Source organism: Emydura macquarii, unplaced genomic scaffold, assembly GCF_026122565.2.
Source record: "Emydura macquarii macquarii isolate MOO-44397 ecotype Brisbane River unplaced genomic scaffold, CSIRO-AGI_Emac_v2 contig_705, whole genome shotgun sequence".
NCBI lineage: Eukaryota > Metazoa > Chordata > Testudines > Chelidae > Emydura > Emydura macquarii.
Genome location: NW_027130842.1, coordinates 14662410 through 14950767, shown reverse-complemented (window position 1 = coordinate 14950767; position 288358 = coordinate 14662410). Strand labels below are relative to the sequence as shown.

Below are 288358 nucleotides of genomic sequence, written 5' to 3'. Positions count from 1 at the left end.
TCACTCCTCACTGCCCAGTTCTGCAAAAACACCAGGTTCCTGTGGGCTCCTTAGGCCCACCAGGCCTTTGAGTAATTTTAACTGGCATTTACCACTTCTTCTATATTGGCTCACCCCAACAGTACACAAGTCTTCATCGTTGAAATGGACACTTCCAATGTGATGATTGTGGCAGTGCTAGCCCAAAGGCACAGTCCTCACCATTTCTACATCCATGCACCTTTTATTCCAGGAAACTCACACCCGTGGACCAAATTTAGAAATTTTGAACAAAACTCCATGTAATTAAGGTAGGCTTCAAAGAGTGGCACCATTATCTAGAATGGGCCTGTACCCTGTCTAGGAGAATATCAATCATAAGAACCTTGAATATCTGCATAGCGTCAAGGCTTCAACCAACATCTTCAGTGGGATTTATTCTTTTTGTGCTTTGATTTTGTAATTTCCTATTCTCCAGGAACCAAAAATAACAAAGCGAACGTTTTGCCCAAAAGGGAAACTATTACACAACCTAAAAGACGTGAACCCTAAAACCTCCTGAATCCTCATGCCTCATTAGTTTCTGGACATAGCTCCCCACCAAGATCTACACACCCTCATACACTCAGCCTCAGCCCACGGGATCCCACCTGACAAGCAGGAAGCCATAAGTAAGAAACTCCACAACATCCCCAATGGGGTAACCTACATAAAAGGGCATATGTATGTTCTTCCTGGGCCTCTGAGGGCTACAACCCTACAAATATATCATGACTCCACTCTGGAAGGACATTCTGGCTGCTTTAAAACTCAGTCTCTCATGTCTTCTGGTGGCCTCCCATGTGAGCCACAGTGCAGGCCTATGAGGCCTCTTGCAATGTATGTGCCTCACAATAAGTCCTTCAGACTCCTGCAGCCCCTTGATATTCCACCTGGCCCCCGGACAGTCCCACCTTATATTTTGTAGTAGAACTATCTGAGTCCAATGGATTCATGACCATTCTGACAGTAGTGGACCACCTCACAAAGATGGCACACTTCATCCCCTACACTGGCTTGCCCTCCTCCCAGGAAACCACCCAGCTCTGGTTAGACCAAGTCATCAACCTCCATGGCCTCCTGAAGCGCATCCTCTCCGATGGTGGTGCACAAGTTATCTCCCACTTCTGGCAAGGAGCTCTCCAGATTTTGGGCATTCACTTCTGCTTCTTCTCTGCCTACCACTCTCACACAAATGGTGAAGAAGAGAGCACAACCAGATCCAGGAGCAGTATCTTTGATGCTACATAAATTTCCACCTGAGTGCCTGGTCCTTGCTGCTGCCTAAGGCAGAGTTCACGTAAAATAAGGCAGCACATGCTTCTATGAGGCAAAGCTCTTTTTTTTTCTTTTTTTTTTTTAAACTATGGGTTCTACCATAGTTCTACCCACAACTACCCATAACTCAGCAGCCCTGGACTGGACATAACAGATACATAAAACTCAAGATGATCTAAAAGTTCACCAGGAGAATGCCAAGAAGAGCTACAAACAATACGCAGACCATCAATGACAGATGGAGTCTGCCCTCTTGGCAGGCCAGGAGGTATGGCTTTCTGTGGAATCAAGAAGGATTTTTTCCTCTTGGGCCAAACTGCCCAAGGTTTGGTGGGTTTTTCACCTCCCTCACAGCTCATGGAGGCAGAGTTGGGTTGAAAGCAATAAGACTTGAAAGTTTAGTATTAGGAATGGTGAGACTGTTTAGCTTGTCATAACTTGTGGGCAGCTCCCGAGATAAATAAGATTCAGGATTTGCTGGTGGACTTTGCACCTATAGGGGAAGGGGAGACTTGGTACCCTTGGTACCCTTGGTACCCTCTACTCCCAACCTCCATGCATGACTAGGAAGAGAGGATTCAGAAGTGAACTGAGTCCTTTGGGTAGGCTGAGGAGGGTCTACCTGAGTCATTAGTTATATGGTCCTATAACCCTGCATTAGAGCCAATTAAATGGTTTGTATGTGAGAGCAGATGGTGGATGTATAGTGCTCCTTCCCAGTGTTAAATTAATAAAGTTGTAGCTTGCCCCTTAAATCTATTCCTTTATCTATTGTTCATTCACCTGTATGTCCTGATCAATAGTTACTTTATATACCTTCCATTGGCTGATGAAATTTAAAGTAATAGAAACAAAAAACATTTTTATAGGAGAGAAATGAGTCCAGAATACTTGTACCTTCCCACTTTTTATATATTACCATACTGCAGTGTTAAATAAGATGGCCTGTAGTCATTTTCAAGTACAATTTCCAGTTTGTGTATGGTATAAAGAGCTTTCCACTGTGTGAACTTCCAGAGATTAACCCACATTATTGTATGCAGTCATGAGTAGCCACGTGCAATATGTTGTAAATTTTGCTACTGTGCTTGCATGTGTATGCTCGGTAGCTGATATTACAAGTACATGGCGATATGGCTCCTTCAGACTTCTGTACTGACCAAACCATATTCACCTTTAATTTAACTAGGATTTAATAATCATCTCAGAATGAATTTGGTAGGAAGCATAAAGAACAAATGAGGGGAAATAATTCAATGTCAGAAAACCATCCAGATAACATAAAATTTTATCAACTCTGATAATTTTACTGATATGGAAATGAGGAATTTGTGCTGTGATGCTGTTTAAACTCGCCACTATATTTTTGGAAAAGAAAATTTGGGAAAACATTATTAAATATAACACCTATATACAAAACAAAATTCATTTAAAGTATGGATAAAAAGGTTTTAATTAAATGACAGACATTTCATTTCACTTAAGTAATTTTAGCTCATACCTTCTCATGATCTCTGACGTATCCAGTGAAAAAATTTAAAATTATATCCACTAAAAATATACAATCGAATATTCCACTAAAAGTATTCCAGCCAGTGCTTGACAACATTTCATCATCAAAAAAGCTGACTGCAAATGGGATCACAAGAATCTGAATAAGTGCCAGAAATGAGATCATCTTAATCCAGTAATATCTGTGAAAAAATAAAATTATTTTTAAAAAAAGTATTAGCATAATCTAGCTAAGAAATATTCATACTGCTTCATCCACTTTATTTAAATAAAATAAATAGAGGTCAAGGATCTTTCTAATGTGATTGAACAATTACTTTATTTTGTAAATGATTATTATATTATGGTTGGCAAAAAAGCATAAAAACACTATTATGATCTCTTTTATGCTATTCCTTTGCACTCCTATGAGCAAAATATCAATAAAATTCTATGTAAGAATGAATCAAATGACATTTTGCTATCTGTTCTGTTGGTGCAAATCTGGAGTAATAGAACAGAATTTGGCTTAGAATCATTTGTACCTGTAATGCTGTACATAAAATATGAATTGAACTTTGAGACTGAACTTTAGTAGTTGAGGGTCCCCATCTTTGCTAGTAAGACCTGAGATAGCAGCCCTTCCCCTCCCATGTGCTAGTTAGCTCAATGAAGTCAAATTATGGCTGTCCACTGTACAGATTCAGGTAGAAGAGGCTTCCTGCATCTTCCTTCTCTAAAAGTGGCCTGTGGGGTCTTTCAGAGTGGCCCACAGCTCCTCTCCCACTGGCTGCAGAAGGGAGCTGCTGCCTAAGTACCCAGGCGGAGCACGTTGCTGATGCAGGTTCCTTGCTGCAGCCAAAGGGATGGGAGATCAGTGCTCCCCCTGGCTGTAGCAAGGAGCACAGCAAAGTGCTCTGCCTGGGTCCCTAGGTGCTGGGGTCCCTGCTGGAGCCAGAGAGAGGAGAGCACTGATCTCCCATGCCCCTGGCTGTAGAAGGGATCCACTGCCTAGGGACACGGGTGGAGCGCATAGTTTCCCTGCTGCAGCCAGGGGGATGCGAGATCCGCCTTGCTGAACTCCTTCCCTCTGGCTGCAGTGGGGGGTCGGGGGAGCTGCTGGCAGAAACTGGTGGTCATTCCGGGTTGTAAAAATTATATTTGTGGCCCTCGAGCCAAAAAGGTTGGGAACCAATGCTCTGCGCCATTCAGTGCACCCACACCCACTATAAGGTTATAATATGTCCTTACATTATTAACATCAAAATAGTTTTTAAACATTTTTATTTTTCATCATTTATTCTGGCTGTTTGCTTATGTTGCTGGAACAATGGCTATTGTCATTGGTCCCCAAAAAGAGCCAAGAAGCCCTGATCTCTGTTAATACCTTAGCCGTCATTCAAAAGCACACCATGGCTGTTTTGAGACATGATATGGTCACGTTGCGACATCGACCAGGGTATAATCTGGGCTGTTTGGATCATTGTGCCCCCTTAATTCTCCAGTCTGGTGCCCACTATACCCTGCTTTGCCATGTGAGCGACCACCCTGCGGCCTCTAGCATGCAAGTTACCCCCCAGACATATACCAGAGTTCTTTACCCAGGCACTCTTGAATTACATATAGGCAGGTGAAGTAATGATGTCACTGTCCCCTACTTATACTCTTCTCCTCGGTTTCAGGTACACCCCTGGCTGGGGTGCAGACACTCAGTCTGTGGTGTACATGAGATATATAGTGTCTCCCAGGTGAATTGCAAATTCTTTGCTCACATCTTTTGTTTATGTGAGGTTTGGCATGTTAGGCCCCTGTGTTTACGGTTTCTTTGTCCTCTCTGAGGGGCTAGTCTGTGGGCACTTCCGAGACTCATAATGTTTCAGTGACAAACATATAGCAAAATATCATAACTCCATATACAGTGATGATACACATATTTTGACAGAACAATGATGCTCAAAAAATTATAATTTTTTCAATGTTACCTCAAGGCATACTTTGTACAGAACATATCATAACCATACACAAGTGGTGAATATGGAGATACAGGGTGTTATTTTGAGGTACAGTGTGTCATTTATGTATCATAGGCTAAATGGTACTTGTAATAAAGCAATATATGAGGACTGGAAAGCTTTTATGGAAGCCAAAGCCATTGCACTTGAGGAAGGTTCTGTCAGGAATGACGTTGGCTTGTTGTATTAAAGACTTGCATGACATTACTGACAAGAAAGATCATTCACTCTGTGTGGTCTCTTCTGGTCTATACAGAAGCAGAGTGCTGCTGCGTGTGAACATATCAGCCAGCTACTAAGTGCATCCCCAATTTCTCTGGAATTCCCTGACATTAAGACAACTGACAAGTTGACCCATTCTGCACAAAATGATCCCATTGAATTTACTATTGATGAATTCCACAAAGATGTAAGTGAAATAAGGCAGCAGGAATCTATGGAATTCCTATAGAATTTTTAAAAAGTGCTCGACCAGGTATTCTTTTGTGGCTGCAGACATTGCTAAATACATCTACCAAAAAAAGCTTCTATCCAACTGGCTAAAAGGCATTATTCTGCTTTGGATACATAAAAGTAGCAAACAAGACTAATATATCTATCGCAGCATTACACTCTTATCCGTCCCAGTGAAAATGTTTGCTTCTGTCTTGTTGTCCCAAGCTGCTGAAATCTTAAGGGCCAGAGAAGACCACAACAAGCTGATTTCATTCCCAGCTATTCCACGACAGAGCAAATATTCACTGTGTGACAGCTCGTTGAAAAGGCACAAGAATTTAAGTGCCCAGTTTGCATTGTATTTGTGGATGTCAAAGCAGCTTTAGACTCTGTTGACAGCTTTGGCTGATCTTGAAACTTGAAGGCCTCCCTGACAAGCTCTTTACAATATTCCATCTCCTGTATAGAATCACAGAGTTGGAAGGGACCTCAGGAGGTCATCTAGTCCAACCCCCTGCTCAAAGCAGGACTAACCTCAGCTAAATAATCCCAGCCAGGGCTTTGTCAAGCCGCAGCTTAAAAACCTCCAAAGATGGGGATTCCACCACCTCCCTAGGTAACCCATTCCGGTGCTTCACCACCCTCCTAGTGAAAAACCTTTTCCTAATGTCCAACCTAGACCTCCCCCACTGCAACTTGCTTCTTGTTCTGTCATCTGCCACCACTGAAAACAGCCTAGCTCCCTCCTCCCTGGAACCCCCTTTCAGGTAGTTAAAGGCTGCTATCAAAACCCCCCTCATTCTTCTCTTCTGCAGACTAAACAAGCCTAGTTCCCTCAGTCTCTCCTCATAAATCTTGTGCTCCAGCCCCCTCATCATTTTTGTTGCCCTCCGCTGGACTGTCTCCAACTTCTCCACATTCTTTTTGTAGTGGGGGGCCCAAATGCGTAGTGGACACAATACTCCAAATGCAGCCTCACCAATGCCGAATAGAGGGGAATAATCACTTCCCGCGATCTGCTGGCAATGCTCCTATTAATGCAGCCCAGTATGCTATTAGCCTTCTTGGCAACCAGAGCACACTGCTGACTCATATCCAGCTTCTTATTCACAGTTACTCCCAGGTCCTTTTCTGCAGAACTGCTGCCTAGCTCATCGGTCCCCAGTCTGTAACTGTGCATGGGATTCTTCCGTCCTAAGTACAGGACTCTACACTTGTCCTTGTTGAACCTCATCAGATTTCTTTTGGCCCAATCCTCCAGTTTGTTTAGGTCCTTCTGTATCCTATCCCTACCTTCCACGGTATCTACCACTCCCCCTAGCTTAGTGTCATCTGCAAACTTGCTAAGGGTGCAATCTACCCCATCCTCCAGATCATTAATGAAGATGTTGAACAAAACTAGCCCCGGGACCGACCCCTGGGGCACTCCGCTTGTGACTGGCTGCCAGCTAGACATGGAGCCATTGATCACTACTCGTTGAGCCCTATGCTCTAGCCAGTTATCTATCCATTTTATAGTCCATTCATCCAACCCATACTTTTTTAACTTGCTGATAAGAATACTGTGAGAGACCATATCAAAAGCTTTGCTAAAGTCAAGGTATATCACATCTACTGCTTTCCCCACATCCACAGAGCCAGTCACTTCTTCATAATCAGATTGGTCAGGCATGACTTTCCCTTGGTGAATCCATGTTGACTGTTCCTGATCACCTTCCTCTCTTCTAAGTGCCTTAAAATGGATTCCTTGAGGACCTGCTCCATGATTTTTCCAGGGATTGAGGTGAGGTGACCGGTCTGTAGTTCCCTGGATCCTCTTTCCTCCCTTTCTTGAAGATGGGCACTATATTTGTTTTTTTCCAGTCATCAGGGACCTCCCCCAATTGCCATGATTGCCATGATTGCTCCTCAAGTTGCATTCTTGTAAATGGGACAAGAACCACCTTCTTAATTAGACTGGGCATTCAGCAAGGATACGTTGCCACCCTAGAAATCTTCAGTGCTGCTGTAGACTATGCACTTGACTAGATACTCAGTAAATGCATTTTAGGCACATGCCTTGATGATAAGAACCTCACCTACACTGATTTTGTCAATGATATATTGGGAGCTGTCAAGACAGGATGAGCTAGCTGCAGCACTTAAAACTCTGGCAAGCTCAGCAGCAAAAGCCTGCCTTAAAATTAACTGGGGTAAACCAAAATTCTTCTGCTCAGTGATTTTGAACACACTTGCAGCCTCTAGCATCTAAGTGGGTGAGCACTCAGTTGAGATTGTTAGTGATTTCACCTACCTTGGCTCTGTTGTTGAAAACATGGACAGAGAAATTAAAGCCTGCACTACAAAAGCATCATCAGTAATAAAGCACTTTATCAAGAACGGCTTTTGCAAATCAAACACCCTGATAAGTAGAGAGACAAAGCTGAGGATATATAATGTTTTGGTGGTCAGTTTTCTTATCTATAGGACTGAAACATGGCCCCTCATTGTCAAGATGGAAAAAAATAGGATATTCAGATGAAGCACCTCCAAATAACTGAAGCACCTCCAAATAACTGAAAACATCAAATGGCAGAAATTCAGGTTAAATGAAGAGATCCATTTTCTAACTAAACAGACCCCACTCCCTCAAATGGTCACTCAGAGTGCTCTAAGGTGGTATAGTCATCTACCAACTTCCCTGCGAGAATCGTCTTTGACTTTGACCCAATGAAAGCAGGATGGAAAAGACCTCTGGAAGACCTAAAACATGATGGCAGGGTGGGGTCAAAAGATGCCTATCCCTCACAGGCATCCTAACCCATGAATTGGCTCAGGACAGAACATCATGGAGGCACATAACACACACAATGGCCTCTAAGTTGTCCAAGCAACAGCCTGAGAATGAACCTAATCTACAATTACTACAGGGTCAGTTTCACCAAACCAAACCAAAATCATGCATTAGCACAAGGCAAACATTGCAGAGGACTGTTTAAAGTTAAAAAAAAAATGTTTTCACCGAAATGACTCATTAAATCATTTATATTAAGTTTTGTATATATTAAGTTAAGTTTATATTAAAATCATTAAATCATTTATACTAAGTTGTGTAATACAGTTCAGTAGCAATTCTGGTTGTATGTCACTGTGTGGTAACTGAAGGGGGTGTAGGAGTGAATGAGGATGGGTGCGGGGGTTGTATACATTTTGGTGTGATTGAATGTGGTACATGCATGGGGAGTAAAGATGGGACTAAGGAGAGGATGTGTGTGTATGCAGTACCTGAATGGGGAGTTAGGGGTTGATGAGGAAGGCCATGTGTCAGTGTGTGTTGTGGTGTGTGGTGTATCGAGAACATGAATAGGGATTAAGGGGATGCACATACAGGGGAGGAGATTGTGCACTTAGGTCAGTGTGGTGGTGTTTGAATGCAGTACCTGCTGTGTGTTTAGGTCTGTTGTAGTGTGTGCAATACCTCAATGTAAGGTAGAGGGGTGTGTGTTGTGGAACCTGAATGAAGAGGAGGGGGAGTTGAGGAAGATGGGTTGGTAGCATTATCTTCTGTGGTGTGCGGGATACCTGAGTAAGGGGTAGGGATGAATGAGGAGGCATGGATGTGGGAGTGTTGGAGGGAGGGGAGCTTTGTCAGTATCATGCATGTGTACCGTGGGGGTGGGGCAGGGTGGTCCCTGAATGGAAAGAAGGGTGGCTGAGGAGGATAGGTGTTGTTAGGATATTGTGTTGTGTACATTGTACCTGAAGGGGTGATAGAGGTGAATGAAGAGGAGTGTATGGGGCAGGAGGAAGGGGTTGTGTGTCAATGTTTTGTGTTGTGGTATCTGAAGGGGGAGTAGTTTGGGTGAGCTAGGTGTGTGGAGAGGTGGTTAGTGGAGGTACCTGAAGGGAGAAGAGGGATGGATAGGGTGGGGAGGGGTTGTGTGTCAGTGTGTTGTGTTATGTTGTGGTATCTGAAGAGGGAGTGGGTGCAGATGAGGAGGGGTGTGAGGGTAGAGAGGGGGCAGTGCATCAGTCTGTTGTGTTATGGTACCTGAAGCTGGGGTGGATGATGAGGGTGTGTGTGAGGGGGGTTGTGTGCCAGTGTGGTGTTTTGTGTGTCTTGTGGTACCTGAAGGGGGAGTTGGGGTGAATGACCCGCAGCACGCGTATTTGCTCGATCTCTCTCAGCACCGCCTCTTTGCTGCCGAACGGGTGCAGGGGCGGCAGGAAGAACTGCTCGGTGCCTCTGCGCTTAGGCCCGGCCCACCCTGCCAACTCCTGCTCCAGCCTTGCTCCCTGCTCGGCTGGCCAAACGTGGGCCCTGAGCCTGCCCCTCAGTGGCTGCCATCGCCATAGCACCCCCTGCATTAGCTTGGAGACCCCACCTTGCCCTGCCTCAGGGGCCATGGGGGCTTCAGCCTCCCATTCTCCTGTAGCCTCAGCCTGAGCCATGGGGAACCCAAGTGCCTCTGCAGCTCCCTACCCAGGAAATTACAGAACACCACCCCTCCCCTCCTCTACCATCCTCTCACCAGGTGTCTCCCTTCCTCTTACTTTCCCTCTTGTCTTCTTCCCTTCCCCTTCTTTTATATCCTTCTCCTCTTTTTTCCTACCTATCCTTCCCCCTTGCTCATTTCCTTACTTCCATTACCCCTCCCTACTCCTCTTTGCTCAATTCTTCTTTCCCCCTCTCCCCAAACTCTCTCCTGTCTCCGTGCTATGAGGGTGCAAAATGGCCTCTTGCTCCACTCGACCTCCTCTGGGACAGAAAAATGACACCATGGACATCTTCGTCATCACTTGCTTCCTACCCGCCCCTGTTCCTCTTGTTTCACATCTCATAAATGGAAATAACTTCCCTTTGCATCTTTGACTTGCTGTTTCCTATCAATTTTTCAGCAGGCCTCCTGAAAATGCACCCACATTATTTGAAGTTATAGCTGTTTGTACATTTTTTCACTTAGTTTAAAAAAAATAGAAAATAGTTGATGTGAAATGCAGCATTTTGCACACACAAATCAGTAATTGGGTGTGCAATTACTTACTTTGCAGATGCAAATCCCTTTCAGTTACATTCTCTAGTTCTCATTTGAAAAAGCAAAGAAAAGCAGGTCAATGGGCAACTCACTGCCTTATTCATTTGTGCAATATGGTGAGATTTGTGCTTGCAAATTTTTGGAGGCCCAATGAAAATGTGGCCTAAATTATTATTTCTAAATGTTTTAAATTTCATTAATTTATTTTTTTTTAAAAGGTGAGATGTGGGGGGGAGAGAGAGAGAGAATGGGACTCTTCAGGTGGCATAAGACTCTGATCAGGCTGTATTGTCAGTGACCAATCTTATTCAATTTTTAAAAATGACATCAGAATAGAAATTTGGGCCATTTCAAGTTGCTAGTTGTCCCTTTTTCTTCTGTCTTGTGATGGAAGCACCCCAATCCAGTCTGTGCATTATCAACCAGGGTTGGGGGTCATGGCCATAACATTTGCTTTCACATGACAAGTTCCTGCTCCTTCAAACAGCAATAAGAATCATAATAAATCTTCAGTCTTTGTCAAGTAAAAAATCAGTAATAATGAAGTTCTTGTGTGCTCTCTCTACCCCAGGCAGCTGTCAACATATGGGTTAGGGAGAAAAGCATCTGTTCATGCACTAAGTATTCCAGTATTGCCAAATCTCATGATGCTATCGTAAGTCTTTCAATAATTGCATTTTTCTTGAAGCTTTAGCTCCTGGAATTAGGTAATTACATGAGAATCTCAGCTTTCATTTTTTTAAAGTAAATTTCTAGCCCTTATGGTTGCTGAGAAAAGCAGAAAATGTAACCCAAGTGCACCCTAAAAGCTCAGAATCTAGACAACAAATAAAAATAACCCCAGTTTTTAATTAGAGATATTACATGGATTACTAACAAACTTGGGGGTTTGTGTTACAGGTGCCATTGCATATCATTATAATAAACAACTGACATATTGACTTTTCCTAACTTGATCATGGTTTCTGATAGATACAATATCACACATCATTACTAGTATATATGAAAAATGATTGCTATTAAACATTGAGAGTACAGTTGGTACTCCCATGGTGGTACGAGCTCCTTTAAGAAACCTGGCATCTGAATCAGATGTACTTCAAAGCAGAATGCAGCACTGAGATGTGCTGCTTTGAAGTGCAACTGCAGATCCAGACAAATTTTGGAGCCCAAAACATTATATAAATCTGCTGTACTTTAAAAGAAATTCTGTGTCAGATGCCAGTTTTGACTCATTTTAGAAAATTACTGTCTGGATCAGCTATACTTCAAAGCAGAACATCTCAGCACAGCATTCTGCTTTGAAGTACAGCTAATCCAGGTGCTGGTTTTCTTAAAGCAGTCAAAATTGGCATCTGACCTTCTCAGTATTTCTCTTTAACCTCAGCACCTTTTTCTTCCCCTTTCCCTCATTTCCTCTTCCTTTTGCCTCATTGAATAACAGAGCTGTAGCCACTATCTTGTTAGTAATTGTGGTAGTCCAGAGGCAATAAGGAAGGTGAATTATTGATCTTAAAAGGGTTTCTGAAGCGAACAATTAACTGTAGGGGTAGGTCTGTTGAACAACATAATGGAACTGGTCAATCAATGTCCATTAGATTATAGAAGTTGGTTAGTGAATAATCATAGTATTTTTTATCCTTCTATGTAATAACAATAAAGCTCAAAATAGATACAGCTAAATTGCAAGTAATATAATAAACATTCACAACACACATTATAATGGATATAGTGAGTATCAACAATAACATACATTGCATATCATAAACTGATAATGTTAAATTGATTTTACGTGTTTAAAAAGTAGTTGTTGAGCATGTTAAATCTCACTATTGTCATCCGTTGCTTCTCATGTTTTGGAAATACTAAAATGAATTGGATTCACATTTGGACAAACTGCCTCCAGCACTTCATATTTAAGAAACTTATCTATTTTGTCAGAGACAAATTTTGCCTTTAAGGCATGAAAATGGAGAACCCTTTTGGAAACAATTCTGCTGTGGAAGGCGTGTGTGTGTATCTGTGTGTGCTATCAGGACAAGAGTGCGAATAAGCCTAACTAGGGAATCTGTCACTAAGTGAATCCTTCCTCCTTCCCCCCAGCCACCTCTGGCCTCAGAACAGGGTAAGTGAGACACCCCTCCACACACACACAGACACTAGGACCTGCTTGTGTGTTCTACTCCTTTCCTCATCCTGTGTCTGTCTTGTCTGTTTAGACTGTAAAATCTGCAGGGCAGGGACTGTCTACTACTCTGTGCTTGTACAATGCCCAGTACAATAAGGCTGTTCGGTTTTAAGTATAGATATAGCCTGATTCACTTGTTCAAGTGTGGTGGTAAGAGTCATGGAAATTTTTGTCCCTCCTCTCTCCCTCCCCCCCAAAAGGAGTATAAAAGGAAAATATGGAAGTGGTCATAAAATGGATGATGGAGCAGCAGAAAGAGCAGCAATTTGTGCTACAATTTATGAAGAAGCAGCAAGAACAGGCTACAATTCAACAAAAACAAGTACAGCAACAGATCCTGGAACAGCTGTTTCAGAGACTCATTAATCTGGGTGTGCTGCCCAGAGTGTCAGTAAACTGCGTTCCTTACTTTGTAAAGATTGGATTGGAAGATGACCTGGAGGCTTATCTGGTCTTTTTTGAGAAAATGACTTCTGTAGCCCATTGAAAGAAGGAGACTTGGGCTATCCCTATGGGCCTGTTTCTGACTGGTAAAGCACAAGGAACATACTGGATTTTGGAGGAGACAGCACTGTTGCCTGCAGTGGCAATGAAGACTGCCAGTTTGAACTGGTTGAAGATGTCAGAGGAGGACTGGTATTGGCTTCGAGGAGGACTACTGACTGAGGATGTGACTGTGCAACCTTCATCATCACTTGACAGATTGAGCAATGTGTTGACTCAAGTCTGAGTCTTGGACAATAGGAAAATTTATGGACATACTATAACTGAAGCGGTACCAAAGTAAAATGCTTGGGGAGGTGCAACCCTGGGGTATACTGGCACCAGCTGTCTTCACTGACAGAGGCCGTACAGCATACAAAGGAATACACAGAGGTTGAGCCACTGGCGACCATTATGGTCATGACTGCAGACTAAGATACAGGGGCCATCAGTGGGATAGACAGAAGAATCTTAACAGAAAATATGTCCTGTGGACTCAAAGATGTAGCCAAAAAACCATTCCCCAGAACCAAGCAAGAAGCCAGCCCATCCTATTTGGTTTTTGTGGGGAAGGGAGAAAGGCTATATACAAAACTGTATTGTTTCTGGAGTGTGATGAAGCAGAGACAGGTGATCTTGTGGAGGGGCTCTAGCATATTCCAGGAGAGGTGGGCTCTCTCAGTCTCTCCTGTTGAAGCTGTTCCGTGGTGTGTAAATAATGCATTGTGCCAGAGAGAGTATGAAAATGACTGTGCAGACCAGTGGTTGGGGAACTGACAGGGATTATGGGAAGACCCAGCATACAGTCCCCCTGTTTTAATGCATATTTAACTCCAGGAGAGAGATCATGGCGGTGAATCTTGAGCAGATGGAGGCACCTACCTTGAAACCGCAGTTAGGTGTCTAATTGCCTTTGAGAGTCAGGGTTTAGGAGCACTCTTTCCTTGGCGTTTTCTTCTGTTGGCTAGTTTAGTTGGCTCAGCATGCTGGATTTTGTGGATCCCCTTTTTAAGCACCTAACTCTCCTCATTACACTGAATAGTGAGCCTGCACACCTAGCTCAGGGCTGTGGATTCCACTAGGTGGCAGGGCATCTAACTGTAAGGCATTGCCAGGCTGAGTCTATGGTTATGTCTTCACTGATGGTGACAAATTCGCCGCCATCAGATCGACTTATCTGGATCAACTGAGCAGTCAGTGAAGACCCGCTCAGTCGATCCAGAAATTGACATATTAAGACCACCTTCTCAAATAGCACAGTGCAGTGAAGACGGCGCGCAGAACAGAAGCACAGAAGTTGACGGGAGTTACGCAAGTTTTTTGCGTATTTTGCATAACTCCGGTCGACTGCTGCCAAATCTCTGAGGTAAGTGTAGACAAGCCCTAAGTGTTAAACCAAATTAAGGCCACTTTACTTCTGAATGAGAGTATCCACACAGAGGTTTGATGTAATTTAACTCATCCACTTTCAGTTCACAACTTTAGTTAATTCAGATTAAATTTCCTTAGTGTCCCTGTGTAGACAAGCCCTACATTCTCTTTAGGGATCCAGCCCAGAGTTCCTGTGTGATGTTGGGCAGTTGACCTGAAGCAAACCTTTCACAGGTGGTCACTAATTATATGTTCCTCATTTTTGGGGTGCTTGATTTGAGACCCTAGGGTCTGATTTCCAGAAGTGCTGAGCACTCACAGCTGCAACTGAAGTCATTGGGATCTATGCTTTGAACATATAAATGCTATATAACACTGAGTACACGGCAGGTCAGGCCATAGGTGTCTCAGATCGGGCACCCAAAATTAGTGGATGCTTTTGACGTTAAAATCTCTCTGTGCCTCAGCTCCTCATCTCACAGAGTGTTGTGAAAATAAATTCATTAATGTTTGTGAAGCAGTTAGATCCTAAATTGATGCGCAACATAGAAAAGCCAATAAAGAAATTAATACATTTTGTATCAGAGCAGAGTACAATATCTGGGACCATATATTGTACAATGAGGATAAAACAAAATATTGAATAGCTTCTGACTAAATGAGCACTGTCCATTTTGTGCTCTGAATGAAATAGGGATCTTATGGGAAAAAATAGTATCGGATCATGTAATTAAGGTCTGTATCATAATACACACTCACAAAGGGTCTGAATGAAGCTTGTAAAGGCAACTTTTGTTCTGGCATTTCCTAACTTTTGAGTGCTTAATTTTGCAACCACCAGCTTCTTTTAAAATAATTGTGTGTGTTTTAAGATATATACATAATGAACGCTCTATTCCATTTGGTATTTTAATAACTTGCATCATGAAGAATTATGTTAATCTCTGCTGACACTGTGGTGAAAGCTAACATAGGATAATTTAATGAAACCAACTCTCATTTCCTGTAAAATAATTTTTGAGAGAGGAATCACTGGACAACAATCAGCTTTGTATTTACATAGATCATAAGGCATGTCAGTTTGGTGATCTGCTCTTAGCAGGAAGTCCTTAATTAGAAAATTCCTAGAGAGCGCTGCAGCTTCAGTTGGTGCTTATTAAGATCTAAAAACAAAAGTAGTTAGTCAAAAAGCCCGGGGAATGGACAGAGAACTCAGGTTATGTTATAAGGCAAGAGTGAATTGCTGTTAGCATAAAAGAGTGGCAAGATGGGATGCTGGATTTTCAATGAAAGTCTGTCAGTCCTGTTATTAGTAAGTATCTCTTTAACATTAAAAAAACTAATTGGATATATACAAGTATGTTAAGCCCGTTTAAGAGGGCTTTTTATGGTTTGCTTACAGTAAATGCACAAGTGAAATGTAAAACCTGTATAAAATATTCAACAACTTTTATAAGTAGCCTTTAAAACAATTTCATGTCTTACTGTTTTATTTTTAATTATTTTAAGTCTATGTATTTTAGTTTTCAGATTAAGGAAACAGTGGTTTATAACTGTATTTGAAATTGTGCTCTGAATTATTTTCTGATTTTTGGGAGGGAGGGAATTTCCTCAGACCCCCAACTCTTTTCACTTCTGGAAGTCTTTAGTTTTCATTGTTACTGCCTTTTGCAAACAATTACACTTCCATGCTAAGTCTTATACCTCAGAACAAGTTTACTATCTGACATTTAGTGTGTTATGATGTGTCCTCTATTGGGGGACTGTATCCTGCATTTGCCAAAAGATAGACTCAGTGTGATAGGTATTTTCCATTTCTAACTGCTGTGATCTTCTAGAACCGTGTTTCCTACTGGCACTGAACTACTTCCCCGGTCCTTTTAAAAGGATAACCACAACTGGGTTAATCTGCAGTAAAATATCCAAAATGGCATTAATCAATCCCCTCCTCCCCTACTTTTTATTGTAGCTGCTGTGGCTGGGATTGAATTTATATCTGTTCATTGACACATTCCACTGGTATGAAGAAGATGATGCTTACCTTTATACACGGGTTATGCTGGGTGTAAGTATAAGTTAGACTGCTAAGCAACTTCTCAAACAAGAATGTTGCAACATGCATCTTTTATTATCAGCCTCTAATATTCTATTGTTGCTGATACTATAAGAGTAATTTTTCCAAATATGATATTTGCTTTTTTAATATGTTTCCTTTCTTCTTCAATCTCCTTCCATATTTTTAATATCATTTTTTATACCATTATGTGCACAGTCAACCCTGGCTTGGGCAAGAGCTTCTGCGACATGCCTTAATTTTAACTGCATGTTAATCCTGTTACCAGTCAGTAGAAACCTTATTTCATTCATAAGAGGAACACGCATTGTAAGTACAGTTTCTTAAATACATGTATTATTTTCTCTTGTTATTGCTATAGATCATTGATGTCCAAATCAAAACTTTCTAAGGGATGTGATTGTTAGAAAAATCTGTGCATTTAGTTCCTAGTTATTACTGTTTACATTGTTGTTATATATCCATGGTAAAAAGGAAGCTAATAATCTGTAGCCCAGAGGCAACACTATTTAGGGCTTGATTCTGCATAGTACTGGTGTTGTGCATATAAGCACAAAGTAAAAAGTGATGGTGTAGACAAGGAGTATAGACAAGGACAAGGGAACTCAACTTGCATTAACGGAGAATGTTGCTGGGTATCCGCCAAGTTACTCCTATCTAGTGGCCAGGTGAAGGCCAAAGTGGGGAACATATAGGTGGAGCCTCATGATTCCAGTGACTGTTGAGATTCTCACATACTCTCATGATTCCAGGAGCCAAGGCTTTAAGAAAAAAATCAAACATTTCTAGATGCGCAACAAAATCACAGGCGTTGGTAATACTGAAATAATATGCACACTCTGATGTGCACTACGCAAGAACTCACATAATCAAGACCATAGTCAATAATTAATTTCCATTTGATTTCTGCCCTTAAACCTCCAACTGTACTGAATCTCTGTGATAAATACTTGAATAGCTCGTCACAATGTTGCAGACAAGTGCTTGATTTAAAAAAAATTAAAAATAGCTGTTGAACTCGCCATCCACCTCCCCCCCCCCTTGCATGAGTTGTAAATAGTAAATTGAGTTAACTATATAACTTGTAAAATGAGTTTTGCTTTTTTGACAAGTGTTGTAGAGGAGCACTGAGGAGACAACTTGACAAACACCTCACATTTCACAAGATAGTTGCCTATGGAATAGCTGCAAATGCAAGTAAGTTTTCTATATTTTTTCTGGTTTGTTTTTCAGTTGTTGCTTCGTAATTGTATAGTGATTCTAGCCAATGTTATAATCTCTATTTGCCACCCATCTCCCTTAACAGGTTGGGGAACTTGATGGGGTCAGCGGTGAAGGGGGACAGTCCCAGCAGCAAGGGAGGGAAACACCCACTAAGGGACACTAAATAGCTCCTCCTGCTGGGAGGGGGTACCCATTTGCCAGCTGCGGAGGAAGGGCTGCTAACTGCTCAGCATTCCCCGGCTCCCCGGATTTAACCAGGCATGGGGCTCATGTGGAGCCTCTTTTGGCACTGGTTTCCAGTGCAGTTAAGAGAATAAAATGAACTGGTACCAGAGGTAAAAGACTTGGGATGCTGGCAATGGGCCTTGGACTCATGAGATAGGGTCAGACCTTATCGATTTGCCAATCAAGGTTCCCACCCTTCTGCATCCTCTGTCCCCCTTGTGGCAGGGAGAATGCTAGGACCCAGAGAGAGCTGAGTCCTGGGAGATAGGCTGAGGAGAGCCTACCCCGAGTTATGGGTTATATGGTGAGAAGCTCTGTAACCCCCCACACTGGAACCAATTAAATGCCTGACATAGGAGAGTCTGAGTGATTGTAGTGTAGTGACCCTCCCCTGTGTTAATGTCTAATAAAAGTTGTGGCCTGTTGCTTAATTCCATGCATATGTCTATCCTCATTTTTCTGCTGTGTCCACACCATAAACTCTGATACACTCACTGCTCTAGTATGACCATTTGGTGAGTGAAATTTTAAATATCACAGGCATTCTAGCTGCTGGTCAGTATTCTGCACAAAATTCTAGTCTTTGCTTTTGTAGAGTCAATAACATTTCAGCTGCAATAGTTCCTAAAGATTGCAGAGATAAGGTCTCTTGACACCTTAAATGGCTGCTTCTTCGAGCAGCTAGTCCTAGAACCCACAAGAGAAGAGGAAATTCTTGATTTAGTCCTAAGTGGAGCACAGGAACTGGTCCAAGAGGTGAATATAGCTGAACTGCTTGGTAATAGTGACCATAACATAATAAAATTTAACATCCCTGGGGAAGAGAAGGAGAGGGAACACTAAAGCAGCCCACCATGATATCATTTAATTTCAGAAAGGCTACTCAAAAATCAGGAAGTTAGTTAAACAGAAATTAAAAGGTACAGTACCAAAAGTGAAATCCTTGTAAGCTGCCTGGAAACATTTTAAAGACACCATAAGACAGGCTCAATTTAAATGTATGCCCCAAATTAAAAAACATAGTTAGAGGGCCAAAAAAAGTGCCACCATATCTGAACAACAAAGTGAAAGAAGCACTTAGAGGCAAAAAGGCATCCTTTAAAAAGTGGAAATTACATCCTATTGAAGAAAATAGAAAGGAGCATAAACTCTGGAAGTGAAATGTAAAAATATGATTCGGCAGGCCAAAAAAGAAGTTGAAGAACAGTTAGCCAAACACTCAAAAAGTAACAGCAAAAAAAATGTTAAGTACATCAGAAGCAGGAAGCCTGCTAAACAACCAGTGGGGCCATTGGATGATCAAGATGCTAAAGGAGCACTCAAGGAAGATAAGGTTATTGCGGAGAAACTAAATGAATTCTTTGCATCAGTCTTCACAGCTGAGGGCGATTCCCAAACCTGAGCCATTCTTTTTAGGTGACAAATCTGAGGAAATGTCGCAGATTGAGGTGTCATTCACAGAGGTTTTGGAACAAATTGATAAATTAAACAGTAATAAGTCACCAGGACCAGATGGTATCCCCCCAATAGTTCTGAAGGAACTCAAACATGAAATTGCAGAACTAACATCTGTGGTATGTAACCTATCATTTATATCAGCTTCTGTACCAAATGATTGGAGGAGAGCTAATGTGCCTCCAATTTTTTAAAAAGACTCCAGAGGCGATCCCGGCAATTACAGGACAGTAAGCATAACTTCAGTATCAGGCAAATTGGTTGAAACTATAGTAAAGAAGAGAATTATCAGACACATAGACGAACATGATTTGTTGGGGAAAAGTCAATACGGTTTTTGTAAAGGGAAAATTCTTTGAGGGGGTCAACAAGCATGTGGACAAGGGAGATCCAGTGGATATAGTGTACTTAAATTTTTAGAAATCCTTTGACAAGGTCCCTCACCAAAGGCTCTTAAGCAAATTAAGTAGTCATGGGATAAGAGGGAGGGTCCTTTCCTGGATCAGTAACTGGTTAAAAGATAGGAAACAAAGGGTAGGGATAAACGGTCAGTTTTCAGAATGGAGAGAGCTAAATAGTGGTGTCCCCCATGGGTCTGTACTGGGACCAATACTATTCAACATATTCATAAATGATATGGAAAAAGGGGTAAACAGTGAGGTGGCAAAATTTGCAGATGATATAAAACTACTCAAGATAATTAAGTCCAGAGCAGACTGCAAAGAGTTACAAAGGGATTTCAGAAAACTGGGTGACTGGGCAACAAAATGGCAGATGAAATTCTTTGTTGATAAATACAAAGTAATGCACATTGGAAAACAAAATCCCAACTATGCACATAAAATGATGGGGTCTAAATTAGCTGTTACCACTCAAGAAAGATTTGTAGTCATTGTGGATAGTTCTCTGAAAACAGTCACAGTGCAGTAGCAGTCAAAAAAGCTAACAGAATGTTGGGAATCATTAGGAAAGGGATAGAGAATAGGACAGAAAATATCGTATTGCCTGTTTATAAATCCCTGGTATGCCCATATCTTGAATATGCATGCAGATCTGGTCACCCCATCTCAAAAAAGATATATTGGAAATGGAAAAGGTATAGAACAGTGCAAATAAAATGATTAGGGGTATGGAAAAGCTTCCATATGAGGAGACATTAATAAGACTGGGACTTTTCAACTTGGAAAGGAGATGACTAAGGGGGGATATGATAGAGGTCTATAAAATCACGACTGGTATGGAGAAAGTAAATAAGGAAATGTTATTTACTCCTTCTCAGAACAAAAAAACTAGGAGTCACTAAATGAAATTAATAGGCAGCAGGTTTAAAACATACAAAAGGAAGTATTTCTTCACATAATGCACAGTCAACCTGTGGAACTCCTTGCCAGAGGATGTTCTGAATGCCAAGACTATAACAGGGTTAAAAAAAAAAGAACTAGATAAGTTCGAGAATACGTCCAACAATGGCTATTAGCCAGGATAGGCAGAGATTGCTGTTTGCCAGAGGCTAGGAATGGCCAACAGGATGGATCACGTGATGATTATCTGTTCTGTTCATTCCCTCTGAAGCACCTGGCATTAGCCACTGTCAGAAGACAGCATAATTGGCTAGATGGACATTTGGTCTGACCAGTATGGATGTTTTTATGTACCCTTCTGTTAGATCAGCCAAGCTTTGAAACTTACTGTCTAGTGCAAAGACCTGACTTCAGTAATGTTTAGCAAATCCTTGAGGTAAAGAACGTTTGGAAAGGAGACATAGCATTTTTATTAAATTGTATGAGCATTCTGCTCAGATTTCTGGAAACACCTAGCTCAGACTGGACATGCTCAGAACTTAACAAAGTCTATTATTCCTGTAGTCATTCTTTTACTAACATTATATCATCTAGTTTGCATAGTCACCCCATACTCTATAGCTATCCTTTCACTAACCATAATGCTGGTAGCTTAATGAGGATTCTGGGATGAAAGCTTGATCCCACTGTGGTGTTACTGTGGCTTTCTGAGCATAATTTCTACCATTTCAGATACCATATTTTATGGTTCAGATTCAGATAAAAGAGTTTATGTGATCCTGTATCATAATAATTCGTTTGATGCCAACTCGACTGATATGCTTAAAAGAATTAATAGAATCTTCAGGGTGTTGGAGCTGACAGCCAGAGAAGGCAGTTTGGTTTTGGTTAGACCGATGGATTGACCTGAGTTAAGATGTTCTATATATGTATGTTAACTATGTATCTTATAAAGACTAAAGTTAAGTTACTAGCAATGAATTATAATTAAAACAAGTGGATAAAACAACACACTGACTGAAATCAATGACAAAATTCTTATTCACTTCAATGGGGTCTGATTTTCACAAGGTTTTTTTATTTTTAATTCTTTGTGGGTGTTTTTTTAAACCAGGGAGAAATGAAGGGATTAATTAAGATTGCTACAATCACAGAAATTTTAAGATCAGAATTCTGCTATCAGAATGTCATGGTTGATCTTGACTCTAATATTCTGCTCTCTCTATATGAAGGATCTGCTTTCCCATGCATGTATCTGACATTAACCTTTCCATGGAGGGAAAGCAGACTATGGAATCAGGATCCTCCATTGGGATCCAAGAGCTGAATTTTATCCTTTGGATGTAGCGTTAAAGTAGTCAGAAGGGAGGAGGTGGAATATGCATCTTCCAGTATATTAGGATGACTTGCTTATCTGTCATATCCATTCACTTATCAGAGTTCATTTTCAGCATAGAACAGATAGCTAGAGAATGAAACATTATTTTCTTGTAATTAACAAATCAAAGCAGGACTGCAAATCAGCCAACTTCTATTTGGTGAATAATTTCTGTCATACTCCAAAATCGGAGCAAAATTGCATTGCCAAATAAACCTTTTTTTAGTTTGTTTTTTATATTAGTGTAAATGTGTTTGCTAGTGTATTAAAGTGGAGAGTTTTGGAAATGCAAGTTTATCTGAAAAGTGATTACTTCATAGCTTCAGTAATTCCAGAGACTTAGAAGCAGTATTTAATCCTGACTATCTATAGGAAGAAAGCACAGAAGTTTTTAGCAGAGAGAATGGACAACAAATAGATGATGAAATTGAAAAAGAAAACATCAAAACAAAAAGGACATCTGAATAATAAAACATTACAACTTATGAACTCATGTTTCCTTTTAAAAATAAGTCAAAAAAACATATTGTTTCAGAATTACCGAGTTCACGATGATATCCTTTGTGTTAAGATGAGCCAGAAACTCAGTTGTTTAAAATAAAAAATTAAATAATACAGAAAACTTCTGATACTAAAAATTTAATCTACATCCGGACATTGTGTGGAAAATCTCATTTTTGTTTGCACTATACCCATAAGTATATTCAGTTCCTTGTTATAATATTTAGCAATGTTAAAATGATGTACAGAGAGAAATGTGGAATATTTCAGGCACAATTGTCTTAAATTCTTTTTTGTATGATACAAAGCATTACAGGCAGTTCCTGCATAAACAATTAAGTGCCTCACAAGACTATTTCAAGTTAGTTGTTCTAACAAGTAAATTCTCTCTTATGGTTCCAAATATGGCAGTAGGAAGCTAAATTAATTTGCAGATCAAATCACTGAGCTTATCTGCATAATATAAAGTTGTAGACGACTTTTTGTTTAATAATAAAATATCACAAGTATTTGCCTCTGCTTTTTCATGTGGTATTATTTTAGCACTTTCACTTAGTAGCATGCTCAAGGTAACCTGAGCAACATTATTAACATTGTCTATTATCTTACTTCTCAAACAGTAGACTAGCTTGGTAGAAGTTTGTGTGGCCTTTGCAAAAGTGCACCTGTACTACACTAAGTTTCCATACCAATCTTTAATTTTTCATCAGTTCTTATACAAATTCAACTGTAGGCTTCATAATGGGATGTAATTAGTGCCAGTTGGAGGAAAAAGAAAGAGTAAACAATGTTATCTATAATCAAGGGCATCACTGAAAATTCAGTAAAGAGAATTCTGCTTAGTCTGGCTTCCTGCCTTTCTACATGGCTGTCTATGATAATAGTTGACTAGGAGTTACGCACCCACTAGTAACTCTTCCCTATAGACTTGTAGAAAAAAATCAGAGTTTCACACTCTCAATTTTGATCCACACAGATAATTCAAGATGTTCTAATTCAAATGGGACCTTTCAGTCAAAAAAAATGGACCCTTGAACGTAAATATCTTTATAAAGGAGAAACAAATAATGTTTCAAACAAAGCTGTCACACTCATTTTTCTCCTCAAAAGCAAGTAAATGATTATATTTACAAATCTTACAGTCCCACCTCTCTTTAAAAAAAACCCAAAATCTGAAATGAGTGTCATAATATTAGGGGTTGATTAATATTAGGGCTGGTCTTAAAGGATTTAAAGGTAACCTACAAAGGTAACAAACAACAAAAAATCTTTAATTATTTACTCCTTTATGACATAAAGGCAGTCTGAAAGGGCTGGGTTTTTCTGCTTGTCTTTAATATTAAAAACCTACCCTGAATATGCTGAAGGTCTCTACAGATGTATTGCTACAGAACTACTGGGATTATGATATCACAAGAGACAGAAACTTGAACAACTGAGAGAAGAAAGGATTTTTAATTGATTTGTTTGGAAAATGGGCAGGGGGAGCAAAAAAGGGGGAGGTCATGAATTCTGTGAGACAAAAAAGCTGAACATTTTCAGCTTCTGCCAAAAACTAATATATTTCAGCATAAACAAAAACAAAAAAACAAAATCAGTTTTCCAATAACATTTTGGGGTTTTGGTTATCTGGTTTTCCAACAAAATGTCAAAAATTTTCAGGGAAAGCAGACCTTTTCCATAAAAATGTTTATTTAGTTGAAAACCCAATTTTCCATTGAAAAAAGAAGTGATGGAAAATCTTCTACAAGCCCTAATTTTCAGTCAGTTATTAACAATTTAGGGTTTTTTGGGGGTGGGGGGTGGGCACCTATTTAACTTTAAACTGATGACAAATACTTGCGAGAAAATCTTTTTGTTTAAAAATTCAGAAATAAATCCCCCAATCCAGTCTAAAATAGCTCCATCTACAGTCCTAGTTTAATTCTCCAGCAAAAATCAGGGAAAACAAGATTCAATATTCCCAGTATTTCTGAGGAAAATAGCATGCAAAGCTTTCACCATCCCTCACTTTAAATTGGGAACAAAGTTAAATAAAACAAACAAATAAAAAAATAAACCAAAATTGAGGGTGTATGGAATTTAATATCAAAATACATCAGATAGCGTGCTCATTATGCTTATACATTGGTTGTATTACACAGATTCATAATTTAATATGTTAAAAGCTATGCTTTTGATTTTTCTTGAAGTTCAAAAGGAACAATCTGCTACTAGAAAGGTAATGCTGCTACAAAACTTAGGATCAATTTGCTGAAGCATTCACAGGGTCTTGGTTAGACTTACGCAAGATCACTGACTCAGTGAAGTTACAAAGGACAAGATTTTGATCCTTTGATTTTATAATAATGGGAATACCAAGCTGTTTAATTAGTAGCAACTAACTCCAAAATGATGATTATCCTAGGCAGGCATGCAGGAAAAAAAAAGAGAGAAGCATATGTCCTCAGATAAGCACATGTAATTTCCATTTAGTTCAATGAGAGGTGTGCATGCTTCACTGACAGCAGAATTGGCGGAATAAGATTAACTACATTGACCAATCTTACAAGAATGTAATTAAATTACATTTCTTTTCATTTCTTTATATTTTTAAGATGAACTATGGACACTGCACTCTAATTGCAGTTGTATTCCTTTTTTTGTCGTCCCCCAGTAAAAGCATGTGATCTGAACTCAGTGGTAGACTAGATGAAAAATGTAAAGGTCAGCATATAAATTACTGCACGTGTACTGTTTCTAAGGTTCCAGGTGTCACTTAAAAAAGGCTAAATCCTGCAGCCCTTACTCAGACAAAATTCCCATTGATGTCAAAGGGAGTTTTGCTTGGGTAAGGACTGCAGAATTTCACCCATAGGGTATGCTTACTCATAAGTGGGGGGAAAATACTGGTAAAAATAAATTATAAATGCAGCATCCTAAGCTCTGTACTCATAATGAATAAATTGAGAGCAATAAAAAATGCTCATAAATTTTAGAAATTTTCACAGGGGCTTTTGAAAGTACTTAGCAATTCCACACACTGTAGATCTAAAGAAATGCCACAAAAGGCACTATAGAGATATAAAATATTTTAGCTAATGGCAAGGTATGCGGTGCCAGACTTTTTATTCTGCTACAACTATTGTACATTAAAGGAATCACACTGGAAATGGAATTAGATGTTTGCATTACTCTTGCTAGCCTGCTATAATTCACTTTAAGATTGAATGATTTTTTCTGTTAGTGGCATGCAAGAAACTATCAGAAGCACAAATCTAATAAAACTCAGGCCAATATTTAAGATCATGGGAGACACAGGGAAACAAACATTCTGAATGCACTTGTTTGAATTTTAATATTTTTTTCTGTAAAGAATTATATTTTGTATGTTATCATCTTCCACAAAATAACTTTCAGGAAAGCTCAGTTTGGCTCATGCTAGAAGACTTGCGCTGTACCTATCAGGTACAAGTTGGAGTGATTGTCACCCACCTGAAGGAAGAAAATTACAGCTCCAAGTAGACTTCTTACTAAGGCCCCCAAAACATGAGTATGGTAGGATGTGTTTGCCTTGGGAATAGAACTGATTATGGTAGAATAAAAGAATAACAACATTTTTTACAGTGATTAGAGTAAAATGTCTCAGAGGAACTGTAGTGGAAATTCAATGTTTTCTTTTTCACAGAAGAGATACAACAGGGGGAGCTGCGATGTAGGCTTTCCCCACACTGCCCTAACTGAATCCCACTCTGAAGGACTCACTTTCTGGAGGAGGAAGAGATTATGCCTATTCAACCCTGAGGTTCCTCTTTGAGACTGCCCATTATAGTCATAGTTTTGTGATGTGGTAGTTTCTCTGTGCAACAGGAATTAAGACCTGACGCACATCATCACCACCCATTATGTGTCACTATTGACATTAATAAAATTTGCACAAGTGCCATTGAAGTGAAAGGCTCCATAATCATTTTAGCAAGAGATTGTGCCTAATTTTGAGTGAAACCTATCAATTTTATTGTGTTTCATTCCTATTTTCAAAAAATACTTTAAAGGCAGGGGAGGAAAGGAGAAGAGAGGGAGTGTATCTGGCTATGAAATTATGAGATAAAAGCCTCACTGTCTAGTAGGCATTGGTTCTGTGTTTACCAAGCAAGCATGGGTAGCCCAGAATGTCCATGTTGTGTGGTGAGCACCACATGAAGAAGTCTTATGCATTTGTGTAGAATTCACTCAATTACAAAATTAAATTATTAGTTATAGAGTACCATATTTACACATGATATTTTACAGCCATAAAAAGACTGGGGCCAAATTCTGTTTTCATTTACATGTGTTAGTGAACACATATATGTTAAGTTAGTGTATGCCATATTATACAAATACCTGGCAGTTATCAGAGGTTAACTGGCCTATGGTGTTCCCAGAGTTCTGTTCACTCATGCTAAGCTACATCCCACAATGCCCTGCACTAGTACAACTCAGCATTTGGCATTAGCAGATAGGAAACTTGTCAAAATCAAGATCCATTCATTCTATGCCTTAGTACAAGCTAGGGAGATACCTTCACAGACCAGTACCTGGAATGCTAGTATCCAAGACGCAATAAGATAAAGGTATAGAATAACAAGTAAAAAAACTGGGATGAGCAGATGGGCTGGATTTTAGTGACATGTAAAGTGTCTTATAACTTGTAAAATCACCCTATAAATGGTACCAGCTGAAATGTGTAAATTTGGGGATCACATCTTCAGCATAAGGTAAATGTAACAATGCTGTACCAGACAGCTTCCTAGAGGCTGATATGACATTGAACCTTTTCCTTTACTATGTTATTATTGGCTTAAAGCAATTTACCTGACAGATATTGGTTATTTGGGCTCTTGAATATATTTCATAATAAACCAAAGTGTAGTCAAGCAATTGACTAAACAATTTATCAACACACTATAGCGAATGACTTCATTGAAGACAATGGAGCTACTACTGGTTTCCACCAGTGTGAGAACAGGATTTGGTCCATGGTTCCTGACCAGAGGAATTTAGTGAATTAGAGTAAAGACACACTTTGCAACTGTATATAAACACTGGGATTTTATCCCTCTCTCCGTACCCTTTGTACCTCACTTGTCTTCTAAGGGCCAGATTTTCATATCCTTATATTACAGCTTCCTCCACAGGAAGAGTCCCACTGAAGTCAGTATGATTAAATGGATCAGCATCTGGTCTTTAGAGTGTAACCTCTTAGCATAGGTACTATATCTTCATATGTCCGTATAGTGACTAGCATACTGGGGCATTGTTATTGTACAAATATTTAATAATAAAAATAAAATAAAGGTCTGACGGTTCCTGGAGGTACCCAGGACTGTGAGGCACCTCGCTACCATCAGCCTTTAGCCTGAGGAAGCCTTGTCTGTGCCTGCTGTAGGTACATTCTCCAACTCAATTGGCCATAGGCAACAAAATCACTCCCCCCCCCCCCCCTCCAGGCCTTGCAGGCCCTGCAGTCACTCTACAGGTCAGCAATTGGCACATTCCAACCCCTGAGCCCTCCCAGCAGCCCCCTGGAATGTCCTGTCCCTGGGCCATTGGACACTCACAATACTTACAAATTCACTGCTTCCAAAGAATCAGGACACCCAGCTTGCCAGTTCCATCTCAGATCACTGCTCTACTTAACATACAACATTTAGATATATTTATAGTAAAACAAGTATAAGTATATTTAAAGCATAGAAATTCAAGCAGAAGCAAATTGAAGTATTGGAAACAAATGGTTACATATAAAATAAAATCATAACATGCATTCTAGAGTTTAGACTTAATTAGCAAGTCTTGTAGAGTATTGCTCACCCAAAATCTATGCAGTGCTTTACAGCCAGGGTTGGCTGTGACCCTCCTTTCATGAGACAAACACACTGTACTCTTGCCTCTTCCATGAAGGACTTAGTGTGTGCCTTTGTACTTCAAGATATACCAGGACAATTCTTTGTCTTTATTCATAAACAAGACGCCCCTCTGTTGTTTGTTTATTCCTGTTCATTCCTCACTCAGAGATTTCACAATTTCTCAGTCTGCACCTGGCTCAGTATGCAAACAGGCATACATTGTGAGGCATACAATAAACAAATGGCCAGACAGGGAGATAGCCATCTGTGACCTCCTGCCTGAAAATAACATTTTGGAGGTATATCATCTCCTGGTGACCTGTCTTAACTCCAAGACCTTACAAACACAGCTTTTGGTATAGATTCATAACTCCTTAAATATTATCCGTACATACATTTCACAATGATTATGTCGACCAGTGAGCTACCAGTCCTCGGTAGAGATCTCATATGCTACCATTAGGTGAACTATTATGCATGCCTCTGAAGAGATATGTATAAAATAAGCATATATTTTGAAGGGATCCATGGGACCCCTTTAAAACCATATGTGTGCCCTGTGACCTCTGCCAGTTGGCACCAAGAGGGTCCTGGGTCATAAAGGGCAAAGGAAAGTTATCTTTGTGGTACAGCATTATTGTTCAAGCTAACATATTATATTTGTTTTGCTTTAAAAACTGTTTTTACAGGGACGTTCTAATGGTCAGACACAGGAGCAGATAACACCGAAGTGAAGATTGGTGACGGGAAAACTAATTATGAAAATTAGAAATAGCATATCTTAATAGAAGTACTATAAACACCAAATTAATTGTTCTTCAGTGCTGCTTTTTTAAACTACAATATTTAATTTAATAGTTTGCATGAATTACTGCTATTCTGTGAATATTTGAAGACCTATCATATTTAAAAAATGTTGAAACTTGGCACTTAACATGATTAGGTCAGTCGTCTATGTTAGACAGTAGAAACATAAAGTGCTTCTCTTGTCTCATTGGAAAATGCTTCCTAAAAATGGATAATTCTGTGTTCTTTCAATTTAGAAGAGGAAATGACAGAGGAGGGCTCTGTCTATATTTCAGGGGTCTAGTAACCAAACACTGAAGTATATCTCACTATAACTTCTCAAAAACAAAACCACCTTTCATACTCATGGAGCTAGGTGCTACCTTTGAGCACAGCCCTGAATAAATAATGATACATAACCCCATCTCTCTGAGGCACCATTCCTCTAGAGTCTCATGTTTGTGCTAATGGGTGGGTATGGAAGTTGCTTTAGTCCTTAAAGGGTACTTCCCATTCCAGGTATGTCCAGCCAGCTTTGCTAGCATAGGGATGGAGCTATGGCCAGGCCACTGCCTCCTCTGCTCTTTCCACAGTGCCAGAGCTACAATATAGACATCTTTATTAATACCTATCTCTTATATAGTGCTTTTCCCAAAGCTCTATGCCTTACAGATTGTGTAGTGCTTCACAACACCCCCAGGTGGGAGGGAAGTGCTATTATCCCTATTTTTACCAGTGGGGAACTGAGGGGTTAAGTGACTTGCCCAAGGTCACACCAGAAGTCTGTAGCAGAGCAGGGAATTGAACCCAGGTTTCCCAAGTCCTAGGCTCGTGTCCTAAACACTGGACCATCCCTCCTTTGTAACCACATGGGGCATTACTCCCCTGTGTAGCTGTGTTAGACCAGGACACATCTTAGCCTTTAATTAATTAAATGGGATTTAAATTATTCTACCTTATTTTAGCACTTGAAAATCAAGGGCACATACCTTCATCCCACCTCTCAAGAGTGCACCCTTCCATGACACCACAAGCTAAAGGGCACAAAAGAACACAAGAAATGGCATCATCAGGACCATAAACATTGGAAGATTATGTTGAAGCTGTTATTCCATTTTATACTTTAAACATAACCAGTTGCCCTGTATTACAAAAGTCTGTTTTTGTTGTCAATTACTGTGTAAAGATCTTAACCCACACAGAGACTTTTTAAATGTTTCATGTCATAGTTCATAAAATTTCTGACATGTGTACATGTACAACTATAATTAATTTACATAACTATCTCTTTCAAACAGTCATCCATATCATTGCACATCTGATCAATATAGAGCGATATCATATAAGTCAATCGAAGGAAGCAGGGGGATTACAGAATAAACTTTCTGGCATTGGCAAAATACCAAATGAAAGCTACTTGAACCCAATCAGAAACTATGAAGCAGTAAGTTGTCATAAGATGCTTGTTGGTTTTCCTCATCTGAAAAATTGTCCTCCACAGAGCCTTTTGTTGATAAAACTATAGTACAATACCATTTGAGCACAGCGGGGAGGTGCTGTCAAAGATTAACCTGAATTTCAGCTGAAAACAATAGCTAAGAAATGCAATTTTCAGGTTTTCCAGCTCAGAGAAATGTCTTTGCTATTTTAATTTAGAAAGGAGATGAGTGGAATGTGGATGATGAGTGATATGATTAACTGAAAATGTAATGAATCTGTAAACTATTGTTATATGAAATATGGTTAACCACCTCTGACCAGAAAAAGAGAGAAAGATAGCTTAAATTTTAAAAAGCAATAATAATACATAATGAAACATCTTTCACTGCTGGTGTTTGGCTCTCACAGTGATTGCATAAGGTTTCCTTAATTTGGGGCCACATTCTATTCTTTGTTAATTGGTGTGCATCAGAAGTAATTTCATTGACTCTGGTGGACTTCCTCTTGATTCTACATCAGTGTCACCAAGAGCAGAATTTTTCCTCAATGAGTACAGGCTGTGTGAGTTGATTTTATTTTTACTGCTGTTGCATTAGAAGATAGTTCAGACTGGTGTTATTTGCTTGCTTGTGTAAAATGTCTCATACTTCAAATGTCATGAGAATTATAGGTGCTAAGCAGAGAGCTAATAATGGGAAAGTAGGCATCTGAATCAAAGATGGAAGGGCAAGAATAAATAGGAGTATTTGCATTGTTTTGCAGATGTAAAGTTATGATACAGTTTTTTAATTATTTTTCAACTGACAAAAAGTGACTATTTCATCTGTCAAAAAATAAATCAAATCTCATACACATCAAGCAAATAAACAAACTATCTCACTATCATCAAAAGCCAGAACATACATGGTCTTGACATTAAAGTTGGTAAACTGAGCAGGTTTCTCAGATTCATGGGGAAAGTGAACTCTAGCGTTTAGAGCCCTTGATAGGACACTCTAGCCGCAGTCAGCAAATGCACATGTGAGGTGTTCACCACTAACTGAAGAGGAAGAGTTTGCAGGTTTTAGAGGGGGCCGACTCCTATCTTTTCTGAGACAAGCCTACTCTCCCAAATGCAGGAAAGTAAGTTTCCTGATGTCCTTTCCAAACTTCTCAAATAATCATATACTTTCCTGGCAATTGCATGGTAACTAAATGCCAGCCCACAAAGTAGACTATATTTTAACCTTTTGATATTTATTTTTACATTTTTTTTTTGTCCATTTGCATCTGTCTCTACATTCTGAATAAGTCTGCCCTTCTGAATAAATGCAAACAAAGGATTCCTTCCACTTTTGCAGAAGAAAGTTCTAAGAGCAGTAATTCAAGTATTCTTTTTAGCTTAGTTATGCCTCTGCAGTAGCAGTGTATGAAAAGTCTGACATTTTTCGTTGATTCATCTCAACATTCAAACTAGCCACTGTAGTGTAAATGGTCAAATTGTCACCTAGATCAATCCTGTTAACATGTAATAGAATCTGAACACATTCATCACAGGCACCAGTTTGAAAATGTACTCTGTGCTGTCAAGTGTGAACATTTGAGAGAAGTTTAACTCTAAAAAGTGACTCTCAAAATGGCACTGTGGAAATTATCACCTCTCCAGCACTTCCATATCAAATGAGTTCACTTAACAAGTAAAAATATGTTTTTTCAAACTACTAACTGCACAGAGTCAAGCTGAGATCTGGAAGTCAAACTGGGTTCTTTCATTCTTGTGCATCAGCGGCAGTAATCTAGATTCTGCAGGCTAAATTAGGCCTTCAGTTACACTGTATAAAAAATGGTTACTTACCTTGCAATATCTGTTGTTCTTTGAGATGTGTTGTGCACTGTAGTTTTGTGTGCACCCAGTGCAATTGTGTTGCCAGCAGTACTTGCACATGTACCCTTGCTCTCCTCGTGCTCTCAGGCAAGGGCATAAAATGGGCATCTTTGCGACCTCCCTCCTCCATTCCTTCACATCGCTGTAATAAATTTCAAAGTGGTAAGAAATGTGGGAGAGTCTATATATATATATATATATATATATATATATACAACACAAGTCTTGACAAACAACAGTTACTGCAAAGAAAATAACCTTTTTTTCTCCTTCAAGCGATTGTGCACATATACATTCCATTACAGATGACACCCCAGCAGTTTGTTTGCAGGTGGAGGGACTTCAGATCATTTGAAGAGGGATTATAACACCAATTTACTGAAGCTGGCATCGTGAAGAGAGGTCTGAAAGATGGTATAATGAGTACAGAAAGTATACTCAGACTATGTTGCTGACTATCTATTGGGACATTAAAAGATGTAGTGGACTGAACCCTGGCAGAATGAACAATTATTCTCAATTGAGGAGGACTTTAAACAGAGTACAAGAGAGATTCACTGGGATGACACTGACTGATCCTGAATTCTTTCTGTATAGCTTAGAAACAGCTGGGATGCAGTCCTGAAGGATCCAATGCAGTCCAAGTAAAAAGGCAGGGCTATGAACACCCAAGCTATGGAGCCTTCTCAGCCTTAAAATGGAGTTTAGGAAAAACTGTATCTTCATAAATTTAGACAATAAATAAAAGACAGTAAAAGGAGGATGAAAGTCATATCCATAGGTATCTTCATAGACAATAAAGATAATGAAGTCATATCCATAGGTTTGAGGGAGGTCCAATCAGTTTGGAAAGAAGTAGATTCAAACTCCATACGGGTATCAGATCAGACACAGGCGGGTAAATATGCACCAGGCCCTTCAAAAACTGAGGAACAAATAGAAGTCTTTAAATCATGATTTGAGGATTTCAGTAACTCAGCCAGATATTAGGGGTCTATTACAGAAGTTTGTGGGTAAGGCTCCATGACCTGAAATGTGCAGGAGGTCAGACTAGATGGTCATGATGGTGCCTACTGACCTTAAAGTCTATGAATCTATGAGAAAAAATGGGAAAATTGTCTATTGGCAGATGTAATGTAGAAATAGAAGCCAGGTGAACTCTCACAGGACTTTTTGAAAGGCTTGATGACTTGAGATGCAAAAGATAATCCAATATGTGTGACTTCCTTGTGATGGGGAAATAAATGATGTGAGCATGCCCAAATCAACAATCTCTTACACTTTGCTGCATATTTGATTTTAGTGGATTCTTTTCTGCTGCCCACCAAGGGCAACTCTCAGGAGCACAATTTCTCTTGAGTATTTAACCAGAGATCATCCACACCATAAAATGGAGAGATTCAAGGTTCAGATGTAGAGACTTGCCCTGATTTTGGGACAGAAGATTCCTGACCAGCAGTAGAATTATCGGTGACCTGATGGAAAGCTGATGCAGATATATGAACCAATACTGCCTTAGCTGCACCAGTGCTATAAGGATTAGTGATGCTTTGTCTTGTTTTAGCTTCCCTCAGGACCCTCAGAATGAGAGGATCTGAAGGGAATGCATATAGAAGATGATCGAACCAGGGAAGAAGAAATACAACCAGGGTTGCAACCCACCTTTGAGCAAAATCTCATGCATTTGTTGTTCAGGTTTGTCATGAACAAATCTTTTAGTAATTACTCCCAGTGGTGAAAAATCTGAAGGATAACATCCATCCTCATTGACCATTCATGTTGGTCTATGAAAACCCTGCTGAGGGAATCCAGCAGAGTGTTTCTCACTCCTGGAAAATGGAAGGGCTTCAAGGCCAAATACATAGAGTCCACAGAAGTATAGTGTCCTGGCACAACTGAGATGACCTTGCCCCTCCCTGCTTCTTCATGTAAAACACAGCAGTCGTATTCTCCATCACTTGAACTTGAATCACCCGATTCTTGATGGTGAGCATAAATATTTTGCAGGCACAATGTACAGCCCTGAGCTCCAGCATGTTTCTATGGAGGAAAATTTCCTGAGATGAGAGCTTGAGCCTGAAGTTGACCAAGATGGGCCCCCCAGCCTTTACAGATGAATCTGTAACCAGAATCATAATCAGTTCTGGGGACAGAAATAGAACTCTCTTGCATACATTCTGCTGATCCATCCATCAATCCAGAGACTGAAGCACTTGCACGGGTACACCAATCTGTGGGTCCAGTGGATTCCTGGAAGATCGATATATCGAGTGAAGCCAAGCCTGCAGTAAGCAGAGGTGAAGTCTGGCATGCAGAGTTATGCACGTGCATTAGGCGTGCGGCTGAGAAGCTGGAATGCAGGCTCGCACTGTCATGGTTGGATTGAACTTGAGGCTTTCTGAAAAGAAGGTTATAAATTTGGAAGGCTTCCTGTGGAAGATAGCCATGTCTTTTCGGGTATTGAGGACTGCTCCTATAAAAGTTATATGCTGAGTCGGTTGTAACTCTGATTTTTCCAAATTTATTTTCAGACCTAGGTGGAAGAACATATGCCTGATGACTATGACACTATTTTGGACATGATCATTTGATGCCGCTTGATCCAACAATCGTCCACATAGGGAAATAACTGAATGCCCAAATGATGAAAGTGGGCTGCTACCACCACCATGCACTTGGTAAAAACCCTTGGAGCTGATGACAGGCCAAAAGGAAGCACTGTATACTGGCTGTGGTTGATGGCTATCAGAAATTGAAGGTACTTCCTGTGGGAAGGATGTGTAGCCACCTGGACATATGCATTTCTAAACTGAGGGCAGCATTCCAGTCTTCAAGGAAAGGATAATGGAAGTGAGGGTGACCATCCTGAACTTGATTTTCTTGATGAATTTGTTCAGCTTTCTAAGATCTAGGATGGGGCAGAGACCACTAGATTTCTTTGAGACCAGAAAGTAGCAGGAATAAAATCCTCCTGAATCCTATATCGCTCCCAACTCTAGAAGAGAATGTAGCTCTTGAAGTAACATGGACTCAAGAGAAGAGTCTCTGAAAAGGAGAGTGGGGAGAGTGGGTTGGGAAAAGTGATGGAGATGAACTGGATTATATATCCAATGTGCTGAGTGCCTATTTGTCCTACATGATGTTCTGCCATGAACAGTAAAAAAGGGACAGTTGTGATCCAAAGGGAGGAGATATCATTGGTGTGCTGTTCTCAATCAAAGAGGCAAAATGACTGCTTTGAGGTAGCAGATGTGTGGTGAGAAGGGCCCATTGCCATGGAATATGATTGGTAATACCCAGAAGATCTTAATCTTCTGTCTACTGGGCCCTCTGGTGGAGCAATGGTCTCAGGTAGGGTTGTGGTTTAAATTAGTTCATTTTAGTAGCGGAAGTGTAGAATCCCAGTGAGCAAAGTGTTCCATGAGAGTCTTTTAGTGTGTGCATATCATCATCTGTCCTGGCAGAGATCAGCTGAGAGCTCTGAAAGGATAAATCCTCAGTTGTAGTCTGCAACTCTTTTGGAATGCCAGAAGCCTGGAGTCAGGATGGCAACAGAATGTGAGGCTATGTCAGGGGTATCTATTGCTGCCTGAAGAGATGTAAGTTAAAGTGAAATAAATACAAAGCAGCACAATGCTTCTTATAGTCTGTAGGCCATTGAGCACCCCTCATTTATCTCTCTCAAAATGACTGTGGAGTTTTTCAGTGCTGTTCTGGTTATTACCTCTTTTTTTTTTAAACGTATTCTTAACTCTAATAATTTATTCTCTCTCTCTTTTTTGAGGCACTCTTGTGCAACAAAAATAGTTGCAAGTACTATTAGGATTATGTAATTTCCTCCCATCAATTACTGAAACAGACAAATTGCAGTTAATATTTATATTCATGTCTGGAATAAACCTAAATGGATAACAGAACAGATCATCCTTTTTCATGCCGCTCCTAATCTTTTTGCTTTCTTTGGTTTTGTTGCTTACATTTATTCTTCTGCTGAAGTTGCATCTTTGATTTAATCTTTATACATAGTAATTTATTCTTATTTTAGAACACAACAACACAGATACTAACTACCGTAGCTGGAGTAAGTGGTGTCGTGATCACTGTGGCATTCATTCTGATCATGACTTCATCCACGGAGATCATCAGAAGATCATTCTATGAGGTGTTCTGGTATACCCATCACCTATTCGTGGTTTTCTTTATTGGCCTGGTTATTCATGGTATGGGGTGAGTATATAAACATATATATATATATATATGCGATATCTAGTATGAGGTGATTATATCTGATGATATCGACACTTTGGGATCACACATGATTCAAGTCTATGATAGTGAGTGTGGGTGGATGGGTTGCTGTGATTTAGGCAGCAGCCAAGTCGGAGTTTTGTGGATCACAGGGATGCATAAAAACACAACTTAGGTAATTAAGCACCTTTGTGCATAGAACCCAAGAGACCTCCTTATTTTTGGTCCCTTAATCAATCAAAGACAAAGTGTGATACCGTTACTCAAACTGACTATTACTATGATTAATATTATTACTTCATTTTATTTATTTGTATTATCATGGCACCTAGGATTCCTAGTTATGGACCAGGACTCCATTGAGTTAGGCACTGTACAAACACTTTACAAAATGATTGTTCTTGACCCAAAGAGCTTACAACCTAAATACAAAACAAGATACAACAGATGGATACAGACAAATTGGTGGGGGAGCTCAAGAAAACAATGAGACACTATTGGTCAGCATGACAGGCAATGGATTAATACCTTATTCCACAAGTAGTCCCACTGACTTCACTCAACTCCTATTTAAATACTCATAGCATAAATTACTCTTCAGCGTGTCACAATGTGATCTCAAAAAAAAAAAAAAAACCCTGAGGAAAAATAATAAAGTGCTGAATCATCAGTTTGTGATCTAGCCCAGTGGCTCTCAACCTTTCCTGAGTACTGTACCCCTTTCAGGAGTCTTATTTGTCTTGCATACCCCCAGATTCACCTCACTTAAAAACTACTTGCTTACAAAATCAGACATAAAAGTACGTAAGTGTCACAGCACATTATTACTGAAAAAAATGGCTTACTTTTCATTTTTACCATATAATTATAAAATAAATTGAAATATAAATATTGTACTTACATTTCAGTATATAGTATATAGAGCAGTATAAACAAGTGATTGTCTGTATGAAATTTTAGTGTGTACTGACTTTGCTAGTGCTTTTTATATAACCTGTTGTAAAACTAGGCAAATACCTAGATGAGTTGATGTACCCCCTGGAAGACTTCTGCATATCCCCGGGGTACATGTATCCCTGGTTGAAAACCACTGATGTAGCCCATGGATGGGGCAGTTGGGGAGGGATCCTGTGACTGTGACTCTTCCTCCCACTCTCCTTGCTGCTCATGGGCATGAATAAACTGCAACAAATGTCACAGGTACATTTCCTGATCTGCCAGCATAGCTACTCAACTGGACACATTTGGGAGTGAGGGAGGCAAGAGTCAAGATTCTGCCTACTTCCCATCCCCTGTTGCTTCTTCCTGTCCACCTGAGAGAGGGAGAGATGTGGTGGCTCCATGGATCCCCCTCTGTTCAGGAAGTATGGCACACTGCCACAAGGGAGTAAGGAAGCACCTTTAATCCCCTCTAATCCCTTGCACTAGTGCACAGGCGGGCCACGATCTGGCCCCAAAGAAATCTGAAAGGGAAAATAAGGACAACAATATGAACTAGGCCCATTATCCCCTCTTCTCCACTCAGAATCAGCATCAGCTGTTGTACCTTTTTAAACTCTAATTGAGAAGGGTATGTTCAAGGAAATTCTCTTCATTATAAATTCTCTAGTGTAAAGAAGTGAGAATTTAAAGATGCTAACAAAAAGCATGCATCTCATTAAGACTTTTCACAATTATTTGGTGCTCTTTAAATACATTTCTTAAAGCTGCAAAGAAAGAGAATGACTCTTATTTTATTTTTCTGAGCAACACCAGCTGTTCAGATATAGAGGAGGACACGTTTTCTGCTCCAAGAAGTTTACTTTCTGATTCAACCAAAGAAAAGACAGATATCTCTGTTACATGTACTGACTCTCCAAACTTCAAGCGGTGTTGCTACATTCTTATAGCATAGCCTACATATTGCACTTGGTGGGTTGACAATGAAAAACCTAAAAACCTTACGGAAGAAGTATGGTTGAAACAATATGAAAGAACAACATTAAGACAGCAAACCAGCTGCTATATTTTCAGATATTTCCATTTCTGCATTCAGTAGAGTATTTATTAACATTCTGGTATATCAAAACAACAGAACAGAACATATCAACTATGTATATCTTTTTTATTTTTATTTTTTAAGTCGGCTCATCCGAGGTCAGACGCCTCAGAGTCTCTTGCTTCACAATGTCACTTACTGTAAAGATCACTACTCAGAATGGGAGAAAGCAGCTCAGTGTCCTTTGCCACTCTTTTCCGGCAATGAACCTGTGGTAAGAATGATACTTATGTCATCTTTATGTTTATGTCCTTTCTTAAGGAAGCAGAATGGCTCACTAGCTAGAGCAGTGACCTGGCTTCTATTCCTGAGTCTGCTGCTAGCGTGTAGGGTGACCTCAGACAAATAACTTCACTTTTCTGTGCCTCAGTTTCCCCCGCTGAAATATAAAATAATGATACTTATGTCTTTTGTAAAGTGCATTGACATCTGCAGATAAAAAAGCTAGGTATCATTATTTCTTAACAATTGGTTTAGGTATTGGCTTTTTTATTTAGACAAAATGCCCAAAGAAGACTGTGGATTTCAGAATCAAGCCGCCTGTAAATAAATCCATAATTTATAGCATTTTTGTTATTGTTCATTTATTATTTATTCAGTATAAACAATGTGCTTGATGTATACATTACAAAATATAAAGCGACTCCCTCTCCTAAGAACTTACTATCTAAAGAATAGATACATAAAATATATGATGCAATAGGAAATCTAGAGATTTAAATTTGCTTTAATAGAGGTAGCCCAAATACCAAAGAGAGGTAGATTAAGTTGGAGATAAAAATGATGTCCTTGCTTTGGGACATGTACTTCCCACCATGCAGTCTTGAATTTTTAAACTAAGTGAGAAGAACAGAATTAGAAGCAGTGAATTAAAAAAAGAAAAGGAGAAAAGCAAGAAAAATGTCCCACAGAATGGTGGTTTTGCTACAAGATTGCAAATCCACAGGAGGTAATTAAATAGCAGACATGTACAGTATGTCAGATGTCTAACATCTAAACAAAACCATCTCACATTTCAACCTAAAGATTTTTAGACTGCACATATGCAATTTTTATGAAAGAAAAAATACAATGAAAATTTGTAAATAGAGGAAAAATTAAAATTCAGTACCTTGTAATGCTTTTTAATGGCTGACAGATTTTCCTTAAACTAAACTATTGTTAGCCCCCTGCATATTAATGAGGAAATGAATGCCTCTCTAAAAATTTCAGCTACAGTGTCTCCATAAAAATCAATACACTATTACGCTCTGTGAATACAGAAAGACGCTTGCTTCCAACAGCACAGCCTGACATTAACTATCATAAAACTAACTTGTGAACTTATCCTTTTATCTGTTAAACCTCCTTTGCCAGACTTTCCTGCACACCCAAAGATGTGTACTTAAAGTCCACATTGCATATAGATTATCTGTAAGAATGTTCCTTTGCTGGATGTGTAATATGCTGTGGTATAATATCTGGTAGGTACTTCTGAATTCATTTTAAAAAGCCACTCAGAGGGTAAAAGCCATGATGGCATTTCTGCAATATTTCATTCTGTATCTGTCAACCCTATGGCACCTATTGAAGTCAAAGACACAGTTCCCATTAATTTACATTCGTATAAGACTCTATATCGTCAATCCCTATTTTGAGCCAATCCAGCACCATCCCACTTCATTCTAATTATGGGGAGAAATCACCACCTGGGCAAGAATGTAAATGTTCTGATTACCAGGGAAGGAAAAGCCAGTTGTTACATACCTAGCAGCCCGAGTTCTGGAGGATGATCTATTATTCTTAAACATCCAGAAGACACGTTAAGGTGAAAGCGTTTAAAAGAGGTTTGCTGATGATTACAGTGGCTCATTTGAAAGCTTTGGCTGAGCTCTCACCACATTGTTTCAAAATTCCTGTTATATGTTTTTATTTACATGTAGTATAAACAGAAGGAGAAAAACAGCTTTCATCATGATTGTAATTTGTTCTAAGCTAATTTATTTGGGACACGTGAAACTGCTCACTTTGCAGAGGACTCTGTAGTCTTTAGGGACAGCGAATGAGTTGAGTTTCTGCTTTACTTCAACAGCGAGAGTCCTGTGGCACCTTAAAGACTAACAAATTTATTTGGGCATAAGCTTTCATGGGCAGAAACCCACTTTGTCGGATGCATCGGATGCTCTACCTCAGAATTTTCCTCAGAATTTTCTGGCGTTTGTCAGCTTCTTACCGTTATTTAAATATGGTTTTTTTTAAATTCAATTTTCAAGACTTATCCTAGGCAAATTGCAACTCCATCCCCTTAGCACCATCTAAAGGAGTCATGAATGAAGATTTCCTTCTCATAAAAGATACTTTATAACCTAGCATCATGCCAGCTTGTACACCAAAGTCAATGTTTCAGCAAACAAATATTGATTTAGGTGGCTTGAAAAGCTGCATGTTTTTCAGGTTTTTGGGTAACTTAAATGAGCTTTTTGTGCATTTTTCTATTTATGAGATTGGAAATATGATGTCCTCTGATCAGACAAATGGCTGCATTGAAGATTCAATTATATCTAATTAGCTAACGCTATTATTGTCCAACTGAGTACACTTATCAGCTAATATACATGATCAGCTAAGTATTTTAATCATTATATTGATCAGGATATATGATCAGCAAAGTACCATGATCATGTATAATATCTACAGTATGATCAGTTTAGTGTCATAAATCAGCTAAGTTCAATTATTGATACAGAACAGACTAAATGATTATGTGACAATATAGAGTTAAAGCACAAGTGAACATTTTGGATTCAATTCTGGCTAGTGCACACATTTGCATATTGGAAGGCCCACAGCTAACAATGAGAGCACTGGGGAGAAGCTGGCTACCCCTATTCTGCCCTTCTGAAATGTCTGAGTCCACTGTACAGTCTCTGTGACAAACACAGGAGAGTGAGACTCTGGAGTTTGCTCCATAAATGTATGCATTTGTATTCCCTGACCTAGCACTGACATACACATACAGCTCCTAAGTAGTTGATCTTTTTGTCTATTAGTAGGAAAAGCTTTTAAAGGGAGGGTCTTGGCCGGAATACAGATGTACATTAATACTGCTTTTGTAGTGTGCCCACTAAGGAATTAATTATGATTGTTTCAGGAGAATGCCAGAAGTTGTCCCTTAGTAGACAGTAAAAGAAATACGCTCTCTAGATAAAACTGCTGATTTTAACAGGAATGAAAACATTTTGTATCTTAAGTTTTGTTGTCTTTTTTTATATGCAACTTTCTACAGGCTTGGAAATGGGTTTTAGGTCCTGTGGTGGTATATATCTGTGAAAGAATTGTTAGGGTCTGGAGATTTCAGCAAGAGGTTGTCATTACAAAGGTATGTAATATAGTCTAAATGTCTGAATAAAAGGCAGCGTACAAATGAAATGGTTTTATCAAAAGAAGTTTTTCATTTGCTAGTTTTGTTGATGACCTCTATGTACTCTATAGCTCTATCTTCATGTGCGAGTTCCAGGAGCAACTCCGGTATTACCGTGTAGTTTTGCAAAGTATTGCTTTTTTATTTGGTTTTAGATTTTGTTCCCACTCGACTAGCAAGTCCATAAGTTCTACATGTAAGCAAACTTGATCCACAACATACCAGATTGATAAGGCAACCTGTGGTCAGGTGATGTCTCTCCCTCTTTAGGCCCATAGAGTGAAATCCTGATCTGATTGAAGTCATCAGCAAAACTCCCATTGACTTTAATGGGGCCAGGATTCTACTCATAGAGCCTGGAGACCTGAAGAAGGTTATGGGGCATGTCCTTAATTGGTATAAACAGTCATAGCTCCATTGCAGTCAATAGAGCTATGACAATTTATGTCAGAACTGCCTTTAAGTTCAAGGCCTGTGGATCTCATTTACACTAGTGTAAATCAGGAATAATTCTATTGAAATCAACTAAGATACACAGCTGTGAAACCAGCTTAAGTGAGATCAGACTCAGGCTCATTTTCTGGAAGGGGTAATTGTGGCAGATGAGACCTTGATGGTAAAGTCACAAAGTGACAATGATACTAAAATGAGAATTTCAGTGGACTGAAATTTCTGTTAAGCAACCATTCATGATATTGAAAAATTCAATTGCTTAACTGAGATGAGTTTTTAATAAAAGTGAATTAGAATTGTACTCAGTGGGCTTGATTCTTCTTTCTTAGTGTAGTGTAAATCAGCAATAACATCATATATGCCAATTGAGTTACCGGCATCAAATAGGTGTGAAAGGAACATTAGGCCCAATATGTTTGGGGGTGCTTTTGTGTGGTCTCTCTTAGACTCCTAAGCTAAAAGAAAATGTGGTTTCTTACTCAGGCTTCAGTTGACTTCTCAAACTCATAATGCAAAATACCATAACATGCAATGGAAATTCTTAATTAGATGCTGAATAACAATAGCACTATGATATACTGTATAGTACATTGTCCACTGCCAGTTTAAAAACTAACGTGCATCCTGCTTTTTAATTCCCTTTGGTTGAAGGCAAGTAGAAGTGAACTAGAGGAGCTCTGTAACTTATTATAAATGAACATGTATTCATAGTTAACACAGCGGAACAGGACAAATAGATCGTTTATTGTGGTTTACTGTGGTTTAGGTGGTGACTCATTCCTCGGGAGTCCTTGAGCTCCATATGAAGAAATGTGGCTTTAAAATGGAGCCTGGTCAGTATATATTTCTACAGTGCCCTTCTGTATCACAACTGGAGTGGCATCCTTTCACGCTTACCTCAGCCCCTGAGGAGGAATTCTTCAGTGTGCACATAAGGGTAGTGGGGGACTGGACAGGAGCCCTGTTCAAGGCCTGTGGAACAGAGGAAAGTGTCTTTCAGGAGCCCTGGAAGCTACCAAGGTTTAAATACTAATTTTTGTGCGTGTTACCTTTTGAACAGTGTTGGATGATAAACTCGGACTCATCTCAGTATGTCATTATGCTAAAGAACAATTTGGTAGATATGGAAATGAACTTAGAGCTCTTAGTTATCAAGAAGTTCTGTCAACAAATCCCTGGTTCAAGAATCAGCTTATACATAAATATGGCCATTTAGCTGGATCTGTAAATTTATGAATCAGATTAAAAGGACAGCAGCCATTTATGTATGCTAGCTCCCTATTTACTTGTGTATTTAGGTTCTAGTAATGGCACCCATTACTATAGTACCTTACCTCTTTCTTGCTAGCCCTAGCCCTGCGTTGTGATTCCCTACAACCGTCTCATACCAACTGGCTCCCTCCTTCTATCTCCATTTCACATCTCAGAGAGAATCCTACTTCTCCCAGCTGTCCTGATCCCATTTTCATTGGGTCTTGGGAACTCCTATATGCTGCCTTCAGCTTCTTCCCTCTACTGATCTGTGACACCAGAAACCCCCACCTGCTCCTTCCTCCTTCCCAGCATTCTCCCTCCACTCTGCCTCATCTTCACAAGTCCTTTTCAGTTACCTCCCTCTCTCTTAGCTCTTTGTATAGAGTTAAGAAAGGCAAAGTGGTACCGCGGGTTCTTAGAAGTGAGTGAGACTTATGAGTATGGTGCAGAATGTTCGGTTTCATGGCAGTTGCCTGTGTGTCCCCTAATCATTTACTACTGGAAATGGTTCTGTGGCTTGCTAGGCATGATATGCAACTCCTACAAGATCTGCAATAAGTAACATATTCAGAAAATTCGAGTTACTGGTAAGTAACCTTTAAATCCATTTTCAAAACAAAAATCACCTGTTTCAAGTACTAATAATAAAGGATGAATTTTCAAAGCCACGCACCGGGATTTAGCCATCAACATCTACTGGTACTAATGGAAATCATGCTGCTAAATCCTCACTACACTATATAGAAAAATTAATTCTAACTATTCCATAAATGCTTTATGCAGAGTGATATATCGTACATAATGGCAGCGTATCTATACGCTATCTAGACAGTTGACGACAAACCTCATCATGTATGGGTTTTTTATGCCCAAAATTCCCACCCACTTCAGTGGGAGTTTTGCGTGCACATGAAATGCAGTACTGGCACAACATGCACAAATCAAGACAGATGTAGAGAGAAAAATAGATGTTTATGTACCCACATGTTTACGTTTGAGGCTAAATCGTCAAAGATTGTCTTCTAGTATATTTTTAATTGCTATTTCACATGCAATTACACATGCAAACAATTGGAAATACTTGAATAAAAGCAAACCCAATGACTAGTGTAATTGAAAATGGGAATAGAGTAATTGAAAATGAGAAATGTTTGCTTATGCAGCAGCACCCTTAAACAAGACAGCAACACAACATTCAAAAATAATTGATTTTCAAATTATTAATGTGCACTGTTGCACAATGATTACCTCTTCCTTTCTTATTAATGTACCTAACTCTTCCTACAATATCTGCATGTTCATTTACACTATTTAAACTTCATTTTACTGTGATTCAAACAATGACATCTGCAACTAGACAGAAAATCTGGAATAAGGGAAACCTATATTTCCAGAAAGTAAGATGTTGGATTGTGAAACAGTCTTTGAGAGGAAGTGATGGAAGCACCATCACCTGGGTAATTTAAAACTAGGCTGGACAAAGCACTCAAAATATACTGTAAGGTTACATCCCATGCTGGTAGAAGGATGAATTAAATGATGTAATAGTTCTTTTTCAGCTATAATTTATATCATTCCTATCCAAATTGACTAATGCTGATTGAGAAATGTTGATTATAGAAGAATTCAGATGTGAACAAATTTCTCTTCATTTGGATATTAAGTATAGTTTATAATTTTATTAAGTATATTTTACTTCTGAAATATTGTTCCTCTGAAAGAGTTCAGAAACATTCTTTGCTTACATATGACCTTTTTCTCTTTCTATCTCTTTCATTACATTAATACTTACTGAAAACTATTTGAAAAGATTAAAAAATCTGCTTTTTGATTTATACAATATGTAAAAGAAAAAAAGCTCTAAAAACAGGATGCTTTGCAGTAAATCATAATTAAATATGCAAATACCTTGGCTAAATTTGGACATTGAATTATAAAACTAATCACATTTCAGAAAGCCTGAAAATTGTAATTGTATGCTTAAATACATGGCCAGGATCATAACTCACATGGATGCTCTTGTGCTCTCATTTCACACAAAATAGTTGCTTTGCTATGAAATGTCACCCACTGAAAATTAAATCTTTGTGTGACAGCAATTTGTGTGCCAGTTTAGACGTCATTTTATATATATGCAACAGAAGCACTATTTTTGAAAATGTAGCCCAGTAGCTCTCAGATTTTAAGTCACATTGATATGTTGCTGATCTTTAAACAAATTTTACTTTGTTACTCCAGACTGGCTGTGGATGGACCATTTGGAGCTGCAACTACAGATGTTTTTCACTATCAAGTCAGTGTATGCATTGCAGCAGGAATAGGAGTCACTCCATTCGCCTCGATTCTAAAATCCATATGGTTTAAGTGCTGTAATCCTAACACAGAACTGATGTTGGAGAAGGTAGGGGGGATATTTGTTTATAAGTCCTTTAAAAAGTTCACTGCCCTCACATCCTCTGGGACTATTTTAATAAGCTAATACTAGTCAAGATTAGATAACCAGCTCCTTCAAGTTGAGGGCAGAACTTGCTTTAGTTTCTGTTGAGATGGAGGAACTCTCTCATCAGTCTGCTGTCCAGTGGAACCAATGGGTTTTCAGAACCTTTTAGCTGCTAGCCCATTCTATCAAAGGCCTAACTGAACATTTTTACTACTTTTGCCTCAACCACTAGTGCAGTGGCCTCTCTTTGCAATTCACCTTAATACTCAGGTAACCTATAACAAATAAAGAAGTGAGGGAGAAGACCAGAACATCAGTGTCAGTAAACTCATTCCAAATCTGCTTAGTTATAGCCTAAAGATTTTACATGGCTGTGTGCAGCTGAGATGCAGTGGTCAAGAGTTATTTTGGGGTATGTTCCTCTTTTTCTCTATAGCAACTAGCTGTAAAATACAGACTAGCAGAACTGATGCAACTGGTCAGCAGACAGGACTGCTCCAGTTGGTAACTGATTTGGGTATTTCTTGTTATGAGAACTTTTCAAATTATTTCATGGATCAGATCAGTCTGATCTGGTATGATAGGATTGCTTCACTGGAATGGTGTCAGAAAAGGAGATGACAATAATATCATCTCAACTGATAGTGTTCTATCTTGTTTAACATAGAGAGTGTGGGGAAATTGTGGGCTACAACTTGTAACATGAACTTACACCATAGTGACTGAAAGCCACAAGAAGGTTTTGGGTCTCTGTAGAAGGCGCCAACAGTGCAGCCTAATGGTCAGGCAGGGGTTGGCAGGTCATCTTTCTGTTGAAACTCAATCTTTTCCTTTAACACCCCCAACCCAAGGGTTTCCTGTCCTCCCCTTTTTCACAAGGATTTCGGGAAAGGGGCCCTCAAACTGTCAAAGTCTTTTCCACCTGGCCGCTCACCTTAGGTGAAGACTCTTGTTGTTGTAACGTCCTCTTGGAGTCAGTAGGAGAGTGTGGGGTTGTGGAAAATGAGTGATAAATATGTGAGGATGAAGACGGTGTGGAGTACAAGTGCATTATTGAAATAAGAGACTACTCAAAATCCTGCCTTACAGGTCTGATTAATAGTAACAATGCATCTAACTCAATTTGCAGAAAGAGCACTTGGAAAATTTAAGGCAGTTTACTTGTGCAAGCCATCAAGCTGATTAATGTAGTAGGTGCAGTGGGTGGGGATTAGTGAAACATAAATCTAATGAGGGGTTGTTGGTTTTTTTGAGGAGCCTAAATAATAGCACAGACAGTTAATACTGTGAGCCCTACAATAAAAATACAGAATTCAGAATATTTGCTTACTTATAGAAATACACCATTGCTGGGTGGTTTTATTCTACAAAGTTAACAAGGGTGAATTTTATTGTGTTTTTATTGTATTTTAATTATATATGTAATATGTTGTGAAGTGCCCAGAGCATCTCAATGGAAAGAAAGGGAGGCTTTTTAGAAATAATATTTACCATAATTACTTTTATTTTATTAGGAGTCTGTGTGCCTCATAGTTTCATTTTTCCATAGGCCATCTTTCTTCACCACTTTTCTATCCTTCTTTCTCAGGACTTGTGGCAAAAATATTCATTGTGAGGAAAAATTCTGTTCAGTAACTACAAACATTTCTCATTTATAGCAAATGACAAGTTTAACAAATGCAATGGGCACGGTTTCAGTGGGGCTACTCCAAGGATGAATTTGGCTCAGTATATTGGGTTTGGGAAATTATGTCCCTCCCCTCCATTCCCCACCCATCTGCACTAGCCATACATTTTTGCAAGGCGAGTTGTTGAAAAGGTGTGAATAATTAGATGATAAAATAGAGGTTGTGGGGAAAGTTTCTCATTAGAAGTCACCAATAGCTGTGATAAAATACATATTGATGTTTTTCAACGGCCTGATTTTCAGAGGTGTTGGATGCTTTCAACAACTGCTGACTTCAAAATTCCCAGACCAAAACTTTGTAAAGGGAGAGGCTTAGTTACAAAAAGGAAATGTTATACTGCCAGTGGGCCTGATTTCCTTCATACTTACACCAGTGTAAAGCAATAGTAGCTCCATAGAAAGCAATGGGATTATATTCATGTAAAAACAGTGTAATAAAAAATCAGGCCTAAGAAATGTATAGTTAAGATTCTGCAAACAACCCTAATCCAGACGCTATATAAACACTCATTCTTTACCTATGCATCAAAAACATCACTGTTTCCCACCACCAGACCTTGTCTGCATTGCCTATAGAAACCTTGAACACTCACCTACAGTATAGATCTAATAAACCCCTCATATTAGCCCTAGACCCTCCACCAATTCATCTAACTCTTCAGAGTGAAACACACCAACATCTTGCCAGGTAATCATTTATAATACAAAAACAACAAACTCCGCTTCCATCTACCATTTCACTAGAAGCTACACAATTCAGGCTTGGTCTACACTTGCGGCAAAATTCAGCAGCATTCGACAGGAGATATGCAAGCTATGTAGAGTAACTTGCATATCTCCAGTCGACTTCCTAGGTTCTAAATAGTGTGGTGTCCTGACTACGCTGCGCCAACGGGAAATGCCCTCCCGTCGATGCAGTGTTAATCTTTTTGCAGGAGTGGATTAATGCGGTTGACTTTTGAATCGATTGAGCAGGTGTCCACTGCTGCTCAATCGATCGCAAAGAATCGATCCGGCAGCGCCAACAGTGCTGCCATGAGTAAAGACATACCCTCAGTCTATTTCATCTATCTTGCATATATGCATAGTAGAAACATCCCTATATCTATCTTATTTGTCCTCTGCATGTAGCTTCAAAACCTCACCCTTCATAAGCATGCCTCAGATAAAACTTTTACCTCATATATTCTCCATAAATGGGCTGTAAATGCCAAATTATCACAATCATCAAAACACAAATTTATTACATGTAGACTGTGATTTATTCAAGGATATGAACAGCTTAGTTAGTGTAATACTTAAGAAGTAGCCCAGTTAAGTGGATAAAGTGTGGGACTACAAGACTAGAGTTAAGGATTTGTTTTGCTGAATTTGAAGGTGGAATTAACCAGTTTTCAAAATGTGCTTTCTGAGACAAAAACAGATTAGGCAGACCTGTTAGACTACCTGTGATATTTAAAAGTCAGGTCACGGGGGCATGGTGAGGAGAAGGAGAGAAAGGATATTTTTTAAAAGACTAAAACAGTATAAAAATCATGAACAAAACAAAACAAGAGCCAAACATCACTTCTCTGACTTTGTTTGTAGGTTTATATCCTTCCCCACATCCCTTGTCCCATTCTTGTCTTCTTAGATTGCATATTCTTTGATAGAGAGAGAAAATTGGCTTCTTATGGGTTAGTAAAGTGGCTAGTATCCTTCGGGGGACTTTACAAATAATTACATTAAAAGAACATTATTAAGGTTGCAAAATCAAGCACTCAAAAGCTAGAAAACAACAGAATTAAGATTGTTTAGCATTATATAGCACTTCATATATTCAAGCACAGCTCCCACTGACTTCAGTTGCAACTGTCAGTGCTCAGCACTTCTGCAAATCTGGTTCCAGTGTCTCAGATTGGGCATCCAGAAAAAGGAAGAATTAGTGATCACCTCTGAAAAGTTTGGTTTAAGCGATTTGTTTAGCATCACTCAGAGATACTTTACAAGAGACAGGGAGAGAATCCAATTCGCCAGAGAAGCATTCAGCTTTCTTAACCATGAGACCTTCTTTCTCTTTCTGTAATCCCCTGGCTCATTCACTACACACCTTCCAATTTCTGCAACAAATGATGATGGGTTCATACAGACAACTTAACTAAACAACTCTGATTCATCCCCAACGGAGGTCAATTCTTTGCACTGAAAGAGGCAGTGGTCCTGTGGGGGAAAATGTATGTGATTATGCAGTTATAGACTGTCTTGTAATGCATATGTACAAGGGGACCAAATTGCACAGGCAACCTTAACTCTGACATTTCCTAACTTTTGCGTGCTTGACTTTGCAGCCTTAATCATTTCTTTTAACATAGTTATTTGTGTATAATTTCCTAGGATTTCAAAAACAAACAAACTGAAAACACAGAAAATCCATTATATTGACACCCACATGGCTCATCAACAGGACTGGAACCACTGCACAGACTTCCACCACTTGAGCTAATGGAGTAACTGATAACAGTAATAAGTTGTCATCGTCTATGTAGACCAGCACTGAAAGGGGATGAGACTCACACTTTGTCAGTGAGTTTCAGAGGCATTTGCTTACACCAGAGGAATGGTGAGACTCAGAAATCTTGGGTTCCATTTCAGATTCTGGAGGGGAGTCTATTCTGTTCTGCATAGGTTTTTATACCATGCTCATCTCTGTAGTATCTGAGCGCATTGCAGTCATGCATTAAGCAACATGACTGCATATCTGTCACATGTTTATTCAATCATCCTCTCTCCAAAGGGAGAAGTGTGTGCAGTGGAGTGTCCTGTTTTTGTACCGTATGTTTTTAAAAAATATATAAATATGTCTGTTGCTATGTATCTATATAAAAGAAGGCAAGGTCAAAGAAATGCAACTTGCATTTGAAGTGGAAAGTGGTGAAGTTTGTGATTGTCCTTAGTTCCTGCGTTATTTCATTTCCACAGTCCAGACACACTCTGACAAAGTACTATCTCCCAAACAGATGAGCTTTATTGTTATTGTTAAGAATTCTGTTGTGCCAGAGGAGTGTAATTGTTGACCATGGTCTTGTCCCGGAGCTTTAGACAGTCTTTTTAGATATCCTGTGTCCAGTCATGGAGCACTTTGAAGATAAGGACTGAGACCTTGAACTTGATGCAATATTCTGTTGGAAGCCAGGGCAGAGAGCAGAGGACAGGCATGATGTCTACAATAGGCTGTGTTGCTGAGGAGAAGTGCTGCAGCGTTCTCAACTAGGTGGACTTTCCTAAGTGTTGAAGGCTTCATGCCCAGATATTCTGCATTGCTGTACTCTAGCCAAGAGGTGACAAAGGCATGAATAACTGAGGCCAGGTCTTTGCTCACCAGAATGGAACAGGGTTTCCTAGCCAAGTGGAGATGATAAAAAGCATTACTCGCAGATGTTGCTGTGTGAGCGCGCTGCATCAGTGAGGAATCCAAGAGTACCCCTAGAGTAAGGACTGAACTGACACTGGAGTGTGCTCTAGTGGGCACAGACTCCTTCTGCTCATTTCTCCCAAGCCTGACCCCATCTCTCCCTTCTCCTCAAACCTGTTCTTGTTACAGTCCTCTCTATTCCCACCCCAGCTCCTGTCCCAGTCTCTTTTGCTCAACCAATCCTACCATAGGCGTGTGCAGCACATTTTCTTAGGGTGTGCACCCAGGCAATTTTCTTTAGGGTGTGCACCCAGGAAATCTCATCCAATCTCAAGTTCCCCCAACCCTCACTGGTTCCTAGTCCCACTTCCTCTTAGCTCCTTATCCAATTTCCCCATTCTCCCCCCAGCCAACTGGTTTGCAAACCCATCTGCTTGCATTTCCCTCACTTGTTCCCAATCCCAGTCTCCTTCCCCAGACAAGCCCTGATTCCCCTCTAGCTCCCAGTCCCAGCCTCCCCTTCCCTGCCCTCCCCTTTCCTCTCACTCTCTTTAACCTGCTAGTTCTAGTCTCACCAGACTTTTGTCCCAATCATCTATTTTCCCTCCTACTGCTCTGGTATTTGAATCAGATAGCTTCCTATTCCATGCTGCCTGGGTGCTATGAAAAGGGTAAATGAGAGCACAGGAGAGACAGGCACCCTGTTCTCAGTTCCAGTTCCTGGCTTGAGCCCAGCCTGGAGCAGCTGGGAGCAGCAATGACATGAAAGTTCAGCTTCACCTCTGTAGCCCTAGGCTGGTGCATGCTCAGTTGCTCTGTGGGAATGGTGTGTGCACAGTCCTGCCACGTGTAGAAGCTGTGAAGGGATGCAACATGCTCAGTTGATCTGTGTGGGTGGCACATGGAGAGTCCTGTCATGTGTGGCTGCTGTGAGGGGTTGGAACATGTACAGTTGCTCTGTAAGGATGACGTATGCGCAGTCTGTTCAGCCGTAGGAGATGTCAGAGGCTCAAGCATGCACAGCGAGGAAGGAATCTTTAGAGATTATAGCTGTTAAACTGTAGTAATGTTCTATTGAGCATTTGCAAGCTGTGATTTTTCAAAGGCTAATAACTGGGATGCATTGGGGCGGATTGTCACAGGATGACAAAAAGCACATCCCTGACACAAAGACCACTCTCTGGCCAAATTTCAACTCTTTGCTCTATAACTTGGAGACACTAGAGCGTTACAAAGAAAAGGTCTCAAGAATTTTTTAACATGGTCAAAACAACATATTTTCCCCTGGCCTCATTTTTTAAAACAGCTGAATCGTTTTGGTTGAAATTTTCCAAAAAAAACAAAAAATCATCCTGAGGCAAACACACAGCAAAGAAAATTTCAGCCCAAATGGTTAAAGTTTGGCAATGTTATAAGCAACTTAAAACAAAATCTTATAATGGGGATGTCAGGCAACAATAGTAAGTGACACAACCAGTCACACCTATAATAAATGGAAAACTGTAACAAAATTAATGAAGAGTTTTGTCTAGGAGTATAGATGTTTAATGCTGCACTCAACACTGTATCGGCAACTTTAAGACTAAAAGGCAACTAGAAGGACATAATGGGCTAGTTCACAGGTTTCTCATCTTTGGAACCAGAGTTCAATACCACAGTGATGGGCATGATACAAGAATCTCAACAAAATAGAATACCTTTCTAAGAGAATGAATGAAAATGAGTGTAGTGGTCTCATCTTACTCCCCCGTTAGATCACTTCTTGAAATGACTGCAGAGTTTCATGGGATTTTCAGTCTCTGGTCAAGAAAAATGCAGAGTTAGGGTTTGTAAGCCAGCGTTGAGATGCATTGACACAGTTAGATGGCTTGCATATTGCTTGTTTGTACTGATGCTTTAATCACTAAATTAACTCAATTTTTTGAAGAAGATAAAGGTGTTTTAAAACATACAAAGAAACTCCACAATGTCAAAAGTAGATGGGATCATGTTTGAATTTCCACTGGAGTACGGTAGCATGCTATAAGATTAACCACTTATCTCAACATAAATAATTTAAGAGCTTTATAGGAAGCTTGTTGAAAGCTTGTGTCTTGTTGAATCTCCTTACTTTTGCCTGACAGGTTTATTTCTATTGGACTTGCCGAGATCCATCTGCCTTTGAGTGGTTTGCTGATCTCCTGTTCTTGCTGGAAACACAAATGGCTGAGAAAGGGAAAAGCCATTTTCTGAGTTATCATATATTTCTTACTGGCTGGGAAGAAAGTCAGGTATTAATGAAATGGGTTTGAGTTAATGTACCTTACTTTTCCAGTATGGCAGCATGTGGAACAGGAACAAGCAAATGAATGAATCAATGTAATTATATGAAATTCTTGAACTATTTGAAAAATAGGGGTTTTTTTCTCCTATAATTTTCTTTTTTTGAAACTTTTGTGATATTTTTCAACACACTTACACCATTATAATTCCACTAACAGGAAGCAAGGAGACAAAGAATTTTAAATATAGAGCCCACTTCCAACTCAGTTTTAGGAAAATAGGAACATAGGAATTGCTATATTGGGTCATACCAGTGATCCATCTAGTCTAATGCCTGTCTCTGAAAGTCGCTTGTACCATCTGCTATAGAGTAAGGTGGAAGAAAACTTGCCAGTATGGAAAACTTCTTCTGAACCCTGAAATAGGTGTTGGCACAATGGTTTGTGGAATGCCTTCCACAATTATTATTTCTTTTTTAAATCCTTACTATTATATGTATAAAATATATTTTTGTTATCCATTGTGATGGGGTGTATAAACCCCACACTGGAACTGAAGGGTCTAAGGAGCAGTTCTGGGCCCAGGTGACTCCCTGCCCTCCCATAATTGCAGAACCTGCTTCAGCTGGAAGAGGGGCTTTAAAGGAGCCAGACAGCTTGGATGAGACCAGACAGGGTCAGAGGACAGACCTATCCTGAGAGCTCTGGAACTAAGGAAATACAAAAGCCTTTGCTGCCAGGAAGGATCTATCAGCTGGGCTGCAGGTCCAGTTATTTTCTTTTTGCTATCTTATGTTGGACTTTGAGACCTGGGGGGAAGGTGAATGGTAGGAAGTGGCCCAGGGAGACAGCCTCAATGCACTTCAGTATGCTTATATTGTTGCATCTAAAAGGACCCTGGGTTGGAGACTGGTGGAATGGAAGTGCCCGGGCTCCCCTACTAACCACCCTTGTTGCAGAGGGGAAAAAGCCTCCCTTCCACACACCCCTCTTGGAAGTAAGGAGAGGGTAGAGATGTTGAAAGCCCCAAGGCAAAGGTGAGCTGCCTACAGGCGTCAGAAGGGGAACCTAAGGCCCTCCCTGTTGTGAGGATGTGGGACTATATATATTTCTTTGGACTCTGTTACCCCAGAAGGGGGTGAACTAAATTGGTGGCCTGGCTGGAGGGCTGAGTTGCCATCTACGAAGAGCAGGCCATCAGAGTGTTGGAGTGATGGCCGGCAACAGTCATTCTTTTTTCTCACAACCTTGCTCCTCTTTCGTCTTCATTCCTTGCCCACAGGGATTGTTTCAAAGGTAATGAGTTGCGGTGCTTTCAACGTTATGGGATTGATTTTCAAAATCTGTGTGCGCAGTTGTGCACCTTATTCACATACACACACAGTCCAAATAGCCTCTTATGCAACTAGTTATCTAGTAGAGACTGTGAAAACTTTCAGAGAGAAAAATCTACTACCCATCCAGAAGCATGCAACAGGCTGACCAATATTGAACAAGCCATTGCTCCATGTTAGCATACTCACAGGTTATTTATCACCTAACATCTATTTTCTAAACAAGCTAATAAAGAGGCTAACAAAACACATAATCACCATCACCTGCCAACTGCCAATATCCTGAATCTTTAGTGCAGAACATGGTACAGAAAAAAACAATTTTTGCTCTCATGAGTGACCTCTAGCTCATAGATACGAGTGGACATCTGTACTCATCATGCTGGATCTTTTTGCAGCATGTGATACCACCGAGCACCAAATACTCCAAAAGGTTGCATTGGTGAAACAAAGTATTTTAAAATGGCTTTCTTCTTCTGAGACCAAATGCAGAGGGTTGTAATTGGTAACTGTTCCTCTACCTCCTGAGCTCTCACATATGGATTCCCTCAAGCCTCTCCCTTATCTTACTTGATATCTTTAGGAAACCACTAGTGGAGACAGTGTGGCAACTTTGGCTTAAATACCAGCAATATTCAGATGACACCAAGCTTTACATTTATTTTACACAGAACAAAACCAGCATTCTCTCCAGGCTATCCCCCAGCATCTGACCAAGATCAACATATGGATAAAGAGCAGTTGGCTGAAGCTGAAAGCAGGCAAAATGAAGGAGATGTTATTAGAAAGCAAGAATCCCCTTGGAGAATTTACCTCTTCCATAAAGTCCCCCTTGCTGAGGGCATATGCCTTCAGATTGTTGAATTTGTTCAGTCTTGAGGTCCTTATAGATTCTTTACTGCTACTGGATGGCCAAATAGAGATATGGTAGCAAACAAGTCCTCTTCCATTTGTGGCTGGCTAGGAGATTAGGCCTCAAGATATCTAACCCAGTCCTGGCAATGCATTTGAGACTTCTGGGGTTCATTATTGTAGTTCACTGTACTTAGGATTGAAGCTATACAGACTGAAAAAGTTCCATTTGGTTCAGAATGCAGCCACCCATCTGATCAGCAGCACAACTTGCTGTGGGCAAATCATCCAATTCCGGCATTGGCTCCCTACTGAATAGAATCCAGTTCAAGTTCTCTGTCATGATATTCAAAGCCCTCCGTGAGATTGGCCCAAACTAATAGAAAGACTACATCTCCCTTTGCAACCATGACTTCCTGGGACTGCTACTCTTCACCGGAACAATGACACTGTCAAGCAATCGGGGAGACCCATGAGCACAAGAAATGGAACTTCCGTAAGGGATGGATCCAAACTATGGAATCCACTCCTGTGAGAGATAAGAATGACCAGGGGTCACATCACATTCAGAACTAACTTCCAAACAAATTTTTTGACCTAGCTTTTCTTCAATAATTTCTTGACAAAGATAATAATAACGATAGCCTGTGATACCAACAAACAAATGTTGGAGGAATGAGGAACAAATGAGGAAAATGGAGAGAGACTGTGTGTTTGATTTTCAAATACCAGTGAGGTGAGGGGGGCAATATAAGAACCTAGAGAGAGAGAGAGAGAGAAAATCTGCATGAAAATTATGCACATAACTGCATTTCTGTGCATGTAACTTGGAGACAAACCAGACCTTATTTCTGTCTACTTATAAAAATCCGGTGTATATTATTTAGGAAAATAGGCATTGCTATGTTGGATCAAATAATAATAATTATTATTAATTATAATTAATTATTATTATCCCTCAGTATGACATCAGAGGGATTTTTAAAAGAAATAGCTTCACAACATACAAGATTTTTAAGCATAAAAAGGGGAAAGCTACCATAAAAACTTTATCCCCATGAGTTACCAATAAATCCTGACCACAAGCTGATTCCGTAGGTTTAGATAGTCCGAAGTTGTGTTAAACTCTTCACAGAAACTCCTGCATAACCCTATGTTTCTATGATTTTAGGTGCTCAAATGCACTGATTCTCCTTTGACTTTCTTTAAAATTCTTGAAGTGCCTAAGGCTATGTTTACACTGGTGTTGGCAAATTCGCCGCCGCCAGATCGATCTTTCATAGTCGATTGAGCGGTCAGTGAGATCCGCTCAATCGATGAGGGAGTCGACTGAATAAGTCCACCCCCTCAACTAGCACTGAGCTGACAGGAACGCAATGTGAACAGCGCACAGAAGCATTCGACGGGAGTTACCAAACTACTCTGCGTGGTTTGCGTAACTCCCGTCGACTGCCACCGAATTTCCGGGTAAGTGTGAACAAGCCCTAAGAGTGCTGTCCTCTGGAGGTCACTGATCATGGTGTCTTGCACTCCTAACGTGTTGTGGAGCTGCTCATTCATACCCTAAGGGATTGCTCCAAGTGCTCTAGTAATCACTGGGATCATCTTTGTTCTGTTTTCCATCATCATACCACTTCGTGGCAGAGTTCTTCATACTCTTCTTGTTTCTTTTTTTGTTTGTTTTTTCTGCTGGTATTGCAATATCAATTAACATGGACTTGTAAATTGGTTTAATATTTATGTACTGGTTTGCTGTGATGCATACAATGTCTTAGGTACTTTCCAAGCATACAGGAAAGGATGGTCCTTGCTTTGGGGAGCTCAGTCTGTGTGTGCACGGAGCATTGAACAGATGTGTTTTTATATATCAAATTTAGAATATAAATTTATTTCCTTGTTCTGGAAGTTTCTCAACTGAGGTGAAAGTGAGTGTGGGTAGTCCTTAATATCAATGTTGGTTCTTTGACTCCTTGCTTACAGGTGGAGCAATAATGTTTTCTGAAAGAACAATATTGTGGGAAGGGAGGTGGAAAGGAAGATGGCAAGCAAAATTACTTGCAAGTAAATTTCCATTATCAATGTAACAAAGGAAAGTTGTTGCTGTTTGTCTATCGTAACATATGCTATTGATAAAGCATTGGCCACAGCCAATGATGGTGATGTGTATATGCCATATCCAAGTATGATGTGGAAAATTGTTCAAAATATTTAAGCAGGATTTTTTTTTTCTACAAATACTAAAATAAAAGTAGTGGTAGGATATTGCGCACAGCTTGTGCATACCCTCTTTGATTGCTCCTCTATGAGCCACTGAAACTCCAAAGTGTACACACACTGCGTACGTATAGAGTACCTACATGGCATATAATTGCTAATATTTATTTTCAAATCACCATTACTTCTCTACTTACGTTTTTACTTTCGCAAATCATTTCTTTTCAACATTAAAATGGTTATCACCCACTTAACTATCTGGAAATGTTCAAAAGCTGCTAAGTAACTTAGGAATTTAAGTCCTGTTTGCAAAAGTGACTTAGACCCAGATCCACAAAGGCACCTAAATACCTTTCAGGATCTGGGCATTAGGAGCTTAAGTCTCATTGAAAGTCAATAGGACTTAGGTGACTATGTGTCTGTCACTTTTGAAAATGGAACTTAGCCTTTTAAGCCACTTAAATGCTTTTGAAAATGTTACCCCAAATCTCTTTAGGGGCTAGAGTGCTGCCATCTGATGAAAATTATAATTTTTTCCCCCTGAGCAATATATATTTCCACCTTTTGTTCAGAGATTGTATTATTGCTTTACCTCTTACTCAGCATATACATTGTTGATTCTAAAATTATTATCTTGCTGTAAATTTTGCTTTAGGCTACTCATATAGCTCTTCATGATGATGAAAAGATGGATGTAATTACTGGTCTGAGACAGAAGACCTTCTATGGAAGGCCAAACTGGGACACTGAGTTCAGGAAAATAGCAGGAAATCATCCTAGGTAAGGCAGGTTAGCTTCTAACCTTATTATGTAACTCTTCCTCAACATAAACAGTGGGAGAGCAAACCTTTTAAAATGACCCTTTTAAAATAATTTAGTTTTTTGCTGTGTGGATAGAAGATTTATGCTTAACGAAGCTTTTAATGAAGAAATCTCAGAAAGAGAATGCCAGTAAAATCTAATTTTTGGATAAGAAAATCTAATATTTATAAGTATTTCAATAGCCTGGCCTTTGCCAGATATAATTGAAACACACAATCCAATTACTGTTCTGCACAAAGGACGAAGTAACATTAATTTTCCTTGAAGATGGTTATTAAAGAGATAAACTGTGATTTTTTTTCTTATGATGTCAAGGATATGTTTGTTCTCCCAATGTATTTGGCTACTGTTGTAAGACAGTGCTATTCTGTTATTAGTTCATCTTTGCTGGCAAAGACAGTTCATTTGAACTTGGTGGATTTGCTAGTGGTCTGAGAAAAGCTTCTTTGTTCCTAGAAGCCTTTGAAGAAAGAATCTGAAATATTTTTGTGCTCATCACCAAAAAGTTCTGGAATCTCTGTGATTCTTTTCTATTTCCAGATATTTGCACTCAGAAGAAAGGGTTAAGAAGGGAAAAGTAAAAAACTTTTTTTTTTTTTTTCAATGGATGAAAAACTAAAATGCTGGAAGAGGGAGACAGAAAAGAGTAAGCTACAAGAACACCATAAAATTGCAAAAAAATAACAGTAATAGAGAAACCAATTGACAGAGGTCCAAATGAATACAAATCAAGAAATAGGAAGGAAGATTAAAAAATGGGCAAAGGGCAGAGAATAGAAAATATTATTTTTTTCTTATTATTATTTATGAAATATTGCTACTGCAAAATCATATCTTTAAAATTTAGACTTGTGGTCTAAACTTTATTATTTGGTAATTTTCAAAATACAGTTGTGATGTGAAAAATCTTCAAGAAAAAGCCATTTTCTGTGCCCCTTTTCATGCACAGAGAAGAAGGTGATGATGAAAGGCCCTGAACGTTGTGATGCTTTCTTAAGAATCCAGCACAGAAGTTTTGGGAACCTGACTTTGGGTTGTGGTAAACCTATCAGTCTGACACTGATCTGAGGCAAGTTAATGGAGCAGATGATACAGGGCACAATTAATAAAGAATTAAAGGAGGGTAATATAATTAATGCCAATGAACATGGGTTTATGGAAAATAGATCTGATCAGACTAACCTGGTGTATCTTTTTTTTAATGACATTACAAGTTTGGTTGATAAATAGTGTTGATGTAACAGACTTCGGTAAAGCATTTGACTTGGTATCACACAACATCTGAATTAAGAAACTAGAATGATATAGAATTAACATGAAACGGATTGAAAGCTGGCTAACTGATAGGTCTCAAAATGTAATTGTACATGGAGAATCATCGTCAAGAGACTGTTTCTAGTGGAGTCTTGCAGGGATCAGTTCTTGTCCATATGCCATTTAACATTTTTATCAGTGACCTGGAAGAAAACATAAAATCATCCCTGATAAGTATGCAGAGGACAAAAAAAATTGGGGGAACGGTAAATAATGAAGAGGACAGATAGGTCATGGATATAGAGCGATGTGGATCGCTTGGTAAACTGGGCTCAAACAAAAAATATGGCAAACTGTAAATATATACATCCAGGAAAAAAGAATATAGACCATACCTACACAACGGACTCTATCCTGGGAAGCAGTGACTCTGAAAAAGATTTGGGGAGCCTGGTGGATAGTCAACTGAACATGAGCTCCCAATGCAATTCGGTGGCCAAAATGGCTGATGTGATCCTTGCATACATAAAAGAATCTTGAATGGAATAGAGAGATTATTTTAACTTTGTATTTGGCACTGGTGTGACTGCTGCTGGAATACTGTGTCCAGTTCTGGTGTTCACAGTTCAAGAAGGATGTTGATAATTGGTGAGGGTTCAGAGAAAAGACATGAGAATGATTAAAGGATTAGAAAACCTGCCTTACAGTGATAGACTCACAGAGCTCAATCTATTTAGCTTACCAAAGAGACGGTTAAGGGGTGACTTGATCACTGTCTATAAGTACCTACATGGGGAACAAATATTTGATAATGGACTCTTCAGTCTAGCAGACAAAAGTATAACATGACCCAGTGGCTGGAAGTTGGAGCTAGACAAATCCAGACTGGAAATAAGATGTAAAATTTTTAAAGTGAGAGTAATTAGCTATTGAAACAATTTACCAAGGGTCATGGTGGATTCTCCATTGCTGGCAATTTTAAAATCAAGATTGGCTCTCTTTGTAAAAGGTACACAGTAGTTCAAAAGGAATTATTTTGGGGAAGTTCTATGGCTTGTGCTATAGAGGTGAGACTAGATGATCACAACAGTCCCTATGAATCTGAGTTTGATTGTGAGCCTCAGTTTATACATTTAAGGTCAAATGTGAATCCTTTAAAGGAAAAGGCGCATGAGATAAACATGTATTGGATCTATATGGGGCAAAAATTGCCCCTCCTCCATGCCCGCTGCATGTGCAGATGGTCCACGATGCAGAGGAATTGCATGATTCTGCTGTGTGGGGAAGGGGCAGCTGGATTTCATGAAGTAACCAGAGTCCGGGCTGGTTTTAGGGGCAGGTGAGCAAGGCCATCACCCTGAGCACCAGCTTCTAGGGACACTATACCAACTTCCAGGGGGGCGCTGTAATTCTAGGCTCCCCCTCCCCAACTGATTGGCCAACTGTGTTTTAGGGCTTCTTTACCTGACCCATTGGTGGGTGCCAAAAATGTTTTCTGCCCTTGCTAGCAAAATGGCTAGGGCTTCTCCTGACCCAAGGTCTCCATCCCTTAAATACCACAGAGTCCAGGTCCACATGGGCTCCCTTCTCTGCAGTGCACAAAAATCTCTCTGCAGGTGGAGTAAAGTGGTGGTGTATTTACTACACCATGAATCCGCCATTCATGCCCGCTACAGAGTACAGCGCTAGAACTGTTGAGCTAGAGACTGGGGCGGCAGCAGCAAATCAGATTCTCAGCCATTCCAAGGCTATAGGTGCAATTGCTGGGGCAAACAGTTTGGAATTCCAGTTCCCACTTGTGCCTAACTGTGCTTTGGAAATTCAGTGGTGGGCACATCTTCTTGGTCTTAGCACTTCTGCAACACTCAGTGTTTGTGGTTAAAATTCACTTGCGCCTCATTTTCACTTTTCTTTGAGAAAACTTAATGGGAACAAACATCAGTTGCACCTCATTGCTGCAGATTTAGCTTCCTGCTCTGAAGGTGCAAATTCTGAAAATTTACTCCAGCAAATGAGTGTGTACTTTTATATTTTTAATGGATATGTGCACAGTGTCTCTTTAAAAGCAAACCCTCAGACCATGATATTTTCTACTGTGCAGAAAATAGCCATTTTTCAATAGTCTTTAAATTGCCTAGATATTTGCAAACTTGGGCATGGACTTATTCTTCTGTGATGACTACTTACTTGTCAAGTTTCAAAATTCATCCACTTTTAAATTATGTCTGTGGGTAGAAATGTGTATTTTTTCATCTTCTTGGAACTCAAAAATAACTTTAGGGATTTTGTGCAATTTTTTAAATTACATCCCGTTAGAGACAAAGCATGGAAAATTTCAGACCAGGGAGTGGATTTTTTTTGTAAAGCTATGACAATGTGAAAACAGAGTTATCATTAAAAATGTTTTTTTTTCAACTTCAGCTATAACTGTCCAGTTGAACACTCTAATAAGATATAATAAACACTAAAGAATAATTAAACATAAAGATAGGTATAAAATAATACTTTGTGAAATGAACATGGGCAAAACTTTTAAAATGTAGTTGTCAAAAAGCCATGTTAAAATATTCTGACAGATTGCCAGAAGGTGTGGTTTATTTGTTTTGTTCTGTTATCTTTTTGTTGTTGTTGCAGCAACAGCATTGGCGTATTCTTCTGTGGACCCAAAGCTCTCTCTAAGATCCTTCAAAAGAGGTGCAACTTGTATTCATCAGCTGATCCAAGGGGTGTTCAGTTTCACTATAACAAAGAAAGTTTCTAGACAATATTTTTGAAATGTTAAAACTGATGTCATTACACTGTATGTTTTTTCTCCCTCCCACCACATGTTTATTTCAGGCCAAGATCATTAGTAGCTCCATTGACTTCACTAGATCTATACCAGTTTACATCAGTTAAGAATTTGGATCTTTATGTGCAGTGTTTCTTTTAAAAGATGTAAGGCCTGATTATTCATTGTCTGTACCTTGTATAGTCCTTTACACTGGTGCAAGATGGGTGTAAAACACTGCCAAATAAAAATGGTAGCATGGGTGAATCAGGCTTTAGAAGAGTTCTGGTTGTGTGTGACCCAACTACTACTGTAGGCTATGATTATTCTGCTAATTACCTGCTGATTCCATCATTATCAGTTACTCAAAAATCTTTCCTTCCAGGTGATCTACTTCTATCTTCTACCCCAACACCAAGGCAAAAATCTTGAAGGGTGAATGTCTTTTATGCTTCCTTCTCCCCTACTAAAATATGGAACATTTAAACCTAAAAACATCCTGCTATTCCAAGAATAGCTACACTTCCTGCAGCTTAATGACACCTAGGTGTAGGCTAATATATGCTGAAGATTAATACGTGAAGTATATTCCAGAATATTTTGTGCTTAATTAACATTTCCCCTGAGGCATAGCCATACAAAGGTGCGAGAGGCGTGTGTCACAATGGTAGTGTCAGGTGTCATAATGGCTCATAGGCAATGGAGAATGGAGGAAAGTAATGCAGAATGGGTTTTAAAAGGCACAACAAGTTCTATCCCCTAGGACAGCCAATGTTCTGGTAAACAATCTCTGGGGAAAAGGAGGAATGTATTTGCATTCCATTTCAGTGCTATCATAAATAAGCCAAAGCTAATGGGCTTGGGGCTTTATACCTAAAAGGTGTCTGCACATATATTGTTCTAGAGTGCAGAAGTATTTTAGTACAGATAAAGTTTTTAACAAGGTCTAAGTCATATTTTCATTTCTAGATTTTAAACCTGCAGTAGAATTGATTTGGTCTTTCTTCATAGACCAGGGATAGCCAAACTTACTGACCTTCTGAAACCCCACCTCCCTGCTGAGCAGAATCCTCTAACCCCACCACCCTGCCACAGGGCAGAACCTCCGAGATGGTAGATGGAGAATGTAGTGAGCATAGGGGACCCGCAAGCTGCACTTTAATTGTAAAAGAGCTGCATGTGACTCATGAGCCAGTTTGGCCACCCTGTCATAGACGGTATCCTCTGGAACAGCCATTTGGTTCCTGGTGTAGCCCCAGGGATGAGAGATGTATGCAAAACTATAAGCCATCTTTCTGGCTTGCCAATGCTCATGCTGCCAGACAACAGGCTAGTCCCAAAACACAATTTAGGGCACCTTCAAAGTGCTGTAAATTATGCTGGATGACAATAGTTTCCCAAGGGGCCACTCCAGCAGTCAGTGTTCATTGGAGCACAGTGGTGCAGTGGCTACACCTCTTTCTTCCAGCTACACCCTCTGTAATGTGAGGAAGACTAGCATACAGCTAGCTATACATCATCTGATGGTTCCTCCTTACTGGGTCCAGACTCACTAGAGTCTCTCCTTATCTCTCTTTCTACACCCTATACTTTCCCTCCTCTTGTCTAGCACCATCTTCTTTTCATTATCATTATTGTTGGAGCAAGTGCCTTCTTCTTTCCTGCTTCTGTCCCCTGGAACACTCTTCTTTCTTATTACCACATCAACACCATCTACTTTCCAATTACATTTGAAAACATCTTTTTCCCTTGCCTGTACATCTTAGTTTTTCCTTCTGCTCCTTGTGTGTTATTTTTATTTAACTTTGTGACTCTGTCATTCAATCTGTCAAGCATTTGGTGGACAGAAGCCCAGATCCTCAAAAGTATTTAGGCACCTAACTCCCATTGATTTCAATGCGAGTTAGGCGTCTGAATATCGTTGAGGTTCTGGGCCTGAGTGTCTTCATAAATCAGGGTTTTTAAAAAAAATTTAAACTAAAAACATGAAACCCACACAGAATATACATAAGTTAGTAGAAGGTGCAGCTCTGCCCTATATTAAAGAAAACAAAAGCAAAACTATATTAGATTTGTACTGTGATGTAAAACACAGTTGATAAGGATCATATAATGCATCACCCATGCAATAAAACTGAAGCAGAAAATACCCCAAGTGTGTCAGCAGTTGAGTAAGACAAATGACAATATTATATATGTACAAACACATGGAAAAATATTCACTAGAGAAGACAAAACTATATAGACAAACAAAAACATAAGGATAAAAATTATATTCCAGAGGACTCTAGGAATATTTTATAAATCTCCTGTTTGGGGATGGAGTTTGTATGAACTAAGCCAGCTCTACAAGATATAGTTGTATTCCTATTGAGTTGAGAACGATGTATCTTTATTGGAAAATTGTGTACGTTTTCTGAAATGTCTGCCTATGTGAAATGATTAATGTGGTGCATATAGTGTAGCAGTAAAGTGAGTGGAGAATTAGAGTCTTTGCCAGTTTACCTAGAGGCATTTATCTTTTATTTTTTCCCTGGTGCCAATGATGAGCTTCAGGGTAAGCTGACACTTTTTAAAAAAAATATATAAATTAAACTTCTTTTTTGTGTGTTTGAAAATCTTGAAGGGAATGAGGAATGTGTGTAAGCACCAATACCAGCTGCCATTGTATGAAAGAAAGAGGTGACAGTCTCCTGTAGATTCTGAATGATTGTTTTAATGGGGCTGGATCTGAGGTAACAAGCAGAGAGAGATTGTGCTGCCAGAAAAACAGGATCTGTTCTTCCTTACCCTCGTGCAACAAGATGTAACATTTAGCTTCTGGCTCAACATGGCATCTCTTCACTGCTTTGATTTATTCCCACTTTCGCAAATCACTGTGGTATGCTACAGGAGATGCATTTAGAGCCCTTGTTATAGTTCATTGAGTAGCATCACTGTTATCACCACCAGAGGAGAATTTCACTTGTATCAGGGCTGAGTGACCTAGAATAAAAGGAAAAGAATAATAATAATAATAAAAAGTGGGGAGGTTTGTTAGACTAGAATGAAACTGTATTCAGGTTGAATGAAAATTCCTTTATTACTAATATAATTTAAATCAAAATGGAAACTAGGAAGATTTGGTTTAGTGCCTGGTTTTGAGTAGCATTGAGCACACAGTAGCTATAATAATGTAAACGTATATGTAATTACTCAATTATTGTGTTTATGTATGGAAACATCTGCTGTCAGGGAAAATGAAAGATGTCTTCATGGATTTGCCTATTCAGCTTCTTCAACGGAAAAGTGTTCACAATTGTAGAGAAAGATATTAGTAAATAAAATATAGTCAAAAGCACAGCCTCATCTCATACTGTACTAATGTGACAGACAACTAACCAGAAGCCAGTATCTACAGATTAATTATTTGGCCCTTGCAATAAAATTAACTTTACCAACAGATTTACTGTAAGGATTTAAATTGTTAATTTATATTCACCAACAAATATAATTTAGAATATATGATTTTATGTATGCTGGGATTATTTCCCAAAAAATTCCTCTGTGCAATGGAAACTGTGTGTTGTAATGTGACAATTGCCCTGTTTTACACCAAAAGATGCAACAGGGACTGCTATATTTACTACATTCCATCATACTATATACACTGTATAATTATAAGGGATCTCCTCCATCTTTTTTTCTGGTATTATAAAGTGCTGTATTTAGGCAAAACCAAATATTGTAAACTACAAAAAAAAAAAATAATAATTAGACTTTCAAAAGGTCTGGACACTCCAGATTAATAGGAGACTCTATAGAAGCTTATCCAAAGAGAGTTGTCCTGGAAAGGGGATAGTTTTAAATGACTGTTACCTGGCATTTGTGTTGCTATTCTCAACCGTGCATTGGAGTTGTGTTAGGGTAAATTACTTGAATGTGGAAGCACTGGCAGTAAAATGGGTGACTGTGGCCTGTTGGAGAACTCCATTCAGCACATTACAGACAATGCCCCCCTCTGTTGGATCAATTCCATGAAAGATGCAAACGCCCAGATCATGAGATGGTACCTCTCCCTCCAGCCTCACAATTTCCAAATACTCCATCACCTGAGGAAGGCACATGCTAACGCTAATTTCTTCTCCCAAGCAGAATGGGAAGAACAAGGTGGAGAATCACTGCTGGCTCCTAACTTAACGAAGAGGGTATGTGATGGGGTATATCAACCCCACACTGGCCAGGCGAGGGTTAACAAACTGCTTTGGGCCCAAGAGGCCACACCCCCTCACCTTTATTGGGCATGCTCCCAGTGGAGCGAGCATTCAAAAGGGAGCAGCGCAGCTCAGTCTTGACTGTCTGAGGAGGAGAGAGGTTGTGTGCCAAAGCCTCCTGTTGGGAAGCTGCGGGACTGAGTGGACTAGCTGCACTGCGGGAAGTCAGTTGACCATGGGAACCAAAGGGGATAACTTGCAGTTACCAGTGAAGGAGCTATCAGAGATGGAGCAGAGGGAGCACAAAAGGGACCCCACATCCAACCCCCCAAGATGATGCCAGAGGGACTGAGACGAGGGTAGGAAGCGACTCAGGGAACATGCTTGGGAATATTGGGACCTGAACCCTGAGTTGGAACCCAGTGGAGTAGAGTGGACTTGGATTCCCCTACCCTCTCCACTCTCACTACTGGATGATACTGCCAATAGGCAATGCGGCCCCTTAGACTCTTGCCACTGAACAATACTGCTTCTGTGATATTGCCGCTAGGCGAAGCAGTCCCTGGACTCCCACTGCTGGTTTTTTTAGCCTGGAGCATCATCATTGGATGGCACTGTCAACCCAGTACACCCAACCAACACCCCCCGATAGTATCATATAGCACATTTATAAACCTTTTAAAGAGTTTGCATTCACTAGGGAAAAAATTGTTTTCAAAACATGTCAACTAACCTGTGTTAGTTATCATGTATTAAAACCCTAGCATAGACAAGGCAATTTGCATTTTAACTTGGTTTAAAATTCAGCCCGGCTCAGTTCCTACCAGTTAACTCATGTTAAAATACAAATTTCCTGCATTCATTAGGGTTTTAACATAAATTAACGAACATGTTAGTTCACATATTTTGAAAACACTAATTTCCCTAGTGTGGACACAGCCTTGCTTATAGCGAACACTGCTCAACACCCAATTTTGACTGAAGATTCAGAAGTGTAGAATCTCTGGGGCAGAGAAATTGTAAAGGTCATAATAAGTTACAATGGAGGAAAAGCAGTTGGATAGTGCTCTTTGCCTGAATGGGTCTAAACTCATTTAATTTTCAGAATTAAGCAGATATGGATATAATAAGTACTTGGATGGATGACAATCTGAGAATACTTTCCAGGCTTGTTGCTTTTTTGTGACAAAAAGCTGTCACCTCTTCAGATCTCTAAAGCAAAGCAACTTTGTGTATGGCCTGTACCTGGGTGAGAAGCTTCCAAACATGTAGTGTATTGGTACATTGGTTCTTCCATTGAGCTGGGTTTACCCCCTGCAGGGTGGGTCTACTCTGTGACAACCATCCTTCACTCCTACACTGGCTCCCACTGGGATTCTGAGCCTGACTCCTGGGGCTTCTGAGTTCGGCTTTCCAAGGGTCTGGGCCCTAAGCGGCCAAGCAGTGCTCCATAAGCATGACCGCTTCAGACAGGGTCGACAGCTGGTGGCATTTCACTCACTCCTTTCCTCTGTCTGGAAGGATTTGAGTAAATTGTTTCAGCACCACTGTCTCAGCTACTTGTGCTCCATCAACTTCTCATGCTTGAACCAGCAGCAGCAGCAGTCCTGGAGATATTAGGTGACCGTCTGAGGTCTGACTCCAAGCGGGTACTTCTCTTAACAGAATCTCTAGTGGAATGTTTAGGGGTTGATGCCTATGTGGTCTAACATGGCTGCCTTCACCTTTATGTAGTCCAATGGGGTCCAGGTTATGATAGGTTGCTTGGGCTGGGCTGGTTAAATACGGGGCCACCAAGGTAGCCCAATGCTCTGGAGGCCAGCAGGCCGCAGTGGCAACTTGTTTAAAGGTGACTAAGAAGGCCTCTGGGTCATCTCCAGGGCCCATCTTCACGAGCCGTACAGGTAATCCTGTGGGAGGGGTTGTCTCCTAGCAGCCCAGGTGTTGTGGTGTTGGATGTACCGGGTGGCTGTAGGAGCACAGCCATCTGCTGGACCAGGCGTTCCTGCTGTATCTGTTGCTGGGCTGCCAGCTTGCAAATCAGCTGTTGCTACTCTTCCTGCTGCTGGACCATCTGCTGTTGCTGTTGCTGGGCAGCCATTTGTTACAGCAACTGTGCCTGTAATTATTGCTCTTGGGTCACCTGCTGCTGCTGGCTCTCCAACATCCACTTTAACAACTTCTTGGTATCCATGGCCTTCATGTAATCTCGTCACCTTTGCACTCTCTCCTGGTCCTCCTAACAAGACCCCGTCAATGTCTGCTTTCTCCACCGCATGTCAATGGGTTCTGGATGGGTGTACTGGGCTGACAGCGCCACCCAATGGTGACGCTCTGGGATATAACACCCAACAGTGGGGGCCCACTTCCCCTAGTGGCAATATTGTAAAGGCAGTATTGACCAGTGATGAGAGTCCAAGGGGCTGCTTCGCCTAGCGACAATATCACAAAGGCAGTATTGCCCAGTGGTGAGAGTGAGAAGGGTAGGGGAATCTGGGCTCACCCTACTCCACCAGGTTCCAAACCAGGGCTCTTCAAAACCAAGTATCTCTCTGATCACTACCCTAGATAGCTCGCAGAAAGTGTTGCATAAACAAGAGATTCTTTTTCTGTGGTTAGAAAAGGAAACTGGGAGTTAGGATTCCTGGGTAAGTCAGGGCAACATTTTTCAGATTAACTTTTTTTGAGTGAAAAATGCATATTCAATGACGATAAACTATTTCATAAATGTATGTTGATTTTGCCAAATTCTTCCTATTAGAAAACAAAACAAAATCAGAAAAAATTGAAAAGTTTTGACTTTTTTATTTGAAATGATTTTATATCTCAAATCTTCCCTTAATTTTATTTCAAAGCCATTTTAAAAAATGGTCAAAATCAAAACAAAACATTTTTATTTAGGCAAAACAAATCATTTTCTTTGACCCACAATGATTTTTTTGCTTTTCTAAGTTGCCAACAAACCAAAAAGAAAACATAATTGGGTCAGCTCTACTCCTGGGTTCCATTTCTGACTCTGCTCTCCACCCCCAGTTATGGCTGGCCCTAGTCTGAGGTCTAAGGGTGGGTCTCCTCCCCTGCCTGAGCACATATGCAGGGTTAGCCTGAATCTGCCCCTTAAACATCTCACCAATTTTAGCCCTTTTGGAAAACTGTATTACCATTAACCTCCTCTGTTCTTAGTCCAGTGGCTAAGTTATTTTTAATGGCAATTATTTTGGATTCCTTGTAAACAGCTCAATTTTGTACATATATGACAAAATGCCTCCATACCAAGTAGATGCTGTAACATACTACTTTACCAAAGAAATCTATTGTGAGAGAAATACACAGAACTTTTAATGACATCCAACAAGCTCTATTTAATAGTTAACAAATGGGCTGAATTCTAGGTGAAGTTATGAGTTGAAATAAGATATATAGAGCCACATAGATTTAGAATATTACAAAATGGGTTACAAATGAACGACCAAGATGGGGAGAGAAAGAACTAGGGCTTTCTTTTTTTTTTTTTAAAGTCTTTAATAAGCAATATTATCCAAATACCTGAGCATGGATTTTTGTCCGGGCACTCTTTATCCCAGTAAGAGAACAGGAACAAGACTTGAGGCCTGGTCTTAATTCCAACAAAGTGTATAGCAAAACATTCGAAGGCTTAAATGGTAGTGGGTTCAGACCCAGTGCTTCAGAGCATAACAAATAGGCTATCAGGATAGCTGAGGTTTAATTTTTATGAACACTATATCAGAAAGTTTTCAACAGTATGAAAGGCTCTTTTTAAATATTTCATGTCGAGAATATACAATGGCAAAGAATAGAGTTAAGTAAATAAATAATGTTCTGCTTCAGTTTCCTGGGATGCACTTATCTCCTTTATGACTCTTGATACTGCTGTGCATTTCCTTGCTTTCAGACGTCTCCTACCTCACTCATACTTAAAGAATTTTCTAAGATTACGGACGTAGATCTGTTCATCTCTTGTCTAGTCTCCTTTAACAGCTTAAGATAAATCCTATCTGAATCAGGTTTGAAGTCTTCATCCTGATTCTTTATCACTTCTGTGTTGTTAGCTCTGTAAAAATCCAGGCTAATGAGTGTACAACTGCCATCTGATGGTATTTGGTTATTGTCCTGCCTTGAAAGTATATTTAATGCTACATCTGTGATACTGTTATTTACATGAGTAAATTCATCCTTTCTCATTCCATTCAATATTTTCTATGCAATCAAGGGGGGCTTTTCTAAAGTACCTTTTTACTTCTTGAAGATTTAATCAGAAAACGGTAGTTGTGATGGGATAGATGAACATGTGGAGATGATATCCGACTTCTCTGGATTGGTATTAGTTTAGACAGAGAAATCCAAAACTTGCCTGAGAAAACAGATCAATCAATTTTTAAAATTCTCTGTGTAAAAGGTACATTTGCAAAAAAGTGAAGTACTTCCCTTGTCCAAGTCTGCCCTCAAACCTTACTATGTAAATTAAATTCCATTGGCTGCCAAAGTCATGAAGCACTTGGACAAATTGTTCAACAGGAGATTGGAAACTATGCCACGACACATTATCAATCTGGGAATCTGGTTACTGAAAGCTTGCTTCACGAACTGGAGCTAATTGATGCTCTCATTGTACGGTTGAACCCGAACCATCAAAATGATAGTAGTTCCACAATGAATTACTTTTTTAGTATGCTGCCACTTAAAATTCCACCCAGTCACTTTAAAAGGATTCAGCACATGATTCAGGTCTGTCTACGGGAAGGGAAAAGACCAAGAATTAGAACAGAAAAATTAGCTGCCCACAGAAACAAATACAGATAAGGCTTCCAAATACAGAACTATATTATATTGAAACGTATCTCTCACAACTGCCTTTTTCTTGTATCTACTGAGCCACTTCTTACTTGGATATATTTAGAAGCTCTAGAAATAGCATCTTTGCAGGCAGTTCAATCCTGCATAGTTGCTCCAATGAAAAGGTTCAGTATCCTAATATTAAAGTATAATAGGGAAGTTTAAATAAGGAGACCAAACTGATTAATTTTGTATAAAATTACATCATCACACTGTCATCTGGAATAATGCTAAAATAAAAAAACAAGAGCAGGTTCTTTACCTGGAGGAATAGGAAAAAGATTCTTTCCATGGGGAATTTATATCTGGCATGTTTGCACGCTACCTTTATGTTTTTGCAAAAAGGGTTTTAACTTGGGAAGTGATCAGCAATTGAGATTCCATGTAATTTTAGTTTATTTGCATTCCTATCAAATATATTTGACTATGAAACAAGACCGGCTAGTAATTCTTTATTGGACTAAGTTATCAGCTGAGTCAGAATTATATCTATTACAGGAGTTTTCCTCAACACATGAGAGCACAAAGGGTACAATTTTCACAAGTGCCCATGGCCCAGATCCTCACAGGTATTTTGGTGCCTAACTTCTATTGAAATCAATAGGAATTAGGCACCTAAATACTTTGAGGATATGGGCCTAAGTCCCATTTTCAAAAGTGCTCATTTCTCTTAGAAGCCTAAGTCCCATAGACTTTCAATAGGACTTGACAGATTTAATCTCACCCCACTCACATCCATTCAGAAAACTGCTGCAAAGATCATTTTCCTAGCTGTTGCTTTGAGTATGTCACCTCTCTTTGCATCCTTCCACTGGTTCCCCCTTCTCTAGCACATCGAACATAAACTGCTTCTCTTCTCTTCCAAGACCCTTCACAGCCCAGCCCTAGCCTACCTATCAATTCTTATCCCCTAAGTAAATGACTCTTGACTCTTATTAGCCAATGACTGTAGCTTCCCCTTGTTCAATTTTCAAACAAGAACCTCAGTGTTTTCTCTTACGCTGCTCCTCATGCAATGTAGGCATGCCTCATAAACATCTGCAAAGCTACTTTATTACCTAAGCACTTCATTATCCACCTTCAAATCCCTCCTTAAAACGCCTTTGTCGTGATGCCTACCAAAAAAACTTGACAACAGTTAGGCTGCTGGTGTGCTGAGATCACTGCCTTTCATGCTGACCATTATTCTCTCATTGTTTCCTTATACCACCCTGTCTGTCTCCATCTGTTGTCTCTTGTTTTATACTTAGATTGTATGCTTTTGGGGACAGGGACCACCTTTTTATTTTGTGTTTGTACAGTGCCTACCACAACTGGGTCTTGGTCCATAACTAGAACTCTTGGTGCTATGGTAACACTAATAAATAACTTTAGATGGTCCCAGAATATAATGAGGGGAAATGAATGAAACTAAGGACAATTTAGGCTAAAAATAAGAGTTTCCTAATAAAAGGAAGTGCCAAAAGCCTGGTTTCTTGAGTTATTACAAACAGGATTAGACAAACTACAGAATAGACCTTAGGATACAACCCTATACTCATCCCCAATAAGGCTCTAATTTCAATTTCTAGGACTCTGATATTTTCTGTGATAAGTAGAAATTTTTTATCAAAAATACCATTTTGTCAAACTGTTTCAAAACTGTTGATTTCTGTGAAATGTCATTTAGGAAAAAACAGAATGAAGTGTTTATATTATGTTGTAAGGCCTCTGGTGGAGACCACCACCTATCCTGCTGGCTAATATCATCTTATCGTTCCTTTGTGCTCTACAATCTGTCTCTATCTATCTGCTGTCTCTTGTGTTACATTTTGATCGTAAGCTCTTTGGAGCAGGGACCATCATTTTGTACAGCCCCTAGCACAATGTGGTCCTGGTCCATGACTTGGGCTCCTTCATGCTACCGCAATACAAATGATAAACAATAATAACAACAACCATTCTTAGAAGCCTGAAATGCAATTTTTCAAACCAATTTTGAACAGTTTATCCAGCCCACAAGGCTAACTAGCCGTCTCCAGTACAGTTTAAGGAGAGCTGTGTGTTTTTAACAATTTTCAGACAAGGCTCTTGCAGGTGAAAAGTCAGAATTGTATTAGTTTATCACCACCTTGCTAAATCTTTGGGTCACAGTGCACTGGGATCTGTCTTAAAGAGACCAGATTATTAACTACAGCAGTCGTATTTTCAAGGATTTTAGGATAAGCGTTTTTATTTTTAAGAGCTAGACACTGTCAAGATTTTTAAAAATAAATCAGTGTAGCTGACATGTAAATCAGCATAGCTCCATTGGCTTTAATGGAACACTACACTAGCTGAGGATCTGGCCCAATATCTTTAAAAAAAACCTCATGTATTTCTGAGAAAAACATCTTGGTGCATAAGAACTTGAATAGTACCTTTTCATTATTTATACTGTGGGCTTACTTTCTGCACTTCACTCAGTTTGTGAAACTAATTAATCAGTTTCACTTTCAAATTCACATCACTAGCACAATGCTAGTGATATATTTGGAGTTCCAAAATTGCATGATGATTAAAAACAAAACAAAACCATCTTTACACTGAAAATTTAAAATGTCATGACATCTTCTCTATTTATTAGTTTTTGTAAGTACTTCTCCTGCTCCTTTTTAGCAAAATGTAAATTTTGGCCTAACTTGAAAGCTTCCAAAATCTAGAAGAGCTATGATTAAACAACCTACCCTTTTTATGTAGTTTTATCTACATTTATTTTTCAGGTTTGCTAGTCAGGCGATGAAATTTTAATTTTCCTTAGTACATTTGCCTTCATTCTTCACTGTAGCTTGTTTCAACCACCTTCTGCTTTTATTTCCAGGTACAATATTAATATTCTGGCAGTCTGACTCCACTATCTGTAGTTATTTAAATTTTCTGTTCACCAGTGAAGAGTGTAGTGTTCACTTAACATGGAACAAGAGTGACACCCAGTGGCTAGACCAGTCACCCATGGCATGTGTTCTTCACAATTTTTCCATTCCGAATCTTAAGAGCTTTTCTGGAATAGGCTCACAGAATCATTTTCCTGTACCGCACATGGCATTAAAAAAGCAGAGAGCAAGTGTAGCTAAAAAGTTCACTATCTGTATTCTTCTACTGCCCTAAAAATGTCTTTATAGAGAGTTCTCTTAAAGTGGACCATGAATAACTGCTAGGTTCAAACACCCTAAACCACATAACACTTTTATACTCTCATGGCCAGATTGTGACTGGCTGTTGTGCAGATGCGCAAAAAGAGGAAGGATACAAGGAGCCTCCTCCATTTTGACCATCCCAGGCTAAAGCCAGATATAGTCTCAGTCCTTACACTTAGAGGAATGCAATGATTTCATCATCCATATGCCTTGGGGGGACACATCACTAGAAAGAGGAAGAAAGGCCATGTTCTCATCCCTCATCCACACTGGCCTGAAGAACAGTTCTGACACACTCAAAGGAGCAGGCTACAGCATCCCAAAGGATCCCTGGAACACAATTCTTCCTTGAGCTCCCCCTGCGGTGGTACATAGGGCTCTGCACTGCTCCCAATGCAAGACTGCACTGAAAAAGGTAATGTCAATACTAAAGGCTAGTCTACAACACAGAGTTAGGTCAGCTTAACTACATGGCTCAGGGCTGTGATAAATTTCATGCCCTGTCCAATGCAGTTTAGCTGACGTAAGCCCCAATGTAGAGACCACTACATTGACTGAAGAATTCTTCCATCTAGCTAGTTACTGTCCTTGGAAAAGTGAATTTATTACCGCAATGGAAGAACCCCTTCCATCACTGTAGTAAGTGTCCACAGTGTTGACATACTCTAAGTATCCGTGTACTATAATCACATTTTTATTTATGTTATGCTGGAGTCACTAGATGGCACTGCCAAACATAGTCATACGAGCTTTTTGTTAGCACGTAAGCAGACTATGTTTTTGTTTTTTGAAGAAATGCTGTATTGTTAAGAGTTGTTGCAAACATCAACAAGAATTTTTGCTCTCTGCTTCAACTCTCTAACTAAAGACAATTCATGCCACAGTTGCTTCCTGAAAACCTGGCACTGTTTTTAGGCTGAGACTCCTGAAAATGGTTATTTTTCTGTGCACCATTTGTTAACATGCTGCTTAATGACTGGTGTATTTAGTGTATTACCCAGACCCCAGATAACTGACATCTCCTGCAGTGAGAATTCAATGTGCAAGGCCCACGTCGGTACTGCTCAGCAGAAAGGCAACAGTAGGTATAGTAAACAAATAAGATTGTAAAAAGAGTATCTATCTATATAGCTATCTAAACTTACCTTTTGAAAATACCCTGGCAGAATTTCTCATTAAGATGCAAACAGCTAATGTCTTCACAGGAAAATCAGTCAATAAGAAAACCCCAATGTTCTGAAGTCTGAACAAGATCAAACTCTTAGTTAAATACAAATGCTTCAGAACTTGGGGGAATCCTGAATGCTGGATAGATGGTAATGAGATAAGTGTTTCCAGTGATGGATTTGGTTTTACACTGCACTCAGGCCTTACCTCTTGTGCTCAAGACTGTAGCTCCACAATCCTGTAGGTAATATTAGGCCACATTGATCCCTAGTGTTCCCAACTCTCAGAATTTTATCAGACATCTCACAAGTGTTTCTCTTAAAAGTCCCAGTTCCTGCAATTGTGTGATTATGTGAAAATCTCAGCATTCGTTTAATACCTCCCCACACTAAGTTTCTAGCCCTTATGGTTACGGGAAAAAAATTAAAAACATGACTTGAAGGCAACTCAAAGACAAATAAAAAGAACACAACATTTTTAAAAAATTCTAATGATTTTTAGCCAGTATAATTATTTTCTGAAGTCTGACTCGTGATTTTTGGACACTGGATGTTGGCAATACTGAATACCATGTACTTTAGTGGAGTTACATGAGGGATGAATTTGGTGATGTGTAGGGCTAACAATATTTCAGTATCCTCACAAACAGGAAGACTATGTTCCTTTAGTCTTTACTACAATACATTGTTGTACAGAAAGTAAGAAATTATTGCCTTGAAATACCACCACCAAATAAATTCATAATACACTGTGAGGAGGAGGAAGATTTTTCCCCATAACAGTTGTTTTTCTTTAGAGGAAGGGGGAAGGAAAGGATGTAGTAACACTGTACCTGTACTTCTCACTGTAACTAATTACTATGCTGAACAGAAACTAATATTAGTACATAAAAGATTCTCTAAAAGTATCTTCCCTCCATCATCAAAGAGAAAGAAAACTGTACTTGGAGATCCTCTATGAATTTAACACTACTGGTGTATCATGATGGTTTTGCATTATTTTCCCAGGCTGGTGACTACATGAAACTACTGAGACCGTCATCACTATTAATGCAAATGCACTGACCTCTGCTGTTATCTTGTCTATATCTGTCCCCATTTGTCTGTTTATTCCCTTTTGCATTTTGTCTAAATCCTATCTTGTGAGCACTCTTGGGTGGGGATTGTGACTGTATTATTTGTGTGTAAAATGTCTAATGCAATGGGACCCTAATCTCTGTTTGGAGTCCTTATGTGCTAGTGCACTAGAAATAATAAATATTATAATCAATTTGTAAGCACCTGGAGATAACAAGGTTATAAGTAATGGCCAACATAAATTTGTCAAGGACAAAGCATGCCAAGCCAACCTAATTTCCTCCTTTGACAAGGGTTACTGCCTTACTGGATACAAGGGAAGCAGTAGACATGATATAACATGATTTTAGTATGGCTTTTGACAGTGATTGCAAGTTTTCAGCAATGAACGTTACCTTGGTGTAGAGAATCTGGGAGTCATTTTGGTTATTTGCCAGTCCCCTTAGAGTTTCTGCTTTAGAATGAACAAACTTAGGCTAATCTAGGAAATGCATTAGCACAGTCCACATGTTGTTGAAATGACAGGCAGAGAAGTACAAGCTCATCCACTGATGTGGCAGAACAGGGGTAGGTAATCGACAGTCAGCTCTGAACTTGTCTCACACTATGTGAAACAAAGCCTTCAACATGTTTGCATGCTTGAAAACAGCCCTAAATCCAATGATGCAAGATTTCACGGCTTTCATTTCTTCTGTAGCAATAACTGCTGATGGCACAACGTTAATCAGATGAGCAGGACAGGTAATATATAGCAGCTCCATTTTCTGATTGAGTTTAATCTCCCATGCAAACTTAGCTATGTAGGAAGCAGAATCTGTTAGTTGGGGCCACATTTTCCCAAGCTAGTGGTGTATATCAAATGTATCAGGTATTGCTGCGTCAACAAAACAGGTGTCAGCAGAGAGGATGAATGCCACATCAGCACAACACAATGTGGGTTTATTTGCTTTGAAATTAAAAAATGAAAACAAAAGGCCAAGAATCAGATGGTCCACAGTAGCAGAAGACTCGTCAAAAATACATTAGACATCACATTTTCATCAATTCATTCCATCAGTTTACATATTAAAGCATCATCATTTTCTTTCAGATACTTACGAGTGAGGTTGTCTGCATTAGGAAGGGTTTTTGCTGCTGGACAGTATTGTTGCACAAAGTCACCAATAGGCCCCTCTAGAATTAACAACAGTTGTCTGGTAAAACAGAATCATTGATACAAACGTGCTGTGTCCTCTCTTTCATTAAAGCTCTGGTGAAAGCTCCTAATATTGACTGTTTATCCCAAAACTAACTTTCTTCTTTAAGCTTCTTGTGTCACTTGCTTTTGATATGCTACTTTATTCTGCCAGAGCAAGTACTGACCTCAGTATTGCAGTACTTGCAGCACAATGCATCCTCTTCACTCCCATCTTTTCTTTTCTTGAAAATTTCGAAGCACTGATTTTCTTGTTGGTATTCAGGCATAGATTTGCATTTTTGCCCCATGTTTACCTTATCTTTAGCTGTGGAGGATTGATTGTTAAATTCAACACCGCACTAAACAGATGCATAGAAATAGACGTGCAGCGTCTCTTTGTGAGCCAATCATAGCGCTATATTAACGTAGTTTGATTTTCCAACCTCCACCTTGTGTCTGGTTCTGTGTTTTACACTGCAGAACTACTTGAGTCTCAAAGCTGCAGGGACACCGCAATCACGTAAACCATTAGTGTTTAACAAAAATAAGTACCTGAAAAAAGTATTGAGTGGATTGATAAATGGGTGTAAATCAGTAAAAACCGAACTTCTTTAAATTAAAAGAACTGGCAATTTATCAGTGAAAAATCGGTAAAAACTGAAAACACGGAACACTACGTCCAAGTCAACAATGTGATGCAGTTGCAAAAAAAAGGCTAATATGCTGGGGTATATTAACTGGAATGTCATATGTAAGATGCAGGAGATAATTGTCTTGCTCTACTTGGCACTGGTGAGGCCACAGCTAGAGTACTGTGTCCAGTTCAGGCACCACACTTTAAGAAAGCTGTGAACAAACTAGAGAGGCTAGATGAGAGCAAAAAAAATTATTCTCTGTGTCAACTGAAGGTAGGACAAAAAGTAATGGGCTTAATTTGCAGCAAGGGAGATTTAGGTTAGATATTAGGAAAAATGTGCTAACTGTAAGGATCGTTATGCACTGGAATAGGCTTCCAAGAGAAGTTGTGGAAGTCCCATCATTGGAGGTTTTTAAAAATAGGCTAAATAAACACCTGTCAGGGAGGTATATTTGGTACTGCCTCAGCACAGGATACTGGACTAGATAACCTTTTAAGGTTCCTTTCAGCCCTACATTTCTATGATTCTATTGTTTTAAAGGATAATAGAAAACAACACCTGTGAGAACAAACAATAGATGAGAGACCTTATGGTAAGGAAACATCTCACTAGAGTGGGAAATAAAAAATTTTCTAGTTCTAACTTCATTTGGGTGTTATATTTTCAGATCACTTTGCAACACGAGGTAGCCAATTATAATTTTTTATTTACCTTAAATTCATGTAAAATAATTTTCAAATGAATCTCTCCACTAGACCACAAACCACTAATGATGGCATTTTTCTTAAACCCATTTTCTAGAACAAGATGAATATATTTAAAATCCACTAATAGTAATTCCAAGCAACACATTAGTTTAAGGTCAGTGTAATTATATTTTCATTCTTGAGATAATTTTGAAGTTGTAATAAAGTGAATATCTATAAATACACAATGTAAATAGTAAATATGTCATTTACTGAGCTCAAGAGAAATCTGTAGAAGGAAAATGTCATCAGCATTTATAAAAAGAGGAGCAAAAGAATGAACACGCTTATATCTTCCTGAGTTTATAGACTACAACATGCCAAGCATTCAAAATGCTACAGCAAACTCACCCTTTCAGAGGAAACTCTTCACTGGATACCCATATCATAAGAGGGCATGGTAGCTGTTGTTCCATAGTTAAGGTTGCACTTCTGGCCTTGATCCTGTGATTGCAGGCAGACCCCTGCAGCTACCCTGAAGCCAATGGCCGTCCCTATGGGCACGGAGAGCATATCATCTCAGCTCTCAAAATCAGTAGGTTAGACCTAGGGCTGGAGTAGAATTTTTCTGCAAACTTGAAGTGAGTCAGACAACACGTTCCTAAATTATGACACTCTAAAACCAGATTCACCAAAGTTCCAACATTCTACATTTTTGGGGGTCATTTTATACGAAAAATAACCTCTCCCTCCCCACCCCCTGGGGGGAAAAAACAGAAAACAGGAGAGAGAGATTAAAAACTACTTTACTGGTTTCTCCAGGCTGAATTCCAGGACCAAAATGTAGTTGATTAAAGTCTCTAATTTCAAGAGTTATTAAAGCTTCATTATTATTTACGGTAGTGCTCACTACATGCTACGTGTTTTCCAAACACTTAAGAAGGACGGTCCCTGCTCCAAGAAGCTCACAACCAAAAATTATTATATACATTGTAAGAGCTAGTCCTTGCCCCAAAGCACTTACAGTCTAAATAGACAAGAGAGACAAAACATAGGGAATGGAAAAGAGAGGCTCAGAAAAGTAAAGAGACTTGCCTAAAATCACGCCACATGTCAGTGGCGGATCTGGGACTAAAATCAATATCTCCTCACTTCCAGACCAGTGCCCTATCCCCTACACACATTGTCTCGGTGATGTCTGCTCCAGATACTGTATTTTACTAAGTCAATGGGCTGCTGGAGAATGAGGCTTTCATTTTTAATCGAAGCCCCTTCCTTGCAGTGTAATGTAACCTGATCGCTAGGGAGGCTTGTCAATGGAAAAATGACTTCCATTAAAAGGCTCACAAGGGAGTTCTCCCTGCCTTGGGACCTGAGGAGCTTCATAGGAAAGGAGGGGGAATTCCTCCCAATTTCCTTTTCTCTAGTCTCTTCTCTCTGTGTACTTCCTTAGCTCCACAGAAAGAGACCCCCTGCTTCTTCATACCTCAGGTGACTATGGGGGAATGAAAGTGCTGGAAAGAGCAGAATGAGAGAGGGTGAGAGATTAGAGAGTTTTCCCTCTTTCCTTTAGACCTAGTGAAGTCTGCAGTTGGAGAGACCCCTCAGTGACTATTAGATAGATTCTAAGGTCCAAAGGGATCAAGTAGGCTGATCTCCTGCCTAACACAGGCCATAGAACTTCCTCAAAATAATTCCTGTTTGATCTACAGCACATCTTTTACAAAAGCATCCAGCCAGGATTTTAAAATTGCCAGTGCTAGAGAACCCACCATGACTCTTGGTAAGTTGCTTCAGTGCTAATTATCCTCACTGTTAAGAAATAAGCCTGTTATTTCCATTAAACCTATAGCCCTCTGGGAGGGGAAACTGGAGCAGAGAGAGAGAAAATTATTTGCCGGGTCACACAGCAAACTGGGGCAGGGACAAGAGGATGGACAATGCAGCAGTTTGGGTGCGGGCCTGGGACCCAGGACATTAGAAGGCTCATTGCTGCCCTTCCCTTTCATTACTGCCCCTCACCCACTTAGATTAATTCATCCAGAGCCTTGTGAGCATTTTGGCCAGAGCCTTGGGCCCGGTCTACACACACATTGCATACTGACATAATTATTTCACTTAAGGGTGATTTTTCTATCACAATAATTAAATAGGTACAACCCTTAGGTGGACACAGTTACACTGGTATAAAGGTGTTTTATATAGGTGTAGCTTATTCCCCTTCCCTACAGGAATAGCCACACTGGTATAAAGCACCTTTATACTGCTATAACTGCATCCATACTGAAGGACTTGTAACGCTTTAAGAATAATGGTAGCGTTAAAGTGGTACAATTTTGGTGGATAGAAAAGGCCTGTGATGGCCTGAACTGGCAAGAACTGAAGGGGTTAAGGAGCAACTCTGGGCCCAGGTGACCCCACCCATAATGTATGCTCCAGCTGTAGGTGGAACTTAAACAGGAGCCAGACAAAACAGAAGAGGCTGATAAGGCATGGTGAAGGACCTGCCCTCAGCACTCCTGAGGCAGCGCCCTAAGGGAATCCTCTTCTGGAGAGGAAGGACCTGCCTGTTGATTTCAGAGAGGCTTGAAGGTTCAAATGGTACCTTTCTTCTTACCAACTTTTGACAGACTGCTAAGACTTTGACAAGAGAGTGGGTGACAGCAAGTGGCCCAGAGAAGCACACTGGTGAGTGCTGGACATTTGGTAATTCCTACAGGGCCCTGGACTGGCGCCTGGTGGAGTGGGAAGGCCTGGGCTGCCCTACCAATCCCCCTTCATTAAGGGAATGAAAACCCTCAACTTTTAGACCGCCCCTCTCCCCGAAGGAAAGGAATGAAAGAATTTTTTGAAACATAAACTGGGATCAGACATTTGTGGGGGTAAGGACTGAAGGATTTGAACCATGGGATTTTTGAGACATTTAAAAATATATACAGTACAATGGAACATGTAAAGGACAAATATTGGGCCAGCTCCTTTTCCCATTGACAGCGGTTGCAAAATTCATGTTCTCTTTAATGAAAACATGATAGGACCCTTATGCAGTATATTTAAAAGGTATCTTATATTACGATTCCAAGATTATCATTCTGGTTCAATCTGTAGCCTAGAATGTCCATAGAATCAGCATAAAGTGACTGGCAACAGCTACAAGCATGGTTGAAGGCTCTTTTTGTTCAGAACCATCACTGGGTTTCACAGTCTGTTACCATCCAATTTTAAGATCTCAGCCATTCTGACTTTATGAATTATACCTGTGCATTGTACCAATACAGAAAGGCATGTGTTTATGTCATGCTGAAAGTTCTAGACCATTGATATATCAGAGGTAACTCAACTAATCACCATGCTTACTCTATAACTAATTTGCATGCACTAATTTCACTGGTTGTATGAGGGAGACCGCATGAATTATGAATGAACAGTTTCAGCTACTACTTTTAGATAAAGCTTATTTGGTTTCCAAGTAAAACCACTCTCTTCTATCTGCCAGCCTAGCAGCCTCAAACTGGAATATGAAAATCCAACTGAGTTCTGTCTGGCTCATATCATTAGATTCTCCAGGCTGCATTGTTACATAGGTCTGAGGGCAATCCACTGATGTCAAAGAGGTTTAAGTGGGTGTGGATCTGAGTGTGGATCAGCGATTAAATCTTCTTGAAAAATTCTAATAATATATAGCCAGAACAGAATCTAGCTCAGTCCCTTTAGGTTACCAACAGGGTAAAGCAGTAAAAACTTCTGAGTTCTCAGCAGCTATGAATCTGGGATCAAATATGTTGTGGAAAGGGTACTATTTTTGCAATTACTCTGCTGAAGTAGATTGGCAGTATGCATTACAGCAATTGAGAAATCTAGGGACTTTTGGCGACTAGTATAATGTAAAGTATTGTACATGCTCCCAATGAATCGACACTGATTGAACTGTTTTAGAGGGGAATCATAAACAAAACTTGCAGAGACTTTATAGATCTTGGAGTCTGATCCTGCAACCCTTTCTCATGTGAGTTGTCCCATTGAAATCAATGGAACTACTTATGTAAAGATTACTCACATGAGAAAGGATGGGGATCACACTTACAAAATAAGAATACATCAAGTTTCCTAAGTATTTTTACAAATAATGTTGCTGTTTCAATGTGTTCCTCCCTCACAGAGGATACAGCATTGTATCTATCTCCCAGGTAAAGTCTAAGAAAATTCAGATCCTGTGACTGATGTTTTCCTTAAAACTTCTGCTCCTGGAATCATACAAGAACATATGAATCTCAGCTTTCAATTTAAAAAAAAAAAAAAAGAATTTCTAGCTTTCTTGATTTTTTGGAGAAAAGTTTGAAAATATGACTACAGTATAATCTAACAGCTCAGAAACCAGAAGACAAATAATAGGTGTTGTGTTCTTTGTATTTTTTAAAATCTCATAATTTTAAGACAAGCTCAAGATTTTTGAAAGCTTCTACATAGATTGTCCTGGCTTCTGAAAGATCTCCCAAAATCCAAGAGGACCTCAGGAGATCCACAAATTTTAGGTAAAAACTCTGTATATCAAAATTTGTGAGGTTTCTTGTCCACAAAGGTCTTGTTTAAACTAGGATTTAAAGGTGTGGATAATAGATTGAATGATTTAGCTTGATCTAACAAACACCTTTTCATGGAATGCCTGTACTAGAAAAACAGGTGTGTTATGTGATATAAAATCCTAATGTAGATAGGATGGGACAATTTTTAATGCAAGGGTACATCCCAACCAGATAAACTGAGGTAAAACTACAACTTGCCTTGTCTACAGTAGGATTTTACAATGGTAGTATCATGTAAAAATTCCCCTGTGTTCCTAGTGTAGACAGGGCCTAGATTCTAACTCAGTGGTTCTCAACCTGCAGCCCAATCAGCACACAGCTGCGGCCCATGTGACATCCTCAGGGCTATCCAGGTAGTATATACACTGTGTGGATGTGGCCCACATAACACAGAGCTGCATATGTGGCCCAAAATGGTAAATAGGTTGAGAACCGCTGCTCTAATGCAACTAGTTATCATATGTTAAAGTATAATTGCTGTGCCTTGACTTGAATTTTAGAAGGTGTTAATTAGAAAAAGAGGATGTAATATAACTTCTTTAAATTCTAGTTTAGATAAAGGTGTGAATAGGTGTGAATAACCAAAATAGGGGAAAAAGAGTAATTAATCTACCATTTTAAAATACTTTCAGTTAATTTAGAAGTCGTTTTGTCAACTGTTAAATCAACCAAAAGTAGTGGATATATATTTTGTGTGTGTGTGTGTGTGTGGTAAATATATAAAAATTTACCTAAAAACAACTGTGAACTGATCTGATTTTTCTATGTTTTTCAGAAGGATACGAATGTCCTCAGTCTTAATCAACTTTACAAAACTGTCAGGATGTTGGTTTACCCCTTTGATTGTTAATTAATCTTACTGTATTTGAAATATTTGTAAAGACTTCGTATCTAATTGTAAAGACTGACATTAAAAAGTTCACATTAGTGTATATTCAATTTTCCTTTAAATCTGCTATTTCCATCAGCAACTGTAAACACCATTGCTGATTCCATAGTCTTTTACGTAACTGATGCTTATTTGTTTTATAATACAAAGTGCATGGCTTTGAGTCAGGACAGATCCCATTGACTTCAATCAGAGCAGGATGGGCCCCCATGCTACTCACCTTATTCATTAGAGAGAGACTTTAACATGTTAGTGGGATCTGCTGATTTGTTATTGTATTATATGGAATTTGTTATTGATGCTAGAGGCTTTATTCAGTGACTGCTACCTAGAGCTCCCCTCAATGCTTTCCTAATTTGGGGTTACTAACTAGAAGCCCTTCAAAAATGAACTTTTCTTTTCCACCTCCAACTACTGATATGCACTTCACTTCTCCAGGGCCTTGGCTTTTTATTAAATATTCCACTTCCACAAAACAGCTTCTCACCATTTACTTATCCTGTCAAAACAATCAGCAAGCAAAGAAATGGAAAAAGCAAAATCATAAGCGGATCCTTGAAACCTATCATTAGTTCTACAGGACCACAGAGAAAGGAACATTTTTCTCTGCTGTGCCCAATGACGTCTGATGCCAGCAAGGGACTCTGACTACCAGTACTGGAAAATGTTGAAAGAAAGTACATATATGTTTAGCTACTGTATGTCTTGTAACTTGAATACTTACTTGTGACGTTTCAATTGCTTGATTTATTTTATTTTGTCGTTCACAGGTGGAGTGTCACTAAGCGGCTGATACTGCAAGATGCTGAGTGCCTGAAACTTCCACTGTAGTCAGAAGAAGTTACAGGCATGAAGGCCTAGATCCTCAAAGCTATTTAGGAGCCTACTTCCAACGGGATCTTTTGAGGAGCTAGGCCTAATTGTCTCCAACTCAAAACTCCTAAGGTATGATTTTCAGAGGTGCTCAGCACTCACAACTCCAGCAGAAATTAAGGGGAACTGCAGGTGGTGAGTACTTCTGAAAATCAAGTCCAAGGCGTGCAGAGTTGGGAAAACCACAAACTTGAAAATCAATTAACTTCAAGTTAAAAAAAAAAAAAATACTCTACTGTAAACCTACCCTAAAAAGACTGTGAGCCAGGATAACTGCTTTGTATTTTCAGTTCTGCTCCAGACTTGGAGTACCACTTTAAGCAAGTCATTTATGGCCGGATCTTCAAAGGTACTGTGGCTACCATTGGCTCCAGTGACTTCTGCAAATCGAGATATCAATGTCTATGTGCCTCCATTTTCCCAGCTGTAAAATGGGGATAATACTGTCACCCAAGAGGCTTTTTCTGAATAAATTATGTTTGAGCTTTGAGAGTCTTGGATAAATGATGTTATATTTATTCAGTCCATAGTAATGAAAGCAATAGCAAAGGCCATAGAAAGATGTTTCCTATAGCCCTGTTTTATATGCTCAAAATTTTCTGGAAAACACCTCTTTCAAGACTGAAATATGTTTTAGGGCTGTAATGTTCACAAATCAAAGAACTTTGTGTTAGACCCACAAAGGAATTTAGACACCTAGCTGCCACTTTAGGTACCTAAGTCCAACATTGAGGCACCACTGAGATCTTCAAAACCTCCATGCATCTGCTGCTTAACCTTGTAAGTGTCCAAATTCCCTAGGCGCCTAAGATTCTGCGAGTAAACACGCACAACATTGCCATAGCTGATGCCACCATGCTGCTCAATACCCTCTCATTCCTAAGCCCCAGCAGGAAACTTAAATTAGACATTTTGAGCCCATCTTGCATGTGTATCCCAGTCCAGTAGGTGTTTCCAGAGCACACGAAAGCCCCACAAGACTACAGGGGTGACCAGACAAGGAATTTTGGGGGAAATGCATGGGCATGTGTGAATACCAATACCTAGTTGTTAAGTGACCCACTTGGACTGTGGGAGACCTGTTTTCTAATCCCCATTTGGCCTGATTTGTAGCAGGATCTCCTCTATGCCAGGTGATTGCCCAAGCCACTGAGCTATGGTATTTTCTGAACTAGGTCTTTTTCAATCTCTCCTTCTGAAGCTGTTCCACTCAGCTTGCTGGGCTTTCTATTGACCCCATGTATAGGTGCCCAATTCTTGCTATGGAGCCTGAGCACCAAAAGTAGGGCTGAGGATTCCCACAGACAGGACACTTAAACATTAGTTCCAGAGGGGTAGCCGGATTAGTCTGTATACTGCAAAAGTGAGAATCCTGTAGCACTTTAAAGACTAACAAATTTAATTTCTGCAGGCATAAAGCTTTTGTGGGCTGTAACCCACTTCGTCAGATGCAAGATCACTGCAGTGCCTGTCCTTTTGTGGGTGTGGCCCCTTGTGGTTTGCATCCCCTTTTCAGTTTTAGGCCCCAATTGTGCTACTGGATCTAAAGGGCTGGCGCCTGCTGCCCAGTGAGGCTCTACCCAGCAACCAGTCCCCTAGTGTGCAAATCCAACTTCAGGAGTGAGGCTGTGCGCAAGCAGAAGCAGGGGGAGGCAGCTTTGACAACAGTGCCAAGGATGTTGGCTTTCACGTTAATGACCTTGCAGCACAACCCACCTTGAAATCAAGGCCAGACTGAAACCAGCTGTAAAACCTGCAGGGAACCTAGGCAGCCGAGCCTCCCGCCCAGAGCAAGAAGTACCCAGCGCTGCAGGAAGGAGGAGAAGGCGAGAGGGCGAACAAGCGTTCCCGTGCCCCTATGCCATAGCAGCAGGCAGCTGCGTGTATGACGCAGTACTGCGCCTGCGCAGTGCGAGGAGGCCCAGACCCCTGAATCGGCCCCCGAGGAGACGCATTCACAATAGTGCGCATGCGCAGTAAGACCGCCGTTCCCGTCCTTGGCGAGAAGACGCATGAAACCCGATCCCGTCCTGTCAGACGCGGAGACGTCACGTGGTAAGAGCTGAGGCGCATGCGCTATGGGGGAGGGGGCGCGCAGGCTGGCCATCAGCGTCGATTGGGCGCCGAAAATTCAGTGTGCCGACGTTGGTTCAACTGTATCCGGGTCGCTCGTGGCTGCTGTTGTTATTGGTTAACGCGCGGCGGCGGCGGTTTGCTTGTTACTTAATACAGCAGTGACCCTTCCACACAAAAAACCCAGCAGCAGCCGCCGCCGCCCGACTGGTTCCGGCTCGGGTAGCTCCCGCTCGGGTGGGCGTCTTAGCGCCTCAGTCCACGCGGCAAGGGCGGGGCCCGGCCGCTCCCCGTAAGTTACTACGCATGGGCCGCTGCCGCACGCGCGGCAGTCACCCTCCCCATCCCCCATCGGGGCCTCTGCGCATGTGCAAAGCCTCCTCAGCAAGGGGCCGGCTCGGCCGTCTTTACGGAACCGTGTGGGCGGGCTGTGACTGACGGGGGGCGGGGTGTGACTCAGCCGGTCGCGGGGGGGCCGCGTGTCTCCCGGCCTCTCCGCCTGTGCAAAGCGCCGCCGGCCGCTCACGGCCGCAGGCGCGCGGGGGGAGGGGATGCGGCGTCGGCCCCGGGGGCGTAGCCCGCAGCAAGGGGGAAAGCCCGTCCGCGCTCGACCCGGTCCCTAGCGGGGGGGCAGGTACTCGCTACTCCCTACTCCCGCCTGGGCCTCCGTCCGCTCCCCTCCCCCCCCGGTGTGTAATTCGGAGCGGAGGAAGCGCGCGGGCAGAGCGCTTTGTGTAGACGTTTGTCGAGGGGGTGGCGGGTGAGACTGAACCGTAGGGCCGGGCCGGCCCTTGCAGGCAGCGTTTCACTCCCCCGGGTAAGGTTAGGAGACGTTCCCAGGCCAGGGAGCAGCAGGTAGCTTTGCGGCCCGAGGGTGATTCGGTGACAAGGAGTGCGGATGGTTGAGCTCCTGGAAGTGCCAAGGATTATGAAAAATTGCAGACACTGCTGCGGTTCACGGCCCTGCTCTGCGCTTTACAGTGAGAGCGGGGACCTCGGTGGAGACTACAGCTCTCATTAAGACATAGGCGCTACCTTGAGCCACATAGAAAGCCACTCGCATCCACATGGCACATCCTTTGCTGGCTGGGGCTGTCTTGTCTCCAAGGCTCCTGACCTCAGATCACAATGAAGCATTGCATGCTTGGAATGGGTGACCGGGGGGGACGACACACTTGGTGATTATCTGTTCCGTTCATTCACTGTGAAACACCTGGCATTGGCCACTGTCAGAAGACCGGATTCTCAGCTAGATGGACCATTGATCTGACCCAGTATGGCCGTTCTTATGCCCTCCATACAATACTGTGTTGCCCTTAAATTAAGGGAATGGGTCTGAGAATGGGGCACATTTTAGCAACGTGCTTGATGCCTAGGCCCTTTTCTCCATCATTCAGAGGATGAGAGTAAGAAGGATCAAAAAGTGTGATTAACATTGTGGAAAACAGCACTTAGGCTTTCTCCCTCTGTATTTTTCATTGCAAAACTGGATTTTTCAGGGAAAAGAGGAAATAGTTTTTCTTTTCTTTTTTCTTAGGGGAATCAATGTGATTAAATACATTGACTGTGTACAACTTATATACATTTGTACTGACTTCCGCTTGCAGTGTAAAACCACTACCTTCTAGTTAATAAAAGGCTAGAATTAGTTAGCAAAATACAAACTTAAGAAACTATATTTGGGGGGAAAGGGAGTGATGTTTGCATTTAAATCTGTTGTCTAACCAGCCCAGTATATGTGATCCTAATGCCTCCTCCTGCAAATACACACAATACATAACTTTAAAGCAGTGAGTAGATTCATTAGTTAATGAAACTGCTCGTGCTTAAAATTAAGCACATACATATGTGTTTACGAGATCAAGACCTTAGGTTGTAAATGTGAATTTTTAATATATGCTTTTAAAGCAATAGGTTCGTTTGATAAAATCAGAATAAGTAAATATTTTGAGTTTTACACTTCATTCCATTCTGTTTCTTAAATATTTAATTCAGTCCTATTGTACATTTGAGCACTGCTAGTCCCTTCTTTCTCTTTTTTAGGAGCAAGAGTTAACCGTTTTGGCCAATGGCTGCATCAGGAAAGGTGGCTGCTTTCCGTTTACCACCTCTACCAACTGTTAGAGAGATTATTAAACTGTTCAATCTCCGAGCACAAAAGCAGCTATCCCAGAATTTTCTCCTGGATTTGAGATTGACAGGTGGGACAATTTATCTTGCATCTTTTAAAATTTTAATCATAGCCTGCCTTTTGATTTTTCTCCAGAGTTTAATCTCTGTCTACATTTGCATGGGAACTCTTGTCTTCCTCACAACAGCATTATGATAAATTAAAAAAAATATATTAACTCAAAATAATACATTTACTTCTAAATGCTCAGACATTTAAATCTATATGTAGAGTAAATGCTGTATTTTTTGAGGGGGATTCCGTGTATTTATGCATAACCAAAAATTGAATTTCTGTTTTAAATGCAAAATTCAATTCAACTTTAATTATGGAACTGTGCCCAGTGCCTCTATAAAACTAATTCCACTCAGAAGTTACCACAGAATATTAGGGAAAGGTAGAAAGCAATTACTCAGATAGCTTCTATGTTTGCCTCAAAAGTGAGACACTCTGAGGATATTTGTGCAGGGTACAAATTTGTTTCTTTGTTACCCTAGCAGGTAGTTTGACTAGGAAGGCCATCTGCACCAGTTTACTGGGAGTGTCCTGGGTTGTCTATTCCATTATACTGGTCAGATTTACTTTCTCCAACATCATCTCAGCCACAGTTCACATCACTAGTACTGCTGACTCCAAGCTGTGTGGCACCTGCTCTGCTGACCCTGAGGTAGTTCTACTGTGCAATAGATGCATAGGGAGGGTGTCAAACTCCTAAGGGCTTTTCTACACTTAAAAGTTAACTCAGATTAAGGTAGGGAGCAATAGAAGTAGTTGAGACACAGGAACACGTGAAGTCAATCAGGAACAACTCCATATGTGGACAGGCCTTAAGGGGAGACTTAGGCATCTAAAATGGCAGTTTGGTGCCTCAGTCCAACATTTAAATCTTCAAACCCTTGCTCAACTGCCGCCTAACCTTATAGGTGCCTAAACTGCATAGGTACCTAAATTTCCACGTAAAGTTCCCTGAACATTTAAATTTCTGCTGGTGGGCATGCACACAGCCACCTCAGTCCTCATAACTGCAGCAAAATGCCCAATTCACACCTGCACCCCGGTGGGATTCACAAAATAGGCATCCCCTGCCTATCTCATGAGATGCAACTGATGCTCAGAGGCCATCGTAGGGCGCACCTACTGGATCAGACCTTGTGCAAAACAGAGACGATCTCCCCTTATGTCCAATAGCACAAAGGCTGAATACACAACTAAGATCTGGGAGACCCGGATTCAAATTCTCGCTCTTCCTGATGTGGAACAGGGATTTGAACCCTGGTCTGCTAGGTGCCCGACTGTCAACCTATCAGGTATTCAGTTCTTATTCTCCCTCACAGCCTCTCCTGTTGAAGTGGTTCCACTTTGCATACCACTTTTTTATCATGCCTTATGTTCTCCTAATGCCTGACCCTGGTTTTTTCCATCTCATTTTGTATAGATTTCCTTGCTTCCCATTCCTTTAACCTTAACTGTCCACAACCAGCTCTACTCCTTTTTCTCTAACCTTTCCTAGCTCTTGCGCCTGGCTTCCCCCTATCTTTTATCTGTTAGCTCTGTTTCTTAGATATCTTAATCCCCAAACTGCTCCTCTCTGTTCTTGTTCTTTTTATATTTCTTTGGGACTGCCTCAGCATAATAGAATTTCCCTTTAAAATGGGCAGACACTACAGTGATGCCACAGGGGTTACCTACCAGAAAGAGAATTGCAGCCTGTTGTAGAAGAAAATGAAACTGAATTCTCTGTGGTCTAGCAGGCTCCATACACAACCGTACTCCCCTCATTTAACCAGGAGGTGCCATTGTTTGTCTGTTCTGAGATACTCATTGTTTACTGTAGAAACACAAGCTACACTCATCTTGGTGATCTCAGTGCCTTGCAAAAGAAAAGCTTTGTGTGTTCTTTTTGTCTTACAGATAAGATAGTGAGAAAGGCTGGCAGTCTGAAAGATACCCATGTCTGTGAGGTGGGCCCTGGGCCAGGAGGAATTACAAGATCTATTCTCAATGCTGATGTTGCACAACTCCTGTTAGTTGAAAAAGATACTCGATTTATTCCAGGACTAAAGGTATCAAATGGGAATTGTTTGTATAATTAATACATGTTTAAAATATTTTAAGAAGTTAACGTACTTTTTCAAAAAAAAAAGTTAGATGTTCTATTTTTATCTGAACAACTGAAAATAGTATCCCTTGTTCTAAAATAACTTGTATCAGAAATTTTGCAGTGTTCTCTGCTTTTTTCATACCGGTCAGTTATTTAGTTAATCTTTATTGGCTGGATGGAGTGCATTAATCTGTCTCATTATGTTTGACTGGATGCATAATCCATTAATTGAAAGAATACTGCTTAATACTAGTTTATATAGAAATCCTTTTAAGAAGTTGAGATTTAAAATAGTTTATAAAACATCTCAAACACTATTTATCTGATCAGATTTTTCACCCAGATTGACATTATATGACATTTCTGTACTTATCTCTTTGTGAAAATCATTTCTTCAGCCCAAACAAAGGATGTGCTGCAGCCCCACTCTGATGGGAGAAATAGGTGCAGCCCCATGCTGTCTTTTGTAAAATCTGTTGTAGTTAGGGTTGTCCTGATACTGTTGTTATAACTGCACTCACTGGGATTGTTGAATGTAAACATTATCCACAAGTTAATAGCTTTGTATCTCAAAATTGACTCATAAATCATAATTATTTGAATTAAATAAGAAAGCATATGAGATGTAATTAATTCTTTTGCGTGTCTTATCATATAATTGCATGAATCAATAGGTACATTTTTGTTTGGCTTTCAAAATCTGCTACTGAAGCAGATTCCTCTAAGTAAAAGCACTGCTTCTATAGGATCCTCCTACAAACTGTCTTAAACATGTGTACAACTCTTGTAATCAAACTAGCTGAGTGAGTCACTATATTTCAGTAGCAACCCCCTCACAGCAGAAGTTACTATATTTTAGACAGGCTATTCAGTGTACTGGAGATGTCACTCAGTAACAATTGGTGTGAATAAACAAACAGTATCTTGCATCTGTTAGTATTAAATTTGGTTTTGAACTTTATTTTCCAAATAAAATGATAAATTTTATTGAGTCCCTCTTTGATGCGGGTCATAACCTCTTTGTTTTCTCTAGGTTTTCACTGAAAGTTCTGTCTCATTCTGTCCAGAATGGCTGCACATAAAAGGCCTGGGATTTGAATAGCAGAAAACGCCAGATATTAGAATAACAATTGGGGACTGTTATTTAGAAAAATCTTTTACCATATGTGTGAAACAAATGACATTTAAAGCATTTTGCATTTTTACTAAGTTCTCTCTTACTAAGTGATTTCTGCTTTATAAAATTGAGGTAGGGGTCTGTACTACAAAACTGAAAAACAATAAAGAGCCTAAGAGTATAATTCTGCCCTCAAATCAAATATGCACTTGCAAATCCCATTGGTGTTGATAAGAGTTATGTATGCACATACAAAGGTAGAACTTTATCCTCCTATATATTAAAAGAAAGAGGACTGGATTTAATAGATTTTGTAGTACATCCTAGTGAGGTGGCTCTAACACTTCTTGGGAGTACCCAGGGTTGTGAGGCACCTCACTACAAAGATCTTACCATAAGGAAGTCTTGTCTTTGCCTGCTGCGCATCAGCTCCCTGATTCCCTTGGCCACAGGCAACACAAGCATTCCACCTCAGCCATCATGAACCCTGCTGCCTCTCTGCAGGTTAGCGTTAGGCATGCTTCAACCCTCAAGCCCTTTGAGTGTCCACTGGACATTCTCTGTATTCCCAGATCCACTGCTGTCAAAGGGACAGTACACCCCAGCTTATGAGTTACACCTCAGATCACTATTCCGCTTAATAAACAGCACTTAGAAATGTTTATAGTGAAAACAAGAACGTTTATTTAACAAAGTATAGAGATTCAGGTGATAGCAAGTAAATATATTGGAAATAAATGGCTAAATATAAAATAAAATCATAACTTGCATTCTAGATCCTAGACTTACTTAACTAGTTACTTTCGTGTCTTCACCAGTATTTTTCAGCTAGCAGGCTGTCATGCCTTTTTCATGAAACAGGCCACTTGTCACCTTTTCTCCTCAGTGAAGGATACAGTGTGTCTCTTTGCATTTTTTTGATACACTGAATTAATCCTTTCATGTTAGTCATAAACTGGACACCCTCCTTTTGTGTGTTCCTTTCTGTGGATTTGGTGATCTCTAGTCAATTTGGCAATCTTGGTTAGTTGTGCTTCTTGTGCAAATAGACTTACATTGTGAGAGACACAATACACAGTGACCAGATGTAGAAATAAGCATCTCCTGCGCCTTGCCTGAACAGAACCTGTCCGATACAGGTCACCAGTTAACCTGCCTTTAACTTCAAGGCTTTAAGATCACAATTTCCAGTATAGATATATAACTTCTTAAATATTATCTGTACATACATTTCACAATGATTATGGTGACTAGAGACCATACATGCCAGCCTTTGGTAAATTATTGTGTATATATTTGGCCAGAGGATTCCTCTAAAACTATAAATTTCATTCTCAAAGCGTCATAGTCTCATGCTGGCACACAATCTGATAACTAGACTGGGCAGATTTATAAAAGGGAGCAGGGGCAAGATTTTCCTCTTAAGCTGAGCATTGGAATGACTGCAGAGCTCTTCCATGGTGGCGAATTCAGCCTATTAGTGGAAATATCCCTCAGTGCCCTTTATATCATCTCAAATGCAAGGTGGAGGATGAGGAACTGTGCAGTAGCAAAGCCTCTGGCTTCATCTTCCCCCTGTATAGTTGTGCCTTTAAGCTTGTGGAACCTCACTATTCTGCTGCCAGAGGACCCCTGATGGCTGCAAGATTTGTCCTAAAATACATTAATTCACAGTGGGTCTCCCAGTCATTAGTAATGTTCTGTTGCAGTTTTATCCCAACAGATATCCTAAATATTTAGTGTGAAATTTTTACTTCACAGTATCTACTATTTAGTGGAATTTACTAGCATAATGAAAGTTCAAGGGCAATAGGTATCAATTGGCTATTAAGACATGAAGTTGCATCTGAAAAAAACACATTTGTTTTTCTCATTTGTTACTTTTACTTTTATAGTGTTGACAAAAACAGAAGTTTAAGGTTCTTATCTTCTGTCTCTAATATGCTAATGAATTTTTAAATTACACGAAGTATAGTCATTTAAAAAAATCCTAAGGACTCTTCCTGACAGCGAAACCCATGATTAAAAAACAATCTCACATATGATCCCAGCCCATCATTTGTATAGACATCTGTCTATTTTGGGTATTATTTCTTTAATCCAATGATTTTATTAGATTATCTTGCATCCTTGGTTGGCCCCCTTCATAGTAAAATTTAGCAAATCAAGGCAGATTAGTGTACCTATAAGCAGTTTAATTATTGCTGCGGTGATGAAATCTATTCTTAAATTGGTTAGTAGTATAATTCCAGACTTATTTCATGTTAGATTCTTTTCTCTCTTGTCGAAACTAATTGCATTCAAAACAGAAAGGGACATTATTTTTTAGCGTTAAACCCCATTTCAGTACTCTCTGCACAGAATTTACATTTCTACTTGAGTGCTATATTTCCATGAATGTTCCTTGAAAGCAACTGTTTCCTTTGGCTCAGAAAGCTGAGAAAGTTGGTTTTCCATTAAGTAGTGTAGCGATGAACTTTTTAACCTTTTTTTCATTCTGTCCAAATCCCTGCGTGAAGCAGCATGATTGAAATGGAAGATGCAAGTGATGCTGCTGAAATGAATTGAGGAGCAATAAATCTAAACTACCACAAAAATCATTTCCATTCTTTCCATTGATTACACTCAAAACATTTCACTGTTTATAACATAGGTTTGAATTTTCTCACACACAAACCAAAATTTATTCCACTTGTTTTTTCCTAACCTTTAAAAATAATAATAAAAAAATCTTCCCTAAATATTTGCTAAATATAAACACTGATTTGCTCCAGAAACAGTATATTGAATAGGGGCACTTTTATTTGTAGCGGGGGAAAAACATTGCAACTGTCAGATTAAAACACTTAAATCAATGTACCTTTCACATGTTTCATACTTTTTTCTACTGTGTATGTTTACTGCCAGTGTTGTTTGTGATTTAATATGATGATTTGCTCTCTCTGAGTATTTCTGTGCCTGTTTGATCCTACAGTGAAGACATAATTTCAAATACACTAATGTCTTACATGCAACCATTATGAATCAATATGAAGTCAAGCAGCAGTAGATGGCCCATGAGGGAAAGTCTAATTACTTATGTTTTTTTGGTTTTGTTTTCTAAGAGCTTGTCTAGATGAACAGTTAGCGCGTGGCAAACTGGGATGTAAACTGCAATGCAGTAGTGTGCTGCTTACTAACTGTTCATGTGGACCCTGTTAGTGCACACTTAAAGTTCCCTCGTGCATTTTGATCTATTCCACTTTGAAATGGGAGTATGTCAATGCGCACTAGGTGACTTATTGCGAGTAAGCAGCATCCACACAGACAGTGTGTGGCATGCTAGTGCACTGTAGATTTACACCCTGGCTTGCCACACATCAGCTGTTTGTCTAGACAGGCCTTTAGTGACAGATATTTCTAATACTAAAAACAAAGGGAGCAGAGCACAGAAAATTACAAGTACATTTATTTTTGTATAAATATTCTATTATCCACAAGTTTGCTGCAATACAAAACTCCTTTTCTGGCCATACAGATTTGCATTATAGGCTTGATCCTACAAGGTGTTAAATCCTTTAGCCTGATCCTGCAAAATACTTAAACATGTACTTAACTTTAAGCATGTGAATAGTGCCATTGATTTCAGTGGGACTAATCATGTGCTTACCTTTAAGCACATGATTAAGTGTTTTGCTGGATCAGGCCAGAGCGCTCAGCACTTTGCAGGATCAAGCCCTATTATGAGAGTGTGCATGTTTTGAAGCACAAATAATAAGTTACATTGACATATGAGAATTTTCTCTGGTATATTTTAATAATCCATGTTCATTTCGGGCTTGAAAATTCTTAAGTCTTTAATTATTTGTTTTGGATCTAAACTCTCAGTCGTGCAACCTCTTACTCTCACAAGTGGTGAATAGTAGGTATAACATCAGACCTATAATTTGTATTGGTTATTTTGGTGTGTTCCGCTTTTACATGGAAATGTGCATTCTGTTCATTTTTTTATAATGTGCCCAGACCTAAAAGTTAATTCTTCTACTTTACTACAAAATGTATGTGAAGATAAAAATATTGGGCCAGATTCATGCTCAGTGTAACTCCATTGAAGCTAAGGATGAGTCTGGATCAGTATGTTTAAAAGTTTACCAGAATTTATTTGAGCTAAATAAACTAATTCTGCTTGCTTGCCGACAAATAGATGCTGTCTGAAGCAGCTCCAGGAAAGGTGCATATTGTTCATGGGGACATTTTGACATATAAGATGGAGAGAGCTTTTCCAAAACACCTTCAAAAGAAGTGGGAAGATGGTTAGTATCTGCTTTCAGTATATTTGTTTCCACCAAACAGTTGCTATGAAAATTAGTTTGTTTGACAAGATACCTTGAGTGTACTGTTTGTCACGATTTCCATTTCCTCTCACTTCATCTATACATATAGGTTTTGATCCCTTTTGGTGGATAGCAGTTGACCAGCCCCACCCTAATTTACATTTTAGCTGTTAAGGGTTAACTCTTCAGAGTGATTTCTCCTGAAAGATAAAATTAGAGAGGCCAACTTTCTTTCCTCCAAAAGAAAAAAACCAGAAACCAAGAATCAACTCTTAACTTTCCTGAGGCTTGGTCTACACTAGCAACTTATATCAGTATAACTGTGTCGCTCAGGAGTGTGTAGACAGCACTGTGTTGACATAGTTATTGCCTCTTGGGGAGGTGAAGTACCTACACCAATGGGAGAAGCCCTCCTGTTGGCATAGGTAGCGTCTTCATTGAGTGCTGGTCTACAGTAGAGAGTTTTGTCGACAAAAATCAGTTTTTGTCGACAAAACAGCGCTGGTGTTCACACACAGCCACACACCCCACCACGCCTGCTTCCCCCTCGCTTGGCCGACAAAACTGCCCGGTTTTTTTTTGCGGGGTATTTTTGTTTGTTTGGTTTTTGTTTTTGTTTTTTTTTTTTTTTTTGGACAAAATTAAAGCACCTCAACAAGAGCTGCAGGGCTTTTGTTGGCTTAGGTAAGGTGATGGCAGGGGTAAGATAAGGATCCAATAACCTGTTCTAATATGGCACTGCAATGAAAGTTACGGCACAGGTTCATCATTTGGAACCGTCTCCAGCTCCATCAGCAGTTAATGTGCTTCAGCTGAGCAGGCACTGGACATTCTGTTGCAACTGATTCAGTTAGATACTTTCCCAGGGAGAAGAGGAATTGAAGTCAGGATCTCTCCTCTACTCCCACCTCTTAAGGCTCCTTCTGGGTTTTCAGAACGGATTTTTTTCTCCACTTTCCTTTATTCAACATAGAAGATTGCTGTTTTTGGTTCCATCTGAACCAAGAATGGGCTTGGATCAGAGAATGGGAACAAATCAGAGGTTGGATCCAGATAGAGAGCATTAGAAACAACCTCATTCATTTGCTTTATATCTACATGGACAAAGATATTTTCAATCAGATCAGAGTATAGACTTCTGGCGTTGGCCATCTCCTGCATCTTATCAAGATGTTCTGTGTATGGGAGTAGACTTTCATGAATTTGATACTGAGAGAACATAGAAGTATTAGTTCTGAATTATATGTATTGGACAGTGCATTTAGGTCCTGATAGATCTGATAGTAAGAGATTTGTTAGATGAAGAAGAAGAATTAGCAGGAATGTTAGAATCAGATCCAGACTATGGAGGGATGCCTTCTTCAGAGGAGAATGTGGGGGAGGCTTCAGCATCATTGCCATCAGAGGATGTGATGTTATTCCATGAGTTGGTGGATTGCATGGCAAAGACATTAGATATTCCCTCAGTTTCTGTTAAGAAATCATCTCACCCTGTTTTCAATATTTCAGGGGCAGCTACTAGACAAAGGCTTCGCTTATTGGAAGCGTTGTCTTAATGAGCAAAAATAATCCGGAATGCTCTCTCATCTGCTCAGCCTATGCTGAAAAAGGTTGACAAACTACCAGTTCCCTTAGAAAGGTCTTGCTATGTTTCATATTCACCATCTCCTAATCTGTTAGTGGTGAAGGCTGCATAACAAAGATGGAAGAGTGCTTAAGATACTCCAGGTACAGAAAGAAAAAGACTGGTGTATTTGGGAGGGAAATGTTTTCTTCGGCTACATTAGGCATGCGTATATGGAATTATGAAGGTGTCATGACAAGATACCAGTATCAGTTGGGGGGAAAATGTCATTGTTCTCAATGCTCTACCACAGGTGTGTAGATTATTAATGTTATTTTGATGGAGGGGCAGAATGTTGCTAATTATCAGTTGGGAGGAGTATTTGACTCTTTAGATGCTTCAGCTAGGGAATATCTTCAACTGTTACTCTAGAAGGCAGGTGTGGGTCTTCCTCCAGAGATGAGGATGAGAAATGAGGAAATTTCTTTTTGAGGGAGATGTCTGTTTAGCACGCAGACAGATGAGGTGCTAGAGAAAATTAAGAATGTCAGGGCTACAGGTAAATCTCTAGGTTTCTTTAATACAGCAAAAAGATAATCTTTAGTTCCACTTTTCAGGTACGATAGGCAGTATTCATCTTCTTTTTTGTCAATTACTTACCCCATCAAAGAAGGAGTTATTACTACCAGCCTCAACATCATTCTTTTCAAAAACATCAACCAAAAAGAGGTCATTTAAACCTTGTAATAATAAAGGGAAATCTTCTACTTCATCATCTTCTGCTGTTTCTTCAAAGTCACAGATACGACATAAGTCCTGTTAGATACTTTTACCCCTCTATTTGGAGACAGCTTGTCGTCTTTTTACCATCGTTAGAAATTAATTACTAAAAAATTGCTTATTTTCTCATTTTTACCATACAATTATAAAATAAATCAATTGGAATATAAATATTGTACTTACATTTTAGTGTATAGTATATAGGGCAGTATACACAAGTCATTGCATGAAATTTTTGTTTGTACTGACTTCGCTAGTGCTTTTTATGTAGCCTGTTGTAAAACTAAGCAAATATCTAGATGAGTTGATGTACCCTCTGGAAGACCTCTACGTATATATCCGCCTAGTTGAGAACCACTACTGTAATAGATCTTTTTGCATGCAGCAGCAACAGAAAGTGTCAGAGGTTTTGCTCAAGAGCGAGGAAAGATAGGAACTCAATATCAGATACATCTCTGATAATTTGGGGTTAAGGCCTCATAATAAGCACTTCTGCTTATCAATCCTTGATAAAATAAATCAAGACAACGCTAAAGTAAATGTAATAGCATCAGCATGGACCAGATAGCAGTGATACCTGGACTTAATTCACCTCTCTGGAGCGTTAGTCAAACCTCTGCCATTAGTTCCAGACTTGTTGACGCTACAACAAAGGATAGTCTATCACCAGGATCTTTAGTCTCCATTTAACAGTAGGTGGAATAAGACTCTGCGATTGTTTTTAAAAAGTCTTTTTTGTTAGAGGTGCAAAATACACTGATAAATTCAAGGAACGAGTCATAAATGGGAAAGATTTTTTTTGTGTGGGTTTTCATGTATGATATAGATCACGTATCGTACTCAGTTGTATATTAGAATATTTATTGTATCTTAGAGTAGGTCTTTGATTATCTTCAGTGAAGATAACCTCTCAGCGTAATCAGCATACTATGTACCCAGGGATAGTAAATTAGTTTTTATTCTTAAAGTAAAGACATTTTTAAAAGGTCTCAATAATCAATATCCTTCAATAAAAATCCTATACCAGCTTGGAATTTGAACATAGTGCTTTCAAAGTTGATGAAACCTCCCTGTGAACCTTTGGGAAACTGTACATTGTCTTATCTCTTAAGGCAGTTTTTGACAGCTGTCACTTCAGATATATGTGTGAATTATGTGTGTTAATTGTTGATCCACCATTTACTTTTTTCATAAAGATAAAGTAATTCTCTATATACACCCAAAGTTTTTACCAATGGTGCATTCAGATTTTCATGTAAACCAGTGTATAATTTTACCAGTGTTCTTTCCCAAACCTTATACTCAGTATGGAGAAGCTAAATTACATACACTTGTTGTTAGAAAGGCCTTAACCTTTTACTTAGGACTAAACAATTTAGACAGTCCCCAAAATTGTTTATTGCATATGAAAAGAAGAATAAGGGTAAAGCTGTTTCTGTGCAAATTCTGTCAATATGTATTGGATTATAGATTTGTAGATTCTAAGGCCAGAAGGGACCATTGTGATCTAGTCTGACCTCTTCTATAGCACAGCCATAGAACTTCCTCAAAATAATTCCTAGAGCCTATCCTTTAGAAAAACATCCAATCTTGATTTAAAAATTGTCAGTGACGGAGATTCAACCTAGACCTAGACCCTTGGTAACTTGTTCCAATGGTTAATTACTCTCTCTCTTAAATTTGTCTTATTTCCAGTCTGAATTTGTCTAGTTTCAGCTTCCAGCCATTGGATTGTGTTATACCGGTCTCTGCTAGATTGAAGAGCCCATTATTAAATAGTTGTTCCCATGTGGGTACTTAAGAGACTGTTCAGGGGTGACTTGATTACATTCTCTTTAAGCTAAATAGATGAGCTCCTTAAATCTGTCACTATAAGCCATGTTTTCTTATCCTTTAATCATTCTTGTGGCTCTGAACTCACTCTCCAATTTATCAATATCCTTGAATGGTGGGTATGAGAACTAGACACAGTATTCCAGCAGCACTCATACCAGTGCCAAATACAGAGGTAAAATAACCTTTCCTACTCAAGATTCCCCTGCTAATGTGTCCTAGGAAGCATAAGCTTTTTTGGCCACAGCTTCACAGTGGGAGCTCATGTCCAGCTGATTATTAACCAGGACCCTCAAATCTTTTTCAGAGTCACTGATTCCTAGGATAGAGTCTGCCATCCACTGTATGCTTTTTCCTAGATGTATATGTTTACATTTAGCCATATTAAAATGCATAGTTTCATTTTTCCCAGTTTAGTTCGCGCTGAATTAGTGACCTGTTCTCATTATTTACTACTCCCCCAATTTGTGTCATCTGCAAACTTTCAGTGATTTTGTTTTCTTCCAGGGCATTGATAGAAAGGTTAAACAGCATAGACCCTACTGGAAACAGACCCTGTCAATGGCAATTCTCTGTTTACAGTTACATTTTGAGACCTATCAGTTAGCCATTTTTCAATCCATTTAATGTGTGTCTTGGTAATTTTAGTTCTAGTTTTTTAATCAAAATGTTGTGTGGTACTAAGTCCACACCATACAAAATCTAAGGATATTATGTCAACACTATTACCTTTACCAACCGAATGTGTAAGCTCATCAAAAAAGATATCCAATTAGCTTGACAGTATTTTTCCCATAAATCCATGTTGATTAGCATTAATTATATTATTTTCCTTCAGTTTTTTTTGTTAATCAACTCTCGTATCAGCTGCTCCATCATCTTGCCTGAGATCAATGTCAGGCTATGAGAGGTCAATAAGCACCTGAGTCATCCCATTTATCCTTTTTAAAAAATGCAACAGTAGCTTTCTTCTAATTTTCTGGAACTTCACCAGTGCTCAAAGACTTACTGTAAATCAGTATTAACGGTCCAGCAAGTGCCTCCACCAGCTCTTTTAAAACTCTTGAATGCCAGTTATCAGGATCAGCCAATTTAATAATGTCTCACTTAAGTAGCTTCTGTTTAACATCCTCAGGAGATGATAGTGAAATGGGGAGAGTGTTATCCTCTTATGAGGAGACTATATCATCTGTTTTTCCCCAAAACAGAGCAGAAATATTTATTGAACGCTTGTGCCCTTTTAGTATTATTGTTGATAATTTTACCATTTCCATCTAATAGTGGACCAATACCATTGTCAGGATTCTTTTTTGTTCCTTTTATATCTAGAAAAAGTCCTTCTGATTGTTTTCAACTCTGTTGGCCATAGATTTTTCCTTGTGTCCCTTGGCTTCCCTTATCAATTTTCTACAATTCCTAACTTCTGATATATATTAATTACTATCAGCTTCTCCTTCCATATGTTGTATATTATTTTTTAATTTTTTACAGCTGCCATCCCTTCCCCTCTAGACCAGTTGGGTTTTTAATAAGCATGGCTTTCTTCCTAAATTGTAGGATAGTGACTTTTTTGGCATCTGGTAAGGTGTTCTCAAATGATTCCCAATTATCATTCACAATTTTTCTGATTAAATAGTTCCTCCCTGCTGATTTGGCTCATAATTGTTTTCAACTTTGTGAAATTGACTTTATTATCGCACCAAGTATATATATTACTGGTTTGAACTGTATTCTGCTTGCACATTATAAATGTGATTGTCATGATCACTTATATCTAAGCTACCATTTACTTTTAGTTCTGTGGTCTGTTTATCTGTTTGTTTATTTATCTGTTAGGACAAGGTCTAATATAGAATTCCCTCATTTTGTCTGCAACACTTTTTTGATCTTGGAAATTGTCATCTATAATGTTTAGAAATTCCAAGCATGTTTTAGTACTGGCAGTATGAGACCTCCAGCATATGTCACTCAAATTGAAGTCCCCCATAACAACAGTTTTTGTTCCTGTGTATTACAGATGAGTGTGTAAATAGGCAGTCATCTTGATCCCTAGTGTGGTTTGGTGGTCTGTAGCAAACACCAGCTACTACCCTCATCTAGTGCTTTATCTGTTAGGACATTGAGCAGTAAGAATTCAAGATCATTTTCTTCTGCATTATTAGTGACACGGAAACAAGTAATACCATTTTTGACATAGAGTGCCACTCCCCCTTTGCTTGATTCTTGATCCTTCCTAAATCGGTTATCACCATTGATTTACATTCATGTGAATTATCCCACCAGTTTCAGTAATACCAGCTAGATATGTTCATAAATGAGCAATTCTAGTTCCTCTTATTTATTACCTAGGCTCCTAGCTTTAGTGTATAGGCAAGTCAAAAAAATTTCTGTTTTCTGTTTATGTTCAACTTTGGTTTCTTGATTAAATTTGTTCTTAACATCTTGATTTTGTTCCGAGTGGTCATATCTTCCCTCTTTGTATCCTTCCCTTTTGCTATTAGTTTAATTCCCTCCTGACTACTCAGCCTGTCCCCAAGGAGATTGGTCCCCCTTCTGCTGAGGTGGAGGCCTTCCAAACTGTACAGCCCTCTCTACCTGCAGAAGATGGACCAATGTTCCACAAAACCAAAGCCGTTCTCCCTACCTCACTTACCTAACCAGTGATTCACTTAATTATGTGTTAACTAAGTTTATAAATTGGTGGCCTTGTGTCTTCCTCAGGGAATTAAAACACATTCTACTGGATCAAAGGCAGCCTTTCTGGCTTTTTCTAAACATATCCTATAGAGATATGTAGACCAGCAACATGGAGTTCAATGCATGCTTTCTCTAAACATGATTTGGAATCTAGATCTGATACAAAATTTGGCAAGGCAGTTCTGCAATCCTTATTCTATTAGGACTCAGTGGTTCCACTATTCTCAGAGTACTGCTTGTTAATCTGTTTCATAAGTGGGAATATGCAGAGGACACTCAAAGAACTTAATGTTACTTACCTATAACTGCAGTTCTTTGAGATTGACTCTGCATATTCACGCTCCCCATCCACCTTTCCCTACTATCTCGGAGTTCTATTTACCAAAGGACTAGGGGCCACAGCAGAGGAAACTAAGGTGGCTGGAGTGCCACACCAGCCTTTATGCCCTCACCCTAGAACATTCTATGCTCACTGAGCAGAGGGGTGAGGCAGACACGTAGCTTTCCAGTGGATATTGCTAACTAGAGTTCTACTGTTCAGTCTGCACTGTTTGGAGCATCCCGAGTGTGAATATCCAGAGTCTATCTCAAAGAACTCTGGTTACCGGTAAGTAACCTTCATTTTTCTTGCTTCCCATTTTTAATGCCTCAGAGGGACTGCAGATACTTACATGACCATTTACTGGCCAGTATGTCACGTCTAAAGCCCAGATCCTTCAATGAACTCTGTACAGGTGGATGCTTCTGCCGGCACTGAGTGCTCCTGATTTCAGTGGGTGAGGGTCTGCCCATGCGGAGCTCATTTTAGGCTGGGGCCTTAATTGGAGTGGACCTCATTGATGCCTCTTGACAGAGACAAAATAATGTTCATGGGGAAGAAGAATTGGACCTGAGGATGAATGTGTTTTATTCTGTGCTGAGAAACTGCATTTCAAAACCTCTGCAGTTCAAAATCACATGAACACCATGTGTCACATTATGTTCTCAGCTGCACCAGTGTGTAACTTCATTGAAATCACTGGAGTTATTCACTGGAGTAACAAATCTAAACCTGGCCTCATCTCTGCCATAGCTGCAGGTTATTAACTCGAAGAGTGATATAACATGGTTAGTGTATCCATATGTCATGAACTTAAGGTATGAGGAAAATATAAAGTCTATGTGCAACACAATAAAAATGGTAGACTTACATAATAAGGACCATATATAGTCAGCTTTGATATTTCTTGACAAACACATATTGAGCCTCTTTTTACAAAATATTTCTTTTCAAATTCTTATAGATCCACCAAATGTACATATCATTGGAAATCTGCCATTCAGTGTTTCAACTCCTCTGATCATCAGGTGGCTTGAAAATATTTCTAATAGAGATGGACCTTTTGTTTATGGCAGAACTCAGATGACTTTGACTTTTCAGAAGGAAGTAGCAGAGGTAAGTTTTTTTTTTTTTTTTTTTTTTTTTTTTTTTTTTTTTTATTGGCTTATTAATAGCTGTCAATTGGACAAATTATTTCAGCACCTAATTATTTTAGTGATAGATGAGAAAAGCCTGAGAGAGATTTTGTTGACATGCAAAGTTTTTTTAACTTGCCTAATATTCTTCACTTCTATTAAAGTATAATCTAAAGGGGGGAACTTGGCACAGTGCTTAAGTTTGTGTATGCTTAGCTACAAATTATACAGTTTAAAAAATCTGCTCAGTTTGTTTCAGTGCATACTATGTTTATGAAAAGTTTCTTATGTAGGGGACACGTCTTCCTCAAGCATTGAGACACTTCACAGTCTTGTTTACTCTGAAGTCTGACTGGTTCATTCCAAGTAGATTTTACAGCATGCTCCTTTTCCATCTTCAACTACTTCCTTTTCTCATCACCTGAAGTGACATTTTGCATTACCACTTCATCATCTTGTTTTTCTACACCTTTCAGTCACCACCAGAATTACAGTAGAATTACTTTTTACCCTTCTTTATTTTAGACCTCCTTTGCTAACAGAAGGTTTTCAGATTTGAAGCATTATCACTGATTTCCCCTAATGATTAAACACCTAAAACAGGGAGTTTCTTGTCAGTGGAGCCCATAGACTCTGGTCTTTGCTTTCCTGAATATAATCTCGATACCAGAATTCTGAATGGGACCATTGCCAGTCTCTTCACTGCATCCTGACTCTGATCAGAATAAAACTGAGTGCACCAGATCAGTTTCCAATTCTAAGAACTCCTTGAGCTGTTCTTGACTGGTTACATTTCATTTGAAAACTGAGAAACTTGATGAAAGCAAAGTTGACCTACCTGCTCTCCATAGTCTCTCAGATGTTTCTGGTCAACTGATGATCGGCTGACTCACTGCGCAATGTCCTCAGACATTTTTTATCATTTATTTAAATTACCAGTTTTTGCGAGAACCAGATTACTGTCTTCTCAACCACTTCATTGTCCTGTAACTATTCAATTTTGTTTGTTACCTGAGTGTTGAGGTATTGCACTCAAAAGGCTAAAGTAGCTGTTCCAAATTGAAAACAAGGTTAGACATTAAGTTTTACTTGCAAGCTCTTTTCTTAACTGTGTAAATGATCAATATACTGATTGTATGCCACAAATGAAATCTCTGATATTATTTTGGGTTCCTAAAGTGTTACTGTATATGGTCCCATCATTTTGCTGCAGTTACTGCAGTGTTTGTGAGAACAGGGTTCGAGATAAGTACTTAAGACAGTAGATGGCTGTAGAGAACATCTGGGACAAATTCATTGTATCCTGGATGTGAAATAAAGCAGACATCTTTGATCAGCTCTGAGTCCATGTGATTTCTGGCACAAAAGATCCAGTTCTTTTTCCCAAAATACTTGATAGCATAAGAGCTATTATCCTAAACATGCAAAAATGGCTAATAGGCTAGACTTTAAAGTGGAAAGATGGGGAATGCTGTGATAGCAACAAGAAAGAAATACAAAGAGAGTTGAGAACCTAAATGCACTCCATACTTTATATAGCTATAGTCAGCTGTATGTGCCTTTAGGGTATTTTTCAACATGACATGCAGATTATAGTGTTTCTGCACCCAACATAGCTCAAATGACATGCAAAATAGCATACCCACAAAGTTCCTTGTATTTAGCAAGCTGAAAAGACTGAACATTAGAAAGTGGAGTGATGTGCTCAAGGTCATGAAATTAGTCAGTGTTAGTTGTGTTTACACTGTAGGATCTTCTGGTTCTTGATTTCTCATTTATTTAAATGTGCATGATTGCAATGAGTACTTTATAAAAGAGAAGATCAAAGCCTTTCAGTGTTATGGTTCAATTTCCATAATTTATTTGAATTGATGATATGCCTATTTGAGAAATAAACTGTTTTTTCACTGAAGGTAGTGTGTCTTTTAGTCAGCTAGGAAACCGGGAGTCAGAACGTCTAGGTTTTATTCCTGTATCTGCCACTGTCCATTTAGGCCTTAGGCAAGTTGTTTCACCTCTCTCTGCCTCAGGTTAGCTATTTGTAAAAATGGCACTTAGATATCCAGGATATAGATGTCTTATAAATGCACTAGTTGAAGAACCAGAATAACAGCACTTAGCCTGTTTCACAGAGGTGTATACAGATCATCAGATGAAAGTTGCTAGTAAGTAAAAATTCATTCTGCTTTTGTTGGGGGGGGAGGGAGTATGACCAAAAATACTCACCACTGCTATTATTTTTACTTGGCGCAAAATCAAACATTGCCCATATATGGATTTTAGATGGGAATGGGGAGACACATGAAAGATGAAAAAGAGCAATAGCAAGGAAAAAAGTGACAGTCAATACAGATTCTGAAGGTAAAACATCTTTGTACAAACTTTGTGGCACGTAACTTGCACTTTTTTGCCTGGTCTTTTCAGAGAAGTTGAACTGTTGTTGAAATGAAATGACTGATCTGGTTTTGAAGGGTGTTTGAGTGCTAGTGTGGACCAGACAAAACCAAGTCTTAAGCTCTCTTTCTGAAATAACATTGAAAATGATTTTGTCTTTTCTACAATAGCACTTAAATCATCTATAGTGTCAGTGCAGAACCGTTTTCAGCAACAGTTCAATTTCCTACTGTACACAAGGCTTCACTAGCCATGTCAGCATTTCAATGGTACTAGGTTCACTGGAGGGCACATTGGGTGCAGGCATTACCATCAGATATCCATGTCAACTTTTTCATTTGTGTTTATTGTGAAAACAAAGGTGATGTGGCAAATAAGGACATGAATCATCTTTTGAGGTTTCAGTGCAGTAAGGGCTGCTGCTAAGGTTTGATGGCATTCTGTGCTTATCACTCTCTCTTTGTACAAATACATTGAGGTCTAGTCTACGCTGGTTAAATATACAAAACACAGTTCCTACCAGATCATGGAACGATAGTGTAGAGAGGGCCAGCTTTTACCAAATTTAACTAAAATAGCTGGAAGTCACGGGAGCCTTATTTACACTGCTACTTCCTCATGTTTTCATACTAGTTCTGTTGAACTGATGTTAGGACTTACTGAAAAACGTATGGGAAAAATTCCCATGAGTTTCTATAGCTAAGCAAGGAAAGTTCTGTGTACTACCCAATGGCATGTTCCCCAATTGCAAACAGAGGCATCAACAGCAGAGAGGTTATATTTCCACCTACCCCACTCACCATTATTTCTCAACCTGTTTGTTCATTATGTGACCTACAACAGTGCTTCATTCCTAGCTCTGTTACACTCAGTTTCCAATAATGCATGACTATTGTGTTGGTCATTTACAAAACTAGTAATTGTGGCTTTGTAAGCCTTCTTGGGACTTTTTTTGGAAATCAAGAGAACTTCATAGCTGACTTTTAAGTGAAAAAAATTGTGAAGATTTTGTGCCTATTTTTATTAAACTATTTCATTTAACAATATTTAAAAATATCATCCAGTTATTGAAGAGCACAAAAATTCTGCCTTATGTTTGTAATAAGTTCAATTGGATTGACAGTGAAGAACACTCTTATTTGCTTCCTTAAAGTGAGTCTCTGAGAATCTCATTTGACTATTATTTGATCTTGCAAGAAGGAAAAAAAGAAGATAGAAGAAAAACAAACACCCAAGTATGACTTTGGGAACATTGTCACCCAGTTCTGTCTTTAGGCTTAGTACTGCAAGCAGATCTGCTCAGATGGCTCCCAGAATCCTTTTTCATATCAGTGAAGCTCCATAGAAGTGCAGGGAGCTGCCTGTGTATATTGACTGCAGGATTGGGGCCATAAATTGTATGTAATTCAGATACCATGTTAGGCATGTTAGAAGAACTTCAGATAGATGGTTGGGACATTAATGTTGATCTTTGTATTTACTTTTAAGAGGGTGCTATTCTTTTGTTACTGCTGGTTTTAAATATCCTTAGATTAAGCTGCAAGTTGATAGAGCTTTATTCTTTCCACTTGGTCAGTCTGGATTCATTGACTCATAAATGACACTTTGATTATCCCATAGAGACTCTCAGCCATCACAGGAAGCAAGCAACGTAGCAGACTGTCCATCATGTCTCAGTACCTCTGCACTGTTCAGAACTGTTTCACAATTCCAGGTCGAGCCTTTGTTCCAAAACCAGAGGTGAGTTCTCTTTGTGCATTGACTTTGCTAGCAGGATATACATGCTACAGTTTCATCTAATTCTTTACAGTAACAGCAACTTGTAAAAAGATCAATAGTTGTACAAAAAGGACTGCTCCTGAGAGGGTTTGAGTGCTTTAGACTCCCATTAAAGCCAATGGAATGAGTGGGAGTTAAGGGCACCCAGCAGCTTGCAGAATCAAGGCCAAAAGCAGTGTGGGCCCGTTTCTGGAAAAGACATTGCAGAAATAGAGAAGGCGCTCATAGATAAGTAATAAAATGACAGGAGGCATGGAAAGGAGAGCTTGAAAAGGTTGTAACTGTTTACGGAGGAGATGGTATAAAGAAGTTAATAAAAGAACATAGGAACTTTCAGTGAAACTGAAAGATGGTAAATTTAAAATGGATAATTACATCACATACAACCTGGGGAACTAAATGTCACAACATATCATTAAGGACAAGAGTTTAGTGTGACTCAAAATAGGGTTAAACATTTATGTGGATAACCTTTACAGTGACATTAGATAGGATATTTTTTAAAGAAGGGAGATAAATTTTCATGTTTCAGGGAATAAACCAGCCACTAACTAAAAGAGTCAAGAAGAATCTTTCTCTGTGGATAAGCTATTCCGTAATTGTCTACTTCTTGTACCTTACTCTAGAGCTGTCATTGACTTTGTTGTAGATTGAATCATAAACTGGGATTTGCAGCATGATACTACTGAGTACAAGGTTCAATATTTTTATATAATGTAAAAAAGTTGGGATTAGATTCATAAAGGGGACTTAAGCACTGCAACGCCTAACTTCTAGGTACCCTGCTGCCTAGTGGAGTTCACAACCCTGAGTTAGATGCCCAAACTCTCCAGGCATTGTATGGGAAGAGTTAGGTGCCTAAGAAAGGGATTCACAGAAGCCAGCAAGCTGTGTGGGGAGCTGCCTAAATTAGCCAGTAGGAAATGCCAGGGAGAAGCTTTCTTCTGTGCTCTGAACATAGCTACTGGATTGGGCCCTGCAGATGAGATAGGCGGATAAATGTCTAGTCTGAGAATCCTACTGGGGGTTAGGCCAAGCAGCTCAGCGACATCAGGACTTACGCAGCTTTGCACAAAGGCCTTTGGCAAAAGCTTAGCCGCCTAAGGAATTTAGCGTCTATAGGTTAGGTGGCAGCTGAGTGGTGGTTTTGTGGATGACACAGATGTTTAAAAGTTGGACATAAGGCATCTATAGAGGCAAGCAGGAACTCAGTCCTTTTTTGAATCTAGCCCCAGGTATCTAATTTCCTTCCTTTTCATTAATTTTGTCTCCTTTAAATAGACAACCTTTAACTATGGAATCGTTTTAGTGCCTCCACAATTAGAATGGTACAATTTTGAGTGAACACTGTTTTTGTACTTCTAGAATATACACTTTTTCTCTGAGGAAGGTCCCTAAAGCAAAATACGCCATATGGGATCTATACTGGTGGGGACTGTGTTCATTAATGCTGAACAGTGACAGCACATTGATTTTGAAGTTTCATCAAGCAATAAACATCTTTGTGGGAATTGTCTAGTTGTAAAGTTTTAATGATAGGATATAAGATGAAAATACTTGTTTTTCTAACAGATAAGTAGCCAGTGAGCTACTGTAAAATATTTGATTTGGGATATGGGTAAAAGTTCAGAGAGAGGGAAGTTTTTAAAAACAAAAAATCAGGAAAGTGATCTACAGGCATAAGGGGGACACTTAACAGAGCATGAGTGAAACTACAGCAAATAGATCAGTCTGATCAACTCTCGGGTCAGTTGCTACAGTGCTACTCAGGTGCTGTTCAGAAATATTTCAAACCTGCTCTATGTATGGCAGCATTGGAGCAAATTGAGGCTGATGGCAACTAAGTGAAGCACTACCGCTGAAAATACTCAGAATAATACAGTTCATTAATGTTTTCTGATGATAGTGGGGAAATCTGTTTCAATAAGCATTTCATTGAATCATAGAGTTGGCAGGGACCTCAGGAGGTCATCTAGTCCAACTCCCTGCTCAAAGCAGGACTAACCTGAGCTAAATAATCCCAGCGAGGGTTTTGTCAAGCCACAGCTTAAAAACCTCTAAAGATGGAGATTCCACCACCTCCCTAGGTAACCCATTCCAGTGCTTTACCACCCTCCTAGTGAAAAACTTCTTCCTAATGTCCAACATAGATCTCCCCCACTGCAATTTGAGACCGTTGCTCCTTGTTCTGTCATCTGCCATCACTGAGAACAGCCTAGCCCCATCCTCCCTGGAACCCCCTTTCAGGTAGTTAAAGGCTGCTATCAAACCTCCCCTCCTTCTTCTCTTCTGCAGACTAAACAAGCCTAGTTCCCTCAGCCTCTCCTCATAAGTCTTGTGCTCCAGCCCTCTAATCATTTTTGTTGCCCTCCACTGGACTGTCTCCAACTTCTCCACATCCTTTTTGTAGTGGGAGGCCCAAAACTGGACACAATACTCCAAATGCGGCCTCACCAATGCCGAATAGAGGGGAATAATCACTTCCCATGATCTGCTGGCAATGCTCCTACTAATGCAGCCCAATATGCTATTAGCCTTCTTCGCAACTAGGGCATTTCCCCCTCTTCTTACTTCTAAAGTAAACCATTCTTTTGGATGGTGACTTGAAAACTGCTTACTGAAAGTAACAAGGTCTCTTAACTAAGGCAGTAGTTGAGTAATGAAATACCTGTGTGTATTTCTAAAATGTGGCGTTCTTGAGTGTTTTACAGCCCCATTCCCAAGGATGAGCTTGAGCTGGACATCTTTGTTCTTTTCATAGCAATGTAATGGAGTATCAAAAACTGACCTGTAATGTTGGGAGAGTTTTTATAGAAAGCTCAAACGAATGACACAGCTAAGATTGCCAAACAATGGGGTTTCATCAGTACATGCCAAAATGTTGAAGCTGGGTCAGTTTGATCTAATATATTTGTAATGTTATTCTAATGAAAAGGGGTAGGCATTGCTTTTTTTAATACTGCTGTAGATAGCAGAAGCAGAGAGGATACCAAGATGATGAACCAAGATGGTCAACTAATTTATTGGAGGAGTGCTGTACAGTGTGACTGCATCACTCTGTTTCGAGATTAGCTGGGGATGAATCCAGAGCAGCAGCATGGCAGTCTGATGAGGCACTTCCCAACTGACATTTTAATAAACTCAGGATTCCAAAAATTGAAAGAGAAAACAGAATATTCCATGTGGTTTATTTCCAGCCTGAAATTCCTTCAGTACTTACCCCAGTGCTTTTGGCCCAGTCTTCTGCACATGAGAATTATCAACCATTACTAGTAGCATTGTTTCCTGAAAAGAAGAAATAACCGTGGGTGGGCATCATTGGTGCTGTGATCCCTGTTTGTCAGTGGGGAGTACTGCTTCTCTTCTGGTGTGATACTGTGGAAGCTATCATTATCTGAGCTGCTCAAGTTAACAGTCCCATGCTATTAAGAAGAGATAGCTCAGGGCAGGGCATTCTAGGTGAAGAATCCCCGGTCTGCAACTCAGTTCCCCTCTTGCTCCACCAGAGCCTGGCTTTGGTGACCTTCGGGAGGAGGTTGATGAGAAGGTCCTGTGACTTCGTGAGGCCATGGACAGGGTGCACGTGCTGGAAGGCATATATATCAGACCCAGGCTTAACAAATCCCTGTTCCCTGCATAACACAGCCAAGGTTACTCCAGGTCAATTAGGTCACCTGAAGCCAATTAAGGAGCTTGCCACAGCCAGTAAAATCCTCAGTTTCAGGCAGATGGGCAGCTGAAAGGGAGTTGAGTGGAGTAGTGCTACAAAGGTTGGAGCTAGTACTGTTGCTGCCACAGCACCAAGGTACAGGAGTTGGGGAGAAGCCTGTCCAGGCAGGGCCAAGGGACGTAGGCCCAAAGGCCTGAAGGAGGACCCCGCCGCTCAAACAGCTGGATGGAGGGACTCAAGTGAGGAAGGGGGAAAACCTTCCTCCCTGATTCCAGGGAGTGGACTGCAAGCAGGGGAGCCACAGACAAGCGACCCAGGGAAGACAGTACCTCATGAACTAAGCAGTTTGAGGCTACTCCTCGCAGGGTCCCTGGGTCAGGGCCCGGAGTAGAGGGCAGGACTGGCGTGCTCCCCCTCCCCCCACACACTCAGCCACACCACCGGTGTAGCCGAAGGGAGCGCAAGACCCACGGGGCTGAATAGGCCTCACTCGCCACACCAAGTAGAGCCACATTTCCAAGTGCTACTGATTTCCTTCCTGCCCTACCTTCTCTTGTAATTTCTTATGGTAGCAGAAGCAGCTCAAGGGACAATACATTCAGCCTGAAGATAATAAGCTGGTATAAAAGTACCTGGGGTCTGTCCTGTTTCCTCTCCCCTTCCTCCCAGTGGGAGATCCCCAAACTGCCAGAAAGTAAGTGGAGACAGACCAGTGCTCTGCAGGAAGGAGGAGGGAGTTCACAATTCAGAACAACTTCTCTAACTGGCCTGCAGAACTCTTCTGGGGAGACTGCTATCCCCCCTGCCTTAGCCCATTGCTTGGTCTTTCTCTGTCTTAGTCTTCTCTTCTGGGCTGCCATTGTCTTTTCTCCAGTCTTGTAGTCTCCCAAATTCTTTGCTCTTTTTCTTCTCTCCTCCACTCCTCTGCATCTCAAGCCTCTATATGTCTCACACACTGCTAATTACATTCAAAGCTACCAGGAATTTCTTACTGCCAGCATGGAGAAAAGACTGTGTGGGTCGGTCAGGGGCACTAAAGATCGAAAATTATTTTTTTAAAGACCTATTGTTTTGTTGACTATTTACTCCCTTTTTCAGTTTTTATAAAGTAGTATCAGTGATTCCTGATTCCCTTTTATACCAGAAATGTGTTAACTGAGAGCTAATGAGGCAAACTTAGAGCTGGGGCCAAAATCTCAACTTCATGCTGGTCATCCCCTCCTCTCCAGCGAAGGAGGCAGGTTGGAGGCATGGCAGCGCTGGTGTAGCCAAAAGTGGGGCCACTGCAAACCAGCCTTCTGAAGCAGGAAGCTGTAACTGGCTACCTGTTGTCGCCCGCTCTTCTATGTTAAACAGAGCTCCACCTCATGAGAAATTAGCTCATAGATTGTTGACAGGCAGTTTGGTGGCAGTGGGTTGATCAGAATGAAGTCCTGTGATCCCCTGTCTGTCTTGGATTATGACCCTTCAAAAAAGACAACATGCTTAAAATTAAGCTTTTATTTATTGAATATTTCTCTACAGTAAAGCAAATAGTGACTATTGCAAGAACAGAAGAAACAGAAATCAGCAGACAAAAACATTGCAGCTCTTTTTCACACCCCTTTTGCCATGCTTTGCTTCGTTATGACTCCTGCTTTCTTTCTGTACATTTATCCCTCTGACTTTTTTCTCCATCATCCTTGAGAGTTTGAGTAACATACAGGCTTAATTAGATACCAGTGCTTTATATGGAGCTGTTTTTTTCACTCAGAAAGCTGTTGAGACGCTTGTTGTGAGTTAAACAAAAGGCTCTTGCTTAGATTTTTACACTGGTAAACATTGAACTGCAGATGCTTCTATGTAAGTAGTCTTGGCAAAGCAGTCTTTCTTGACTGCTTATGTAACTATTGGAGACTTCAGTTTTGCCTAAAACGTACATTTTTTTTTTTTGGTCTTTCCCAAGACTTTTTGGTTCTTGTTTCCTCTGGTGGCTTTTAAAAATACTGGTTTAAATTTACAGGCTAGAAATGCTCCTAATTTAGTGTAGGACATGCAAATATTTTTAAAATAGTAATACCTCAATTATTCACTCCTCCAGAAAAATTTTGGTGTTTCAAGAAAACTCGACACTCTTGTATGGGTGTAGATTTTTACAACATAAACGTAATACGTCTGTCTTAGAGTGTTGCGGTGCATTAGGCCTCTATATCTAAATAACTTTGTCTTTTTCAGTTCTGTTCCTGGCTAAATCTGTACCACTGAATTACTGTTGATCTGGCACAGTTATAGCACAACTCAAACTTCTTGATAAAATAGGCAGGAAATTCAAATGGTCACAATTAATATATAATACAAGGCAAGGTCTGTACTCCCAGCTCAGAGCTAATGGATATATGACAGAAACTCTTGTCATTGTGTGTACAAAAGAATTTTGCTCTTTATAAAAGCCCATAACAAAATATTAAGCTTCACTCCTTCCATACCATTCAAATTTGTCTTATTTGGTGCTTACTATATTAATCTATTTTATACTACAGTTCTATAGCATTTTAGTGAATTATGAGCTAATAATCTGGACACTAAAAAGCTGTATAAGAATAATCAAGACATATAATACCTGACTGAATTGTGAGGAACTTGTCCAGAGTCTTATCTTTAAACATTCAAACCTAGGTACACTCCTCTTTTATCCCCTTACTTACATCAGCAAATTCACATAATTTTTATTAACATCTAGGACAATATTTGACATGAGATGTCCCCTACAGTGAACAATAAATTCTGTATCCTGGAAAGAAAGTTCTGAGGCTTTAGAAATACTGATCAAATTAATTAAACTGGCACAATACTTGTAAATTAGGATGCTGTCATTGACCACTGCTGTAGATGGCAAATTGCAATGGGCCTGATCCACTGAATTCAATCAGTCTTGGATCAGGCACTATGCAATTAAATTTTAAAAGGACCACAAATTGACAGTGTTCAATAAATAACAATAGGTGAAATACTCCGTTAGGTAAAGGTGAGTGGTTTGCTTTGTAGAGTAAGGAAGATAGGCACAAGAAAAATCTGTACACTCCCTGACTTCTATGTGTGTAGCTTGTAACCAGTGGGTTAAAGGTTCTAAGCATTTCCTCAATCATGATGATACTTCTTTTGTTGTGTTCCTTCTCAAACCTAACATTTGTTGTTTGGTGTTAGATTAGCAGCAGTTGGAGACTGCCTACTAGACATTTCTTTTAAAATAAAAAATGGAACCCACAGCAGGTGGGGATTTTTTGGGGCCATTTTTGGCAATATCTGAATGGCAGTGTTAGCTCTTCAGCTCCTGATATGCAGATACACAATGTGGCTGCATTTTTTTTTTTTTTTAAAAGCAATCTAGTTACCATGGCAGTTGGGAACTGGAAATGAAAGGCAGATGTGGCTGTGATTAAAAGCAATGCATGGGGCTTCACATGGAGGGAGAACTGGTTTTGTTTGTGCCATAATTAAAATAAAATTCTAAAAAATAAATAAATCACAAATCTTGGTACATTACTGATATCCTGTATTACCTTTTGTGTTTACACATCTATGCTGTAACTAATGATCAGTTTAATTGTATTTTTTGAATTGGTTCTTTTCTCTTTAGTAAATTTAAATTGGAAAGCCAAAGAACTTGGTTTGAAAAATCAGCAAAAAATAATGCTTGCAGCAGACATTTATGCTTTATTTTCTGCCATCTTTTTTCCGATTTCATTAAAAATAAAAATACCTTATTAAAATGTAATTGCAGCCCTGCCATGAAGAAAAGTTGTTTCATTTCTTTTCAATCTAAAGTAAACAGAACCACACTTGGCACAAAAAAGCCCCATTTGATAGACATTACTATATTTACACGTAGTCCTTCAGGTTGTAGCCTGCTTTGTTCTCTTGCTGTATGGCTGGGAATTGTTGCTTGGTAGGGTAAATCCATGCTCCTTGCTGCTTTTTAAAACAGGAAGTGCAGAAGATCACACCTGAAATGAACAGAAGTCCTGCTGAAATGAATCCAATATAAACAGCTCCTCCTGGTTCATTTTTACTGCTCTCTGGGACTGTTGGGTCCAGAAAATTTGAAATTATCTCTCTTGTGTACCAGGATGTTGGTACCAACCCAAAGATTCCTGCGAGGATGAAACAGACCCCTGCAGCAAAAGAAGTGTAACTTTTGGTGTCCCTGTCCCCTCCCAACTTTGTGCACTTCATTCCTACTGTGGAGATGCAAATCCCAAAAGCTGATAGGATACAAGACAGTACCATGGTCGTCCGTGCAGCCTGGATGTAGACAGGGAGGGATAGTATTGAATATTTCAGGGTGCAGCTAAACATCCCGGTGCTGTACCATGTGCAGTCCATCCACAACCCTTGCATCTGTGTTATAGCTGTTATGATATTTGAACCCACGTCAGCATTTACTTTCCAGTTGGGCAATAAAGTGGCTGTGATGGCACCGAAAAGACCCAACAAGGCTAGAATAAAAGCAAAGAACTGTAGACTTGCTGATGCCATGATGATCTTCTGTCACCTTTTGTGTGCCCGTTCCGCTTCTGTTGTAAATGTATGTAACTGGCTGATAGCTTCCCAGCCAAGGCTGTAGCCGTCTGTGTGTGACAGAAAAAGGGGAGGGGTGAGGAGGAGAGAAAAGAGAAATCAGCAAACAAAAAAGCTCGCATTTAAAATTAGAGCTATCTGAATGAATATCTGAACGTGACCCTGCAGCCGATGAGTAGCTTGTAGAACAGCTCAGTACACAATGCACTTGAACGTAAATTATAGCAAATGGACAGTGTGTTAGAGATTGATCACAAGAAAGAGCTGCCCTTTCATATGTGACTAAGCCTTGAGCTAAAACGTGTTCCACCAAAGTCATGTTTAATGGTAGCATTCAGGTTCTTGGCTTTTTAGGTAAAGTGAACACTGTATATAAAATTATAGAATTTGGCAAACAAATTGAAATCCACTGTGCATCATATTGGGGACAATATAGTTTACTTTTCAAATACTTGATCTTAATTGTGTATCGGAATTGGCATATTGCTGTCTATTGATTTTTTTTAAAATAAAAATATTGATAACATTTTCTATTTGTTCTCAAATGGTAGTGGCTAAAAATAGCAAACTCTCTTGTGTCTAATAATACTGTCACCGAATTACACATTTGGAGGGGGAGGGAGTGGAGAGACGGGTCAGCTTCATTTAAAATATATTTACAGTTAGGCTACCATTTGCGTACCCTTTTCTGAATTGTCTTTTTAGCTCCAAAAACATGGTCCTGCAGTCACATGAAGGATTTTAGCAGCAGTCTTATGATTGTCTGCATAAACAAAAATAATGATTGCACTGTCATTCAATTTACCTGTCAGTCTTTGGTTTCTGTATAATGTCTGTCACAGTTATATCTGTGGTATTTCTATGACATTTAAGGGATTCCAGTGAGTAACTCTCTGTAAAATCTAGTTTTAAGTGCTTGATTCTGTAAGGTGCTCAATGCCTAGTGACTTTGGTAGTTGAGACTGCTCAGGATCTTGCAAGATCCTGTCCTAAGTCTCTGCCATAAAAATATTTCCCTAAAATTGAAGCTTGATGACCAATTAAGATTTGGCCTGAAAACAAATATTTTCCCCTGTCATTTTAATATTCTCATTTACAATTGTTTTGATCATAATAAAAAAATAAGATGAGCAGCTCATAGTGATTTATGAATTTATTCAATTCGGATCACTAAGACTGGGAGAAAAAAACATGGAGTTAATTTACAATATAGCCTTTACTGTATGCAGTGTTGTAGCTGTGTCGGTCTCAGGTTATTAGACAAGGTGAGTGAGGTAATGTCTTTTATTGGACCAACATCTGTTGGTCAGAGAGACGAGATTTCGAGCTACACAGAGCTCTTCTTAAGGTCTAGGAAAGATATCAAGAGCATCACTATGACAGACTCAGTACTTTTCCCAGACCTGAAAAAGAGCTCTGTGTAGCTCGAAAACTTGTTTCTGTTGGTGAGAGAAGTTGGTCCAGTGAAAGATATTACCTCACCCACCTTATCTTTCTGATATAACATTTAGGCTAGATTCTGCCACCTTTATACCCACTGTACCTTAATCTGTGCTATTCCCATCTAGATTAATGTGACAACACTTGGCTACACAGTGGGTTGATTCTGTGCACACAGAAGTCCTATTGATTTCAGTAGTGCAGGATCAAGGCCCAATGTGAGTGAGAGTGCCAGAAAACTCCCTTAGATATTTTGGCAAAAAAATCTAACCCCTGAGATAGAGGTGGGATTACAACTGTGCACATGCATGTGGAGAAAGAGGATTAAACAAACAATTTAATTTTTAAAACATGGAGTTAATGTACATGAACCTCATTGACAGATTAGCTGACATCTGTGGACAAAACCCTACATTAAAAACAAAACAGTTCTAAATACAGTATATCCCATTCTGCTTAATAGATTCTGCTTAAATGAGAACCTATTTATCATTTTCTCAAATACATAGTGTTCTCCAGGGAGATGATAGGAGAAGCCAGCATGTGCTGTCAGCATTCAAAAAACAAAACAAAAAACCAGCTTTGAAAATGTCTGGTGGAACAGCCTTATTTTTTGTCTTGCTGAGTTGGGCTCTTCTTGGGAAGACAGAGTGTTGGTGGTTTTGTTTTTTTAAAAAAGCCTCATTTGTACTACTTTAAGAACGTGTCATGAACTAAAAATACATATTTACACAAGGGAGCCTGTTGTATACCAAAGTGTATGCCTTGTGAAATCCAATTATGTATTTAACTGATTAAATAATTTCTTTTACAGGAGGTTGAGTGGAAGAAAGAGGGCATTTGTACACAAAAAAGTGAAACAATTTTGGAGGCATGCTGTAGCTGATACTGAATATTCTATACCCCTTTATAAAATATCTTAAGAGGTTAGTTAAATACAAACCTTTTATAAAAAGATGCTACTGAAGTGCGGTTGAACTATGAAGTGAGACTGTAAAAATGGTTGAGTGGGATTTCACTTTCTTGTGTCTTAATAAGTTTCATATCAAATTTGCTTATTTCACAAGTAAAATTAATTTCCTAACTCACCAATCATGCCAGCTCAGCTAAAGACCTGAAAATCCAACTTCTTCACTTTGAGTTGCTTAGCATCCACAGTAATAAAAAATCTATAGTTGGATCTTAGGCCCCAAGAAAGCACTTAAACCTATTCAGGACAGCACTTACACACTGGCTTAAATTCCCTGGAATAAATTTAAGCACTTCCGGCCCTAAATAGGGTTGCTTTCCTGAATTGGGACCTTAGCAAACAGTTCTGTTGTTGGACAAACCAGAATAGAATACAGTCCATAGCTGTGCTGGTTGTGCAAAACTAACAAGAATAAAATGTAGTAAAAACTTACTTTTGTCACTAAAAATCAGACTATAATTTTGAATACTCAGGGAACAGAGGTGATGTGTAAGAGAGAGCCATTTTTACATAGTCACTTTTCTGACCATAAACATGTTTTGCTGCTTAGTCTGACTCATACTATTCAAGAGGAATTTTTTCAGTCGTGTTAAAGATGAAAGGTCAAGCTACATTAACAAAAGCTAGAACACGGTTACATTAATGTAATACTAAGGGTATACATCTATACCCTTGGGTCTCTGCGGATGGTACAGTTCCCTTTAAAATAATTGAATCTTCTGGATGGCAGGTGGAATAGGGTGGAGACCACTTCTTTCTGTTTTCCCAAATAAGGCAGCATGGAGCTTCCAGAGCCTGTGAAGATTAGCAAAGCTTGCCTTATGAAACACATTTGTTGTTGGCTGGCTGGGGCTTTTAGCAGAGTCCCAGGGAAGAGAGAGGCATCAGCCTGGACCTCTGGAATGAGACTTCCAAGCTCAGTGCTGTTTGAACACTTATTTTAAAATGCCCCTTTCTTCTGTAAATGAAGAAAAGTGGATTTCTTTAATGTCAGAGGTTTGGGGAAAAGTCATGAGAAATAGTACGTGGGGAAAGTAGAAGTCTGTTAGAACACAAGCTTTTCTGGACTAGTATGCTCTTATTTCCTTATGGTAATACAAAGTGAAATTAGTTTAGATCAGTGGCTGTGGGGAAACCCCATTACATACTTTGTTGTTTATTAATCCTCTAATTTTTTTAGTGTGTGGGATTAGTGTATGAAATTAGAATTTCTGGGTGGTAGTTAGCACAGTTTGTGTCATTTTAGAGGCTGTTCTACATCTTTCCAGACATACGATTGATACATTAGCCAAATTGTTACAGTTAAGGTACAAATTATAGAAAAACTTTTCCTAAAGTGATTCCAGCTTTAACACCAGTAACTCAGACTACCTCAGAAGACTTCCCATTTTTCAGAATCCCTTCAATTTGCTCAAACTACCAAGACTTGCTTTAGTAAAAGCATCTTGAGCTTGCTGTGACAGGACCCTTTAAAGGCAGGGTGTAGCTTCCATTTGCAGGACTAATTTGCATAGCTAAATCATCTCAAAATTCATTTTAAAAGTGTTTTTTGATCAGCACATTTGGCTCTTGAGTTATCAGCCTTTCTCACTAATTCATTTGTAAATTTCAACATATGCAAACATCAGCCCAAAACATTGCTAGTAGTAGTTGTGTATTGTAATTAATAGTTATACAGTAAATTACAGGCACTATAAATCCTAGACACTGTGATCTATAATAATAAATACTATCTTAAATTTCTGTATGTGTAGCACTTACCGCTAAATGTGAGGTTTGAGATGTTTTCTTCACCGTGGATGCCCTGTAAAAATACAGTTTCTCTGGAATGAAAAGATCTGTTCCTCATATAAAATAGCATTGGCGTTTTATTAAGCAAAAATTGCTTTGGGTGTTTGTTCTCTCTTCTGCCACAAGTGCAGCACTGCTGCCCATTCCCTCTCTTAGCTCCATCTACCAGAGAATAAAGGACCACTTTGTTCAATGAGTTGTGTTGGAGAAACATTCTGTTAGTGAGCAAAAGCAAAGAGATTATGAGAAAAACATATGTAAACCCTTTGTCCTAAATACATAATGATATCCAGATCCCATGATGAACATTACAAACATTTGGCAAATGCAGGAATATCTTGAGAATCTAGAAAATTTACAGATGGTGTGTTTTTAAAAAGGAGATTTTAGAATGGATTTCATTGGGACTGAAAGTCAGAATAAAGGAGTTTGATATAAAAGATAATTGTATGAATGAGTTTACAGTTCTTATTAAGATTTATACAGTAAGCTTGAATTGATATTTGGAAAAACTGCATACAATTCCATGTGATTTTCAGGTTTTACATACCTTTCATTAACAATCTTTAGTCTTCTGTGGATCTTCCTGTAATTGATTGTCTTTCCATGAGCTTGGATGAATGAATGAAGTAGTAACGCTCATGAAGACTTACATGGTAAATACAAAGCACTGGCAAAGTGGCGCCAACAAGTCAATATGGAGACGCATGTTAAATCAAGAAGTGGGTAGGGGAGTGGGAGAAATGCCAGTTGTGCAGTGAGATAAAGACATGTAATTTATGAACTGTAGGGAAATTTGTTTGTGTCACAGGATTTGTGAGAACTTAAATGATTTTGTGTTATCACTTGCTTATAAAAAACACTATGGGTTCATTATAACCTGCGGGAGACTTTATTTTGTAACATAGTGAAGTTTACGAAGTTAGTATTTTAAGGCTGGACCGTAACATTACAGTTACAGTGTAATATGCACAACTTTTCATAGACCAAAAACTACAGGATCAGTAAGTTTTGATTGATAAAGAAATGATGTATAGGTTTCTTAGGTTTTAATAAAAAATGAGGGATTTTTTGTTGCCTGCTTCTCAAATTCTATTTGTATTCCCCTTAGTTTAGTTCAGTGAAATCCTGTAGTGCACAAGATATTTTTAAAAATATTTTGAGTGAGTACAGCCTGTAGTAAAGCTCATAAACCTTCCAAAAAGATGTTGTATTTTTAGTTATGCTGTTTGAGGGCAGAGGGCGGGGGGAGAATAAGAGGAAATTAAACACCAATGTTGACATTCTAACTTACTGCACAAAAGCTAAGAAATTCCAGGGAAATTTTTCAAATGTTGGGTCTGATTCTTTCTGGTCAATGGTAGTTACACTAGGGAAAAGCTGGTATGATATCAGAATCAGGTCCATAGGTGTTGGTGGGGTGGCACAACTGCAAATGAGGAAAGAATATTTTCCTGACTGTCATTTTTCACGAGGGTTAGACCTGAATGAAAACCCCAGATGTGAACATGACAAATTTTGAGGAATTTAGTTCTGCTTTCAAAATATACAGCTGTCCCATATCTCTATGGTGGGCAGATAAAGCCCCAGTTCTGAGCACTGTTGTCTTCTGGGAGTGCTGGCTTGTGCCAACCTTATTTAGAGTGAAGGCGATTGATGCTTTTCATTTTAGTGAAGTTTTAAAATGTTCCACTTAGATTTCAGTTGTTGGGTGAACAAACTGAATGTCAAAAAGGAGTATCTAGGGTTGCAGTTAGCACTGCTCTTCTGCAGACGTATGTATATCCCATCATCTGAACTTTCTTGCTACTGCTGGGGAAGTGGTAGTTACTTTAACTGACCAGTGATAACTATTTGGCACTTAAACTTATTTTTCTTTAGTGCATTTGTTTTCTTTGTCCAGGCAGTGGGCAGATCTAAGTTACATTATGTGTTTGTGACCTTGCTGTTGTATCATATGGCAGGAGTATCCATTATACTAGGCCACCCTAAGGGAACAAGAGGTGGTAATGAGTGCTCTTATACTGTTGGCAGATCATTTTATTTCATCTCTAAACAATTTTAGTTTTTATTACTTTATTTTTTCATTATTTGGAATTAGCCTATTAAAATATTCAGAAAATAAGTAAAAAGAGCTGATAATAAGATCATCTGGAAATGAATCAGTATATTTTAAGTGCATTTGTATTCACTATACTGGTTTATGTAATTCCAGCCTTTTTAATATGCATAAAATAGAATGAGATAATGTGTGTAATTTTAAGGAAGTGTCCAATTACAAGTAAAAATCATTTGCCTATATCTGTTGCCATAGTAACCTGCCAGCTTTCCTAGGTTTCTAAGGAAAATGGTTCCTGTAATTGAGTGAACGCTGAGGAGTGTTTTTGTTTTTTCTAGAAGCTGAAAATACTGCTTCTCAGCCTAGAGATTGCAAATTTTCTTCCAAAGTAAAGCTGGTGCCCTCTTAAATTGTAAATTGCATTTAATTTTTTTCTGAAATTTTCTTTACAAAGGTAACTCTTACTTCCAAAACCAAGGTTTCATATATCTCACTTTGCAATCATTCTGCAAAATGCTGGAGGGAAGAGTGGATGACCCAAATGGTTTTTTGTTGGCCCTGCTACCTCTGATTTTGTGAAAATTTAGAGCATTTTTTGTCTTAGATGAAATTTTAAACAGTCACCTAAACTGAGTACTATTCAAACTGCTGATTGTTCATGCAAAGTATGTTTTTGCATATGCAGACCAGCACTTGCATGTCCAGGTGCTAAATTTTCCCAGCCAAGTACCCATTTTTTCATATGCAGATGATTAATTTGGATGTGTTTAATTTGGATATCTTTCCATGAATGCGCTTTTTTTTGGCTGCAGCATATACTCCTGGGGCCAAGTTCTGCTTTACACTGGTGTGAATCTTTTTCATTGACCGGTGAATTTTTTCTGGATTTAAATCAGTGTGGCAACATAGCAATGGTTATTCTAATCCAGACCAGTGGTCCATCTATTCTGACATAGCCCAATACCACATGCTTCAGAAGGAAGTGTAAAACTTCCATAATAGATAAATATGCAGTAACATGCTTGTGAAAGAAGTTTCCTTCGAATCCCATCCTATCTAGTATAACTACAAATAATAATCTTATTCAAATGAATGTTTAATTCCATTTCATTGCCACAATAACTCCTAGATTCCATAGGTTAGTTATGCATTGTGTTTAATATATATAGTGTATATATTTATCTGTTGGTTGTCTTTAAATGTTATTGGCTATCCCCTTGTTCCTGTACTATATGAAAAGATAAATAAGAAAACTCTATTGACTTCTGTGCCTTTCATTATCATTTATGTACTGCTATAGTGTCCCTTCATTCCTCTCCTTTCTACTCTTTTTCAGTATCTCCTCATTTGGAGCTTACGTCATTTGTTATTTACTGCAGTGTATTCTGTGTTCTATATTTATTTTATTATTGTTCCTATTATCGGTATTACATTAGTGCCTAGAAACCCCAACCAAGATCATGGCTCTATTGTGCTAGGTCCTATACATACACATAGTAAGAGGCAGACCTTTCTTTGAAGGTCTTAGTCTAAATAGAGAAGATGTACAAAAGGTGTGAGTGGACACAGAGGGGTGCTGTGACCTGCCAAGGTGAAATAGCAGGTCTGTAGTAGAGCCAGGACGGAACCCAAGTCTCTAAAGTCCCATCTACTGTTTTATCCACAGGTCCACACTGTCCTTCTCTTCTCTCTCTTGAAGCCTGTAACTCTTTGTGTTGCCCTTCTCTTCTGCTATAGTCTTTTGGAAGCAGGGTTTACAGAAAAACTGTGAATGCAGTTTTCAAGCTGTGAGCATCACATTGTTTGTATTACGGAATTATATTTTCAGTGATATTCCTTACTGTTTATCAGCTTAAAATCTTGTTTAATTTTTTTCACTGACCCTGTACTTTGAGCACAGGTTTTCATTGAGCAATCCAAAGTGAGGTCCAGATATTTTTCCTGAATGGTTAGAGTTAATGTAAAGCCAATCAATGTTTGAGTAATTAAAGTATTTCTTCTCTGTGGATTCCCTTGCATTTGTTGCCATTAAATTCCATATGCCACCTTTTTGTACGATCACCTAGGTTTTTAAAATCCTTCTGAAGTTCCTCATAATCCATTGTACTCTTGACTCACCTAAATAATTTTTCCACTTCACTGTTCACCCTTACTTCCAGATAATTAATACACATTTTAGGAAATACTGATCCTAATAGAGATCCTAGAGCCCCTCCACTAATAACCTCTTTCCATGTTAAAAATTTGCCATCTAATCTCTCTCTGTCTTTTGATTAATTTCTGATTCATGACAGTACTTTACCTCTTATCCCTGGACTACATAGGCCTCATCTACCCACCAAACTTGTACTATTTTAACGATACCATAGCGTCCCATCGTGGATACCATAATATCAGTATAAAGGTGCTTCTACTGGTATATCTGCATCTACTCCAGAAGTTATATCATAAGAGACTAGTGGATAAGTATGAAAGGGCAGACTTATGAAGGGCCTTGAAGGTAAAGAACAAGACCTTTTGGTTGAAATTTCACCTTTGAATTTGAATGTTTTTTCACAGCTCTGTTATCAGTTAGCTATTTTCAATCGATTAATGTATCCTTTTATGTTATGCCAAATGGACGGGACTCTAACCCTGTTTCCAGACACCCACGCTGCCGGTTTAGGAATGGTAAGAATGTACATTGGAGGGAAAACAATTTAGAAAATGCAAACCAGTGTTCGTTATCTGGCATCTGATATTTTGCTTCTCTTTATAGGTGGACGTGTCAGTAGTGCACTTTACCCCTTTGGTGCAACCAAAGATACAGCAACCCTTTAAGTTGGTGGAAAAGGTCGTTAAAAATGTTTTTCAGTTCAGAAGAAAATACTGCTGTCGGGGTGTGGAGTAAGTAAATTCTTTAACCAAAATTCTCTTTAGAACAATGTTGATGCCTACTAAATCCATCAAGAATAATGCAGCCTTCGTTACATATTCTGAGTTTGTCCACTTTATGTAAATGTGTACTGTTTACAAGGCATCTCGGTTCATCAGATCCAGCTCTCAAAACACTGACTGAAGACAAAAGCAATTCTGATATAATTTACATAGAAGTTTCTGCTGGGTGCATCCACGGCTCCATAATTAAACCCTAATGCTTTTTTATTAACACAATACAGAATTGATGTCTTTGGCATTAAGAGGTTAAATTTGTCAGCTTTTGTATAGTGTCAATTTTTAAAACTTTAATTTTCATCTTCTGAGTGCAGATTTGTGAAGAAAGACTTAAAAAATATAAGTAACTGACCCAGATGCGTGCAGATAAAATATGTTCTGGCCAAGAGCCTATGGTGGTTGTGTCCAAAAGAAAAGATATGAAAGTCTGAACTGAAGATAAATGGATTCAATTATGTTTTACTAGTCATGAACTGGGGAAAGAATAATTATTTATATGGAGGTATTGGCAAAAAGTGAGATAATCGCCTCCACTGTTGGCTTTTTACACTGGATAAAAAAGGCTGCAGTGGTGTAAAGACGTTCTAAAAGCTGGGGGAGAATGGTCCAGTGCAGAAACTGAGGAAGACAGCTGTATGCTGTCCTCCGAAGGCCTGCTCAGACCCTAGTGTTGAGGGCATACTTGTGTCATGGTCATAAAATATAATGCTGCAGAGGCTCTGGGCATTGTTGCCCACAGGAAGCTGGGCATGTGTTTCTGTAACTTTAGACAGCCTAATTATGCCGGGGGTCACTTTGGTTTGTGGAACAGCCTAGAATTGGGAAGGTACAAAGATAGCTTAAAGCCACTGTATCACCATCTCCCTGGGTTGCAAGCTCTGTGCTGCATCTTTTAATGGTGTAGCGCAGTATCTCACCCATACTCTTTTAAACTAGGAGGTGAGTTACATTTAGTATCGGTTGCAGGCAGTTGATCTAAACACGCAGTGCCAGTTTGTGTAGGGGCCAAATACATACATTTAGAGGTGGTAAGTGAACAATAGGCTTGTCACACGATGAACTACTGTGTGACACACTTAGTTCAGAAAACTGCTGATCAGCAGAAAACACAACATTGCTATGTTTGTACTTTATGCAGAATGTATTTTCAGAAGATTAAAAAGATAATCATGTATTGTTTAATCTCAAATGTCTGATATTGTGCTATGCTCTTTGAAAGGGAAATTTTTTTTTATTTTTTTTTTTACGTCTTGTATCCAGGAGCAGCTTAACATGCCTTAGTACTGTACCTAGCATGTAATTAAGGATCACAATCCTCTTATTGTTTAGCTGGCCCAAGGAAATTAGCAAATTCTAGATGCTAACTCAGTAGTCCTTCTTATATGATGCTTAGATACAGTTACATGAAAGTAGGTGGTAGGCTGCATGTGTTCATACACGTATATATAACATATGGCATGTAATGGAATTGATACATTTACAGTTTGTGACGTCGCTAATAAAGTACAGTTTTACTGTGCAAGCCTGTTTACAGGTTGTCATAAATTCTGTGTTTCATTTTAGTGCATTATAGATGTTCAGACTATCTAATGTGACCGTCCCAAGCTGCAATATTATCCATAATCAGTGCATTCTCTCCTTTGAATTACAAAATAATTTGAGATTTGAAAGTGAAATACGGCTTGAGGAGAAGTATTGTACTGAGTAAAGAGTCTACTTAACTCTGAGGTACTAAGGATACTTTTCCTGGGCACCTTGGTAGCTCATATCTCTAAACAAGTGGTCTTTGCCTAGTTCCAGCAATTCCTTCCCTTTCCATTCCTTCTTAAATAAGCCTTTTCCTATACCTAAGAGTGGACATTTAAGAAGCGAGCCCTGCATGGGCAACAAACCTCATTCTCCCTTCCCATCTGTTCTTAGCAGTCAGCCCTACTCTTTAGCACAAAGCTATTCTGGGCTTCTGGCCATCAAGTCCATGTGCCCTGGTCTCTACCTAATATATAAATCATGGTGCCTCCCCTTCATGCTTCTTGGAATAAGGGAGGAGACAGGCTCTGGCAATAGGGAGGGATAGTGCTGAGTGGGGGTACGTCTACACTGATGGCGGCAAAGTCGCTGCCATCAGATCAACTTATCCGTCTTGATTGAGCGGTCAGTGTAGACCTGCTCAATCGATCAGGAAGTCGATGTACTAAAACCACCTCCTCAAGTGGTGCAGTGCAGGGAAGACACCACGCAGAACAGAAGTACAGCAGTCAACGGGACTTATGCAAGCTACTCTGCGTCGCTTGTGTAACTCCCATCGTCTGCCGCCGAATCGCTGGGTAAATGTACACCAAGCCTGAGAGAGCCAGCTGAGGGCAGAAAGAGATGGTGCCAGATACTGGGAGGCAGGGCAGAGCAGGCTAGGACTTTTTGCAAGCAGGAGTCCTAATCACCCCCTTTCTCCCACTGGCAAATGACCCTCCCTGACAGAGTACGCTAGTGGCCTTACAAAACACTGGAAAAAGGGCAGTTGTCAGGCTACATTTTTCTGGGATCTGGCTTGTTTTCAAATGGAGTGCAATACCTGTTAAGATGTAGGCAAATGGTGTGCTAGCGCTCTGATCATGTCTTTCCCCTGGAAAATTTGCCCTGGTTTCTTTTCACTACTGCTCTTTTTGTCTGTCTTCTGTGGCACTCCGACTACCTGCCTCCCTCCCTGTTTTTAAAAACCTTCAAGAAACCACCCTGTTCAATGAAGCATTCCAGCTTCCATGACCCTCTGTGTTTGTTCTAGATCATACTTGTTTATGCCTCTCTTGACAGCTCATTAGAGCAGGGGCCTGCTGTTTTTTAGCATATTTTGCAAGTTGTTACAGAGCCAGGTACATTTACGGTACTAAGTAACAATGGGCATGATCATCAACCTTCTGCACAAGGAAATGTAGTGGAGCTTGATTCTGTTGTGCACTTTGTTTGCCATCTTCAGTAATAGGCTGTCTGCTCCCTAGCTCTGCCGGGCAGCAGACAGTTAACATTTTCACTGTGCTGTAGGTCTTGTATGGGCATGGAGTGGAGCAGAAAATTTGAATATAAAATAGTATATTTAGATTCACAGTAAGTTAGAAACTTAAACCACCAGTTCTCTGTCTGCTTCCTTCTCTACCCCCAGCTACCTTGCAGTATTCCAAGCTCTTTGATAACAGTGAGAAGCTAAGTAATTTAGAGTTAATATTCTGCACTTAATATAATGCTTTTCATCTGAGGTTTGCCGAGTGTTTTCAGTATTCCTGTTAATTAGGGCTCAGTGCCCATCTGACAGGTAGTACTAGCTCCATTTTACAAATGGTAACACTGAAGCACAGCGACGTGCAGAAACAGTGGGTGTCAGAGCCGAGACTAAAACCCAGTAATTCTGGCACCCAGGCCCGTTCTAAATATTAAACAACATTGCCTCTGTGCCTATTGAGCATTGGCTTCTGTCCTGAGATTGGGAGACAGTTGTAATGTGGACATCTTTCCATGAGGGCCGTGATTCCTTTTATTAAGGTTACCAAAAAAGTCATCAAGATGGTAAAATACCGTATTTCCCCATGTATAAGACGCACCTTTTTTCGAAAAATTTGGGGTCTAAAAACTGGGTGCGTCTTATACAGTGGTACTTACCGGTGATGTACCGTAATACATTTATTTTCAAATTTCAGGCCCCAAAATTAAGGTGCGTCTTATACATGGGAGCGTCTTATACATGGGGAAATACGGTACTATCTCAAAATTTTGACCTGATCCAAATAATCATCTTTTCCTCTCCTTCCTAAATATTTAAATATTACAGATAATTTAAAATGGAGCTAAAATGCATATTCCTATGTTGATTATTTCTGGAGTAAATGTGACTTCAAACTATCAGTCTCCCACTAAATTTGTTTAATTTTTCAACTCATGTTGGGATGTTAAGAAAATAATTGAAAATTTAAGATTTGTTTCTTTTCAAGAAACTAAGTGTTAGAGATATGCTTATGTTGAGTTAGATCTGCATTAAGAAAAGCACACAGATGTGTGTGAAGGCAAACTATTTTTAAAGAAAACATTTTTATTGGACTGTCTTCCTTCTTATTCCTTTTTAGAATCCTGTTTCCAGAAGCTGAACGTTTGGAAAAAACTGAACAGATGATGATGATGGCAGATGTTGATCCAACTCTGCGTCCAGCTCAGCTCTCCATTTTACATTTTAAAAACCTGTGTGATGCATACAGGAAAATGTGTGATGAAGACACAAGCCTTTTCACTTACAACTACAGAGAAGAACTGAAGCAGAAGAAAATGAGGAAAAAAAGACATTATGAAAAGGAAGATCAGCTATAACAAGTCAAGCACACTTTTTTTTAAATGCCAAGTCTAATTGTTTCAGTAAAAGAAGGCTGTGTAATCTTGAAAACACATTTTTACTTTTGTTGAAATACTTGCGAAAGAGGTAGGGGCTCCTGTTGATCTCCATTCTGATCTACAGAAAGAATGAAGATGCACTGAAGTGTAGGATCCTTAACTTGGTAAGATGCAAATCCTCCACCCTGTTCTCTAGCTAAACTTTTAGGTCTTGATTCAGCAAGGTAAAATTAGACACATGCTTCAGAACCTTGCTGAATGGGGACCTCTTTGAAATTAAATGGAGTTTTGCAGTAGGGATAAGGGCATTATTGAGCCCTTTAAAGTAATAAAATGTTACTTACTATTTCAGCTTAACAAACATTGTGATAATTGTTTCATTTCATGCTCTTTATTCTGGAAGACTCTACTGGGAAGAGATCAGTTTTTTAGAAATCTCACATTAATGCACTCAAGGCCTGCTAATACTCTTATTTATCCCAAAAAAAGACCTCAGTGTTTAAAGTTCCAGTAGGAGAAAGCTATGAATAAAGCAAGAAGCATTGCTGAATATAATGCTCATTTTTCTTTTACTGTACAGGTTGGTAGAGAAAATAAAAATACAATCAAATAAAAGATTACAGTACAAGCTTTGTTTTTATATTTACATTATATATAAAGTTAAGTATAAACAGCATCTTATGACTTACAGAAATGAAACGTCTGCACTGTTGTGCACTAAAACGCATTAAAATAACTTAATTCTGCTTTAAATAAAGCAAAAATTAAAACTGCTGAAAGAAAATGCCCAAAGGAAAAGTTTTGACCTTTTTTAATAAAGCTATAGATCACAATTCCCTCAGTACCTTTTCCACATAACTTAAAATAATTAGACTGCACCATTTTAAAGGACAGAACATAATCTTGATAACTGCTCAAAAGGGATAAACTAATTTACAGACTGTGGCCATCTTAATTTATTTTCCTGCTCCACAATAAATTAAAATAACTTAAGAATCCTTTACAACTATATTTTTTTGGAAAAATGTATTAGTGCACAAAACCAACAGTAGTTTTTCAGCAATTTCCACATAATCACTAGTTTTATAGCAAATCAAGTAAGTCAAATTTTATGTGGACTTAAAATCAAAATTTTAAATAACCTATTAAATCATGTTGCCTTCATACAGCTAGGATTTTCCATGCCTCTCCATTGTTTCATAAAAGCAGTCCTCATTAACTACAGAAGCTAAACTCTGGACACTAAATTCCCTCTCTAAAATAGAATTTAGATCCAAGTTTGCACTGTCAGAGTGACTGTCAAGAGACTGGTGATGTTCTTGCATTGCCAGTAAAGTTCCCTTGTTAAGTTTTGTGCTGTTTGCTTTTCGTTTAATTGGACAGAAATGCCCGCGCACTAGCTTTGGATGTTCTCCTGCCTTATAAACATCCCCAGCCTCTTTGAAAGGAGGCTGCGCATGCTCTGTGTCAGCACTAGGCTCCTCTGATATCTTCAGTCGCTGGAACTGTATTTCAATGTCTTTTGTAGGGCTGCCCTTCTGTAGGCTCTGCTCATAGTCATCCTCATCATCACTGAGAATATCAGATTCCTTGACCAGGCTGTCTGAAAACTCTGATGTGCAGCTCTGAAAGTGTTTCACTGGTGATGAATTTTTGGATTCCTGTATGCTTTCTGTGGTATGGCAGCTACTACTCTGAGTACTGCTGCTAAGGCTGCATTCATCAGAATCCAGTAAGTTTCCTTTCCCTGTATCATTGTTCCACTCATTACTGGAGGAATTCTTCAGTCCCTTTAAGGATCTTGTGGACGCTGCATGTATAAAAGACAGTCTTATTTTTTCATTAAAGCAACTTTCACAAAAACGACAATTATACAGTAAAACTTTATGGCTTTGATTTATAGTGCAATTAGTCCCATTTTGATTAAAATGTATAGTATCCATTATAGTATATGTATAGTAGACTGCTGGTATTTGACAATATTTGATTTTATAGTGCTCTACTTACCACAAGGTTATAAAGTTATTGTGTATTTAGTATGTACAAAATCCTTCAGAAAGCCACAGGTATAGTTTGCAAAGCAACAAATCTAAACGATGCTGAGGCTGGGTCAGTGACCTAATATATTCTGTGGCCAATTGCCATCTGACTCCAAATTCATTTTTCTGTCATTTGCTTCCCATGATGGTTATGGGCTGTAGCATTCCCTTTACATCTCAACGCTAGATAAAGAACTTGCAGTATTGGCACCACTACTGGCCAATGTATAGATTCCTAGGCCAGAAGGCTGTGATCATCTAGTCTGACCTCCAGTATAACTGGGCCATAGAACTTCCCTCAAATAATGCCTAGAGCATATCTTTTAGCAGAACATCCACTCTTGATTTAAAAATTGTCAGTGATGAAGAATCCACATTCCACTGATTAATTACTCTCACTATATTTTTATTTTTCCAGTCTGCATTTATCTAGCTTCAACTTCCAGCCATTGAATTATGTTTCTCTTTCTAGAGTGAATATTTGTTTCCTCTGTAGGTACTTATAAACTCTAATGAAGTCACCTCTTTGTTAAGCTACATAGTTGAGCTCCATGAGTCTATCAATCACTATAAGCAAAACAATGAGAGTTCTGTGGCACCTTAAAGACTAACAAATTTATTTGGGCGTAAGCTTTCGTGGACATCTAACAGTGGGTTTCTGTCCACAAAAGCTTATGTCCAAATAAATTTGTTAGTCTTTAAGGTGCCACAGAACTCTCGTGTTGCTGAAAACAGACTTAACATGGCTACCCCTCTGGAACTCATCACTATAAGGCATGTTTTATAAGCCTTCAGTCGTTCATTTGGCTCTTCTCTGAACGCTCTCCCATTTATCAACATCCTTCTGAACTGTTGATGCCAGACTTGGAAAAGGATTCCAGCAGGTAAAAACAGGTAAAATAACAAAAATGAAAGTCCTGAGGCACTTTAAAGACTAACAAATTTAATTTTTACAGGCATAAGCGTTCGTGGGCTGCAACCCACTTCGTCAGATGTAAGGAATAGAAATCAGATAGGAGGTATATATATACATCTAAGGGTAAGGAACAACAATGCAGAGTTAGGTATAAGCAAAGTCCATTCAGTTAGAGTAGTTGAGGCCTATTCACAACCCTTGATTAGATGGTGAGAATGTGTGAACAGTGACAATTACTTCTTGTAATGAGAGAACCATTCCAAGTCCCTATTCAGACCCAGTTTGATTGTGTCAAGTTTGCAGATGAGTTCCCGTTCTGCAGTTTCTCTTTGAAGTCTGTTTTTGAAGTTTTTTTTGTAGAAGTATAGCAACTTTCAAGTCAGCTACAGCGTGTCCTGGGAAATTGAAGTGCTCTCCGACTGGTTTATGGATGTTACCATTTTTTATGTCTGATTTCAAGAAAGAACTCTCAATGCTGGATAATCTCATGAAAAGCCAAACTTCCACAGAAAATTCCACGTGGTTGATCTTTACAAAAACAAGATGGGCCACTTACAACACTCACTTTGATTCTCTACAGAGGAAAAAGGACTCTATATGCCACAAGAGACCACAACTGTGATACCCTTGACGCATCCAACAATATTGTAAATCTATCCAGTTATACACTTTCCCCGAGATAAGAATGACTTCTGCTGGATTCTCTTTCTGCCCTGCCACCCCCACTCATAATACAATTCTGTGGTGACCTGGAATCCTACTTTCGCGGTCTCCGACTCAAGAAATATTTCCACCACACCACTGATCAACACACTAATCCACAGATACCTTCCTATCAACGCTACAAGAAGAAGAATTCTGCATGGACTCCTCCTGACCGCTGAAACAACAGACTAGGCTTCTAGATAGATTGTTTCCGCCGACAAGCAACACCGCTTGCCCCATAACCTCAGCCATGCAGAACGCAACGCCATCCACAGCCTCAATAACAACTCTGACATTATAATCAAAAAGGCAGATAAAGGAGGTGCTGTTGTCAACATGAATAGATCTGATTACGAACAGGAGGCTACCAGACAACTCTCCAACACCACATTCTACAAGCCACTACTATACAATCCCACTGACGACTACCAAAAGAAACTACAACATTTACTTAAGAAACTCCCTAAAGAAACATAGGAACACATCTACACAGACACACCCCCTGAGCCCCGACCAGGGTTATTCTATCTGCTACCCAAGATCCACAAACCTGGGAATCCTGGACGCCCCATCATCTCAGGCATTGGCACTCTCACAACAGGACTGTCAAGCTACATGGACTCTCTCCTCAGGCCTCATACCACCAGCACTCCTAGCTATCTTCGTGATACCACTGACTTCCTGAGAAAACTACAGTCCATCAGTGATCTCCTAGAAAACATCATCCTAGCCCCTATGGATGTAGAAGCTCTCTACACCAACATTCCACACAAAGATGGACTACAAGCCATCAGGAACACTTTCCCTGATGATGATATGTCACACCTGTTAGCTGAACTTTGTGACTTTGTCCTGACCCACAACTACTTCAGATTTGGAGCCAATCTATACCTTCAAGTCAGTGGCACAGCTATGGGCACCCGCATGGCCCCACAGTATGCCAACATTTTTATGGCTGACCTAGAACACTGCTTCCTCAACACTCGTCCCCAAGCACCTCTCCTTTACCTACGCTACACATTGATGACATTTTCATCATCTGGACCCATGGGACAGAGTCCCTCGAAGAATTCCACCAGGATTTCAATAATTTCCACCCCACCATCAACCTCAGCCTGGACCAGTCCACACAAGAAATCCACTTCCTGGACACTACAATACAAATAAAGGATGGTCACATTAATAGCACCCTATACCGAAAACCAACTGACCGCAATACAGATCTTCATGCCTCCAGCTTCCACCCTGGACACATTACACGATCCAAGCCTTAAGATACAACCGGATTTGCTCCAATCCCTCAGACAGAGGCAAACACCTACATGATCTCCATAAAACATTCTTAACACTACAATACCCACCTGGAGAAGTGAAGAAACAAATTGACAGAGCCAGACAGGTACCCAGAAGTCACCTACTACAGGACAGACCCAACAAAGAAAACAACAGAACACCACTGGCTATCACCTATAGCCCCCAACTAAAATCTCTCCAACACATCATTAACGATCTACAACCTATCCTAGCAGATAATCCCTCACTCACTCAAGCTGTGGGAGGCAGACCTATCCTTGCTTACAGACAGTCCCCCATCCTGAAGCAAATATTCACCAGCAGCCATACACCAAACAAGATGAACACTAACCCAGGAACATACCCCTGCAACAAACCCCGTTGCCAGCTCTGTCCACACATTGACTCTAGTGACACAATCACAGGTCCTAACCCCATCAGCCACACCATAAGGAGCTCATTCACCTGCACATCTACTAATGTAATATATGCCATCATGTGCCAGCAATGCCCCTCTGTCATGTACACTGGCCAAACTGGACTGTCTCTACGCAAAAGAATAAATGGACACAAATCAGACATAAAAAATGGTAACATACATAAACCAATCGGAGAGCACTTCAATCTCCCAGGACACGCTGTAGCTGACTTGAAAGTTGCTATACTTCTACAAAAAAAACTTCAAAAACAGACTTCAAAGAGAAACTGCAGAACGGGAACTCATCTGCAAACTTGACACAATCAAACTGGGTCTGAATAGGGACTTGGAATGGTTCTCTCATTACAAGAAGTAATTGTCACTGTTCACACATTCTCACCATCTAATCAAGGGTTGTGAATAGGCCTCAACTACTCTAACTGAATGGACTTTGCTTATACCTAACTCTGCACTGTTGTTCCTTACTCTTAGATGTATATATATACCTCCTATCTGATTTCTATTCCTTACATCTGACAAAGTGGGTTGCAGCCCACGAACGCTTATGCCTGTAGAAATTAAATTTGTTAGTCTTTAAAGTTCCTCAGGACTTTCATTTTGTTATTTTACCTGTTTTTTGGCACTCGTATGACCTCTGCTGGAATACTTTGTCCAAGTCTGGCATCAACAGTTCAGAAGGATGTTGATAAATGGGAGAGCGTTCAGAGAAGAGCCAAATGAACGACCCACGAAAGCTTATGCCTGTAGAAATTAAATTTGTTAGTCTTTAAAGAGTAACACAGCTACCCATCTGGAACAGGTAAAATAACCTTTCTACTCGCACTTGAGTCTCCTGTTTATGCATCCAAGGATCGATTTGGCCACAGCATCACTGGGAGCTCATATTGAGCGGATTATCCGCTAGGACCCCCAAATCTTTTTCAGAGTCCGTGCTTCCCAAGAGTGAGTCCTCTATCGTGTAAGTATGGCCTCCTCCTTTGGTCCTACATTTACATTTAGCCGTATTCAAATGCATATTGTGTGCACCCAGCACTAGAAAGCAGTGCTCTAAAGACAACCTGTCCTCCACCAGAAACTGCTGATAAGGCACTTACAGGTGGAATGGATAGATGCTATGAGGGAAGAAGCCCCCTCTCTATGTTGCCTAACGTCCTGTTACTGCCTGAGCTTTGGATAATGGTAGGGCCAAACCACAAAAGCAAGCCAATCATCAGTTAAGGGAAGCCAAGTAGTGAGTGGGTGGAGGGGCGAATCCCTTTCCACCGAAAATAAATTTGACCTACACTAATTCTGTTAGTGGAAAGGAGCTAAATGGGGTAGATTTCAGGAAGGGGACACACAAAGGAGGTGAGGGTCAGCGTTTCTGTGACATACTTCTGTAATTCCCTTAACCCCAAGTACATTAGGAGATGGGTTCTGGTGAGGTGGATTCTTTCTGTGGCAGTGTCCCTGCTTGGGGCTATGACAACAAAAGTTAATGCTAACTTTTGGCATCTTATGTTGCTTCTCCCACAGTGATTCCCCCTGACTAAGGGAAGTATGGCAGCAGACACCTCCTCAGAGAAGCCATGCCAATAGAGATAAGGGATGCCCTGGGATTAGTGAAGAGAGTTGGGAGAGCCATAGGATTTCCCAGAAGATTTCAGAGCTAGTGGCAGGTTCCACACAGCACGACCCTGTCTGTTCTTGCCCAGAGTTGTGCAAACACCAAACTGCCCTAGTGGCAGAATTGTATTTGGAAACAAAGTCTAGGCCTTTGCATGGGCTGTTTTTCCCATAGGGGATGAGTGCTAACTGGCACTTTTGGTATAAAGCCTCCCTCCCAAGAAGTAAATGATATTTAAAAACATGAATTACAGTTTTAAAAAAAACCAAAAAACCCCAGCTGCTGATAATCATGAAACTGCCAGTCTATATTTCCCAGTCTAGCAAGCTGACTCTTACCCAATTTGGCTGAAACGGGGATGCGGTTCTTGAGCGGAACTAGGCGATCTTTACACGTTTTCTCCAATGGTGACTCGCATTTTATGTGACGCCTGAAGTTCTCCCGCAGAATGGAACGAATCACCTTAACAATGTTAGTCTTGCTTTCGCAATCGCTGCAAAGTTTAAGGAAACAGCAATGAGAGGGCAGATTATAGATCACTGTAGTAGTTTTGTTTTCCCAAGCAGTCTTTCCACTAGGAAGCTGTCTCCTTTGCTACAGAAGGTTGGTGCTATTTAGTTATTTATACACTGTGGAACAGCTTCAAGGAGCTGTTGGGAAGAAGACCCATCCCAAAATACTCAATAGCCTACTGGTGAGTGTACTCAACATCAGGCCGAAAGGGGAGAATCTGAACCTTGGTCGCCCACATTCTGGGTGAGTACTCTAACCATGTGGCTAATGGTTAACCTCCTTCAGCAGCTGTATTTTATGTGAGGCCTACTCTGGTAGGTGTGCTCTGAGCATGCCTACCAGATCCGGCTTTGCAGGTGAAATAGGCAACTCCGAGTTTGAGGATTCTGTTAGGATATAGGCATGAGATAGGCAGCTGTGTGCATGCCCCCTAGAAGTTGTTTCGGGGACTTAAGCAGTTGAAAATAAGGTGCCTGCTATGTCAGGTGCCAGCTGAGCCAGGATTTCGAGGATTTAAATTTTGAACTGGCACCTAAAGTGGTGTTTGGGTGCCTCAATCCCTTTGTGGAGCTAGCCATTGATTGCTTTAGACATGTTTCACTGGAATTTTAAGTTCAAATAAAATATGCGTTCATATTCCTTACACTGAATGACTGAGCCAAATTCGCTCTAATTTCAGATATTTTCTGCACATCAAGCTCCATCCAATAAACAGTGGCTTAATGCCTGGATTTGAGGTGATGGGTGTTTAGAAGTGCTGAGAGACAGGAAAAAAGGTCACTTTGACAAAAGTACATTGAGAACATTTTATTTTTCCTTCCATTAGTGTTAACTTTGTCAAAAATAATCTTCATGTTAAGTTTACCTGCTGCACAACTGAAAGATTGTTTCAGGCCTGCCTTCTATTTCTGACTTTGTATGAATCAGTTCCCAGATGCAACTGTTTTCCGTTCCTAAGGGTAGAAGAAATTTTATTTTTGTGAATGCTTCATGCCTTCAGGATACACAAACAGCCGTATATATAGCAGTCTCCCCAAGACAGGGTTCATAGAAAAGCTGATGAGATCTGCATGATGGGCTTGAGGAACTGGAACCCTAAGATGCATGCCAAGTTATGACTTAAAAAACAAGGTTACTTACCAGTAACTGTTGTTCTTCGAGATGTGTTGCTCATATCCATTCCAATATAGGTGTGTGCGCGCCCCGTGCACAGATTCCCGGAACTTTTTCCCTAGCAAGCCCCGCATGGCCAGCTCAGGCGCCCCCTGGAGTGCCGCGCTCATATCGCGGTATAAAGGGCGCTGCTGGCTCCGCGGGTCCCCAGTCCCTTCTTTCTGCCAACTCCGACAGTGGGGACGGGGGTGGGTTTGGAATGGATATGAGCAACACATCTCGAAGAACAACAGTTACTGGTAAGTAACCTTGTTTTCTCTCTTCGAGTGATTGCTCATATGCATTCCAATGTAGGTGATTGCGTAGCCGTACCTTGGAGGAGGGTAGGAGTTATCGGTGACCTGCTCTAGACAGCACGGCTCTGCCGAACCCTGCGTCTTCCCTCGCTTGTTCCACGATGGCGTAATGCGACGTGAACGTATGGACTGACGACCAGGTCGCTGCCCTGCAGATGTCCTGCAGGGGAACCCTCTCTAGAAAGGCTGCGGAAGAGGCCTGAGCCCTAGTGGAGTGTGCTCTCACCGGCCCTGGGAGGGGTACTCCTGCCTGCTCATAGCATGCTTTAATGCAGGCAGTAATCCACTTGGAGATGCGCTGGGTGGAGACAGGCAAGCCCTTCATCCTATCTGCCACAGCTATGAAGAGCTGTGTCGACTTCCGGAAAGGCTTGGTCCTCTCGAGACAGAAGGCCAAGGCTCGCCTGACGTCCAGCGAATGTCCCCTCCATTCCTCCTCCGATCCATGGGGTTTTGGAAAGAACACAGGAAGGAAAATGTCCTGGTTACAGTGGAACTGAGACACCACCTTAGGCATAAAAGCCGGGTGAGGCCTCAGCCGGACCTTATCCTTATAAAAAACTGTGTATGGGGGCTCCGAGGTTAATGCTCTCAGTTCGGAGACCCTTCTGGCCGAGGTGATAGCCACCAGGAAGGCCACCTTCCATGACAAAAGGAGAAGGGAGCATGTAGCCAAGGGCTCGAATGGGTGACCCATCAGCCCGTTGAGGACCAAGTTGAGGTCCCAGGGTGGCACCGGGTCCCGCACCTGAGGGAAAGTCCTCTCCACCCCATTAAGGAACCTCACCGACATAGGGTGAGAAAACAGGGAGCGGCCCTCCATGGGTTGGTGGAAGGCCGAGATGGCCGCTAGGTGGACCTTGAGGGAGGCCAAAGCCAGGCCCTGCAGTTTAAGCTGCAGTAAGTACTCCAAGATGGCCTGTATAGGGGAGATGCTAGGGTGTAACCCTCTCGCTTCTGCCCACCCCGAAAATCTCCGCCACTTAGCTTTGTATGTTACTTGCGTGGACGGCTTCCTGCTGCCCAGGAGGACCTGTTGAACCTGCATGGAACAGGCTCTCTCTCCCTCCGTCAGCCACAAAGTCTCCAGGTGGTGAGGTGGAGGGAGGCCAGGTCGGGGTGCAACAATCTCCCATGGTCCTGGGAGATCAGGTCGCACCGTCTGGGTAGCGGAATTGGTTCGATGATGGAGAGGTCGAGCAGCATGCTGTACCAATGCTGCCTCGGCCACGCTGGAGCAATCAGGATAATGTCCGCCCTGTCCCTCTTGATTTTGAGGAGGACTTGGGGCAGGAGCGGGACAGGGGGAAAAGCATACATTAAATCCCCTGTCCAGGGAACCAAAAAGGCATCGGACAGAGAGCCCGGCTCACGACCCCTGAGCGAGCAAAACCTCGGGCATTTCCTGTTCTCCGCTGTAGCGAACAGGTCCAGACGGGGAGTACCCCACCGTTGGAAAAGGGAAGCCACTATGTCCTGGTGTAAGGACCATTCGTGGCGGGGAGAAAAAATCTGCTGAGGCGGTCTGCCTCGCTGTTCCGTACCCCCGGGAGGTGAGAGGCAGATAAATGAAACCCATGTCTCACCGCGAAGTCCCAGAGGTGAATGGCTTCCTGGCAAAGTGCCGAGGAGCGTGCCCCCCCCTGCCTGTTCATGTAGAACATGGCTGCCGTATTGTCCGTAAGGACTTGGACTACTCTGCCCCTGAGGAAGGGGAGGAAGGCCTTGCAGGCCAACCGGACCGCTCTGAGCTCGCGCACATTGATGTGCAGAGCTCTCTCCTCCGGTGACCAAAGCCCCTGGGTGCCCCGATCGTGAGAAATGTGGGCTCCCCATCCCCGATCGGATGCGTCTGTGATGAGCGTCACAGATGGGGTGAACTCTCTGAAGGGGACGCCCATCATCACTTCCCTGGGGTCCCTCCACCAATCGAGGGACGACAGCACCTGTGGGGGAACCAGGACCATTCTAGTTAGAGAATGCCTGTGTGGTACATACACCGAAGCCAACCACGCCTGGAGAGGTCTAAGCCTCAATCGGGCCAGTCTCACTACATATGTAGAAGCCGCCATATGTCCCAACAGCTGCAGGCAGTGCCTGGCTGTCGTCATGGGGGACAAGTGGAGATCAGATATGATGGCTGCCATCGCCTCAAATCTTGCTTGAGGCAGGAAGGCTCTGGCTTGTACCGCATCTAGCCTGGCTCCAATAAACTCAATACATTGTACCGGAGTGAGTGTGGACTTTTGCTCATTGATAAGCAGCCCCAGTCTAGTGCAGAAGTCGCGTGTGAGGAACAGACTATGTCTCACATGGGAACTCGACCTCCCCCTGATTAACCAGTCATCCAGGTAGGGGAAGATTTGAACACCTTTACGGCGCAGGTGGGCTACCACCACAGCCATACACTTAGTAAAAACCCTAGGTGCTGAGGAGAGCCCAAAGGGTAGAGACCGAAACTGATAATGGCGTCCCGCTACCACAAACCTCAAAACCGCCTATGGGCCGGTAATATCGAGATGTGAAAGTATGCATCCTTTAAGTCAAGGGCGGCATACCAATCCCCTGGGTCAAGGACCGGAATGATTGTGGCGAGGGAGACCATACGAAACTTAACTCGCCTAATATACCTATTTAGGCCACGGAGGTCCAGAATGGGCCTAAGGCCTCCCCTCGCCTTGGGGATTAAGAAATACTTAGAATAAAAGCCCCTGCCCTCTTCGGCCAGTGGGACTTCCTCCACTGCCCCCAACGTGAGGAGCGACCCAATCTCCTGCACTAGGAGTTGAACCGAGGCTGGATCCCCAATGGGGGACAGCCTTGGGGGGGGTGTTGGGAGGGGAGGTTGTAAGCTGGAGGGCGTACCCCTTGGCAATCACCTCCAGGACCCAGCGGTCCGTAGTGATGGCTTCCCATTCTGAAAGGAAAGGGCGAAGCCTGTCCCCAAACGGCCGACCAGGATCCCAGAGAGAAGGAAGAGTACTACCCTCCTGCTCTGGGTCAAAAACGTTTATTAGACTGATTACCCCCTTTTGCAGGCCCCTGCTGGCCCCTCGCAGAGGACCCTTGGCGGCCTCCCCTGCTGGGACCGCGGTAGCGCTCACGACCCCTCCTCTGCTGGGGTGGTCGAGGAGCCGGCCTGGGCGGGGGCGGTGGTTGCCTTTGGGCCTGCGGTCTGGACTGCTGCCTGGAGGCCTGAGGAGTATACAACCCCAGAGACTTCAGGGTGGCCCGAGAGTCCTTGAGAGCGTGGAGCTTGTCGTCTATCTTCTCCGAAAACAGACCCAGGCCATCAAACGGCAAGTCCTGGATAGCCTGCTGAACTTCCTGAGTGAGGCCAGAGGCCTGAAGCCACGAACAGCGGCGCATCACGACCGCCGAGGCCATTGCCCTACTGGCTGTGTCCGCCGCGTCGCTAGCCGCCTGCAGCGCAGCGGTAGCCACCGCACTCCCTCATGCAGAACCGTGGAAAAATCCGCCTCCTGGTCAGGGGGCAGCTGGGAGGCAAACCTCTGCATCGAGGCCCACAGGTTCTTATTGTACTTCCCAAACAGGGCCTGGTGGTTCGCTACTCTAAACTGCAGCACCGCAGTAGAGTAGATTTTCCTCCCGAACAAGTCCAGCTTACGGCCCTCCTCCAGAGAGCTGGGCGCAGGGTGGCTGTACAGGAATTCGAAAGGTTCCTTTGGGACGTAATATTTTCGTTCCACCCCCTTGGAGGTGGAAGGCAGGGAGGAAGGGGTCTGCCAAAGCTTCCTCGCTATCTTCATGACATTGTCATGCACTGGCAAGGTCGCCCAGTTCTCAGCAGCCCTCTTAAGGAGGTCTTGGTGGGCCCTGAAATCAAACAGGGGCCCTTTACGGTCCCTTGCCGCTGCCTCATCAGGTGAGGATGAGGAAGAGAAGGGTAGGGGTGCAGAAGAGGGTCCCTCCCCTGGGTCCGAGTCCTCCGAACCCTGCTCATGAACCTTAGGGGCCGGGGGGACTGGGGGGGCCACCACCGATTGTAGTGACACCGAGCCCTGGGGCATAGAGGCATTCCAGGGTCCCCAATACGGCCACTGCCAAGGTCCCTGGGTCCACCCCGCGGCCTGCAGGGAAGGCTGATGGAGCCGCACTGCCTTCTTGTCACCAGAGCCCCCCGTGCGTCGCTTATGTCGCCGGCGCGTGGAGCAGTCCGATGAGGACGACGTGGACCGGTGCCGACGTCTGCGGTGCCGGCGGTAAGAGGAGGACGGGGACGACGACGACGACGCACCCAATCTGCCCCTGCGGCGGGAGGACTTGCGATGCCGCTTCCCCCTCGAGACCGAGAGCGGTGCCGACGATGGCGACGCTGAGGGGAGTCCAGTCACCCCGATGTCGGTGCCGGTGCCATCACCGGTGCCGGTTGCAACGGTGCCATCACCGGTGCCGGGCCCATCGGTGCCGGAGCCGGCAACAGTGCCGAAGCAGGCGTCGGTGCCGGGATCAGCGGTGCCGCCAGATGTGAGTCGCTGCCTCTCGAAACGACCGACAGTGACCTCGATCGGTGCCGGGACGGACTCCGCACCGTAGATCGTGAGCCCGAATCCCGGTCCCCGCTCAAATCGGAGCTGGATCTGCGGCTCCAGCGACGGACTCGGGACCGCCCACGGTGCCGCAGTGCCGAGTCGCTCGACGACCTGGAGTCGGAGCTCGGAGGGGAGCCGACGCTCTCCACCCTCCGTGACCGTCTGGCAGGAGACTTAGATTGGGAGCGTCTCCAACCACCGGGACCACCCAGCGCGGGTTTGCCCCGAGACGCGGGTCCCTTGTCCCTCGGCCGAGGGGGGGACGGAGGCGTGGGCAAGGCCATGAGGGCTCGTGCCGCAGTAAACGCCTCCGGCGTCGACGGCCCTTGCAGGTGCACTCCCCCACCCCCAGGAGTCGGGGGAGGCAGCCCGCGCGGAGACCCCGGTGCCGGAGTAATCTCAACGGCTCTTGGCTGGGGCGTCTCCGTACTCCCACCGCCCTGCGCGGGCCGGGGGGAGATCTTGGGTGCGGCCGAAGGTCGTGCCGTCTTCTTGGCCACTTTAGAGGCCCGCGGCGGTGCCGAAAGCGGTGCTGGTGGGGGGGCGCTCCGCACCGACGACACACTCGGTGCCGACGGAGACCGGGACGGCTCGGAAGCTGGACGGAGCGCCGACTCCATTAAAATCGCCTTTAGCCTCGCGTCTCGTTCTTTCTGGGTCCGAGGCTTAAAGGACTTACAAATCTTACACTTGTCTCGACGGTGTTCTTCGCCAAGGCACCGGAGACAGCGGTCATGCGGGTCACTAATAGGAAAGGCTTTAGTGCACAAAACACAGTTCTTAAAGCCTGTGGAACCCGGCATGACTTCCAGTAGAAAGGACCCCGTCCGGGGTTCTAACTTATCACTATAACTATAAACTAACTAACTCTATAACTACTATTATAACAACAAACTTTGAAAACAGTCAAACAACTAGGGAATGAGCTACTTGCACGCAGCAAGAGGCGATAGTTCCAGCAACCGTCACAGGCGGAAAGAAGGAACTGGGGACCCGCGGAGCCAGCAGCGCCCTTTATACCGCGATATGAGCGCGGCACTCCAGGGGGCGCCTGAGCTGGCCATGCGGGGCTTGCTAGGGAAAAAGTTCTGGGAATCTGTGCACGGGCGCGCACACACCTACATTGGAATGCATATGAGCAATCACTCGAAGAGAGAACGTCAACTTTTCCAGAAAGAGACTTTCTATCATCCCTTCCACAAACACTAACGTGTTCTTCGTTACTTCTGCAGCCTTGCAATCCATCCTACCAGCCTATAACAGTCTGATTATTAGGGCTCTTTTCACCAGCCATTCAGGATCGTTGGTGTTGAACTTCCAGTGGCAACACTTTATGCAAGGAATAGCCTAGACAGGCTTCTCTTTGCTTCCGGGTCTGCTTTATCTCCTCTGCTGCTTCGCTGTCAACTTGTCATGTAATTCAGTTCTGCTACATCAGTATCTTCTTGACTGACTTACGTCTCATATCTAATGCACTTATATGGCCTTCCTCACCATAGTATCAGAGCCCTTCACAGTTGTTAATGTATTGGACCTCACACAGCCCTGAGGGAGGGAAGTGCTATTATCCCCATGTTACAGATAGAGGGATTTTCAAAAGCACTTAATAGCCATTGATTTCAGTGAATTGGCACTTAAGTTCATTTGAAAATTCTACCATAAGTGATTTGCCTAAGGTCTCACAAGAAGTCTTTGGTGGAGCAGAGAATGGAACCCAGCTCTCTGGCTAGCACACTACTCACTGGACCATCCGTTCTCTCATGCTGCATCTTGATTATATTCCAGGCCACCTCCTGGAAGGCCATGATATTGCACAGAGTGTCAAGTCTGAAAGAATTTGGCCCATGTTACAGTGTTATCATTAGGTTGCTTTGAGCAGCCTCTTCAGGTTTTTCACCTACCCTTTTGTTGTGAGTTTCTGCTTTGCCATGTGTTAATCCTAACTACTTTTTGCAACTCTGGTCTGAGTTTCTGTCATGGCATAGCAACATCACCCTAGCAAGTCAGCTTCAGGATAACAGTTTAACATCCAGCCTTCCTGAACATGTTCTCTGATTATAGAAGGAAAGGAAATTAGGTGGGAAGACAGAATATCTGATGGAAAACATCTATTAGTGTATAAAATCTGTAGCCCTTACAAGCACAGGCTACTACAGGGTGCGGCGGTGGGTATAGAAATATGTAGAGATAGATACAGGAGATTCTACAGTGTGTTCCACAGTTGGAAATGTCTCTCTGCTCACAAGACGTCAGGAAGCAATGTATAGAACAAGGAATGTTAAAGAACACCAAAATATAATTACCTGCTGTATTCCCCAGCCGGACTTGAAGAGCAGATAAAGGAATGAGCCAACGAAATTTAAATGGATCCAAGTCACCATAATTATGTGCAGCCCAGACATTATTGGGCTACAAAATGAAAAATAACCAAGATGTATTATTTTTTTTAAAAAGAGATAAAGCAACATAACGTATGATGTCCCTGTTCTTGATAAAATTGCCCAAGAACTCACTTCTAAAGGCAAATTTTATCCAAAGAGATTTGCTCCTTAAATACCTTACGGTTAGTTTGACCATCAAACAATGATACCTAGAACTTTAAGAATGCTAGAGAACTTCGAAAAATGGATTTTTAATAAATATTTCCACATGAAGGAAACTACCAGGGAGCAAGTTCACTATCATTTAGCAAAACAAACCCTTCAGGTTGACCACACTGCAACTGGCTTTGTTTGGCTTTCTTTGTTTTCCGTTTTTACAGTTGGTTATACTTCTCCTAGGATAAGTACATTACATTAACGCTCCACGTCATCTCCCCTCTGCTGTAATGAGCTTTTCACAGGGGAAAAAACCCTGCTAGGCTAACGAAGGCAGGGTTTATTTCTTTCTGGATTTAACTGCTCATGGTATATCATTCTCTGCAAGTTATTTCAATACATTCCCTTCACTTGTTTCCTTGTGACCTCCTGGGGCACAGAGTGGGGGATATTTCAGGTAATTGGGGCATCTAAAATACGATACTTAGCTGTAAACTGACATTTGTTCTAGTTATCCCAGTCAAATAAATGTTATCTTTTCATACTGCCTTTAATAGCATGTACTATGCTTTAGCCATGTGGCTCACCAGTTTAGGACAGGACATAAAGAATGCCATATTCACTTGATACTGTAGGGAGAAGTTATGTAATTGGCAAATAACTGAGTTTGAATTATGCCAGGATACCCACATTAATGAAAAGTTCCCTTGGTTCTTTAATAACTCTCAAATAGTTAAGACTTCAGTTTTATATCTCATCTGAGAAAAATCACCTCCCAACTTCCGGCTGGAGCACTAGTTCACACAGAGACAATGTGCTACTTACTGAATTAGTAACACAATTTGTTGCAACACCCAGGCTGTCCTCTAGTTTCAGTCAAATATTGAACACTTCAACCAGTTTAGCCTGTGAGATCAAGTGCAGCCCACTGTGATATGACTGCATTAAACCAGCAGCTTGTACCACTCACTTTTCTTTCAGTGTTGGCACACTCAATTTTGAACCCTAGATGACCTAGTGGTCCCTTCTGGCCTTAAACTCTAGGACTGTATGACCCTATGCATAAATATCTATACCTTGAATGGAAATTACTATCAGACTTACCAATTTCTTTTTCAGTTTGCAGTTCTCCTTATACACCAGTATGACAGCCCGCTTAAAAACTGAAAGGGAAAATAAAAAGGCCTCTGATTGTGGGTGTAGTATTCAGCAAAACAGATGTGATGGTTTTACTGACTATTTACATTTATTTCTAGTTATCCACAATCTATGGGGTACTTCTTGAACTTACACAAAAAATAAATTCCCATAGCAACTGCTTAACTGTGATACAAGTCTGTCTGTGCCACAAAACTACTTTCTTAAAAGAATTAGGATTGAGTAATACAATTAGAGAACCTGTCCCCCTGTATCAAGCTTACAGCAATTGGCCTTTAATAAATGTAGATGTACAAATTGAAAACGTTATTGTAAAGAAGTGACATGCCAGCAACTTCCCTTAGGGGGAAGGAAAGTGTTACAGAAAAAAAGAGGCCTATTATAGATGTTGCCAGATCTGTTCTTTGACGCAGTTTAGCATTTTGTTTAGAGTATGACAAACTCCAGAGCTCTTAAAATTCCTGATTATCTGTCTAAACCAGTGTTTCTCAACCTGGGGGTTTAGAGGGGTCGCAAGTGCAGAGCTGGTATTGGGGGTGGCAAGAAAGGCAATTGCCTGGAGCCACAGGGGCGCCATGAAACTAAGTTACATGCCTCAGCTCCGTGGGGGTGGGACTCAGGCTTCAGGGGTACAGTAGTTTGGAAAGGTTAAGAACCACTGGTCTAAACTATTACCATCATATCTGAGTTCCTCACACTCTTTAATGTATTTATCCTCAAATACCCCAGTGAGTTAGGGGCGTGCTATTCTCTCCATTTTGCAGATGGGGAATGGAGCCACTCAGTGAGTTGCCTATGGTCACCTAGGAAGTCTGTGGTGGAGTTGGGGAACTGAAGCCAGGTTTCCTAAGTTGCAGACCATTGGACCATCCTGCCTCTCCCTGTATCACTCAGATATTTTTCTTTAGGGCTGGGGCTTGGGAATTCCCAGTGCCTGGCCCCACGTGTTCAGTATATACGAATCTGATAAATCCAACTGTGTTAATCTGTGGGCAAAGAGGTGGTGCCTCCTCATGCATGTATTTCAATTTCAAACAGAAGTGCCCACTTGCCTAACGGCTATCTACATCTGGCATGCTAAGCATTATTTTTTAGCTGACCCTCAATTCCTACATAAATAGGCTGTGGCTAAACTAGACTGGGTCTCTGTTATTCATTTTTAGCTGACAACTAACTCAACCCTCAAAGTTATTCACTATATTCAACTACCCACATAGGTGCATGCCCTATAGTGGCAATGTTTGCAGAGATGGGCTAAGGTCTTTGATGATGGTAGAGCAGGCAGAGTGAAAAGACACCACAGAGAAGTTAGTGGGCATGTTACTAATCTCAGTTCCAGGTATCTAGCCCTCTATCATCTACATCTCAATAAAACTTCCAGAGGAGTTGGGGAAGAATGTTCCTGTGACAAGACTGCAGTGTCAAGGTCCAGCAGGAATTTTTTTCCCCCACACAGTAAGTTTAGCTTCATATATTTGTTGGCTGACCTTTGGGATACACTGCAAGGCTTATGTATTTCACCAGGCTTTCCTGGAGAGGGTGGTATTATTGGTAATGGATCTGGAGGTTTTCTGTAGCTGTTGATCCACAATGTCAGTTCTGTCTGCGTTTTTATAAAAGCAAACAAATGCCTAGAGGTTTCTGACAGATTGCTTTGAATTAATACCTATATTATGTACTCCCACTTTCACCTCTATTTTTAGGTTAAAAATAATCTGGATGGTACTGGGCCAGACAATGCATTTTGCTGCAGTGGTTTCAAGACAGTTTTGAGGTTAACATCTGGTTCTAATTCACAGGGCTGAGAGGAGATGAACTACTTACCAGCACCCTTTGGAAGCTTAGCAGCTTGTTCAAAACATAATTATTGAAATGTCTTCTGAAACGGGAATAGCAATTATGCAGTTTATGTTCACATAGAAGAGAGATGTGGGTAAGGGGGCGCTAACAGAGCAGACTGCAGCAGGAAATGGAGAAGGATGAAAGCCCTACAACCCTGCTCACCCTGGCAAATATCCCAGCACTTCTGTCTGTCCTCCATATTCAGGACCACCCCAAACATTACATGGCTATAGCAGGGCTTACATTTTTAGTTAGTCTAATTAGTAAAATGTGAGAGGTCATATTTTACTAGTGAGAAGAGGTACTCGATATCTTTAGGGTTTTCTCTTAATAGAACACTAACCAAACACTGTAAGTTCAAGGTCTTTTCTTGCTTTGCCCAGTGACAGGAAAGGATTCAACCAGGAAACTGTAGAGTGCATCAGAAGTTCTCCCATTGAAAGTTCTGTGACCTGTATTAGATTATAAAAAATAAGTGCAGTTAATGTCTTGATTAACAATCATTAACCACAATGTTAATGAGTGCAGGCTGATGGCAGTAAACAGGCATACTTTTTATTTATTTTATATATAAAACTGCACTGAGCCATGATTGTGTAAACAGCAACATATTTTAAAAGATATTGCCCATAGAAATAATAGCACATAAGTTACAGAAGCTGGATGATTTGCCTCTTAGATCTTATTTTTGTTACTTAATCTGAAGAATGTTAGGTCTGACCTGAAGTTCAGTCATTGACATACAGCCATGTGTGATGTTCCTTTATCATCCCTTTCATTTCTATAGACTAATCAATGTATAAGACCCTGTCACGGACTGAATTAGGACATGACTGGTGCTCTTAAGCTTTTCTTTCTCTCTTCCAGAACAGAAATAATTTGGCTCTTTTACCAGGATGGAATTTAAAACAATGAAATCAGTAGCTGTCATCTGTTCTGCACCTTTAAGGATCCAGCTAAATGGTAGATCCACTTATACATCATTGGCCATTTAGAGAGCTCACTGGTCCAGTTCTGGGAGACAGTGGGACCTGATCCGTTATGCTTGCACCAGTTTTCTTTTAAAATATTGTAATAAAATAACCAATTTGATTAAAGGGGTGATAAATACACATTTTACTTGTATGCACGTTCATGTTGGAAGCTCAGATCAGAGCAACTAATTTTGATATATTAGAAACAAAAAAGTTCTTCCTGGATGCTAAGGGTCTCTCACACCAGAAAACATATTACAAACATTTATAGACAAAAGGGGCCAGTTCCACAGCTGGTGTATAGTGGGGCTGCTCAACTGAAGTCAGCAGAGCTATGGCAGTTTATCCTAGCTGATGTGCTAGCCCATTACACCAACTAATGTTTTTTGCTTTGATAAATAGCCATGTACGTATCAGCACTAGATGAATTCAAAATTATGGCAATGAGCATTAGAATGAATCCTGCTAGAATCTTTTTGATGACAAAAGATTCCATTTTCTGAAATCCAAGCACTCTGATGCCTAATATTTGAACTCGAGCCTTGGAATGTGGATAATCTATACAGTATTTCAAGAAGAGGATGTCTTTGTTTTTTTTCTTGCTGTGAATTACAGTGGCTGTCTGCTCCCAACAGCCCTTCATGGCAGACCAATAGAAGGCTCTGGCAGCAGTTTGTGTAACATGACAATACCTGTTGAGGACCTATCTATATGAACAGTTAGTTTGCAGCATGGGGTGTAAAACTATCTTGCACTTTCCTGCTGTACACGAAATGTCCGTGTGGAGCTTGCTGATGTGCACTAAAAGTGAAAGTGCACCTAGCATGCTTTGCAACATAAAATTTTAGTGCATGTCAGTAGGGTCCACAGGAACACTGACTATGCAGCAGGTTATTGAGAGGTAGATTTCCACTCTAACTTGTCCTGCACTGATTGTTTGTATAGACAAACTCTTTGAGAAGGAAATTTGATGGGATAGACACAAACCTCAATTCCCAATTAAGATCCCCTTCATGACTTCAATAAGAGTTAAGGAAATACAGTATCTTCCGGGATTACATCTGAAGTGTGAATAATATATGTTTCGTTCTTCCTCTTACCTCTTTCTCTGTTCCACTCTGATCTGCAACTAGTTGATCAAACACAGTACCATAGTCCTCATATATCTTCTGCATCTCATTGATGTGACTGGCTACTTTTTCCATTGCCTTTAGCGCTTCTGCAGTTTTTAAACAAATCCACCATTTAACAGACAAATAATTCAGTTTCATTTTATAAATGCATGATTTATTTTATTAAACCCTAGGAGAGATTTTTATTCATGTCCAAAGCCACAATGGTCCATGATCAACAATAATTATGATATCATTACTTTACTTAGTCATAGTAAATATTGGCTCCACACTTGCTGATCAGTATATTCTAAGAGCTTCTTATATGATGTTTTAAGTACCTCAAAAGACTGAAATAAATATTTTTAGTAAAAAAGCCATAAATGACATAGAAGTTCAGCCTGATGGCATGGTAGTAAATATAGCTGTGGTGATGGCACCATTAATAGAAACAAGAATCAATTAATAAAGCTATTAGGAGCTTCAGTTTGACTACAGCCACACTGAAATAAGCTATTCTCATGAGTTTTACAATAAAAAAAGTAGAGTTTGGCTCAGCACAGGAAGACTTGAGGAAATACAGTAGCAGGCCATGCAGGCTCCTTGTGTGTCGTATCTTGGGAAAACATTCATGCAGTTAAATTCTACAGGCCAGCTTTTCTCTTTTTTTACTATTATAAGAAAGGCTTTGAATTTCACTGGATTTTGTAGTCCTGCATAAAGGGGTTGGGAGAGGTGAGGTTTGCTTCTCCACACCCTGCCAGATGTTAACTGAGCATTCCTTTCATATTTTGGTGTCAATTTATTCCACAAGAAACTCATCTCAAGATAGCTCTTCTGCATCAAAAACTATTTTCTTTTATAAGAGTTTCCCCGATTCTTGGGGTTTTTTGGCACAACTGTATGTTTGACTTTTTTTTTTTTTTTAAGTGATCAGGGTTGCTGATACCTGTGTTAACTTGGTGTCTACTTTGAATCCTCCATAAGAATAACATTCAAGGCTCTATCCAGTTCCGTTTGAAGTTAAAGGAAAGTTTTGCCATTGATACCAGACAAACTTATATCTGGCCATATGTGATAAGCCCATTGCTTCAATGTTAGCCTCATGTTTTTCACTTACAATAGATTTTTGCTCAGTTTATACGTTGTTAAAATGAAAAAAATTACCCCATAAAACATTTCCTCAAAAGCCAGATCCCTGAGGTGCTGAGTGCTTTCAGGTTCCACTGAAGTAATTTAATATCCTAGTAAAGGATTCAAATGGGGAGTTTTGCCTGTGTGAAGGCTGGTGGATTAAGCACTAGGAATATAATCAACCCTACTTCCTTTCCTGTTGTGCCTGAACAGAAGTTCTTTTCCTTTTTAAATTGCGAGATTGCAAACTTCTGAAGTCATAAATCCATCTCTACTAAAATGACGGTTGCAGGCCATTTTCTCGTTGATTTGGCTGAGTTTTTTTAACATGTTTCGACAGTGAATAATAACCACAAGACGGAGCTTTCTTCACCATTTCCTATCTCAATGAAAAAGAAAAAAGAGAGCACCCTGAGCTGTCATGATTGTACTCCAAGAATAATACAGACTGGGAAGCTTGGTCCCATCCAGCAGGGCAGCTCTTGGCCATATCCATTTTTTCAAAGACATCCATAAACTTCAGCACCTAGTAATAATTTTTTCTGGAAACAACAGAAAGTAGCTGGCTCTTAATCACATTTAAAAAAAAAAAAAAGAGAGAGAAAGTAAGTATGATTCTCTTCAGGGTTTGAGAAAACTTTCCATCATCACAGAAATTCTGCTGGTGTGCAAAAAGCCTCATCGTTGTAATAAGGCATGAAACTAAACTGAAATGCCCTTTAGGTCGCCATAGAAGAATGCAGATAGCTACCTGTCAGATGATAATGCTCTTCACTCTCATTATCCGTCAGGGACACCAGCTCCTTCAGGAGCAGGGGATACTTCAGCACTCTCTGGACAGGCTTGATGAGGTATGACTCCAGCGTAGAAGAATGCTGTTTTGTGGGGTTCCGTGCATCCAGAAAGGCCTTGAAAGCTTTATCTGTTTTGGCTGAATGTGGAGAGGATAGATAGCTGGTCGGATCAGTGGGGAAGTTAATTTGAAAACAGTACAACACAATGCTTCCATTTAATAAATAAATAAATAAATAAGTCAAAACCATGACGCTTCATATGAATTTCAAACACTGATTAATGCAGACCACGAATAATTAATGGTGGGTTTTAATAGCATAATAATTATAAATAACACCTAATAGAATTGACTGTTGCTGAGTGATCTCCTGGGCATAATTCTCTCAATGTACTGTAAATGTGGCCTGCTCCAAAACAACAGATCACCAAGATCTCAGGGTAAAGAACTAATTTATCAATTCCATCTCAACCTACAGTTAGTTCTCTGCAGCTTTGACTGACACAAACCCTCATATATGTGCGCACACATACACCCAAATATAGATCTAATAGCTGCTGGTTTTTGAAGTGCGACTTGAATCTGTAGATAGCACAGCCTTATGGAAAAGCTTCTGTTGCTATTCAAGCTATCTGGAGGTGTGACAAGGTGTCTCTTGTTATTGCCTCATATCATTATTATATTTCAGCCCAAAAACAAATCACAGAGCTTCACATTGAAAGACCTACCACGTCTCCTTTCTTTTAATATTAGGATTCTCATGGAGCACAAGCCTCAAATTGATAAGATTGGTTATAGTGATTTATTTGACATTAAAATCATGCAGGTGAATTACATCAATCAAGACAATTAATTACCTCTCTCAAGGACTTTCTGAACTTTTATGTGGTTTGCACAGAATCCACTGTACAGTTTGAAGTGGTCAGCATAATACAGGAAAGAACCTCCAAGTGAGAACAGCAGTTTCTGAAACCAAGATAATCAACATATTTATTTATTTCATTATTAAAATCTTAATTAAAGGCTCTGGAATGATTTAGCTTGCTTTAGGCTAGTTTATATTGTGGCCCTGTTTTCAAGCTAGGGCAGCTTGTGTTCTCAACCATGTGGCAAGAATATATTATTTACCTATAACCATAAACCTAAATTAACAAGTGAAATCACTGCATACCAGAACATTAAAGTGTGGCTCTATGCTGAAAAGCCAGATGGTTTTGTTCGATTCCATATATGTTTTGTTTCAATGGCTTTCCTACCACATGTGCTCAGTTTACAAGTGAAAAAGATGGTTGCAATGCATTGTTCCAAAGATTAGGTGTCCTAAAAGCAAGTATAGCCTAACCGAAGTATGACTGTAGAGATGAGAGAGTTATTGTAGGATATAGAACCTTTTGGCTTTAGGTCATAAGTTCAAATCCTATCCAGGTTACTAGATAAAAGTTGTTCCAATTTGATAATTGTTCAGTGGCCTATGGTAAATGTTTTGATGATTTCAGCCAGTTCCCAGTGGACATCACCAAAACAACCACCTCACCTGGCAGTCAGTCTCAGCAATGAGACCCAGCATTGCAAAATTATGTATGGGCACTGACTCTCCTCTCACTTCTATGGGGTGGTCCCTCCAGGTTAGGACTGAAGCTGTGTCAAGAGGGCCAGTGATGTTCATGATAGAGAACTTCGGTCTCCAGTGTTGTCAAAATGGCATGTGTCATGAGCATTGAATTCACTTTTTTAAAAGAAAAACAAGGACTTTTTTCCTTTTTTTTAAATAGAGCTTTCCCTATTTATTATGGATAAGGTGAAGATTTTGTCAAGGTTATTTTTAGTAAAAGTCACAGACAGGTCGCAGGCAATAAACAAAAATTCATGGAAGCCCAGGATTTGTGTGACTTTTACGAAAAATAATGGGGGGAAGGAGCTTATGGGGGATGACTGAAGCCAGAGCGAGGAGGGAGGATGAAAACCCGAGCCCCGCTGTGGGTGGAAGGGATCCAGCACCCATCGCCATGGGAGCTAACAGTATCAGGGCCCCCATCACAGCCCCGGCGGAGCTCTGGGTCCCCCCACCGCCTGTGGCGGCTAAGAGCTGTATGGCTCCCCTATCACCCTTGGCAGCTTGGAGCTCTAAGGCCCCCACCAGCTGACAGGTCCAGCCCCACTGCCCCAAGGCTGAAGTGGAAAATGTCATGGAGGTCTCTGAAAGTCTCAGCATCCGTGACTTCTGTGACCTCCGTGACAGTCTCATCCTTAATTATGGATCTTTGGGAAATAAGCTAATGAAAAGCATACAAGGTAGAGATTTAACACTGTAATGATCTGCCTTCTTAGTGCCACTTCATAGAGCAATTCAAGAAAAAAAAAATCAATAGCTGCAATAAAATTCTAGTGTTTCCCCATTACATCTCTACAAAGAAAATCAGAGCTAGCATGAGCCTGAGTTTCAATATAAAAGTGTGAAGACACAATTTTCCAGCACATATAAAAATAATTGCCTGTTCTCCTCCAATCTCCCCTCCCCAGTTATGTGTGGGTCAGCTACACCAATTACTTCATCTTTGATTCCTTTCTCTGCCAACAACGTCATCTCAAAGTGTGAGTCTGCAGAAAATAAATCTGTTTTGATGCATCTGCTGCTTAACTACAGCACATTTCAGAATGGAGCTTTACACTGACACAGTGGGATCCCATTCCTGTACTTTCACATGCCCACTTATGCAATCATTTGCTCTTCAAAAGCCTTGTTTATCCTATTGGAAAGGGAGCGGGGAGTTTACTTTACAGTTTAACAATATTGCTTGTTACACAGGTAGTAATAATTGGTCATGCTGTTGAATACACTTTTATTTTACCCTTAAATGACTATATTATATAGTTCTATCCTACTATGGGGCTGCAATGGGAAAGGGAGAAGGTTGGGCAACCATGTGATGGAACTTGTGGTGTTGGGAAGAATACGGGTGACTATATGGGTGAAAAGAAAATAGGGGCTGATGCTGGAAGAAAGTGTAAAAATATTTGGATTATTTTCAAGCCTGCTAACATCTTCCTTGATAGGTGGTGTGATTCCTGGGCACCTTTGTTTTTCCTTTTTTGGATGAAGGTGAGATTGGGAAGGACTATGAATCCTAGGGACTACCAGGGCAGGAAAGATATCTTATTGGAAAACAATCCACAGAATGAAAAAGTAAAAAGTAGGAGCAGTTAAAAGAAGTGGAAAGGGAACAAACCAAAAAAAACTTAGCAACAAAATTAAAAGTAGCCTTTTTACCCACAGTCTCTTTAGTAAAAGTCAACAAGTGGCTGGGAGACACAACAGCACTGTCCCTTAGTTCCATAAGTTCCACTGGGATACAAGCCCACCTCTTGTGGGTCAATTTTGTGCCGTGAACTGTGCCACAAAGGCATGTGAAGCAGTATACAGGGCCATATTCTGCCTTCACTTGCACTCCATGGCCCCTATTCAACAACAGCACAGGAGATGACTCCAGTTGTATTCGATGGGAATTATTTACAGGGTCCAAGCATAATTTTTTCAGGCCCAGTACAAACTTGTAGCATGGGTCCCCTCCCACACACATACCACAATCTCTCATCCCATACATACAATCTCATGAGCCATGAACATTTTTTTCCCCATGGTAATGGAGGGTTGCAGCCTCCAGGCACCAGTAAAGTGTACCCTTCCCTCCTCCCCCATGTCGGGGACCCTGGTTATTTGTATCATTTATCATTTATAGTAGATGAATTAGGCACCATCACTTCAATGGATTACATGGGCATAATGCAGCACAGGTTTTGGCCCAGTGATAATGACCTTGCTAGAAGAGAACGCAGCACCTTTAGGCATTAACAAGTTTATAGAATACTCAATGTCTAAATCAGTATTTTTAAAGTTACATTGTGCACCATGGAAAAGAGAAGAGTTAAAAATGCCAAATTAGTATTTATTTTTCATTTCTGAATTCAGCTGGTGTCCAAATTCGTATCTGCAACAAAAAGTAAAGCTTTTTAAACATAAAAAAGCAGCCACATGGAAAGAGAAAGAAGAAGAGAGTGAATAAACCTCAATACCAGAACCCTGCACAAACTTCCAGACACATTACAACGAGTTAAAAGATCATATATTTACCCTAAACTGGGATGGGGTTTCAAGTGTGTTAAAATCAGAGGAGGAAAAAATTCCATCTTCCAGGGTCTCCAAAAACACCTTCTGGAAATCCAGCATTTCTGGCAGACTGCCAAACAATGACTCCATCTGTATGAAAATCAGACATAGCAGAAATGAAGTGTCCAACTCTAATGGATACCATAAGGAGACAATCCACTAAAGAGATGCTATAAAGAAAGGAATGTTAAAGGTCAATGATATTTTGTTTTCTTAATAGTGTTGGCCCTGATTCCACAAAGAAAAAGTGGCTTAAAAAAACCCCAACAAAATGTTTTTTTAGAAACGTTTTAGTCAGGAGAATGATTACCATTACAAAAGACGTGACTAATGTGCTAGAGAGAAAAACACAGGGGTGTGTGCTCTATTGTTATGTTTGTTATTTGCTTTCTCTGTCATATCCTCAGCAATGGAAAAGCCCAAGTGTCAAGTGATTTTACAGAGAATAAAAAAGAATAAAGAAAACATCTTTTTTAACCATTGCCTCACCTCATCTTGGGTAAGGAAGGTCTCATTTTGAAGGGGATCCAAGTATAATTCAAAAAGGCAGCTCAAATCCTGCAAGAAACAAAGCATTTGCTCAGCTTTACATAACAATTCAAAATTGTACTGCATTTGGTATCTGTGGATAAAAATCATCTTCAAGAAGAAAACTGAGAAACCATTTCCTTTTTTGCAACACTAAAAGCTATTTTTAATTTAGAGGCAAGCTAATCTGAACCTAACACTGCCGAGTTAGCTTTAGTCCCATCACCCCAAACTGTACAATGTAACAAAGAAACAATGTTTTAGTGTAGGGAGGTATAAAAGAATTACAGAAGATGGTTTTATGAAGGACACAAATATTCAAATACATGAACAATATCAATGTTCACAAGCGTACAGGTTGGGTAAAAAACAGCAGTAACAAGTCTGTTAAGCACTGGTAGTACCAATCAAAATGATATGTGGTGTTTTAAAATCCTATTAGACATTACAGTGGTTTGTTATTTTTTCAGGGAAATTTGACTAAGGACTTTTCCAGTCATTTCTTCACAGACTCGATGCTACTTTGGAAGACTTACTATATCTCACTGAAGTATGATGGCTGTGCCATGGGTCAATGCTGCAGGACTTTGTGACCCTGAGAAAAGTGGCAGAATTTTTTACAGAGCAGGCAGGGAGTGTCTCCTACAGAGTCCTGCACCAAAATGCTATGACTTGCCTGATCTGGGATGTTTGACAGCTATTACAACACACCTTGATGACCTCCTTATTAAACCACAAGATAAAACGAATCTGAGTTGTCATCCTTGAAGCTATTTGCATTTTGAGGGATCAAGATGAAATTATCTGACTACCAAATGCCTGCACAGTTTAGCTCATGTTCCCACATACAAGTAGGTGTCTCGTGTCACAATCCTTGCTTTGTAACAAATGGACACTTCCAAATATCTGAGGGCAGGGTCTGAGCTTTGATGAAAATGGTCTCTATACAAGAAAGAGCAGCTGGATTTATTTAGGGATCCATTTTCTGTAGAAGCTCGAGGAAGCATAGCTGGAGATAACTGAAATTTCTAAAGCAAATACATTGGGAAACTTCCCTCCTCGACTTCTACTTGCCTGTTGATTCCAGCAAATACCTCTACCTAATAGCATATTTTTTAAGACCAAGTGTTAGGCTGGCAATACTGGGGATTATGAACAGGCTTTTTCCTTGCTGAAGGTCAACAAATCCAAGCTTCACATAGGACTTTCAATTGAAGTTACTGCTTTTGGAATCCAGCCGTAATTAGCTTGGGTCTATTCAAAGAAGGGCAATGCATTCAACAAAGTATGGCCTTATTAACTAATTAAACGAATTATTATTACTAGAAACAGCTGAAATTGTGCATTATCTGTTTTAATCTCCCTGGCTGCTGACTTAAAAATAATCATGCACTGACCAGTGAGTCAGTTTCCATGCTGAAGACATTCTTTGTTACCAGAAGGGCCAGAAAAGTTTATCTTTAAAAAAAAAAAAAAAAAAAAAAAAACTTAGATTCTGGAGAAATATGGAAAAATCCACTGGATGCCCTGTGACCTGACTGGATGATCAGAACCCTCAAATATTGCAGATGCCCTCTTCCCATTAATTTCCACTCCCCTGTATATAGGAATATATCTCACATTGCCTGGGGATCCGAAATCTTTGGGCCCAGTCCTGCTGCCTTTACTCACAAAAGATAAGTCCACTGAAGGTGATGTGAATGCTCATGTGAGTAAACTCTATAGGTTCAGTCCCTTTGAGTGGCCAGCTCATACACAGATAAGCCTGAAAATGTACAAGTATAGCATGCAAACCCCTGTAGAGCTCAACAGGAAGAATATAGCTAAACAGGAAGCTTTTTCTGTTACCTTGACATATGATTTCTCAGTGTCCATAAGTTCTTGGATGACCTTTCTCAACCTATCTGCATCAGACATGGATCGTGCCAGTGGTCTCAGGGGTAGATCTTGGCTGTCCTTTTGCCCTTCCATACCGTTTGCCTGGACTTCAGGAAAATTCTGACACAGTGTACTGATTTGTTCGGTGCTCTATTGGATTAAAAGAAATGAACAGATTTGCAAACAAATGGACACAAAATGTAGTGCAGCCTTTTTAGAGCTTCCTGTAAGGAACAGGGATTCACATATTCATGCTTGCTCTTATTCTCAATTCACTGGACCATATCATAGACACTGATTTTTTTTTTTTTTTTTTTTTTTTTTAAAGAACAACTCCCTATTGCTTTGAAAGCATGATACATCTTAAAAGAAAATCATCAATGACACAGTGGTCCTTTACAAGAAATATTGTTTCACAGATCAAAACAGTAAAATTGCAGTTTTCTAGTAACCTGATCCAGCATTTTTTGTATGGACTTCCATGGATATTTGAGGCATGCATGAAATACAAGTTCACGCTCAATGTGCAACATATATTTTGATACTAAGTATTATCTGAAGTTACTTTCTGTCTGATCTATTTCTCCTCTTCTTTTGCCATATTCACTCTAGGGAGTTAGGAAGGAACAGAAGATAAAATATTTCTTTACTTTTCTTTTTACTAGCAAAATGTAGATTTTAGTTGTCATCTGCTTCAGATTATTGACTTTTAATGAGACTTGAGCTTCTTAATAGCAAAGTCACTTTTGAAAATGAGACTTAGAAACCTACATCACTTAGGGGTGTTTGAAAACTTTAACCATATTAACAAAAGGAGATTGTAGCCTGATTTTTAAGTGTATTAGTTATTTTATGGGGTTATAGGTTTGCCAATTGCTTGGATTAGAAAGTTTTTGTTTTAAATCAGGCTTTAGAAGAATTTTATAAGGACCTCCATGTGCACAACGGGAAGTTTTTTAGTAATAACCAAACTGATATAGAGAAAATGAACAATTAAATGGATAATGGATAATACAATTTTAATTTTAAAGACCTATAATATATATATTTTTATGATATGCTTTGGATTTATATACTTACGCCCTTTTTTGGTTGAGAGAGATGTTTGATTTTTTAACTTTTGAGTAGAGGGGTGGAATAAGCACTGCTAGAGAGCTAAGAACTATAAACTAAGACTACAAATAAGACTATAAAATGAAGAAGGAAAATTTTAACACAAACTAAAGAAACTTTAAGCAAGAGTAGATGACGATTGCACCAAATAGCACCATTTTTTTTTTATACCCCAAGAATATGTTGGGGTTTTTTTAAGTTCATATTTGGATTTTTTACCCCCAAATTATTGGGGTATGCATACTTTATAGGCCGGCAGGTTTATGAATATTAAGGATCTTTATGACATTTTACTTTTTATTTTAAAGATTTTATGACTTTACCTATGTGGGTTTTGTGGTGTACTAGTTTGGGCCTGACATTATTATTTTTAACACTTGTTTAGGCCAAAGGTTTTGAGTATGTCTGCTAACTGCTAACTTATTTAGGACAAACGTGACCATATATGTTTTGTTTTTGTTATACCGTTAACACTTTTAACACTAATTTCCGAATATATGTATAATAATAATTATGTAGCTGTTACACAGGATGTGGCCTGTACGGTACCTTGCATTACAGCAAAAATATATAAAATTTATAACTTTATTATAATTACACAATTATACTTAAATTTATAAGAAAAGATACATATTTATATTTATATTTATATAATGCAAGCAAGCAGACTAGTTTTATGGGCTACAAATTCCCCCTTTGATGGGGTGGTTGCATAATAAACCTCATCACATAAGGTTTGGATGGTTTGAGGGAATAATTTTTTTTTTTTTTTTTTACAGCTTATGGTGGAGGAAGAGCATTATAGTAATGGTTTTTTTATGTTTTGGTGTCTGACTGTTATGGGCACATATTTTTTAACATTAGGATTTTGTTTTTGATTAGGTTTGAGTTTTGGCTTGTACTTATTAATTTTACACTGTATGCATCCTAATGGGATAAAGATAATTTTTATTGCAATTTTTTGTACCACAATTCATTTTTGTAATTCAACCTTCATTGAGGGGACTTTTTTTGTTTTATTTATTAATTGAGCAAGAGCTTGTTGGCCTTGTTTATGTTATTGGTAATTTGTATGGGGTGTGTCTCTTTACGAGACACTAATGATTTTAATGATAACCCTAATGGGGAAATATAGACAAGGAAGGTTGGTGTACTTTAACAGTTAAATTTTGGTAATTTGGGTTAGATATAATGGTAGTAATGTTTTTAAAGGTGGGAATAGGAGAGATTGTTTGATTTTTAATTAACACTGGTTGCTTTGGGGTAAAGCAAAAAATTTGAGTTTGTGATCTGACACTTTAAGGGACCATAGTGGTACCTTTTTTGATTGGTTACTATGCAAAATTGACCATTTTTAGCATAGGACACCCTTTTTATTGGAGTTTTTTATGTCGTTAGCCTTACCAGGCACAACGAGGACGATTTGTTTTGTAATTTTTTTTGTAATTTACACATGACAGTATTTGTTTTAAACACATTACACCTACAAATATAATGAAGCCCTTTTTTAGAGCAACAGGCCATTTGTGGAACTTTTTAGGTTTGAGTTGGAGTGTGAAAGATTACCACGGGAGGCACATTAACACGTTTTTTGTAGATTTTTTTTTTAGGTGACCTATGGACTGGACGGCTGCCAACTGCTTGTACGCATCCTTGACTGGATCAAACACCGGTAAAGAAATAGTGAAAGAGACATACAAGGATTGTGCCACTGTACAATTTTTTGGGAAAAAAAAAACAAAACACAATTGTTTTGGTTGGGGTGTGGTGTTACAGATTTTATATGTTTTACTGTTTCCAATGACAAGAGCTGGCAAAGATTTAAACAGGTGGATTGCTTTTTTTTTAACCCCTGAAAATATTTAGGACAATACCAGCTTAGTAATTGTTTATTTTTTATTAGGTTTGGAACCTTTTTTAATTTTAGAGCTTGTAATGTATCTGCGATAGTATTCATAACATATTTTTTATATGCAGAGCAGATAATTTTTTTTAAAATGTTGATTTTTTTGTTGATTATTGTTTACTGCAATTAATTGGTTAATTTTAAATTGGGTTTTATTAAACAATCGGGCTATGTTATGCACATTATAAATAGTGAATTGATTTTTTTGAGCTAGTCCTTTTACTACCTGTAACATTGGGCACGAGTGGTGGGACACACTTTTGTTTTATAACTGTCAAACATGCGTGGGGGAATATTATATATAGTTAATGCCGTTTTATTAGTTTAGGCTGACAATTTAGTTCCCTTTTGTGTTGTTTTTATTCATTTTTTTTGTTTTACAGTATGTTTTTAATTTAAAATTACCTTATATTTTTTAAATTTTAAATCAGGTGAGGGTAAGGGTTTTACTTTTGTTTCTCTCTTCCAACTTTAAACAATGTTTACACTCGCATTAATACTTAAAACATTTATGAAATGAAGGAATGAGTTTATTGAAACATTTTCCACAGGTTTGGGAAGCATTTTTAAGGTAACCATACATCCTGGATTGATTGCAATAGTATTTATTTATTTATTTATTTATTTATTTAGGAACATTTGGCTTTAAAAGTTTAATTGATTAATTAGGTACATATTGCCGTGCTTTTTGGTCTTGGGTGATCTGTTGTATTTTACATTTTTGATTTTGGCTTAGTTTTACCTGTAAAATGACAATAAGGGTGTAGTAAATTAGGAATACCAGTGTTCACTTCATGATGGTTGATTGCTGGACTTTACTGGCAACTGTTTTTACTGCTGTTTACCTAGCTTTGGAGGAGGAAGCTGCTTCTGAGACCTGAACGATTAATATAACTTTAACTGATTAGCATGGAAAAATTTGTTTTTATTACGCTTGCCTTTTGTTACCCTAATTTTGTACACTGCTGAACTGAGTTTATTGATGAATTGGAATGGTTTGATTCATCGGTTACACAATCCATGCTTTGGTGCCTTGTATGTTAACAACATTACCAGATTACCGACTTTTAAAGTTTTTTTTTTTTGTTTTGTTTTTTGTTTTTTTGAGTTTTATTGAAGTAGGCCTTTGCCTTTTGTTTTAATTTTTTTAATTTAACAGCTACCTGATTTAAATTGTGTTGCAGATTTTGCGTTATGTATGCATTTTTATTTCCTTCAGTTGAGTGCCACTAGTGTGCCAGATTAAGTGTTTTGGTAGCCGCGTGTTTTAGCCTGTTATTACCTTAAAGGGTGTTTTGTCAGTAGACGCAACAGGTGTTGCTTTTAATGCCATTAGAATTAAAGGCATGAGGGTATTTTAGTTACGTTCATTAGCATTAACTAGTTTTTTCAACATTATTTTTATAGTTTGATTGGTTTGTTTTACCATTTTAGATGACTGAGTTTTTGCAGGACTTTTATCAATTTAAGGCAGTTCTTAAAGAACCGTTCAGTAAAATGTGATTTCTGATTTGATTTTACCTTTACAGGGATTTTCCATCAAGAGAAAACTTGTTTTACTAGTACCCTGGCTTTGGCTTTTGCAGTATTGGCTTTTAAAGGAAATGCCTTTACCCATTTTGAGAAAGGCTTGACAACCACTAACAGATATTGGTTGCTTTTTTGGGTCCTTAGCAGAGGACCTATAAAGTCAATCTGCAAAGCCATCCATGGTCCCTTATATACCTGAGATTTTAATGGCGCGGGTTTTTTTTTAGATGGAGTAGGATTAGCTTGAGCACATGCCAAGCAGTTATTACAGTATTGTTGCACATTCATTTTTAAAAGCGGCCACCATTCCACAGATGCAAGACGTTGGACAGTTTTGTCCACTTCTTGATTTGATTTTTTTGCCTTCCCCCTTTGATGGTGTTGTGCAGATGGGGAATTGGCAGTGAAAGTGCACCTACATAGTACTCCCTGTGTTAGTAAAGACTTAACACTTCTGTTTATATATGTGGTTTGGCTTGATTTGTATAAGCGGATTGTTTTTGGGCTGGTATATCTTTTTCTTTTACAATAATAGTGACTGTTATGCATTCACAATTACGTTTGTGTGTGGCAAATGCATCGGCATGCTTGTGGAGCAGAATTTGTAACTTAGGTTGGTTTGTGTGTTTAGCCACTATTTTGTTCGTGTTATAGTCTTTTGGTTTTGATTTCTTCACTGGAGACACCATGCCACATTTAGGCACGGTCAATTGCCACGGTGGGTGGTCAATTGCCTGTTTTGTAAAATACAACAACTGATTAATTAAATTAATAACACATCCAAATCAATAACACATCCCTGTTTGTATAGGAAATTAGATTTTAGTAAGCTGTTTTTTGGGTTTGCCAATCTCATTAGAGCAAAGGTGTGAATTTTTTTTATGTGACCTATTTGTATTTTGATGGGTTTAGATAATGTTGTCATGACCTGGTTATCTGCAAAAGTTGATAGCACTTCTGTTTGTTTTGAAGACAGAGGAGAAGTTTTAGGGTCTTTGACATGAATAATGCTAATTGCTTCCCCAGTATTTATAATAAAATTTATGTAGCGGCCCCCTACTACTGCAGATACTGTGGGTCTCCCGCTTGCATTTTTATTTAAAGGGCTATTCCAAGCGGGGCCGGAGCTCCCAGTGGCAGCAAGGCTCCCGCCAGCTCCACAGCCCCAAGTGGGGCTGGTGCTCCAGGTGGCAACGGGGCTCCCGCAGTCAGCGAATCTCGCACGGTACCACAGCGCACACGCCCCCCCAAAAAAAGCCGGGGCCAGAGCTTCCAAGGCAGTGGGGCTCCCGCCGGCAGCAGGGCTCTACCGGCACCACAGCCCCAAGCGGGGCCGGAGCTTGCAGCGGCGCTGGAGCTTGCAGCCGCCCCACAGTTCCACGCGGCACCAGGGTCCAGACAGCACCAGGACTCCACGCCGTGCTGCAGCTCTCCACGAGGCTGAGGGCTCTTTGGAGCTGCCCCTCAGTGGTAGGCAGCGAAAGCATGGTCCCCGGCATGGGCAAGGCACCCAGGACCAAGGACAACTGCCTGTGTGGCAGCTCAGGTCCCATGGGGGGGGGGAGGGGCGGCAGTCATTGGAACAGCCGACGCCCGCACAAGGTGTCCAAGCAGGAGGGAAAAGTGCTAGTAGGGGTACAGTCCATGCCCTGGCACAGTCTGAGGCCCATAAACACCGCTCCTCGGTTGAGGAGTTGGACCCCGTGGAGACACCCCCTACGGGTGCACCCCTTCGGCAAGGGGAACACCCGCAAGACTTGCCTCGGTAGTCCTATTACTCCTTCCCAGATGAGGCAGTCTCCAGGGACCACATGGCGCCACTGAAAGATTTCAGGGCGCACCAGGAGTTGCTCAAGAGCGGGGCCCCTACCCTGAGGTTGGCTTCCGCCATCCTGCATGGAGGAATCACGCTGGGTAAGGCAGCGCTCCAAACGTCAAACGACGCTGCTGCCATGGCGGGTAGGGCCATAGCCCCCGCAAGTTCCATGAGGACGTGCTCATGGCTGCTACCCTCAGGCCTGTCCAGGAGGTGCAGCAATCTATCCAGAATGCCTGGATCCAGGAATCTAGTATGCTGCCCTCGCCCTACAAGGACGCATACTTTCATGAGTCCATCCTCTGGAGCCAACAGGGGCTGGCTCCTACTACCAATTTACAGCCTGCCCCTTGGCCTATCTTCGGCTCCAAGGGTGTTCACCGCTTGCGTGGGGGTAATGGCGGCCCTCCTGAAGCGAAAGGGTGTGCAAATCTTTCCCTACCTGGACGATTGGTTGATAGGGGATAGGTCCAGGTTCCTAGTGCAGGTCAGCGCGACTCACGCTGCTCCACATGCAGCAGGCTGGTCCTGCTCATAAACAAACAGTCATCCACTGACCCCAGTGAAACACAGAGTTCCTTGGGGCCACCCTGGACGCTCCCCAGGCCAGAATCTTCCTGCCTCAGCCATGTTTTCAGGTGATGGTCTCTATCATCTCCCAGCTGCACCGATACCCCCGACAACAGCCAAGCACTGCCTACTGCTGTTAGGCCACATGGGGGCCTGCACATACATAGTGAGGCTAGCTCGCCTGAGGCACAGGCCGCTTCAGGCATGGTTGACCTCGGTATATGTTCCGTGCAAACACCCACTGAACTGGGTGGTCCAGTTCCCCGCCCGCCCTAGCCTCCCTAGACTGGTGGAGATTCCTCAGGGCAGTGGGGAATGGCGTTCCCTTCATGGAACTGATTCCTCGGTCACCTTAAGCTCCAACGGCTCATATGTGGGATGGGAGCCCACATGGGTGCCAACCTGAGCACTCGGGGGCTCTGGTCGGTGGAGGAAAAGTGCTTGCAGGTCACCGTGAGGGAGCTGAGAGCCATTCGCCTAGTATGCAGGCTGTTCTTCCAATCCCTGACAGGCAGAGTGACGCAGGCACTGCCGGACAACACTGCAGCCATTTTACATGAAGAGGCAGGGAGGGGCGTCCTCCCTGCCTCTCTGCTAGGAAACTAGCTGTCCATGGGGCTTTGCCATGAGGCACGACTCTGCTGGACTGCCTCTCACCTCATAGGGGTGAGGAGCGATGAGGCGGATCGCCTCAAGTCGTTTCTACCCCACCACGACTGGTCGCTGCACTCAGGGGTAGTGACTGCGATCCTCCAGAAGTGGGGTGTCCCCCAACCGGATCTGTTCGTGTCGGTTGGGAATGCACAGTGCCAATGCTCGGCTTGCGCCGGGGTCATGAGACTGGGTTGCTTTCAGATACGTTCCTCAGTAATGGGACGGGGACCCTCAGGTATGCGTTCCCACCCACTCCACTCCTGCCAAAAGTCTTACTGAACATAAACAGGGGCAGGGTGGATGTCATATTCACTGCTCAGGCCTGACCGAGCCAGCGCTGGCTTACTATGCTGCTGGACCTTTTGTTCGCCCCGCCCATGGGGCTCCTGGGGCGGCATGACCGTCTCTCCCAGAACCACAGTTGCCCGTTGCACCCGGTCCTGGATTCCCTGCAGCTAACGGCCTGGAGGCTGTGGCTGACGGAGGTAAAGGGGCCTGCTTGGTGCAGGTCCCACACTCCTGCTGGGCAGCAGGGACCCTTCTACACAGGTTGTGTATCAGGCTAAGTGGACATGGTTTACATCTTGGGCGGAGTCCTGGGGCATTCCGCCAGCCTCTTGCCTCTTGGAGTACTCCGGGGTCTGATGCTGGCCTAGTTGATGGTCCACTTGGCAGCTATTTTGGCCTTCCATCACCTGCTAGCGGGGAGATCCCCGTTCTCCCATCCCACGTTGGTCAGGGTGCTCAAGGAGGTGGAGAGGCGGTATCCCCAGGTCCGCAACCCGGTGCCTCCCTGGGATATCAGCCTGGTCCTCCCGCGATTCATAGGGCCCTCCCCCTTGGAACCCATGGCTTCATGCCCTCTGCTGCGCTTTCTGGATGGTAGCCTTCCAGGCGGCCATTACCTCAGCTCGGGGGGGTCTCCAAAATTAGGGCCTTGACCTCGGAGCCCCCTTATACACTATTCTATACGGATAAACTACAGTGGAGGCCATGCCCGGCCTCCCAGCCTGGGTTGGTTTCCGAACCTCGTTGTAACCATGATAAATCTCTCCCTGTGTTTTCCCAAACTGCATGGTTTGGGGGAGGAGCGGAGATGGCATTCGCTAGACACGAGACGAGCCCTGGCCTGTTACATCGAAGACACGGCCGTTCCAGAAATCGGCGCAGCTCCGGGGAGAGAAGAGATGACGACACGATGACGACGACACCGGAGGAAAGGATCACCGGTCTCTACCCAGCACATCTCCACGTGGATCACATCCTGCATCAAGTGCTGCTAGGAGCAGGCAAATGTGCCGCTGCCGGGTGTCATCACAGCACATTCACCCAGAGCTAAGGCCTCATCTGCGGCTTTTCTGGAGAGAGTGCCCCTGCAGGACATCTGCAAAGCAGCTGCCTGGTTGTCGGTCCACACCTTCACGTCCCACTACGCCATCGTTCAGCAGGCAAGAGAGGACGTAGGATTCGGCAGAGCCATGCTGAGGGCAGCTCATCGGTAACTCCTACCCACCTCTGAGGTATGGCTATTTAATCACTTATATTGAAATGGATATGAGCAATCACTCAAAGTAGAAAACAGGGTTACTTACCAGTAACTATTGTTCTTCGAGATGTGTTGCTCATATCCATTCCACACCCGCCCTCCGTCCCCGCTGTCGGAGTTGGCAGAAAGAAGGGACTGAGGGGGCGTAGGGCCAGCAGTGCCTCATGTGCTGCGGCATGAGCGCAGTATTCCAGGGGCACCAGAGTACGGGGTCTGCTAAGGGGAAGAAAGTTCCGGGAACCAGTGCACGGTGGCGTGCACACACCTATATTGGAATGGACATGAGCAACACATCTCGAAGAACAACAGTTACTGGTAAGTTACCTTGTTATTTTATTTCAAAGCCCCTTATGTACGTTTTACAATTACAATTATCTTGCAAGATTAAATTTTACTTATAAAAACACATGCTATAATAAACAGAACAGAGGAATGTAGAAATCATTTTGGGATCACTGCCAAAACAGTTTGAGGAAACCAAACTTCCGCTTTTCAACAACAGTTTCCCAGATGCAGATAGCAGATAACTTTTTTGCTTTTTAATTTAAGGTGATTTTACCTATTTTACCTAATTTACCTATTCCTGTATTACACACTTTTCGAGGGTTCCATCTGGAGTGCCAATCTGTAGCCTGATTTTCAAGTGTATTAGTTATTTTATAGGGTTATAGGTTTGCCAATTGCTTGGATTAGAAGGTTCTTGTCCTAAATCAGGCTCCAGAAGAATTTTATAAGGACCCCCGGGTGTACAACAGGAAGTTTTTTAGTAATAACCAAATTTGTATAATTTTATAAGTTTTATTAGGATAACATAAAATGATAGACAAATGACTGATATAAAGAAAATGAACAATCAAATGGATAATGGATAATACAATCTTAATTTTAAAGACTTATATAATATATATTTCTATGATATGCCTTGGATTAGTATACTCACGCCCTTCCCTGGTTGAGAGAGATGTTTGATTCCTTAACTCTTGAGTAGAGGGGTGGAGTAAGCACTGCTAGAGAGCTAAGAACTATAAACTAAGACTACAAATAAGACTATAAAATGAAGAAGGAAAATCTTAACACAAACTAAAGAAACTTCAAGCAAGAGTAGATGACGATCGCACCAAATAGCACCATCTTTCCCTTCTTATACCCCAAGAATATGGGTCCTCCTTCTAAGTCCATATTTGGATTTTCCACCCCCAAATTATTGGGGTATGCATACTCTATAGGCCGGCAGGTTCATGAATATTAAGGATATTCATGACATTTTACTTCCCATTTCAAAGATTCCATGACTTCACCTATGTGGGTTTTGTGGTATACTAGTTTGGGCCTGACATCATTACTTTCAACACTTGTTTAGACCAAAGGTCCCAAGTATGTCTGCTAACTGCTAACTCATTTAGGACAAACATGACCATGTATGTCTTGTTTTTGTTATACCGTCAACACTTTCAACACCATGAACTTTGGAGAATTCAGGTTTCCCACGTTCTTTCTGACTAAATTCTTTTTATATCTCATGCCTTTATTTTACTAAAACGCCAAGGTGGCTTTCATTACAGCAAGTCTAGTCCTCTAGTGTCAAAGTACATGGCCCCTCCCTTAGGTGGTGCTTCTAGCCTTGCAGACTTACTGCCCCATGTCATCCCCTGTGAAGTGGGGTGCTGCAGAACTTGGCTCCATGATGCACATAGGGCTGTGTGCTCCCCAGGGTTGATTCTTCACACGTGGTGCAGTCATTTACACCTATTTGCAAAATAGGAAATGCTACCCAATCAGAATAGCAGCGCTTTACACCCACCTTGCACTGCATACTTTGCACAGGTGCTAAGGGCCACACCAGATGCAAGGCAGCCCAGAATGAGGCTCTTTGCAGAACAGTTTCTGCAGTGGATCCAGGACAGACCCACTGTGTTCTGCCTGGACCAGCAGCCCAGCATTCAAGAGTAACTTCACAACAACAAATCAGTGCATCTGCATAAATTTCCTGCTTTCATTTCAACTTACTCTTCTGCTCTCTATACTTTTCCAAAAGCCCCTTCATGGGCACTTCGCAACCTTCTCCAACTCTTGTTTTGTTTCCTTCGCTGCACCTTATTCTTGGCCCAGCCTCCTGCTCCTCACACACTAAATGACCTTCCACTCGACATTTTAATCCCTCCTTAAAACACACCTTTCCTATAAAGCCTTCCTATGCCGATTCCTCAAAACCATCTCTGCCACATCAAGACTAGTCCATCACGTGGTACACAGTATGAGACGCACAGCATGATATGGTTGGGATGATATAGCTGAGGTTAGTCCTGCTTTGAGCAGGGGGTTGGACTAGATGACCTCCTGAGGTCCCTTCCAACTCTAATATTCTATGATTCTATGATTCTACAGCATCTGACCTGTTACTCATTTAGACTCAGCTCTTCAAAGCTGCCAGGGGGATTTGGATACCAAAGGACTTCCAGCTCCACCTAGATGACTTTGATAATCTCAGCCTTGTTGTGCTTAAACTCCTGGAGCATGCTGGTTCTTCCTTTATCTTTGTATAGGGCTAAGCAGACCATTGGCACTCAGTAATCGTAATGATACTCTCTGTGTCAGCTTCACAGTGTGTTATTAATCTGAATCCAAGCCACATTACAGAAATAATGATTCAGATAACTGAATGAGGGCCAGATCCCCAGCTATGCTCAGTGCAGGATCTGTGGAAAGGGCAGAGGGAAGGTGGTTGCATTGATCCTGTGGCCACACATGAATCTGTTCAGCCTTTGGCACATCTTATAGTCACTGTACAGGCAGCTTTAATTCCCCTTTGGCAATACACTGTGGAGTTTAACCTGGGCTGAGGATCTGGCCCATGATATGTCAAAAAAAACAACTATGTTAGATTTAAAAGGTCAGGTGAGACAAGGCAACAAGGGTTAATCTAGGGTCCATAAACTTACATGCTGGGATTCCAGGAGAGAATCAAAATAGTCCGAATTGTGTCATGTTTAATTTGACCATTTTAACAGGTTTTCCAGCATGGGTGTGTAGAACGCTTCTACCACCACATCCAGGGGTGTCGAACTCACTGATGGTGACGGGCCAAATTCTTGCAAACTGCACTTCACAGGGGCCATGCAATACCCTCCGCCGAAAAATGCGAGCCACCTTCCACTTTTCGGCAGCGCGACATCAGCCCTTTTCGGCGGCGGGATTTCGCGGGGGGCCATGTTGCCGGACTGAGTGCATTGCCGCTTTAAGGGATTTCTCTGCATCCGGCATCGACGCTTTAAGACTCTTAAACCGGCAGTGCCGTAGGCAGAGAAATCCCTTTAAGTGCCAATGCCCTCACTTTGGGCAGCAGCACGTCTAAAAAAAACTGACTGGACGCAGGCCGGATCAAAAAGGTTCGCGGGCCGTATGTTTGACACCCCTGACCACAGCAGCCCTACCTGTGCAAGTGGACGCTGAAGGGGGCAGGGCCATGACCTTGCTTCCTTTCCCCTACTCTCCCCACCACCTCATAGGGACACAGAAGAGACCCCAGAGGTTGCTATTGTGAGAAGTCCCCATGGAGTCATGCAATGAGGCAGAAACTCCTTTCTCACCCCTCTGTGGTTGCTCACACTCTGGCCTTATGCATTTTGCTTTAAGAAATGAGAATATAATTGTCCCTAAATCTTGGTTACAAGGTTCTGTGTAAATAGGAAATCTCTAAAAGGTCTATTAGAGGGATTTGTTCTGGGCAAAGATATAAAGTGACAATGCTTATTAATATTGCCAGATTCTCCAGTGAGTTTGGGGCCGTGCAGAGATTAGCAGTGATGCTCATCCTGTAACTTGGGTATGAGTCATGTCTGATTCTCGACAACACAGAGTACAATGTATCTGAGAAAAAAATACTTTGAGAACATCCTTTTAAACCGAACAAAGAATCCCTTACTATGGAGGTATGATTAACCTTTTGTATTTTCTTTGCTATTTGGCATACACGCACATGACAGCCTGTAGCTGTGCAATCCCCTGCAGAGTTTAAAACCTATGCAAAATTAATTGGAGAAAGAGCACATGACATTAATCAGAACTGGTTAACCTCCAGCACAATTTTATGGCTGCCCTATGACACTGAGACTTGATATTGAATGATACTGAATGAAAACTAGTGTTGCATGAGGTTAGTTTTACCTTCTCTCTGTTGTTTATTTACCCATTTCTCATTTAAGCAGGACCTGTATTCCAACGCCTGCTCTGCCAGCTGGCATTTGTTTGTTTAAAAAAAAAAAAAAAAAGGGGGGGGGGGGTGGGGGTCAAGGGGAAAAAAGGAACATTTTTAGTAGTCTTAGAAAATTCTTTAACATAAGAAAATTTTCTTGGGAGGTTTTATTTTTATATATATATTTATATATATATAAAAATAAAACCTCCCAAGAAAATTTTCTTATATATATATATATATAGATTGAGAGAGAGAGAATACATCACTATGAAACCTAAAGAAAATTTGTATATCTCTATCTATATATAAAATGTGGTTAGGTTTCACACTCTTACAAAGAATGTATAGTTACAAAGAATTCCTGCACCTACATGGAGGTAATTAAGTCTTTGAATTTATTATCTGAAGGTGAAGCATGTTGATTTATCATAATGAAGAAATAGAATGACATTTTACCATCATACCGGCAGAGAGAACATGACACACTTTAAACTTGAATCCTTTTCTGGTTAGTTGCCTGATGTACCTGTAGTTTACTATTTTTCAGGAATGAGACTGGATTAGCACCACTGCTGGTCAAAAAAAGAAGGGCAGTGGTATTCCAAAAAATAAACAGTAGGGAAAGGCCCTTTTCTAGTATCAGCTCTTGTGGGAGAAAAAAGCCCAAGCAGAAGTCCATAAAGTTTCCACTTGCTTTAAACGCTAACTCTGCTAGGCAGGGGTAGACCCAGTTGCTTTTGATCTTCTGTCACCCACCCAATGCTTTCTACTCAAAGTCATTTTCAAGCATAGAAATGTGCAGGTTGTAGTTTCTTAAAGGTACAGGTGACTGTTTGTCAAGGCAGAGCCCTTTAGGGAATCACATTTCTCTGGGCAAAATTATATCTATAAATTCCCCAGGTGTGCATATATAGACAGTATACATGTTATCCCAAATCATTCATTTGGCTGGAAGTCTGAAAAATGTCAGCAGTTTGGCAGTTACTGAAAGTAAGCTGGTTTTCACTGAAAACTATCATACATACTAAGCTTTTCACTACAGATTTCATATTTAGGTTAATGATAATGGGTGACACTGGAGGTGTGGTAGGAGACTAAATAAAATATAAAAGTATATAACAGAACTCTCATACTGCTATAACTCTAGTTATTTCAGACGGTCAGTTATAATCCCCCAGTTTCAGGGTGGTGTGTCTTGGACGTCATGCTTTTTTTTTTTTTTTTTAGTCTGAGGACAACAACAAAATAGAATTGTCTGTCTGCTAACTAAAAAAAGCTACATTGTTAAGGATAATATAATTACGTTTCCAAGGCCATTTGTTTATGATGTGAAACAGATCCTTGCTGGTACTGCTAAAAAATCTCAACCATGTCTGAAAAACATTAGTTGTGCAAGTACACTAACTTTTTCTAATAAATGGCTCCACAATACGTTAGACCAACAACTATGGAGGGCCAAGACATCTCTAAAGTCCTTACAGTGCATAAAGGATAAGATTTCTTTCGATTCAATACAGAAGACCATGTAAAGAATTTATAGTTTCTTTTTAAAAGTACAGTGAGATGTAACAAAGTGCACTGTACTCAGGCAAACAAATACAACTCTAAAGTAGCCTCCCAATATCACAGTATGAATTTAAAAGGTGCTCTCTAGAAGCATTGTTGTGTTTGGGACTGTTTCATTTTGAGATTTTTATGCTTTGTAATTAAAATATTACTAGTAAAAAGCAAATTAGATTAAACAGAAACAAACCTCATATAAGCTCTAGGGTCCTGATTTGCAAACTAAGCATATTCAGATTTACCTTTAGGGACAGAGCAGCAGACCCAGTAAGGACAGGATGAAACACAGTGATGAGCGTTCTGTCTAGTAGCCAGACACGCTGAGCTGAGCTAAGGTTAACGCTGAAGTTCCCAATCCCAGAGATTTAAATCAGAACTCTCCTGCCCATTGATTTGCTTTTCTTATGAAGAATGTAAAGCAATGCTGGCAAGGTAAAGTTGTTCTAATTTAAACAGGTGAAGTTTTAATACTAACTTTATTTAAGAAAAAAAAATCCGCTGATATGTTTGCTGACCAAGCAGCATTCTCTGTTTTAATTAAATATCTAGCACCCCTTTGTGACAACACAGCACATCTGCATTTGACATGTACAACGTTTTCTTCCAGTGAATTGTTTTGTAAGATAATTTAGGCCTGCATTCTCAAGATGCTGAGTACCTGCAGCTCCCACTGAGTTCACAGGAGTTTTGCTCAGCATCTCTGAAAATCAGTCCCTTAGGGACCAGATCCAATTTGTACTGCAGTCAAAGGCAAAACTGAAAATCACTGTAATGATGCAGGGTCCCAGCCTTTAATGTATCCTGCTAAATTTCATTAGACATCTACAGTGACATCCTGATTTAGAAAAAGATGGAAACTCTCAGTGTATACGTATTGATGAAGAGTATATAATAACTTTCCTGAATCCTTACTGTATGTTTAGCCTAAAATCTTACTAAAAGATTTGCCTTTCTCCTCCTTCCCCCTCTGTTTGTTCTGATAAGAGTCAATCATTAACATATGCCATGTAAGGAGCAGAAGATTTAAGGCAGGGGTTTTACATGCTTTTCTGTTGTTTATGTAGTGCCACAACTTTCTTATACTCTATTGCCCTGCAGGGTTCAGGATTGTAGTCTCTGCTCTTCCTGCAGAGCAAGATGCTGTCCCAGATGATGTGTTAGAGAGCTCAGAAAGGGAACCAAATGTTAATATTTTGGTAATTTGCTTTCCAAGCTGTAGTGAGCCTTTTATAACACAAGCCCTATTCCCTGCTGTGAACTGACCCACCCTTTGATAGATACTCTTTTTGCAAGACAGAAAAAAAAATGCCATTACTTGGGTGCAACTGCAAATTAAAAAAAAAACCCAAAAGACAGATCACTATAATATATTTATTGAGCAGATCTTTAGAAATCTATTATTCAATAACTAGCTACAGTAATTTGCTGTGGCATTCATTTATGCTTTCGTTGCTACTAAGAGTGATGACCAAACCACTCATCTGACGAAACACACAGTCCCTAGTGTGTGCATCATTGGTCACCTTCCTAATCTTGTTAAATAAATATCCTTTTATGCAAACAGATCCAGAACTTACTTTAGAAAAAATCCTGCATGGAGACCTGTAAATTGCTGCTGCCTGCTGCTGAGTTTTGTGAGCCAAAGCTAAATTCTTAGCTCTGGTTTTACTCCTCCTAAAGACAGGCATTGTCGATTGCCTCCATCAACTTCACAAAGGAAAAGCCTTTTCTGAGCAAAGCAAGTGCCTTTAACTCTCACTCTAGAGCACTTTCACTCTAAACTCAACAACTGCAATATGCCCAAATGCCCTGCATTAGTTATCCTTTGAGCTGATGAATGAAAATTTGAAATACTGTTGGTGCCCAGGTTTAATTGGACTAAATACTGTACAGGAATGTAAACAGAATTCCATGTGTACCTTCACTTTTAAAACATTTCCAACATCAAAGAAAAAATGCCAAATGCATTCAGATAACAGGATTTAAAAAAACAAAACAAAACTGAGTGTAGTTGTAAATGGCAGTTTACGGTTTGAAAGAATATGGCTTTGTAGAGCAAATGTGCCCCGAGATGTATCTGCTAACAGAATGAAAGATGTTACCAATTAACAGGTCTTTCAAAATTTGTATTCATTTCAGAAGTTAAACGCAAGTGTTCTAGTAATATTTCCTGCTCTTCTCTAGGACTGGATATATCAAAAAAGTGAAAAACAAGACAAAAAATCCCTTAAATTACTTCTTCTTTTAGCAACGTGATAACCTGACAAATCCAATCACCCACAAAAATCCACCATCAAAGTCTACACACAAAATAATCAACTACCTCGAAAAAAGTTATTTTAAGATTAATAGAAATATGTTTGTTCCTTTTTGCTGTAAGTAATGCGTAGATTCCCTGTAGGGACAGCTATTTGTCATCTTTTCATACCACTGACAGAAAGCTAGGTAGCTAGAAATGAACGTAAGGACTGCCATGCTGGGTCAGATCAGTGATCTACCTTTTCACATATATGTCTCTAACAGTGACTAGCATCGCATGCTTCAGAGGAAGATGCAAGAAACTCCAGTGGATAATTATGGAATAATGTGCCTAAAAGTGGAGTTTCTCCCTCAACCCCCCGCCCCAACAGTTGTTAGCTTGTGGCTTGAATCACGAGAATGTATATCCCTTCTAAAATGATATATACATATACACACATACACACACACGGTACAGTGGAACCTGGGAAACTTTCATGCAATGGCAGCTTTATGAATGAGCACACTGGCAGTGAGACACACCTCATAAAAAGAAGGCATTGTGGCTAGAGAAACCCTGGGATTCCATAGCAATCACATGCTAAGTATGAAGGGCTTTTCTTTCCCAGCATGCTGCTTTCTAGGGAACTCCAGAGCTTCCCTAGATAGTGTGCTAAGGATTATGGGACATCTTTGCCCCTGTGCCTATTTGCTAAGCTGCTGCTAAAGAGTGTGTTTCCTGTTTCCCCACCTTATCATGTGAGGCTAGAGGCTGAATCATGCTCCCCCTGATTGTACTTTTGGATTAGAGGAGGCAGTGACCCATTGTGGGGCGGGCAAGGGTTGCCTGCATTTATAAGAAACGCCTGAACCATTGCTGAAGTTTGCACATACAATATAAACTGCACCCACCCTGATTTAGGGTAGGTTCCAAATTCTGTAATATGAACTGTTCACAAATCCTAGGTATCACTATTTCAAGCTTGATTTTATCTATACATCTATGCATAGGATGTGAGGGATTTGGTCTTTTATTTCTCAAGAATTTGATGGATAACGTGAACCTTTATTTCTAAGCCTTTTTTTCTGATTGTCAACTTACGTATTTTCACTGTGCAGCAAATATTTTAAAAATATCTTTGGATACTAATTGTTACTTGTCCAAAGTTTAATTGACAGAAACGGATAATCTTAAATTTAGACATTTAAAAAACTATCACAATATTTGATATTAATAAACATTTCATTTTAAAAGATCTTCAAGCATCACAAAATACTGAATTCTTTCTTCTAAACATTCATACATACACATGCCCAAAGAGCTTTGTTCTGTATTCAAGAAACTTTTCTTAGTCACTGAACGAGAAACTATGGTAACCACTGAGATTTTAACATTTTCCACTTGCATTCCTCCTTTACAAAATATCTTGGCTTTGCCATTCTAATTCTTTAGAGACACAGAGGGTAATCCTTATCCTTTCCTGTTAATGCACAGACTACAGTTGAAACATTAAAGGAAGCACTCATGGTGATAGCAAAAACCTCAGTTAACACTTTAAAAGACTGATCCAAAACCTACTGACTTTAATGGGCTTTGAATCAGGCCCTATATGAGGTTGGTGCCATTCCCAAACAAAATAACTAGGAATTGGTAGGGATGCAGCCACATTCTGTTACTGGTAGCCGCAATTAACATCATAGAAGCCTCTTGGGGTCACACTGGTGTGACTGAGAACAGATTCTGTCCCCGGGGTGGTGGGAAGGGGGGAATGAAGGTGGTGGGGGGCAATTCTTCAAGCTATTAATTTCTGACTGAATAATTTTTAATCATCATCCTTCCTTTCATATAGGTGTTGAACTACTGATTTTCTTCTACAATCAGCAGGCTACTCCAACTTTTGAAAGTTCTCTATGGACCATATTATAACAGCTGCATAAATGGATAGACAGACACTTTCCCTGCCATCACACGGCCTGTGAAAGGACCTATCACATTTGCAGTCCCTGCACACAAAAGAGTGCAGGGCTTGCTCACTAGGTGTATCTCAGAGGAGGTGGGATGGCTCAGGGAGGAAACAAAGCCATCGCCTTCCCAGCTATTTCACACAGGTGTAAGGAGCACTTGGCCACCCATGGAGGGATTATGGCTCCCAGAAACTCATTCCTTTCTTGAGCTCTCCATGTGGCTTTGCGGCTCTATATCTGATGTTGTGTCTGATATTACCATTATGGACAACTCCTTGTTTTGTCCCATGTTGGGATTCAAAGACATACACTGGGATGTGACACTTGGCTGGAATGATTCTCTCTCTGAACCCTGACATCATTGGTGCTGTACCTGCATGCAGTGCACGATAACTGTGCTTCCATCTCCATTATTGAATCGCTGCTGTTAAGCTGTTCCTGTTGAGTACATCAAGAGCCAGAGGGATGACAAAATTGTGTTTAAATGCTTCTGCCTTGCAAGCAAAAACTACGCAGAATGTTATTGTGACTAGAATTGAGTGATATCTCAGCCCTGAAGAATGAATCCCATGCGCGATAGCTGGAAAAGAGAATTTAGTCCCCAGGGTCTGCAATAAACGCTGTTGGATATGGCTGCCTTCAATGTACTTTGAAATACTGATGCAAAATCTTGAATTGCAGATGCCAGGGATTATCTTTGGATGCCCCTGCCTTAAGCCCAACTTACTTCATCGTACTGATGAAATTGGCAGCATCTTCACAGACACTGCAGTCTAGTATTTGATCCAATATATTGGGGCTGCTGTCATGCTCCCCATATGAACCTGGGGAATTTTTCTCAGAGTAGCAGAATAAAAAGACACATTTCAATGCAGCTCTCACTGATTTCCATCACATGTAAGCATCACAGCATAGACGTTTTTGTTTTTCCTTCTTTGAGGTATCGGCACCAATTTCATTAATGAGAAACTCACACTGTCCCAGTGCTTTCGGAGAACTGTTACTGCCTTGAGCCAGGAAAACCAGCAAGATGGCACAACAGAAGAAGAAGTCGCAAGCTCACATACTTGCTCACGAATACTTTTTAAATCACCTACTTTTCTTCTGGGCATGCTTGAGCAACTGGAAAATGAGCTTCAAATTCATCAACATCATGGCTCTCATTAATTTGGGTTGAATTGCATGATCAATGCTACACACAACAGACAGGAAATGTCTGGGATTTGCAGCAGATGTTGATAGACTTCTAGAAAGCCCTTTACTAAGTAGTGCATGCATATTGGAGACCAAGTGTCAGGACCTTTTCTGGCTGTCAGAAACAACTGCAGTCCTCCCTTGAACATGTGAGGAGAAATCCTGTCTCCACTCAAGTCAACATCATAACTCCGATTGACCTCAATGGAGCCAGGATTTCATCCCCGGCCTTACTTAAACTGCTAGCAGCCCCAAAAGGAGCAAGGTGGTGGCAGAGGCCTGGCTCCAACTCCATTCTGCACCCACCAGCAAAGCTGGCTGGAATCAACGCATGCTGTGCCGCAGCCATCTCGAAATATAGTTATAATAGCTTTCAGAGTTCCCAATGTGGCCATGCACTGCTTTCAATGCAGAGCTATGCCTTCAAGGCACAAGTGAACCAAGCAAAACCGATGATGATAGACACATCGTTTCCCCCATGTCAACTTGTCTTCTCGCAGTACCTCTTGATTCCACACTGGAATGATGCCCACATTGCACTGAAGAAAAACAGATGATTTCAAGAGAATTATGTTCACCACTGACTTTTTTCCCCGTTAGAACAGAGTAAGGATGTTAATTGCTGGTTGTTCCACTAGTTCCGAGGTCTCATCAATTACTAAAGAAAATTACTAAAAAAATCCTGAATGTCTTACTGATGGTGATCAAAAACTTTGGGCAGCTATTTCTCTTGCAGTTAATGACATGCTAGGCACATGTGCACTGCCTGGGCAACAGCAAAACAGAGCTAATAAGCAGCTGTTCCAATGAACAACATTTATTGGAATTCCCTCAATGCATAAAATGTGTACCAGGTTGTATGGGCAGCTAGTGGCTTCTTCCTTCTTTTATTTCATTCCTCTCAGAGAGATCTCTCTTGAAGCTTGGGTAATCGCTGCTTGATTTTCTTTCAATTTGAATAAATGCCTATTGTTCACATGCTCAGCATAATAGGATTTGCCAGACAGGAGCTTTGCAGTCTTTGCTGCACAAAACTGTCTCTCTCTCCCCTCAGCTCCCGCACCGTTTTTCAGTTTTTTTTTCAAGATCAGTATTCCCCTGGGGACTTTTTTGGGGGATCTGTAGTTGACATAAACAAGAAAGGGAAGTATTTATCCTAATCTGTGAGAATTTTCTGCTCTGGAAGCAATCAGACATCAAGAACAATGTATACACACTGCCATACATTCATATCCTGGATGAAACCAAAGGGCACATTTGGATTGATCAGCTTTGACCCTTTGTAATAAATAATAATAATAACTAATAATAATAATTTCTAATAACATTGTTTCAGTGAAATAATTTGATGGTGTTAGTACTGTTCCAAATGAAGAAGTTTCCACACCATGGTGTTTAAGCAGTCTCAATAAAGAGATAAGGGATTCCCTCAGCTGTGAAGAATGTCCCTCCAGCACACAGCTGGGCCACATTAACAAGGGCTACAAAATGTCCATCATCATAGGGATGTGCAGCAAAATTTATAAAATGCCAAGTGACTTTTTATTATAGATATAGCCATAGTGAACCATTAAACGAACCTTTCAAGTGCTGACCCCACTAGAGGGTTTTCATTTCTAATACATGAAGTGACTATTTCAAATGTTTTGAGGCATTCTTTGGTAGCACCATTTATTCATGTTTGTGTCGCTGCTGCCTGTGCTCTACCTATTCTGTAATAAATCCAGGACTATCCATCTAAACTTTGGCATTAGCACTAAATTCACTAGCAAAAGCCAGCCTTCTGACTTTTAACACAGTTTGGACAAACAGTGGAAAGATGTATGGGGGTAGTTTGTATTGTGTGTGTGTGTTTTCTCTCTCTCTCTCTCTCTCTCTCTCTCTCTCTCTCTCACACACACACACACACACTCACACACACACACACACCTCTCCAAATGCGTATCTGTTGAAGAAATGGATTGTGAGGATCACTATTAAAAGGTAACAATTTGACACAGCTCAAATTCTGCCTTTTAACATATCCTACCAAGTAGCATATTTTCAAAGTATCAGAGTTCTAGGACTGTGTGCACTTTGTGCAAGGATTTGAACAGAATCTGATTTGTAAAGAGGTTGACTGAGATTACATGTACAAATTGCTTATTTGCACATGCAAATGGCCAGATGTATTAGTGATCATTAGCACAGATATGCACAAATTTACACAACCATTCTGTGTTATTGTAAATGCAAATTAGATGCATAACTGCAGGCACATTTTGGATAAGTGGGGACAAAAAAAAAAAAGCATGCTTTTCCCAAAGCTAAGGAGTATTTGCAAATTGTATACTGAGCATGCACAGCAGGTGTGCACTTCTAGTCTTCTGATAGTCTGAAAATATAGCCGTTGGGTTCCTCCCATGTGGAAACGGTAAGACAAACCAGGATTATCAATGTATGGAGGACAATAAAAGACAGTTACTAACCTTCTGTAAACTGTTGTTCTTCAAGATGTGTTGCTTGTGTCCATTCCAAGTAGGTATGTAAGTGCCATGTGCACAGTTGCTGGAAGGTTCTTCCTCTAGTGGTATCCATAAGGTCGGCTCTGGATTCCCCTGGAGTCATGCCATCATGGCACCCTATATAGGGCCCTGCCACCCCCCCCACCGCCGGCCGCCTCTTAAATTCCTTCTTGTCGGCTGACTCCAACAAAGGTAGGCTGGTAGGTCTTGGAATGGATATGAGCAACACATCTCAAAGAACAACAGTTACAGAAGGTTAGTAACAGACTTTTCTTCTTTGAGTGCTTGCTCATGTCGATTCCAAGTAAGTGACTCCCAAGCAGGCGGGTAGGAGGAGGTGGTTCAACGTACTATAGATTGTAGCACTGCTCTACCAACAGCCACATCGTCTCTGGCTTGTTGAGTAATGGCGTAGTGCACCACGAAGGTGTGTATGGATGAACAGATTGCATCCTTACAGATATCCTGAATCAGGACCTGAGCTAGGAAAACTGTTGAGAACGCCTGGGCCCTTGTGGAGTGGGCTGTCAACGCTGGGGCCAGTATTTTTGCCAAGTCGTAACAGGCCTTGATCCATGAAGAGAGTCTGTGAGATGAAACCTGAAGACCCTTCATCCTGTCTGCTACCGCTACAAGGAGTTGAGTCATTTTTCTAAATGGTTTAGTCATTTTGATATAGAAGCTGTCTAATGTTCAATGAGTGAAGCTTCTGCTCTCGGCTGTTGGCATACGGTTTTGGGTAGAAGACTGGGAGAAAGATGCCCCGGTTTAAGTGGAACTGCAACACTACCTTTGAAAGGAAGGCTGGGTGCGGATGCAGGCGGACCTTGTCTTTGAAAAAGATTCTGTTAGGAGGCTTGGATGTGAGGGCCTTGAGTTCTGAAACTCTTCTAGCCAAAGTGATGGCCACTAGAAAGCTATCTTCCATGAAAGGTAGAAGAGTGAACATGTTGCTAATGGCTCAAATGGAGGTCTGATCAGTGCTGACAGCACCAAGTTAAGGTCCCATTGGGGAATCGCCTGATGCATCTGAGGGTATAACCTGTCAAGGCCCTTGAGGAAGTGATCTATTGTATGATTAGCAAAGACCAAATGGCCTGCTACCCAAGGATGACAGGCTGAAATTGCAGCCAAGTGGACCTTAATTGATGACACTGAAAGCCCCTGTTGCTTGAGATATAGCAGTTAGTCCAAGATAAGAGGTATGGATGATAGTTCAGGTGGAGTACCTCTCTGCATGGACCAGATGGAGAAACTTTTAGTTAGGCAAGGAGCCCTAGTGAAAGGTTTCCTACTACCAAATACGATCTCTCTGACCTGCTCTGAAAATTTAATCTCCAGAGGATTTAGCCATGGAGCTGTGAGGTGAAGAGATTCTAGGTTGGGGTGGCAAGGCGGCCGCGACCCTGAGTGATTAAATCTGGTACCAGTGGAAGACTGATGGAAGTCTCCACTGAGAGCTCAAGAAGTGTGGTATACCAGCATTGGCGCGGCCAAGCCAGAGCTACCAGGATTATGGAGGACCCGTCTTTCCTGATTTTCAGCAGGACCTTGTGGTCTAGCAGGATCAGTGGAAACGTGTAGAACAGGAGACCTATCCATGGAATGAAGAATGCATCTGCAATTGACCCCAGACTGTGGTTTTGGAATGAGCAACACTATGTGAAATTCCTGTTGGATTTTGTCGTGAATAAGTCTATGTGGGGAATCCCCCTCCTCCGGAAGATGTTGTTCACCACATCCAGATGGAGAGACCATTCATGGATGGATATTGACCTGCTGAGGTAGTCTGGTAACATTTTCTGTGACCCTGGCAGGTAAGATGCCTCTAGATGAATCGCATGAGCTATGCAAAAATGTCACAGACCGAGGGCTTTCTGGTACAGGGGAGAGGCACATGTTCCATCCTGTCTGTTTATATAGATTGTATTGTATTGTCTGTCCTTATCAATACACATTTGTCCTCCAGGTGAGTACTGAAGGTTTGACAGGCAAGATGCACCACTCTCAGCTCTCTCACATTAATGTGGGTAGATAGTTCTTCCTGGGACCAAACTCCTTGGGTCCTCAGCCATCCTAGATGAGCTCCCCAGCCCGTCGCTGAAGTGTCGGTGACCAAGGTCATGGCGGAGGATGGGGAAGCGAAGTGAACTCCTGCACAGATTGACTGTGGGTTGAGCCACCAGTGGAGCGTTTCCAACACGGATAGGAGGACTGAGACTACCCTGTCGATGTGATCCCAAAAGGGGCAGTAGACTGAGGCCAGATATGCCTGTTGAGGCCTGAGATGCAGTCTGGTGTGTTGAACTATGTAAGTGCACGCCGCTAGGTGACCCAACAGTTTCAGGCAGTTCCTGGCTGTGGTAATAGGGTGTCGTTTCCATTTTTCTATGATGGAACATATGGCTAGGAATCAGGAGTCTGGGAGGTAAGCCCTGGCTTACCTGGCTTGAATCTAGCACTGCTCCTATGAATTCCATTCTCTGGGTAGGAATCAGAGTTGACTTCTGCACATTGACCAGGAGGGCCCAACCTGGTGAAGGTTGATCTTATGAATTTTCCATCTGCCTCCACCTGTTCCCTGGAGTGGCTTTTAATTAGCCAATTGTTCAAGTACGGGAAGACTTGTATCTTTTGCTTTCTAAGGAATGTAGCCACAAGTGTCATGCCCTTTGTAAAAACCCTGGGAGCTGCCAAGAGGCCAAACGGGAGTACTGTGAATTGATAGAGAGACTGGCTGACTATGAAGCAAAGGAACCTTTTGTGTCTTGGGATAACTGACACACAGAAGTATGCATCCTTCAAATTGAGGGCGGCATACCAAACCCCTGGATCCAGGAAGGGAATAATTGAGGTCAAGGAGACCATGCAGAACCGCAACTTCTTCATGAATCTGTTGAGATTTTGCAGGTCCAGAATGGGTCTGAGACCGCCATTGGCTTTTGGGATTAGGAAATATCAGGAATAGAAACCCTTTCCCCTTAGCTCCCAAGCAACCTCTTCCATTGCTCCTATCTCCAAGTGTGCTTGCAGTTCTTGGATCAGAAATTGCTCATGAGAGGGGTCCCTGAAGAGGGATGGGGAGTGAGTAGGTTGTGAGGGTGGCAGGGAGCTGATTTGGATGGAGTATCTCAGTTCTACCGTGCGTAGCACCCAGCAGTCTGACGCAATTTGGGCCGACACCTGGTAGAAGTGGGATAAGCGGTTTGAAAATAAGCAATGTGGAGGATGCAAGGTTTGGATTAGTACGCCATCCTCAAGTGCACCCTCAAAAGTTATGTTTGGGTCTGTGGGTTGCTTCATCAGGCCTGCTCCGTGGCCGGAGGGGGCCGGAGGTTTCCTTCTATAATTCCTGCCTCTCCTGCGGGCAAAGTCCTGTCTTTGTTGGGGCTGAAAGAAGGACCTGGGCTTAAAGTGTCTCCTCTGGGGCGCTGGAGTGTGTAGGCCTAAGGACTTGTGGGTGGCCCAAGAGTCTTTGAGACTATGTAACTTGGAGTCCAAAGATGGTCAGAGAGCCGCCTCCATGAGGATAAACTTTAAACTCTGGCTCTTCTCCTTCTTGGTCCTTGGGCAAAAGTCTGCAAATCTTGCAGCAGTCTTCCTGGTGAGTCTCTCCGAGGCACTTGAGGCAGGTAGTGTGTAGATCACTCCTGGGCATGGACTTCTTGCAAGCCCTGCATGGTTTAAACCCGGGAGACCAAGTCATGCCCTGGCCCCAGGACAAAGGGGGAAAAGGGTGACCCCTTAAGGGGACCTATCTAGTGAAATACTACTTTCTAACTCTCACTAAATACTTAACACTAATTTAAACTATTTACAGATAGTGTGAATAACCACTAAGATGAGGACACTTCCGAAGCAAAAGTAACCAGCGTTCCAGTCGATCGTTGCAGGCAGTAAGAAGGAACTGAAGAGGAGGGGGGTCGGCAGAGCCCTATATAGGGGGTCCAGAACCGACCTTGCGGATACCACTAAGGGAAATACCTTCTGGCAACTGCATGCAGTGTAGGCACATCTACTTGGAATTGACAAGAGCAAGCACTCAAAGAACTGTTGCCTTCTAACCTGTTAGGAAATGTGCAGGTGCTTGCCCACATGCAAGTTAATAGAAATATCTACCACTCATGATCATTGTGAAATTTGCAAGTTATCGTCTCTTTGGTAGATGACAATTTTTTTCAAACAGGCCAAAATGAGGATGTATTTTTTTTCAAACCTTCCAAATGTTTTTCTGTCCACAAAATGTAATATGTCTGAAATGGTTTCTTTCAAGTGACCCATGAAATATATCCATTAGGTTCTGAATAAATAAATACAATTTCAGCACCAGAAAGATCATTTTGCAAAAGCTAGAAGGCATTTGTAGTTTTTTTCTCCTAAAGGAAGTAAGAGCAGGACGACTGACTGCTCTGATCACATTTCTGCTTTAGACAACTCATTTTGATCTGCCCTTTGAAAAAGTACATCACATTATTCATAATATTTGAGAACATGAAATGCCAATAACATTGATTTTAATTCAGCTAGCCAGGGACACAAAAGATAATATTCTAAATATGCTTTATTTCATTTCACAGTTTTGGAAGACATTTCCATATGGTATTCCGAATTTTTGCATTCATTCCACTATGACTATTATTACAACAAAGTATCAACTAGCTATTTTTTCTATAGGTTTTGTCAATACATGAAAATAACCATTCTTTTTATAAGAACTTTAATATGCAGCTTTGAATACACTGATGTTACTATAAATGCATACATATAACATTTAAGGTAGTCCAACAGGTTTGTGCGCTGCATTATTAACTATTTTTTTTTTAACTATTTTGCCAAGTTAGAGACATGCCCCCAGCCTAAGGACAAAATATGTCTTTTAGAAGAGTGACCAAAGTCTACTGTACTCTGATCTTTTTTATTATTATCTGGTAAACCGCTGATCTGAAAACACATCTCTCCTTCTCTCACAGACACATACAAATATCTAACATGAGAGAGAGAGAGAGAGAATGAGAGAGAGCTTACATTAAGGTCTTTACTTTTTTTGTTCCAATTTAATTTGTTGGACACTTTGATGATGCTCAAAAGATTTAGAGCAGCTGAAAATCAGATTACATTAGTCTTACAAGAAAGGCGTACTTTCTTTGGTAAGATTATGTCTTTAAATAAATAAATAAATAGATAAATAAATAAATAAAAATAAAGTATAATGCATTAACAGAATCTACCAAAAATACACAGTAAGATAGACAACTTAGCAATTGTGCTCTTGCATTTCCAATTAACATAAGCCAAGGCTTATAGAAAACATTTTTGATAACTATGACCTATGAATAAAAATAAAAGTAACTAAACAAATGACACTGAATGCAAAATACAGCTTTTATTGCTTAAATATATGGAGAACTTGATCCTTGGCAATTGTCAATATATCAGCATTTCAATGAACACCAAGAGCAAAGGGAATTAGACCTCAAAGCAATTAAACACAGCAAAATCTAATTGAATCGGCAATTGTGCTGCATCCCCAGATTTTTCAAGGTCTTCTATTCTTCTGTCAACAATACGCCTACATATTGCAGAAACAACAATTGCCAAGGTTACATACCACTGCCACATAAACAATATTTTAACACAGTTTGAAAATGTATTGAAACAAAATGTGTTAAAAGTGTAATATTTACTGTAAAAAATGAAAATGTGGAGGGAGAGGAGGACTTTATTAAGCAGGGTATAAATTGGGCATCTCAGAGAAAGGAAAACTGCCAAAACCACAAAATTGTCAAGAACAGATGGATTTAAGTATCTACTTATTTTTATAATTGCTTACACCTTATCAAGAAGTTTCCTTTTCTGTAATTAAGTAACTCTTTATCTTCCTGTTATCTCATAAATTAACTTTTAGATTGATGGACAAAAACAAAACTATTTCAGTTCATTCATTCCTCTGTCTCCTGGACTAAAACAATGAATGAAAGATTGTTAGTGTCAATGTAGTATACCTAAGACAAAAGATTTTCTTGTCCCAAATCAGTGTGCACTCTGAAATTCATTTAGATGCTCTCTTCAATGCATTCTTCATCAAAGATTATCCTTATCCCTTATGTTGTTAGACGAAAGAGGCTATATAATGAAAAATAAAAAACTCAAAAGTGCAAATATAAAATCTAATAAACAAACATACTGATTTATATTAAGAGCTTAGCTTCGTTAAGATTGCTTTTTGTTTACTTACCTGTTTAAGGAAAAATTCAACCAAAGTTCAAAGGATTCTGCTCCACAAAGCCAAATGATTACATCTACAGCTGTTGTCTATTAGGAAATGAACATCTCTCTCTCTCATTCTCTCTCCCCCACCCTGCCAATAAAATAATCCCAAACTGCCTGCTGTTCCAAGATGTGTTTGGAACCACCTAGCACCATCGATGTCTTCTTCACAATACTGTGCTTGCTTATGTAGCCTCCTCTCACTCCCATACTTCTGTAACATTACATAATACTGAAATAGCCTTACAATTGTACTTCCATACAAATGCATCAAATTAGCGTATACGGATATGTGAGGCAAAGAACAAAACAAAACAGATACTACACCTTCAGAGATTGCACTATTTCCTTGTACTAGCCTTTATTAATAGTGCCTATTGTTCTTCTGGTGAACAGAAATCACTTCTTTTTGTTCCCAATCACCAAACGTGCACAATGATGCTACTTTCTAACTTACTGTTTTAAAAAATCCTATATGTATTAGAAACATCGACAGGGCTGTACAAAGAGCTCTGACAGTAATAGGCACCCTCCAACAGAAAGAAGGCAATCAATTATAAACCATTTACAGAAATTGTAGGTCTGTCAAACATTCGTTTACAGCTGCGGTTCATGAAATCAAACTGCATCTGATTGCAAAGCCATTTCATCCACTGAATCTAGAAAACTAGAACACCCTCCGTTAACTCTTAAAAACAGTATTAGTGTTACTGTATTCCAGTCAAAGAACTCATCTGCAATACAGTTTCAGAAATAACTTAACACATTATGCACCAGTATAACTGGTAGACACGGCAGAGATTTTAGGAAGGAGCAAACCTGTCTGATCCCTGCCAGTTCTTTTGGAATTAAGAGTGGCACATAATTTAGAGGATCACAGTGGCTTATCCCATGCAATATTTGTACTATAAATGATTTGTTCTCTGTAACAATATCCTGCTGAACTCTCTTTAATTTCCTATTTTCTGGTGTGTTTGAAAAAGACTCTGACAATCAAGTCTGTTCCTTCCCTGTTGGCAACTAAATGTTTCTTGTTTTTCTATAAAGGCAAAGCAAAAGTATAAAAATGTCTTCCTTCAAGCAGACTGTGATCTGATTTGCATCTCTCTCTGCTCTATTAGAATCATAGAGTTGGAAGGGACCTCAGGAAGTCATCTAGCCCAACCCCCTGCTCAAAGCAGGAATAACCTCAGCTATATCATCCCAGACAGGGCTTTGTCAAGCCTCAGCTTAAAAACCTCTAAAGATGGAGATTCCACCCCCCCAGGTAACCCATTCCAGTGCTTCACCACCCTCCTAGTGAAAAACTTTTTCCTAATGTCCAACCTAGACCTCCCGCCCTGCAACTTGAGACCGTTGCTCCTTGTTCTGTCACCTGCCACCACCGAGAACAGCCTAGCCCCATCCTCCCTGGAACCCCCTTTCAGGTAGTTAAAGGCTGCTATCAAATCCCCCCTCATTCTTTTCTTTTGCAGACTAAACAAGCCCAGTTTCCTTAGCCTCTCCTCATAAGTCCTGTGCTCCAGCCCTCTAATCATTTTTGTTGCCCTCCGCTGTACTCTCTCTAACTTGTCCACATCCTTTTTGTAATGGGGGCCCAAAACTGGACACAATATTCTAAATGCGGCCTCACCAATGCCGAATAGAGGGGAATAATCACTTCCCGTGACCTGCTGGCAATGCTCCTCCTAATGCAGCCCAATATGCCATTAGCCTTCTTGACAACCAGGGCACACTGCTGACTCATATCCAGCTTTTTATCCACTGTTACCCCTAGGTCCTTTTCTGCAGAACTGCTGCCCAGCTCGTCGGTCCCCAGTCTAAGCTGTGCATGGGATTCTTCCTTCCTAAGTGGAGGACTCTGCACTTTTCTTTGTTGAACTTCATCAGATTTCTTTTGGCTCAATCCTCCAGTTTGTTTAGGTCCTTCTGTATCCTATCCCTACCTTCCAGGATATCTACCACTCCCCCCAGCTTAGTGTCAGCCGCAAACTTGCTGAGGGTCCAATCTACCCCATCTTCCAGATCATTAATGAAGATGTTGAACAAAACCGGCCCCATGACCGATCCCTGGGAGCCGTTGTTCTCCCTCTTCTAACATATGCTCCTTAGGCAAGATTGCAGTGGATGGGTATGCAAGGAGAAGTGGGAGAGGGGCATGCAGAGGTACAAAGAGCCTCCCTTGAGTACAAGACTGCATCAGACTAGTGGTGCCCATGGCAAGAGCTGCTCCTAGATGAGCCTAGAGCTGGATTCAGAAAGCAGCATACAATACATCTTTCACAAAGGATGTAGCAGTTGCTTTCATGTCCAAAGCACAATGCATCCCAACAGTCCCGGCAGGATAGGTCACCTCTACATTGCCCCTAGGTGAGGCAACAATGTGTTTTAAGGGGCAAATCCAGACCCATGCTTCATGGCCGTGAATGCTCCTAGGGAATGGAACCAGCGAAGGGAGAAACTGGCTGTAAGGTGCCATGCACCCCTGCACAGCACATACTCAGCTCCGCAAGATTTCCCCGTGCAGCAGGGGTAGGTGGGCTGGCACATACAGCAGCACAGGTCTTTCCACCTTCCACCTCACAAATGTGCTGCAGAAGGACCCAGAGAGGCTACTCCAGCTATTGGGCTGAAGCAGGCTAGATAGGAGTCCCAGAAGCTAAAGAGGAGAATACTTGCACCCCACACACCTGCTCAGTGCCTGGCCCAGCTCCACTGGCCAGGTTACAATATATCCCATTGCTTGTATTCTTCTCAGTTTTTATATTTTCCATTCCTTTCCTGCTCTTTTTCTAAGTACTTCATAGAACTAGAGCAAACAATAACGTGCTAAAGTGTTATGAAAACAATTTATCTCATTTTAGTTTTCCAGAAGTGCAATGTGATGGTGTTGTCCAGCATCTGCTTTGAGATACACCACACTCATCAACAAAATAAAACAATAAATCTCCTTTGACAGAATGGCAAGGTCCAACTGAACCAAGTCCACGAACAGGAAACCACTATTCCTGAAGGCATGATGTTATACATAATAGTCCTTTTATTGCACTAAAACAACCAATTATTCAGCCTGAATACAGGTTTCAGTTTCACAAATGTAACCTCTTATCATAGTAACAAGAACAAAAAACATCTCTATCAAGATTACCACCTTCAAAAGTGACCACTGATTTTGGGTGCCCAAGATGAGACACCTTCAAGAAGTGCTGAGCACCCAAAATTTCAGCTGACATTAATGGTAACTGTGAGTGCTCAAAACTTCTAAAAATCAGGCTCCAGATATCCCTTTTGGCTGAGGAGCCAAAATAAAATAAAATGGAGGCACTCAGAACTAGTGGCTAAAACATTTTCTAAAAATTTTGGCCTAAATAACTGTTGCTATGGTCATCTCAACCCTAAAAAGTCATAAAACTATTTGTAACAACAGCAGAAAGAATAACAACGCTAACAGGTATTCAGAGAATAACTAATCAACTTAAAAGGCCTAGATGGGGCAGTGATTAGCATGCTAAGTTATCTTCTCTTGAGTCCCAGGTTCAAACTCCACCTTTAGGTGACTTGTGAAGATGAATTTGGTGAACTCTGCCTTACTCCCATTTGTCCACATGGCAATACCATTAGAGATACGGCAGCTATGCCCCAGGGGTGTTACAGGTCAAGGCTGGGCTGAAGTTAACACCATTAGTCCTCCAGGGTCATAAGCAATAAATTCATTTACTAAGAAAAAAATATATAAATAAACTGGCATATAATGAGCCCCCCCCCCCCCCCTTCTGCAAGATGCAGAGTGTCGTGTTAAAATGACCCCAGTTTCTTTGTTTATTATTGCTAGGTCTGGGATATGCTCTTACCCTGAAAGGCGGGTCAGTCTTCTGCCTGTGTGGCACTTGGTCCAAAGTGCCGTCAGTACTGCTCCTTTTCAAGCTGGCGGTGACATCAGGCACATTGCTAAAATCTGCATTTGAAAGAAAAACAACCACCGTTTGGAGACGGAAAAAGATGACCAGGAAAAAGAATCAATTTGTTTTCATTTGTAAATGCTCTCTGCTTGTAGTTAGGTCATTTTGGGGGAGGGGCTCTCCCTATATATAACAACTCAAGAGGAAAAAAGAAATGGAAAAACTTCAGAGTGGAAGCTCTGCTTTTAAAAATGCAGCTAAATAAGACGGAACGACTGAACATCTGAACATCTGAACATATCTGATCTACAAAAATAAACCTCTTAGTTCTTACTACCTGTATGCTTCCTAATGTACCCTCATCAGTCTGTAATACAGCAGTCTGTGCCACTTGATGAGAATGACCAATCAAAATGATTAAATGTCCAAAACGACTCTCTTTGGATGAACACACTGTTCTAGGACATGACTTGGTTTTAAAATCCTTAATGGGCCAAAAAGAGAATCTCATCTTGGAATAAGTAAGTTCTCTTGGCTTTTGGCTCCCTTAACATTTTAACCACTTGTGTTATGCTGAATGTATACATAGCACTTGTGGCAGTGCAAAACACACACCGGGTACTGCCCTAGTACTAGCTATGCCTGCTTTGAGCTACTGAAAGACTAAGGGCTTGTCTATGCTTAAAAGGCTGTAGCAATGCAGCTGCACCGATGCAGCTGTACCATTGTAGCACTTCAATGAAAACGCTACCTACGCCGACAGACAGGCTTTTCCTGTCAGCACAGGTACTTCACCTCCCCGAGAGGTGACAGCTAGGTCAACAGGAGAAGCCCTCCCATTGATAGAGCGCAGTCCACACTAGGAGTTAGGTCGATATAATTGTCACTCAGGAATGTTGATTTTCCACACCCCTGAGTGACGTAGTTATACCAACATAAGTTGCTAGTGTAGATCAAGCCTAAACAGTGAAGTGACTAAATCATCCCTATATACACACCAGACTTGAGTGGGACTCCATACTGGTGGGGCCAGATGCCTTTTCAGGATCAGGGCCTCAGCTAATTCTGCTGAGGGGAGGGACTGAGTCCTTATTTGCTGTATAAAGTGCTTATTGTACTAATTGGTGTTGTACAGAAATGTTAAATAGAATATCTCAGACAAATAATAAAGGAAGTATTAGAAAACCAAAATAAGATAAAATTAAATGAGATATTTCTAAAATTAACAGAACAAATAAATAGGCAAGGATCAAAACACCCACCAAAAAATAAAGGAAAAGACTAGGAAAACAGGGCAGTTGGGTACGAAGTTGACACATGAATCCCATGAAAGACAATATTCATCATCCTGATCACTTTGCTTGAGTACTCTGTCTCTTCCCCCCACCCTTCACCTGTGTTTTATCTTTTGAGTTTTAAGCTTTTTTCAATGCAATGACTGTGTCTTCTCAGATATTTATACGGTATTTACCATTAGCACAATGTGGCCTGATTGTGGGTAGGGGCACAGGGTATAACCATAATTTAAATTTGAAATAAATAAAATAAATAATAATAATAATAATAATCAAAATAAAGTTTCATTACCAGGGAAAGAACCCAGGTTGGGAACACTACATCCTCCTAAAAATTGGATATCATACTACCACTGGGAAGGAAGGAAAGATATGGCCTGCCAAATGGTCTAGACTTTGTATCCTGTTGTTTCTTCCTTTTGTGATGAAAGCAAAACATCCTGTGGTTGTGCTCCTGTGTGCTATTAGAACTGCTCCCAAAGGTCAGACAGGCAGCAATGACAACAGCCACATGGCTAAAAGCTTGCACACCCCTCTCCTTCCTGACCCCAAAAGAAAATTCTCTTGGAGAATGTCACATTTACAGATGAGAAGGGGAGGGGAAAACTCCACTGTGGTTTTAATATTCAAGCTATCTCCACTGGCAGAACTTTTTCTGCATCAAATGGAACTTGAAACAAACAATGAAATGCAAACTACACAACCTAAAATTTGTACTGAGCAGTTGCTCAGCATAGTTACCAACAACTTCAGTAGGAGCTATGGGTGCTCAGCACATCTTGGGATGTGGCCCAATATGCACAAATGTTTTGATAAGCTCCCTTCCTAATTACATTACTTATGCTATGGTTTGTCGTGCTGGCAGGCAGATACATGACTCACCATCATTCAAGAGAAATGATAATGTAACCTCCACTAGACTTAGGAAACATATTTTCTTCTGAAGTCAACTACTTACTGTTAATTATTCAATTAAAGCAGGGCAGATAGTGCACAGATGGGATAGTCAATGAGAGACACAAATACACACGGAGTGTCCAAGAATTCAACACACAAGGAAATTTCAGTCCTTGAATCTCTGCACTTATACATGCACAAGTCAATATGGAAGTTATTCGAAAGATTGTGAGTTATAAGACACAATGGGAGCATATCCTCTGCAGACATATAAAGCAGCAACAGTCTATGCTACATTCCTAGCCAATAATTTAACTTGAATATGTCAACATCAGCCATCTGGCAAGCGACTTCATCTACCACAAAGAAACCATCAACCAATGCAAATGTCACCAATCTCCTTTGTCCATTTAATTAACAAAGAAGTCTTAATTACATTCCAGGCAGTGCTGCTTTTATCAATTCAACCTCCAACTGCAAATGAAGAGAAAATTATCACAGGAAGCAAGTAGTAACAGGGAACCTTGTTTCTAACTATCAGACTGTTAGAATCTTTTTTCACAACACTTCAAGGCTTGTTCTATTTTAAATTTTCTAACCAATTTGAAAAAATATCAATATGTCAAGTGTTATCAAATGTCAAGAGTCTTGTAGTTGGTGAAGCCTCCCTCTATTCCCAAGGAAAAATAGAAGGAGGTGCGTTTCAACCTGCCACTCTACTGACAACAATCAGTTGTTGAAAAACTTCAACAAGCTCTGCATAAAAAAGGAACAGATGGCACAGCAAAATTAGATGGATCCAGTCTCACTCTCACTCTCTGCTGTGGAGACAGCCATGCCCAGCTTTGGGGAGTAGGAGAGGTTCTGTGCATCGCTTCACACTAGCCTCCTGTCAGGTTAAGAAGCGGCCCTGACAGACTTCAAAGGCAGTTCTGACCTCGGCAAGAATGTGGTGACTGCAATGAAATGCCTCAGTAATGGAGTAAAATGGGGGAAATGGGGGTGTTTGGAAGGGAGGGCTTCAGAGGACTCCTTCCCAGGGAAAATAAGTAGATACAACATAGTCTTAAGTGAACTTGGCACAAAGTTAGCAAGCTTTTACACTCCTTAAAAATAAATGGTAAAATAATTAAAAGAAGTTTTTTAAAGAAAATTATTTAACTCTTCAAGTGCTCCTGAAGAATAATCATCATCTTCAGTGCTTTCTGCTGATAGGCTTTGTAACTAAGCAAATTTTGGACCCCCCTCTCCGATTACATCTCCCCTTCAATGGGAACCTTGTCTTCCTCCTTTCTCTGGCAAAACTAATGGAAGAGGTGGAGGTGAAGAACAAGCAAACAAAAATGCATACATCAACTCTAAACAAAATTGTGTCTACTGAGGGAGAAGAGCAGATGACTCATGAAATAAACTAGAGACCTCACGATGAATACTTGATTTATCTGAAGAGCACTCAGGCACTATGGCGACAGGTGCTATGGAAAACCCTCAGATAGACAGACAAAAAAGAAGAACAGACAGGCTTCAGTACAGACAAGCAGATTTTCATCACTTGTGCATTAATTAGGACTAAATAAGTTAAAAAACTTACTGAGACCAATGGGCCTAATTCTCCTCTTTCACTGATTTTACATGGGTGTAATTTACACTGGAGTTACTCCTGACTTGTACTGGGATGATAAGAGACCACTAGAACTGTGCGTTGCGGGGAGCTGTAGGTCCTCTTCACGGGTCTCCCTGGATGGAAAGTCCAAAGGCCCCGGACTCGACAGACCCATTCCCAAAGTCAATGGTACCGCAGCCGAGGGTGCAGCACTTGAGTGGCCCGCCATGGGTCACACTCCACTCAAACCCTTACACACCACTGTTTTGGGCATCAGAGAGCTCCCCCTGTCCGTCTTCCAAAGCGTCTTACATGGTACAGGGGAATTTGAGCGGTGCCCTGTCCATGAGGTGTCCCTCGGTGCCGGTGAGCTGTGACAGTGCCAGGGGTCTCTAGAGTCCTTCCTCAGTACCATCTCTCTTACGGACACCGGTGTGCTCTGCACCAAAGCCGATGTATTAGGTGTCGGCCCATCTGGGCTCGGTGCTGAGTGCGGCTGGAGAGCAGCCTCCATTAGGATGAACTTCAATCTCTGACTCCTGTCCTTCTTTGTCCTTGGGCAGAATCCCCTGCAGCTCTTACAGCGATCCCTCTGATGGGTCTTCCCGAAACACTTAAGACAAATGGTATGGGGATTGCTCCTAGGTATGGGCTTTTTGCAAGCCCTGCATAGTTTAGAGCCATGGGAATGAGGCATGCCCGGCCCTAGGGAAGGCGAGATGATCCCAATAAACAGGGCCCTGTCTAACTAAACTAACTATAACTACAAACTAACAAACTATTGGACTATTTACAGGTATCAGTTCAAACAACCACTAGGAAGATGCTTACAAAGCAAGAGAAAATCCATGTTCCAGCAACCATCATGGGCACCAAAAAGGAACTGAAGAGGTGGAGGGTCAGCAGGGCCCTATATATGACGCCATGAAGATGCGACTCCAGAGTGCTCCGTAGCCGACCCTATGGATACCACTAGGGGAAAAATCTTCCAGCAACTGTGCACGTGTCGTGCACACAACTATTTGGAATCATCATGAGCAAACACTCAAGAACAATAGAGAGTTCATTCAGGTAATTCACTCCAGGTGTTATGACAGCTGTATTCTGATTCTCTTTCCAGATTTCATAGTGGTTTCCCTAAATAGGCATTTATAAGACAGAGTTCATAGGCTGCTTGTCAGCAACAAGACTTTAGCTGTTATCAAGCAGAGGGCGCTCTTGCAGGCCGGGTGGTGAAAGTCCTGTTCACAGTCTCTCAATCAGAAGTTTTGGCTTCAGGAAGCAAAATGTTGAACAATACTGGGCATTTTATATATTTTCTGTTGGGTCGTGCGGCCTGTTTCCTCTTCTTGGCAAAGCTAATGAGGACCAATCAAAAAGTAACTGAGGCGTCTGGTGAAGATTTGAAATGTTCAACCAGGATACCAACTGTGTCTCTTTTAATCATCCAATGAGAAAACAACGTGTCTCTTTTATGGCTTTTTGCAACATTGTGTCTGCAAAATTCCAGTATCTTCGTGCAACACATCTTGTTTCATACTAGTTTGTGTAAGATGTGTTGGGCTACACATTGAACTCCTACTGGCTTTGCTCCAGTCAGCATCCTACTTCAGCAAGTTACTTTCTGTGGCCCCTTTGCAGTGTGATCCAACTTTGCATGACTCTATATTTTACCAGCACTTTCAACGGTCTAAAAATGTCCATTTTGAAGTTAGAACAGAGTCTTTATGTAAAGTCTTTTCATACTCCTTGATGGTTCTGTCTTTGTTTAATGCAGCAACATGAAGTCATCTAACTCATTCAGTTGGGCAATCACCAATAGGTGATAACAATTAGTGAAATCATACAAAACACCTCTGTAACAGTACCTGATGATTCCCTAAGCTTCAGTGACAAGGTTAGTAGGATCACTTCACATGTGAAACTTTCTCTCTGCAACTGCCAATCATACAATAATCTGTCCTTATAGTCATTTAAATTGTATATTATTTGGGTTGGTTCACCTTAAAGATTGGCCTCTGAACATACCAATTGGATGTATCACAGTTTCTTTAACACAAAAAAAACACCTTGTGAGATATACCTGTGTTAAAGAATTGCTATATATCTGTACCTATATATTTTACTGATCAAATTTCTATTTAAAATAGACATGGTCCAAACAATTTACAATATTTTATTATCTGGTTGCTTAGCCAACAAAACGTCCTTAAACTGAAGGGGTCTCTTACTGATTACTTTAAATGGCTTAAATTTTCTGACTGGCCAAGCAAAGCGAAACACTATGCTCAAACTGATGGCTTTTCTCTGTTTGTCTGTCTGTAACACAGTAACTTTTGAACACTGCATCCAATCAGTTCCAACATTTTTGCAAACATTCTAGGCATCAATGGGCAAAATCCTATTGATTTTGGTAAAAACTGGAAAAACCACTAGCACTTAAAAAACGTTGCTCCTTTTTCTGCTTATGAAAGCCACCTAATACAGCTGAAGGGCAGATGCTTAACCAGCAGAGGGAGAGCAAACTTCAGTCCTTCCTTACTCCGTGCGTCCTGCTTCCCCCCTCAGTGGTGGAGAAAGAGAAAGAGCACCAGCCATCTGCCAATCCCTTTGAATCTAAGAGGGTAGAAAGATACTTTGGAGGCAAAAGAAAAAAGAGAGAGACACTATGCCCCGGGCATAGGAGGACTGTGGAATCCTTGTCTGAGGAGGGGGGAAACAGGGGAACACACACATAGCCCTCGGAATGGGTTGGGGTGAAAGGAAGGAATGGGAAGACACATGGAAACAATAGACATTCATCAGGAGCCCACTGGCTAAAAGAAGAACTAAGGTGAGGGTGTGTTGTTAGCCTGGAAGGTTTTAATGACTGCCATCTGGGACAGACTTCATTCTGGAAAGGCATTTGCACTGAAAAACTCTGATAACTCACTGAGCTTAGCCTATGTGAGCAATGAAGTGTGTGACCCTAGTGACCTAGCAAATATGATAGCTTGATCTACTGTATCTCTACTATGAATGTATGGACCTAAAGCATACAAAACAAAACAAAAAAAGATAAAAGAGGAAGTTATTTCACAACTTAGCAAGAATCTGTGGTTAAGCCTAGGTAGTCAGCTGTTGTAGGAATGAAGTCTCCCTCACTCTCCTCTCCCTCTGCTAGTTAAGCATCTGAATGAAAGTGACCTACAGCTCCTCTGAATGAAACACAGAAGCACAGCTGCTTGACACGTTTCAAAAGCTGAGGCCTAAATTATGCCAAGGATTCTGGCCCATGTCTGGATGTATGCAACATTATTGTTATAATAGGCTCCATATTTTCTGTATCAGTACTACACAGGATTTGGTAGTGTCCAGGAACTGGCCTGTGTGTCCTGATTTACATCCCATGCAGTCCCATTGTGCCAAATTAACGCCTAGCGTAATTCCATTGACTTTACTGGCATTACATCAGCAATTAATAATTTGGCCAATTGTCTCCACGGGGGGTAAATCAGGGTAGCAGTTGTTGTAACTGAACAGAATTATCTTTGAAAAGAAAAGTTCAACAGTTAAAGGCCTGAACTGATTTACAGTATAAACAATGTTTTAATGTACACAGCACACATTTAACAAGAAGTTAACAAGACAGTTTGTCAAGTGCCAGAAGGAACTCATTAAACCACTACTCCTGGGACCAGGAAAAAACCCTGCATGACAGCCCATGTACAAGGCAACAATTGCTTCTGTTAACCCGTTTTATGAAAGGGGCAAATGAGAGCGTACACTTCCTGCGAATTAATTACTACCCCCCCTGTACTGCATGCCATTTTCTTGTCATAGGTCAAAACTGTTACAAGACATTTAGAAGGGTACAAAATTAAGACATGTGAGTGAATTGGTTATAGAAAATTCAGGCTAGGCAGCTGGTACCATGCATACTATTCTCTAAAAGAATATTTGATACTTTTTTGTTTCAGTTTTCACCAAAAAGTTTAATCACAATTGGACGTCTAACACAGTGAATGCCAGTGAAAATGAGGTAGGATCAGAGGCTAAAATAAGGAAAGAACAAGTTAAAAATTACTTAAGACAAGTTAAATGTCTTCAAGTCACCAAGACCTGATAAAATACATCCTAGAATACTCAAGGAGCTGACTAAGGAGATATCTGAGCCATTAGCGATTATCTTGAAAAAGTCATGGAAGACAGGAGAGATTCCAGAGGACTGGAAAAGGGCAGATACAGTGCCAAGCTATACAAAGGTGAATAAGGACAATCCAGGGGATTACAGACCAGTCAGCTTAATTTCACTACCCGGAAAGATTATGGAGCAAATAATTAAGCAATCAATTTGCAAACATGTAGAAGTTAATATGGTGATAAGTAACAGTCAGCATGGATTTGCCAAGAAAAAATTGTGTCAAACCAACTTAACAGCTTTCTTTGACAGGGTAACCTTGTGGATGGGGGGAATCGGTAGATGTGGTATATCTTGACTCTAGTAAAGCTTTAGATACGGTCTCACATGACCTTCTCATTAACAAACTAAGGAAATACAACCTAGATGGAGCTACTATAAGGTGGATGCATAACTGGTTGGAAAACTATTCCCAGAGAATTGTTATCAGTGGTTCAAGCTGGAAAGGCATATAGAGTGGGGTCCCCTAGGGATTAGTCCTGGTTCCGGTTCTGTTCAATATCTTCATCAGAGATTTAGATAATGGCATAGAGAATACATTGATAAAGTTTGCAGATGATACCATGCTGGGAGGGCTTAGAGGTGCTTTGGAGGATAGAGTTAAAATTCAAAATAAGCTGGACAAAAGGGAGAAATGGCCTGAAGTAAATAGGATGAAATTCAATAAGGACCAAAGCCAACTTCTCCACTTAGGAAGGAAAAATCAATTTCACACATACAAAATGGGAAATGAATGCTTAGGAAGGAGTACTGTGGCAAAGGATCTGAGGGTCATACTGGATCTAAAGCTAAATATGAGTCAACAGTCTAATGCTTACAAAAAAAGCAAACACCATTCTGGGATGTATTAGCAGGAGTGTTTTAAGCAAAACACAAGAAGTAATTCCTCTGATCTACTCCGTGGTGATACAGCCTCAATTCGAGTGTAGTGTCAGGTTCTGGGCACCACATTTCAGGAAGGATGTGGACAAATTGGAGAAAGTCCAAAGAGAACAACAAGAATGATTAAAGGTCTAGAAAACATGACCTTTGAGGAAATATTTAAAGAATTGGGTTTGTTTAGTCTGGAGAAGAGAAGACTAAGGGGGGGGACCTAAGAGTTTTCAGGTACATAAAAGGTTGTTACAAAGAAGAGGGAGAAAAAATGTTCTCGTTAACCTCTGAGGAAAGGACAAGAAGCAATGGGCTTAAATTGCAGAAGGGGAGGTTTAGGTTGGATATTAGGTAAAACTTTCTAACTGTCAGGGTAGTTAAGCACTGGAACAAATTACCTATGGAGGTCATGGAATCTCAGTCAATGGAGGTTTTTAAGAGCAGGTTAGACAATCACCTGTCAGGGACAGGCTAGATAATACTTAGCCCTATCTTGAGGGCAGGGGACTGGACTAGATGACTTCCCAAGGTTCCTTCCAGTCCTATAATTCTATGATACATATACTAAATCTGTATGCTCTTCGGACAAGAGGCCATAATGCTTATTGTCACATTTGGAAAGCTTGTCTATGGAGCATATGGAGAAGGAATTAAAGTGGACAAAAAGACTGATCCTCTGTATAGTCTCCTATATACTGTCTCCTCTATATAGTCGTGCCACACAGACAAGGGCATATTCCTAGCTAGTTGCTTCCCTACTGGTGTGACACCACCAAATGCCTGTTGATAAGAAGCAGACAGGCAGTAGACAGCAATATGTATATGCTTGTGAAACTAAAATCTTCCTCAGAGGGCAGGGCCCTCATCCGAAAGGAATCATGGGATTTAAAAGAAACCAAGAAACAATGTTCAAATGCATGAAACACAGACTTGATTGCATCCTTTTAACAACGCTGCATAAGAAGTGAAAGAATAAAAATAAATCTGTCTCAGAATCTCTGCAACACTAGAGAACACAAAAGACACAGGAGCAAGGTAGTTTCTTCAGGAAGAACTAAACTGTATGAATGTTAACTTTGGGGTAATTTTATACATTTTATAGCAAGACAGAGTTTTATAAAAGCCATCAGTGTAAGTGAGGAATGTTTCACAGATTTGCTGAAAGATCTGAATCAACAGATGGAGGCAGACAGAAAGAGACGTGGGCTGCCGTGAAACTGGCAAAAGCCAGTGCTTCAGTCAGAGTCTGCTACTGGAAGCAATGAGTTTACCAGCTTCAAGTCCTTCCAACTCCTTTTCTCTCTTTTTTCTTAATACTGTTGTATGTCTCAAATTATAAGACTTCAATATTGAGAAATGCTTTGGATCAGGTGAGGTTTCGTTAAGGATTATTAGATAGCCATCTTGTTTCCTCTCCCTCCTCCCACTGTGATATGATTTATAAAGTTGAGATGTCATTACTGTATGAGTTTTATCCATTTTCTCCCACACACTCTTGAGCAGGACTCAATGGAATCTCAATGAGAACAGGGCTACCTGATCTTTATTAAAGAAGAAGAATTAGCCTCTGCAGAAGCCAAGAGGGGGACACCCTTCTCGAAGGTATTTATCTGTCCAGGCATTCATGCTATACCTGGTTATCTGAGTATCTGTATGGCAAAATCTGAGCAACATGAATTTCTGAGGCAATAAAGACCCTGAGATATTGCAACAACTCACATCCTGAAAACTGCTTTGCAATAGACATTCAAACCTATTCATATCAACCTCTGTGATTTGCTCATGCTTCAGATGTCAGCAGAAGGTTCATTAATTACAAAACCAGACATACTAACACTAACATACACAGCATTTAATTCTCATCAGTAACTCTGTTGTTTATTTCTCTAACATCCATGCCGTGCTGAAATGGGGCAAGTCTATATTTTCCACGGTTGTAAAAATTCCCTCATTTTTATTCCTTCTTTACAAATATTTGTTTAACTTCCTTAGGACAGAGAACTTGGTGCAAATTTAGTTGCTCAACAAATGGGGTTTCCATATGTATATATATTTTAAAACCAAGTGTTTCATTTTATTTCCCTTCCAGTATAAGCTTATTACCAAACAGGTGGCTCAGCAGCGAATGCATGTCACTGCCATATGGGATATCAGATTCATTATAGCATCAGGGAAGGCAGAGAGGTCCTATACACTGCCACCGCTGTGTTCTGGTCTCCTGAAGGAAATAAATCATTTTTATGAAAACTGAACTCCCAATGACTGATTTTTTAGCAGTGGAAGTGTAGGAAGCCGCTGGGCCTCCCACGGAGCCAGAGCCTGAGGAAGGACACGAGCGCTCTGATTGGCCCAACTCACCCCCTGCCCCAGAGTCTGCCCGGCAACAAGGGACCCGGGCCGTGATAGGGCCACCCGGCCAGGCCAATTGGCAGCCGTGGGGCGGAGCCCCAACAGGAAGGGGAAATACAAAAGCCTAGCCCCTGAGCTCAGTAGGGCCCAGACTGCCGCCAGAGGCAGACGTGCTGCCCTGCCAGCAGAGGCCTAGCCGCCACCGACGAACCCCAGCCCCACCTGGGCCCGGGGATTGGATAGGGCCCTCGAGAAGCTGGACTAGGCAACCCGGCCAGGATGACTGGGCCGAGTTACCCCAACCCCGAGCCCGTGCTCTGGAACTGCCAGACTGGGCCGAGACCCCAGAGCAGCCCGAGTGGCGGGCACCCCCGGAGGCCGGGCCGGATCTGGAGGAACTGCCGGCCGCCGAGCCCCTCCCTGCAGCGGGGCAGGACTTGGAGGAGCTGCCCGAGGCCAAGCCGCTCCCAACATACAACGACCTTGAGGAGCTGCCCCCCGAAGAGGAGCTTCCTGCCTTACCTCCGGTCGATGAGGAAGGACTAACGGCGCTACCCCAGGTGGACTATCCTCGCGGCACGGAGAAGGCAGGTACTAGGGTCAGTGGGGAGGAAGTAGCCCAGGGACAGCCACGGCCTGTGGCTGAAGCCGCCTTATAGTCGGTGTGTTGCGGCGGGAGCCCCGCCGACACAGTGGCAGCCGCTTCTGCCACTGCTAGGGCCCTGGGCTGGGATGCAGTGGATACGGGTGGGCCTGCGTCCCCCTCCCCTTCCCCTTTTCCCTAGCCACCCCAGGAGAATTGCTCTCCTGACCCCGCCTGAAGCCGTTGCCTCCTCTGCTGACCCTGCCTAGGGGTTGGAGCAATAGACTCCTTGCTCGCTCGCCCCGTCTGAGGGCCTGAGCGATCCGCCTCTGCTCACCCTGCCTAGGGGTTGGAGCAACTGACTCTTTGCTCGCTCACCCCGACTGAGGGCCTGAGCGAGTAACTGCTGCTCACCCTGCCTAAGGGTGGACTATTCGGACTACTCACTTGCCAAGCGCGAGCTATTCCCTGTTTGTAGGAAGCCGCTGTGGCCTCCCATGGAGCCAACACGCTTACAGGAAGCTTTGGGGGAAACCAATCACTTTTTTTTCCTTTTTCTGTGCTAAAAGTTGCCAGAGTGAGGTAAAATGTCATCTCGGCAATGCAGGGGATTAGATAAGAAATTGCATTCATCATAATGATGCAAAGGAGTTACAAGCATATACTCAGACAAATCCCTACCACTATAGCTATATGAAGTCAGTGTTTTTCAAAAGATTACTTTATAGTAACTTCAGCTTTGTTATAGGCCAAATGTTGATACCCAGCATGACTAAGGATAGGTCTACATTTATGGTGGTGTGCAGAGTAAAGGCACTGCACATCCCAGTTAGCACAAGTATAAAGAGGAGTGTAGACACTGAGGCATGGCTTAGGCGAGTAAAGGTGAGTGCCATACACACGTGATCCCTCAGGCCATATACACTACCCACCCAAGCACTGCGTCCCACATCTACACTGCCATTTTTAGCAGTGTGGTGTCCTGCTGCTTCCCACCACCTAAGCCTTTCTCCACTGCAGTGAAACCTCTAGCATAGGGGCTGGCAACCTGTGGCATGTTTGGCATGCAAGATGATTTTGAGCAGCATGCATCATGGTGCAGGGCCCACGTCATGTTGTGGGAGGAGGGACGGGAGGGGACGACGACGGACGGACCTGAAGGACCGAGCCTGTGAGGGGATAGTGGCTGCTGTGTGGCACTGCTTGGGGCCGGGAGCAGCTCCTGGCCAGGGGCATTGGGCCAGTGGCATACTGAGCGGGGGGCCATGCCTCCGGGCACTGGCCTGGGGGGGGGAGGTGCTGGCCAGGCCCTCCTCCTCAGAGCCGCCCCCTGTCGCAGGCAGCCAGGGTGTACTCACAGCCCCTCTGCCCCTGCGCTGGGTGCCAGGAGGGAGCCGTGGGGACCAGAGCCTCTCTGTCTCTCTCACACACACACACACACACACACACACACACACACACACACACACACACACACACACACACACACACACACACACACACACACACACACACCCGCCGCCTGGCAGTCCCCACCATCCCCATAACAGGGGGAGAGCGGAAAATGGGCTTGCAGACCACCACCCCCGCGAGGCCCTGTCGCTGTTGCTGCTGCCACCAAGAGGTGGGTGAGTGGAGGAGAGTGGGACATGGGCCTGCAGACCGCCCCGCCGGACACTGCCGCTGACAGGGGGAGGAGTGGAGAGCAGAAAACGAGCTTGCAGACACCCTCCCCCACGTGAGGCGCTGCTACCCAACAGAGGGGGGGAGAGCACCAATGTAAGTATGGCCCCCGGGCGCCAGAGACCCACGGTATGCCACTGCACTGGGCCCACGGCATGTGGGACAGGGGCAGGGGAAGACTTGACATGCCACTTCCCAAACATTGCCGACCCCTGCACTAGCAGCAGGGAAAGACTATGGCAGAGCAGCAAGGAGACAGTGGGAAAAGGCTCGGGCAGCTTCCCACTGCCTCCACACTTCTGGAACATTTCACTGTGGAGTGTGGCTACATGGATTGTGACTACTTTCTCGGTACCTGTACTCTACACACTGCTATAAAGGTAGACACAGCCTAAGGATATCAACATTTGGTCATATATGATAATAATACACTCTGAGTACATTTCCCCGACCTGAAGAAGAGATCTGTGTAGCGTGAAAGCTTGTCTATCTCACCAACAGAAGTTGCTCCAATAAAAGATATTACCTCAGCCGCCTTGTCACCCTGATAATACTCTGAGACACTTTTCATTTTCAAAGAACCTTACAAACCTTAACTAATTCTCTAATCTTCTGCCCAGAACTGCTCAATATAATTATCTACTTTTTACAAATTGGGGAAACTGCAGCAGAAAGATCAAAGCTAACAATTGTGGCCTCTGATTTCAGATGCCCAATTTGAGACAATTTGTGTTTGACTTCCAGAAGTGCTCAGCAACTGCTGACTTTCAAAGGAGCTGTGAGTGCTCAGTATCTCTGAAAATAAAGGCTCAGGTTGCTTCAAATTGGACACTGAAATACTGAGGGACCAAAAATCAGAAGCCACTTTAGAAAATTGTGGTCTAAGTGACTCACTTAATACCACCCAGAATGACAGTGTCAGAGCCAGGTTAGAACCTTGGAATCTCTGGCTCCCAAACCTGGATTCAGACCATTACATCAGTGTCTGTCTATGAAATCCTATTCAAGTCCTTTATAAATAAAATGAGACTAGAAGGATGAAATCCACTGAGATTATCTATTAAGTCAAAGTAGTGCCATTCTCTTTTGTTTACACATGAACCAAATTAGGCGTCCAGAAACTAAATGCTGATACACAGTAATTTGATAAGTGTGACAGACTTTCTAACAGAGCTCAAGTTAGAACCATTTTTTTCTTTTCAAGGTAAACATATCTGCCTTGACTGCTTCCTTAATCAGATAAGTATATACACTTTAGTGCCTAGAGTATGAAACATACTTAGCAACATCTTATTATAATGGAATATCCGGAGATTAACAAAGGCTGCAAATTTCTCTCTGAGGAATAATAAATCTGGTGAATGGACACAAACGTTTATTATATGAATACTCCAGATAATGCCGGACTATAATATCAAACCAACAAGCTGAGTGATGGCCTAATATAACTAATTAATTAGTTCCATCATAATTTTTGTTTTATGACACTAACTTTCATATGCCAATAGTCAATGTAATGGTATTTTAAATTGAACTAAAGCCCCTGAGAGAGATGCTACTTATGGTATCACAAATCTTGTAATCAGAATTCTTTTTTAATTTCAGAGATGACCTAATAAAGTTACTTTATAATTAAATCCATCCTATCAAGTTCTCCTTTGTGATTTTTTATTCTTTTTTTTTAATCATGCCTAGATTAAGATCAGAAAACACTTGCCACCACAATTAAGCACAAAGATGACTTCCTCTCCCTCATGCAGCAATGAACCTGGGCTAGGTTTCCTGTGGAATTTTAATAGCATCCTCCAGAGGTATAAAGAAGGAACTGCACCTTCTTTTTTCCATTCATGATACTGAATTAAATCTGCTATATCTATATGCACAATATTCAAGGGGAGAAAATCCCCCCAAAATACTTTATATTTCAGGCAGTATCTTAAAAACATGTTGATATCACAAAACACATTTCTCCAACAGAGCAGGGCAATCTCAAACAGAGTGATGTTTATACTACTTATTTGTGATGTGGCATTTGATAGAATGTTTCAGTTCACAAAAGGCCAAGTCCTGCAGTACTCACTCACTCCTATTTAGACAAAGAAGTCCATGGGATTTAGAAAAAAAATGAGCGATGGGTATTGGCATTGGCTTACCATGGACGTGGAGTGGGGGATGCCTCACAGAGCTCAACAATACACCAGGGGCCTGATCCAGTGCCCAGGGACTCAATGGAAAGGCTCCCACTGACTTCTATAGGCACTGGCTCCGACCCTAGGGGAGTGTGCCTGCTACTACATCCCTTGAGGGTATGCAGCATGTATGTGCTGCCTTCAGCTAGCTGGTATGGTGGAAAACGATCATTCACTCAACTCCTTCCTCTCTGTTTCTGGGTATCCATGATGCTAGCCAGGAGAAGCCCTTGCACTCAAGCTCTTTGCACCCTCCCTATCTTGTTCACCCATACAGAATGTGGCCAAATCTCACCCTCACCTCACACATTTAACATACTTCCTACATCTGGTAGTTAGTATGATGATAAGATTCAGAAATCCAAAGAGAAGGTAGCAAGAGAATCACATTAAAGGTGTCCGGAGGTAAAAGACACATTTATATAAAGGGATACCTGTATTTTACTGGAACACTGATTGGTGGGGAAGGCTGTTATAAAATGTCTCCATTTTCAGCTGATTATTGTTATTATTTTCATAGAGTTTTAAACGTACATGGAAAGTTGAGCAAGTGAAGTGTATTAAACATAGAGCAAAATTCCTGCACCTAAAAGCGACATCATTTCAACTTTTGATGCTCATGTGGAGTAATAATGGATAGTCGTGACACTTCAAACCAGAGAATTTAGCATTACTGGAATGATTCAGTGGAATAGGTTAAAATAACATAATTTTCCTGCAGAGATGATCATTTTCTGTTTCATTGCTTCTCTCAGGAAATCACTATAATTACAGACATGCATAAAATTTAAACGGATTTTATACAATTTGTATCTGAGTTTTTCTCTTGTAGCATGAGAATAATATTTTTAATGGACAAAAAGAGAAAAACTGTACTTTCAAAATAACTGACTGGTCAGAAAAGTAAATACAATCATCATCATCTCACCATTTGCTGTATTCTTTTTGAAGTTATCCAGAAATTCTTCCAGAAGCTGTGATTGATTAGGAGGGGGTAATAAGCTTTTTGGGTCCGTGGAAATGTCGCCATCTGACCATGACATACATAATGCTCGCTTAGTGCCATAATGACTTGTTCTCACAGTGAGCTTGACACTTCTCCCCGAAAACAATAACTCCATCTGCCTGAGGTCAAGATCAGACACAGCCTCTCCATTTATAATCAAGATTTCATTGCCCACTCTCAGCCCTGGAAGAATGAGAAAGGAAAGAAAATAAGAAGGAAACACAGGACCACTGATGAATAGCTACAAAATAAATCATAATGTATTTTGACTATATATTTTTATATGAAATGACCTAATCCTGCAGTTATTCCGCTGGAGTCAACAGGAATTTTATGTGTGCCATGACTGCAGTATTAAGTTCAACATGTACCTGGTTATTTGTTGAATGTGCCACCTATGACATGACTGTTTCTTTCTACTGAAAGGCTAAAACAGGATGACTCTGACATGCAGCTTTAGAAAAGGGTCTGATAGAAGAATCACTCAGACTTTTGGACCATGGGTTCATTTTAAGTTGGCCCATCAGCATTCTGAAAACCATATAGGCAAAATAACTTATTTTAGGATCTCAGTTCAGGAAACACAAGGAGCTTATCAAGCTGATTTCATCATTCTTGCAAAATTGCAACAGGGAAATGTAACAAGTGAGATTTTTACAAGATAATTCAGCTAAATCCAAATAGCAGGAACTTGTACATTTTAGGATCAGCAACAACCAGTTGACCAATGCACTACAGATGAATAAGAGGACAATTCTCCCCATCCTTTGCAGGTGCAGACAGTCCCAAACACAGCAGAATTGATGTGGTTCATCTGTGTGGAGGGGAAGATGAGAATCTTAAGACCCCGATGAGGAGATATACAATCCATGAGCACCACAAAGTAGAGAACTTCAGGGGCACCCTGCAATGCAATGCACAAGGTAGTTCTTTGGGAACCAGCCTGTTGGATACACCACTGTTTTTTGTGGGCAAACGGGAGACTAAGAGCCATGGGGGCTAATTTAGCCCAAGAGGTTCCACAATGTGAGGTAGAGAATTTCTCCCTTGTGCAGGTCCCAACATTTGGTCTGGGCGTTGGGAGCAGAATTTGTCCCAAGTGTACACAAGCATTATTCTCTCTTCACCTCTTATTAAAAGGGTTCCTCGGCCACTTTATGTAAATTATCTTACCTAGCATCATCTATTGTCCATGGTAACCAAGCAAGAAGACCAAGGATATTAGAAACAAAGAACCATTTTCAGACACAAATTTTAAAGTTCCCTAAAGTTTGCTACTTAATAAAAAGTAATGAAAAACAGAACAGTGTTTAGTTCAACCATGACACAAACCTTCTTTGTAAGCCAGTCCATCTGTGAGAACATCACTTATGAATATATGAGTGAGATGCCGGTTTTCAACAACTTGAGCTGTGACTGCAAAACCTGGAATTAAAAAGAAAAAGGGTTTTACCTTCACCCCTGTGAATTTTTTGTCAGGTATTTCTCATTTAGTTTTGTATGTTCAGTAGATTTAATCTACATTATCAAAGGGAGGTGACATCTCTCACTCCTAACTTGTATACACACTCAAACACACGCAGACCCACACCTTGAAGACAAATTCTCTCATGTAGATTTCTTTATTCTTAGGGCAGTGTAAATAGTTATCATGAGATATTTTATTGTTTTTCCAGGTCAGCCCGACACAGCATTTTAATAACATAGATCTCCAGATCCAGCAAAGGACTACAAAACAGTTTGACAAATATTATGAGGATGTTTTGAGATTTCTTGTGAAAACTGGGAGAGAAAAGTGCCTGAAGACACACATCATTTAATAACCCATTTTTGTGTACAACTGACACAATCAGGATCAGACCCCCATTATTATGGGTGCTGTAAAAACATTTTAAAAAATAAAAAGAAAATCCTCGCCCCAAAGAGCTGTATCTTTTCTCTAGCCGAGAATGCTTGACACAAGTTGATGGATGAGATCAGACGTCAGCATGAAGGAAAAGGAGTTCTTCTGCAATATAATGAGAATTCCCCATTTTGTTCCTCGCACACACATTTCTGCTCTCAGAAATGACAAAAAGTTGATAACTCAGTGCAGGATATAGCTAATAAATCCTCAAAGAAAATGGAGTCAATGTGTTCAGGAAAGGAGAAACAACAAGTATGCAACTAAGAAGTAGTGCAGATTTGTCCATATGAATCTGTGTTCTGGAGCAGATCTTATTTCCCCAGTCGACTTTTTTTCCTTTCTTTTCTCCTGCACCACTTGTTCTCCTCCTACAGCATATTCTCTGTCTTCTCTCTCTCTCTCTCTCTCTCTCTTTCTTTTCTTATAGGGTCAAATCCTGCAATCCTTACTGAGACAAAATTCCCACTGAAGTCATTAGAGTTTTGTTTGAGCAAGTACTGCAAGATTTGGACTATCCTTATCATTTATAGAGTTCATACAATGTGCTCTGGCCAGTAAAAAAAAAAAAAAAACACGAGAGGGGAAAACACAGTCCTTGACTCAAAGAGACTATAATCTCAGACCCGATCCAACTCACATTAGGGCATGTCCTGATGTTTGTTAGACCGCACTAGAGGGCTGTAAATTCTAGTGTGCACTAGCATGTGCATTAATTAGACCATGTAGATCCTGATGGCACACACTAGCAATTCTCTAGTGAGTGTTCCTGAAATACTGTTTGAAATGAGATTGCATTTATAGGCACACTGGAACTTTTAGTGAGCACCAGCAGCATCTGCACAGGCCAATTAGAGTACAACGAACTATTGCATGCTGAAATTTACACCCCTCTAGTGTAAACTAATGCACCATGCAAACATGCCCTTAAAGTCAATGGAAAGACTATCTTAGTGAGAATGCAGTGACCTCAGTGGGTGTGAATCAGGACTCCAATTTTTTTCCCCTGTTCCTATCTCTCCTTGTACAGTATTATCTTCTTTCCTTTTTTCTCCACTGCCTTGCTCATTCTTGTCAGTTGAATGACTAAAGTCAACATTTCACAATGAGCAAACATATGGATATTCTTAGGCATTCCCTCCCACAGGGAAAAGAAGGCAGTTAAAATTTCTGTCGAGTGATGGCCTGTTGGCACAGAGTTAACAGAATTTTTTGCTGCCAAAAAAGAAATCAGACATTGAGAGTAGTCTGGGTAATTCTATTGAGTTGAGCAAGAGAAACTCTTCAGAACCTCTTTTACTGGCTGGTCAATGAAATGGCGTGGGGAAGTAAGCCTTTCACACTTGCTCTCGCAAATGCAGGAGTCAAACATAAAATGGTCAGCAGTGCCAAATGGAGAGCATTTCTCCGGTCTTCCTTAAAGTGCTCACTTGTGCACTTTGCAGACTTGTCATAGTGAGCCATCTGTAGTGGCCCAGAAGTTATTAACATAGAGAAAGCTGCTGGAATTAAAAATTAAGCTTCAAAAAGAACAAAGAAAATAAAAGGAAAATCACTGCGAAGGATTTTACTAAGACTTACCGAAATCAGTTATGTTCTCAGTCTTAGTAAGATGCACATGGTAAACATTCAAAGGAAAAATTTCTATTTCATCATATATCTGTTAGAGAGAAAACATCAGAAGCTGTTAAACTGTAGGACTGCAGAAACCAAAGATTCAATACTTCATTGAAATCAGTATCATTTTAAATTAAAAAAAAAAATAAGCTGCATTGTTAAATAATCCATTAAGGGCAGATCCTGCCACCTTTACTCACATTAGAGAAGTGTGTTACGCTGCATGCATCACTGAACTCACAGTGGGACCCACTGTGGAAAAAGGTATTACCTACTGGCTGAAATTCACCCCTGTGCACAGCACCAGCACTAGGCCTATGAACCATGAAGTCCCACTTAAACCCTCAAAATAGTGCTTAAAGCAAGACTTATGTGGTGCCCTAGCTTTCTAGTTCTCTGCACATGGGAGACTTTACCCCACTGTGAGTAAGGGTGGCAGAATACAGTCTGCGGTAGTGATCTAATCGAAAAATCCCATTTTGTATCTAATTCACAGAGATTTATAGAGTATAATTTAGCTGTGGCTACAAATACCGAGAAGTTCTTATTTAAAATTAGTCAGACTTGCCTGATCTTGTATGTATTCATATGCTTCAGGAATACAATACTCAATGTTTTCATCAACTAATCTTCTAAGTTGTAGACCGTAGTGTCTTGGTTCCAGCTGCCTCATCTAAGGGATGAAAAGAACGTATTTGAAATTCATGATTTATTTACAGAATCCAGATGTCAAAGAAGCCTCCCACACACAAAACGCCTTTAGAAGTTATGCAAAGGCAATCTTCAACAAGTTATTTTCTAAATGCTTTTGTGGTTATAAACTAGCTGTACTGCCTAGATGATACGGTTCCAGTTCACATCACTGTGATTTCTGGGTTTCTTGTAAGGATACTCAGGAAACACTTGCATTAACATTACATCTTGGCTGTTAGATTAACCAAGCGTCATTATGTGTTTTGAAATGAACTTAGAACTCTGTTCTGTCCTTTTGAACTTGCACTCATCTTTATCATTTTCTGCATGGCTCGGTTCTGCACACAACCTGTACCTCTGATGAGGAAAGTGCATATGCATATAAGGGCTCTTAGGAGATGGGGGATTCCCTAAGGGGTTGCTTTTATTGCACATTTTACTGCCAGGTTTTATCTATACCGGTGAGTAATACCTACTTTTCACCATATGTGGTCCAAGTGAAAATCTAATATCTGCAGGAAGTCAAAGAGGAATGGGAATACTCCCCAAGGATACTGACCTAAAAGTGATGAGCGCCTGGTGAGACTGTCTCTTAAATTCAGCATGCTGCTGAGACTACTGCAGCAAATCTTGCATTTCAGAATATTAATAGAGCAGGGTTTCAGACCAGAAGGTGGCTCTGCATCCATTAAGATCATTTCACCTCTCTGTCTAACAGGCCTCTAAAGCTTAATCCACTGAGGAAGGATTGTTTAGCTGAATATTTCAATATGTGTAATAGAATGTATAGGTAATGTGTGCCTTATGTGCTGAATAATTATATGAAAATGCATATTCTTTCTCGGTGTGTTATCCAAAGTTTTGGGTATGCAGAATACAAATGAGTGAAGAAGAGCCTTAAAATATGGTTGAGAAAATAAAATATCAGACTTTACCCACCACACACACACTCTCTCTCTCTCTCTCTCTCTCTCTCTCTCTCTTTCAAACATCGTGTTGTGTTAAAGAATGAAGATTCCTTACCCTCACCAGAGTGGAATGGCAATATAAGAAGGAAAAAGAACCAGAAAAGATGTAGCAGAAAGGAGTCAGAGCTAGACTGCTTATGAAAAACTTTACATACAGAATAGAAAGAAAAGATAAAACAGAAAAAGGTTCATTAAAAGAAAAAATTAAAATAAAGTAACTTATTAGTAGATCATTGAAGTGATAAAGGCATAACAGAACAGTATTTTCTACAGACAGACACATTCTGGAACAGTGTAATGAGGAAGACAAATCATTTACTTTTAAATTTCATTTTATGTATCTATATCCCTTTATTTCTTTTAGCAGGGCTACTATCTGTTACATTATGAATCCGTTTCCTAACGTTTCAGCTCTGTCTTGCCATCTGGTGGTCAAGCAAAGTCTGTTGTGTTTTTCAATCAGGAGGTAAGGTCAACTGGACACATCATTTGTCAGTTAACAGGATCTTTTAAATGAAGATTTCCCCCCAGAATTATTGTTTTATTCCATTATAGTTTGAAAATGGTTTCATTCCCCATTGGTGTACTGAAGGCTCTGGTCATGGCTCCATAGGTAAGGCTAAGTTTTATTTTGCCCTTCAAGCAGTCATTCAATCTCTTTGTTTTGCAAGAAAACTACAGGGGGTCCTCCCCAAACTTACAGCACCTACTCTGAGAACAGGCTGAATTTTTTGAGAATATATAAGTAAATCCATTAGTTAGTTTATTAATTAAATACTGAGTCCTTTAAGAAATTAACATGTGTGTCAGTCTTTTCTTTGTCCCAAAGAATCTTATCAATGGAATAATGCAGACACTTCAAAATTTCCATATAGTTTAAAGGAACTAAAATCTTTACACAGAGGCTCTATTTGAAGAAATTAGGTTTTAATTAAGCTAAATTATTAATGATTATTGTCTCTAAGTGTTATAATTATATAGGCTACAAAATAAGCTCAAGTGAACAGCTTAAGTAGCTCCTTAAGAGAGGCCATTGTGACATCAGCAGTAACACAACCAATTACCACCCTTCTTCTACGACTAATTTTGATGCAACAATTCTATTCATTGTAATGACTCAGTGAAATGAGGGAGACAAGACATATGTCAGGAGTCTTCATGGGTGGATTAACAGATGCGGCTGTTACTGCACTTTCAAGATTCTTGGCTGCATGCTAGCTTGGGCATCAAAGAATGCCTATGCCACTGCTTGAAAGGCTCCCCATGACACTGCTGCTTTGGCTCCACTGAGCCTTAAACAGTACTGCTGGAGAAATGGAGGCAGAAGCAAAGGAGGAACTCTTAAAGGACAGTGATACTGGGACTCAAGAGGCTGGACTTTCCCTGTTTCAGCATCAGAATAATTAACCCACAGGTATAAGTGGAGGCCTTTTAAAGCCCACAAGCTACATTCAGATGTGAGAACACTGTACCTTGCATGCCAAAGACAAGACATCTTCCACTCTGTGTTCTGGCTTGAGGGTTAATGTGACGCCTGGCCTATCACAGAAATGAATGTATGCTGGGATTTCCCAAGTGCTCTCTTTTTGGCCACTTTCTGGTGCAGAGCAGTAGATGTTCAAAAATTCAGTAACTTGCTGCTGAAAATGAGGGAAAAATTGACAGCATATGGAGATATGGCAATATCAATAACATATTATACTCGAGCTTTGCTACTGGTAAGTACTGTGCACATTTAGCAATAGTATCACAATAAGTTCTTTCCTGTCATACATGAAGAAATTACATTATCAGTTCATACAACATCACTGACTTCAGTCCAGATTTTCTCTAGAGAACGGATTACATTATCTCTATTGCATTCAAACAACACTATTTCACTCACCTATCTCATGTTACTAGTTCGATTTCATCCCTACTGTAGCAAGATTATACATATGTGTACAAACAGAAAAACATTTTAAACAGGATTAAAACAATTATACCTATGTAAACAAATGTGAAAAGCCTTAAATAGGGTTAAATAATTAGTACCGTGTTTTATCAAACACTTTGAATAGATCACTAAATTTCTAATGAGAAAGCAGGATAATCTAGGAATCTTCCATCAGAGGGCACTATGGAGCAAGAAAAATCACTAAGACAACATAGCAGAAGCATAAAATGCTTTTGCTATATCTTTGTTTGTTTGTTAGCCGGTGTAGAGTATTTGATCATTCACTACTTAGGCTCAAATTCAAGCTCAATCCAACATTAACATGAAATGCATCTGGCAAATCACAACCAACTTTAATGTGGAGATAACGCATGACACAAAGCCATTTCATATAAATTTATACAAGTTTGATCCTTCTTAACTATCCCTTTTCTATTCTTGTCATCTTTGCACTTTCTTCTCTGCCGCAATTTACTTTTGACATTCAAAAGTAATCCACCAATGGAGAAGAAAAATACAGCTACAGCTGCATTGTGTTGAGACGGGACTGTCAACCAGTGTATTAGGGATCAGAACTCGGAGCCAGATTGTGGCTGGTCTCTGCATATGTAAGCAATAGAGAGGATTTGTGAGGGAGCACACGGAAAGGAGTCCAACCACAAACAGAGCTTCCAGGACTCTTCTGAGTGCAAGATCTGCTCCAGGATGTGAGTCACATCAAAGAGGAAGGGGAAGAAAAGGTGGGGCCATGACCCCATCCACTCCTCACCAGCTAGCAAAGCCAGACATCTATGCAGGGGAGGTGTAAAACCCTGTACACTTAGAAACCCTGGGAGATGCAATTCTTCCTGGAGCACCTGCAGGGACTGTGCAGCCCCAGAGGCCCAGTACAGGGTTGTCATTAAAAGCCACAATGGAATCCTTATAGTGGAGCTGCCTTGGGAGGGATTTGCGTTTCCCTCTCTGTTGGCAAAGCACCAAACATAATGGCCACACTCAACAAATAACAACAACTTCATTGTTATTCTTGACACGCATGACAATCATGGAAGTAAAAATGGCGTATCGAACAGCCACATCAGTGTATTTACCACATTACTCATAAATGCAAGTTGCAGCTCGATCAGAAGTCTGGGCAAGAATTATTTTATAAAGAGCAGCATTTTTAACAGACATTTTTGGAAGAAGTACAGTAAGTGTACTGAGTTGATGCCTTTCAAAAAGAAGAGTTACTTATCTTCATAACTGTTGTTCTTCGAGATATGTTTCTCATGTCCATTCCCAATTAAGTGTGTGTGCGCCACATGCGCCCATGCCAGAAACTTTTCCCCTAAGAGTATACATAGGGCCAGCTCTAGTGCCCTCTGCAACAACGCGCGTATGCGCCCGTATATAGGGCGTCGCTGGCGCCCCTCCCTCTCAGTTCCTCTGACCGAGGGGAAGGTGGGTGGGTGTGGAATGGACATGAGTAACACATCTCGAAGAATAACAGTTATGATGTAAGTAACCGTTCGGCCTTCGAGTGCTTACTCATGTCCATTTCCAATTAGGTGACTTACCAGGAGTGTCCTGGTAAGCAGGCAGGAGTATATGGGCATGCTGAATGTAACATTCACCACTTTCCTGGCCAAGATACCCTGGATCAATGATTTAGACAGGGAGAAAATGAAGAGCTGTCCAGCAGATGAATGTTTTCACTTGACCAGGTAAGACGCACTGGTGAAAGGTTTCCTGCTTTTCAACAGACCTGCTGGACCTTTGCAGAGCAGGACCGCTCTTCCGGGCTTAGCCATGGAGCATCCACACCGTCAGGTGCAAAGAGGCCAGGTCCGGATCAAGTAGTTGGCCATGGTCCTGAGACAGGAGATCCAGTCTTGAAAGGAGAGCCCAAGAGTGGGCTACAGATAGATAGAGCAGCATTCAAAACCAATGCTGGCACGGCCATGCTGGGGTTATCAGGATGACCCTTGCCTTCTCCATCTTGATGTTCATGAGGACCTTGTGGATCAGTGTAACTGGTGGGAAGGCATATGTGTGGTCGCCTGACCTTGTCAGAAGGAAGACGTCAGACAGCATGTCGTTGTCGAGCCCTTGCGGGGAACAGAATTGATTGCACTTCCTGTTCCATCTGCTGGCAAATAGGTCTACTCGGGGAGTGCCCCCATCTCTGGAAGATGAATTTGGCCACTGCTGGGTGCAAGAACCACTCGTGGTGAGAGAAAAAGGGTCTGCTGAGGCGATTCACTAATGCATTCCTCAGGAGGTGCACAGTTTCCAGGCGAATGTTGTGATCCACTCAGAAGAACCACAGCCATAGGGCTTCTTGGCAAAGGGCCAGGGACCTGGCTCCCCCTTTGCCTGTTGATATAGTACACTGAGGCCATATTTTCCATCCATATTTGAACCACCTTGCTGGACAGATGAGGGAGGAACACCTCACAGGCCAGCTGGATCATCCTGAGATCCCTGATATTTATATGCAATGCCAACTCCTCCATGACCCAGAGGCCTTGGGTCTTGAGGGTACTGAGGTGAGCCCCCCACCCTAGATCCGAAGGCATCCAAGACCAGCGACGGCATGGACCATGGGGCTGCAAAAGGCACCCCTCTCAGTACATGATGTGGCTTTGTCCACCATGATAGGGAGGTAAGTATCAGTGAAGGGACATAAGGATCATGTCCAGAAGGAGCCTAGATGGGGAATACATCATCGGCAGTCACATTTGCAAAGGTCTGAGGTGCAGCTTGGCATGCTGGACCACGTAAGTGCAGGCTGCCATATGACACAGCTACGAGTTACCCTCGCTGCAGTGCGAGGGTGGGCTGACACTCGGGCTCTAAGCTCCATCATAGCCAGGAACCTGTTGTCCAGTAAGAGTGCTCTGGCTCGGGTGGAGTCTAGGACCATGCCGATAAACTCAGCCTCTGGACCGGAATGAGCATAGACTTTTGCTTGTTTATTAACACGCCTAGCACTTGGAAGGTGGCCTGGACAACTTCAACGCTGTGTTGTACTTGCATCCTCAAGCAACCCTTGATGAGCCAGTCATCCAGGTAAGGGAAGACTTGTATGTCCTGCCCCCTGATGTAGGCTACAACCACCACCATGCATTTGATGTACATGCCTGGTGCAGTTGATAGGCCAAAGGGGGACACCGCAAAAACAAGATTACTTACCAGTAACTGCTGTTCTTCGAGATGTGTTGCTCATGTCCATTCCACTATAGATGAGTGCACGCTTCTGTGCACGGTTACCTGGAACGTTTTTCCCCTTAGCAAATCCCATAGGGCTGGCTCCGGTGCCCCCTGGAGCCTTGCGCACATGCTGCAGTATATGAGGCGCTGCCAACCCTACACCCCCTCAGTCCCCTCTTTCTGCCAACTCCAGCAGCGGGGACGAGGGGTGGGTTGTGGAATGGACATGATCAACACATCTCAAAGAACATCAGTTACTGGTAAGTAACCTTGTTTTCTTCTTCGAGTGCTTGCTCATGTCCATTTCAATATAGGTGACTAACAAGCAATACCTTTGGAGGTGGGTCGGAGTTACCAGTGAGCTTCCCTCAGCACCGCTCTGCCAAATCCCGCGTCCTCTCTTGCCTGCTGGACGATGGCATAGTGGGACATGAAGGTATGCACCGACGACCAGGTGGCAGCTCTGCAGATGTCCTGCAGGGGCACTCTCTCCAGGAAGGCTGTAGATGAGGCTTGAGCTCTGGTTGAGTGCACTGTGATGGTTCCCAGAAGTGGTACCCTTGCCTGCTCGTAGCACAACTTGATGCATGATGTAATCCATGAGGAGATGCGCTGGGTGGAAACAGGTGAGACTTCCATCCGGTCAGCCACTGCAACGAAGAGCTGCATCGATTTCCGGAATGGCTTTGTACACTCTATGTAGAAGGCCAGGGCTCGTCTCACGTCCAGCGAATGCCATCTCTCCTCCTCCGACCCGTGCGGTTTGGGAAAAAACACGGGGAGAAAAATATCTTGATTACAATGAAATTGGGAAACCACCTTGGATAGGAAGGCCTCAACTGAACCTTGTCCTATAGAACACTGTATAAGTGGGCTTCAAGGTCAAGGCCCTAATCTCGGAGACCCTCCTAGCTGAGGTAATGTCCACCAGGAAGGTTACCTTCCATGAAAGCATGAGCAGAGGGCATGAAGCCATGGGTTTGAAGGGCGGCCCCATGAGTCTTGAGAGGGTCAGATTGAGATCCTAGGGAAGTGTCCGCGCTCTGCGTGCTGCTTCTTTCTCCTCGGTGCCGGTAATGTTGCGCAGTGGCAAGTGGAGGGCGGCACCGACGGTGCGCTCAGTACCGAAGTCACGCTCAGTACCAAGGCGGAGCAGGTCAGCTCGGATGCCAGGCAGAGCACTGCCTCCATCAACAAGGCGTTCAACCAGATTTCTCAGTCCTTTTGAGTCCTCAGTTTGAAAGCCTTGCAGATCTTGCACTTTCTGTGGGCTTCCCCCAGGCACTTAAGGCAGCAGTTGTGGGGGTCGCTGAGGGGGAAGGCCTCCCGGCACGAGGCACATAGCTTGAAGCCCGGTGATCGGGGCATGACCCAGCCATGCGAAGTCCCCGCAGGGACTCCCTTATCTCTAACTATACTTAACAACAGTTAACAACTACTTAACTAAATAAAATTAAACTTAGAATACCAAACAAGTCTCTTAAACAAGGGGAATAGTACTTGCTGTGAGCAAGACTAGTTCCAACAACCGTCATGGGTAGAAGGAAGGCACTGAGGGGGCGTAGGGCCAGCAGCGCCTCATATACTGCAGCATGTGTGTGAGACTCCAGGGGGCGCCAGAGACGGGCCTACGGAATCTGCTAAGGGGAAAAAAGTTCCGGGTAACTGTGCACGAAGGAGTGCACACACCTGTAGTGGAATGGACATGAGCAAGCACTCAAAGAAGAACTGATAGTGATGCTTGCTGACCACGAAGCGTAGGAAATTCCTGTGGCCTGGGAAGATGGGAGATATGGAAGTAGGCATCTTTTAAATCGAGGGCATCATACCAGTCACATGGATCTAGAGAGGGGATGATGGAGGCTAGAGAGACCATACGGAACTTCAACTACTTGACATAGCTGTTGAGGCCCTGCAGGTCCGAAATGGACTTCAAGTCCTCTTTTATCTTTGGCATCAGAAAGTAGCGGGAATAAAATCCTCTTCCCCTCAATTCTTGAGGATTTTCCTCCATGGTGCCTACATGCTAAAGGGTCCTGAACCTCCTAGGTGAGGACTTGCTTATGAGAGGGGTCTCTGAAGAGGGATGGGGAATGTGTGTGGGAAAGAGGGAGCAATGTGAACTGAAGGGTATATCCGGCCACTACTGTGCTCAGTACCCAACAGTCTGATGTTACAGCAGCCCAGGCCAGGAGGAAAGAGTGAGGCAGTATGAAAATAACGGGGAGTCTGGATCCTGGGTAATGGCTGGTGGGCGCCCTCAGGCACACTTTCTAAAGTTCTGTTTGCCCCCAGGGTGGTAATAGCTTGACTGAGGGGCAGAGGCCGGGTATGGGCCCTGGTGCCTCTTATAACTGCTCTTCTTCTTTCTGTAGGGGTCTTCTCGAGGCTGGCCCCCAAATCTCTGTGGCTGCTGGGGCCTGAAATGCTGTCTGGTGAACGATGGAGTTTATAGATCCAGGCAATGTAATGTAGCCCTAGAGTCTTTTAGCCCATGCAGCCTGGAGTCCATCTAATCCACGAACAGGATTGCACCGTCAAAGGGGAGGTCTTGGATGGACTATTAGACCTCTGACAAAAGGCCAGACAATTGGAGCCACGATGCCCTCCTCATTGACACCGTGGATGCCATAGTTCTGGCCACCAAATCAGCCACGTCTGAGGCTGCCTGAAGGGAGGCACTGGCTACTGTATTCCCTTCCTCCATGATAGCCTCGAACTCCTGTTTGGAGGTCTGAGGCAGGAAGTCTAAAAATGTTCCCAATGACTACCAGATGTTAAATTCCTATCTACCTGCCAGGGCTTGTTGGTTAGATGTGTGTAATTGCAGGTTTGCCATGGAACAAGCCTTTTGTCCAAAAAGGTCCAGCTTTTTAGCCTCCTTGTCTTTTGGGGTTAAACTTGCCTACCCCTGCCTGTCCCTTTCGTTGGCTGCTGTCATCATTAATGATCCCAAGGAGGGGTGGGTGTAGAGGTATTCAAACCCTTTCGTCGGTACATACTATTTATTTTCTGCCCACTTAGATGTAGGAGGCAGGGAGGCTGGGATCTGCCACAGGGCCTTTGCTAATTTTACCACTCCCTCATGGACCAGAAGGGTCACCCTGGATGGGGCTGTCACTGCCAGGATGCCAAACAGGTCATCCACAGTTTCTTTTAGTTCCTTCACCTTGAGACCCAGATTCAACACCACCCACCTGAGCAGCTCCCAGTGAGCCCTGAAGTCATCAAGTGGGACTGTGGTGGAGGGTCCTGCCACAGCTCCATCAGGTGAGGAAGAGGAGGAGGCTGGTAGAGGCGGAGGATTGTGGTCATCCTCCCTAGCTTGGGTTGCCCCTTCAGGGTCCACTGTTGGGAACTCCTCCTGGTCCGACTTCACATCCAGGTCCAGTGCTAGGTAAATGGCCGCCGATGACGATGGCACTGAGACTCCGGAAAGTGATTGTCCTTGTGAACCCACAGCCAGAGGGAACCTCCATGGGTTCCAATACTGCCATGGCATGGGCCATTGTCCTTTTGGCCAGATCCCCATCAGGGGTGCCATGGGGAAGCCCACAGCTGAGGTGGCAAACTGCCCCTTGGGCAGGGTCGCATCCTCTCCTTCAGAATCCGAGCTGCTCCTTGGAGACCATGGAAGTGCCGAAACCAATTGCCGTTCTCCACTGGAGCATGGGCACTCCAGTGCCAGGGAGTTATGCTGGGAGCCTGGGTGCCTTGCGTCCCGCAACTGGCTCTTGTCATTAGGCTTCCTATATAGGCTTGGTGACTGGGGCTGGAATATCGGAGATCTGCGCTGGGAATCCAGAGATGGGTGCCAGGGCTTGGGGGACCAGCGGTGTTCCAGGGACCAGTGCTGTCACTCTGAAGACCAGCACCAAGGGTCCAGCGAAGGGTGATGGGAGATCAACCGCCCCTGGTGAGGCTCTGCAGATGGTCCATTGAGCTCTGGCGAATCGGAGACCGGCACCTCAGCTTCGGGGAATGCTGCGGAGGTCTCATTGTGGGCTTTCCCCTGGAGGGCCCCGCGGTCAATGACAATGCTTGGTCCTGGCCTCCCTTCCCAAGGTGTCAGGGGCACAGGGATTGTCAAAAGGTCTTCCACTGCCTGGAATGCCTCCGGCATAGTGGACACTGCCAGGTGCCAAGGACCCTTGCTGCTCCCTGGAGTCAGCGGCAGGTCCATGGCAGGGCTCAAGACCCAAATGGGTGAGGACACCCTGAGGATCTGTGGAGATAGGCAGTCCAGAGTGGTTCTTGCCTGGTCCCCTGTGCTATTCTGATCCTTCATCAACAGCGAGCATCCCCGTTTGGTGTGCTCCTTCTTTGGTTTCTTCTTCGATGCCGGGAAGATGACGGCGCCAGAGTGCCATTCCACACCGTAGCCAAGATACTCGGCGCTGAGTCCAACTGGTCTGGTTCCGATGCCAGTCTAAGTGCTGACTCCATTAAAATTGCTCTTAATCTACTGTCCTGATTCTTCTTGGTACGGGGTCTGAAGCTTTTACAAATTCTATGCTTCTCCAGCACATGAGCCTTTCCCAAGCACTTCAAGCAGCTTTGGTGTGGGTCATTAACTGGCATAGGCTTCTTACATGAAGTGCAGGGTTTAAAACACAGAGAACAGGGCATGCCCCATCTCTGGGCGAACTCTAACCTAAAACTATCTATACACTAACACTGAACAACTAGCAAACTAACTACATACATTAGGAATGATAAAGACCACTAGGTTGGAAGAGCTTGCCACAGCAAGAGAACGTTCCAGCACCATCACAAGCAGTAAGAAGGAACTGAGAGGGAAAGTAGCTGGCAGCGCTCTATATACTGGCTCATACATGCGTCACTACAGAGAGCACTAGAGCTGGCCCTATGGATACCACTAAGTGAAACATTTCTGGCACTGGTGCATGTGACGGGCACACACCGAATTAGGAATGGACATGAGCAAGCACTTGAAGAAAAAATCATAGTGGCAAACTTTCCTAGTGGCAAACTACCATCTAGAAAAACAATACTAAGGGAAGAGCCTCAGCGTGTGTCAATTGTCATAGCTTTACTATAGTCAATGGAGCTATGACCATTTAGATTTGCTGAGATTCTGCCCCATTGGCTATTGTACTATAATTCCGACAGAACAGTTGGTCTATTATACGATAATGCCTACAGAACTATGCTCGCATCAGAAAGCACTGAGAAGTCAAAAAGCTAGGAATTAACTATGAGCTCTTACAACTGTACAAATGATGAGAAAGAAATAAAGCAAGAAAGACATCTTGAAAGAATTAAGAGTCTTGATATCATGTGTCAAACTGTTAATTCTCAATGTGCTTTCCTGGAGAAAAAAGTGAAGCACTCTGTATGTCAACTCAGAAGATGCTACTAGCAATTCAGTGGTATGTAATCATCACGTGGATTATTGCAGGGAAATCAGCAGCAGCCCTTCATCTTTCCCTTACAAATCAATCTCACGACAGTCATTGGTGGAGAAAAATTCAACAGAGAAGCAAGGTGGGGAAAAGCATTATTTAAAGGCATCTTCCCCCCACTATAATCCCTTTTAATTATATGATCCAGAGTGTTTTTTAAACCAACATAAACTGGTAGGAATCCAAAATAATCTGTTTACCACGTACACTGATGCCCAAACATAAGCATTACTAAGGGCTTGATGTGAGGAAAACTTAAGTCTTTCTATATGAAACTACAAATATATTCCTTAGCTGTGGTCAAGATACTGTTGCTTCACCCACATTTTCCATCTCAGAAACTCTGACATTAAAAGAGATTTTTTTTCTGTGATGCCTGCAGTGACTAATACTACAATACTTCATTCATTCCTTGCCACATAAAACTGTAACAACCATCCCGTTTTCCAGCAACATGTGCCAGGACTTTTAGACTGTCATACACTATGCCACAGTGTTGCTTGAGGAGAGGTAGTATACTTCATAATTTTCCCTTCTTTCTCTGTTTATTGTCACCATCTTCATAAGAAATACCTCAGAAAAGCTGCATGGAACACTTCACTACTTGTATTTCACTGCACTCATCAGGAAGCATAGTCTGAAAGATTTGATTCTGTTTTTGTTTTTTTTATTTGAAATTGGCTAATAAAACTGGGTTGATTCCAGCCTTAACTGTTTTGAGAGTTATGATGAACCACTTCTGAGTTGTTGTATGATTCATCAAAATGCTGGGTTCTTAAAAAGAAAAAGACCATATTCTGATCCCTTAAAAAGTCTAGAAATGACTGCCCCAGTTTCGCATATTTAGCAGATATAGGGCTAGATTTGTAATCCCTCTGCTCCCGTGAATGGAAAAGACTCAGGTGTAGTGAATGTAGAGTAAAAGGGCAAGGAAAGGCCATAGATTATTCTCTCCTTTCCAGCAACCCCTCCAAAACCCCTCAATGGGTGCTCAGCATGTTTCAGGTTCTGCCTGTTTCGGGGAGCTGGGCACCTGGTCCAAGGATGTTGCAGAGGGTGTCTGATGTCTCTCCCTCCCAGCCCTGTGAGAGTATTGTAACTGCATGAGAAACTACTGACTCTTATTTCATTCAGTATAGCCCATGACACAGTGAATCCCCAGGTCTTGGAGGACGAGGAGGGACTAGCGTCAGTGGATGGCATGCAAACTATGGCAGCCTTACTCCTTCAGGAGACATGCTGTCATGGAGACCTGAGGGACCCATGGGGCTGTTCTCAGGCACAATACCTAGGGAATCTCAGATCTGCAGGTTTAGAGGCCAGAACCCTGTTGTGTCTGGTTTCTGTAGCTCAGATTCATTACAATCAGTTCTGTGGGACGTGGGGAAGGAGGCAACCTCCACAACACACCCAATGGTATAATTTGGAGGGAACTCTGTGGGTTCTCCATAGGGGAGGATTTGGCCCAGAAATCCTATGTAACTTCCATGTATGTATATTGCCTATTGAAAAGAGAGGGGTGACTTTCTATAAACTTCCCCCCTCCTCTCAGAGTCTTCAGCAAATAGCAGGCATTAAACAGCTGAAAGAATACAGTTGCTTTTATTGATTTTTTTCAGCAGAGAACACTTAATGAGTCAGATATGATTTCCATATGCACAGGAGCACTCTATGGTTCTGTACTATCATTGGGAAAATTCTGTCAGAGTGGTATAACTTTTGCATAATTCTACAGGAAATCTATATTTATATTTCTTTATTATCCGGCCACTAAATGAATACTCACAATAGGGAAGTAAACCATACAGCTCAAAATAACTGGAAATTACAGCATAAAAAGCCATTAGATATAATAAACTTTTCCCAAGTCTCAAAGGGTATTTAGCTTCAAGAGTTGCATTACAGTTTTTCATTATTATTCATCATTTTTAAGTGCAATGTTTCATTTTAAATGCAGATTTCATCTAATACTAGGTAGGCAAATTCAGTCCAAGGGGAATAGTTCTGTGGCATCATTTCTTCTTAGCTCTTTAAAATTTAAAATTACATTAGGGGATAATCCAGTTCAGGGAATATGAGTGAATGAGAGAGAGAGGGGGGAAAAAAAAAAGTGGAGAGAAAACTATCACTTTTAGTCCAGAAGGATACTCAAAGGAACCAAACTAAGCCCTAATCAAAATGAAGCCCTAAAATCCTGGTCCTTAGTACTGCAATCCTTCAGAAGGGCTGCCTTGGAAGTGCTACACCAGGCATGGCAGCTGCTGCTTGTGCTGTTATTACAGCAATCTGCCAACAAATTTGCCTCAATTCTGCCAGTTGGTTTGGTCCTACATCCTGCTCACACAAAAGCAAGTTTGCATGGAAACGCCTTCTTCTTTCTGGACTACAAATCCAGAAAAAAATGGGTTATTCTAACTGCTCTGCACATCAAAACAAAAAATAAAACAAAAAACCCCCGGAAAACCCAACCAACGAACGAACCAACCTAAACAACAAATTTTCCTCCTTTTATTTGATTGGGGTCTCATTTTAACATATCCACTCAGTCAAAAGGAACCAGTTTGTTCCATGTTCTAACCATTTGATCAACCTATATATATTTACTGACCAAAGGCTAGTCTTGCCCTCTCTCTCTTTTAATCCAAATGAGAACTTCCTTGCCAGGCATAGCAGGAGGGGAGATATTTGGCATTCACTTGCTTTGTCCTTATAGCAAACAAAGGTCTGGAGCTTGAAAGAACTTGAATGAACTCATTTACTGCCAGTGATTTTAGGCACACAAATGCATAAGAAGGCAGAAAAATAATGAAGATCTGACGTTTTGTAATAACGTCTCTTTTTAATGGATGATAATCAAAAAGTATAAGATCAAAGAAACAAGTAACCAACAAGACTAAATATGAACATCTTAATTAGAAGGGAATATTTGCACCAAGCCTAAGGAGGGAGAGGAGCTGGAAAGTCTTATCAATAACCCTGATGCCATCCAGATTCTACAGTACATTTCAAGTTCTCAATGTAACTGCAAATGCAGCTAACATCAAACCAGTAAGGACTGAGTTGTAGCAGTTCTGCCATGTACTGCTCTGCTTCAGGGGCAGTGCAGAGCAACATCAACTCAGAGGAAGAGGAGAAATTATGCCCTTTTCTGTTCCTAGACAATTGTGCTGCCAGTGCTGAGGACGGGGCCAACCCTACCTCTGCCCTCCTCCTTTAGAGTAGGTTGTATCCCAGCGGGCACTAAGGAATGTGACTGTGACCAAGTGTGACCAAGGATTCGACTGCCCTCCACCACATCCCCTCCCACACGTACGCAGCAGCCAGGCACGTTTGGTTCTATGTCTTTCTACCTGAAAATACAGGCTTTGTAATATTACAGTTTCTTAATCTTTTAAATATACAGGTTCTGTCAAATTAATCCAAGGCAAATGGCAAGCAAAAATCCAGTAATAGCTTGGTCTAGGCTATACTATAAAAGAAATAAATGCTTCCAAATTAACTAATTGCTGATTCTCTCTTGCATTTGCTCTCTCTCTCACATACAGATACAGTATACAGATAGGTATGTACCAGTGGGGATCAGGATGATATAGGAAGTTTTTGTTAAGGAAAAAGTCTACCTTACACATTTAAAAAATCCATGTCAGAGTGATTTCCCTAACAAATTGTGATTCTGTCAACTAACATAGATGCACTCTTATTTGATTTTCAAAGTGTTTTTGAAGTAGCTTTTTTTCATATTCTTATGTGACATCTCTTCAGAAATTTAAAAGAAAGTTTAATGGTGCAGCACAAAGACTGGCTTAACTTACCTCAGTAGAGTTGGATGATTTCTGGAGTAGCTGTGTGCCAGTAAATCCGTTTCCCCCAGTTGAATCAAAAATCTAAATTAAAACAAATGCACAGATAAATAATCAAGCAAACAAAGTGCCATGTAATATATAAGATTAGTTTCCAACACAACTAAACCTCTTGTACATAAACAAAGATGAAAAATAGCAAAATATCATTCCATCAAGAACCAACCTGAGAACAGATTATTTTTGCGACATGTTACCTTTTTATTTTGGCTAAGAGAATATATTCTGACAACACCCATGCTGTCTCCATAGTTAACCCTGCAGCAAGACTCCTCTTATAAGGCCACATGCACATCCACTCTCTCCCTCACTCTTATCTATCGATATATGGTGCTTATATCCAGGTGCACTTATCTAGTATCTTCAAGTGTCAAACTAACCCTCTGGCCAACAGTTTCCCATCCTGGTTTGTGAAATACTATTCCCTCAAATTATATCACTATTATTCATAGAAACTATTATCAATAAATGTTGTGGTTTTCTAAAACACATTAACTTGGACTCATGGTAGTAAGAGAAGTCTATCTTTATACTAAGATGGATAAAAAAAATATAGTACCAATAACAGGCTACAGTAAATGAGTATTATCCCCACTTTAGAGCTCGGGAACTGAGGGACAGAGAAATTAAGGCTAAACTTCTCAATTTGTGAAGTGGGGATAAAACTGACATAACTCACAGGTGCTGTGAGGATTAAAAAAAGCCATTCATGATTGTGGATTCACTCAGTTGCTATGGTGATTAGTGTCATATAATATCTAGACAGATAGACCTGCAAAACTCATTCATGGCCACTATTAGGGTCAACCCCCCAAAAGGCATATGTAAATAAAATGTAATTTAATTTCACTTCTGATATCAACAAAGTAGGGCAATATCAGTCATTAACTTTGTTATTAGAAAGTTTCATATTTTTGTCATTCCCGCTGAAGTCTTAGGATATTCAAGACAATCCCAAACTCTCTTCTCTTGACATTTCACATGATGCAGTATTGAAAAAGTGAATAAACAGCAACACTTACGAATTTCCTTTCCCATGTCCCACTCAGAGCTGTAATCAAAGTATCTTATTTTTATGACCTTTTGAAATAGTTTGCAATTTAGAATCAAAGAAACACGTAACTGTTTCAGAGACCAGGGATAATTGTGAACTTTGATCTCGCCCATCTGCCAGGATTCAGTTTCCATATCTCACTGGTTTCTAAATAACGTGGGAACAAAATACTATCCCCTTCATTCAATTTTACATCAGAAATCTTCTCAGTGTGGACTTTAAATTAATAACATAAAATAAAATTGGGCTGAAGGGAAAAAAAATTTAAAAGGCGGAAGAGTTATGCTATCTGACTTTCTGGTTAATGTATTTTGAACTACCATATTCAGTTTGAATTAGATCAATGAGAGCAAGGCTAACATCCTCTTCTTAGCTCACTTCTTAACTCAGGCATCACAGCCCTGTGAACAGAGCACCAGTCGTGCCTTCATGCTCGTCCCAAATCCCTGCTGGATTCAACAGATACACAATGAAGGCAGGGGCTCTCTCACTAGCTAGCTATACAATACCATGGCACCCCTGTCAGAGGTCAGTGGGCCAAAATTTCAGCCATCATTCTAAAATTCTTTGCTTTTATGGACATGAATCTCAGCCCTAGTATTACTGACATGCAGTACTTAGTGTTTAAGTTTCCTTGGTTTTACAGTAGGATTTTAAATAAAAGGTGAAGTAAATTTAAAAAAAACCTTCAGAAAGTGTATGAAAAATGACACTTATTTGGGGCCAGCTTGCCCAGCCCTCAGTGCTAATTCCCTGCAGTGAAAATGATGAAAGGAGCATTTTGCCCAGATTGTTGCCTGCAAATCTGAGCATGGAAGAGTCCTCCTCTCCATGTTCTGATTTCCCCCTTCTATTAAAAAAATGAGGGATATAGCTGACTTCGTGACACAATTCCCCCCTCTGAACTCTGTGGAGGCCCCTCCACAGGGTCTGGGGCATGTGGAAGGGGAGTCATATGGAGTCAGGATAGGGAGGGATAGTGGCTGAGCTGAGGCCAGGGGCAGGAGATGCACAGGGTCCCTTCTCCAGCCCTGCAGATAATTAGTCAGGGGCTCAGTCAGACTTGGGTCTCACAGCCTTACCAGTATGTGGAGGGGGAAACACCAACCCTCTGATGGGACAATGCGTGGGAGGGCTCTGGCCAAGGGAATTTCCTCCCTCAAATCCCCCTTACATGAGTTTTTCCATAAGTATGATGATCTGATCCTGTATTGTTACCTACATTCGTCATGAAAACACATCTTACTGATGCGTTGAAATATGTAACTACACAATAGACTCAGGGCCCCCACATGAGGCGGAAGAGTACACTTTATTGGGGCCCGGAGGCCCTGGACGGCCCGGCCCAGGCTGCAACCCCCATTACCACGAGGAAAAAATGTTTCATGGCTCATGAGATTGTATGTATGAGATGAGGGATTATGGTGTGTGGGGGAGGGGGCCCGAAAAAATTATGTTTGGGCCCTGAATAGACTACAACTTTAATCTGTCATGTAGATAAATATTTACCCATTCAGAATATGAATTGCTAGACCATAAAACCCAGACACATTAATGTACAATATTAAATCTATTACATCAGCTCTGGGACTATTGTGACATGAATATGGATGGGCATGTTTAAAAGAATCTGAAAGCAAATGATTGTGTGTAAATAGCAGCCAATTTTCAAATGCTACATGATCATGGATTTTCATTTAATAAATGTAAAATGCAAGTCCGAGGGAATAACAGGAGAATAATATGGGCTAGTGAATGACCCACATAGCTTGTTTCGCAAAATGAGCCCTACCGAAGTGGTAGGTATGCAGAAAGCTACTGAAAAGAGTAGTATTCTAAGTGTGTGTGCATGAGCCTGCCTTCCTTATGACAAGTTAAACAAAAAATTCTGTCTGGGTTTTCTGGGATACCCCCACTCCCTTTCTTCCTTTCCTTTACTGCCTGCACAACTCAGAAAAATGCTGCCAGACCCGCATCTGGTGCAAACTGAAATAACTCCATTTAAGTGAGTGGAGCTGTGCTGGTTTACACCAGCAGAAAATCTGTCCCCCCTATGTCATCACATCCTTCCCTCTCTGGCTGAAGGAGCACTGCTCCAAGCTCTCTTCAAAGCTCGCCAAGGCTGCTTTGTGTGTCTGCCACGTGAGGTCACTCCAGAGTGATGCAGGAATCTCCACCTTCCCTTGCAGAGCGACCTTTATTACTATTATTAACTTGTACTGCAGTTGCAGCTAGAAGCCCCCGCCATGGACCAGGGCCACGCTGTGCTTGGTTCTGTACAAACACAGAACAAAAAGAGACACTGCCAGAGACAGTGGGTGACTTGGGCTAGAACGGGCTCCGCCCCCCTGCAAATCTGAGCCACCCCACCACCCACGCAAACAGCCCAGCTCCGCAGGCAATGCCCTGCCTTCAGCAGCACCAGCTTGGTGCTGAGCCGTCTGCCTGCCCAGCAGCAGAACGAGCAGAGAGAATCGCCAGAGTCCGTCCCGAGTGCAGCCAGTGCCCGTCGAACCAGCCGCATCCCTGGTGCAGCACCGGCAGCGAGTCCGTCCCTCCCCAGCGCCCATGAGCAGAGCTGGTGGAGGGAGAAGACGGGCTGCAGAGGAGGGAGCCAAACACTACAGCCAGCTGTGGCACTGGCACCACCACACGGTTCCCTATGCCTCCCGCCCCTCCCACTCGGCCCCCTCTTCCACAGTCCCAAAATAACCACCCTCCCACAGCCCGCACACTATAGACCCCCCCCCAAACAGCCCCCCACCATAGCCCCCCAACCCAGTTCCTACCCACCTCCCCTCAGTTCCCTTCCCCCAGCCTCCACCCAGCCCCTCTTAAACCTGTCCAACCCCCTGCTATGCCATCCCAAATACACACACCCCAACCCACTCCTACCTCCCAAATAAACCCAAACCCCACAAAACCATCTCCTGCCCCAGGCCTCCCCCTCATCCCCGTGCTCCGCCATACAAGCCCCATCTCCCCAAATAATCCCACCCCATCACACAACCCTCCAAATAAAACATCACCCTCACAAAACCTGCCCACAACCCTCCCTCCACTCCCCAGAGCTTCACATTAACATATCCAAACCCTCCCTCACCAGTGCTCATCATCCCCCCACTGCTTAAAACCTCCCATCCCCAAACCACTTCCCTCCTCCTTCACCCCTGCCACTCCACCACCCTTCACTCCCTGCAGGGCCCTCCTGCAGTCTTCATCTCCACCTACCCTACACATCAGCCCAAATGCCCCCAACGTCTGGCTGCACCAATACCCTCTCTCCTTTCTTCAGTTGCTCCAGCCCCCTATGGCTCACTCAGGAACCCTCCCACCATCCAGGGTCCCTCACCCCTTTAGCCCTGGCATCAGCATCCCCTCTTCATTTTGGAGTATTATGTGGGGATGGTGACCTTTTCCCCTTTTCGCTACCCTCCCCCTCTTTGTTTTTGGAGTGGTCAGGTGGCTAGTCCCCCCTCATTCAGAGGAGCCTACCATGGCAATTTGCAAGAGCCACTGTGCTGGAGCAGGGAGTTGCAGGGTGAGTGGCTCTCTCTCCAAACCCTCCCTTCCCTAACCTCCCTTCTGCACATGGCCAAGACAGAAACATTACCCCACCCCACCCCAAACACACACACACACACACACACACGAAGAGTTCCACCAGCCGCTCTGATCTCTGTTCCAAAGAGCTGGCACTGCCCTCACAACACTCTCAGGCCCTGCTTATCGAGAGCCACTGTCTTGCTACACCGGTGGGTCAGAATCTCTCTTACTCAGCCATGTACACACAGCAATATGAACTTAGTTTTACAGTCATGTCATTTACAAATGAAATGTTTAATGATTTTAAATTGGCATTTACCTGGGTTACTGAAGGTCGTTTTTCCTTCCCTTTTCTTGCCAAAGTGTCTAGGCCTTTGAGTGAGGAAAATAAGCCCTTCTTACTTCGAACCCTCTGTGACAGAGACAGGGTTCGTTTCCTGAGAGCAGCCTCATCCCTGGAGCAGATCTAATTAAACATACATACAGGCCTTCATATCTTGTTCACATAACAGCAGGATAACGACAAAATAATTATAATGAGGCACCAATTGAGCGTGATTTCAGTTTGTCTCAACATGGTCCCAGACCAATAGGTCAAGCCTTCTACACTTCTGCTCCTTTTTTTATTAATACAAAGTGACAATGAAGAAATATCATGTAAAAAAGTCAAGGTAGGGAATATAATGAGAAAATACTGCTCTGCCCTACTACAGGCTAGTACAAAGCCCTAAGTCTGTGCAACTGCAGAATTTATTGCAAAGACCCTGAAGAAGAATGATTAGCCATGATTTAGATGTTAAGTTCCTCAAGGAAGAAAGGCACACAAAAGTCTCAAGCATGCAAGAAAACAGCATATTGTCATACCACAGGATTAGTGAACAATAACACAAGGCACATGGACAAAAAGAGAAAGTGTGTGCATGTGTGCAAGAGATAAATATATTCCCTGACTGTGACAGAGCTTGCCTAACATTTCAAGGTGGACCTTCAAAATTCTTTTTTCACCCTCATTCCCTACCACACCATGTGTGATCCACTCCTGCTCCTTGAGATCAGCCTTAGGATTTTTGGCAAGGGTTAGAGAGATGGGAACAGATTCTCAGCTGGTGCAAATGGTGGTAGGTCTGTTGAAAGTTATGACAGCGTACACCAGCTGAGGATCTGCCCCATTATTCTTTGCAGACTGAAGACAAGATTTGCAATAAGTGACTAGTGATTTTGGATACTGCCCACTTTTGGGGGCGCAATTCGAGACACTTTAAAGAGGCCTGATTTTCAGATGGAGAGTGCTTGGCACATTCTGAAAATCAGCCTCTTTTAAGATGAGCAGCTCAACACTGACAGGCCCAAAAATCACTAATCACTTTTTAAAATATTGACTCCAGCCCTCAACCTGATTTAACTGATTTAATTTATATAAAAGTTGACCTGTGAATTTAAATGAGAAAAAACTCACCGTGGAAAACCTTCCACAATGATAAGTTTACATTTTCAAGCCCATCTCTGCAAAGAAGAGGGCCAGAAACTTGTGTGGTGGTCTTTTTTTTTTTTTTTTTAATGAAAGATGAGATAAGCCTTGACATTTCTGAGTTCCCAAATTTGGGGCAAAAGAGAGAGCATGGCCAAATGCTTTCAGGTCCCAGAATCTGTCTCTAGGCAAGATAATTCCTAAACATTTAGAATCCACAAACTAACAGGGTTTCTTTGGCAGCTGGTTTGGCATTGGGTGTGCATGTATGTATGTAAGTAAAAGAGTGAGTTTCCCTGGATTTATCCTTCATACAAATAAATCACTAATGATAAGGTAACAATAACCTTCTATAATAATCACATAAAGTGCAGTGACACTCACCAGTGCATGAAAAGATGAGACTGAGAAGATGCCCAGCCTCCCCAGTGCCAGTTTTGAAGGACGGCTAGTGGCAGCCAGAAGGCTTTTAGGATTTGGTAACTCCCCACCTTGCAGACTTGCCAGGTAGCAGCGCATTCTGAAGAGGTCCATGTTAAATTTCTCTAGATTCTGCTCCCATTGCTGGATCTGTTTAGATGTGAAGCAGGACAATTAGAGGAAAAATGTTTTTGTTGGTCTCATTGAAAATGTGAGCTCTTCCACAAACTTCTAGTAAATTACTTTCATCTGGAGAGACATGGATTAGATTAGTTTTCCCCCTGCCAAAACACATTCAGTCATATTGTGTTACAACAACTCAAAAGATGGCTTGAAATAAAACAAAGCTGGTGGTCCTAAATATATACTGACAAGATGAATGTATCATGGATAGCCTGATTTCCACAGAAGCCATTACATAAAAACAAATCCTTGTGGTTCATGAAGTTTCAAGAAAATTGATTAATTTTGTTTCCTACATTTTTATGAGCTTAGATTCTACGTTTGGTTGTCTAAGAGCAAAGCTGCATGACTGAGCTAATTCAATAATTCAAATAGCAATGGGTTGATGGGTTTTGCTTGTCGTTTAGTGCTCTTACTTTTGAATACCCTATTCCTAAAGAAAAGGTAGCAATTGGTAACACCAGCATTTATGGATCTTATTCCTATTAACAGGTAAACCATTCCCTACACCTAACCATACTATAAATGTGAATTAAATACATTATATGCCTTATATATAATATAGAGCCTGCTGCAGCGAAGAGTATGTTTGCTTAATGCAATATAAAACAAATTTACACACACACATGCTATGAGTCCAATTTTTAAACTAAATTAGGCACCCAAATCCTGACCTGAGGAGTTCAAATATGAATAAATGTTCATCTAAGGTGTGCACTTGTAAGAATAAATTTCAAACTGAAGATCCAAATGCTGGACTGGATACTGAACCTAAGTAGCCAACTTGAAACCTGGGCTTTTGTGTGCATGTATATGTACACAAACACAGACATTTACATAATGTATGTGGTCCAGATTTTGCCCTCAGTTACACTGGTGTAATTTCCTTGATTTAGGAGATGTAAACACAGGTAGAATCAGGCCCATTATGTGTGCATTATATAAGTATATATATAAATATTACATGACTCAACAGAAAAAGAGCAGCTGTATTTTGTAAATTGCAAACTTAGTCCTGGTCTACACTAAAAAATTCAGTCGATTTAACTATGATGGTCAGGGATGTGAAAAACCCACACCCCTGAGTGGCACAGTTAAGGCAACCTAAATCCCCATGCAGATAGCGCTAGCTCAACAGAAGAATTCTTCCATTGACCTAGCAATCGCCTCTTGGGGAGGTAGATTACGTACACTGACAGGAGACTCCCTCACGTCGATTGAGGCGGTATCTAGACTGAAACACTACAGTGGTGCAGCTGTGCCGTGGTAGCAGTTTAAGTCCAGACATACCCTTGGAAAAATCCTATCATCTGAAATCTAGAACTCTTAAAAACTCTTTCTGGACAAGTATCTTTCAATCATTTATTGCCCACAGGACAAGCTGATAACACATGTATAAAAATCCTAGGTGCACTGATTGACCAACATATTTGTCTTGAAACTTAAAGCGAATCTGATCCGTTACCTCGTCACGTCACCAAATATCAGAAAGAAATGAATGACTTCCTTGTGTAGTCTGTTCCAGTGCTAAATTTTTCTGGTTCCTCTGACTGCTGCTCTCCCTAATGCACTTCAGGAAGGGTGCACATGGGTAGCTAAGTATGGTTTTAGGAAAATATTGGAACAACCATATTTTCTTGTTACACAACTCAATTTCATTTCAAGTCACCCTTTCCTAGTCCTTATTACTTTATGAGTGACACAACCACAAGTCATGTAACCAAGGAAATGATTCACTAACAAAAATAAAACAGATAGTTCTGGATAAGCCATGCAATATCCTAATTTTTGCAATAGGTTTTTCATTTCTGCTTTAACTTGCTAATAGCTCTTAGAGTTGTGTCATTGCTTTTCCCTGCCCTGCTAATCTGCTGCCTTATTTCTAATACATTTATTAGGGCTTTATCTACATCACTAATTTTTGCAATGGTGTTTGAAAGCAATATAAATCATGAAGGTATAAAACCTGCTTTATAATGGTGTAGCACACCTGCATGGGGGAACTGTAGCTTCACCAGTGCAAAAATATTTCAGGTAGACAAGCCTTGAGTTGCCAGTTGCATGCTGGCATGAGACACCAGAGGCTCCAAAAACATTATTCATTCTGAAGGAGTGGGATATGTTGCAGCGTGTTTGATGCACACCCCATATTGTTTTCTCCAAAAGTTTGTTTTAATGTCTGTGCTTCATTGAACAGGAAAATAACCATTTCTCACGGTAATGGAATTTTGTTAAGTCCCTTTCTTGCTATTGAAATTATCCCATAAGTAGAGGCACCGTAGACAGTCTCGTGAAACAGAGCTACCAGTGTTTGGGCTAAACATTTGGGTGTGGGGGCTTTTTTTCATCTCCTGCAAACAACAGAAAAGGCTCAATTCACTATTGCATTGCTTTAGTTTTATGCTGGTGCAACTCTGTTAATTTCACGTGTGAAAAAATGAAGTGAGGCGGGATAAATCAGGCCCTTTATCATAAAGAAAGCTGAGTGATGGTGGTAGTAGCAGCTGGACTGCAATTGAGTAAGGAGCCACTAAATGTTCTGGATTCACTTTGAGCTCCTCCACTATCATTCCTCCACCCCTCCCACATGTGTTCACAAACGTAAAGTTGGCACCATTATATACACAGGTCAGAGTTATCTGCTCTCAAGGATCTTTGGAAAAAGAGCCAAAGGGAGCCTCCAATTTTTCTGTGACATACCATCTCAGAGTATCTATGATCAGAAACATTTTATTTATGTTATTCTCTTAAAAATATGTTTTTAGATCACATAATGCACTCACAGAAAAGACAGCAAGATACCCTTCACATAAGGAAAATACCTAGTGCAGTCTCACCAGAAACAACTTTTAACAGATGTATGTATGCCTACGCATAAATCCTTACCAAGGAACTCTTCCCCCCACCATCCACCCTGGATTTATTTTATGATTGGCCTTTACTTTCAGCTTATTCCTGTCCTCAGATAACCTTAATGAGATACTTTTCCATCTACCTCTACCTCCTGGGATAACACAGTATGCGGTTCTACAGCAGTCTTCCATCTCAATACACTGACGTCCACATAGAATGAAAGTGTGTTGCAAGCTTTCCCCAACAATAAAAAGCTTAGGTCTGTCTTTACACTTAGGGCATGTCCACATTGTCACTGGAAGGCATGATTCCCAGCTCGGGTAGAGGTACATGCATTAGCTTTGCTCAAGCTAGTGCCTAAAAATAGAAGTGGCACAGACAGCAATTTGGGCTGGCCTCCCAAGTGCAGAACTAGTATCTTGGACAAGGTTGTTCTCAAGTGATTAGCCCAAGCTGCGGGCCGCAACCACGCTGCTATTTTTAGCATGCTACCTTGAACCGAGTTAGCTTGTGTAAATCTACACCCATTGGGAATTACCCCGTTGCCTCCTCCGGCTGCAGGGAAGACACAGCCATAGAATGGAATTTTCAAAAAAGTTCAGCTGTGGCCTAAATCAGCTCCCAGGGAAGTCATGGCTGTTTTCAAGGGAAGCAAAGTTAGGCTGAGCCTGAGTATATTTGAAAATCCCACACTTAACAAACAGAGTTGGGATTTTCCTGGGCACTCAGGGAGTTAGGCCCACAACTCTCAGAAAATCATGGAATTTGGGTACCTAAGTTCCTTAAGCTCCTTTGAAAATCCCACTTCACCATTTCTACAGAAATGTATTTTAAATAAATATAAATCGAAATGGAGGATGGACAGGCACAGATGCAAGAAGAACTGGAAAAATGATTACACTACCGTGTTTATCTGCCATGCAGGATGTTAGCTAATCATCTCCAAAAGCCTCGGTAATCATGATGTTAAGTTTAATGGCATTAGCAAAAGCCGTGGGCAGGGAATTTCAGGGATTGTCTTGTAGTCTTATCAAAACCAGGGATGTCTGGAACCAATTGGAGACTGTGAACCAATACCAGCTGCTATTTGTCTAAACCTTTTAAACAACGATAATTCTCTCATCCAATGATTTATACACATGAAAACTAAAGGGGAAAACTTACAATCTAAAAAGCAACAACTTCAAAGTAAAACGCATCCTGGTCCAACATGTTAATTACAGTCCAGGGCTAGCAGCTATAATCCTTACTCTGCCTTTAACTTGAACGAGGCAAATAGCCCATTGATTTCAGTAGGAGGACTGACTGAGTTAAGACTGGAGGGTTTAACCCCATCATGCATATACACCACAGCCCCTTCTTCTAATTTAAGACAAGAAGTAAAAAGTCAATGCAACAAACAATAGCAGGGAATGGAAGGAAGAGAAGAATGATAGCAAGTATGGTAGGTGGTTATGGATATGATAGGCTAGGTAAATGGACATGATGGTTTTGACACATTTTTTTTAAAAAAAAGCAACACCCAACACAACAGAAAACACCACCCAGCCATTATCAGTTGTAGGTAGGACAAAGGAAAGGACAGTCGGATTGCCCAACCACATGGCAAACTAGTGCACTCGTCCAGGTAACTGCAAGTATTTTGTTCATAATAATAAATGTTTTGATTTATACATGGAGATCTGCAAAGCCAACTATTTCCCACCAATGGCTTCCAAATCCCGTTGGTTTTAAAATCTCAGCCATAGATTATAAGCCTCCTTGAAGAAGTGGGTTTTGGAAACGGGTTAGCATCATATACACTATGGTCAGAAACAGAGTTCCAGGTTTAAAGGGCAACATGGAGGTGGGCCTGGGGAAAAAAAACACAAAGGGGGCATCCAAGTAAGTGCCTTGAGGAAAAAAAGTTAGAAAGGAGATAAATTGCGGCAGACTCTGAAGACACGGATGAGGTACCTGAGAGCCACTGAAGGAATTGTAGGGCAGTTTAACATGTTTAGCGTGCAAGGCAAGATGGATTTGCAGCAGATACCTGGACTGGGGAGGAGGAGGCTTCATGATGAAGGAGGCTTAGAAAGGATTTGGGAAGTGAGGATTGCTCTTAGATCACTAGGAGACATGGCTCCTAGATCAGAGAAAAAATTATTAACATATTGGAAAACAACTGGAAAACAAGTAAAGGGTAAAACAATACAACACCCTTATAGCATGAGTTGAGCTAAGTGAAGACAAGGATGTTTGCACTGTTAAGTCTCTGTGCTAATTTAACAACCTGTAGGAGCTGCTATAGGACTGAAATGTATGTAAATAGTTAACACAGATAAGAGCCTAGAAACTCAAAAGTATTTAGACACCAGGGAATTAGGTGCCTGAATACCTTTGAGGATCTGGACAAAAGTGCCAGTAGACGCTGCTTAAGAATACATTTAATAATTCCTGGGTTTTGTAGGACCAATAAAAGTAGTTGTTGTGCTTCTGTGCATGGAGCTCTTTGAAAGATCCTTTTAGGTAAGAGAAGACCAGTGTAACAAAAACCATCTCCATACAAATGGTTGAAATGGGGTGTCAGAAATAAGAGCCGACTCATATGAAAAGGGGACAATGAATACATTCCAGGAAATATAGACAAAACCATTTAAAGATTGCTCTAAATATTCACATGTGAAAAAGCTTTGTGCTCACTCAGACTGAGCCAGAGTTACCAAAAGAATAAAAATCCTTGATAGATGGTATAATCTTAAAACAAATTCTCCCCATTGCACCAAACAAAGGTGACATGAAGCAAAAGGAGCCCAGGTAAGCATGAGGCAAAGGAAAATATTTGTCCTGGTTTCTTTTGTGAATTTACAACTCTTTAAACTGATGTGATTTAATGATAGCTATTTTTCCCATACACAAAACACTATACTCCTTGCTAACAGAAATTACTTCAGTGGAACTACCTTCAAGAGTAAGAAGAGCAGGATTTTGCATTGAAACTTTTTTTTAAGACAGAAAGTATTCTTAGAACCTGAACTGTGGCCCCATGGATTTAAAGAAAAAAATCCTGCTGTTTTATAGGAACAGCTTTTCATCCACATTACAAACAACACAAAACTCTTACATTCCATTCCTCAGTTCTGAGACACAATCCATATTGCACCCATCTGGATGAATGAGTCACTCACTATCAGGGGACTGTGAAAAAAATCTTTTTATTTTGTCATGTGTTCATACAGAGAACTTGAAGCAGCAACTCTGGCACTCTTTCAGGAATTTGTGTAACATAAGGGTTACTTCAGCTATCAATAGATCTTTGAAATCAAAGAGTTGAAAAATGAAAGAGAATAGAGTAAAACAACACCAGTGTAAAATCAAAAGTGTCCTTTATTTTCCATTCTGTCTAAGTTAAGAAACATTAAAGAACGTACCCTGAAATAACAAGGAGAATACACAAGGAGAAAAACTACAAACAGCTTTTTCCAACTAATGTCTTTCTTATCACTGGAAGTACAGATGTACAGAATATTTACCATGCTGACCACAGTAAGGGAAGGAATTGTCATTTCAGAGCCATAGCACCAGCATCAAGGTGCTGATTCTGCAAGGCACTAGGCAAGTGCTTAACTTCAGGCAATTGAATAGCTCCATTGAACAATTCACATGCTTAAAGTTAGTCATACGCTTAAGAAACTTGCTGAATTGGGGCCCAAACTTATTAGTCAACTTGCCTTCTGCAAACAATAGAAAAGCTGGCCTGCAACTCATCACCTCCAGACTCCAACGCAGTTTCTCCAAATGCAGCGATGTTCTACATCTCAGGTTTAAAGAAAATATTTTATTCAAAATCTTAGTTGATTTCCTTTCTTGATTCAGGATCTGCCAAATGCACCAGTGTGGAGACCAGAGCAAAATATCCCTAATTTCTCTCCCTGCCTATTTACTTCTTTCCATAGTGGAAAACTAGCACCAAAACAGAAGCATTTTACTGGGGATGGAGAGAAAGACAATTTTACACTGAAGGGTGACCGTGAAAAATAATGGGCTAGAACCTCAGTTGGTGTAAATCAGTGTAGGTCTATTGTAGTCAATGAAGTGACACTGATTTATACCACCTGATGACCTGTCCCAGTAAAACCAGGTATCAATTGTTAGTCTCAGAGGAACAATAAAAAAAAAAAAAAAAGTAACTGGATTGATTGCAACTATATTTCTCTTGCAGCAAAAACAGCAAGGACCAGCAAAGTACTTTTGAAAAGATTATCTTGGAATTGATATAGTGACTTTTTATTCATGTATAATAACAGTGTTTCATTTCATTCTTTTTTTTAAAAACAATTTAAACTTCAGGTTTTGGAGGGGAGTTTAATTTTAAGAATTTTTATTGTGCAAAGTCATGATCTTACACGTTTGTTATTGAAGGAGAAATCTATTACATGTTAAAAAGAAAAAGAACCTGTTAAATGATAAACAAAACATGTAATGTGTTGCCTTCAAAGTGGCAATGTGAGAGAGGACAACAGAGGCGGGTGGAGAGGAACTAGTATATTTCAAGATTACTTTTGGTGAGCAGAATGCAATCCTATTGATCTTCCTATTTTGGCTTTTATGGTGACAGAAAAAATACACTTGGCTGAAAGAAATCTAGGAAAGCTCACATAAAAGTAGTTCCAAGCATGTGTCTGCTTTTCCCATTAACATTTCATTGTTTTAGTGCTTGCTAAAAAAAAGAAAATACCTCTTCTCACAACTATCTGACAAGTGAGTTAAATATAATGTGCGAAGTAAACGTGAATCATGTCAGCTACATCAAAATTATTCAGAAAGCATTATTACACTGCCATTATAGAACCTGCAGAAAGAAGCCCAGAATGCACCCAATCTGGTATTACTCAAAGTTATTCCATACTACCCTTTCTTTTAAAAGAAATTCATAACAAAACTAGAGGAAGAGAGGAGGGAGGGAGGGAAGCAGCCATGTGATGGAAAAGTAGCAAATACATTAATTAAAACGTTAAGAGATACATACTGTCCTCTTTCAAAGATGGACTTTCCATTCATGCTGACAGAAGTTCCACGTGCACAGACACAGAGCAGATGCAGAGCCCTACTTTTGATTTAGTTTGCAACATTCTGTTTTATATAATTCTATTTAAAGATCTCCTGGACACTGCACCTGATTCCACTCCCACTAAAGTCAAAGGAAGTCTTTTAATTGACTTTAATGGCAGTTACACTGGGCCCCATGACTGTAGCAAATATTGTGATTTATTTGCCCACTACAAAACCATACACGTTTAACAATTAAATAAGCCAAAGTAGTTAAATGTGGGTGCCTAAGCTGTGCTTGAAGGTAAGTGTATATGCACCCTTTGCATATATAGATCTCATGCACAAAAAATTTGCACTCACAATGTTTGGTGGCAAAACGGTATTGCTGCTCCAGAACAAAAGTAAATGCACTAGTGCTGTTAGTTCTGATGGGGTAAGAACTGAGATGTGTAGTACAGAATTTTCAAAAGTAGTTTGTCCTAGCTCTGTTCCTATTTAACTGAGTGGTAGCATTACTATTGACTCCAATGGGGGCAGAGTTAGGAATGCTTTTGAAAATTCCCCCCCTCTTCCCCCCCAACATATTTATGATATATGTAGACAAAAAGACAAACACATCCCAGCTACCAGATCAGTGAGATGGCACAAGCAGATTTCAGACTCCCAGATAACCCATTAGATCTGACCCCTCCCAAGACCTTTGTAGCTGTAGTTTCAACAGACCTTTTGTGGGTTCCCCCAAACAGTGAATCTAATTCTTTTAAAGCCTATGTGCTGCGTCACCATTCTTTGTAAGATGGCTCTGAGTCTGCTTTTACTGAGCTGGGGTACCACATGGCTTTAAAAACATTATATCTACTGATGGAGGCAGTCCCTGATCTAGGAGATGCTTCAGCTGCCAATTTGGCAGCCGAAGTATCAACAAGCCCTGAGGCAGAGTTATTGGTGGTGGTGGTTGTTGGCTTTTTTTTTTTTTTTTTTTTTTTTTTGGGGGGGGGGGGGTTGGAGGGGAGGGAACTATCATTTAAGTTTTAAAATTCTTTAGATTGCCAAATGTTAGAAATGTAGTAATTCTTTATCAAACGTTACCAGTGAAACCCACCAAATTTCAAACCATTCAACTCCCAAAACTCCTAAATACCTGAAAGTTTAAAAAATATGTACATACATTTAAATATGCACAGATTCTCGTACTGCAACCCCTTTCCAGGGGCTGGTGAATGGTTTAACAAGAACCACATGGTGCAGGGATGTGCCTATTTCCCACCCCTCAAAACCCTCCTGAACTACTCTTCCTCCAAAGCAGATGCATTCAGTATCTTGCTTTTTAACAGCACAGGTGTGGAGGGAGATAGATGCTGTAACTTTTGGGGGGCTGTAGGTTCTTCTAGTGTGTAGAATTTTCCCATGGATGGTACTAATTCCAGAGATTTTACAAATGCAGGACTGGGCCCTAAATCTAACCACATAGTGTGACATTTTGGCCTCACCAAAGTCAATGACAAAATTCCCATGGACATCACTGGGGCCGAGATTTCACACATGAAGTTTTATGAAGAAGTAACTAAAATCATACTCATAAACTACAGTACTAGCCTATGTTGTTATATATTAGGCCATATTTACACTACCACTTCTGCTGGCAAAGCTTTTTTCATACCCCTAAGCAACATAAGTTTTGCCAGCGTAAGTGGCAGTGTGTACAGCACTATGTCAGCAGGAGAGCTTCTCCCGCCCACATAGAATCTGCTGCTCATTGAGGTGGTTTTACTATGTCGATGGAAGAGCTCTATCCTGTCAACACAGAGCAGCTACACAAGTGATCTTATAGCTGCATAGCTGCAACGATACAGTTGTGCCTCTGTAAGCTCGCTAGTGTAGACATGGCCTTAGACACACAGGAAAATTGTGAGTGAGAGACATAGGGATCTATCCACATAACTCCCATTTATATAGAGAGAAGCCATGTGATCAAATCCCCATGCATGAAACTAAAATATTACTCCATAATCTATAGCCCCACTGTTCATGAAACTGAGTAAAAACAAACTAAACTACACAGAATTAGCTATGCACACTTCCCCCTGGAGAATAATATTATTTCAAAATTATTCATTTTAAAATAATATTTTACGGTCTTTTTAATGCACCCTATGCTGTGACTTCTGAATTAGGGGTTTAGAAAGCTAGATTATCTATTGCCTTCTCTCCCATTTGACATGGCCAACAAACATTTAGCAGTTGCAATAAGAAATCATATAGCAAGCAATGAGATTAAAGACAGAGAAAAGACTCATCATAAATTCATTGTGCGCAAACTATGTGCTGTTTGTGAATGATCCAATTCACTCTTTGCCTCATTCACTTGATTTTGTGAGAAATTCTTAGACAGAAGATTAACGGGAATAAATCTTCTGTAATGCCAGTGATGGATTTTAATTGCAAAAAACAGCCCATTTTTTCAGTGAACCAGACTGCAAAACAATGGAGATAGATATTCAAGCTTTGGACTAATTAATTAGGAGAAATTAATATGCTCTCATTAATGCTAGATACATGAATCACACTAAACTGTTAAAGTCTGTTCCTTTAAATGGATGGCTAAACTAATTAAATAAATATTTATGTGCATTACTTCTATCAGTGTATTGTGAGTTATAAAGTAGTATAGTAGAATAGATTCTCCCCTCTGAAAATCATGGCTTCAGATCTGAGTTTAGGTCACAAGACTAAGGGCGTGATCCAAACCCCACTGAAATCAAAGGAAGTCTTTTTATTCATTTAATGGGCTTTGGATCCTCAGTCTTTACCCAGGAAAAACTGTCACGAGGAACTAGATTCACAAAGGAACTTGGGCATGATGGTGTTGTCATCCCTAACTTTTAGATGCTTAGAAAAAAGAATCTCTGGGATTCACGCAGCCTGAGTTAGGTGCCTCGGCTCCCTATACAGTGAATGGAAAGAGATAGGCTGATAAAAGCCAACACACTAGGAGGCTAAGGCTAGCCTAAGGATATATCTATACTGCACACCGCTGGCAGCGGCATGTAGGATGTGCACAGATACACATTGCAGAGAAAAGCCGGCTGTGTCCACACTGCTGCGTCTCGCTACATGCATCAGTGAAAGGCTCTAGAGGTTGGAGGCACTGGAGAGCAGCCAGAGCCTTTCCCCACCGTTGGAGCCTTTATCCATGGCAGAGAGAGGCTCTGGCAGAGGAACACTACACTGCTAAAAACAGCAGTGTGGATGGAAGCACTGTTGGGCATGTAGAGCACCGTGGAGGGTACATGCCCACAGGGTTCAGACACGTCTTTACTCTCCTAAGATGATGTGCCTCACTGTCTACACTGCTATTTATACCTGTGCTAGGGATGTGGGCAGGGTATGTACTCTACATGCCCTTGCAAGCGTGTGCAGTGTGCCTGTGATAGCCAAAAGGGAGGTGCCCAGCAGGGGACTGGGAGGGTGCTAACCCTCCTCTCTCTCTCAGAGATAGGCCCCTGAAACTGAGCTGCAGGAGGCACCTCCTTCTGCTTGGGATTCCCAGCTCCAAACCCTCTCTTGGTATTAGGTGCCTATACTGTTCTAGCAGAAGCTAAGGATGGTGGTGGTAAATTTTGGATAAATAATGAAAGAATCATTGGAAGAATCCAAAGAGAGAACAAGTATGAGTATGACTCCATAGCCTGGTGGTTAGAGCATTCTAACCCAGCATCCAAACTCAGCATCCACTCCCCCTGTTCAAATTACTTTTTAAAAATTAATTATTTATCGACAGTGGAACCACTTCAATAGGCGAGATGGAAGGAGCCCCACACCAGAATATCCCATAGCCAAGTGGTGAGAGCATCCTCCTGAGAGATGGGAGATCCAGTTCAAATCCCTGCTTTCCCCTCAGGTGGGATGGAGGGACCTTGAACCAGAGGTCTCTCACACCTCAAGTGAGAAACCTAGCCACTAGGCTAAAAGTAATGAGAAAGATTCTCCTGCCCTGCCCTCAATCTTTTGTGTAAGCATGGCAACAGGCACCGGACTGGGTAGGCAGGTCTGAACACACTTACTGGATCAGGACTCACAGGCAAGTTAGGCAGAGAAACACCTCTCTTTCCCTGGTTTGCCCCTGTTCTGGGGCTTGGGTATCCAGATGCCTGGCGTGGGGCTGCAGTGCATATGCCGAGAGGCAGAAGCAGAGGCACTTTGGGAACTTTTACTGCAAACATTAGTGTTAGGCACCAAGCAAATGTAGGTGCCTACAGAGTGTGAGGGCAGCTGAGCGGAGGGGCTTTGTGAATTCCAGTAGGGCCTGATTCTGGGATTTAGACTCCTAAAGTGACAGTTAGGTACCCAAGTCCTTTTGTGGAGAAGTCTTGCCTGAGTAAAGAGACTGGAGGATTTTGCCCTAAAACATTAAGAATTCAGATTTCATAACTGTCTACTGGTTTTGTTCCATATGTTAATGATGACTCATTCTTAATTCTTATATGAGCAGCTAATAAACTGTAAGCAACAAGAGCAGAAGACAGGACTGTCACGCTGATAATTCACCCAACAAAAGAATAAAATAGATCTTGTTTGACTTTTGCAGTATGTTACAGAAATATCCATTTCTATATGAGGAAACTTGATTAGTACTCCTTATAGGCAAAGTTGTGGTAGTTAGCTTCTATAACCATTGGCTAAGTCTTTTGTATGGCATTGTACAAGGTGACAGTGATTTCCCTGTTTTGCAGTGTGACTCCATAGGGACACTTGTTCTCAAGCCTAGGAAACTAACAAAATCTGAGCCCAGAGCAGGTGAGTCTTTGTAGTCATAAATACGCCTGCATAACAAAACTCAGTAGCAGAAATTAATACATCATTTGTAGTACCTGATTCTCTATGGCCTTCCTGTTTTTTGGATCACTGACAATTGAGAGCTGTAACTCTGCCATCTTTTTCATCTTGCTATCCATGTCAATCTTCTGGATAAGGCTCTTGGTCTGGGTTTTCAAAAGCCTGACAGTGTCCTCTTTCCCAAGCTTCTTCGCAAAGAGGGAAGCACAAGCCGAGTGTATTGCTGTAATCCAGTTTTCCAGGTCTGTCTGGCTTGTTGCCTACATAACCGATCAAGAAAGCAACATTATAATCAAAGAGAAAAATAGCACTTGGGTGTTTGTCAGGTGCATTGTTTTCTAAGAGCTTTACACTTAAAACTATGCATGTGTGTGGAGTTAAGTTAAGTAGGTTGCTGCTAGTCATTTCTCCACTGTCTCATAGGGTACATCTACACTGTAATAAGAAACCCGAGGCATGACTATAAAACCTGCGGGACTATAAAATGTCAGTGTAGACATTCGGGCTCTGTAGCTCACGGAGTAGCTGACTGTCCTGTTCCTTCCTTGAAGGGCTTACTATCAAAACAGATGAGACAGACACAGGGGTGGGAGAAGGAATAGAACACTCGGGCATTGTGAACAAAGTGATTGCAGCAAACAGCATGTTAGTGCCACGATTTCTGGGAGTGGGAGGGAGGGTTGAGTTACGCGGAGATTGGCTAAATGGAAAGAAAAGGGAAGGGAAAGGGAGTGAGGGGGACAAGGCCATGGAGAAGGGGGTAAGAGGGGTAGGTGTGAAGTGAAACTGTAAAAAAGTGGGAGGGAAGGGGAGGATTGGAGCAAACAGCCAATCAGCACAGGGCATATTACCAATTATATTATACATAAAAAACACACATAGAAATATTATCATTACCTGAAACAGATAGACATCTCCAAAAGAATTGCTGAGGCAAAACACGTTTTCCTTTTTGGGATGTTCAGGGACGGACTGCACTATGCTGTCTTCTGCAAACAGGGCATATCTGGGTGAATTGCTCTGTTCCGTGGAATTCCTCCCGTAAGTCTCATAAAACAGCAGAGTACAACCTTGGGGGGAAAAGAGAAACAAAGTGAGCTCTCAAAGCTCTCTTACACTACATGCTGTATGAATAAAGAATTAAGATGCAAGACACACTTTAATCACAGTGCATATCACTGCTGTTCACCACTGGAGTTTGAAAGAGAGATTACTAAACGAGGAGAAAGGCAAATATTAATGACTTGGTCAATAAGAAAGGAAAACTGATAACTAATAAACATGAAAAATGTTTTCTGAAAGACACAATCTTGGGCTGAAAAAATAATGACAGCTTAGTAAACTTAGAATGCCAGAATGCTAGAGCACATAGAAAGGCTGTTCAGCTGAAGAAGCTGTTGTGTTTACTTAATAATTTGTGGAGCCAGTTCTCTCTCACCCAGTCACCTGGGAAACCTTTATATTTGCTAAAGGGGATTAGCAGATGCTCTGAATTTTTTATCTTCAAATACTGTACAAAATGATTAAGCATCTCTGGAGATTAACTTTGATTCCCTGGTTTCTATCTGCAAGTTCTGCAGTAAGACACTGATCACTATCCAAATAACTTGGATGTTTTAAAGGATTTCCCTGTCTTTGACTGCATTCTCAGTTTCTCAGATGGAATGACATGCCAGATAGCAGATTGCTAAATCTGCATCCTGGAACTAAAACTCAGTAACTAAGATGACAAATCATATGTATAACAAAGAGAAGGTTCAGGGGTGACCTGATCACAGTCTGTAAGTACTTACATTGTGAAGAGAAATTTGATAATAGAGAGGTCTTCAGTCTAGCAGACAAAAGGTATAATAAGATCCAATGGCTGGAAGTTGAAGCTAGATAAATTCAGACTATAAATAAGGTGCACATTTTTAACAGTCAGGGTAATTAAACATGGGAACTATTTTCCAAGAATTATGGTGGATTATCCATCACTGGCAATTTTAAATCAAACTTCGATGTTTGTTCATAAAGATATGCTCTAATTTAAACAAGAATTAATTTAGGGAAGTCTATGGCCTGTGTTATACAGGAGGTGAGAACAGATTATCACAATGGTCCCTTCTGGCTTTTTAATCTATGAATACATATCTGTCCTGAACTATAGAAATGAACAGTGAAGGGTTTCAAACTGATCCAAACAAGGATTAACATTCTATCTTTTCCCACTGTTTTTAAATTAAGAGGCACTGCAATGCAGTTTAGGGCCAAAATTTAGATTTTGCTATAAAGAGGTGATTTTGAGAATTGTGGTGTGTGTGTGCATGTGCGTGCACATGCGAATGCATATGGTGTGTGTGATGAGGATGTCATACAACCTAATACAAATAGAAATGTTTTGGTTTTACACATTTTTTTTAAAAAGGAATTGAAAATAGATGTCCTCTGTCACTTTTAATGTTCGCCTGACCAGTGTCGGAAATCCAAAACCACAGTGTTCTAGTTCATGAGAATTGGAGGTGCAACCTAGGTCACTAAGTTCAGATGTAAAACCAGATCCAGATCCAAACTTCCTCAAAGTTCAGGGTTGTTTGGATTCTGCTCTCCAATTTAGCCCATTATAGCAATTGTGCATGCTGGCACTTAAGGATTTATGGGGTTTGGAGCCAATCTTCTGGTTGTGACCCATTTCTATTGAGAATTAAGAGAAACGAAAGTGAATCTGACCAGTCTCATTTCATTCTCTAGCGTGAATTAAATGTAAACGGTAAATTCAGAAATTAGCACCCAGATGGCCTGACTGCTGGGCAGATACTCAGAGTAAAAAATCCTCTGCCTAATGTACCCCACTGAGGGCACTCTGGTCCAACAGTTGGACACAGACATTTATGTGCCCTTCCCTACCTACCCACACACATCCAGGATGTCTGTTTGCCCAGTGTAGCTGCAGCTTTGTCCCAAGCCTGCCTATGCTCTGGTTCCCCATACAGTAGAGCCACACTGAGGGCTCTGTGCAGATGCAGTGACATGGGCATGATTTGCTCTGAACAGCATGGTAAATAATAGGCCTGGCACCTAGCGTAGTCGCTTATAGCTCTTCAGAGTGGGCAAAGCAGTACCAAATCCAAATTCCCCACTTACATACATCAGCGGCAGCATTTTACAGTCACCAGGCACACACACACTTTGCATAGATATAAATGACCACACAAAATGCAAGGCAGGGGAGAACTGGGCCAGAGACGTTTAGAATTCAAGCCTAATGTTAATGGATTAGTGCTTTGTTCTCATATATATTTCCCAGTTTTCCTCCGTTAGAGAGCACTGTACCATCTCACAGTATTTTTGATTTATCTGGATTTACTGTTCGTTTATAAAAAGTACAAATTAAATTCTTTTAAAATTCTTTTTAACACACCCCTAAGATGTTAGAAGACAATAAGGATATTTTAATACATATTTTTATCCTGATAGTTTTCCTTTAACATTAGTTTTTCAGAGGAGCAGGGCATGTTTTAAGAGTTGAGCCAAGTAACAGCAGAGCTGTGATCATTATAAATACACAGGTCCACACATTCTCTCTATTCCTGATGCCTCACTAGAACGGATTATGGTCTAAGTGTTTTGATCAATGCTTGTACTGAGAGGGAATTGGTGGGAAAGCCATTTCCCTTGTTTAAATAAATTAATTAGAAGGACAGATGGAAAGGACAGTTCCCCTTGTTAAAGGTTTACTATACAAGCTCAAGTCTTGACAGCACAACAAGTATACTGGAGGCTTGAGGACACTGATAAACCCAAGTCTGGCAGGTAACCAGAAAGTTATAAGCCTTCTGCATATTTATTACTAAACAGAATGCAGAGAAACATGCTGTTCTCCATTCACATACGTGTCTATTTTTAAAAAGCATTACAAATATCTTGGATATTTAAATTTCAAGAACAAATTAACCCAAGATTTGATCAAAATCTACACAAGGAGTTCTGAGGCAAGTTTCTTAATCTTGATATAGTAATGCTAAAGACAGACAGACAGAAAGAAAGAAAGGTCTTGAAATCCACACAGACAAGTTTATTTTGGTAACAGAAATCTTTACAAGACAAGTAAGGTGTGTGATCAAGGTAATGAAGGAATGTATATTTATGAACAACTAACAAAGACAAAAAGATCCAGCACCAGGAAGGTAACTGTAACACTAAGCTGATGTGAAAAGCATTCAAAATACACTTGTTTTGTGTGAGTCCTAGTACTGTAACATATTTATTGTAAGGTGTCTTGTGGATGCTTTAAGAAATCTCACAAAAAACAGATTAAACTCATATTTGCACTTAAGAGCCTAAACAAAGGTGAGGAAAGGGCGGTATTCAGACAGTGCCTTTTCTCTTTACATATACTGTTTGCAGGCATGACTCATTTTACTGCCTCAGTCTAGTGATAAAGAGAGGCGATTTAACCTGTTAATTAAGTCTGACTGCATTTTGGTTGCTTAATGACAGATCTCAGACTTATTGCACAGAATTACTGTATTTTTTTCTTTCCTGCTAGTTTACCGTGTATTAGTCGACATTTTGGATATTGCCACTACTTACAGCACAGCATTTTCTCTTCTTCAGGTCTAGACCCAGGAATGAGTCAGGTAATAACTTAGAGGAGTAAAACCTGTGGGAAGGTTATTATTTTCTCTCCCCCAATCTCAAATATGCTAGGAAACTATTTACTTTGACTATTTCCTTACTTATTAATTTAGCATTATATTTACTAAAAGGCAATTCCATAAAATTTAAGGAAATCACCTGTTAAGTTCCTCTTCCTCCCCACAAAAAATTATATGTTGCTTTTCCTCCACATATTCATTGACACCCATCCGCAGACAGAAACACGCCTACCTCCTCCATTACACTCTGTGGCAAATGTGTAACCTTAGCTCCGACACAACTGTCACCCACCAGCCCACAAACAGCTTTTTGTTCCTCCCCAACAGAATGGCTCCACGCTCTGCTGTTTCATGGCAAGAGAAGCAGGGGGAAGAGGAGTGGGGAGGAGTGTAAAGGGCAGAAATGATGTGGGACAGCAGGGGCTGGACAGGAATCGATGGGATGTGAGGTGCCACAGGAGAGAAGACAGCAGTGGACATGGGGCCATGGCTGGATTGAGGACTACCAGGGTGCTGGGGAGAGAGGGAATCCAGTGCCTCTGTGTTGAGACTGAGGTGCTAGAAGGGCTTCCTCCGCCACTACTGCCATAGCCCCCTCAGCACAGAAGGCAGCAGCACTATGCGATGCCCTTTACATGTCAGTGCCTCAGCACGGAGGGTGCAGTTGAACTGAGGGGGGCTGAACTGATGGTGAGGGCAAGATTAATTGCTGGGAAGGGACAGGCAGATGTGGGAGAGTCCTGCATCAGGGGCACAAAATCACCTTACCCAACACATTTGAGAAAGTGGGCAACACTATCTCACACACACACTGAGGATGGACAGGGGAAGTTTAACAAATCAAAAGACAGCCTGAAAAATCACAATTTATATATTTAAAATCAGGACTGTTTGGGCCAGTCTTGTGATTTTTGACCCAGGGTCCCCTGGCAGGAGACTGAAACCTTCATCTTCTCCAGCCCCTGCTAGGCACCTGCCCAAGAATCTCTAGTCTGAGCAGTTCTCCACAGACAGTTCCCTACCCCTTCAAAGATCTCCCATCCTCCTTTTTATTGGTACCAGTTGCCTTCCCTTTATCCTCGATCAGGGCCAAATCCCCACCTACCTTGTCATAGGGGAACTGGGACCATTTCCCTTAAAAAGACTATCACCCTGTGACAGGCCCATGATTCTTTTTAACTGCCAAATTATCACAGGCATACTCTAAATTCACACACCCAATTTCGCATAAATATGTACATCAGAAAGCTGGATAGGTAATTTCCCAATTTCAGTATCAAATGCAGGGCTGCCAACCCAAAGCTGAAAGAAGGCCCACATTTGGGAAAGTACTTAAGCACATGCCTGTTTTGGGTGCTTAGAGTTAGGCATGGATTTCAGTATCTTCCTAAATTAGGTCTTCAGAGGCTGAGTTTCAGTCCAAATCATTACCTAGGTTTTTTAACCAAAAACAAAAAACAAATATAGACTGCCAAACAATGGATAGCACCTGTGTTGGCAGGTTAAAAGAGTTTAACAATGATTTACCTTTGAGTGTTATCCAATATTGCTTCCACTTTCTCCGTGCAACCAGCTCAAGCTTTTTCTCCTTCTGTAGAGTTACCAGAGGCTTGAAAAAGAGCCACCCTGCTTTGCGCACAACTCCTTGTTCTTTCTCATACAGTAAATCCAGTTGCTCTAAGGAACTGAGTGATTCACTGCTGGAGTCTTCGGTTTCTGTTGATGTGTCCGTATTCTCAACATTAGTCCTGCTCATGTCCAGCTCCCGCATGAAATTTTCATAAATGTTCTGCCTCAGTGCATCACTGCTGATTGCATTAGTGGATTCGCTTCTCTGGGACAAAATGTGGCCAGAGCCAGGTGACCACAGTAAACTAGACAGCTGTGAAGGTGCCAGAGAGTCCGTAGTGAGATTATCAATTCTGTTGTCGAAGTATTCACTCAGATCTTTGGGTTTTGGCTCCTGTAAATAATGAAATTGCAAGTAATCTACGGTGAAGAGGCATGTCTTGTTTGTGTCATGTTTCTTCACTGTTAACTCCATCAAAGTGTGCCGGTTTTCACTATGAGGATACATTAACAATCTTTGCTACTCTCTCATGGATTGTTCATGTAATTTATATGCCTGAGACCCATCTAATACAGATAATTGCCAAACCAGCAGTGTTTGCTGACCAACAGGCCTCGAAGAAATCTCCAAACTCATTGATAATTGCTGTAACCTTTATTTCCAACAGCCTGGTGAGCACTGTGAATGGAACCACATACCCCTGACAACTGCGAATTAGCCATGGTCTACACTTACCTGGAAATTCGGCGGCAGTTGACGGGAGTTACGCAAGCTACGCAGAGTATCTTGCGTTAACTCCCGTCGACTGCTGTGCTTCTCTTCTGCGCGCCGTCTTCACTGCACTGCGTTGACGGGAACTGTATTCCCGTCGACGCAGCGCTACGCTACTTGAGGGGGTGGTTTACCAGCGTCGACTTCCTGATCGATTGAGCGGGTTTACACTAACCGCTCAATCGATCCAGAAAGATCAATCTGACGGCGGCGACTTTGCAGCCGGCAGTATAGACATATAATTAATCTTGTTTTCCTGAGTATTGTGAAATGGACACTGTCTTTTACACCTCTACCTCCCTATAACAGTAACAATGACAAGACTAGTTTCATTCATAACAGGGGTTTTATATTGGGGTAAAATTAAATTCAGTCTAGGTGGCAAGGTTTCAACATCTGATCATTTAAAAACTTAAGAACTTCAGATTAACAGATGTAAATTAATTACCTTAATGGAACGAGGCTGACTTTGGCTCCTGAGGATCTGACCTTTTTTAATTTCTATTATTATGACGTGTAATTGACCAATGAAGAAAAATGTCAGAGTCTGAAATTTGAAATATTTTTAAACCTGTTAAATTCATGACTATCTGCCAAGAAAAGGTGCTCAGCTTTGTTTCAAAACTAAGAGAAAGAGTGTTGGATGATTTGCATGAACCCAGGTTTGAAAATGCAGTGGTGCCTATTTTTTCTAAAGGTTGTAGACATTGCTATTGCAGATCTGGACCTCATGGCCTGACTCAGCAAGGTGTGGCATGCCTTCAACTCCCATTGACTTCGATGGGCACTCAGGCTTGTTAGTATTTCACAAGGTGGGGCTCTACAAGCTAAATTCCACGGTCAAGGAGAACCATTCCACTGATCTGATGGGAGGACTTATCTCCCACCCAACTGTATTTTACTGACATTCTTAAAAAATACACTGTGCTTAAAGAATAAGCATGAGAGAAACTATAAACTGCCTTCTGTATGGAAAAAAAACCTGACAAATGTTACTTGCAAATACCCAGGGGCTGTACATAGCTCAACCAGAAGCACGACTATTACCCACTAAAATGTTTTTTTTTTTTCAAGTTTACACTGCTTCTATAGTGATATTTATTTGCACTCTGACTTCTACATATGGGTAAAGTAAACAAACACTGATCTCCTGTGAACTAGTCACGCCAGAAGCTTTGAAAGCAACTGCATTTTTTCCCCCACTTCCTAGATGGTGCTCATCAAAAATGTACTGGAAGAAGCTGTGCCTTATTTTGATAGCATGATGACCTGCAACATAAAGCCAAGAGCAACAGTGAGATCCCGTTGCAGATGTCACAAGAAAGGTCACTTTTCAGCAAGAAGGCTGCTGCGAGCAGTAGGCTTAGAAATGCCAAATTTAATGTAAAGATATGTTCCAAGCCAGTACATTTAAGTTTGAACTTGGAAGAGACTCTTCTAACATCTAGATCTTTTAGACTACTGTGCTCAGCAAAACAGGTGCAGCTTTTCTATAAGAGTATATGGTCTTAGCATCTCACTGGTCTTTATCATTTCAGCGAAGCTTACCACTGACTTTTAGTCAGTGCTCTGGGACTAAGCCCTAATCAACAACACAACACACATTGGTCCATTTGGCACATTCCTCAGTATGGGACAGTAAGAAGCCAGCCTGGCTCAGAAGGAGCATTTATTCGGGGATAAATCACTCCATTGAAGTCAACTGAGTTATGCCAGTATAAAATGGCATGAGATCAGAATCAAGTTCAGTGTCTGAAGTTCACTATATGTACTCTATGCAGATGGAGGCAGGAATAATCCTAACCTCTAATGAAAATGAAAGGGAATGAATATCCTAATATGCAGATTTGGGTGAGAGTTGGATTTGTATTATTTGGATAGTTGAAACTATTTGGAGTTAGAAAAAAATGGCAATGGATATAACAGGTTTAAGGTGTGAGCTATAGTGAGCAAGGGAGAGAAGACAGCAACATTCTCACAAGTGCAAGTGGAAATGCGAGAAAAGATTTTTTAAAATATATTATGCATGTGCATGCAAAACGATTGTATCTCATTGATCACACAACTGCTGGCCTGACTCCAGGCACTGACTAGCTGCAATTCTCTCACGAAATGGGAATTTTCCTGTACCCTTTCTTTAATCCAGTGTTGGCATGGCCACATGCTGAAACACTGACATTTGAATACTTCCTGATTGGTTTTGAAGGGCCATCAGCTTCCTACACAAAGGCCAAGTTTCACTTTATTATATATATTATTATTAGGTTTGCAAATCACTAATAGAGCCTTGTTTGGTTTAGTGCCAGCCATGCAACTAATTGATTACAAACACCATTACAAGTTGGCATACAGGGACTCAATGTGCCCCAAATCAATACCACTTATAGAACTTTTGTCTCTCCAGGAATCCATCTACCCTACAACTGTAACCATGTGACATCAGAGCTGTCCCTGATCCAGTTACAATGTGCTTAAAATTGGTAAAGTGGAAAGGACCCAGCCAAGCCCACCAACTGAGCTACACCCATGGACAAGTTGCTACACGTTTTAGCCTGTGGTTGCTGGAATCCTTGTCTCAAAGACAGTGGCTCTCTGTTACTCAAGACCTACATTTTCAAAGCAAGATACCGTAATCAGGGTTGGGGTTGCTTTTCTCTCACCAGCATCAGAGCCTGGTTTGATACAGTCTCACCAGCAACATTTCCCGGCTGTTGGGGAAGTCAGGCCATGTCTACACTAGAGACCTTACAGCAGCACAGCTGTACCGCTGCAGCCACACCACTGTAAGGTCTCCTATGTAGCCGCTCTATGTCAATGGAAGAGAGCTCTCCCACTAACTTAATTAACACCGTCTCCCCCATCAAGTAGTGGTAGCTTTGTCAACAGGAGAGAGTCTTCCACCAACATAGCGCTGTCCACATGGTCAGTTTTATCAGTGAAACTTATGTTGATTAGGGGTGTGTTTTTTCACACTCCTAGCCGATAAAAAGGTTTTACAGACAAAAGTGCTAGCGTAGACAAAGCCTCATTGAGTCTCTGTACTATGTATATATGGCTGGTGCAAAATAGTCACTAATTCCTTATCACATACCATTCTGAAAATGTTGTAATTAACCAATGAATGACAAAAGGGCTATATTGCAGAGACCATATTTAGAGCCTGATATGGACTTTTACAAAATCTAAATATTCAGTGCAGTTTATATCAGTGAAGAAACCTGGGGTAAAAAGCTAAAGCACTTTTTATTGATTTAGTTTTTTCCTGTTTTCTAATTGACAGCTGAGTGCAAACGTAAAGTTTGAAGAAACTTAAAGGCTCCAGAATAACAACTCACAAAAAGTCTGAAGTACAGTAGAACCTCAGAATTACAAAAATCTCAGGAATGGAGGCTGTTCATAACTCTGAAACATGCATAACTCTGAAAAAAACGTTATGGTTATTCTTTCAGAAGTTTACAACTGAACACTGACTTAATACAGTTTTAAAACTTTATTATTCAGAAGAAACATGCTGCTTTTAACTGTCTTACTTTAAGTGAAGCAAGCACAAAAACAGTTTCCTTACCATGTCAAATCTTTTTTTAACTTTCCTTTATTTTTAGTAGTTCACATTTAACATGGTACTGTACTGTATTTGCTTTTTTTTTTTTTTTTTCGTCTCTGCTGCTGCCTGATTGTGTACTTCCAGTTCCAACTGAGGTGTGTGTTTGACTGGTCAGTTCATAACTCTGGTGTTTGTAATTCTGAGGTTCTGCTGTAAGGTAATGAACCAATTTAGCAGCCTTCAATTTCCCAGAGCCAAATTCTGTGGCCCTCAGTTTGAATTTATACAGGCGAACCTCAAATTAACCTAATTTCTTGGCGCAGACTGGCCCTTAAAATTTGATGCTGTGCCTTGAAGTCAGTGTGGCTCACACTGGTTGTGGTGTGGTCTATATGGAGTGAGGAGGAGCTCCAGGAAGATTATATGTCAAGAGAGCACAGTGCCTGCCAAATGTCCCCAGCACACTAGGAAAGCACAGTTGTTGCATCAATCCCTTAGTCTAGGAGCAGTGCGTGATCTCCTACTCAGCTAGATAGTCTGCTGGACGGTACAAAGAGTTACAGGTACATTGCTCTGCCTCCTCCTTGTTCACCTTTGTGGTGGCTCACACCCCCACAGTGCTAGAAGGGAGCAGTACCTGAACTCAGAAGAGCACAGAGAGCGCAGCCCTTTCATGAGAGGCGCTATGGGAGTGAGGGAAGTTTCTGCACTCCCCACTTGTGCATTTGTACCAGGCCAGGCACAGTCTGGCTCTTACAAAGCTGATTCTGGGACCTAGAGCAGGAGACGGGAATTTCAGTCTTGATCATGGGTATCCTCAGTTTCCACTGATGGGATTAGCTTTACATTGTGATAAAGAGCCCACCCACTAGCTAACCAGATGGCACTTCAGCTTTTCTACCCAGAGAATTATGGCTCATACACAGGAAGAAGGCAGCTAGATAATAACATTTCCATAAAACTACAGGTTTAACCAGAAGCCCCCCTGTCTACAGTTGAATTTGGAGATATGACTCGGTTGTCCTTTCCTAATCTGAGAGGGATGATAGTTAACACTAGTGATGGAAGGGAAACATTTACAAAGGTATTTATAACACACACTTTCCTGTGTTTAAGGATTTGTTTTACTGCACTTTTCATATTATTTTTATAGGTATTTTCAGATCTACCAATCACATTTTGATCAACAGGACCAGATCTCTCTTTGCTTTAACACTGAAATTATTTTAAAAGCTCCAGTTCATCTCATGAAAAATCCAGTGACTAGAAAATCTATTCACTGATGTATTTGCTTTCATAAATGACAATTAGAGATGGCTGGAAAAACAGAAGAAAGGGGAATTTTTTTTTCTTTAAATCCCTTTTTTGTTGAAATTTTGGAATTTTCCAACTGACTCTAGTATCATTTTTGTCCAAATTTCATAAATTACGAAGGGGACATCAATGATTGATTAGTCTTTTGGGAAAAAAACAAATAAAGCATAGGCGTTACACTAATGGAAGGTGTCAACAAATCAGCTTTCAGCACTAGACTCTGGGATGAGTTTTTTTACATACCTGCAGCTTTCTTTTCTTCCTTGAGAGGCTTCCTGTCCAGTCACTGATGCGACGCATTCTGTTTTTTAATGTGTCCTTCTTGGAGGCATCATCGCTGAGGGGTTTGGATTTTCTACATGGGAGGGTATAAGAAGAGTACTGGGCGGGGCCTCTGTGTTCTACCCTAGAGGGGACATCAATGTCTGAGGCAAAAGAAACCCGGTTGCTTAAGCTGCCATGAGTACCAATGTATTCATCAGACAGCCGAATAGCTGGGGGTGGGCTGCTTTCTAAATTTGCATTCTTGTATAGATCACGGAGGGAGGAAAGAGATGAGCTTTGGTTGAAGGATTTTTTGCTGTCGTTTGCGGGAAAACTGGCATGAATACTTGTATCTGGAGTGCTCCTGGTCAGGTATGAGCCATCCAGCTCACGGATATCCCCATGGTTGCCCCAGGGAGAGTCATACCATGAAGACTCTGAGCTTAGGGAGCTCCCTTTACTGGATCTAAGTCTTGAGTCAGTGGGAGATAGGTGATGGCTGGAAGTGTAGTCCGTACTGGAGTTCCTCCTCACTTCAAGCCGATCATTAGATTTGGATTCTAATGTAGGTGAGTACCTCAACAACTGGACGGGGCCATTGGATTCCTCTGTAGAGACCTTGCTGTTGCTACTGTTGTGAAACTCAACCCTTAAACAGCCATCCAGCTTCCCCAGTGTTTTAATGAGAACTTTTGGGCTCCTCCTGTCCTCTGACGGTGGGGTTGATGCTAGGCTCTCATTCTTTCCATAGCAATTTAAAATGTCTCCATTGCATTCCCTGGAGGCAACATGATTACTGGCAGCTTCAAGGCCAATATAGTGGAAACCATTCTCAGGCAAAAATGCCGCATTGCTTCCTTGGCAGTAGTTCCCTGAGGCATTTGTCCTGTGTTTGGCATGGATACTGCTTTTAGGGGCCTTCGCCACTGCGTCACTGAGTCTCGGTGAATAAGGCTGGTGACTCTTGAAGTGGGAGAGGCAGCTTCTGGCTAGTGATTTGGATTTGTAGCTAGTGCCACTGCTGCTGTGTCCCCATCCATGCAAGGAGCAAGACTTCTCATCATTAGCATGAATGCTGCGAATTTTCAGAGAACAAGGCTTCTGCTTGGCACCAGATGCAGCATTTGTATGATTTTTTGATCCATGAAGACTATACTGGCTTTCTGAATTCCCCATTTTCCACTAAATTAAGAAAAGTTTCATTAGTATCAAGGGCCAACAGATGTAGAGCTAAGATTAATTGGGCACAGTTACACTCTAAACAGGAAACAACATTTTTCATTGTATGAAACAACTTTGTCAAAGCTCATTATTTGTGTGGATTGTTACCCTGCTATAAAGCTACTAAATGCTGGTGTCTAACCCCACTGAAACCATCTCAACACCTTCCTCCTCCCACATCCCTGCCAACATCTTCTTCTTCTAACTTGGAAAACGTTTGACTCCCAAGAACAATTGTATAATGAAAGGGAAACAAGAGGATAATCACTACTTAGATGTACAGTGAACTGTACTTTCAGAAAACCCCTTCTGCCGGGAGACATGCACTCTGCAGTTTCAGCTTGTCTAGTTTCCGTGCAACAAAATGTTCCTTCAATACATTGTTCAGTAACCCCTATTCAAGTTTAAAAAGAGCCGATCTGGGGGAAAAGGGACTTGGTTTTTTTTATCCTTCATTTCAATACAAAGCTGCACCATGTTTGTTCAGCACACAGAAGTTTGGAAGTTCACTTAGTGAAAAGCACTTCAGCAATCCTTGCTCACATAAAGCAGTCTTTACAAAAGTAGTTCAATTGCTAGTGTGAGAAGGTTTTACTATCTGCCCACATGTAAGTGCACTTGAAAATAAAAAGCCCAAGTCTGCTGCACTTACTTGGGTTCAAACTCCATTGGCTGCAATGTACATGCAAATGACAGTAAAGAATGTTTTTAAAAGATACAAAATAAGTCATTCTAAACTGTATTTTCAGTGTTGATGTAGTAACTGGTGCTTTTCCTCATGCTAATTTTCAGACTGTTGGACTGGGCAAAGCTTTTGCAGCCTCCTTACAAGGGTCTCAGAATTAACCCATTGTGGAAATAGATCAACCTTTTTTTTTTTTTTTTTTAAACATTTACATTTCTTTTAAAATCCTGCCTACTCTGCCCCATTCATTTTTCATTAAGATTTTTGGTATAGAGTTAGTATGAAATAGAAACAGGAATACCTTTAGAATCACCGTTAAATGTGGGTGAAATTAGCAATCAGCATATTTTGCATTGTCTTTATAGCTAGTCGCCATGCTTTCCAAACACGGGATGGCGTTCCATGCAAACTTTCTGGAAAATACAAACAAGGGAAAAAAAACCTCAGTCAAATATGTATACATATCCTTTACCTCTGCTATCAGATAAATCAACATAAAAATAAGACAGAATACAGAAATGGAGAAAAGAAAATTGATTAAGAGTCTTTATATTTCAGCTACATATTCTTATACACTCTGTTAGCTGGTGTGAAAATACTGCAAAACCTAATATTTGGGGTAGTTTTTTATTTTCTAATTCTTTCTTACTCCACTCTCAATGATGAATGATCCAGTACTCTGCATTTTGCTTTGGTAACATCAATTAAAATTCACCAGGCGGTGCAAGTATCCATTACAATTTGGACCACGTATACTGACCTGATCGGAGCAATTTTTTTGTGCTCATTTACTCTTGTCATGGCTGAATTCCAACCATGACCCCAGAGGTGAAAGGCTACTGGGTAATTCACTCTGCCAACCAGCCAGGAGACTTTCTCTTAAAGTTTATTCTGATTTTAAATTAATCTGCCAGTAAAACAACAAAAAGGCAGCATCAGACTCTGCACACACCAAAAGATAACAAGACAAAAGCTGCTATTGAGAGGCTGAATACATCAGCTGTTCACATAGCACACAAAGGTTGTAATTCAAAACAACAGGATAGGATCTGAACTTCACAAAACTCAACAGTAGGATACTGACTGAAAATGCTCACTAGAAGAAATGCATCACTGGAGAGTAAGTTTTGGGAAAAATGTATTAGAACAGCAGCTTAATGGATATGCTGTTAACCAAAATTCATCGCCCTCCCACAAATAAACTTGGTGGACAGTTTACAAGTAATCAGTGAAGAGTCCAAAAGACTATGACATTTTCAAAGGAAAGTCTATCCCAACTGCACAAAAACAAAAAATATATTGAAAGATTTAGCTTCTTTAAAAAAAAAATGTGGATGATTGTATGTCTCTCTGTAACATATTAAGAACCACACAGGTAACTAAAGGAACTAATCAGCAAGCTATGTATTTGGCTAACCTTTAGGTTACATAAGTTAAAGGTTACAAACTAGCATTAGAAACCATACTGCCCTAGATAAAGATCAGCAAACAAATGTCTTAGAGAGTATATACTTTTTTGACTTTGCTCTGCAGTGACTACACACCTCAGTACACAAAGCCATGGGCATTTTCACCAAGCCATTTGTTAAAGACTTTCACTAAATGTAGGGACTTGAACACATCTTTATTTGATACATTTTTAATAATAAGGAATTATTTAGATATTTATGCATCCCCTTATCTTGTATGACCAACTGCCTATGCCTAGAAAAGTATCAATTACATAAAGCAACTTTAATAATGGATTTAACAACAGAAGGAGGAAAAACCCCTAAGTTCAAGATGAGGAAGAAACCAACTTAAATAGAAAAAAAATACATAAACTTGGTCAGGTTCCCAGTTACTCAGTCAATGCAAATCTTCAGTAAACCTGCATTCATCATTCCAATAGGAGCAGATTACAAATTAGGGAGTTTATATTCAGAACCTACATACAAGAGCGTAAACTGCATTTGCTCGGAGACTGTGAGGGGCTTATTTCTATTCATAAGGGGACACTGAACCCAATTTATCTAAAGAAGCAGGCAAAGCGACCATCTGGTCTCCATAAGTGTGCACTGGACGGGTAATCCTTTTAACAGAGTAGGTAGTGAGCAAGCTGCTGTTAAGGACCTCAAAAGATAGACATCAATTCTTTAAGGCTTGAGCCACTGGTACAACTTCCATTGTACATATCTGATACCATGCATATATTATATAATGGGTAAAGGAATACATTTATCTAAGGTACAATGTCTGTAAAATAGGGTCTCAGTCAGTCTAGGAGACTGGTTAAAAGTACAGCAAAACAGCCACAGAAATAGTGACAAAGGATTTTTCTCAGCGCTTCGGGATTTTAGAAGGCCACGACATTCTAAACATTCAAACCAGTGTAATAATAAATCATGACGTCTGCAAGACTACCCGGCAATCACCACCCTCAAAATTAGCCGGAGTCATTGTTACTTTCCTCACATTTGTATAGAGATTTTCCTTCAACAACCTACAATATGGGTGAGTTTGGGGAATCAGTCTGGTGTCAAATCCAGGATGACTCTGGTGCATGGGAAACAGGACAAGTTCCAGTTTCTTTGATTCTGAGATGGCACATATTTTAAATCTCCTTAATTGTGGAAGAGATGGAAATTGAAACATAAAGGACTGACCTCAGCTACATCTAAAGAATTAAAAAAAAATGTCACTGCATCTTTTTATCCCAGATTAAGAGATGAATTCTCCCATCAATTTGGAGGGATGGCTGTATGGATACCTCACATAAATAAAATCAGCTTCTATTAATGTGTTCTGTTATTATAACCAGTGTATTCATAAAGTGGCTCACCTCACTTAAGGATGATAAAAAAAAAAAATGCATTTGCTTCCAATCGTACAGGCATTCCAATGAAAAGGAGTTTTTAGCCTAGGTGCTCCATGACACATTTAAAAAAATGCAAGTATAGAAAAAGACTGCTCCAGGAACTCCCTCACACCCAATAATTAACATCAGTCAGAATCCAACAGCTAAAAACATTTACCCATGATTATGATCTTCCTTAGAAAGTCCTCCCAGTCTCTCTCAGCTCAAGAACACAAACATGCATTGTAGCATGCTCTGAAAGATAGACCAATTAGGTCTATTTCAGACTGGGGGGTTGGGAGGGGGAGTGAAATCCTGAACTGAGGATCCCTCCGGGACAATGGCCTGCCAGCTGCACCCCTTCTCTTAAACCAATGGGGATACATCATAAGCACCTTCACTGACTGCCATTATTGCAGGACAGTGATTTGACAGCCTTATCAAATGATAGAAAAATGTCCTTGGGAATAAAAGGTACAAATGTATAGCCGCATATTTCAGCTTTACAGGAACTTTCCACGTTGATTATTAATCTCCAAGAATAGAAGTTTATAAAGGGGTAAACTCATTAGCATCCCATACTGTATGCAAAAGCAAAGACAAATTTTGTGTTTTCAAAATGTATAAGTGAAATAATAATATTTTGGTATTAAATTTGCTTATAAGAAATAACAATCCAAGAGAGCAGGAAGTTTTCATATATACACAATAAACTGCTTATTCTGTAGCCATTTGCAGCCAAGGAGCACAAAGATTCCTGTGGTGGTTTCACACATTTTCAGAGCCACACTATGTTGATTTCAGCACTGCCATCTCTCTTCTTACAATACAATGATACTGCCTAGGTTGAGACTTCCCTAAAATTAAAATGCAGGATGCTTCTCTATTCTATATTGTGCAGAACTATACCTGCAGACTCCAGATTGACAGAAAGTGCACAGGAAGATGTAAAAGGACTGAATACCCTTCAACCAAAGGCAGAATTATTCAGTAGCCACAGATCAAGTCTAAAGGGACAAGAGACTGTGGCAGGGTCGTCATGTGGCAATTTTGCAGATTTCTTTGGTAATGGTTGACCTCTTCAACTGTGAGGTTATTAGAGCACTACTAACATACATTCTAAGCAATGGTGAAAAAGGCATCTTCACACAGACATGAATCCATCTATTAAAGCTATTTTTATGCAATATTTAAAATGTCTTCATTCCTCTTGTTGGGTGCTAAGAGTGAAATTCACCCCTGTACAGGGCCAATATGAGGCCTATGCATCATTTAAGTTCCACGTAAGTCCAATTTTGTGATCTTATGTAGGTCTTGCATGCTTCAGAGGCCTGCTGCTGGTCCTTTGGGTGTGAGTGAATCCAACTCTAAAAGAACAAAATATCACCAGAAGGATGTTGAAACAAGCAGAGGGGAGGGATCTGGGTCCAGATAAAACTCCATCGCTATGAAACCATCAGAAATCAGATTTTTAGACTAATACAGCCTCCTTTGCAAACTAGACAAATCAACATAATTGTCACAGTATTGCCAATAACCATCAGAGCCAATGGCTTGAAAGGATGAAGCATTTTGGAGAAATGTACCAAAAATGTACTTACACGTTGGTTATATTGCCATTGCTCAGCTGCCGTGAAAAAGTAAACACATCATTGATCTTCTCCCCCCTTCCATGGCCCATTAGTTCAAAGTCTGAATTTAAGAGACCAAGAGAAAGAGCCTTGTTTAAGACTGACTGTAAAATACTAATGTATGTAAATAGATCATCTGTAAGAAGAAATTCAACAAGAGGTGCATGGGCAATCTAATCACATACACTGCATAAGTAACTGGGCAGTAGTAGCGTTCTAGGAAAAACTAAGTCAACCTATACAGAACAGATTTTCTGGCTTAGGATACATCAGAAAACCCCAAATAAAATTGGGCAGAAGACCAAAGGAAGATGTGGAGAATGTCAGACCAAGGCAAGCAAGATCACCTAGGAAAATGAGCAAGGAAAAGGCCTTGTTTTTCCATTCTCTACTGATGGCACTGAGATGAGAGCAGACATCAGATGACTGCTCTAATGAATCAACAAGGCATCCACTGTAGAGGCCTTTCGTTTAGAACAGTGGCTGCAAAATCTTGGTACCCTATGATTCTCTCTAGTAACAAACAAGTTTATATGCCAGTCCTCCACTGCCAGAACACATCACAGAGACATGATGGGTAAGAGTCCATTATTCTGAATATCATGGCCAGTACAAAAAAAACCCTATCTGATATACTGGTGTAGACAATGAGAAGCAAGAAGATGGAAAAAAAAATAAGTATAGAAGAAAATACACTGAGAGCCTAGGAAATCTCTGTTCAACTAGTACAAATACTGACCTCAGCTCCATTTTGTAGCGTTTATACAAAAGGTAGGAAATTGATCAAAGTGAGCCCACACTGACAGATGAATGTTGATTTCTTTAGATAAGTGCAGTAAAGTGAGTACACTCCCTAACCTTCCTTATGGAAGCACTTACCATACTTGGCATTGACCTCTGGTGGGAGACACTATGGCAAATGCTATTGATCTTTTCTCTTTTGTTTTTTCACTTGTTTGTTCTTTTTGTTTAAGTATTTGTTTATTTCTAAGATAAAATGATCTGACCCTTTGAGAGGAGTGAAGTGTACAATAAATGAGTCCCCAGAACTCACCAAAAGTAGCCTTCTGTCTTAGGCAACATCTACACAACTAGTTAAGAGGGGGTATTTTGAGCTCACATACATATACTCATGCTAACTCTAGGAGAACCAATATGAGTATATTTTGTAGCGTAGCTGTGGTAGCATGGACAAGGGCAATGGCAGCACAGCTTAGCTGCCCTGAATCCAAACCTGCCTAAACCCCATGTGTACTTATTTGGTACAACTAAGCCGGCTGCTCCCCATGCTACCACAGCTACACTACTACTTATGATCTCACTAACCCTCATTGAGCTAGCGCAAGTACGTGTATGCGAGGAGAATCACACCCCGAGCTCATACAGTATAGAAGGACTTAGAAGGACTTTCAGCTGTAGAATGTGACTGTAATATTCACTTTCAGGATAGGGAAGTTGAACTGGAAGAAGAAGAAGAAAAAAGATGTGGCGGTGCCAATGTCTTCACAAACATGGCTGGTCTGCTTGCATGTCAAATAAGGGCACCACAAGAAACTCTAGATTAGTGGTTTTCTGATTATGCAGAATCTCAAAGTATTTCAGAGTAATAAAAAATATCCCTCTCCCATAAGAAATTACCAGTTATTTTCTTTTGCTGCACTTATGTGGTTTGAAATGCTATGGCTTTGACTTGGACCAACTCTTCTCCCCTCTTTCTCTAGTTCAAGACAATTAATTTAAGAAAAGAAAATTCTTCTTTCAACAATTCAGCAATTCCTAATACATTTTCTTTTCAGCTTAAATCTTTTTTATACCCTTTTTTCCATAATGGTCAAAACATCATCAACTTTAGATGGTTTACAGCCTACCGAGTCTAACAAATGACCTGTATTTTTCTCTTAGCTGCTATACAGCTTATGGTTTGTGTAGGGGAAAATGAGTGATTTTCCTTTGTTAGTTCCACAGGAATACAGGATTAGAAGTATCTTGTTTATAAATCATCTTCTTCGTCCACTTTGGTTTGCAGCTTAATGTAAGAGTCACACAGACCGCCAGAAAGTAAGCTAGACTTCACTTTTTCATGCTGTACATGGATCTCTATATGAAATAAACCAAGGATGCGTGTTAATGTTACACTGTAGCTGAATTAAATACTGAGTTTCTTATTGGCAGCAATTTACAGTATTATTGAAAACTATTCATTTTGGTCACATGCTTTCACAAATCAGAAGCAGATTTTTGATTCCTGCAACTCCAATCACATTCCTTTGAAAAAATATACCATAATAATTGTACCATGGTATTCTTGGCAGAATATTTTGCATTTATATACCACTGTGTTCAAACAACGAACTAAAGCAACACACACACACACACACACACACACACACACACAAAAGAAAGATTATTTAGTCTTAAAAATCCCATTTGAAGCCAGAATCCATCTCAAACTTATGTATTTGAATCTTTTTAGAGCAGTGTCTCATTGAGTTAAAAAGAAAATTGTTCCATAGATCACAGATGAAAATAAAAGCAAAATATGACAACAGTTCTTCATAAAAAAGTAATCAGTAATTATCCAATTAATTATTCAGTATCAGCCAGATAAGTCTTTTAAACTGTTAATCATTGTACAGGCACTTCTAATTTTACATATAAATCAAAAAACAACAATCTCTCTTTTTGGTTTTACATATAAAGTCAGTACCAAAAAGTCAGCATCACTTTTCACATGTGTCATGTCAGAACTGAAGATACTATAACCAAGATGTGATTGTTTTCTTTTACTTAAATTAGTCTTCTGAGTCCAAGACCTGTGCAATTTAATTAAGTTATGTTTTACAGTGTTCACGTTAGAGCAGTATGGAAGACTGATTCAAACTTAAAGATCCTTATCTTATTACAAAAGGGACAAGACAATCTAACTCTCTGGAGACATAATTTTCTTCTGCAGAAAAAACGAAGTCCATCATTTGTAACTGTTATTGAAATGATGCACAGTCGCTAGTGTGCACATCCATTTATGTAATAGCCATTAAGCTTGACCCAAAAAAAATAAAAAATCAGGAGTGCCAGTTCAAATTTTGGCTAATGTAGTCGTAGTAGTTAAAGAGCTGATGTGGCCTCTCTCAGAGGGACTATTTCCTGCCCATGCAGGGGGATGAACTCAATGATCTGATGGTAGTTAGATGAAAAAAAAACCTATGTCCTAAGTGCATAGACCAGAATATAACATAGATTATTGTAGTGCCTTCAAGGTATTTCAAAGTATCTAGGAAATTAATGAGTTAGATCCCGGGAGCGCAAGGACTCTGTACCTGCAGGAATTGCAGATAAATTGAGCAAAGGTTTCTAAGAATTCATTTCTCAGATTGCCCCCTCCCTGTTTTCAGCTTATAATTTCTGGGCAGAGATGTGTGCAGCAACTGATGTTATGTTGCCATACATCCTGAGGAGGGTGTTCTTGTGGTTAAGGTTTTAAACTGGGAGCTGCGTTCAGTTTCTGGCTCTGACACAGACTTCTTGTGTGACCTTGAGTAAGTCAATCTATGCCTCACTTCCTTCACAGATATAAGGGCAATGGGGGGGAGGTGAGGGAGGGTATTCAAAAGTGCCTTAATGACTTAGGAGCACAAATGCCAGTGACTTTCAATGGGACTAGTGCTCTCAAGTCACCTAGGTGTTTTGGAAATCCCACCCAATAATATTTCTTTTCTCTCACCCTTTTGTCTGTCATGTCTATTTAGATTGTAAGTGTTTGGGGGCAGGGACTGTCTCTTAACATATGCACAAACAATACAACACAACTGGGCCCCAAATTCAGTTGGAACCTCTAGGCACTACTGAAATATAAACAATGTGGAAGAACCAGAAGAAGATGTCTAGCTACTTTGGATGCAGTCACAGTCAGCTAGTTAGCCATCTAAATACTCTCAACGGTGCTCACATGAAACTGTGGGTGCTGAAAAAGAGGGTTGGTTGAGAGAAAGGCCCCATTGCTTAGCAATAATTCTCCCACAAATTTGTACATGAGAACATCTTTTACTGAGAGAGGGAATGACAGATAGCATATCTATGTCTTCCTTAGTCTGTTAAAAAAAACTTTCACTTCCACTTGGACAATTAGTAGAGATGGTTAGGACCGCCAATTAGTATCTCATCTGTGGAACAGTAACAACCCTATTTGACTTAAACTCACACCCTCCTCCTCTAAAGGCAAGAGTGCTATCCACTGATACAGAGTTTACATGAGTACCCTGAGCTAACACAGGTCACCTTCTGGTAGCTTATTTATTTCATCTTCTTGTATGTACGTCCTGTGTGTCAGAATTAAAATTGGACCTCACTGAACTAGTCTGTTGTTTAAATAATGATGACGTTTAAGTGGTTGTGTGTAAATTTCAAAATTAACCACTCTAAAATGGAAATTTCATACTTCCTTCGGCAAATAATTTAAACGGATACCCTTAAGTACCAATCAGGTCTCAATATTTATTTATTTATTTTCCCTTTTCCATGGAATGCAGAAGAGCAATCCAAAAGACAATGGGGCCAAATCTCTGTGCCTCTGCTGCCACTTTACCCTGCTCTATCAGCATAAAAAAATGGAACTTTTTCCTCCAATATTTTAAATATATTTAATGCTAAGAAAGGCATCTTTTGGCCCATTATGATTTATATTTATTTACTGTAAATTACTGAAATTATGGGCCAGGATAGGAAGAATCAAAGAAAGAAATAAGAGATTGTCTGCATTAATCTTCATGGAGTAGGGCAGTCATTCTGACAATATAAACTACGAAAGCATACCGTATATATGAAGCTTTCCTCACCCACCCCCACCACAAAAACCCCCAAACAAACAAGAAAAAAAAACCACCACCACCTTTACAGCTGATCTGTAAGGTGATTTTGGTAGTGTCTAATTCATCAATTACAATTAAGTTCAACTGATCACAGATACGAAGAGTTCTGTGGAGGAAAACAATTCACATATACTGTGTGGTGTAGATGTTAACTAAAGAAAGCACAGTCTTTGGAAGACATCAAAGTAGTAGAGATACAAAAATTGTTCATTCTGCCCTGTGCCTTCAAGTTCAAAGGTCTCTTATCTCCCTCTATTTTTCTTTTAAATATTGTTCTTGTACCTGACAGATAGTTCTCTCCCACCCTCTTCTCAATTTCTACTACCCACCAGCCTTACCTTCACTAAAGCTCCTGCTTCAGCCTCTCTTCCTTAATGTGTCACAAAACCGTGCAGCATACACACAGACACTCCCTTCTTTCTGCCCCAGTAAGCCAGGAAACTGTGTCTAACACTTCAAAATGTTCAGCCGTTATGAGCTAAAAACAGATCCTGGGCTATGCTGGATGTATTTTTGTCTGTAAGCTACACACCCTCCTCATGTTCAATTTTTTCCATTGGTGGAACAGTATGATGCAGACTTAACCAGAAAGTGGTTTTCCATGGGCCGCTTGAAATGATTAGCCTGGACAGCCTTCCATAATGCCTCAAAGCCACCAGGGAATACTCTATGACTAGGCTGTTGTTTGACCCTGCATTCCAGAATTACCACGAAAGTTCCATAGGAAAGCTACTAGAAAGTTTGCTGAATAAAGGCTTACTTGCTTCAAGGTAGTCTCAGTGTCTTTTTAAAACTCACTAACAGCAACTAAACACCTAACATCCTTGTGTATGATGCCTTGGTAAACACACAACTCCCAAACCCACCGCTGGAATGTTATAGTCGTGAAAACCCCCTCAAAAATAATTTTATGATTTTACACAATAATGTCATGCACATCAGGCAAACCTGTGTTCTCGTTTGGTTTGGTTTTTAAAGCTGCACTGAGCTACTATAGCCTACAGGTTTAACTATTTGTTTCTAATACGTGAAGACAAAAAAAAATCTATTTTACGAAAATGACAATATTTAAAATTTCAAGCTTAAGGCTAGACTGCTAAATCTAGATTTAGACACATAGATAACAGCCTGATTTTCAGAGGGGCTGAGCAGCCACATCTATTGACTGCAATGGGAGCTATGGACGCCCAGCACATCTGAGAACCAAGCCACTTATTTAGATGCCTAAAAACAGATATAGAGGCCTATCTTTAAGCAGCGGAGTTCGACTATTTTGGCCAAAGTGCATGGTGGAAGATATGTTAAATCAGTAAGAATACTAAAGAAACATGCTAGAATAATTTTCATCTAGTTAAAGTGTATCAAGACTCTTAAAAATGAAACCAACAGCCATAGATACCAAACCGTGTTATCTATCCTGCATGCCAATGCAAGGAATATCGGTTTCACAAAATCAAATTTCCCTATTCAAAAGTTTACTTTAGGAAAATATCTCTCCATGTTGAAGAACAGTGTGCAGGATTTGAATGATAATTGCATTCTAAAGTGGATACGTTCAGCAGAACCCATAAATTTTTTTCCACCAATTTGCACACATTTTATTTTAGTGCACAGAGGAGACATATTTTAAAATAAATTTGTACAGGAACACAGGCATTACTATATCAGATCAGACCTGCGGTCCCTTGAGTCTAGTATCCTCTCTTATATAGCGGCCAGTTCCAGATGCTTAAGATGAAAGTGCAAGAAACTGTGCAGTTGACATTGCTGGAATTACCTGCCCTGGGTTTCTGTTTAACCATAAAAACAATTAATGGCTGGGTCCTGCACTGAACCATGAAGGTTAATACCTTCTAAACATGTTTATGCTATCAGATGCAACTACTGATATCTTCTCATTATCCATACAAAAGTCTAATCCTTTTCTGAATTCTACTGGCCATAAAGAAAATGTGTGGCAGTGAGTTCCACAGGTTTTTTTTTTTTTTTTTAAATAAGTACCAGAATGATGCACTAGTAACATGGCTAAGCTGCACCCACCTAACTGGCTAAGACATCTGTTACACTTTTGAAACTGGTGTGAGTTTTTTTCCCAACAGATTGCTTGAAAACGCTTTGAAATTACAATGTGTTTATGGTACAGTTTACTGGTCTATCTAAGCAAACTACTGAGTAGATTCACCAGACATACTTATCACAGCTTATGATGACCCTTACTTGGCTGTGCAAGTGGGGGAATAGCTGTGCAAGAAGACCCCCTCCTCCTATGTACTGCTAACCAAGGACTTCCTATACTAGCAGCCTCTCTGTTCTGGGGAGGGAAAGGATTTCTTCTACATGCTCCCTCCCCGCACAGGGAGCAAAGTATCAGAAAGGAGCCAAAGGGGGTTCCTGCGTTCCCTTCCCTTCCACACCAGCTTACAAAGCAGAGCTGACATGCCAGGGGAGCAATATACAATCATAACTATATATATGTTATAAATACAATATATAATAACTACTGCAAAGCCCGAGCACAGACAGATCTGCACACGCTAACTTTGTGAGACATTGTGTCTACCTGAGGCACAGTCTCTGCAGATGCTGATTCTTTGATAGGACTGTGTAAATGCTACAATCTAGCCCTGGTGTTAGTGTGCCAGATGGGGAAAGGTGCAAGGAGCATTCCCTATTAGGCATCAGTACAAAAGCCAGTCAGTCACAGTCCCTGCACTCGCCCCTAGCTACCCAAAAGGGGACAGGCAATCCTCTAGTAAAATCTCTTCTGCAATTCCCCAATGAGCAGTGGAGCTCCACACCATCCCAAGTGCAGGGCAAGTCTATATTGCTAGCTATGTGTCTTGCATACTTATATAGTCCCCATCACAATAGCCATGTGAGCACCTCACAATCTTTAATGTGTTTATCCTGACATCACCCCTGCGAGGTAGGGAAGTGTTACTGACACCATTTTACAGCTGCGGAGACAGAGAAACTAAGGGTATATCTATTTCCACTGCATGCTTCCCAGCTTGGGTAGACACACACACTAGCTGTGCTCGAGCTAGCACATTAAAAATAGCAGTGTAGCCACATGTAGTGGCTCGGGCTAACCACCCGAGTACGTACCCAGGAGGTACGGGTGGATTTGTACTCCGTTGGTTAGCCCAAATTGCTGCATGCGGGGAAACTGAGGCACAGATCAGTAAATGACTTGGCTAAGATCGAATAGGGAGTTTATTTTAATCCATAGCATTTGAACAAGTGGATAGAATGTTGGTTATTCTTCTTTAGTTTTAATGTTGTGGGCAGTTAGAGTTCTATACACAATCACTTCTTTAGGCAATGGAAATCCACTACCCAGGACATACAAAAATAAAGCCACATCTTCAGAACCCACGCTAGCCACTGTGACATATTCCCCTCAATCATACGTCAACTTACTACTATTTTATAGAAATAGAATTTAAATGTATACCAGGTGCCAGAACCACTCTTTTTTCTTTTTGAAAGATCAGTCCTACACTTCGTTTTCTCCAGTCTTCTCGTACCTCTCCAGTTTTCCATGCTCTTTCCAAAATATTTGTCAGTGCTATACAGTCAATTCATATGCAAATCCACCACTGCCCTAAGATGCTTTGGGGCCCCAATTCAGCAAAGTTCTTAAGCAAGTGCCAAACTTAAGCACATGAGCAATGTAGACAAGACATGCACAGGACTACTAAGGTACTTAAAATTAGGTATGTGGTTTATTACCTTGCTGAATCATGACCTAAATCCAGACCGGCTGCAACGTGTGCAGATTTTCCATGTATTCCTTTGAACTGCTTTTTATCAATATCTATTTCCTTATTGTATTCCTACAACTATTCCCACTTCAAGTACTGAAGTTCAAAGTAGGACATCAGGTTTCTCATATCAAAATCCTCCCATTGAGCTACCATGAAAATGTCCAAGGAGTGCAAGGCAAGGGCTGAAACTAAGCCTGACTGCTACAAAGAGATTACCTATTGCTAGTGACAAGGATTATTATAACTGAGTTTGGAAGGCTTGATGATTTCATGAGAGAGAAGTCTGAAGGATACAAAGTCTCTTACAAGGATCATTTGATTAGTAATAAGTGAGCACGTGGAATTCTCTTTGGTTTCTTTAGATGGTCCAAAGGAATTGGAACAAGCGGATGTGCTGGGAGGAACCAGTTTAGGCTCGCCAACACACAGAGAAAACTCAAACCATGTGACATCCCTGTAATCTATCACTATCAATTAAATCAGTGAAAACTTTCTCCTTCTCTACAAACTAATGTTCTGCCCCTGCAGCTATTACTATTTCCTAATCTAATTTCCCTATATGCTGTTAAGGAAGGGACGATCAAATTAATCTAACTGTTGCTTTCCTTAATTCTGAGTTAGAGGGTCCAGCAAGAAGACTAAACAATGAGCCTCATGTATTGGATCACAAAGAGCTTTCCTTCTTTGATGAGCTGCAAGGATCCAAATAAGCCACTCCAATATGAACAAGATAGGCTGGCTACTTGGCTAAGAAGTATACAAAGCAAAAGAGGTAGAGTAGGTGAGGAGGAAGTTAGCCTCAGCCAACATAAAGATGGATAACATCCTAAATGGCCAAGACTTTCCTACCCCAAAGAACACTACTCTCCCTGTGATATACTGCCACAGCTGAGATCAGTAGAGACACTTGAGCTAGGCTCCCCTCTCAGAATAACAGGGAAGAGTCTGGTCTGCTGGCAGGGCATTCACTGTAAAGTCCCTTTCCTTTGAAATACTCTTTCATCATGGACCAAAATAGCATGAATTGATGACCTTCAGGGCATGCTGCAAGCCATATCTCAGAAGAGCTGTGGAAGACATCAGGTGATGTTTAAAGTTTAAAGTAATATGGGAAATTTGCTTTATTTTGTGCTGTCAGGTTCTTTAGTACTGTTAGATGCATGGAGTCACTGTTTCTTTGATTTCATGTATTTTTTTCAGTAGGTTTCAAAAGCATCTAGAGTGGCTAGACTCTAAATAGTACCTCTTGTTACTCTCTTGTAAACCAATGCATGTGTCAGAGGCAGAATAAAAAATGGGAGATCATCTTGGAGAGAAAGTAGGATAATGGTGTAGTAGTTCTTAATCCTCGAGTCTGTGTGGATGATGACACCTGACAAGATAATCAAATGGTCTGAACTCAAGGATCAAATTGGGAAAAATAAGCATGGTGGTACTCTTCCAAGCTTCACCCATGTGAGTTGCCAACGTAGGATGCTGTTCTCAGTACACTGTACACGTCTGTGCCCTCCCTCCTTTCTTACATGATAAATTAAATATTTAAAATGCTCTCATTTAAACAGTCATCATTGCACATCCAAGTTAATACCTCACTGAGATGAATGGGGCAGTTCACACCTCTCAGAGCTATTGTTCTAGACTCTCTGCATACTCATCTCTGCATCAGTTAAACTTAGTTCACCTTTTTGAAGTTTTCCTCACAACTAGCTAGAAACTTACTTTTTTAAATGAAAGCTGAGATTCTCCAAAACAAGATAACAGCTGACAGAGGTGACAACACACCATACCACTGTGTACCATTCTAATCCGATCCTTTTCTGAGCTGGTGTCTATAAAGACACAGAAATAGCATTGATATGTCACGCTGATAATCACAGTATTTCACGGGTTTGCAAATTCTCTGATAGCACGGGACACAACTTAATAGAAAATGTATCTCTTGGACTAACTCCTCTTCCATTTGGGGTCACATAACATCTTTGTGACATCTACAACAATTGCTTACATGGAAAAATAATATTAGGAAAGGATTTCTTGTATTTTTAGGGTTTTTTGCTTCTCTCTCTCCCCTCCCTACTCTCCCCTCCATTCTCTAGAAGAATATAGAAATGGGTCTAAAGAAATCTAAGATGACATTAGTAGCTAACATCAAAATTAACCATCATCAGTTACTTAGGGAAATGTTTTGTTCCAATAAAAATGGAACAGCATTTGTAAGACTTTTAGTACAGCAACATATTGTCAATGGAATTAAAATGTATTTTCTTGTATGGCAAGAAACTAAATTTAAGAACTGAAAAATGCTCATGGAAATATATAATAGAGCATTTTTAAAACAGTTTAAAGTATTTGGATTTAGTTTAAAGCATTTGCAAAGTGGAGACTTGAAACAAGCAATGTAAAAGGCATAAGTCTATCCAACGTACAAAAATATTTGAAGGTGGAGTCATTTAGCACATTAGCATAGGCAAGGGGTCTCATGACATAAATATTTATAAATCACAGGTGTTATTTCACATTGTATAACAAATGTTGCTACCAATATTAACTGATACAACAGACCAGTTAATTGCCTCGGCAACAATGAATATTTATTATTTGACATTAAAGATGGAGGGTCAGAGGCTTTAAAAGATTTTTTTTTGTAATAAAGGGACGCTGTTGTAAGTCAACAGAACATGCTAAATTCATTTTGAATCACAGTGCTGATATTTGCAGCAACACACTAAGTCATACATATATAGAGAGAGTCTTTGTTACAATGGGATAAATATGGGGGAGTTTCTAAGCATGGTCTGTCAATGTTTGTTTAGATAATCTGCATCAAAAGGCATGCAAAAAGAAAAGATCTTGTTATAAAATACATTTTAATCAAAACAGTTTTGATAGCTTTTGTGACTATCATAAGTTTCACGATATTTGGTGTTTTTCTTAAAGCTCCAGTTTCTGAAGTTACACTTCAATCTCAGCCATTTTTATTAAAAGTAAATTTCCAGCCTCCATTGTTGCAGAGAAAAGCTTGAAAATGGGACATGAGCGCACCTTGAAGGTTCACAAACCAGAAGGCAAATAACAAATATTCAAAATATACTACTTTGAAAAAAAATCTCATGAAGCTTTGAAGCCTGACTCATGCTTTTGGAGCACTCGGGGCTCGCAAAACTGCTCAAGTCAAATGTTGATTTACATTACAATCATACAGAAATGTCAAGAACAGTTACTTACCTTCGTAACTGATGTTCTTCAAAATGTGTTGCTCACGTCCATTTAGGTGTATGTGCACCGCACGCACTGGTGCCAGAAGGAATCTGGTCATCATCTCGTGAGAGAATATTGTACTACCTTGTACAAGGGGATGAAAAGCTGAAATGGATGCCAGGTGTACCTTAATTGAGGACAAGGCTAGACCTCCTCTGTTCAGATACAGTAAGTAATCTAAGATGACTTGGATGGATGCTTCAGATGGGGAGATATTGTGAAAGGCTGCCCAGCTGGTAAAGCATCTCCACTTGCCCAGGTAAGACACCCTTAAGACCAAGTAAACCTGGTGGAAGGTTTCCTGCTTTCCAACAGGATTTGTGGGAGTTGCTGCAAGCAAGAATGCTTCTCCAAGCTTAGCCATTCACGTGCAGGGAGGCCAGGTCTGGGTGAAGCAGCAGGCCTTGGTCCTGAGAGAGAAGGTCTGGTCGCGACGGAAATGCCCAGGGGCGGGCCACTGATAGATTGAGCAGCATCCCGAACCAGTCTTGGCGAGCTGGAGCTCCCAGGATGACCCTCTCCTTGTCTCTCTTGAGTTTTACGAAAACCTTGTCGATCAATGGTATTAGAGGAAAGGCATACGTGAGACCGTCCGACTATGGCAGCAGGAAGGCGTCGGTCAGTGAGCCATTGTCCAGAACCTGCAGGGAGCAGAACTGCTTGTACTTCCTGTTCCACCTGTTGGTGAATAGGTCCACTTGGGGAGTGCCCCACCTCCGAAAGATTGCCTCGGCCACATCCTGGTGCAGAGACCACTCGTGGCAAGAGAAAAATGATTTGCTGAGGCTATCCACTAAGGTATTCCTGATCCCTGGAAGGTGCAAGGCCTCTAAGAGAATGCTATGAATACATAGAAATTCCATGGATGCATGGCCTCTTGGCAAAGGGCTGGAGACCTGGCTCCCCCTGGGCCTGTTTATATAATACATTGAGGCCGTGTTGTCCATCAACACTTGGACCACCTTGCCATATAGCTGGGGCAGGAACACTTTGCAGGCCAGCCGAATTATCCTGAGCTCCTGGACATTGATATGCAATGCTGATTTTCCCTTGGACCAGAGGCCCTGGGTCTGGAGGGTACCCAAGTGAGTCCCCCACCCTAGAGCTGAGGCATCTAATACGAGTGACAATGTCAGCTGTGGAGCCACGAAAGGCACTCCTCTGAGCACATGATGCAGTATTGTCCACCACAAAAGGGAGGTGAGTATTGGTGGAGGAACAGTAAGGACTGTGTCCAGGTGGTGTCCGGATGGTGAGTACACTGTCTCCAGCCACATTTGCAGAGGCGGAGGCGTAATCTGGCAAGCTGGACCACGTATGTGCAGGTTGTCATGTGACCCAGAAGCCTGAGGCACACCCTTGCTGGGTGGGTTGACACTTGGGCTATAAGTTCTGACCGGTATTAGTGCTCTGGTCCGGGTGAAGTCTAAGACTGCACCTATAAGCTCTGTCCTCTGGATTGGTATACGTTTTAACTTGTTTGCTTAACAGGCCCAATGCTTGGCAGGTGAACTGGACAATCTCGATGCTGCGATGGGCTTGCATCCTTAATCGACCCCTGAGGAGCCAACTGTCCATGTAAGGGAAGACCCGTATACCCCGCCACCTGAGATGTGCCGCTACCACCCTCATGCACTTGGTGAACACACGAAGTACGGTTGAGAGGCCAAAGGGGAGTAGCGTAAACTGGTAGCGTTGCTTGCTGACTGTAAAACGCAGGAATCTCCTGTGGCCCTGGAAAATGGAAATAGGAGTCCTTTAAATCGAGGGTAGCATACCAGTTGCCTGGATCCAGAGAGGGGATGATAGAGGCTAGCAAGACCATTCAGAACGTTAACATTTTGCAGACTCACAGGTCCAGGATAGGCCTTTAAGCCACCTTTCACCTTCTGTATTAGAAAATTCTGGAAAGAAAACCTTTCCCCCTCCGTTCTTGAGGAATGATTTCCATGGCTCCCACTCGTAAGAGGACTTGCACTTCCTGGAGGAGGAGTTGCTTGTGGGAGGGGTCCATGAAGAGGGACGGGAAAGGTGGGTGGGAAGGTGGCAGTGACGTAAACTGAAGGGTATATCCGAAAGCTACCATGTTGAGGACCCAGCAGTCCAATATTATTGCAGCCCACGCTGGGAGGAAGGGGGCAAGGTGGTGAGAAAACAATAGATAGTCTGGATCTTAGGAAATGACTGGTAGGCCGCCCTCAGGAGCACCTTCAAAAAGTATGCTTTCCCCGCACCTGGTAATGGCTTGAGCCCGAGCAGCGGGCTCTGGCTGGATATCGGCCCTGGAGCTTCTTATAACCCCTGTTTTTCCTCCTGTAGGAGTCTCCCTTAGGCTGGCTTCAAGACCTCTGTGTCTGCTGGGGTTTGAAGTGTTGTCTAGTGGGTGACGGAGTGTACAGACCCAAAGAGTGCAACGGGGCCCTCGAGTCTTTCAGCCCAGGTAGCCTGGAGTCCGTATGGTCAGCAAACAGGGCTGCCCCATCGAAAGGGAGGGATGAACTGCTGGACCTTCGACGACTCAAGAAGCCGAATGACTGGAGCCATAATGCCCTTCTCATTGAGACTGCGGACACCATGATTCTGGCCACCGAATCCACCATGTCTGAGGCTGCCTGTAGAGAAGCTCTGGCTACTGCCATCCCCTGAGCCACAGCCGCCTCAAATTCCTGTCTGGGGGCTTGTGGCAGGGAGTCTGCAAATATTTTCCAACGACTGCCAGCTGCTAAAATCATCTCTCTCTAGCAGGGCTTGCTGGTTAGATATGCACAATTATAAGCTTGCCGTGGAATAAACTTTATGCCCCAAAACGTCAAGTTTCTTTGCGTCCTTGTTTTTTGGGAGTAGAATTAATCTGACCCTTTTAGCTCTTCCACCTTCAGCCCTAAGTTGGAAGCTAGCCATCTGAGAAGCTCTTGGTGAGCTCTGAAATCGTCCAACAGACAGCAGTCGAGGATCCTGCTACGGCCTCATCGGAGGCGGAAGAGAGTGGCAGAGGTTGCGGGTCCAGGTTGTCCTCCCTCGCCGGGGTAGCCCCTTGTGCTGACAGGCCTTCCTCCTGTTCTCACTCAACATCCAGGGACGGTGCCGGGCAAGCTGCTGCTGATGTCCTTGGTACCAAAATCCCAGACATGGAATATCCTCACGAACCCGCGGATGGGGTTTGGGCCCCACGGGTTCCAAAATTGCCATGGGACGACCCATTGCCCTTGAAGCCATGCTCCCATTGGGCTGCCATAGGGTAGCCTGCAGCTGTGGCAGCGAACTGTCCCTTCGGCATCTAGCCATTTACAATAATTTTTCTAGCTGGAGGTGGTATTGTTTAAGTTGACAGGTTCCTAATGGCCTGGATTATTCAACAATTCTCAGTGGACTCTACCTATTAGAAAAAAAATGTGAAACAGACAAAATTCTCTTACTTCCATGGAACCTATCATACTAATGAGAGCAATATCACAATGTGTCCCATTTTAATCATGTGAATTAAGTAGACAAGAAGGTTCTATTATTTTAAAAAAATAATATGTGGAAGAAGGTTGGCTTCAGTGTTTCAGTATAGAATCTCAAACTTTAAAAAGATCCTTTCTTTAAATAAACAGGCCAGACACTGTGAAGCCCCATAGATACCAAATAAAATAAGTAAGTTAATTCCATCAAAGGGGAATTGGTAACATGTTGATAAAACCAAATAGTTTAAAAAAAACCATTTTGTCAAGTTTTATATTATATTAAGCTGGCATATGATAATCCTTCCTCTACGATTAATCATCTGGATGGAGAATAGGTATAAATGTATTGTCATAGCAACATGAAAGGAGGCAGATAAGTAGCACTCATATTTAAATGAAAATATTCATAAATATTCCTACATTACAATAATGAGGGGCAGGGGGAATGGCAGGGAAGTAGGGCAAAAATGGCAGTAGCTGGATTAATTGTTTCTTAGCTGAGTATTTTACCAGAAATCAGAATTCTGCAGCAGTGACCATTCCACACAGCCTAACTCTGTAAGATAGAATCAGGAGATACCATACCTATGTTTTTGGTATTCAAATCGTGACTTATTCAAATCGTTTTGCCAAAATCAATAACATTCTATTAGTTTTGAATCACTCAGAAATGACAAAGCTTGACCTGAGTTCCTGAAAAAGCATGGACAACAGTGATATTAACACAGGAATTAAAAATGTATGAATTAGAATTTTATAACCAAAGTACAAAACACGAGAAAAATAAGATTCATATACATATACAGAATCTCAGAGAGGAAATGTAAATAGTTACCAGATCATCAAATGGACCAAAACAGAACATAGTTTAGTGACACTTCATTGGTTAAGTGATTGGAAGGAGATTGCTTAAAATGTAATATTCTTATTCTGTCAAAAAACAACATGCACAGGGATCAGAAATTATAATATACTCTTATCTAATTTATTCTTATATTAATATATAATTATATTATATATAATTGAGGCACAAATATTTAACAAAACCCCTTCCATATGTTAAAAAAGATACCATTAACATGAACACTAAAATTTTCCATTAACTTGAACACTAAAGTCACCAGTTTACATGAAAAATCCATATTTATCATCTACGTATAAACATTTCCAGAAGCTGAAGGCAGAGAATTAAAAGACTGCCAGTTAAATGGAAAGATTTAAAGTCTTATGCCAACAGAACATTGTGAGTAAATAACCAATTGCATGAAAAAGCAAGACACTAACTAAAGACATATTCAACCATCAAATGTACCTCCACTGACCACAGAACAGTTTGCAGCTTACATCATATTTAGCAGGGGGTTAGCCAGTTTCTTGTACTAATCTTCTTGATTATGGCCCAATTGTCCCATATACAGGAAAAAACCCCATACAGGGGATTAGATACTCCACGAGAGTCTGTGTGTAGAGTATCCTATTCATTCTCCTTGTGGGGCTGTGGAGAGGTTGGTCCCACGAATGAAGCAGCAGAAACCTACCCCCAGAACTAGCACATATCTGTCAAAGGGCCAGGACCTTCTGCATGAAACTACATTGCCAGGGACTTCCCCTGCCAGTTACTGTCCAGTAACAACCTCTCCCACTCCTAGGTTGAACAATGTGAAAAGGAAGTGTACAAAATGTCTAGGGCAGTGTGAAATTATCTGTGGTTTCTCCTGATCCCCACCCACAGCCTGCACCCTCCTCACATGTGGTATACTCCATGCCACAGGGTGGCTTCAGTAGGGTACAAGGGAAGAGGTGGTATTCCTCCCCTTTATACACATCGCACAGACAGAGTACACGGACTTTTCATTTCCTTTGCCTATGAGGGCTAAGGGAACTATTTGAGCCTCTGTCTGCACTTAACCCAGAGCTTGATGGGAAATAATAAGCATAGCATTAGTATCTTCCATTCCATATTTTCTTTTGACTGCACTGAGTTCCCTTCTCCTTGCCTGGGCTGCAGGGCTTGGATCTGTGAAGAGAAAGGATTTTCTTGCCCTCAAACAGGAAAAGACGGTTACTTACCTTGTAACTGTTGTTCTTCGAGACGTATTGCTCATGTCCATTCCATTGTAGGTGTGTGCGTGCCTCCGTACACAGTCACTGGAACTTTTTTCCCTTTAGCAGTACCCGTAGGGCTGGCTCTGGCGCCCTGTGGAGATCCATGCACATGCCGTGGTATATGAGGCGCTGCCGGCCCTACGCCCCTTTAGTTCCTTCTTGCCACCAACTTCGGCAGTGGGGCAGGGGATGGGTCATGGAATGGACATCAGCAACACATCTTGAAGAGCAACAGTTACAGGTAAGTAACCATCTTTTCTTCTTCGAGTGCTTGCTCATGTCTATACCATTGTAGGTGACTCACAAGCAGTACCTGGGAGGTGGGCCAGAGTTACGGATGAGCTGCCTGCAGCACCACTCTGCCAAGCCCAGATCATCCCACGCCTGCTGGACGATGGTGTAGTGGGACATGAAGGTGTGTACAGACGACTAGGTGGCAGCCCTGCAGATGTCTTGCAGAGGCACTCTCGCTAGGAAGGCTGTGGACGAAGCTCTGGTTGAGTGGGCTGTAATTATCCCCGGAAGTGGCACCTTCGCCTGCTCATAGCAGAACTTGATATACAAAGTTATCCACGACGAGATGCACTGGGCAGAAACAGATAAGCCTTTCATTTGATCAGCCACCGCGACGAAGAGTTGTGTAGATCTCCAGAACGGTCTCATGCACTCTATGTAGAATGCTAACATCCGTCTAACATCTAGAGTGTGCCATCTCCTCTCCTCCTCCGAACCATGTGGTTTGGTAAAAAACACGGGGAGAAAAGTATCTTGGTTATAATGAAGTTGGGAAACCACTTTAGGCAGGAAGGCCAGGTGTGACTGCAACTGAACTTTGTCTTTATAGAACACAGTATAGGGAGGCTCTGAGGTCAGAACCCTAATCTCAGAGATCCTCCTTGCCGAGATAATGGCCACCAGGAAGGGCACCTTCCATGACAGCAACAGTAAAGGGCATGTAGCCATGGGCTCAAAGGGGGGGCCTATAAGCCACAAAAGGACCAGGTTGAGATCCCAGGGAGTCATCGGGCCACAGACCTGTGGTTAGAGCCTCTCCACCCCTTTCAGGAACCTAATTGTTATAGAGCAGGAGAAAACTGATCTCCCCGCCAAAGGCTGCTGGAATGCCAATATAGCCACTAGTTGGACCTTCAGGGAGGTCACAGCTAGTCCCTGGGGTTCTAATTGCAACAAGTACTCCAGAACTGCCTGTATCAGCAACAACCCAGGTGAAATTCTCTGGGATTGCCCAACAGGTAAATCACTTCCATTTTGCCCAATACATGACCTGTGTGGAAGGTTTCCTGCTACCCTGCAGGATTTGCGCCGAACAGGCTCGCTTGTCTGCACTCAGCCATGGGGCCTCCATGCCGTGAGGTGTAGGGAGTCCAGGTCCGGGTGTAGCAAGCGACCGTGATCCTGGGACAGGAGATCGTGCCATCTTGGTAGCTCCAGCAGGGGGGGCAATCGATAGATCCAGCAGCATGCTGAACCAGTGCTGGCACAGCCAGACCAGTGCAATTAAGATATTGTCCGCCTTGTCCCTCTTGATTTTCAGCAGGACTTTGTAAAGAATAGGAATGGGCAGAAACGCGTACATGAAGCTCCCTGACCACTGCAGCAGGAAGGTGTTGGAGAGCGATCCGGCCTCCAGACCATGGAGGAAGCAGAACTGCGGGCATTTCCTGTTCCATGCTAACGCAAACAGGTCCACCTGGGGTTAGCCCCACCATTGGAAAATCATAGAGATCACATCAGGATGTAGCGACCAGTCGTGGCGGGGCAAGAATGACCTACTGAGGCGGTCCGCCTCGTCAGTACTCGCTCCAGGGAGGTGAGAGGCTTTTATGTGAAAATTGTGCCTCACCCCAGGTCCCACAGACAAATTGCTTCCTTGCAGAAGGCTGAGGTCTGGGCTCCCCCGTCTGTTAATGTAATACATGGCCGCTGTATTGTCTGTCAGTACCTGCACCACCTTGCCCACAATAAAGTGGAGGAA

At 41.1% G+C, this 288358-nt stretch overlaps 4 protein-coding genes across 6 annotated transcripts; 2 read left to right on the top strand and 2 right to left on the bottom strand.

Moving 5' to 3' along the window:
* The first annotated feature begins 15558 nt into the window (after window positions 1-15558).
* On the top strand, window positions 15559-62818 carry NOX3 (NADPH oxidase 3). The gene is made up of 13 exons (XM_067542223.1): window positions 15559-15603; window positions 16261-16356; window positions 16564-16674; window positions 17478-17562; window positions 30404-30549; window positions 36455-36636; window positions 38780-38909; window positions 41961-42053; window positions 43315-43568; window positions 46041-46203; window positions 53444-53590; window positions 58637-58761; window positions 62692-62818. The coding sequence occupies exons 1-13, from the start codon at window positions 15559-15561 to the stop codon at window positions 62816-62818; spliced, it is 1704 nt and encodes a 567-aa protein (XP_067398324.1).
* Window positions 62819-88244: 25426 nt separating this feature from the next.
* TFB1M (transcription factor B1, mitochondrial) lies at window positions 88245-132232 on the top strand. Of its 3 annotated transcripts, none has more exons than XM_067542451.1 (8): window positions 88245-88483; window positions 90235-90392; window positions 92273-92424; window positions 97763-97871; window positions 106050-106201; window positions 110236-110355; window positions 127640-127767; window positions 131925-132232. In XM_067542451.1, exons 2-8 carry the CDS (start codon window positions 90260-90262, stop codon window positions 132160-132162), a joined length of 1032 nt encoding a protein of 343 aa, XP_067398552.1. In that variant the 5' UTR covers window positions 88245-88483; window positions 90235-90259; the 3' UTR covers window positions 132163-132232. The 3 variants fall into 3 exon arrangements, with proteins under 3 accessions (XP_067398552.1, XP_067398553.1, XP_067398554.1); XM_067542452.1 differs by lacking the exon at window positions 88245-88483 and adding an exon at window positions 88642-88825; XM_067542453.1 differs by lacking the exon at window positions 88245-88483 and adding an exon at window positions 89154-89171.
* Window positions 117543-123390, bottom strand: CLDN20 (claudin 20). The gene is made up of 3 exons (XM_067542454.1): window positions 123373-123390; window positions 122793-123037; window positions 117543-118671 (listed from the first exon to the last, which is right to left on the bottom strand). Exon 3 carries the CDS (start codon window positions 118577-118579, stop codon window positions 117923-117925), a length of 657 nt encoding a protein of 218 aa, XP_067398555.1. The 5' UTR covers window positions 118580-118671; window positions 122793-123037; window positions 123373-123390; the 3' UTR covers window positions 117543-117922.
* A 220-nt stretch (window positions 132233-132452) lies between the features above and the next one.
* On the bottom strand, window positions 132453-263728 carry TIAM2 (TIAM Rac1 associated GEF 2). The gene is made up of 25 exons (XM_067542450.1): window positions 262524-263728; window positions 256609-257044; window positions 251342-251514; window positions 250480-250704; window positions 237506-237691; window positions 235973-236119; window positions 231006-231077; window positions 218109-218276; window positions 215544-215648; window positions 214940-215018; window positions 212788-212880; window positions 211378-211638; window positions 194750-194853; window positions 161808-161987; window positions 159921-159989; window positions 159396-159521; window positions 156124-156232; window positions 155225-155404; window positions 153328-153446; window positions 151597-151705; window positions 149358-149416; window positions 148020-148125; window positions 140560-140647; window positions 139520-139674; window positions 132453-133993 (listed from the first exon to the last, which is right to left on the bottom strand). The coding sequence occupies exons 1-25, from the start codon at window positions 263718-263720 to the stop codon at window positions 133353-133355; spliced, it is 5187 nt and encodes a 1728-aa protein (XP_067398551.1). The 5' UTR covers window positions 263721-263728; the 3' UTR covers window positions 132453-133352.
* Window positions 263729-288358: the final 24630 nt, after the last annotated feature.

Excerpts from the sequence above, each read along its gene's own strand:
- NOX3 (XM_067542223.1), top strand. The coding sequence starts at position 15,559 with ATGGGATGCTGGATTTTCAATGAAAGTCTGTCAGTCCTGTTATTA. Across the intron at positions 46,204-53,443 it reads CAGAACTGATGTTGGAGAAG|GTTTATTTCTATTGGACTTG; the intron begins GTAGGGGGGATA and ends TTTGCCTGACAG. Across the intron at positions 53,591-58,636 it reads CTGGCTGGGAAGAAAGTCAG|GCTACTCATATAGCTCTTCA; the intron begins GTATTAATGAAA and ends ATTTTGCTTTAG.
- TFB1M (XM_067542451.1), top strand. The coding sequence starts at position 90,260 with ATGGCTGCATCAGGAAAGGTGGCTGCTTTCCGTTTACCACCTCTACCA. Across the intron at positions 97,872-106,049 it reads TCAAAAGAAGTGGGAAGATG|ATCCACCAAATGTACATATC; the intron begins GTTAGTATCTGC and ends AAATTCTTATAG. Across the intron at positions 127,768-131,924 it reads TACTGCTGTCGGGGTGTGGA|AATCCTGTTTCCAGAAGCTG; the intron begins GTAAGTAAATTC and ends ATTCCTTTTTAG.
- CLDN20 (XM_067542454.1), bottom strand. The coding sequence starts at position 118,579 with ATGGCATCAGCAAGTCTACAGTTCTTTGCTTTTATTCTAGCCTTGTTG.
- TIAM2 (XM_067542450.1), bottom strand. The coding sequence starts at position 263,720 with ATGGGGAATTCAGAAAGCCAGTATAGTCTTCATGGATCAAAAAATCAT. Across the intron at positions 156,233-159,395 it reads AAACCCCATCCCAGTTTAGG|AAACTGCTGTTCTCACTTGG; the intron begins GTAAATATATGA and ends TCTTGGTTTCAG. Across the intron at positions 140,648-148,019 it reads CCGGCTGGGGAATACAGCAG|GAACGGAAAACAGTTGCATC; the intron begins GTAATTATATTT and ends TTCTACCCTTAG.